The sequence below is a fragment of the Phyllobates terribilis genome, unplaced genomic scaffold (assembly GCF_046119375.1).
Source record: "Phyllobates terribilis strain yellow unplaced genomic scaffold, ASM4611937v1 Scaffold_1__5_contigs__length_1240528914, whole genome shotgun sequence".
Classification (NCBI taxonomy): Eukaryota; Metazoa; Chordata; class Amphibia; order Anura; family Dendrobatidae; genus Phyllobates; species Phyllobates terribilis.
The window spans coordinates 306,381,739-306,667,475 of record NW_027362761.1 but is presented as its reverse complement, the minus strand read 5'-3'; the positions used below and the strand labels follow the sequence as shown (position 1 = coordinate 306,667,475).

General features: G+C 45.0%; 3 protein-coding genes across 14 annotated transcripts; 1 reads left to right on the top strand and 2 right to left on the bottom strand.

Annotated features, from left to right (window-relative positions):
- Window positions 1-122,621: 122,621 nt before the first annotated feature.
- Window positions 122,622-125,262, bottom strand: YWHAH (tyrosine 3-monooxygenase/tryptophan 5-monooxygenase activation protein eta). Its single transcript, XM_073673991.1, has 2 exons — window positions 125,004-125,262; window positions 122,622-124,100 (listed from the first exon to the last, which is right to left on the bottom strand). The coding sequence occupies exons 1-2, from the start codon at window positions 125,088-125,090 to the stop codon at window positions 123,444-123,446; spliced, it is 744 nt and encodes a 247-aa protein (XP_073530092.1). The 5' UTR covers window positions 125,091-125,262; the 3' UTR covers window positions 122,622-123,443.
- A 953-nt stretch (window positions 125,263-126,215) lies between these two features.
- Window positions 126,216-249,996, bottom strand: DEPDC5 (DEP domain containing 5, GATOR1 subcomplex subunit). 10 transcript variants are annotated; one of them, XM_073673960.1, is made up of 44 exons: window positions 249,869-249,996; window positions 249,678-249,748; window positions 247,866-247,953; window positions 241,036-241,082; window positions 233,371-233,456; window positions 232,906-232,989; window positions 229,391-229,440; window positions 223,360-223,431; window positions 214,911-214,980; window positions 214,737-214,815; window positions 214,508-214,569; window positions 212,483-212,552; window positions 207,623-207,701; window positions 207,059-207,162; window positions 206,896-206,970; window positions 206,682-206,816; window positions 206,028-206,089; window positions 205,868-205,941; window positions 205,720-205,789; window positions 205,377-205,413; window positions 197,120-197,240; window positions 194,921-195,135; window positions 182,983-183,186; window positions 181,129-181,264; window positions 165,123-165,220; window positions 164,976-165,035; window positions 163,826-164,009; window positions 162,815-162,978; window positions 162,612-162,729; window positions 150,533-150,700; window positions 150,233-150,452; window positions 150,031-150,152; window positions 149,597-149,696; window positions 149,356-149,418; window positions 148,036-148,169; window positions 147,881-147,964; window positions 146,445-146,577; window positions 146,256-146,364; window positions 145,909-146,139; window positions 144,866-145,035; window positions 144,599-144,770; window positions 131,425-131,485; window positions 131,263-131,345; window positions 126,216-127,592 (listed from the first exon to the last, which is right to left on the bottom strand). In XM_073673960.1, exons 2-44 carry the CDS (start codon window positions 249,733-249,735, stop codon window positions 127,297-127,299), a joined length of 4,848 nt encoding a protein of 1,615 aa, XP_073530061.1. In that variant the 5' UTR covers window positions 249,736-249,748; window positions 249,869-249,996; the 3' UTR covers window positions 126,216-127,296. The 10 variants fall into 10 exon arrangements, with proteins under 10 accessions (XP_073530061.1, XP_073530024.1, XP_073529998.1 ...); XM_073673923.1 differs by having other exon boundaries at window positions 145,969-146,139; window positions 249,869-249,974; XM_073673897.1 differs by having other exon boundaries at window positions 145,909-146,136; window positions 249,869-249,974.
- Window positions 249,943-278,325, top strand: PRR14L (proline rich 14 like). 3 transcript variants are annotated; one of them, XM_073673876.1, is made up of 9 exons: window positions 249,943-250,028; window positions 254,327-254,737; window positions 255,201-255,285; window positions 257,224-261,142; window positions 261,415-261,474; window positions 261,577-262,069; window positions 269,290-269,396; window positions 274,423-274,494; window positions 276,887-278,322. In XM_073673876.1, the coding sequence occupies exons 2-9, from the start codon at window positions 254,375-254,377 to the stop codon at window positions 277,176-277,178; spliced, it is 5,391 nt and encodes a 1,796-aa protein (XP_073529977.1). In that variant the 5' UTR covers window positions 249,943-250,028; window positions 254,327-254,374; the 3' UTR covers window positions 277,179-278,322. The 3 variants fall into 3 exon arrangements, with proteins under 3 accessions (XP_073529977.1, XP_073529985.1, XP_073529969.1); XM_073673884.1 differs by having other exon boundaries at window positions 249,950-250,066; window positions 276,890-278,325; XM_073673868.1 differs by having other exon boundaries at window positions 249,950-250,066.
- The last annotated feature ends 7,412 nt before the right edge of the window (window positions 278,326-285,737 follow it).

The following is a 285,737-nucleotide window of genomic DNA, read 5'->3' as shown; positions in this document are numbered from 1 at the left end:
TCATATTGACACCACAGGTGTGTCACAGCCAGAGGCGTAGCTAGGGTTTTGGTTCAGGGGGGGCAAAACTTCTGAGTGGGCCCCTTACCAGGTAACCCTGATTACAGCTATGGTATGGTCAGACACAGAGGGGGACTGATGGGAGAGGGAGCGTTGCGCTCCTTCTCTCATCAGTTAACTTGCGGCGGTGACGGGTGGGGGAGCCCGATGCTGGTACCGGGGCCCCCTCTCCTGCTCAAGGGCCGCATATTGGCTGCCGGGCAGTGCAGGGACATCAAGTCTCCCTGCTCTGCCCGGAATGTAAATGTAAAGGCGACCCCCCCCCCTCTACGCTACTGGTCACAGCATTTTATACCATTGTGCAGTGAAGAAAAAAATAATAAAATGTTTACCACCAAAATTTTGTTTTAGCCTCAGATTTTACATTTTCACACTGGGTTATGGGTAAAAATGGCACCAAAATTTGTCCCACAATTTCTCCTGAATGTAGACATACCCCATATGTGGCTGTGCAGTACTGCTTAGCCACACGGCGAGACTCGGGAGAGTATGAGCGCTATTTGCCTCCTGGAGCACAGATTTTCATAGAATAGTTTCCAGACTCCATATACAGAGCCCCTAGAATAGTAAAATCCCCCCTCAAGTGACCCCATTTTGGAAATGATACCCCTTTGGGAACTTATCTACAGGTGTAATGATGATTTTGATTTCATGGGTGCTTTCTAGAAACAAGCAGCAGTGAATGTTGCTGAGTGAAAATTGCAAACTGCCATTGTAGTTCCTAGTGCATTGTAGTGACCAGTACTTTGTAGTGACCAGTAAGTTTTGCCCAGCTCGTGCTTCTGGAGACATGCACCTGTAAATTAGGTGAGCTCTCATCGCTACAGAAATGCCAAACATGTGGATGCTAAATGTGGTTTAAACGCACTGGGGCTCAGAAGGGACAGGTCATATTGATTTGGGAGCACAGAATTAGCTTAATTTCTTTTGGGGGGGCGAGGAGCCATAGCGCTTTTCCAGAGCCTTTGTACTACCAGTAACGTGGAAGCCCCTTATATTTCCATTGACAGATAATGGATCTAAGTGAGGGCTTTTTTATGGATTGAGTTGAAGGTTTTATTGGGATCATTTTACATAACATTTTGGATCACATTTATCTGGCACTCTTATGCTGAGCAATTACTTTGGGGTTTCCATCTAAAATGTGACAGATGAAACCCCTGATGGATCCATTCACTATAATGAGGCAGCAGAGTTACTCTGGACTCCGTCTGGCCTCTGTTCAGCATTGTCCTTCTTTTCAGAAGTGCACAAAACTGTGGCCAAGGGCACTTTTATGCATGCCTGAAAAGACAGACACTGCTGGATCACAGGCCAGACTGCATCCACAGTGTCTCTATTTGCCTCATTATAGGGAATCTTTCGCCGAGGGATCCGTCTGAATCAAGTATTTCAGAGTTTCAGATGTAAATCCCGGTTAAGCGCTCAGCGCAGGCGCAGGATAAATGTGAGCCTAGCAATACTGCGATCTTTGGGAGGCAGTATGAACAAATCAACAGCAGGTGAACAATTTGTTTAATTTATTTTTACCCTGCTTCTTATGCGGTTTAAGTGTGCTTTCACACAGCGTTCTGTGTCCCCGTCAGGGCATAAGTCCTAATATTCCCCGCAAAACGGGGTCTGGACGTATGCTCTGACAGGGCCATAGACCGCAATGGTGATGGCAGAGTGAATATGCACTCTGCCGTGCACTTCTTTCGGGAGTGTACGCCCACAGGAGGCGGACACTCAGACGCAGCAGCCTACGTCTGAGTGGCCGCCTTCTGTGGGTGTACACTCCCGAAAAAAGTGCACGGCAGAGCGCACATTCACTCTGCCGTCACCATTGCGGTCTATGGCCCTGTCAGAGCATACGTCCAGACCCCGTTTTGCGGAGAATTTTAGGACGTATGCCCAACGGGGACACAGAGCGTTGTGTGAAAGCACCCTAAGTGATTAGATGACTTTATTCTTTGGGTCGGTGCGATTACAGCGATATCAGATTTATATTGGGTTTTTATGTTTGGCTGCTGTCACACACTGAAAGACGCTTTTCATTGCAAAAACAGGTTTTTGCAGCGCCATATTTAGATAGCTATAATTTTTACATATTTCTGCTGACAGAGTTATGTGAGGGCTTGTTTTTTGAGGGACGAGTTGATGTTTTTTTTGGTACATGACATTTTTTGATCGCTTTCTATTCCGATTTTTGGGAGGCAGAATGAACAAAAACAAGCAATTCAGGAATTGTTTTTTTTTTTTTTTATATTTCATTCCTTGTGTGGTAAAATTGATAAGGTAGCTTTATTCTTCGGGTCAGTACAATTGCGGCGATACCACATTTATATTTTTTAATGTTTTCAGCTGTACCATTTTTATTTACATTCATCTTTTTGATCACATTTTATTCCTCTTTTTGTTCGGCGGTATGATAATAAAGCATAGTTTTTTTGCCTCGTTTTTTGTTTATTTTTTTAACGCTGCATGTCGGGAAGGGGTTAATTAACAGATTTTAGACTTAAATAGCAAAATTCTCTATTCTAAGGTAATTCTAAGGCATTCAATGACTTTACCATTACTGATATAGACATGAGGAGGGAGAAGCTAGAGGCAGATCTCCTTGTTCCCCCCCTTCCTATCTAGATAGAATCTTATCAGTAGCAGCTGCCATCTCCTATCTCAGTAATGGGAAAGTCGGTCTTCAATGAATACAGATTTTACCTCAGAATTGAGAATTTTGATAATGACTGATCAATTCTGACAGAGAAAGAAGCAATTCTCTCTGATAAGACATATTACAACGTTGCTTATTTTCATGTGTACTAATGATTTATGGAATACAAATTAAAATGACGGTTACTCTTTAAATATTGGTCAAATACACTTTTTGCCTATTATTACAAGACTTTGCACAAAGTTAGGACGGTACCAATAGTACAAAAAATACCTTTTATATATTCTGTTACTTTTTGTAAAATAGTTGACGCTGTGTAAGGAAACAACTATGAAGGGTTCAAATTCCTAATGAGAACTTCAGAGCACCTCCAAAAGAGCAATTTTTGTGGGGGGGGGAGTCTTATATGCAATGGTCAGAAACTACAAAAATTGGTCTAAGACAGCAGCGACAGGGTCTTGGTTGTGTAACGTGGCGTGGGTCGGTAGCTGTGGGCGAGGTACTCTTCTGCTGCGCTCCAGCACGTTAAACGTGGGGGTCCTGGCTGGCTGTGAGGGCGCTACACCCGTGCAGGACACATGTAACCAATGTTGCTAGTTTGCCAGGACCAGATGTTTTATAGTTAAATGACGGAGACCACCATTCAAAAGTAAACTTTTTATGAACGGGAACTTGACAATATTTACAAGAGATAGTGGGTACACAGTCTTATTAACATTTTGTCATGGGGATACCGTGACAGACAGGGGCCAGAAAATCACAGCGTCTGGTCACACGAAATCGTGCACTGATTAGAACTGCTTCACCATCCTATTAAACAGTGCAGGTTTTCCTTGCTCTGTCATTGCAAGGGTTAATCAGTGCAGGTGATCTCATGGAGCTGTCCATCCAGAATTGCCTCAGCTGTTCTTTGTTGGCCACTCACCTCCAGTATATATACTCTCCACTGTCACTTGGGAATTGCCAGTGATAGTTCTTACTTCCTGGTTAGGTGTTGGAGGAAAAATTCAGTGTTTGGAGTAGGCGGTTGGAGAGTTGTTCAAGAGATTTCTGCTTTTCCCATTAGGGTGCCATTATGGATGGTAATGCTAATGCTCAGGAACTCCCACCCGGGACACTTTACTTGTCTCACATACTCAGTCCTGTTTAGGCCCGTTACCTTAAAGAAAACTCATGGCTAGGCGTCATCCCCCAGGACCCATATCTAGAAGGTCACTCTGTCTCTTAGTCACTTATGCTCTGGATCGCGCTATACTATTCCTTTGGTCTCCTCTCACTTAGGGACACCCCAGAATTCGTGACTGTTCACATTGGACCTTGAATCCACTTGCTATGCACTCCAGGCCCTTTCTGACTTCTTACCAGGAAATCATCTCTGATCTTGCTATATAGCCCATCCCTCTCTGGGCCGGTCCAAACTCTTAACTCTCACTGTCCCTGTCAACTACCTATTGCTGAGCAGAATATAGCTTCATCACTAACAATGCAAAACATTAAACAGGCAACCATTATAATGCATCTGATCACATCACAACAACACACATATTAACTCCATTAACGCATAGCACAATTCACATTACTCCACATAACATTAAACTTGTTTCTTCAAAGGGGAACGTGAGCAACATGTCCATCTCCTTATATTTCCCCCTTATTTAATGATGGCCAACCTCGGCCATCCGGAACCTATAATACAACAACACACTCCCTCACATAGCTTGTGATTAATTGAAGTCAACACCCAGACCCTCTCCTGCACATAACTTAGTTGACCAATTACTTAGGAAAAACATTACGTCACTCTCCTGCACATTACGTATACCAGTTACTTGAGATGAATGGGGGGCCACTCTCCTGCACATTATTTAGATTAGCGAGCATTACTTCTGGTTTCATGTGAACCGGTCCTCTCAGGACCCTGAAACTTATGAGTCCATTGGATTGATTTAATTTTTCCAAACTGAGGCTCTTTGCCAACAAAACAATTCATCCCAGTAAAGGTAGATATTTTCACTGCCGGCACAGTCCAGACAGGGACACAGTCCTTGTGGCTCCATTCCTGTCCATAAGACAGGTGTACAGTCCCTTACAGATGTTGCCCTTACTGGATAAGGCTCAGTCTTTGACTAATGGTGTATAACCCTCTAGTGGCTGCAGTGTCCCTTTAAGTCCTTAGGGGAATGCACAATAGGCACCTCAAAACTGGGAAGGAAAAAAACGACTTCCGACATTCGTGGACATCTATATGGGGAGTCCCGGATCTGCGGGTCTTAGACCCGTTGGACAGTAGTTCTTCAAAACCTTCAAATTTCTCTGGTCAGTGGTGCAACAGGCACAACGTGGCTTTCCAGCTTTCGACTCCATTATTTTCCATTTCTTTACTGGTTCCCCTTAGACCTCTGTATTCCACCGCTCCTTGGTGTTAGAGGTCTCCCCCTTGCCACTGGGGACTGCTATTGGGGTTGGTGGGGAATCCACCAGCTACTGAATCAATAAGGCTTCCAACAGCTTGGCCCTCCCACAGGCCATGAAACAGGTCGGGGTCCACAGTTTGGCTTTCACGCCACTTCCAGCCTTTCCATCAGAGGGTCCAGTGACTTTCTCCACCAAGGCACAGAGTCTCACCCCTTCCTCCGTTAGGGACACCAGCTACCGCACCTGCGCACACCCTATCTTTGAGCCTTCTCGGGTCATTGCACACTTCTGCTTTTTGTCCGAAAATGGTGCCGTCCCACTTACCACTCGGCATCTTGCATCACGGCTACACCATCCGCTGGGTAGGATCTCGCTCTCCTCACCATCTTGTTTCTTCCACGCCTACATCCATTTTCTGCTGTCATTATGGAATGGGCAGACCTTTTCCTTCCAAATCATCTTACCGCAGAGGCCACTCCTCGCCATAGGCAGGCACTCCCAGTTCCAACACTCCCTTCTGTAGGCGTAACCTTGGAAGGGCTGGACACGGCTTTGCGCCCTTTCATTCCTTCTATGCCCACGATGGGTTGGACCTTCTTGTTGTTCTGTGACACTAATCGCCCTTTTAAAGTTTGTACTTTGCTTTTCCAGCTGCAAGACTTGATCCAGCCGACTACGCCAAGTATAACGTGGAGTGGGGCAGTAGCCGTGGGCAAGGTATTTTGTTGCGCCCTGTCACGTTAAATGAAAGTGGGGGACCTGGCTGGGTGTGTAGATTTGTGCTGTGAGGGCAGTTCACCCCTGCAAGTCACATGTAACCGATGTTGCTTGTTTGCCAGGGCAAGATGTTTTACAGTTCATTGAGGGAGACCACCATTCAAAAATAAATTTTTTACTGAACGGGAACTTGGTAGGGAATATATACAAGCGATAGCAGGTACACAGTCTTATGAAGATTTCCTTCTCAACTAGAAGCATTTTCCCCACAGTTTCCTTCCTTTCTTTATAGTTCTATATCTTCACTTTTCCTCTTTACTCCTTCTACTGGTCCTCTGTTTCCTCTATTTATCACTACTTCATTACAACCCAGCTTTACCACTGCAGCTTTAACACTACAGTCCAGGCTATGGGCAGGATGTTGCATGGAAGACAACTCTGCCTCCAAAGCTTATTTTACATGAACGGTGAAAAGCTTATTTTAAATGAAGGGTGAGCTATCAGTGTGATGTCTCTTGATCTCACTACAGAGCTGTGTGTGATTATAACTGTCACATCTGCAGGTTCCTCTCAGGGCTTTAGTTTCCATCTCACAGGCAGACAGGGTTGCAATATTGTTGCAATACAGCGGAGCTTAGGTAGCTGCAAAGAATGGGTTTGCAAGAAGACAAAGTTCATTTCTCCTGTTTTGTGTTAGTTACTTGTCTCACACTGGTAACTCCCCCCTGCATGTAAAATAACATCCTCCCCATAGCCTGGAAGAGGTCATTTATATAAAGTGATACAAGATGATTTGTCAACAACAAGACATCTGATGTGAGAAGTACATATAGGACTTTTTTTCAGCAGTCTGTAACGTGAAGCCCTATATTAACAGTTTAGATAGGTCAAATGTGGTGACAGATTCCCTTTAAGGAATGGTTTCCATGAGGAACATGGAAAATTCAAGATATTGACTTCAAATTTCCATAATTTCAATCGGATTGAGCATTTGTGCCATCTGCTAATATAACAAGTATTATCCATGGACACTGATTATCTGCAGTGGTCATGCAACACAAAAGTGTAATGTGACCGTCGGGAAATACAGCACCAGCATTGCTAGAACAGCGCTGGCTTGGGAGGTGAGTGTGTGTCTTTATAGTCTTATCTTGGGGCACTTTAGCAGATGAGAATGTGTTTTCCAGTAGTGGGCACCCCTTTTAACACTTTGGTGCCAGATACCAGAGGAGACCTCCAATGCTTTCTCTAGAAAATACAAGTAATACTCTTTCAACAGAATTTAGCAACAGCCTGAAGCTAGAGGAAGGTAGTCACTGAGAAATCAAATCCTTTAATTCATCAACAAGCTGTAGACTTCCATTTACAGTGGTGTGCAGTTCATCTATATAAATACAAACTACCAATGTATAACTATAAGGATAAGTTTACATTTCGCATCCCTGCACCAAAAGTCTGATGTTGACTTTGTTCTAGTTAGGGAATTACACCTATAATAATATCACACAATACTCACTTGTAAATCTCCTGGTATACTTTATGTTCCTTATTAATGTTTTGTATATTAGTAATATATATATTTATTAATGTCACTGTTTACACCCTTGTCCCTTTATTCCCCATCAGTCAACATTTGACATCAATACTAATTATTCAGTTCAGCTCCCCTCTCACTCCACCTTGCATGTATAAGTAAAAAGAAGGGATGGCCACCTGGACTTGCACAAGAAGCCACCAGGTCTGGTGATCACGCTAAAATCTTCCATAGACAATAAATAGCTGTTGACCGATGGTTTGACTGATGACTCTCTCCCGAGCACCCCATAATTCAGTATTCTCGTCTCAGCCAAGGGTTACTGTATTTCAGGGACAACAAAAGGATCAACCATTGGAAATTATACCTGCCAGATCCTTCTTTCCACTGACATCATCTGTCCGGGGAGAATCGGGAGGCCCTCATACACAATAACGTGTTGTTCGATCCTATCGATATTGGTGGGTTCAGTCAATGTTAATCTCATGTGTATGGGGCCCTTAATGCAGCTCTCTTTTCTATGCTGGACAACTATGTCACCGGTTTCTTTCACTATGATCTTTTTAGTGCAGGCCGTCATGCCTTTTAGATTCCCACCATCTATACTACTAATGTTAGGCTCTGTTCACAAAACCACCATGGTTCAAGCCATGGTTTCCAAGTGCAGACCTTGAGTTGAGATGAACGGTGTTTATGTACCTTTTCCTGGTTAACCGCATTTCCTTTTGCACATTTGAACATATGTAACGGTTGAATTATTTCTTTACCTTTTTGGTCTTCTGATTTGCAGGCTCGGGGTGACATCATCGTTGTGGCATGAAGCATGCATGATGTTGCACCCAGCCTGCCAATCAGAAGAAGTGCTTGGGATTCCGGCAGTTAGGAGGAGGTTTGCAGAGTTCCTGTCGGCAGCCTCATTAATCTACAGTAGTCTTATTCTTAATGGAATACTTTTGTATTAATGTTTCGAAACCATTTGAACATGACTCCCAGAAAAAGGAATTATAGTTAAATCACACTTTTAATTATATGGACATGTGCAAATATATAATAGATTTAAATGTGTGCAGGTAAAAGTTAATCACCAGGATACTGCAAATCGATTCACTCATCTCTAATGAATAGTTTTTCCATATACATGAAACGAAGAATTACAAGTCTATCATTCTTCTAATAAGTGATAGCTGTACAATATATATACACCTTCAAGGTTACTTATTAGCTGCAATTATATAGGCATACTTGAGATACTAAGACATGTTAGGAGAGATAAGATCCCTTCCCGCCTCTAAACCTTGGACCATCCATCACCATGTTGTTGAAGCCTTTCTATGAACTTTACTTTATAGATACACAGGTGCCATACTGACATTTTATATATCTGAGCAGACAGACAGAATGAAGACTGGTATAATGCAAGTTTATTGACAATGGGAAAACTCCTATCACTATCTACTTAATGAAAGATTAAGCTAATACCACACTTTTTGATTACTGTTGGATTCACGTACCTAATTGATTGACTCATGTGACTGCTGTAGTATATGCATGATATATCAAATGTATTTTCACACGTTTAAAGTCACACAGCAGGCAAAAAAATGGTTTTAATCAGAAGTATGCAGGCTCTATTTGCCCTCAAATTTTAATTTACCTGTTCTGGACACTACTCTGGAACTTACCACCCCAACCCATCAGAGTGTCCATTATCTTCAAAGGCAACCTAAATCCCACCTCATAAGAAAAGACTACAAACTGTAATAACCCTCACTCCACTACACATTCAGTCACTTCTTTGGTAGCTGATAAGCACTCATAAAAAGTTGTCAATCCCCTTCTCTGCACTCAGTATGTTTAAAGGGTTTTTTCCGCTTTCAGGAAAGTGGACCCCACATGCAATCCCACAAAATACCTAATATAACAAATTGAGCTGGTACTCACTCTCTCCGCCTCCACCACTGCTTCCCTGCCGTCGCTTGGGTCTCGGTATATTAACTCAGCGATATCTCAGCGATATCATTTTGACAGTGTGCATCAATGCTGTAGCCAATAACTGAGATCAACAGCTATGCAGCGGTAGACGGCATGAGCCACCGCACTCAGTGATTGGCTACAGCAGTGATGTACGCTGTTGACTTAACGTCACAGCTCCAGCTAAAACACCAAGATTCAAGCAATGGCAGCGAGCTGGACCCAGGGAGGGTGAGAACCTTTATAGCCCTTATTTAGGGGGCGTTGCTCACAGTATTCTCTGCAGGGGGTTGTCTTTTTGCTTCCCTGCATAATCAGCGTCTAAGCACCGCTCCCTTGGTAAAAAAAAACAAAAAACTTCCTTTCACCGTGTTTCAGAGATCATGTTCTCCATTGTCAGGGATGTTGAAACACTTTGGAAGGAAATTTGGTTGCCAAAACTCTCTGTAGTTTGTGAACTCACAACTAGGTGATTGGTTATTCTGAACCAGGAATTGTTTGAAAACATGCCACCTGCCAAGGAGTGCCAGACACAACTCTCGGTCAATAATGTGGTTCCAAGAAAGACACAAAAAATGTTTACTTTTACCAATATCAGAAAAGAAAATAATTCCAGGACAACTCCAGACATCAATTGTTTAGTTTCACCACCTTCAATTTAGGTAGGAATCTACCATTTTTTTGGGAATTAAGCTATCTATATTATTATTATTGTGTTTAAAATTTGAACGATTTAAATTTTGGAGACAGTGTGTTACTCTTCCAAACCATTTTCTTTTCTATTCAATCCCTTTCCTAATTTTTTGCATTTTCGTTTATTCCTCCTCTTTTTCCAAGAGCCATAACTTTTTTATTTAACTTTTTTATTTTTATGTCCACATAAACATATGAGGGCTTGTTTTTTTTGAGGGACTTGTACTTTCAAATTATACCATTAATTTTACAACACAGTTAACTATAAAACGGGAAAAACAATCCAAGTGCAGTGAAATTGAGAAAAAAACATGTAATTATGACATTTTTTGGGAATTGCTTTTACGGCGTACACTGTGTGGTGAAAATGACCTAGCAAAATGATTCTTCTCACCAGTACGATTACTGCCACACCAAACTTGTCCAGTTTTTTTATTATTACAGTTATGAAAAAAATCAAATGTGTAAAATGGATGGAGTCGATGGAGCTGTGTGTGGGCTTTGTTTTTTGCCGGGCGAGATGATATTTTTATTGATGCCATTCAGGGACAGATATGATATTTTGATTGCTTCTTAGAGCATTTTTTTGCCTAGTTACAGCGCCAAAAAAACTGAAATTTTGTCGTTTTTCTGTTTATGGTTTTTACCAATCAAGTTAATTATTTTTATATTTTGATAGAACGGACTTTTATAGACATGACAATACCACAAATCACTACATACCACTGTATTTTTTATTTTTTTATTATCTTCATTTTTAACCCTAGAACGCATACCTGGGGCCTCGCTGTTAATTGTTTTCTATTTTCTGCAAGATTACTTTAGTTAGAATTTTGAAACTCTAGGTATTCCTCAGGTATATAGTTGTTTGTCATTTTTGTTTGAGTTATTCCATGTTATTTGCACACGGGCCTAAAAGGCCCCAGGTATGTGAAAGTGTAGATTTTTATGGTCATGCGTTCTAGGGTTAAGTATGGGGTGATTAGAACTGTTATTTTTTTTATTTCTGATTTTTTTTTTGCCTTTTACTATATTTATTTGTCCCCTTAGGGGACTTGAATCTGTGATCGTCTGATTGCTTGTACTGTACATGTTATGATCTGCTACAAGCACTAAGGAAAGAAAGGAGATCTGACCCTACAATAGAACTAAGCTAGATCCCTACAATGTAACGGGGAACCTGATCCTGCGATCAGACCCGCTAAAGTCCTCGGCTAGTCTGTACGAAGACCTATAGATGCAAGGGAGGGATCCCTACAAGAACTAGGGACTGGGATAAAGTTGGACACCTCCTAGCAGAAATTGTAGCAGAAAAAGACAAACACACAACATAGAACATAAAGGTCCGAAGACCTAGCTAAACTGACTGAGAAAGGTAACTAAGCACCAGGCTAACTTAAGAGTAGAAATTACAATGAAGTCCAGCAAGGCCAGGAGGGCGGAGCAGGATTAAATAGGCAAAAAAGATCATGTGACCAGCAAGATAGAAAAAACCTAACAGGAGAGTTCTAACAGTACCCCCTCTTCTATGAGGATCCTCCGGATCCCCTAGGCCCAGGCTTATCAGGAAACCTCTTGTGAAACGCTCTGACAAGTCTGGAAGCAGAAACATCATCCGCCCTCACCCATGAGTTATCCTCGGGTCCGAAACCCTTCCAAGCGACGAGATACTGCAAACTCCCTCTATACCGTCTAGAATTTTAGAAATTTCGTATTCCCCGTCCTCCACCACCGGAGGAACAGTGGCAGAGGCGTCTCCATCTGACACATAAGCTCTTTTCAACAGAGAAACATGAAACACCGGATTAATCTTCCAGGAGGTAGGAACCTCCAACCTAACAGCAGATTGGTTAACTACCTGAAGCACCTTAAAGGGCCCTACAAACTTGGGACCCAATTTTTTAGAAGGAATCCTCAACCGCAGATTCTTAGAGGACAACCAAACCATGTCACCAACTGTAAACAAAACCTCTTGCCGTTTCCTATCAAAGTACCTCTTAGATTTTTTGTTAGCCTCCTGAAGATTACCACGCACATCCGTCCAAACTCTCTCCAAATCACCGGAAAAACTCTCCTCCTCAGGCACAGCCGATACCAATTTGGAGAATGACCCAAAAGACGGATGTCTCCCAGAACAACAAAAAAAAGGCGAACACCCAGCAGAAGAGGATGTATGGTTGTTAAGAGCAAACTCAGCAAGTGGCAGAAACTCAGACCACCCCTCCTGATTGTCTGCCACAAAACAACGCAAGAACCGCTCAACATCCTGATTCTTCCTTTCTGTCTGGCCATTAGACTCAGGATGATATCTGGATGAAAACGACAAATGAACTCCCAACCTGTCACAAAAAGCACGCCAAAAACGAGCCACGAACTGAGGTCCCCTATCCGAAACAATGTCAGTAGGAACGCCATGTAGTCTGACAATTTCCTTGACAAAGGCCTTAGCGAGTGTCTTAGCGCAGGGCAGTTTGATGAAAGGAACCAAGTGACACATCTTGCTAAAACGGTCCACGACCACCCAGATGACTGTGAAACCGTCAGAGGGGGGAAGGTCAGTAATAAAGTCCATAGCCAGATGTGTCCAAGGTGCACTAGGAACCTCCAGAGGGCAAAGCAACCCCGCTGCAGGAGTATGTGAAGACTTAGATCTAGCACACACCGTACATTGACGCACCCACTTAATGACTTCCTTCTGCCATCCAGGCCACCAAAAACTGCGACCCACAAGTCTCTTGGTCTCAGAAATTCCTGGATGACCTGCCAACCGAGACTCATGACACTCAACAAACAAATCTCTCCTAAAGGTCCTAGGCACAAACAACCTCCCATGGGGAGTGTTAGATGGGGCATTCTCCTGTGCTTTAAGAATCTCATCATCCAAAACGGAGTCCAATGCAGCAATCACAACACCTTCTTGTAAAATGCTCCCCTCCTCCTCAGCACCGACCATGGGAGAAAAGCTGCGAGACAAAGCATCAGCTTTAACATTCTTGGTACCCGGGATGTAAGTAACGGAAAAATTAAACCGCGAGAAAAACAGTGCCCACCTAGCCTGACGGGCATTCAAGTGCTTGGCAGCATCAAGATAGATCAGATTTTTATGATCAGTGAAAACCTGAATGGAAAATTCAGCACCTTCCAAGAGATGACGCCAGTGTTCAAATGCGAGTTTAATAGCCAGCAATTCCCGATTACCAATATCGTAATTAAGTTCAGTCTCAGAAAATTTTTTTGAAAAAAAAAGCACAGGGATGTACTCCATCCTTGTTTTTCTGAGACAACACCGCACCGACCCCCACCGAAGAAGCATCAACCTCAACCAAAAACGGCTTAGTCACATCAGGCTGCATAAGGATGGGAGCAGAGCTGAACCTCTCCTTTAGAAACACAAAAGCTTCAATGGCCTCAGTAGTCCACTGAACCGCATTAGCACCTTTCCTGGTGAGATCGGTCAGTGGTTTGACAACAATAGAAAAATTTTTAATGAATTTTCTGTAATAATTGGCGAAACCCAAAAACCTCTGTATCGATTTCAAACCAATAGGCCTAGGCCATTCCTGAACCGCCTGAACCTTCACAGGGTTCATCTCAAAGCCCTCGCTGGAGATAATGTAGCCCAAAAAACGAATTCTCTGTACAGCGAACTCACATTTCTCCAGCTTAGCAAAAAGCGAATTGTCAATTAATAACTGTAATACCTCACGTACGCTCCGCCAATGAGACTCCAGATCCGGTGAATAAATCAAAATGTCATCCAAATACACAACCACATTTTTGCCGATCAAAGGTCTAAGGATGTCATTAATAAGATTCTGAAAAAATGCTGGAGCATTGGTAAGACCAAAAGGCATAACCAGGTTCTCAAAATGACCCACAGGAGTGTTAAAAGCAGTCTTCCATTCATCACCCTCCTTCATGCGCAACAAATTGTATGCCCCCCGGAGATCAATTTTAGAGAACCACTTGGCCCCCACTAACTGGTTAAACAAATCAGGAATCAATGGCAGTGGGTAAGGATTGCGTACAGTAATTTTATTAATCTCACGAAAATCCAGACAAGGACGTAAACCGCCATCCTTTTTTTTAACAAAATCCAACAGCCACAGGAGACTTGGAAGGCCTAATGTGACCGGCGGCCAAGCTTGTCTGTATGTATTCCTCCAAAGCCTTTCTCTCAGGAATAGTAAGATTAAATAAACGACTTTTAGGAAGAGTCGCTCCAGGGACAAATTCAATGGTACAATCATAGTCTCTATGGGGAGGCAAAATTTGTGACTCCTCCTCAGAAAAAACTCTCCAAAAATCCTGAATAGGTACAGGTAATTCCCCTTTTTCCACCGCAGCAATACGTCCGTTACAACACTTGTCATAACACTTAGGGCTCCAGGACTTAATTTCATTGGTAGACCAATCCAGTACAGGATTGTGCAATTTTAACCAGGGTAACCCCAAAATTACTGGAGAAGGCAAATTATTTAATACCACCAAATCCAAATTTTCTTGGTGAATACCATTAATAGTGAGGGGAAATTCACAGACCTTGTGAGTAACACTCTTCAAGGGGGAGCCATCGACAGAAACCACAGCAATAGGGGATGACAAAGGTTTGGGTTTTAATTTAAGTTTTTCCAAGAATCCCCCATCAATCACATTCAGAGTAGAACCACAATCCACAAATATCCGAAATTCAATTAATTCTTCCTGAGCAGCAGTAGTAGCAGAAAGAAATAGCCCCTTAGTATTTAAACAGGCAATACGGGCGTAACTGACCTTTTTTTTTTTCTTTGTTCATACGAAACACACAGTTCTTAATAAAATGGTCAGATTTCCCGCAATAAAAACACAAACCTTCAGAAGATCTGCGGTCTTTTTCCTGAGAGCGGGGTGCCATCGCCCCAATCTCCATCGGCTCTCCAAAGTCAGTACAGACCCTCTCAAGACTCGGAGCTGACATGGCAGAGGATTTACTCTCATTAACCCTTGCATGCAGTCTCCTGTCCACCCGTATAGCTAATTGCATTGCCTCCTGCAAGTTTCCAGGTGTGGGATAAGCAATCAGCAAATCCTTAACCCTTTCACCTAGCCCCGCAAGAAACAAACTTTTCAAAGCTGGATCGTTCCACCCCACCTGGGCAGACCACTGACGGAAGTGAGAACAATATTTTTCCACATTACCTGATCCCTGCCTCAAACGTCTCAATTCAGTCTCAGCTGATGAGACACGATCAGGATCATCATACAACAAACCCAAAGCAGAAAAAAAACTATCTACTGATCTAATGCATGGATCACTAGGTTGGAGAGAAAAGGCCCATCCCTGAGGTTCCTTGCGCAAAAGTGACATTATGAACCCTATGCGCTGTGATTCATCACCAGAGGATCTGGGTCTCAAACGAAAATACAACAAATAAGCATTTTTAAAGGAAAAAAATTCTTCTTGATCACCAAAAAATAAATCAGGCAAACTTACCTTTGGCTCCACAAAATGTGCTCCAGAACAGCTACTCACGTGTTGTTGGAGCTCAGCCACCTCCAGAGAGAGTCCCTGCAGGCGTTGAGCCAAATCCTGAACCGACACCATGATGGAAACTGGAAGTCTTTCCTTAGAGATAATTTTAGGCTGGACTTACTGTTATGATCTGCTACAAGCACTAAGGAAAGAAAGGAGATCTGACCCTACAATAGAACTAAGCTGGATCCCTACGATGTAACGGGGAACCTGATCCTGCGATCAGACCCGCTAAAGTCCTCGGCTAGTCTGTATGAAGACCTATAGATGCAAGGGAGGGATCCCTACAAGAACTAAGAACTGGGATAAAGTTGGACACCTCCTAGCAGAAATTGTAGCAGAAAAAAGACAAACACACAACATAGAACATAAAGGTCCGAAGACCTAGCTAAACTGACTGAGAAAGGTAACTAAGCACCAGGCTAACTTAAGAGTAGAAATTACAATGAAGTCCAGCAAGGCCAGGAGGGCGGAGCAGGATTAAATAGGCAAGAAAGGTCATGTGACCAGCAAGATAGAAAAAAACTAACAGGAGAGTTCTAACAGTACACAGCATTGGTGCCCTGCGATCGCGTCAAGGGGATGCTGATGGAGGCGTCTTGCCTCTCACCCAGCCAAACCAGATCTCGCACTGACGAGGGGCAGTACCCCGAAACACAGCATCTAAAAATTGAGATTCTGGTTCTGGCTTTTATCCTAAGTCATGTGACAAGGCTTGTTAAAGGGTCAATATTGACTTTCAGGATTGCTACTTCCTATAGGTGGCACTAGAGTTTGACTTTTAGGATTGCTACTTCCTATAGGTGGCACTTTCTTATAATTGTGCATACAGTCTACTGCAAACGCTGGTTTATTTTGTTTCTATAATAAATAAAAAGACCCAAGTCTCTGGAACCGTGTGACCAGAGGCATAACGTGGAGCCAGGGGGCCCGCCGACACAAGTGCCATTTTCGATTGAATGTGCATCATTGGACTCAAGTATGGTGGACATTAGTACAAGATGGATACAAAGATGAGGACATTATTACAGGATGGGGCCTAGGATGGGAAACATTATTACAGGATGAGGGTCCAGAACAGGAGACATTATTACAGTATGGGGTCCAGGATGGGGGACATTACAGGATGAGGGACATTATTACAAGATGGGGGACATTTTTACAGGAAGGTTCAAGGATGGGGGACATTATTATAGTAATGGGCCAAGATGGGGGACATTATTACAGGAAGGGGCCAGGATAGGGGATATTATTTTAGGAGAGGGCCAGGACGGGGGACATTATTACAGGATGGGGTCAAGGACATTAAAGGATGGGGGACATTATTAAAGGAAGGGGCCACAACGGGGTACATTATTACAGGTGCCTGTAGATCGGACCAACATGCTGGTGGGGGCCATATTTTGCATCAGGGCCAATAGGACTCTAGTTACACTACTGTGTATGACATTTAAAAAAAAAAAAAAATACTCAAATAAAAGACTAAAAAAAATAGAGGAGCTGCAGAATCACAAAAAAAGCCACTTTTCACCAGGTGACAGGTCCTCTTTAAACTAAATTATAATTTGGAAGTTTCATTATTGTCCGCTACTAGGTCACAAGTTAATGCGGGCAGAACTTTAATGAGCTGCTAAGGAATCGGTTTAGGTAGTAGTGTAATTGACAACTGTTCTGTATGCATTGACAATATGATAAATGAGCAATACTGAACCAACCAGGAGTTTTATATTAGAAATACTTCAAATTCAAACAGATATGTTGACTGTTACATCATGTATGGCAGGGTGATGTGAGAGGAAGATGTTATCTAAGTATACAGATGGAAGGGACATCTGAGGGATCAATGCACAGTAGCAGTGGGTACTGTACATTTTAGCACAATTGAAAGGGTAGCACTGCCCACATCCTAACTTTCCCAGCCAGGAATCCTGGGGAATAGCAAGCTTCTGCACTGCGCAGTCAGCACTTGGAGGTGTTGGTCTGTAATATATTATGGATTGATCATAAGGGTCATTTTCTGCTTGACCAGTTTTCCTCCTAGCTCTCAGTAATCATTACAATGGTAAGAGAGAGTGATAGATTGTGCAAAAAGCACATTAATGATTCACTGAAGACTATAAGACTTAAAAAATGAATACACACCAGCATGTTGGTCTGGTGTACAGGCCACTGTAATAATGCATACCTCCGAACATTTCAAGAACAGGAAGTGGGTCAAATTATGCAGCAAATTATGCACTGTGACAAAATTTGACCAGGCCCCTGGCCACACCCATTTACCCTTCGTTTCTACCCTGGCAGGAGGAGATGTCAGAGGGGCGATGGCAGTACAGGGCGTAGACCTAAATCTGGGACTGTCCGCTGTATACAGGACGGTTGGGAGTAGAGGTGAGCTCATCGATTCACGGGATTCTCGTCCAACATCCAGGTCAGTGGTACCTGTCGTCTGGAAGCGAGGTCTGAGAATCTCTTACCTCTTGGCATCCCCGGCACGAGTTTAGATTAGCCAAGGGTGGCGCAACATGATCTGTGTGTCAGGGCTCACTCACACGGCCATCGATTTTCTCTTGTAAGAGAATCTGGCCGATTATGCTAATGTCACTCAAATCAAACTTTGTCAGAGCTTGAGCCGAGTGTCACCTTAATGTGAGCCAATTCTCTTGCATGAGAGAATTGTATCACAGGTGCAGAAAAATGGAGAACATAATTTCTCTAGCTTCTCCATTCTCTGTGACCTCGGTAATCGGACCTCAGGGTACAGTGGCCTGTGAGATTCAGCAATAACCTGGGTCTCACAGTGACCCACTGACAGGTCTTATACACTTCAGTACACGAGTAAAAATTATACATGTCTTACAGTAGGACTTAGTAAAAAAGTAAAAAAAAAGGCGCACACAAATCACTAAAATCCATTTTGACACTCAAAACGCAGAGTTTGTGATAAAAAAAAAAGAAACAAAAAAATGTACACATAATTGGTATCGCCGCATACAAAATTACCCGCTCTATAAAACTGGCACGTTATTTATTCCGTTTGCCAAACGCCGTAAAAAAATAATACTAAAAACCATGCCGAAAATGTAAATTTTTTATCATACTGACTCATTAAAAAGTAAATAAAAAGCGATCAAAAAGTCATATGTAAAAAAAAATTGTACAAATGAAAACGCCAAACCGTCCAGCAAAAAACAAGCCCTAATATGGCTCATTCGGCAAAAAAATAAAAAAGTTACAGCTCTCAGAATATGATGATGCAAAAACAAATTCATTTTTGTAAAATATTGTTTTAGTCTGTAAAAATAGCAAATCATTAAAAAAATATATAAATCTGGTATAGCTGTAATTGTACCGACCCAACAAACAATTTGGTATTATCACTTTTACCGCACGGTAAACGACGCAAAAAATAAAATAAATAAAAACAATAACTGAATTCCTGGTTTTTGTTCATTTGGTGTCTGAAAAATGTGAATGAAAAGTGATCAAAAAATATTATGTGCCCCAAAATGGTACCAAAAAAATCTACAACTCGTTCTGCAAAAAATAAGCCCTTATACAGCTCTGTGTGCCAAAAAATAAAAAAGTTACAGCTCTCAGAATATGGTGCCGAAAAAAATGACTTTTTATAAAAAAGCGTTTTTACTGTGACAGCAGCAAAACCTTAAAAAACCCGATATAAATCTGGTATCACTGTAATCGCACTGACCCGAAGAATAAATCTGCCCTATCACTTATGCCACACTGTGAACCGCGCAAAAGATAAAAATAAGAACTATTCTAGTACTGCTGTCTCTTTGTTCATTCTGCCTCCCAAAAATCAGAACAATACTCGGCTCACATTTATTCTGCGCTCTCCGCTGAGCTCTTACGTCTGAGTTTCCGCGTAAATTTTCCAAAACCGCAATTCAGGCAAAACCCTGGAAGGAACCACTCACTTATGAGGCAGATGGAGTCACTTTCGATTGGTCTGTTTACCAGCGGTGTCCCATCATTTTAGGTGTCTTTTTAGCGCACAAGTATGGGCGATCGCAGATCTTGGCACGACTAAAAAGATGGATACCACCAGAGTACACGCCAAACGGACTCCAAAATGTCTCCATCTACCTCATTATGGTGGGTGGTTCTGTGGGGGTTTCGTCTGAATTGCATTTTTGTGGGATTTACACGGAAACCCCGACGTAAGTGCTCAGCGTAGAACACAAGAATGTGATCCAACCTTATTCTGGAAGCGATCAAAAAATATTATGTACCCCAAAATGTTACTAATAAAAACCCTAATTTATCCAACACAAAATCAGCCCCCATTCAGGTCTGTCCATCTGTCATTGGAACTATAGGGGGTTTCCAAGTTACTGGCAGAATAAAAACTCTAGAAAAGCAACACAGCTCTCACCCCCTCAAATAAAATCCAGTAAATTCTGCGCTCCCAAAACCAAATGCCCCCCTGCTTCTGAGCCCCACTGTGCCTAAACCGCAGTAAGCAGCCACACGTTTGGCATTATTGTAGTGGGGAGAGAGCACTTAAAAATTTACAGGGTGAGTGTCTCCAAAAGCACAAGCTGGGCACAATGTATGGGGGTGTTACAATATATGAGGGCACAATGTATGGGCACTAAACAGGCATATTTGAAATTCTCCAGAATAAAGCCTGGCGTGGATGTTACAAAATAGTCACGGTAGCCATAGATGAATTCATTGAGAGGTGTAATTTTTACAATGGGGTCACTTTGGGGGTTTTCTGCTGTTCTGGCACCTTCGGGGCTCCACAAATGTCACCCATAAACTATTCTATCAAAATTTGTGTTCCAAAAGCCAAATAGCGCTCCTTCCTTCTCAGCCATGACGTGTGGCCTAACAGTAATTTCTGACAACATATGGGGCATCAACGCGTTTGGGAGAAATTGCGCAATAAATTATTGAGTCCAGTTTCACCTATTAACCCTTGTATACCTGAAAAATTTGCAGCAAAAACAATAATTACATTTATATCACTAAAATGTCATATTTCCATGTCTCAATGTTATAAAAGTCTGTGATGCACCTATAGGTTCAAAATACTAACGACACCCCTAGATGAATTCCTTAGGCAGTGGAGTTTCCAGTATGGGGTCACCTGGGTTGGTTTCTGCTGTTCTGGCACCTCAGGGGCTCGGCTAATGGAGCCCACAATCTATTCAAAAGGAATCTGCATTCTAAAAGTAGCGCTCCTTCCCATTCGACCCCTCTGTGTGCTCAAACAGTAGTGTACATCCACATATGGGGTACTGCCACATTCGGGAGAAATTGCATAATAAATTGTTTGGTCCAATTTCTCCTATTGCCCCTCGTGTAAATTATACATTTGATGCTAAAACAGTATTTTAGTGAAAAATAAATATTTTTGTTCTCACATATAAATTTTAAAAACTTTTGTGAATCACCTGTAGGTTGAAAATGCTCAGTACACCCCTAGATGAATTCATTGAGGGGTCTAGTTTGCAAAATGGGGTCACTTATGGGGAGTTTCTGCTGTTTTCGCATGTCATGGGCTCGCCAAATGTGACATGACATTCAAAATTTATTCCAGACAAATAGCGCTCTTTCCTTTCCTAGCCCTGCCATGTACCCAAACAGAAGGTTTTTTTACCACATATCGGGTATCATAGTGTTCGGGAGAAATTTGGTAACAAATTGTGGGGTCTGTTCTCACCTATAATCCATTGTAAAAATTACAAATTTGGGCTACAACAACAATTGTGTGAAAAAAATGAAAATTTTCCATATGACGACCTAATGTTATCAAATTCTGTGAAGTACTAATGCTCACTATACCCTCGGATAAAATCCTTGAAGGGTGTAGTTTCAAAAATGGGGTCATTTGTGGGTGGTTTCTACTGTTTAGGCACCTCAGGGGCTCTCCGAAGGCGACATGATGCCCACAGACCATTCCATCAAAGTATGCATTCCAAAACGTCACTCCTTCCTTTCTGAGCCCTGCCATGCACCCAAACAATAGTTTTCCCCTACATATGCGGTATCAGCGTACTGTGGAGAAATTTAACAACAAATTTTGTGGTCCATTTTCTCCTCTTATCCTTGTGAAAATAAAAAATTTGGGGCCATAAGTACATTTTTGTGCTAACAATGTGATTTTTTTTATTTTCACTGCTCTACATTATAAACCTCTGTGAAGCACCTGGGGGTTCAAGGTGCTCACCAGACATCTACTTACATTCCTCAAGGAATGTATCTAGATGTGTAGTGAGCACCTTGAACCCCCAAGTGCTTCACAGAAGTTTATAACGTAGAGCCATGAGAATAAAAAAATCTAATTTGTTCCTCAATAACGTACTTTCAGACCCAAATTTTTTATTTTTAAAAGGGTAACAGGAGAAAATGGACCCCAAAATTTGTTGTTCAATTTCTCCTGAGTACACCTATGCCCCATATGTGGGGTAAAACTACTGTTTGGGTGCAGGGCAGGGCTCGGAAGGGAAGGAGCACCGTTTGACTTTTTGAATGCAAAAATGTCTGGAATCAAGAGTCGACGCCATGTCGCATTTGGAGAGCCCCTGATGTGCCTAAACAGTGGAAACCCCCCCACAAGTGACCCCATTTTGGAGACTAGACCCCTCAATGCTCCATCACATGCATCCAACTACTCCACAGTGTGGCTGGCCAGTAAAGGTCTAAAAGAAGAGAAAATAATGACATGGCCCCCTTGTTCACCTGATCTGAACCCCATAGAGAACCTGTGGTCCATCATAAAATGTGAGATCTACAGGGAGGGAAAACAGTACACCTCTCGGAACAGTGTCTGGGAGGCTGTGGTGGCTGCTGCACGCAATGTTGATCGAAAACAGATCAAGCAACTGACAGAATCTGTGGATGGAAGGCTGTTGATTGTCATCATAAAGAAAGGTGGCTATATTGATCACTAATTTTTTTGCTTTTTGTTTTTGCATGTCAGAAATGTTTATTTCTACATTTTGTGAACTGATATTGGTTTACCTGGTGAAAATAAACAAGTGAGATGGGATTATATTTGGTTTTTATTAAGTTGCCTAATAATTCTGCACAGTAATAGTTACCTGCACAAACAGATATCCTCCTAAGATAGCCAAATCTAAAAAAAAAACACTCCAACTTCCAAAAATATTAAGCTTGGATATCTATGAGTCTTTTGGGTTGATTGAGAACATAGTTGTTGATCAATAATAAAAATAATCCTCTAAAATACAACGTGCCTAATAATTCTGCACACAGTGTAAAAGAATTGGAGCTAAAGTAAAAAAAAAATTCCATCCACATTGCTTTAGTTCCTGTGAAGCACCTGAAGGGTTAATCAATTTCTTGAATGTGGTTTGAGGAGTGCAGTTTTTAGAATGGTGTCACTTTTGGGTATTTTCTGTAATATAGCCCCCCCCCCCCCAAAGTCACTTGAAATGTTATGTGGTCCCTAAAAAAATGGTTTTGTAAATTTTGTTGGAAAAATTTGGTCAACTTTTAACCTTTCTAACTTGCTAACAAAAAAAAATTAAGTTTCAAAAATCGTGCTGATGTAAAGTAGACAAGTGGGAAATCTTATTTCTTAACTATTTTGTGTGACATAACTCTCTGGTTTAAGGGCATAAGAATTAAAAATTTGAAAATTGTGAAATTTTCTAAATTTTCGCCAAGTTTCCGATATTTTCACAAATAAACGCAAGTCGTATTAAATAAATTTTACTACTGTCATGAAGTACAATATGCATTTAAACATTTTGTTTGGTCCTCCAGATTGTTCCCCGATAGATGATATTGGGGAAGAGAAGGAACGGGCAGTTAGAATTTCAACACGTTTTCAGGCGCTTTCTTTTCTCTCCCCCTTTGAAAACACATGAACACTGTATTGTGTTGGGAACTAGGGAGAAATAGATGTATATTCAGTCGAAAGCTATCTCATGTTTATAGCCAATTTTTGTGAGATATTTGGTCCTATGTCTAGATGTCATTTTTTGGTTATTATTGTTTGTGGTTTTGGTGGTTCAAGTCAGAGTGGTGACAGGTATAAAAAGATATCACGTAATACAATAGGGCTTTGTTTGTAGCCTAGCCAGTCTCTGTTTGATGAAGATTATCACTGTTCAAATGGTCAGAAGAAGATAAAAGGAACCTCATGAAAACAACCCATTTTACACTTCAATTTTAACTTTAAAGGGAAGCTATCAACAGAAAATTACCTAATGTATGAATCAGGTTTTTGTATTACATGAACTTTTTTTTTAATTTTTGCAAATGACTTTTTTCCCCATATCTCAATCTGTTTTAAAAATAATAAACTATTTTCCTACTGGTCACTGGGGCTATTTTAGACTCTAAGGCTGTGTGCCCACAATGCGTTTTTTAAGCGTTTCCGCAGCGGCAATTCCGCTGCAGAAACGCTTAAAAAACGCTTGGTAGAAGGTCTGCCATGGTCCCCAATGATAATCCACATGTGCTGTGCACATGCTGCCAAAATTTCCGCTGTGGATTATCATTGCGGAAAAATCTGCAGCACTACCAATTATTTTGCATAATCGTGGCGTTTTCGTCGCCATTGACTTGTTTTGAATCGCATAATATCCGCATGACTACATGTGCACATGCGGATATTAAGCGATTCAATGTGCGGATGGTACCCGAGTTTGGAGAAGAGGAGACTCTCCTCTAGATCCAGGTACCATAGTACCTGTAAAAAAAAAAAAGAATTGAACTAAAAAATATACATTATACTCACCTTCTGATGACCCCCGGTCTCCTCAGCGATGCGTCCTGGCTTCCTGGCAGCTCGTGATGGTCTAAAAGGACCTGCCATGACGTCCTTTAGTCATGTGACGGCGGTCGCGTGACCCGTCACATGACTAAATGACGTCATGGCAGGTCCTTTTACACAACCGTGAGACACCGGGAAGACCGGACGCACCGGAGAAAAGACCAGGGGCCATCAGAAGGTTGCATGGATTTATATAGTGTGACCAAGTTGTCAAGCACTTTCCAAGTGATGCTAAAATCGCTTGGAAAGCGCTTGACAACCCGCATGCGAAATCGCATGCTAAAAACGCTTCACTTACGCTTGTCCCTGGCAAGAAAACGCATGTAAAATCCGCATGCGTTTTATCTGCCAGGGAGAGGCAGAAACGCTCAGGAAAAATCCGGAGCATTGCTGCATCATGGGCACATAGCCTAACTTTTAGTAGTTTTAGGAAATCCACCCATACATTAGCCACATTCAACAGATTCTGACCATATCTTTTGTATTCAAGCATCTTATGAGCGTCTGTAAATGTCATTGAGGAGGGTAAACAGGGTCAGATGTTACATCAGCTCTGTATGGAGGTGTTATCAGTATTTGTAATCTTGCTTTTGCCCAGTGGCCAGTGTGAAAATAGCAAGATACTTATTTTTTTTTTTTTTTAATAAATATCAAGATATTAAAAAAAATGCATTGCCAAACTGTAAAAAAGAAATACATGTGATACAAAAATTAGATTTTATTATAATTATTTGGTCATTTTCAGATGATAGCTTCCATTTAAGGTTCATTTATCCTGCAGGATTATCGGGAAAGTGTTCCTAGGATTGCTCTTTTGCCAATTATAACAGGCTGCCGATCACCCAAAAATGAGCAAAACACTCGTTCCTTGGGTGAAATGATCTTTTTGCTGCCTTAAATTAAATCCTCTTTCTTGTTAGCACATTGTCCTTGTGCTGCAGAGAACAATGAAAGCCTGTGCAGAGATCATTCTGTGATCATTATAAGTGCAATCTATTTATGTAAATGTGTGACGCTTGAAAGCCCTACCCTGGGAGATGGGGGACTCGGAGCCGGGTCCTGTGTGGTAGATGGGGTGCCGCCGTGGCCCGGACCCGCTCCGTGCCCAGGGCCGTCGCACTAAAAAGGATGGTATGGGCTTATCCGGGTTGAGTGGCTGATCTCGACTACGCCACCTGTGGCACCTGGTGAAGGCCACCAGCGCTGCTGCAGTCCGCTGAGGCATGGAGTTATTGCAGCCATGGTTGTTACTACTCCCCACAGGCGGAGCAGGGCCTCAGGGCAGAGGGACAGGATGGAGGGAGTAGTAGTCTAGGAGGTCTGGTGCTGCATAATGCGGTGTAATGCAGAATAAAGAGTCCAGAGGCCATAGGGGTTAACTTCCAGGGTGTTTGCTCACTATGGAGATGGCAGTAGGAAGGCGTCTCCCTGCTCCTCGCAGAGTTCTGCGGTCACCAGAGACAGGGGGGGGGGGTCCGACAACCTCCGAGTAAGTCCAGTGTTCAATCAGGACCTCGCACCAGACTGTTCCTAGACTTCAGACCGGGTCCTTTCCTGTCTGTGTGTGTGTAGATAGACCGGGTCTCCCTCTGAACTTCACTCAGAAAAAGGGTACGGGTGGCAGCTCCGCTCCTTCCGATACCCGGTGGGATCCTCAGGGCCTACCGGGCTTCCCTGACCAGGACGTAGAGTAGCAAGGTCAGGTGTCGGGGGCCGGTACCCCTCTTGCAGCCGGAATCCCTCTGAATAGATCAGCTTGGTGAGGACAGGTGGCGTATACCGCTCCGTCTGCATCCCCCCTGGGATCCATTTGCGGTGGAGCTACACTCCTAAGCTCCGGGCCTTCTTGGTCATGGTCCTTGACCGAGCTGAGACATACTTTGTCTGCAGCCTGCCCCTCGACCCAAGGCCGGGGTACGAGGGCCGTGTCTCCGTCCTCTGCAGGTCCACATCCACACAGGATCCACGCTCAGGGAGGAAGGTCACGGACACAGAACGATCAAAGAACCAAGAACCAAAATGGCTCAGGAATAAATATGAAATTTAAAGTGTCACTAACATGTGAATCCTCCACCCTCACCCACTAATTGGTTCCCCTATCTCTTGGTTCCCCAGTCTCCCGATTCCAGTAGGGGCAGCACCTGGTGCCTTGTAGCCCCCTCTGGTGGGAGAAGTGTGGTGTTGGATGTGGAGGTGGGGTCCTGACCATCACACTGTTCTTACCTCAGAGGAGGAACACTATACTCCATTAGAGAAGTGCAGCATCCCTGTGGCGGTCGAACCCTCAGGGGCGCCACATTCCCCCCTGGTGAAACACAGCACGCCCGCGGGCTGCAAAAGAGCAATACCTGGTACAGGTTGTTTTTTTTTTTTTGTATATATATAACAGTAAACAATCTTCCCTTTATGGGAGGCACTTCTTCTTAAACGTTTCAAACAGCATATAATATAAAAGTACAAAGGTATAAAAATATAAACGTGCTAGAATTATCCAGAGACATTTATGCACAGACAAACGGGTTAAAGTGCAAGGACTTAATGGCAGTTCAGAAGCACGAGGGACCTGTCCCAAACCCCCAACGTGGGCCCTGGGGTGGCTACAGGGCATGAAGATCCCGCGTTGGACCTCCAGGAGAGCCACTCCAGACAGGTTTTTTTTCTGAGGTCTGAGGTAGAAATATCCGCGGTTTTACATAAAACCAATAAGGAGCACCTAAAGAGATGCAAACTATTTACAGGGTAGGAGTCTGTCTGCTGCAAGTCCGCAGGGACCAATGTCTCTAGAAACCGGGAATGTAAATTAAAACATAAACACAAACATTACAACTGTGAACAAGTTACAGCCGCCGGGGCTGCTTAATTCTCGGGTTCCCTCCGGGGAAAAGGCTCATTCCTCCCGACGGAGGCTGACCGGTCCTCTGAGGCCGAGCGCGAGGGGGCGTCGCTCCCGGACATCTTGTGGACATCCAGGGCGTACCACCCCTGCACCCCGTGGTGGCGGGTGTATGTAACTATGTCACCCGGGAAGAGGTTGCGGCCAGGGTGTCCCTTTTTCAGCCGAGGCTCGATGTCCTGCCGGCTGACGAAGACGTCGTGCTCATGCTGGGAACTCCGAATGAATCCCCACCCCGCCTCATGGTGGAAGCGGACAACTTGCCCTTCCACACGGAGGCTTGGACAGGTCGCCTCCTCCTGGCGGGCCCGGGAATTTGCAGCCATGGCGCGCACCTCGAGGCGCTCGCAGCGGATCTCCCTCTGGCGTTGCTCCCTGCTGAGTTGAAGGATCTGCTGATGGCACAGCTCGCTCCTCTTGCGCGCTTCAGCCCGGGTCTCCCGGGGGGAAGCCCATCAGGTCCCCCCCCTGGTTGTCCCAGGCCCACTCCTCAGCCGCCGGCCAGGTGACTGTCGGTGCGGGCAGCGGTGTCAGTGGGGGTTGCTGCGGGTCCTCTGTAAGTGCGGACCAGTCCGGGTTGGGGTCGGTGGATACCCCAGCAGCCTCAGGTACTTCAGAGTCAGGAGTTGGGCGGCAGTGCAGGTCTCCGCCTATAGCTGAAGCTTGCAGCTCTGGGGCAAAGACCTGCTCCCAGGTGACCGCGCCGGGCAGGAGATACTCGGCCATGAGGTCCAGTACGGGTACGGTAGGTTCAGCAGCCGGGGCAGGGGCAGTACACTCACCCTCCTTTGGGCCGCTCACGACCTCTGTCACAGCTTCTCCCTGAGCTTCAGCTCCTTGGCGGCAGGTCCAGATGCGCAGCAGCATTTCTTCCCACCACGCAGCAGACGCCGCCTTCTGGGCCTCATCCAGTCTCCGTGCAAGACCCAGGGATTCCTGGTGGAGAAATTCAATATCTCCCGCTGTAAGTCTGGTGCCGCTTCGCTCCCTACCGGGGGAAGGACCTGGGCCGGGTTCGGAAGGCTCCGTTTGTTGCGCTCCAGCAGCATCCATGTCCGCTCCTGAAGGTCGCCAAACTCCAACTGCAATGGCCGCACCTTGTTGTTTTTCTTTTTCCTCCTCTTTCGGGGCGGCTCCAGGGCGGTATGCTGACCGGCACGCCTTCGTCCAGCCCATCCATTTTAACGGGCATTACCCCGCGGACAGTCTCTGATGGAAGGGGAGGTCCACACTTTTGGCGCCATGTGGGAGCCTGGCCCACGATAGGAGGTGTTAGGAGACCGTCTTTCTGATACACTATGGCGCCTGCTCTTCTTGGGCAGGCGCCATTTTAAGTGGAACTGACAGTCCAAGGTGTAAGGCACACAGTACCCGGTAGCAATGGATAATTCCTTTCTTTGCTGCGGGCACGCGATGCTGCCGACTACGCCAGATGTGTGACGCTTGAAAGCCCTACCCTGGCAGACTCGGAGCTGGGTCCTGTGTGGTAGATGGGGTGCAGCCGTGGCCCGGACCTGCACGTGCCCAGGGCCGTCGCACTAAAAAGGATGGTATGGGCTTATCCGGGTTGAGTGGCTGATCTCGACTACGCCACCTGTGGCACCTGGTGAAGGCCACCAGCGCTGCTGCAGTCCGCTGAGGCATGGTGTTATTGCAGTCATGGTTGTTACTACTCCCCACAAGCGGAGCAGGGCCTCAGGGCAGAGGGACAGGATGGAGGGAGTAGTAGTCTAGGAGGTCTGGTGCTGCGTAATGCGGTGTTATGCAGAATAAAGAGTCCAGAGGCCATAGGGGTTAACTTCCAGGGTGTTTACTCACAATGGAGATGGCAGTAGGAAGGCGTCTCCCTGCTCCTCGCAGAGTTCTGCGGTCACCAGAGACGGGGGGGGGGGGGGGGTCCGACAACCTCCAAGTAAGTCCAGTGTTCAATCAGGACCCCGCACCAGACTGTTCCTAGACTTCAGACCGGGTCCTTTCCTGTCTGTGTGTGTGTAGATAGGCCAGGTCTCCCTCTGAACTTCACTCAGAAAAAGGGTACGGATGGCAGCTCCGCTCCTTCCGATACCCGGTGGGATCCTCAGGGCCTACCGGGCTTCCCTGACCAGGACGTAGAGTAGCAAGGTCAGGTGTCGGGGGCCGGTACCCCTCTTGCAGCCGGAATCCCTCTGAATAGATCAGCTTGGTGAGGACAGGTGGCGTATACTGCTCCGTCTGCATCCCCCCTGGGATCCATTTGCGGTTGAGCTACACTCCTAAGCTCTGGGCCTTCTTGGTCATGGTCCTTGACCGGGCTGAGACATACATTGTCTGCAGCCTGCCCCTCGACCCAAGGCCGGGGTACGAGGGCCGTGTCTCCGTCCTCTGCAGGTCCACACAGGATCCACGCTCAAGGAGGAAGGTCACGGACACAGAACGATCAAAGAACCAAGAACCAAAATGGCTCAGGAATAAATATGAAATTTAAAGTGTCACTAAAATGTGAATCCTCCACCCTCACCCACTAATTGGTTCCCCTATCTCTTGGTTCCCCAGTCTCCCGATTCCAGTAGGGGCAGCACCTGGTGCCATCTAGCCCCCTCTGGTGGGAGAAGTGTGGTGTTGGATGTGGAGGTGGGGTCCTGACCATCACACTGTTCTTACCTCAGAGGAGGAACACTACACTCCATTAGAGAAGTGCAGCATCCCTGTGGCGGTCGAACCCTCAGGGGCGCCATATAAACAGGCTATTAAATGCCAATCAGCAAACAAGTAGGTGATCAGCAGTCATGTAACGCCACATATCGGGTGGTGTAAACCCGGCGTTAGTGCATCATACTGTATATGCTGGGAGTCTTCACTGATGTAAAACTTTGCCAGAAGCATCTGACATATGCAAATGAAATACATTGGGGCATATTTATCAAAACTGTGACTTTGACAGTGAATACTTAGCCTAGACAGTCTTAAAATGCGCCAGATTTATCATAATGGTTCAAGGGGTTTGATAAATCTGGTGTATTTTTAGACTGGCTACTCTAAAGGCCCCCATTCAGATTAGACTAATGTAAGGTGAAACTTTGGGTGTGGACTGTATTGCCCTGTTCCTGTCCCTAAAGACAGCAATCACATAATGTGCATAGTGTCATGCATTTTTATACATGTATTATGTCATGTGAATTGGCATGTATTGTGTTATGGTAATGTGCAATGTTTAAGTAATGTGAAGAGTTAACATACAATGTGAGTAGTGTATAGTGCAGAATGTGCATAGGGTAAGGATAGGACTGTAGAGTTAAAAATAGGCTTATTACATACTGTTATAAGAGAGTAACTGTAGTTACAGGTATAAGATACCGTTAATGTTTGGGACAAGCCCACAATGGGAGGGAACTGTTCATTTGTAAAATAGTAAAAAAAATAGAATGACGTATGCAACACTTTTCAATCCTGATCGAGGATTTTTTTTAAAGGTGTTGTTCGCACCGTGCGCTGTGAGGAGAGGGCATGACTGCAATTATGCGATTTGTATACATGCAGTCACGTGCCGACCACACTGCATCTGGCCTCGCCAAATGCAACTGTATTGAGTGAGGCCAGAAATAGTCTAGTGGGAATGTGGCCGGAAGTATGCAAATCGCGTACTTGCAGTTACATGACCATCTGCTCCTGACGCCAACACTGAAGAATCCTTATAGTGCACAGTGTGCGCGATGTGAGGATTCACAAGTTTGAAGTCACATAGAGTGATTGCAGGTTTGTAATTTTAGACTGAACAACCCCTTTAATGTTTGGTTAATATCCTGGAATATTATTAATCTTGTTTAATACTCCATGTGCTTTTCCATTTCACTAGACAATCATATGAGATGTTTCTTTAATTCTGGATCACTGTGTAGCCACTCATTATTGACCAGTTTGAAGGAAAATGCAGAGAGTACAGACATACAGTACAGACCAAAAGTTTGGACACACCTTCTCATTTAAAGATTTTTTCTGTATTTTCATGACTATGAAAATTGTACATTCACACTGAAGGCATCAAAACTATGAATTAACACATGTGGAATTATATACTTAACAAAAAAGTGTGAAACAGCTGAAAATATGTCTTATATTCTAGGTTCTTCAAAGTAGCCACCTTTTGCTTTGATGACTGGTTTGCACATTCTTGGCATTCTCTTGATGAGCTCACCGTGTCTTCTCGGCCGTATGGCTGGCGACTTGGGTCCCTTTTTACTCTTGGCCTGGTGTGGCTTCACCGCTCCCTTCTGCTGTGGCGGAACCTCCGGGCTTCTTAGGCCAAAGGACATACAGTCCCCTGCGGACTGGTTATTTGCTGTAGGACTTGGAATCCTAACAGCCTCGGACACCAAAGTCCGGTAGATTAGCTTCTCTATCTGCCAGGACAGGCTCCCTTCGCCTCTTGCCATTGGCTCGTGGCTCTCCTACTGCCACACGGCCTCTTAGGCTGCAACACAACTGTCTGTCCCTGCTCTGGGACACATCTCAATCCAGAGACAGGTTGTCCAGTTCTCCTCTAACCCTGCCCCCAGCTCCAGCTTTATAGGGGCAGCCTGCTCCCCCTACTGGCCTGGGACAGGAGGTATTGCATGCTAATGGTCCTTGACCAGAGAACCGCCCCCATGCTCTCAGACACAGCTTTATTATACATTTGTGGCATCCAGGCCAGGGTGACACATTCCCCCCTAGTAAAACTTAGTACTCCCGGACTAAGCTTAAAACAAGAATACCTATGCATGACCATTAAAACATTACAAGGCAAGTAAAGACAAACGACGCACAGGTTGAGTTCTTAAGGTCACAGTGTGGTCTGTGACTGGGTGTCCATATCACCAACACAAAGGGGAGCCTTAACCAGGTGGGGGTCTGTCCTAGCCCCAAGTCCTTCAGTCTTAGTTAGGCTCCGAACGCAGTCCATACAAAGTCCCGGTTATTAAAAGTTCATAATCTTTGAGTCCGTACGGCAACTGTAAGAAACTGAAATACACAATTACTAATCATGCATGTAACTTTGCAAACATTCCAACATTTGGCAACAGGGTTATTTACAGTTTTAGTGCACCCTATATTTTCCAGCGAGCGGGTATCTGCCCCTTTGTGCTCCTGGTTGACCTGCGTAACCCACTGTCTGGTGGTGGTCTAACCTGGTTTTCTTCACTACCATTTAGGGTACAGTCACTGGCTAGACTTACAGGCAGGGCAGGCTGCTGTCTGCGGGTCCTCTGGCTTACCGCAGGCATGGCAGGCTCACTGTCTGCAGAGGGTTGATTCTCCTGGGCTGCTGGTACAGGCTCTTCTGCCTCTGGAACTGCTTGTTCTTCTTCACTTTCCCGCCCTGGTGTAGTTTGCTGCTGAGTTGGTTGCAGGAAATGCAGGACGGGTACCACTATGGCGTCGTTTATTCGAGACCAGGATTGAGGGAATTCTCCGAGAACGGTGCTGATCATTTCTTCCTTGTCCTCTGCGGGTTCAAGGTCTCTTTGATCCTCTTCTGTATTCCGTAGTTGCTCGGGGCACCTTTTTAGATGGTCTCTGGAGACGGTACTAGTGGTTTCTCCTCCATCCTTAGTGACCACGCATACCTTCGGGTTGTCGTGATCAGACTGCAGTACTGTGTAGGGTTCCCTTTCCCACTGGTCGTCCAGCTTGTGTAGCCTTCTCTTTCGCTTCAGGACCTGCTCATCAGGTTCTAGGGGACCAGCAGGGGCGTGTTGGTTGAAGAGTCTTTCTTGCCTTTCTCTCACCTGGGCCACACTCTCCTGTACCTTCTTGTACTGCAGTCGCCTTTCCGTATCCCAGTCCGCCTCTGGGGAGGTGTCCTCGGGTGTTAGGACTCCCATCTCCAGGTCTATGGGCCACTTACCTGGTCTGGCTCGCATCAGGTAAGCCGGGGTGCAGTTTGTAGCATTCACCAGGATATGGTTGTATAAGTCCATCAGGTCCGGTAGTTTTTCTGGCCACAGGCTGCGTTCCTCCAGGGGCAACGTCTTCAGGAGATCAATGACTATATTGTTCATTTTCTCACACATCCCGTTGGTTTGTGGGTGGTAAGGCGTTGTCCGAATCTTCTTACAGCCATAGAGGTTGCAGAACTCATGGAAGATTTCGGCCTCAAACGCTGGACCCTGGTCCGTCAGGACTTGCTCCGGATACCCGTGTGGGCGGCAGAAGTATTGCTGGAAGGCTCTGGCCGCCGTTTGAGCTGTCAAGTCTTTTACAGGGGCCACCACTAGAAATCGGGAATAGTGGTCCACGATTGTCAGGGCATAAACGTATCCCGACCAGCTTGGAGCCAATTTGACGTGGTCCAGAGCTACCAGCTAAAGAGGCTGCGTGGTGACGATGGGCCTCAAGGGTGTCTTCTGGCTGGTGTGGTCCTTCCTCCTTAGGTTACAAGGGCCACAGTCTCTGCACCACTTCTCTACAGCCCCTCTCATGCCGACCCAAAAGAACCGTCCTCTTAGCAGGAACTCCAGTTTCTTCCAGCCGAAGTGCCCCGCTCTGTCATGGTAAGCCCCCAGGACCATAGCTGCATCCCGCCTTGGGACCACGACTTGCCAGGTCAGCTCGTGTGTCCGGTGGTTGACAAGTCTTCTGCACAGCTTGCCTTCATAGAGGAACTGCTTGCTATTCTCTTTCCATAGCTGCTTGGCTTCCTCTGGAGCATCCGGATCTAAGCGGGCATCTTCCTGGGTCAGCAGGTCTTTCACCATGCGGGTTGCAGGGTCACTATCTTGGGTCTCGGCCCAGCTGTGGTGAGGTAGGGAATTGATCATAACGGTTGTTAAATCTTCCTCCTTCACGCGGTGGGAGTATTGAGCGGCTCCATACCGGTGAAACGCGGGGAGTTCTACCTCCTCCAGCTCTTCTGGGTCTTCGTCACCTTCAGGTAAGTGAGGCATTCTCGATAGGGCGTCAGCGTTGGCATTGGTTTTGCCTGCCCGGTACTTGATCACGAAGTCATAATTCGAGAGTCCACCGCTGTTCTAGGGCACCCAGTCTTGCATTGTCCAGGTGTGTCAACGGGTTGTTGTCCGTGTACACGGTGAACTTTGCGGAGGCCAGGTAATGCTTAAACCGTTCTGTGATGGCCCATACCACTGCCAAGAATTCTAGCTTGAAGGAGCTGTAATTCTCCGGGTTCCTTTCAGTGGACCTCAGCTTCTGGCTGGCATACGCGATCACCCTTTCTTTGCCCTGTTGGTTTTGCGACAGTACGGCTCCCAGCCCCACATTACTGGCGACTGTGTGGAGAATAAAAGGCTGGCCATAATCGGGGTAGGCCAGGATCTCATCCCCTGTGAGGGCCATCTTGAACTCCTCTTCCGGCTTGTCCCACTTGAAGGGTGGCTTTTGGCTTCTGGACTTAGACTGTCCTATCAGGAGGTCCTGCATAGGGGCTGCCATCTTAGTGAACCCGGGGATGAACCTTCGGTAGTAGCCTACCAACCCGAGAAATTGCCTCACTTCTTTGATGTTTGAGGGGCTTGGCCAGCTCTTGATTACCGTGACCTTGTCAGGGTCGGGGGCTACTCCTTCTGCACTTACCACATGCCCTAGGTACTGGACCTTCGGTTTCAACAGGTGACACTTTGATGGTTTCACCTTCAAGCCATAGCCTGCCAGGGCTTCGAACACCTCTGCCAGGTGTTTTAGATGGTCCTCGTAGGCCTTCGAATAGACGATCACGTCGTCCAGGTAAAGTAGGACCGTCTCGAAGTTTCGTTGCCCTAGACAGCATTCCATCAGCCTCTGGAAGGTCCCTGGTGCGTTGCAGAGCCCGAAGGGCATACAGTTGAGCTCGCTCAGTCCCATCGGGGTGGTGAAGGCGGTCTTCTCCTTGTCAGCCTCTGCCACAGGAACCTGCCAGTACCCGCTAGTAAGGTCCAAAGTAGAAAAGAAGTTAGCTGATTTTAGTGCGGCTAAAGACTCCTCTATTCTAGGCAGCGGATATGCGTCTTTGTGGGTGATACGGTTGATTTGTCTATAGTCCACGCACATTCTCATGGTGCCGTCTTTCTTTTTTACCAGAACCAAGGGGGCTGCCCAGGGGCTACAGCTATCTCTAATGACCCCAGCTTCTTTCATTTCTCTTAGCATGCCCTTTGCGTTCTGATAATGTGCAGGGGGTACAGGTCTGTGCCTCTCATTTATTGGTGGGTGGCTCCCCGTGGGGATGTGGTGTTCTACTCCCTTTACTCGGCCAAAGTCCAGCGGGTGCTTACTAAAGATTCTCTCGTACTCCTGAACCACCCGGTAGACTCCTGTTTTTGGTGCAGGGGAGCGGAGTCAGCACCCACATGGAGTTTCTGGCACCAGTCCTCCTTTTGTTTCTGGGAGCCATTACCCTCCACCTGTGGAGATGGAGGCAAAGGCTCCACGGCCCTGATAGCTTTGTGTTCGACAGCAAACAGTTTGGCAAGTGTAGCGTACCTGGGTAAGTGTACCTCCCTCTCTCCAATGTTGAGAATGCGGACGGGCACCCTCCCATGACGGACATCAACCACCCCCTGGGCTGTCAAAATGGTGGGCCTGCTGTCTGAGTACACGGGTTCTGCCATGGCTTGGTAGTCTCTACCTCTCAACCCGATTGCAGTCCGACACCAGATCATCATTTCACTTTTGGGAGGCATGGAAATGGGGAATGGGTCACTCATTCTTACGCTACCGATCTCACCACCAGACAGTTCTACCTGCTGCTGTCTCATCAGGGCTTTTATCTCTTTGTTGAGGACTCTCTGTTGGCTGGAACTAGCATTCACCGCCACCTGTTGTAGAATTACAATTACCTCTGAAAGACAATTTTCAATCACGTTAGTACCCACAGTTATTTTAGGGTGACTTTCACGACGGTCAATGTCCACAATAATCACTCCCTGTGCCGGCAGTTCAACTTTACCAATCTTAATGGTCATCTCCTTGAACCCCATCTGCGGCACGGGCAAGCCATTACTGGCGATGATGCTCAAGTCACCGTCTGGATACCATGTTATATCAGCATCAGTCCAATACTGCTTAAAAAGTACATAAGGGATAGTGGTTACTTGCGACCCGGTATCCAGCAAGGCGCTCATGGGGATACCGTCCAGCACCACGGGTAAAACCAGGCGCCCCCCAACGTACTTATTACGCCAATTGTAAGGGCCTGGTGATCTTATGCCTGGGGGTTGGCCCTCTGCCCCAGGTTGGACCCGTTTAAATTACAGTACCTGGAAATGTGTCCGGGCTGGTTGCATCGACGGCAAATGGGCTGTCCATCCTCCGCGTAGCGGTCTGTGGGCCTCCCTCGGAACGACGGGGTCCTCCTCTGTCGACGCCATGGGACATCCTCCGGACTTGAAGCCAACTCGAGGGGTCTTGACGGGTCCACTTGCAACGCCTGGACGGTCCTGGTCAACGCCGCGACGCTCCTGGTCAGCTCCTGGACTTGGTGGTGCAGATCTTTCGATGGGGCTTGGTTCAGGGCCTGTGCATCGGCCCCCACAGAGTCCATAGAGGAGGGTGCCGCCTCCTGGTGGTAGGTGAGAGCAGGGCGCCGGGGGTTTATAGCTCCACTTGTTGCGGGTTCACGGAGCACCCTTATGGCCCTGTCCTTGAATTGGGCAAAGGTCAGATCAGGGTTCTGAAAGAACATGAGGCACAGCTGGGTCCTGTGGGCGCTAGACAGCAGACCTTCTATGAACTGTTCTGTTAGTAGCTTATCCGTATCCTGCACGCTGCCAGGGTCAGCTTGTTTGATGGCTCTCAAGGCTTCCTGCAAATTTAGGACATAGTCTCTGATGCTGTCCTGTGCCCGCTGCTTACAAATGGCATTGTGACATTTGTACTGTAGATCAGCCTGGAAGTGGGAAATGCACTGCAGCAAATTTTTTTTTTTTTTTTTTAAAACGTTAAAGGTTAATTCAGAGTGTCATTTATTATTCAACCCCTCAAACCACAAGAATTCTGTTTGGTCCCCCAAAAGTATTAAGAAGTAGTTCAGGCACCAAGAATAATGAGCTTCACATGTGTGGATTAAAGATCTCTTTTGCCAGCCTTTTCTGACTATTTAAGGCCCTCCCCAAATTTGTGAACAGCACTCAGACATGGTCAACATGGGAAAGACAAAGGAGCATTCCAAGGCCATCAGAGACAAGATCGTGGAGGGTCACAAGGCTGGCAAGGGGTACAAAACCCTTTCCAAGGAGTTGGGCCTACCTGTCTCCACTGTTGGGAGCATCATCCGTAAGTGGAAGGCTTATGGAACTACTGTTAGTCTTCCACGGCCAGGACAGCCTTTGAAAGTGTCCTCCCGTGCCGAGGCCAGGCTTGTCCGAAGAGTCAAGGCTAACCCAAGGACAACAAGGAAGGAGCTCCGGGAAGATCTCATGGCAGTGGGGACATTGGTTTCAGTCAATACCATAAGTAACGTACTCCACCGCAATGGTCTCCGTTCCAGACGAGCCCGTAAGGTACCTTTACTTTCAAAGCGTCATGTCAAGGCTCGTCTACAGTTTGCTCATGATCACTTGGAGGACTCTGAGACAGACTGGTTCAAGGTTCTATGGTCTGATGAGACCAAGATCGAGATCTTTGGTGCCAACCACACACGTGACGTTTGGAGACTGGATGGCACTGCATACGACCCCAAGAATACCATCCCTACAGTCAAGCATGGTGGTGGCAGCATCATGCTGTGGGGCTGTTTCTCTGCCAAGGGGCCTGGCCATCTGGTCCGCATCCATGGGAAGATGGATAGCACGGCCTACCTGGAGATTTTGGCCAAGAACCTCCGCTCCTCCATCAAGGATCTTAAGATGGGTCGTAATTTCATCTTCCAACCATACAACGACCCAAAGCACACAGCCAAGAAAACCAAGGCCTGGTTCAAGAGGGAAAAAGTCAAGGTGTTGGAGTGGCCTAGTCAGTCTCCTGACCTTAACCCAATTGAAAACTTGTGGAAGGAGCTCAAGAATAAAGTCCACATGAGACACCCAAAGAACCTAGATAACTTGGAGAAGATCTGCATGGAGGAGTGGGCCAAGATAACTCCACAGACCTATGCCGGCCTGATCAGGTCTTATAAAAGACGATTATTAGCTGTAATTTCAAACAAGGGTTATTCCACAAAATATTAAACATAGGGGTTGTATAATAATTGACCCACACTTTTATGTTTAAAATTTAATAAAATTCAACTGAGCAACATAACTTTTTGGTTTGTAAGATTTATGCTTCTGTTCATAAAACCTACTCTCGTTTGCAGTTTGAAGGCTCTAACTTATTTGCATCTTATCAAGCCAGCTAAATCTGCAGGGGGTTGAATACTACTTGTAGGCACTGTACATCCATAGAACCGCATTTGAATTTCAGCGGAGGTACGTGTATCAAAGGTACCCTGCAGCTGGGCCAGAATATCCTTTACAGTCCTTTTCTCCTCAGCGGGCCATGACTTTACCTCCCGCTGGGCTGCGCGAGTTAACTGCCCTGTCAGTATGCTAATCTTCTGTTCCTCTGTCAGGGGGTAAACTTGAAAAAACTGTACAGCCTTTCCTTAAAGTCAGTTAGTGCATGGGGCTCCCCTGAATACTTGGGCAGCCAGGCCGCTCCAGTGATGTAAGGCAGGGAAAATGGCATCACCGCTGCTGCAGCGGCGCTGGTGGTAGAAGGTCCCTCCGCGTCCGGTATCTTCCTCCCCCCTAGTTAAGCGTGGCCTACCTTCCGACGATCCTCTTCTGTAGGCCGCGGCTCCGCTGGTGCTACTCCGGACGAGGACCTTCCGTCGCGTCCTGGTGACGTCAGCGTCGCTCTCTCTCCCTTCCAGGACCTTGCTCAGCGTCGGTGCGTAGGGCGGAGCTTCAGGTCTCGCGCGGTTTGGACGTCCTCGCCCCTCTTCTTCCCGCGCGGCATCCTGCAGATGGCGTCCGATGGCGGGAAAACGGCTGAAGATGGCGGGAAGCTGCTGAAGATGGCGGGAGACGGCTGAAAATGGCGGGAAACTGCTCCGGATGGCGGGAAACCTCTTTTTCAGGTACGTGTACAGTCTTTTTCAGGCACGCAATACCCGTTTGTGGCGGGTTGGTCACAATCCTGCCGATTACGCCAAAGCTGACTCGCCCCCTGGGCCGTGGGGCACTCGGATCCGGGCAACAGGGCAAGGATGGGGGTAGTAGTGGCAACCCGGTCCGTGGCTCAGGGTGGTCAGACTAGTGGCAGTCTTCTATATGTTTTGCAATGTCCGACTACGCCACCCGTGGATTGCGGTCAGGGTTAACCGCCGCCGCAGTGCAGACCGCTGGGGCAGATGTAGATGTGCAGCACTGAATTGTACAACTCCCCACGGGAGGAGTATGGCCCCAGGGCAGAATATAATGGATGATGGAGGGGATGATTCCGACAGCAATAGCCAGGAAACGGAGGCCTCTTAAACAGTTCAGGGTCTTTATTAGAACAGATGAAACGACCCAAAAACAGGCCCGGCTAGGAGGGGGCCTGGATGTCTGAGAACAAGTGGGAAGCTGGCCCTGATCAGGGTGAGGGTGTAGGCCTACCGTGCTCTCTGCGCTCTCTCTGGCTATTTCCCTCCTCGTGGTGTAATAGCCCACGTTCCTGAGCTCACCGTGTCTTCTCGGCCGTATGGCTGGCGACTTGGGTCCCTTTTTACTCTTGGCCTGGTGTGGCTTCACCGGTCCCTTCTGCTGTGGCGGAACCTCCAGGCTTCTTAGGCCAAAGGACATACAGTCCCCTGCGGACTGGTTATTTGCTGTAGGACTTGGAATCCTAACAGCCTCGGACACCAAAGTCCGGTAGATTAGCTTCTCTATCTGCCAGGACAGGCTCCCTTCGCCTCTTGCCCCTGGCTCGTGGCTCTCCTACTGCCACACATCCTCTTAGGCTGCAACACAACTGTCTGTCTCTGCTCTGGGACACCTCTCAATCCAGAGACAGGTTGTCCAGTTCTCCTCTAACCCTGCCCCCAGCTCCAGCTTTTATAGGGGCAGCCTGCTCCCCCTACTGGCCTGGGACAGGAGGTATTGCATGCTAATGGTCCTTGACCAGAGAACCTCCCCCTTGCTCTCAGACACAGCTTTATTATACATTTGTGGCATCCAGGCCAGGGTGACACAATAACACCTAACAAATGGACAAGTAACAGGAAATTTCCTCCTCATGGACTGAACTTCTGAGCCAGATCAGTCAGATACTGTTACTTTGTTTCTTCTTGTTCAATAATTTAACAGATTTGATCTCATGCTAAAAAGATTATTAAATCAAATCTAAAGTAATAGGGCAGATTTGTAATTTCAGATTATGGAACACTTTAAGGGTATGTTTCCACGATCAGGAGCCGCTGCGGGTTTGATGCTGCGTGTTTATGCAGCGTCAAACCCACAGCATCCAGATGTTACAACATAGTGGATGGGATTTCTAGAAATCCCATGTCCACTTCGTGTCTGTGCACCTGCGGATCACCTGCGGAAACTGACATGCGGCATGTCTTTCAGACCCGCAGCATGTCAATTTCTTTTGCGGGTACACATGTGTATTTTTCCCATAGACTAACATCAATGAGGAAAGTCCGCATGTGAAAAAAAAACAAAAACGCTCTGCTCATTTGCATATTAATGAGGGGGAAGCCGAGCGGATGTTCAGTAGTGTCGGAGCCGCAGCGGCTCCTTATTGTGGGCGCATACCCTTTATATTCATAACATCTGACAATGCAAAATCATATTTTGTTTTTAGATCAATGGCCAACTGATACATTAATTTACAATGGCAGCAGTACATACAGAAATTAAAAAATATATGTGTTGTTTTGTCAAACCTTTAGCTTTCTTTTCTTTAATTGTGAGGTTAGGAAGAGAATAATTGAGAGGGGCTGCTTTTTAATAGTTGCAAAGGTTTGTGGCTATCTTGTTTTGTATCCCTGTGAGTTAATGTGAGATTTAGGTGACACAGTTCAGTGCCACCTACTGAATATGACTAACTTGACATGCATTTGTAGGGGCACAGTAATCAAGGCAGACTCACGACACCATTAATTTGTACGAGTGGTATGAAAAGATCTGCCTCATCACAGGGAAAACTGCGGCTGGTATATCTGATCATGGGATGATAGTGAACACTCTGACATGATGTTCACCATGTAAGAGGCTGCAAGGACACTGATGAAACCTGTGGAAGGGCAATATGACTGCACTTACCCAACATGCCAATGGGCAAAAGTTTTAGGTTAGTGTGGAAAAAATACTGCAAACTAAGAATTCTTTCAAAAACAGAAGTGTAAATACTTTATTTTTATCAATAAACAAAATGAAAAGTGAATAAACAAAAAGAGAAATTTAAATCACATCAAAATTTAATGTGATTACTCTTTGCCTTCAAGACAGCAGCAATTCTTCTAGGTACACTTGCAAATAGTTTTTGAAGGAACTCAGCAGGTTGTTCCAAATATCTTGGAGAACTGACCACAGATCTTCTGTGGATGTAGACTTGTGCAAATGTGCAAATCCTTCTGTCTTTTCACGTAATCTCAGACAGACTTGATGATAATAAGATCAGGATTCCTTGTTCTCCTTTATGCTGAAGATACAGTTGAAACCAGAAGTTTACAAACACTATATAAAAAGATACATCTGCATGTTTTTCTCAATATCTGACATGAAATCAGAATAAACCTTTCCCGTTTTAGTTCAATTAGGATTACCATAATTTCTAATATTTGCCAAATGCCAGAATAATGAGAGAGAGCGAATGTTTTAAGGCATTTTTATTACTTACTGCAAAGTCAAAAGTTTACATACATTTCATTAGTATTTGGTATCATTGCCTTAAACTGAATGACTTGGGTCAAACGTTTGGGATATCCTTCCACGAGCTTCTCACAATAGTTGGTCAGAGTTTGGGCCCATTCTTCCTGACAAAACTGGTGTAACTGATCCAGGTTTGTAGGTCGCCTTGCTCGCACCTGCCTTTTCAGCTTTGCCCATACATTTTCAATAGTATTGAGATCAGGGCTTTGTGATGGCCACTCCAAAACATTGACTTTGTTATCCTTAAGCCACATTGTTACCATTTTGGCAGTATGCTTCAAATCATTGTCCATTTGGAAGACCCATTTCCCCCCAAGCTTTAACTTCCCGGCTGATGTCTTGAGATGTTGCTTCAATATTGCCACATAATCTTCTTTTCTCAAGATGCCATCTATTTTGTGAAGTGCACCAGTCCCTCCTGTAGCAAAACAACCCCATAACATGATGCTGCCACCCCTGTGTTTCACATTTGGGATGGTGTTCTTAGGCTTTCAAGCTTCTCCCTGTTACCTCCAAACATAACGATGGTCATTATGCGGAATCCCATTGGGGACCATGGGGTGCGGGTTACCAAGCGTTTTACAAGCGTTTCCGCTGCGGAAATTCCGCATCAAAAACGCTTGAAAAACGCTACGTGGGCACACAGCCTTAGTGTAGCCTGAAAAAAAATGCATGTAAAAAACTGCAGTTACTTTTTAAGTGCTTTATAAAAGCTTCTCTGTCCTATAAAAAGCATATTTAAAACCCTGCTTCAAAACTGCACCAAAAAACGTATCAAATAAGGGGGAAAAGGCATAAAAAAACAATAACCAGTGAAGTTTGTTATTATGTAGTTTGCTGCGGACACTTGCAGAAAACAAAAAACTCAGTATTTATGCCCAATCCTGATCTGGCACAACCTAGTAAATATGCCTGTTTGGCTTATATTAGGATTGCAAGCCCAGGACTGGGATCACTACAGAAGGACGTTGCTCCTAGCAACCAGGAAAATGACTGCAGTAGGAAGGAGGGAAATAGGAGTGCAGCAAAGGCAAGACAGATGTTGCTGGTAGGGGACTCTATAATTAGTCAGACAGGCAGGGTAATCTGCCGCCGAGACCGTGAATGCCGAACAGTGTGGTGTCTGACGGGTGCTCGGGTTCAACATATTGCGGATCGGATAGACAGATTGATGGGTGGGCTGGGGAAACCCCAATGGTCATGGTACACATCGGTATCAATGACAAAGTTAGAGGGAAGTAGAAGGTCTTTAAAAATAATTACAGGGAACTAATAGATGCTGAAGACCAGGACCTCGAAGGTGGTGTTTTCAGAAATTAAAACCATGCCGATGCCATGACCATTACTAGAAAGAAGTCAGGAGCTTAGGGAGTTATATACGTTACTTAGAAATTGGTGCAGGAAAGAAGGGTTTGGATTCATGGAGAACTGGGCCGACTTCTCTATCGGCTACAGGCTCTACGGTAAGGATAAGCTGCCCCTCAATAGGGAGGGTGCAGCTGTGCTTGAGTAAAAAATGGTCAGAAGGATGGAGGAGCTTTTAAACTAGGATCTGGGGAGAGGGAGGATAGTTGTGCTAATAAGGGGATAGATAGAGTAGACAGAGAGAGTGAGACAGTAGGGGTTAATGAGGATTTGGGGGGCTGGGATATACAAGGAAAGTAGGGAGTTGAGTAGGAGAAACACTTGTGCTAATAGTATTAAATGTCTGATGACAAATGCAAGAATTCTCGCAAAAAAAATGAATGAACTGGAGACTCTTATGTCGCTCACAAAATACGATGTGGTGGGCATTATGGAAACCTGGCTGGATGAAAGCCATGACTAGGTAACAAATGTAGAGGGTTACACTACATTTAGAAAGGACAGGAAATACAAAAAAGATGGAGTGTGTATTTTCATAAAATCCAACTTAACACCTGTGCTCAATGACGACATTGGGGGGGAGCTGCGACAATGTAGAATCAGTGTGGGTAAATATACATGGGGATGGCAATAATGGAAAGCTGCTAATTGGAGTTTGTTACAAGCCTCCTAAGATAGATGAACAGGTAGAGGATGAAATGCTGCAACAAATTAAAAAGGAAGCAAATAATAATAGGGTCTTTATTATGGGGGATTTAAACTATCCAGACATTTAATGGGAAATAGAATCTTCTGGTTGTACTAAAAGCTGCAAGTTCTTATCTACAGTTCCGGACAATTACCTCTCTCAGCTGGTAGATGAATCAACCAGGGGTGGTAATCTGCTGCATCTGGTTCTGTCAAATAGGCCAGATACAATTTCAGATCTACAGGTCTGGGACCATTTGGGATGCAGTTACCATAATATGGTAAGTTTCAATGTAATATTCAATAAAACATTTTAAAGGGGAAATGCAAAAACCTGGAACGTAAAGGGATATTCCCATCTGCAAGATCCTATCCCAATATGTAGTAAGTGTTGTAATAATAATAATAATAATAATATTAGCAAATACCTCCAATTAGAAATGTAGTTTTTCTGATTCGGCTATGTCTCTCTCCTCGTGCAGGCATTTGCAGGACCCTGGGTATCCATGGTTAAGACCACTAGCAACTAGCTAACTCACTATACCAGTGGTCGTAACCATGGATACCTAAGGTCTTGCAATGCCTGCACATGAGGAAAGAGACCTAGCAAATCAAAAAACTAGACTACATTTCTAATTGGATGTATTTACTAATATTATTATTATTACACCTACTACATATTGAGATAGGATCTTGGAGATGAGAATACCGCTTTAAGGAAAGCGAGGCCAAAGCGGAATGGAGAGTAGACTGCCTAAGCATGGACTTGTAAGAATAAGAACTTAGGTTTAAACTATGACATCTTTAAAGAAACCTGACTGACCTCATTATAGTCAGTGGAGACAGGTAGTGCTGTGAATCTAATGACAAATCAGTCCCGAGCTAGCATTCTATTGCTGTGTTCCTATAACGGAACATGATAACGGAAGGCTTTAGGAATAGTGTAAAACAGTCTTCAGGGATTTTGCCACAACACTGAGCGTCATGCATATGTCCTTTTTTTCTCTTTCAAAAGTTGGGACATATATACAGTGATCCCTCGCTGTTATTGTAAGTTTGCCCACTGATAAAAGACATGAACAGTCTATATTTTAAGGGTAGGTTAATTTTTAACATTGAGAGTTAGAATATCCACAAAAAAATAAAAAAAATCACCTTGTATAAATTAGATAAATTTATTTGCATTTTGCAGTGAGAAATAAGTATTTGATTCCTCTGGCAAACAACACTTAATACTTGGTGGCAAAACCCTTGTTGACAAGCACAGCAATCAGACATTTTTTGTAGTTGATGATGAGGGTTGTTCACATGTCAGGAGGAATTTTGGTTCACTCCTCTTTGCAGATCATCTCTAAATCATTAAGATTTTGAGGCTGTCGCTTAGCAACTTGGAGCTTCAACTCCCTCCATAAGTTTTCTATGGGATTAAGGTCTGGAGACTGGCTAGGCCACTCCATGACCTTAATGTGCTTCTTTTTGAGACACTCCTTTGTTGCCTTGGCTGTATGTTTTGGGTCATTGTCTTGCTGGAAGACCCAGTCACGACCCATTTTTAATCTCCTGGCAAAACACCCCCAAAACATAATGTTTCCACCTCCATGCTTGACAGTGGGGATGGTGTTCTTTGGGTCATAGGCAGCATTTCTCTTCCTCCAAACACGGCGAGTTGAGTTAATGCCAATTTTTGTCTCATCTGATCACAGCACCTTCTCCCAAAAACTCGCAGAATCATCCAGGTGTTCATTGGCAAACTTCAGCCTGCACATGTGCCTTCTTGAGCAGGGGATCTTGTGGGCACTGCAGGATTTTAAACCTTTAAGGCATAATGTGTTACCAATGGTTTTCTTCGTGACTGTGGTCCCAGCTGCCTTGAGATCATTAACAAGTTCCTCCTGTGTAGTTTTAGGCTGATCTCTCACCTTCCTCATGATCAAGGATACTCCACGAGGTGAGACTTTGCAAGGTGCCCCAGATCGATGTCGATTGACAGTCATTTTGTATTTGTTCCATTTTCTTACTATTGCACCAACAGTTGTCTCCTTCTCACCCAGCGTCTTACTTATGGTTTTGTAGCCCATTCCAGCTTTGTGCAGGTCTTGTCACTGATATCCTTAGAAAGCTCTTTGGTCTTACCCATGATGTAGAGGTTAGAGTCTGACTGATTAATTGAGTCTGTGGACAGGAGTCTTTTATACAGGTGACTATGTAAGACAGCTGTCTTTAATGCAGGTAACAAGTTGATTAGGAGCGTCTAACCGGTCTGTAGGAGCCAGAACTCATAATGGTTTGTAGAGGATCAAATACTTATTTCTAAATACTTTTATGCCCAAAGATGACAAAATTATTCACAGAGTGATACCTTTATTGGCTAACCAGAAGAAAAATATATATATTATATATATATATATATATACAGTGCATTGTGAAAGTATTTGGCCCCCTTGAACTTTTCTACCTTTTGCCACATTTCTGGCTTCAAACATAAAGATATAAAATTCTAATATTTTTGGGAAGAATCAACAACAAGTGGGACACAGTCGTGAAGTGGAACGAAATTTATTGGATATTTTAAACTTTTTTAACAAATTCAAAACTGAAAAGTGGGGCGTGCAATATTATTCGGCCCACTTGAGTTAATACTTTGTAGCGCCACCTTTTGCTGCGATTACAGCTGCAAGTCGCTTGGGGTATGTCTCTATCAGTTTTGCACATAGAGAGGCTGAAATTCTTGCCCATTCTTCCTTGCAAAACAGCCCGAGCTCATTGAGGTTGGATGGAGGGCGTTGGTGAACAGCAGTTTTCAGCTCTTTCCACAGATTCTCGATTGGATTCAGGTCTGTACTTTGACTTGGCCATTCTAACACCTGGATACGTTTATTTTTGAAACATTCCATTGTAGATTTTGCTTTATGTTTGGGATCATTGTCTTGTTGGAAGATAAATCTCCGTCCCAGTCTCAGGTCTTTTGCAGACTCCAACAGGTTTTCTTCCAGAATGGTCCTGTATTTGGCTCCGTCCATCTTCCCATCAATTTTAACCATCTTCCCTGTCCCTGCTGAAGAAAAGCAGGGCCAAACCATGATGCTGCCACCACCATGTTTGACAGTGGGGATGGTGTTTTGAGGGTGATGACCTGTGTTGCTTTTATGCCAAACATATCGTTTTTTATTGTGGCCAAATAGTTCGATTTTGCTTTCATCTGACCAGAGCACCTTACTCCACATGTTTGGTGTGTCTCCCAGGTGGCTTGTGGCAAACTTCAAACCAGACTTTTTATGGATATCTTTGAGAAATGGCTTCCTTCTTGCCACTCTTCCATAAAGGCCAGATTTGTGTAGTGTACGACTGATTGTTGTCCTGTGGACAGACTCTCCCACCTCAGCTGTAGATCTCTGCAGTTCATCGAGAGTGATCATGGGCCTTTTGGCTGCATCTCTGATCAGTCTTCTCCTTGTTCGAGATGAAAGTTTAGAGGGACGGCCGGGTCTTGGTAGATTTGCAGTGGTCTGATACTCCTTCCATTTCAATATGATCTCTTGCACAGTGCTCCTTGAGATGTTTACAACTTTGGAAATCTTTTTGTATCCAAATCCGGCTTTACACTTCGCCACAACAGTATCTCGGACCTGCCTGGTGTGTTCCTTGGTCTTCACGATGCTCTCTGCACTTGAAACAGAACCCTGAGACTATCACAGAGCAGGTGCATTTATACGGAGACTTGATTACACACAGGTGGAATCTATTTATCATTACCAGTCATTTAGGACAACATTGGATCATTCAGAGATCCTCACTGAACTTCTGGAGTGAGTTTGCTGCACTGAAAGTGAAGGGGCCGAATAATATTGCACGCCCCACTTTTCAGTTTTGAATTTGTTAAAAAAGTTTAAAATATCCAATAAATTTCGCTCCACTTCACGATTGTGTCCCACTTGTTGTTGATTCAATGATAATGTGGCAAAAGGTACAAAAGTTCAAGGGGGCCAGGCTGTGTCCTTCTTTGACCAAGAAGGAGAGTGATGGGGTGCTACGCCAGATGACTTGGCCTCCACAGTCACCAGACCTGAACCCAATCGAGATGGTTTGGGGTGAGCTGGACCGCAGAGTGAAGGCAAAAGGGCCAACAAGTGCTAAGCATCTCTGGGAACTCCTTCACGATTGTTGGAAGACCATTTCCGGTAACTACCTCTTGAAGCTAATCAAGAGAATGCCAAGAGTGTGCAAAGCAGTCATCAAAGCAAAAAGTGGCTACTTTGAAGAACCTAGAATATAAGACATATTTTCAGTTGTTTCACACTTTTTTGTTAACTATATAATTCAACATGTGTTAATTCATAGTTTTGATGCCTTCAGTGTGAATGTACAATTTTCATAGTCATGAAAATACAGAAAAATCTTTAAATGAGGTGTGTCCAAACTTTTGGTTTGTACTGTATATATATATATATATATATATATATATATATATATATATATATTTGCAAGCTTTCAAAGCACAGAGGCTCCTTTTTCAGGCAGGTTTACAAAAGAAAAGTGTTTTTTGTAAATCTGCCTGAAGGAGGAGCCTCTGTGCTCTGAAGGCTTGCAAATATATAAATATATATATTTTTTTCTGGTTAGCCAATAAAGGTATCACTCTGAGAATAGTTTTGTCATCTTTGAGCATGAAAGTATTTACATCGATTTTTCTGGCTAACACGGTACCACAATATAATTTGTTATTGTACATCTATGACATGTTCTAAGGCCATTGATAGCTTTTTTCCTCCCCTTCCTAAACAATTATTGCCAGTAGTCAGACTGGCTATTAATAGGTTAAAAGTTGAAAAGATAGCTTAAATTGTATTTTCCTGAAATTTTTGTTTCCTAGTGTCCTTAGGCAGCACAATGGGTTAACTTGCTAGCTCCCTACTTAGAGACATAAGACATCTTACATAGTAGTAATAGGTAAATTAAGCAAATTATAGAGTATTAATTCGCGCTGGGGTAGAGGAATACACACTAAGGAGAAGTAAAGGTTAAAGATAAAAGTAGGTCTTTATTTAGGATATCAAGACATAAAATATGTAAAAAGTAATAAATAGTAGAGTAATAGATAAAAAGCTGATAAAAGTAAGGGGTTTCTTATAAGAAACACACACTGTGGTGTGTATGGCGGAAGGTACAGTGTTCCTGGGTTCAGATAGATCCTCTATATGGTTCAGAGTTGGTGGACCTGTAGGGAGAAGGGGTGCGTGATTAGGATATTAGAATATTAGAAAGTATTCATTGAGAGGGGTTTCTGTTTGGTAAGAATACAATTATTACCTGATCAGAGGAATCGAGGTTATTGAATTTGTTGTCTCAGTAGGTCCTCGAGTTGGTACCTGTGGTATAATATATCCTGAGTAGCTGATATAGCTCCGTATTACCGGTGCAATGTAGTGACCTTAGTACCTGTATATGGGGTCGTATTCTTACTCCTGGTATATGGATCTAGTGGCAGGGATTTAACCTGCTGGGGGGTAGACCTGCTCAGTGGCTTCGTTCCAATGGTGTTAGTGCCTATGGAGGATAGCAGGTGGATAAGTGGGACCAGTGTGACGGTGGTGGGCTAAGAGTATTGATACTGAGGTTGGAAGAAAAGTAGAGGTTTACCTGGCTTACGTCGTGCCGTAGTACGTTGTGTTCTGACTGTTTTATGCCCCAGAGGAATCTGTTATTCTAATTGCCGTAGGGTCCCACAGGTTTATGAATGCTGCTTCTTGGTGCTGTTTATTGGGTGCTGTCTATATTCACCTATAAAATGGAACAAATATTGTGGTTTGGACGGAGATAAGGCCCAGGAGGGGCTAGATAGTTTAGTATAATTGGCGGTGATATTACCTGGGTCACTTAGATATAGTCCTGGTGAGGCAGTAGTGCAATCTGGATAGTGTATGGCCTCGGGTCCAGTATGTCCAGTGGGGCACGGGGGCAGGTGGTAAGATCCTATGGTAGTCACCCTTATGTGGAGGTAGGCTGTTCTGAGGGAAGTCAAAAGGTATAGTGGTCTGTCAAAAAGAGACAGTATGGCGAGCAGTATACTCACGATTGCTTGTAGCCTTACGTGAGTGTAGTGATGGTCGGTCGTCCCAGGGTGTACCGCTTGTCCTGTGAGGCAGACAGGGTTTCCTGGATCTGGAGCGGGAGCGGAGTCCCAGCCGGTGACTGCCGCTTCCCGCGTATTCCGGATATAGATGCGAACGCGCTCCCTGCAGAGAGCGCTTGAGGACCTGAGTCACGTGGGAACACGTGATGCTCAGGATACGGTGGCTGTAGTGGGACAGTCTCCAATGCGTTTCGAAAGTCTCGGCTTTCTTCTTCAGGGATAGTCCCACACAGCACTATGGAGCCTTTATATAGCTTGATGGGGTGTAGTCCTATAGGTGCTTGTCAGTCATGAGTGAGTCTGTCAGTCAGTAAATGCAAACAGTTCGATTTCGCTGTTAAGTCCTCTAGGTTTGAGGGCGTTTAATTGGAAAATCCATTTGCTTTCTATTCTAGACATAGTTTTGATAAAATCACCCGATCTCCAATGTATTCGCACAGTTTGGATGCCTGTGACCTGAGTCCCATTAAGGCATCCGTTATGTTTTTCCATATAGTGTTTGGATAGTGGGTGTCCGGTATATTTGTTTTTTATATTTCTTAGATGTTCATTGATTCTGACATTCATCGGTCTTTTCGTTCTCCCCACATACATTTTTTTACATGGGCATAGTATGCTATATATCACTCCTGTAGTGCTACATGTGATGAAATCCTCAATGGGGTATGTCTCCGGTCCATGACTCACAATATTCTGTTTAGGTGTTCTTAATGTTTTGCACGCTTTGTATTTTTTGCACGGAAAGAAACCTTTGATTTTTTGTTGAAAGGGGGTGTGTGGTTGGTTATATTGTTGGCAGTTGTTTATTGTGGGGGCTATAATGTTTCCTAGGTTCTGTGCTCTTTTGTATATGAATTTTGGTTTGTCAGTAAGTTGTTCTCCGATAATTTTGTCGTCCCTAAGTATATGCCAGTGTTTAGTAACAATTTTTCTGAACAGCTGAGTATTAGAGCAATATGGTGTGATTATCGGAATATTCAACTGGTTTTTAGCATGCACCAGTTTTTCATGCAAAGGTTTTTTATTGTCATTAGATATCCTCAAGAGGTTTTCTCGTGGTATTCTGGCTACCGAATTTACTGTTTCCTTCAGGAATTTTGCGTTATACCCTTTTTCAAGGAACTTCTTGGTCAGTTGGTCGGCCTCTTCCTCAAAGTCTGGATCTTTAGAACAATTCCTATGTAGTCGTATAAATTGGCTACGAGGTACGTTGAGTAACCAATTTGGAAGATGGCAGCTGTTCAGTGGTATGTATCCGTTAGTATCAGTAGGTTTACAGTACGTACGAGTTTGGATATGGTTGTCCTCAATATAGATTTTTAGGTCCAGAAAGTTCACCATTTGAGTGCTGGTAGTTGATGTGAAATGTAAAAAATAGTTATTAGTGTTTATATTTTGTAAAAATTGGTCGAGGGAGGGCTGGTCACCTGACCACATAAAAAGCATATCATCTATAAAGTGCCACCATAGGACCAGGTCCGCGTGTAGGAACCCGCCCGGGTGGATGGCAATGGATTCCCACTCACCCACATAGAGGTTAGCGTAGCTGGCCGCTCCGGATCCAGGAAACCCTGCCTGCCTCACAGGACAAGCGGTACATCCTGGGACGACCGACCATCACTACACTCACGTAAGGCTACACGCAATCGTGAGTATACTGCTCGCCATACTGTCTCTTTCTGACAGACCACTATACCTTTTGACTTCCCTCAGAACAGCCTACCTCCACATAAGGGCGACTACCATAGGATCTTACCACCTGCTCCCGTGCCCCACTGGACATACTGGACCCGAGGCCATACACTATCCAGATTGCACTACTGCCTCACCAGGACTATATCCAAGTGACCCAGGTAATATCACCGCCAATTATACTAAACTATCTAGCCCCTCCTGGGCCTTATCTCCGTCCAAACCACAATATTTGTTCCATTTTATAGGTGAATATAGACAGCACCAAGAAGCAGCATTCATAAACCTGTGGGACCCTACGGCAATTAGAATAACAGATTCCTCTGGGCCATAAAACAGTCAGACCACAACGTACTACGGAACGACGTAAGCCAGGTAAACCTCTACTTTTCTCCCAACCTCAGTATCAATACTCTTAGCCCACCACCGTCCCACTGGTCCCACTTATCCACCTGCTATCCTCCATAGGCACTAACACCATTGGAACGAAGCCACTGAGCAGGTCTACCCCCCAGCAGGTTAAATCCCTGCCACTAGATCCATATACCGGGAGTAAGAATACGACCCCATATACAGGTACTAAGGTCACTACATTGCACCGGTAATACTGAGCTATATCAGCTACTCAGGATATATTATACCACAGGTACCAACTCGAGGACCTACTGAGACGACAAATTCAATAACCTCGATTCCTCTGATCAGGTAATAATTGTATTCTTACCAAACAGAAACCCCTCTCAATGAATACTTTCTAATATTCTAATATCCTAATCACGCACCCCTTCTCCCTACAGGTCCTCCAACTCTGAACCATATAGAGGATCTATCTGAACCCAGGAACACTGTACCTTCCGCCATACACACCACAGTGTGTGTTTCTTATAAGAAACCCCTTACTTTTATCAGCTTTTTATCTATTACTCTACTATTTATTACTTTTTACATATTTTATGTCTTGATATCCTAAATAAAGACCTACTTTTATCTTTAACCTTTACTTCTCCTTAGTCTGTATTCCTCTACCCCAGCGCAAATTAATACTCTATATTTTGCTATCCTCACTCATTGACACATAGTGGTTTGTGTCTCCTAAATTCGCTGCTGCAAAGTGACTAGCCTGCCAGCGCCTCCTTACTCATATTAAAATTAAGCAAATTAGCTTAATGAACCCAGGTGCCCCAAGCACACCATAAAAGGAGGTAGACAAAGAAAAATGTGTTAGAGGGAGGGAAGTCTGTGCTGCACGGACTCCAGGAAACAAAAATTTCAGGTAAATAAATGTTAAGCTTTCCTGGACGTCCTATGGAACCACACAATGGAATTTGAGAAGCAATAAAAAGAAGGGTAGGGATTATAAACTAACTGCTTGCTCCAAGATTTTTCTGCCAAAGGCCAAACCTTCCAATGACATGATATCCAGCCTATAATGTTTAGCAAATGTAGACATAGATGACCATGTAGCAGCCCTGCACAAGAGGCAAGTTCAGTCGATGACACAGAGGTTGACCGAGTGGAATGGGCTCGGACCTTGCCCTTTCAGTAGATAGCATCCTGAATTAGATTCTTGATCCTCCTAGACAAGGAAGCCTCCCTAGTTCAAAGGGAGAACTGGTGAGTCAATTCAGCACCAGGGATAAGGGATAAATCCCAGGAGGGAACTGCTGGGTAAAATGAAGTTCTGAGATTCTTAACTGCCCCAAAAAAACTTCTGACTAAAGTCTTACCAGAGGATGAGTTATTTAGATGAGCATTTATGCTTGAGAATTGAGATTTTAGACTGTTCAATTTCAGACCTTTATCAGATCCTTACCGAAAGAATTGAAGACTAGACAATAATGAGGAAGCTGGGAGTTCTTAGTAGGCACTCCAAGAATTAAAAATTATCCATATCCTGGAATAACACTTGACTGTAGATGGTCTTCTAGAGCATAGCAAAGTAGAGACTACAGCTTCCGAAAGACCTTGATTGTTTAAAGCAGGTACCTTCCAATATCTGCCCTTGGATAGGGTTAGGACAAGGGGAAACCAGACTCTGTGGGACCAAAATTAAATTATTGCTATGGCTTCTGCCTGATCCTCCATGATCTTCTTTAGAACCTTCATGATCAATGGAAGAGGAGGAAAGATATAGACCAATATCTCACTCCAGGAGCTCAAGAAGCTATCTATTGCCCAAGGACGATCCATTCTCTGGAGAGAGCACAACTTCTGAACCTTGGCATTCTGCCTGGTGGCCATCACATCGATCTCTGGGACTTCCATTCTGTTGCAGACGTGGCAAAAAATCTCTTGGCAGAGGCTGCATTCTCCTAAATTAATTTGATTTCTGCTCAACCAATCGGCTCTGCTGTTGCCAGACCCCTGAATATGCACCGCTGGAAGATTCCTGAGGATTGGTTCTGCCCCTGCAAAGATTAGACAACATTCTAGGGCCAGAGAAGGACTCCTTGTCCGGCCTTTATTGTTGAGATAGAATACTGTAGCTAATTTGATTGTTGGATTAAAACATCTTGAAGAAATAGCTGATCTTGAAAGTGAGACAAGGCCAATCTAACAGCTCTCATCTCTCTTAGGTTGGAGGAAAGAGATATCTTCAGGTAAGACCACTTACCCTGGACCAATGATTCTTGTAAATAAACACCCCAACTGGAACTTGATGCATCTGTTGTAATAGCTACCAAAGATATGTAGACAGCGTCCAATCCAGGGTGCTGAATTTAAAAAAATGAAATTTATTTTGTCATAAATAGCATTACGTTTAGATCCATAGCAAGTCTTTTTCAAGTACCTGCCAATGGTCAAATGTGCTATTCATGGCTAAACAAATTGAATCTTTTAAAATTCAACACCCTGGATTGGACTCTGTTTACATTTCTTTGGTAGCTGTGAAATCTCCGAGTGGGTTCCTTGGTAAACATGGAAGTGTGTCCCACACAGTGAGTGCTGCCAGCCACATTTTTCATCAGATTGTGTTATGCACAAGCCCGGGCTGACTGGCGTGTGCGTGTTTAGTGATCCCACTGGACCATGAACCGGAGAGTGCCTGGAGGGGCGTAACTAAGTATCTACCCGATCCGACCAAGGTCGCATGATGGCTAACGACGCCTGTGCACCAGGGAGGAACCGAGCAGAGGGACCAGATGCTACTCCAGGTCAGACCCCAGGCACGGCTGTTGACCCACACCGGAGAATACAGGAACAGGCAGGTTAGGCTGGCACACTGACTGGTGGGTATATGCAGGCACGGCTGGCATGCAGACAGGCAGGCACTGGTAAGCACGACTGGGATGCAGGCTAGGGGTACTGGCAAGCACGACTGGAGTGCCGACAGTGAGGCACTAGCAGGTTGGAGCACAGACTGGATAAGGTCCAGTACAGACTGGGACTCAGGAACAGAACCGCAGATGCGGTTGACAAGCAGAGCAGAGCGAGACCGCCGGAGCGGTGAACAAGAGCAGAGCAGGGCAAGACCGCCTGGAGCGGTGAGCAAAGGCAGGGCAGAGCGAGACCGCCTGGAGCGGTGAGCAAAGGCAGAGCAGAGCGAGGCCGCCTGGAGCGGCGAGCAAAGGCAGAGCAGAGCGAGGCCGCCTGGAGCGGCGAGCAAAGGCAGAGCAGAGCGAGGCCGCCTGGAGCAGCGAGCAAAGGCAGAGCAGAGCGAGGCTGCCTGGAGCGGCGAGCAAAGGCAGAGCAGAGCGAGGCCGCCTGGAGCGGCGAGCAAAGGCAGAGCAGAGCGAGGCCACCTGGAGCGGTGAGCAAAGGCAGAGCAGAGCGAGAACCGCCAGAGCGGTGGGCAAGGCAGAGCGGGCCGAAACCGCCGGAGCGGTGAGCAAGGCAGAGCAGGCAAGAACCGCCGGAGCGGTGAGCAAGGCAGAGCAGGCAAGAACCGCCGGAGCGGTGAGCAAGGTAGAGCAGGCAGGAACCGCCAGAGCGGTGAGCAAGGCAGAGCAGGCAGGAACCGCCGGAGCGGTGAGCAAAGGCAGAGCAGAGGGGACAGGGCTCTGTTCACACGGAACAGACTGGAAGGGAAAGGCAGAACCAGATACACACAAGATACTTGCAATGAAGTAGCGAGTGGACTCTAAACTCACAAACGGAAGTACAGCGACAACGAGTAGGAGTTAGGTGCAGGTTCAGACTCTGCAGAAAAAGGGAAGGTACGGACATAGAGAAAAACAGGAAACAGGCTAGGAGAGTGTTCAGACAGGAACTGAGTGTTCAGACAGGAACTGACACTGCAGCGAGATGCAGGAGCGAGTCTGGGTATGCGGCCCCCAGAGGGCGGGACGAACAGGCTAGGAGTGTGTTCAGACTGGCCTGGAAATACAGCCTCCAGGAAGGCGGACAGACAGGCAAGAAACAGATAACAGATCTAGGTATGCGGCCCCTAGAAGGCGGGACGAACAGGCTAGGAGCGTGTTCAGACAGGCCTGGAAATACAGCCTCCAGGAAGGCAGACAGGCAGGAGAAACAAAACAGGACCTGGCACATTCAGCGTCAAGGAGCACACTGAATGATAAAGTTGCTCAGGCATCAGCTTCCAGGTGAAGCTGGTTTAAATATCCAGTGACTGACAGCAATAGGCTGAGGACGCATCAGGGGTGTGCCCACAGCAGCTACAAGAAACAGGAAGTGACCGGGCCGCCACCCTAAGCAGTCAGAACAGAGACAAACAGACAGCATGGAAAAAAGCCAGGCTAGCTGACTAGACTGATGATCAAGTTTGCGATCTTGCATAGTGGGAGATGGTGCCCTACGCAAGAACGCCGTCAGGTATGTTACAGATTGCATCTGTCGTAATAGTCATCAGTGGTTGTAACAGCAGAGACTTGCCCTTTTGGAGGCGACTCAGAAACATCCACCACTTCAAATCCTGTAGTGTGTGGAATGGAAAAAGTTCTGTTGAGAGAACGGCAACTCTTATTCCAGGCTGACAGTATACTATATTGGAGAGATCTGAAGTGGGCTCTGGCCAACGTAACTGCTTTCAAGTGGAAGTTAGAAAGCCTAGAACTCTCATAGCTGTCCTGTTGAGACTTGTTTGATGCAAGTCAGACATTTGGCACCCACCAAGATCTTGTGAATTCTGTCGTTCTACAATCATAGTACCATACTTTGCGAGTTGATTATGAAACTCAAAAACTTCAGTTGTCTGCTTGGTAAGAGTTGTGATTTTCCTATGTTTATTTGGAACCCTTGTTTGCGAATAACTTGTAATGTTATTTGAAGATGAAGATGCAATTCTTCTTCTGTGGTGGCCTTAATAATAATAAAGATGCCCAGAGAGCGTCTGTAAGGACTACAGCAATATTCTTGAAGATGTGACAGGTATTCCGAATGGCAGGTATGTGAATTGGAGATGTAATACCTGGGAATTCATGTTAATTGCCACTCTGAGACACTTCCTGTAGGTTGGAAAAAGAGGTTTGTGGAGATAGGCATCGCCAAGGTCTATGGTAGCTATGAAATCGTTTTGCTGAAGGATGATAACTACCAAGCGCATAGTCTCCATTTTGATATTCTTCTTCTGTAGAAATTGGTTCAGATAGGTATGGTCGATTAATCACCACTTCCCTCCGGGTTTTGGAACGGCGAACACTCTGGATTATAACCCCACGGATTGTTAATGAAGCGAAACAGGATCCAGAGCACCCCTTTGAGTATGAATTCTTAAATGAGCTGGTAAACTACCTGACTTTGCCCTGTATTTAGGAGAAATCTGTCCGGAGGAGTCAGATTCAGCTCTAGAGAGTAACCCCTCATTATGATTGAGATAATCAAAGCATCTGATGATGTGGAAAACCAGGAGTGAGAAAATTTGGACAATCTTCCACCCACAGGCGGTAATGCAACTTTGGCATCATACAGTAACTTGCTGGTTTTCTGGTTAGACCGTCTTCCTTTAAAGTGAAAGTTTCTTCTTGACATTAATTTTCTTTTTCCCCTTAACAGCCTCTTAAACCTTGGTGAATTCTTATATGAGGTATGGAAGAGTCTAGAAATCGGCTTCTTAATCTGCGGGAAGGATATTCCTTTAACCTTGCTGAGAGTTCCAAATATTTCCTCTAACTGAGAGCCAGTAAGACTTGATGGCTGGAAGTGAAGATAACAAAAATTATTTTTAGAGGGGATGTCCCCTGTCCATTCTTTAATCCATAAAGCTTTTCTTGCCGCATTAGAGGTGGCCATGGTTTTCGAGGAACATTTTAAAACATCTAAGGGTGAGTCACACAAAAAATCTGCTGCTGTTTTAAGAAAGGGCAGGTTTTCAAGTAATTCTTCCCTGGACCCTCCCTCCTGAATATCTGAAAATAATCGACTCAGCCAGATTCTGAGACCTCTAGTCTAACTGTTGATTGATCAATAAAGACAGCCGCAAAATAGTCTCTTTTCAAAAAAGAATCCACCTTACAATCCATGAAATCTTTCAACAAAGATACTTCATCTGATGGGAAGATGGACTTCTCGGATAAACATGCTACAAGAAGGTAAATTTTAGGCATAGACTCCCATTCTGCTACCCCTTTGGGGACTAGCTTGTAGAATGCTTTAAACCTGGCACCTTGGTCAATCCACTTATCAGGCTTAAGCCATTCTTTCTGCAGGCATTCTTTCATAACTGGGTGACCTGGAAAAACTTTTTCCCTGTTTAAAGGGAAGTAAAAGAGATGCTTGTTTGGGTTGTTTTCAGTATTTTTACTGATTCAACTGTACGTTTGACTTCTTTTAAGAGACTTGGTGCTGTATCACTATGGAAGAGATGCAGATCACCTGGAAAACCCACAGCGTTAACTTGTCTTGAGAACATATGCTTAGTGATCCTATGATATCACTGGTGCCACTAGTGGTCTAGCACACTTTAGTATCTGCAGCTTCCAACTGCTTCTGAGCCATGGGTTGAGGGTCACTGTTGTAGCATTGAATTATAATGCTATTGACTCGCTCCCAGGGCTGTGGGGTACTCGGCAGCCGGGCCTCTGGATGCCGGTTGGCGGGGAATATCACGGTGGCTGGCCCGGTCCGTGACCCAGGGCGGTCAGTGCAAAAGGGGGTTATTTCTAGAAAGTTTGTGACGCCACCTGTGGTGTCTGGTGAGGATCACCAGTGCTGCAACAGTCCTCTAAGGCAGATGTTAGGGCAGCTTGTGATGGGACGGCTCACCACAGGTGGAGCAGGCCTCAGGGTAGTGAAGCCAGTGAGCGTGGGTTGTGCTGGGTGCTGTAGTGCAGGGAGGGAATGATGGCGCGGACGAAATAACTGGACAGAGGCAGTGCGGTGCAGTGATCCGTGTCTTTACTCACAGTTCTTTAGTTCCACAGGGTGCACTGTCAGATTACAGCCTCCCACGTCGCGCTGCGTTCACTGGGCAGGGTTTCAATCCTTCCTCAGGTAGCTTGGGAATACCTGGCAGAACCCCACTCTCTCGTGTTCCTATTTCGACCGACTTCACACTGGTCTTTCTCCCTCCTGCTCTGCGCTGCCCACTCTCAGTCCTGTTCGGGTACTCTGAAGTCCCTCCTGTCCGTCGGAGTTACACAGACTTGCTTGACCCTCAAGGGACTAAAATGCGGCCACGATCCCTCTGTCTTCTGGCAGATGCGGGGCGTACGGGTGCCTTCCTGCACTCGCCGTACCCCCTGGGATCCTTCTCAAAACGGAGCCTACTCCCTGCTCCCCTCCGGGGCCTCCAGACTTGGCCCTAACTGTGGAGCAGATCTCCTACTGAGACTCTGCTCCCGGACTGTTCTTCTGAACTGTCCCGAGCTGTTCCTCTGAACAGCTCCCTAGAACTATCCACTCAACTAACCTGCCACCCTAAGATGGCTTCCCTATTTATACTCCTACAAAGTGCTCCCTCTAACTACTTCCTCTACCCACACCCACTACTCGTTCCCCCTACCTTTGGGTTCCCCCCACTCCAGCCAGGGTCAGGGCTCAGCAGCTGCGCTCTGCATGTTGCCCCTCCAGCCGGCCTGGAGCAGTGTAGTGTTGGGTGCAGGTGTTTGGGGTTCCGTGCAGCACTCCCTCCTTACCTGAGAGAAGAGAGACACCACACCTCTGGGTGAGGTGCAGTACCTCTGTGGCGACTGAACCCTCAGGGGCGCCACACTATCACATTGTAGATTAGCATGCAAGATGGGCTGGGTAAACTGTCCAAAGATTATGTTTTTACTCTTTGTCATACAATATGGGAGTGGATTGTTTATCACATCATTGCTTCATATCACACTTTCTTTGTATGCAGGGAATATAGTCGATGAGAATATGACATCCTACCGCAGCATACATTATGTTAGCAGTATTATCTACTATATTGAACTTCTACCTATCCATATCTATATAGTAAAGTGAAAGCTAGCACTTGCAATAGATTTCAATGAGTAGTCCTTAGAATACACTGTTGGCAAGAGTGCGCTTTCTTCTCTGAGGCAAGAGCGCCTTCTATCGACCTAAAAAGTTATTAGCAAAATATTAAGTTTCCCAACATAAATAAAATAAGTAAATCCTACAAAAATCTCTTTCAGTACAGTGGAATTATTCTCAGGAGTAACAGCTAACAATCTACACAGAAATATAATATGTAAAAAAAGACTAATGTCCATTAACAATTTTTGAATACCGAAGACTGCATTACATGTATTTACAAAATAGATTAATCACAGGAAACAATTATTATTATGAATAATAATAATAAACATTATTATTTCTATTATTATTATTATTATTATTGACAGATTGTTTTACAAATAACTGTTTGGTTTACGGCAAGGGTGGGCAATTAATTTTCCCAAAGTGCCACATGAGAGACTGTGGCTGTTGTGGAGGGCCGAACCAATAGGCTGAAATTAAGTCTACTAAATATTGATATGAATATATTATAATTATTATTTTATATTAATTATATAAATTAATATTGAGCAGAATTAAATATGTCAGTAGGATCAACCCTCCTAAGCAGTCTATAGGGGCACGCATATGATAGGAAGCTGAATAAAGTGATACCTTGATATTTGCAATCCGATGTCTTATTCCAGAGAAATCCACTTTTTTTATATTTAAATGAGCTGTTCAGGACTATGGGCCGACACTGATCTGCATGAGTATCTGGCTTCAGAGATTATCTTTAATAAAAGAGTGAGTTACCAGTGTGAGACATGTAACTAACACAGAACAGAAAAAAATAACTTTATCTCTTTAAAAACACATTTGCTGCAGCTCTCACAGCTCTGCTGTATTGCAACACTGACTACCTGTGAGATGGAAGCTGAAGCACTGAGAGAACACCTGCAGATGTGTTAAATACTGAGCTGAATCAATTATAATCACACCCAGCTCTGCAGTGAGATCAGGAAAGCAGAGAGTGGCCATTAGGCTGTGTGCCCACGATGCACTTTTTAAGCGTTTCCACAGCGTCAAAAACGCTCCAGAAACGCTTAAAAAACGCATGGTAGAAGATCTGCCATGTCCCCCAATGATAATCCGCATGTGCTATGCACATGCTGCGGAAATTTCCGCTGCGGATTATCATTGCGGAAAAAAACGCAGCACTACCAATTATTTTGCGGAAGTGCTGTGTTTTCGCCGCAATTGACTTGCATTAGAACGCGCCAATTCCGCAAGACTGCATCTGTACTTGCGTAATTGGCGCGTTTTAATGTGCGGATTGTACCCGGGTGTGTAGGACAGGAGACTCTCCTCCACACCCAGGTACCTTAAAAGCTGTAAAAAAAAGAATAAAATAAAAAATAAAGATTATATTCACCTTCCGTTGGCCCCCGGACTCCTTCCCTGTGCTGGCTGCCGACAGATCGCGCAGGACTGAAGGACCTGCGGTGACGTCACAGTCATGTGACGGCAGGTCCTTCGGTACAGCGTACCGCGATCTACCGGCAGCCAGCACAGGAGCGCAGCAAGACTGCGGGGGCCATCGGAAGGTAAGTATAGGTTTATTTTTTATTTTTGGACATTCTCTCGGGTCACACTATATAAATCCATGCTATTTGCATGGATTTATATAGTGTGACCGAGTTGTCACGCACTTTCCAAGTAAGGCTATGTGCCCACGATGCAGAAATGCTCAGGATTTTTTCCTGAGCGTTTCTGCATCTCCCTGGCAGAAAAAAAAGCATGTGGATTGTACATGCGTTTTCCTGCCAGGGACATGCGGAAGTGAAGCATTCTTCACTTGCATTTCCGCATGCGGGTTGACAAGCTCTTTCCAAGCGATTTTAGCATCACTTGGAAAGTGCTTGTCAACTTGGTCACACTATATAAATCCATGCAAATAGCATGGATTTATATAGTGTGACCGAGAGAATGTCAAAAAATAAAAAAATAAATGTATACTTACCCTCCGATGGCCCGCGCTGTCTTGCTTCGCTCGGTCCCGGCTGCCGGCAGTGGTAGAGTGAAGGACCTGCCGACGTCAGTGTCGCGTGACCCGTCACATGACTCTGACGTCAGAGCAGGTCCTTCATTCCATCGCGAAGTGCCGGGAAGCAAGGAGAAGGAGAAGCGCACCGCGGGCCACCAGAAGGTAAGTATACATTTATTTTTTCTTTTATTCTTTTTTTACAGCTTTTTTAATGGTACCTGGGTGTGGATGAGACTCTCCTCTCCTCCACACTTTCCATAAGTTGCCCGATCCAGAGGGGGCCCAAGTATACAACTGATGGCTGCCAACCAGTTACCCATCCCAGTAGCGGGGGTGATATGGATGGAGATACGTGTCTGCGGACAAAACCTGGGAAGGAAGGGGATCATTCTGGTAAAAAGCCCCATCATTGGTGGACCCATCATGACTTTGAGGATGAATATCCTGAAGGGAGTAGGATAATTCCTGGAGAACAGCCGGCAGGGAAGTGACTGGGGGCACATGACACGGCACCACCCTAGTAAAAGAGTATTTCAAACAGGTGATCCAGGCTAGTCAAATCCAGAGGTCGCCAGTTGCCTCTAAACCCCTGGGAAAAGTGGTGGTACCCCCTACTACCGCCTTGACTTTGCCACATAGCAAGACAGTGCTCACTTTGCCAGTCCAGGCCCTGACACCCTTGGAAGGAGTGGAGGTGCAGGTCAAGCCCCAGTGAACAGGGGAAGTGATGCCGGGACTGCTGGTCGCCCGCACTCTGGCAACCATGCGGCAGACGTGTGTTGGTGAGGTGCATTAATTTCAGATGGACAAGCCTGTTCAATCGAGTTTTCGGATGCCCACAAGATGAATGGGTACAGCTGCAACAGTCAGATCCAGAGCTGTCGAAGTTACAGAAGTGGGTGACCCTGTGCCAGAAGTCCAACAGAGAAGAGAGAGCAGCCTTGTGTATCGGTGCCTTACAGATGCTAGGACAATGGAAGTGACTCTGTATGAAGAATGGCCTGTTATAAAGGTGGATACAGTTGCTCAGAGAGCTCTGGACTGGCAAGTGGTGATTCTGGACCGAATTGTGCCGAGTGTTGCAAAAGAGGCACATGACAGGGGTGTGCACTTTGGAACAGAGAGGACCGTCAATGGCTGCAACGGCTCATATATTAGTCACAATAACATTGAGTGGTTGAAGAAGTTTGTCAGAAGTACCGGCAGTGTGAATTGGCTAAGCCTCCAGAACAGAGGGCACCCACGTAAGTGACAAGGACGACTGAGCCACAAGAAGTGTTAATGGTTGCTTATCTCATGATTGGCCCATATCACAATGATTGTGAATATCGCAAGAGGCGTGTTGGCCAAAATAGGCGCAAAATAACTGCCCACGAATTGAGGAAAATCAAGCGTGAAGCTGCCAAGATGCCATTCGCCACCAGTTTTGCCATATTTCAGAGCTGCAACGTTACTGAAGTATCAAAAAGCACAAGGTGTGCGATACTCAGGGACATGGCCAAGGTAAGGAAGGCTGAAAAATGACCACCTTTGAACAAGAAACATAAGATAAAACGTCAAGAATGGGCCAAGAAATATCTTAAGACTGATTTTTCAAAGGTTTTATGGACTGATGAAATGAGAGTGACTCTTGATGGGCCAGATGAATGGGCCAGAGGCTGGATCAGTAAAGGGCAGAGAGCTCCACTCCGACTCAGACGCCAGCAAGGTGGAGGTGGGGTACTGGTATGGGCTGGTATCATCAAAGATGAACTTGTGGAACCTTTTCGGGTTGAGGATGGAGTGAAGCTCAACTCCCAGACCTACTGCCAGTTTCTGGAAGACAACTTCTTCAAGCATTGGTACAGGAAGAAGTCGGTATCGTTCAAGAAAAACATGATTTTCATGCAGGACAATGCTCCATCACATGCATCCAACTACTCCACAGCGTGGCTGGCCAGTGAAGGTCTAAAAGAAGAAAAAATAATGACATGGCCCCCTTGTTCACCTGATCTGAACCCCATAGAGAACCTGTGGTCCATCATAAAATGTGAGATCTACAGGGAGGGAAAACAGTACACCTCTCGGAACAGCGTCTGGGATGCTGTGATGGCTGCTACACGCAATGTTGATCGAAAACAGATCAAGCAACTGACAGAATCTATGGATGGAAGGCTGTTAAGTGTTATCATAAAGAAAGGTGGCTATATTGATCACTAATTTTTTTGTTTTTGCATATCAGTAATGTTTATCTCTAAAGTTTGTGCACTGATGTTGGTTTACCTGGTGAAAATAAACACGTGAGATGGAATTATATTTTGTTTTTATTAAGTTGCCTAATAATTCGGCACAGTAATAGTTACCTGCACAAACAGATATCCTCCTAAGATAGCCAAATCTAAAAAAAAACCACTCCAACTTCCAAAAATATTAAGCTTGGATATTTATGAGTCTTTTGGGTTGATTGAGAACATAGATGTTGATCAATAATAAAAATAATCCTCTAAAATACAACTTGCCTAATAATTCTGCACACAGTGTATTTGAGCCTCCACAAAGCTACCTATGTACAGTATGAGTTCCCACATAGCTACCTAGATTCAGTATGAGAACTCATTTAACTACCTATATACAGTATAAGCCCCACATAGCTTCCTGCACAGCCCCAGCATGCATCCCCACACAAGTAACATCACCCCCTTCACCACACAGGCACTCAGCATGCAGCCCTACATGAGTGACATTATCCCCTTCAGTATGCAGCCCCATGTGAGTAGCATCACTCCCTTCACAACACATCCCACAGCCCCACGCAGCCACCTTGCATGCAGCCTCACAAGAGTGACATTACCCATTTTCCCTTGCAGCCATCCAGCATCAACCACCCTTCCCCACACAGCCCCACATCACTCCCCCACCACAGCCCCCTTCTCCACAATGCCCCTCATCATCATCATCATCTCCCCTCCTCACAGCCCCAACATCATCCCCCCTCCTCACAGCCCCCATCATCATTCCCCCTCCTCACAGCCCCCATCATCATCATCATTCCCCCTCCTCACAGCCCATCATCATCATCATCCTCCCTCCTCACAGCCCCCTTCATCATCATCCCCTCTCCACACAGACCCTCATCATCATCATCATCCCCCCTCCTCACAGCCCCATCATCATCCCCCCTTTCCACACAGACCCTCATCATCCCCCTCTTCTCAATACAGCCCATCATCACCTTCCCCATGCAGCCTCATGCATATAACATAAACCCTTTTCCTGTGAAAGCCCCCCCCCATAAGTAGCGTTGTACTTGTAGAAGTGGCCATTTCCCTATACAACCCTCCATCATGCAGCCCCCATACAATACCATCATCCACACTTCTTTGCACCCAATATTCATCCTCAGCCCACTCACACTGAACCCTGTGTCCTCATTCCCACCTGCACACAGCTCCATCATGCAGCCTATCTGTCCGCTTCATCAGCCACAGCTCCAGCTCCATGCTGCTTCCTGCTATCGGGTCTTCACTGGATTGAAGGAAGCCCCGCCCCTTCCGGTGACATCATCCCCTCAAAAAATCAACTCCACTCTAGACCCTACCGAGCTGCAGATGTCGGTACACAAAGGATTATATGAGGGCAGTCTGGCTATGGGACCCCCCGAGCCTCAGGCCCCCCCGGGGCCCCGGGCGGCAGCCCAGATTGCCCTCATTATAATCTGCCTATGGCCATGTATCATAAGAGGGACAGTGTGGGTGTCATTTTTTGTGCAGGGAGCACAGTGAGGGGCAATTATTTCTTCTGGGCACAGTGTAGGGCTTATTTAGGCCACAATAGGGGCAGATATTTTTATTCAAGTGGCATTATAATGACACTTTTATTTTTAAGGGCACATAGCCCTAGACTGTGAGACTAACACTTTGATATCGGTGAGTGCGGCCAATGTAGCCTAGTGGTAACTGGGGGCCTTAACACCTTTCTGACGTGGGGCGCATTCTGCGCCCTGGGCCTATTGGATCAGATACGTATTATTATGCCCTGGCGATTGCGCCCGCACAGAGGCTGTGCAGGCGCGATCTCCGCCGTGTGTCAGCTGATTGTCACGACTGACACCCGTTACTACAGTTATATGAAAAAGTTTGGGCACCCCTATTAATCTTAAGCTTAATGTTTTCTTAAAATTGGTGTTTTTGCAACAGCTATTTCAGTTTGATATATGTAATAACTGTTGGACACAGTAATGTTTCTGCCTTGAAATGAGGTTTATTGTACTAACAGAAAATGTGCAATCTGCATTCAAACAAAATTTGACAGGTGCATAAGTATGGGCACCTCACCAGAAAAGTGACATTAATATTTAGTAGATCCTCCTTTTGCAAAAATAACAGCCTCTAGTCGCTGCCTGTAGCTTTTAATGAGTTCCTGGATCCTGGATGAAGGTATTTTTGACCATTCCTCTTTACAAAACAATTCCAGTTCAGTTAAGTTTGATGGTCGCCCAGCATGGACAGCCCTCTTCAAATGATCCCACAGATGTTCAATGATATTCAGGTCTGGGGACTGGGATGGCCATTCCAGAACATTGTAATTGTTCCTCTGCATGAATGCCTGAGTAGATTTGGAGCGGTGTTTTGGATCATTGTCTTGCTGAAAGATCCATCCCCTGCGTAACTTCAACTTTATCACTGATTCTTGAACATTATTGTCAAGAATCTGCTGATACTGAGTGGACTCCATGCGTCCCTCAACTTTAACAAGATTCCCGGTGCCGGCATTGGCCACACAGCCCCAAAGCATGATGGAACCTCCACCAAATTTTACTGTGGGTAGCAAGTGTTTTTCTTGGAATGCTGTGTTTTTTTGACGCGATGCATAACACCTTTTTGTATAACCAAACAACTCAATCTTGGTTTCATCAGTCCACAGGACCTTCTTCCAAAAAGAAATTGGCTTCTCCAAATGTGCTTTTGCATAGCTCAGCCGACTCTGTTTGTGGCGTGCTTGCAGAAACGGCTTCTTTCGCATCACTCTCCCATACAGCTTCTCCTTGTACAAAGTGCGTTGTATAGTTGACCGATGCACAGTGACACCATCTGCAGCAATTTGATGCTGCAGCTCTCTGGAGGTGGTCTGAGGATTGTCCTTGACTGATCTCACCATTCTTCTTCTCTGACTTTCTGATGTTTTTCTTGGCCTGCCACTTCTGGCCTTAACAAGAACTGTCCCTGTGTTCTTTCATTTCCTTACTATGTTCCTCACAGTGGAAACTGACAGGTTAAATCTCTGAGACAGCTTTTTGTATCCTTCCCCTGAACTACTATGTTGAATAATCTTTGTTTTCAGATCATTTGACAGTTGTTTTGAGGAGCCCATGATGCCACTCTTCAGAGGAGATTCAAACAGGAGAACAACTTGCAAGTGGCCACTTTAAGTAGCTTTTCTCATGATTGCATACACCTGGCTATGAAGTTCAAAGCTCAATGAGGTTACAAAACCAAAAAAAGTGCTTTAGTAAGTCAGTAAAAAGTAGGTAGGAGTATTTAAAACAAGAAAATGATAAGGGTGCCCATACTTATGCACCTGTCAAATTTTGTTTGAATGCAGATTGCACATTTTCTGTTAGTACAATAAACCTAATTTCAAGGCAGAAACATTACTGTGTCCAACAGTTATTACATATATCAAACTGAAATAGCTGTTGCAAAAATAAGAATTTTAAGAAAACATTAAGCTTAAGATTAATAGGGGTGCCCAAACTTTTTCATATAACTGTATGTGCCAGGAGCAGTCTCACACCGCTCCTACCACATTAACCCCCGAAATACTGCGATTGAAGTTGATCACAGCATTCCGGGAGCAAGGGGAGATGAGCTCGGCTTTACTTACCTTGTCTCCGGCATCCCACGCTTTCTGTGTCGGGTCCCGGTAGTTGCCATGGTGACCCGATGTCGTCATGAAGTTAGCTAGATAGTGCTCAGTGCACAGTCTAACGAACTTGTGTGTGTAAGGGCTGCAGTCTGCATAGCATAGCGATGCTGCTGCAGCATTTCTATGCTATGCAAGCAATCTGCCTTCAAAAAGTAAAAGTCCCATAGTGGCACAAAGTGTAAAAGTAAAAAAAAAAAGTGTCAGAAAGTGAAAAAAAAAATGTGAAAAAATATTAAGAAAAAGAAGAAAAAATAATCCCACCAAAAAATATTCTGTACCCAAAATTAAATATTATTATGAAAAAAACCATAAACAATAAAAGGACACATATTTGGTATCATCGCATCTGGAACGACCTGACCTATAAAATTGTCCCACTAGTTAACCCCTTTGGTGAAAACGGTAAAAAATAAAAATAAAAAATGAAGCAAAAAACGATGCTATATCATCATACCGCCAAACAAAAAATGGAATAAAATGCTATCAAAAAGACAAATGTAAATAAAATTGGTATCGCTGAAAACGTCATCTTGTCCCGCAAAAAAACAAGCCCCCATACAGCTCCATCAGCCGAAAAGTAAAAAAGTTATAGCTCTCAGAATAAAGCGATAAAAAAAATTGTTTTTTCTATAAAATAGTTTTTATTGTGTAAACGCGCCAAAGCATAAAAAAATATATATAAATGTGGTACCACTGTAAACGTACTGACCTGAAGAATAAAGCTGCCTTATCAATTTTACCACACGCGGAACGACATAAAAAAAAAAAATTCCCGAATGTTGGTTTTTGTTTATTCTGCCTCCCGAAAATTGGAATAGAAAGCGATCAAACAATGTCACGTGTCCGAAAATGATACCATGAAAAACGTAAACTTGTCTCGCAAAAAACAAGCCCTTACATGACTCTTTCATTCGAAATATGGAGAAATTATAGCTTTTAAAATATGGTGATGCAAAAACTAGTCTTTGCAAAAAAAAGGATTTTTGAGTGTGTGACAGCTGTAAGTCATAAAAACGCGATATGAATCTGGTATCACTGTAATCGCACCGACCCGAATAATAAAGTCGTCTAATCACTTATACCGCACAAGGAAAGGCGTAAAAAATAAACTCTAGGGTTAGAGTTGTGCTAGGGATAGGGTTAGGGTTGTGTTAGGGTTGGGGTTTTGTTAGGGTTGTGCTAGGGTTAGGGTTGAGCTAGGTTTAGGGTTGTGCTAGAGTTAGGGTTGTGCTAGGGTTAGGGTTGTGCTAAGGTTAGGGATAGGGTTGTGCTAGGGTTGGGGTTAGGGTTGTGTTGGGGTTTGGATTTTTTCAAAAGTAAATAAAAAAAAATTATGACAATATGGCGACTAGTGTTGAGCGCAAGTGCTCGCTACTTGAGTTTGCATCGGGTGCTCGGGTATGCACCGAGTATTGCGGGTGCTCAAGTGACATGCTCAAATCTCCGCCTCATATGTTTTGCGGCTATTATACAGCCAAAAAAAACTCACGGGGATTGCCTGCCATGCACGAGCGATCCCTGCATGTTTTTTTGGGGTGTCTAATAACCATGGAACATTCGGGGCGGGACTCGAGCATCTGCGATACATGGTGCATATCCGAGTACCCGATGTAAACTGAAGTAGCGAGCACTTGCGCTCTAGACTAATGACAATTCATTCAATATGATGATCTAATGTTATTAAATTCTGTGTCGTACCTCTGGGTCCAAAATGTTCACTATACCCCTTGATAAAATCCTTGAGGGGTGTAGTGTCCAAAATGGTGTCACTTGTGGGGGGGTTTCCACTGTTTAGGCGTATCAGGGGCTTTCTAAACGCGACATTGCGTCTGCTCTCGATTCCAGCCAATTTTGCATTCAAAAAGTCACACAGTGCTCCATCCCTTCTAAATCCTGCCGAGTGCCCAAACAGTGTACTTTCCCCACATCTGGGTATTGACGTACTAGGAGAAGTTGCACATCAGTTTTTGGGGTCCATTTTCACGGCTCTACGTTATAAACTTCTGTGAGGCACCTGGAGTTCAGGGTGCTCACCACACATCTAGAGAAGTTCCTTGAGGGGTCTACTTTCCAAAATGGGGTCAGTTGTGGGCGGTTTCCACTGTTTAGGCACATCAGGGGCTCTTCAAACGCAACATGGCGTCCGCTAATTATTCAAGCAAATTTTACATTCAAAAAGTCAAATGGGGCTCCTTCCCTTTCGAACCCTGCTATGCGCCCAAACAGTGGTTTTCCCCACATATGGGGTATCAGCTTACTCAGGATAAATTACACAATACATTTTGTGGTCCATTTTTTCCTGTTACCGTTGCAAAAATAAAAAAAATTGGGTCTAAAGTGTAGCATCGGCGTCTCTGCCTCCTGCCAGGCAGAGACGCCGTCCCTCTCATCTCCCCGCTTCCCGCGCGGCGTCCTCCTACGCTCCTCTTCCTGCAGCGGCCGGCGCGTGTTCTTTCCCGGGCACTGTGCTTAGGGCGCGCGCTCCCTCTCTCTTAAAGGGGCCGCGCGCGCCGTCCTAAGGAGTCCCCGGCCAATAGCCGGAGGACCTCCCATATTTAAGGCACCTCCTCCAAAATGGAGGTGCCCGAGTAAAAGTTGTTGCACAGTTACTTATCTCTGCTTCAGCCCTCAGGTTCCGCTGCTAACCTGACTCCTCGTCCTGCCTGCCAGTCTGTTATCTGCCCGTTACTTGCCTAGCCTGCCAGCCCGCTCACCTGGAGCGCTCACCTGTTACCTGCCTGTTACCTGCCTTGTCGGTCAGCCCGCTCACCTGGGAGCACCCGCCTGTTACCTGCTGTGTCTGTCAGCCCGCTCACCTGGGAGCACCCGCCTGTTACCTGCTGTGTCTGTCAGCCCGCTCACCTGGGAGCGCTCACCTGTTACCTGCCTGTTACCTGCCTTGTCGGTGAGCCTGCTCACCTGGGAGCACCCGTCTGTTACCTGCTAGCCTACCTGGAGGCTCTGCCGTCACTTGCTGTGACCACCTGCCTGGTAAACCTAGAGACTACTACTTGCTCTGCTGTCATGTACCGTGACCACCTGTCAGCTAACCAGAGACTTCTGCCTGCTTGCTGTGTCCATCCGTCATACCGGTCAGTCCCAGCCATCTGACCCATGGGAGCCACCTGCTCTCTTACAAAGTCGTCCCCAGAGTAGCACCTGGACCCTCTGCCTGGATCCTCCCTGGTCAAGGAGTCGTTAGCCGCCGTCCGACCAGGGTCGGTTCGGGTTGATACTTAGTTACGCCCCTCTGGGTCCCTCCTTGCACCGCGACACAGAGGTTCCACCACCCGGACCCGTAACAGTTTGCTCGGGCCATGGAACCCGGTGGCACCCAAGCTCCCTCGCTCTCTGACCTATGCCACGAAGTCTCCCGTCAGAGATCCCAACAGGAATCCATCCTGAACCACCTGCGGAATATCAACTCCCGCCTGGACACACTGACTGCTCCACCAGTACCCGCCTCTAGTTGCACGACTCGCACTCCGGCAGCACCGCTGCCCATCAATGCCATGGTATCCGGCCCCGGTCCCCGGCTTTCTGCACCACCTCATTTTGGTGGAGACCCCGCCTTGGCTAGAGGTTTCATAAACCAGTGCACCCTGCACTTTGAACTCTTGGCACATCAGTTTATCTCCGACCGGGCCAAAGTGGCATTCATCATGTCCCATCTCACTGGGGAGGCACTGGCTTGGCTAAATCCCCTGTGGGAGAGAGGGGATCCCCTGGTGTCCGACCTGTCGTCTTTCCTCACTGATTTTCGGAAAGTCTTGGATGAACCAGGACGTAAGACCTCATCAGCCTCCTCTCTGCTACGTCTCCGCCAAGGGAGTCTCACCGTGGGCCAATATGCCATACGGTTCCGCACCCTCGCTTCTGGACTTTCCTGGGATAACGAGGCCCTGGTGTCCGTCTTCTGGGAGGGCCTTTCCGGTCGGATTAAAGACGAGCTCGCCGGTCGGGACATTCCTACCATCTTGGATGACCTGGTGTTGCTGGCTACCCGGATTGACATCCGGTTTCAAGAGTGCACCAAGGAGACCACCCGTGAGGGAACGTTTCCCCGCCTTGCTCCTACTTTCCTGAGACCTGTCTTCTCATCTGTCACTCCCTGGGCGCACTCACCCGAGCCCATGCAGATCGACCAGACCAAGATGGTCAAATCTCGCCAAGAGTCACGCCGAGCCGAGGGGAGCTGTTTCTATTGTGGCAGTAAGGAGCACCTGATCCGTTCCTGCCCGGAGAGGCCGGGAAACTCCAGTGTCTAGGACCGCTCGGAGAGGTCGCCCTAGACAAAAGTAAGCCCTCTCCATCCCTGACTTTGTCTGTCTCTGTCTCCTGGGGAGAGAACCATCACTTTGAACTCGCCCACCTGGATTCTGGAGCTGCTGGAAACATCATTTACCAGTCCCTGGTTGAGAAATACCGTATTCCCACCAAGTCTCTGGCTGAACCATTGTCAGTCGCCTCCGTGGATGGAAGACTCCTTCCGGTGACCATCCTGCTCGTCATGGAACCCATAACCCTGCAGGTGGGAATGCTGCACTCTGAGAAAATCTCCTTCCATGTGCTACCCGGACTCTCTCACTCCCTATTGCTAGGCCTACCTTGGCTCCAAACACATGAACCCGTGTTGAACTGGCAATCCGGTGAAGTACTCCGCTGGGGGCTGGACTGCCATAAGACCTGCCTGGTTCCGGTTCGTCCGGTTCGTCCACCACCTACCCCAGCTAATTTACCCGGTCTTCCGGCTCCTTACTGGCCCTATGCTGACGTCTTCGGTAAAAAGGAAGCAGAGACATTGCCACCTCATAGGCCATATGATTGCCCGATCGACCTGGTACCTGGCGCCACTCCACCCCGTGGCCGTATTTACCCGTTGTCTGCGGCCGAAACCCGGGCCATGTCTGAGTACATTGAAGAAAATCTGGCTAGGGGATTCATCCGGAAGTCTACCTCCCATGCTGGAGCCGGATTCTTCTTTGTCAAAAAAAATCAGATCACGGTAAAGAATAAATACCCCCTGCCACTCATCTCCGAGTTGTTTGACCGCCTTAAAGGCACCAGGATCTTTTCCAAGCTGGATCTACGTGGAGCATATAACCTGGTCCGTATCCGGCAAGGAGACGAGTGGAAGACGGCATTCAATACCCGGGATGGTCACTATGAGTACCGTGTGATGCCCTTCGGTCTCTGCAATGCTCCCGCCGTCTTCCAAGAACTGGTCAACGACATCTTCCATGATCTTCTTTACTCCTGCGTGGTGGTATACCTGGACGACATCTTGGTCTTCTCTCCGGATCTTCCCACACACCGGAGGGATGTTCGCCAGGTCCTGCTTAGGCTCAGGCAGAACCACCTCTATGCTAAATACGAGAAGTGCCTCTTCGAACAGACCTCTCTTCCATTCCTTGGCTATGTTATCTCCCAGACAGGCTTGCGAGTGGATCCCGAGAAACACTCTGCTGTCCTAAAGTGGCCCCGTCCGGAGGGGTTGAAGGCGATTCAGCGATTTCTGGGCTTCGCCAATTACTATCGTCTCTTCATTCCACACTTCTCGTCCCGGACGGCTCCCATATCTGCGCTCACCCGTAAGGGGGCAAATCCCAAGGTATGGTCGCCCGAAGCCGAGGAGGCCTTCCTTTCCTTAAAGCAAGCCTTCTCCTCTGCCCCAGTTCTGCACCGTCCGGACTGTAATAAACAATTCTACCTGGAGGTTGATGCTTCCTCCTCTGGAGCCGGAGCGGTGCTCACCCAAAAATCTTCTTCCGGGAGAATGGTAACCTGCGGCTTCTTCTCCAAAATCTTCTCTTCATCTGAGCGCAACTACTCCATAGGAGACCGAGAATTGCTAGCCGTCAAATTGGCGCTGGAGGAGTGGGCTACCTGCTTGAGGAGGCTCTACACCCGGTGATCATCTATACGGATCACAAAAATCTGGCATATCTCCAGAATGCCCAAAGACTCAATCCGCGTCAGGCACGGTGGTCTTTGTTCTTTGCCCGCTTCGACTTCATCCTACATTTCCGCCCGGCGGACAAGAGTGTCAAAGCCGATGCCTTGTCCCGATCGTTCCTGTCCTCCGATCAAGAGGAGGAGCCTATGCACATCATCGACCCCTCCAAAGTGATGAATGTGGACCCTTGGATGTAACTCGTCTTCCACCCGGTAAGACGTTTGTAGCGGTTCCAGACCGTGAGAAGGTTCTTCGCTGGGGCCATTCTTCTAAACTAGCTGGCCATGCTGGCCAAAAGAAGACCTTCAAGTTCATTACCCGGCATTACTGGTGGCCTACCCTGCGTAAGGATGTGGTAGACTTCGTCTCAGCCTGTTCTTCTTGTGCTCGCAGCAAAGTTCCCAAACATTTACCAGCCGGTCATCTCCTGCCTCTTCCCGTACCTGCTGCCCCGTGGCAACACATTGCTATGGACTTTATTCACGATCTCCCTTTTTCTGCCGGTTGTACAGTCATTTGGGTGGTCGCGGACCGCTTTTCTAAAATGGCCCACTTCATTCCTCAGCCTGGTCTCCCGTCTGCATCTGAGCTAGCTAAGGACTTCTTTCACCGTATCTTTCTTCTCCATGGCCTACCCCTCCACATCGTGTCGGATCGAGGGGTTCAGTTCACCTCACGCTTTTGGAGAGCTACCTGTAAGCTGCTGGATGTCACCCTGGATTTCTCCTCCGCTTACCACCCTAAGTCCAATGGTCAAGTAGAGCGGATCAACCAGATCCTTACCAGCTACCTCCGGCACTTTGTCAATGCCCACCATACTGATTGGGTGGACCTCCTACCATGGGCTGAATTCTCTTATAACAATCATGAGAGTGAATCCACTTCCAAGTCCCCGTTCTTTATTGTCTATGGCCAACAACCCCGGATTCCGTTTCCCGTCTCCGCTTCTGTGGACAACCCTGCTGCGGAGTCCCTGGTCAGTGATTTTTCCACTATTTGGGAGAATACTAGGTCTGCACTTCTTCAGTCTTCCGAGCGGATGAAGAGATTTGCTGACAAAAGACGTCTGGATCCGCCTCAATTCCGTCCGGGAGACAAGGTTTGGCTCTCCTCCAAACATGTGCGGCTCAAAATACCCTCCTACAAGCTGGGTCCTCGGTTCATCGGTCCATTTGAGGTCCTTAAACAGATCAATCCAGTGGCCTACAAGTTGAAGCTTCCACCCACCCTACGCATTCCCAACTCCTTCCACGTATCTCTCCTCAAACCTGCTGTCTTTAACTCTTTCTCCAATAATTCAGGTACTCCCCCTGCTCCGGTTGCTGCTGAGGATATTTTTGAGGTAGAAAATATTCTGGCCACCAAGAGGGTAAGTGGGAGAACCTTTTTTCTGGTGGATTGGAAGGGGTTTGGCCCTGAGGAGAGAACTTGGGAACCCAGGGAGAACATCCACGCCCCGCTTCTCCTTGAAAAATTTCTTGCCAGCCTAAAAATGAGGGGGCGTAAAGGGGGGGGGGGGGATGTAGCATCGGCGTCTCTGCCTCCTGCCAGGCAGAGACGCCGTCCCTCTCACCTCCCCGCTCCCCGCGCGGCGTCCTCCTGCGCTCCTCTTCCTGCAGCGGCCGGCGCGCGTTCTTTCCAGGGCACTGTGCTTAGGGCGCGCGCGCGCGCTCCCTCTCTCTTAAAGGGGCCGCGCGCGCCGTCCTAAGGAGTCCCCAGCCAATAGCCATGAAATGGAGGTGCCCGAGCAAAGGTTGTTGCACAGTTACTTATCTCTGCTTCAGCCCTCAGGTTCCGCTGCTAGCCTGACTCCTCGTCCTGCCTGCCAGCCTGTTATCTGCCCGTTACCTGCCTAGCCTGCCAGCCTGCTCACCTGTTACCTGCCTGTTACCTGCCTTGTCGGTCAGCCCGCTCACCTGGGAGCACCCGCCTGTTACCTGCTGTGTCTGTCAGCCCGCTCACCTGGGAGCACCCGCCTGTTACCTGCTGTGTCCATCAGCCCGCTCACTTGGGAGCGCTCACCTGTTACCTGCCTGTTACCTGCCTTGTCGGTCAGCCCGCTCACCTGGGAGCACCCGTCTGTTACCTGCTAGCCTACCTGGAGGCTCTGCCGTCACTTGCTGTGACCAACTGCCTGGTAAACCTAGAGACTACTACTTGCTCTGCTGTCACGTACCGTGACCACCTGTCAGCTAACCAGAGACTTCTGCCTGCTTGCTGTGTCCATCCGTCATACCGGTCAGTCCCAGCCATCTGACCCGTGGGAGCCACCTGCTCTCTTACAAGGTCGTCCCCAGAGTAGCACCTGGTCCCTCTGCCCGGATCTTCCCTGGTCACGGAGACGTTAGCCGCCGTCCGACCAGGGTCGGTTCGGGTTGATACTTAGTTATGCCCCTCTGGGTCCCTCCTTGCACCGTGGCACAGAGGTTCCACCACCCGGACCCGTAACATAAAGTAACATTTTTGTGAAAAAAGTTAAATGTTCATTGTTTTCTTCCACATTCAAAAAATTCCTGTGAAGCACCTGAAGGGTTAATAAACTTCTTGAATGTGGTTTTGAGCACCTTGAGGAGTGCAGTTTTTATAATGGTGTCACTTTTGGGTATTTTCTGTCATAAAGACCCCTCAAAGTCACTTAACATGTGATGTGATCCCTAAAAAAATGGTTTTGTAAATTTTGCTGCAAAAATGAGAACACATAACTTCCTAACAAAAAAAAATGTTGGTTCCAAAATTGTGCTGATGTAGAGTAGACATGTGGGAAATGCTATTTATTAACTATTTTGTGTGACATATCTCTCTGATTTAAGGGCATGAAAATTCAAAGTTTGAAAATTGCAAAATTTTCTAAATTGTCGCCAAATGTCCGATTTTTTTCACAAATAAGCGCAAGTCATATTGAATAAATTTTACCACTATCATGAAGTACAATATGTCACGAAAAAAAACAACTCAGAATCAGGGGGATCCGTTGAAGCGTTCCAGAGTTATTACCTCAAAGTGACAGTGGTCAGAATTGTAAAAAAATTGGCCTGGTCATTAACATGCGTACCACATTCGGGGGTAAAGGGGTTAAAAGACGATACCTAGGAATCAAAGCCAATAGAAGACCATAAGAATAAAGTGCAAGTGCTCAAAAAAATCAACCAGTTCTCAATATAAAAAAATGGTTTGGTCTCACCACTTGACGTACACTTCAGGAGACAGATGACCAGACATCCAGGAGCCATGTGTAATAACATATATAGGGAGACAAATGTTTTACAAATACTAGACTCCCGTGACGTGCCCCTGCATTGCTCCAGGCATCACAAGGGCAGTCCCCAAGTGCAAAGCTGTAATAATGTAATGTGTACCGCTTTCTTCGGCTTTTGGTCATTGGACCGCATTGAGGGCCGCAAGGTCACGTCATTTCCGGTTACAGGCCTGGCCGCGTCGCGTCATTTCCGGTTACAGCCCCGGCCCTGTCATTTCCAGTTTGGTAGACAAACCCCCAAATATGTGAAATAATATCCTGTCGCAGGGCTGCACAATGAACCGCACGCACCATGTCAGATGCGGTTATGAGAGTATAAGGGTACAAGTCGTATGGAGTCAGGAAGGATTTTTTTTCCCCAATGTGGAGCTTGGTGTTTGCCACGTGGGTTTTTTTGCCTTCCTCTGGACCAACATGTTAGGCTATGGGTTGAACTAGATGGACTTAGTCTTCCTTCAACCTTAAAAACTATGTTACTATAAGTGTTTGGGAGCAAAAGAATTTTACATATCCTGTCTCTGAGACGCCTAATGCTTGATATGAAATGCATATATCCCTATAGCAACAGGGTAGCTTTTAAAGATATATATTTAAAGATAGAAATAAGTTGCTTATATTAGAGCAATTTAGGGTGCAGGTATAGCTAAAATTCAAAGGTAAAGTCCCTGGTCAGATTTCCTTCCATAGGACCAAAATACACTGCTCAAAAAAAATAAAGGGAACACTCAAATAACACATCCTAGATCTGAATAAATGAAATATTCTCATTGAATACTTTGTTCTGTACAAAGTTGAATGTGCTGACAACAAAATCACACAAAAATCATCAATGGAAATCAAATTTATTAACCACTGGAGGCCAGGATTTGGAGTCACCCCCAAAATTGAAGTGGAAAAACACACCACAGGCTGATCCAACTTTGATGTAATGTCCTTGAAACAAGTCAAAATGAGGCTCAGTATTGTGTGTGGCCTCCACGTGCCTGTATGACCTCCCTACAACGCCTGGGCATGCTCCTGATGAGGTTGCGGATGGTCTCCTGTGGGACCTCCTCCCAGACCTGAACTAAAGCATCCGCCAACTCCTGGACAGTCTGTGGTGCAACGGTCTGTTGGTGGATGGAGCGAGACATGATATCCCAGATGTGCTCAATCGGATTCAGGTCTGGGGAACGGGCGGGCCAGTCCATAGCTTCAATGCCTTCATCTTGCAGGAACTGCTGACACACTCCAGCCACATGAGGTCTGGCATTGTCCTGCATTAGGAGGAACCCAGGGCCAACCGCACCAGCATATGGTCTCAAAAGGGGACTGAGGATCTCACCTCGGTACCTAATGGCAGTCAGGCTACCTCTGGTGAGCACATGGAAGGCTGTGCGGCCCTCCAAAGAAATGCACCCCACACCATTAGTGACCCACTGCCAAACCGGTCATGCTGAAGGATGCTACAGGCAGCAGATCGCTCTCCATGGCGTCTCCAGACTCTGTTACGTCTGTCACATGTGCTCAGTGTGAACCTGCTTTCATCTGTGAAGAACACAGGGCACCAGTGGCTACTTTGCCAATCCTGGTGTTCTGTGGCAAATGCCAAGCGTCCTGCACGGTGTTGAGCTTTGAGCACAACCCCCATCTGTGGATGTCGAGCCCTCATACCACCTTCATGGAGTCGGTTTCTAACCGTTTGTGCAGACACATGCACATTTGTGGCCTGCTGGAGGTCATTTTGCAGGGCTCTGGCAGTGCTCCTCCTGTTCCTCCTTGCACAAAGGTGGAGGTAGCGGTTCTGCTGCTGGGTTGTTGCCCTCCTACGGCCCCTCCATGTCTCCTGGTGTACTGGCCTGTCTCCTGGTAGAGCCTCCAGCCTCTGGACACTATGCTGACAGACACAGCAAACCTTCTTGCCACAGCTTGCATTGATGTGCCATCCTGAATGAGCTGCACTACCTGAGCAACTTCTGTGAGTTGTAGAGTCCGTCTCATGCTACCACGAGTGTGAAAGTACAACCAACATTCAAAAGTAACCAAAACATCAGCCAGAAAGCATTGGTACTGAGATGTGGTCTGTGGTCCCCACCTGCAGAACCACTCCTTTATTGAGGGTGTCTTGATAATTGCCAATAATTTCCATCTATTGTCTATTCCATTTGCACAACAGCATGTGAAACTGATTGTCAATCAGTGTTGCTTCCTAAGTGGACAGTTTTATTTCACAGAAGTTTGATCTACTTGGAGTTATATTCTGTTGTTTAAGTGTTCCCTTTATTTTTTTGAACAGTGTCTATTTGGCCGAAATCCAAACAGGCCAGGAACATACGGTAATTAAACTTAAATCAATCCATGGTAATGAGTCTGTTTCCATCTTGGTGGATTACATTATTACAGCTTTACACTTTGAGACTGCCCTTGTAACGGCGGGAGCAATGCAGGGGCACGTCGTAGGAGTCTAATATTTGTAAAACATTTGTCTCCTTATCTATGTCATTATTACCTCTGGCTCCTGGATGTCTGGTCAGCTGTCTCCTGAAGTGTACCTCAAGTGGTGAGACCAAACCATTTTTTATATTGAGCACTGGTTGATTTTTAGAGTTCTAAAGTGGTAATTCCAGCCACTACCTCTAAAGCCCCCATCTCACATAGCGATATCGCTAGCGAGATCGCTGCTGTGTCATGGTTTTGGTGACGCAACAGCGACCTCACCAGCGATGTCGCTATGTGTGACACTTGGCAGCGATCAGGCCCCTGCTGTGAGGTCGCTGATCGCTGCAAAGTGTCCTGGACCAATTTTGGGTCGTTGGCCTCCCGCTGGCCAGCACACATCACTGTGTGTGACCAGCGGGACCAATGATCAGGCTGGTATCCATGGTAAACATCGGGTTACTAGGGGCACGCGCGCACTTAGTAACCCGCTGTTTACCATGGATACCACTCTGTTACGGTGCGCGGGAGGTTACCGCTCACGTTAGGAGAGTCGTATCCATGATAAACATCGGGTTACTAAGTGCGTGTATGCCCCTAGTAACCCGATGTTTATCATGGATACGGCTCTGCTAAGGTGAACGGTAACCTCCCGCGCACCGTAGCAGAGTGGTATCCATGGTAAACATCGGGTTACTAGGGGCACACGCGCACTTAGTAACCCGATGTTTATCATGGTTACGAGCCTGCTCCTGCTTCAGCAGCAGGCTGGTAACCGGGAGCAGGACATCGTGGAACGATTCTTTCCACAATGTCGCTGCTCCCCTGATCGCTGGTGAGCCTGCCTGTTTGACAGCTCACCAGCGATGTATTAGCGACGCAGCAACGATCCCTGACAGGTCGTATCGTTGTCGGGATCGCTGCTGCATCGCTTAGTGTGACGGGGCCTTTACATACAGATGCTACAGAGAAACTGGGAATGGTCACATTAAATTAGTTATTTTTGCCTGCTTTGATGAATTTCTGAGTACAGATCACCATAAAATTCACGAATTTGTTAATGATTTTTTGGAAAAAGCAATCAAGTTATGGACAGTGGAAGAGATGTATCTGATGAGAATAAACACACATTTCGAGCAGATGATACCTAGTACCTGCGTCTATAACTAAATGCAGCTAACACTGGTATTAATAGGGAATAGAATAGAATGTTTTCTTCTTTTTTTGTTTTGCTTCAGCAACAAGACTATTATGCAATAATCCCTAACTAGATGCCTACAATATGCTCTCCCTTGTGCAATATCTCATTGTACACAAATTGCAGATTAGAGAGGTAATATAGTAATATTGTAGAAATTAGAATAGATAAAGGTGATAAGTAAATAAGGACATGTTATAGTGTGACGATTCAAAGGTATAGGATAAATCAGATTACGGACCTGAATTCATGCTGTGAGTGCTGCCCCTACCACCTCTCACTCCAATGCACATTTCACAAGTTGCTTCCTCAGGGAGTGAATGGGTATGTGTTCTAAGCATGAAAACCATGAATAGAACACATACTTGAAAAATGGTCGTCTGAATGAAGCCCTAGAGTCAAAAATACATGAAATAAAAAAAAATAAAATAAAAAAAATTCCCCCAAAAGGTATCCATATCCTCTATGAAGAGTTTGTAAGCACAGGTATTGCCCTATCTCTATAGTTACCAACATTGGTGTTAGCAATTTAGGGACACTTTATTCCCAAGCCACCACAATTCTCCCTGGAAATTCCTACTTGTGGATAGGGATTTGTAATGCACGTCCCTTTTGGGTCTGAGTCAATCGTCAATGTGCCAGGACTGTTTAAAAAAAAGAATTCCGGACTGTTGCCAAGTATGCATCGCAGTAGAAAGAATGCTTATTAAGGGACTGTCAGCACAGGAAAACTGTTCAAATGAAGTCCCACCGCTTGGTGCTGCACGGCGGGGCAAATTTATATACACCTTCCCATCTACTTGATTTCCCCTCTATCTCTACCCCCCCCCCCCCCCTTCTTCGATTGACAGCTCTTGCTTCATAGAGCTAGAGAAGGGTGGACATAGATGGAAACCAAGCAGGTGGGAAGGTGTATATAAATGTCTGGCTCCACCATGAAGCACCAAGCGCCTGTACTTGATTTCAACACTCATTCTGTGCTGACAGAGTCCCTTTTAATGGACTATGTTCTTTGCAACATCCATGTGTAGCGGTGTCCGAACAACACTGCAAGACAGGGTTCAAATACGGCACAGCAGACGAGGAGGCAGAAACAAAACACCGGCTTTATTAAGTAAAAAGAGGAAATATGCCGGAAAATAGGAATAACAATTTTTACAATGATAATATTAATAACCTGAATATGAGAAGAAATAGCTGAAGCGTGTCATACAAACTGTGCTCCAGCTATGGCAATGACCGTACAATACAAAGAGTATAAATCAAGTTTCACAAACTACTCTGGGCTAATTCACCATCTGGCTTTCCGCTAATCGGGCCACGCTGTTACGGCATCCTAACTAAAGAAAATTGCGCTATATCCTCACACAGTACAACAACGGTGTTTAACTCACATTTCTGCAGAAAAGGAACAGGTAATAATAGTCTTTTTATTTATATAGCGCCAACATATTCCGCATCGCTTTACAATTCAGATGATTTACAGACATTATCGGCACTTTCCCAATTGGGGCTCACAATCTACATTCCTTATCAGTATGTCTTTGGAGTGTGGGAGGAAACCGGAGAACCCGGAGGAAACCCACGCAAACACGGGGAGAACATACAAACTCCTTAGGCAGCTGCTGCTTGGTTCTGTTGTAGCCGAGCTGGATGAGTTGCACTTGAGTTCTTTCTCCTTTATATTTGATCTCTTTCCCTCTGCAGGTCAGGCAAGTCTTGTTTCACTTTCAATGATGAGAGATAGCTGTCACACTGTGTTATCGGTTACTTCAGGTCACCAGTATTCAGAGAAGCGGTGCTGGAGAAGGGATGCAGCTCTTTACGTTTGGACACAGTCCTGACAACCGATCTTGCAATGGTCCGAACTTTATCTTTTCCCCAGAGAACATCAGGTCCTCTTATTATCTCTCCTTATCAGGACACAGGCAAATGTTCTGTTACCTCAGGCACAGGAGGTCTCTCACTTCCTGGTTCTTTTCCCTTCAACAGCACACACCAAAAAAACAGGTGGATGGGGGGGCAACTAGTCCAACAGCAATAATGAGAGGGGAGCATGGCCTCTTAAAGCCACAGTGTCATTCAATGTCCAGTAAGGGCTGACCCCCTACACATGTAAACTACTTTTTGACCAAATACAAAGATTGAATTGGTGGTGTAATCTTTTATTTAGAGCAGGAAATCTCAGTGTGATTCACCAATCGACTAAATCTAAACAAAGACTTGTCTCTATGTGTGCACCTCTAACTGGTGGCTTAGTGTGAAAGGACTACAGAGATGGTCACCTAGGGCACCATATTTTAGGGGGCGCACAATTTCAACCCCCACATACCCCTATTGCTGTTACTTCTTGAACGGCAAAGGATTGCAGTGAGTGCTAGCTTGAAAGCCAGTGACCTAGATGAGTATAGCAGCCGGGATTGCTTTGACATCTGTTGGTTCCACAGTTTTTTCAGAGAAAGCACAGCAATCATGATGAATTTATCATCAGCTGCTGCACTCTTCATAGGCACCAATCAAGATGACAAAGCTGTCAGTACGATGAAGTGAGCTTTGTCATTGGCTGCTGCACTTTGTATAGGCGGAGACTGAGATGACAAATTCATCAAGTCTTCTGCACTCTGCATAGGCAGTGACTGAGATGCTAAAGGCTGCACAGTGTGTAAGGGTGTGACGGGCTGTCCTATGCCTCTCCCTCTCTAAACTGTGTTTGTATAAAATGTGTGTTGATTTGTGACTGTTATACTATGTGAATCTGCATATACAGTACACACCAAAAGTTTGGACACACCTTCTCATTTAAAGATTTTTCTGTATTTTCATGACTATGAAAATTGTACATTCACACTGAAGGCATCAAAAGTATGAATTAACACATGTGGAATTATATACTTAACAAAAAAGTGTGAAACAACCGAAAATATGTCTTATATTCTAGGTTCTTCAAAGTAGCCACCTTTTGCTTTGATGACTGCTTTGCACACTCTTGGCATTCTCTTGATGAGCTTCAAGAGGTAGTCACTGGAAATGGTCTTCCAACAATCTTGAAGGAGTTCCCAGAGATGCTTAGCACTTGTTGGCCCTTTTGCTTTCACTCTGCAGTCCAGCTCAACCCCAAACCATCTCGATTGGGTTCAGGTCTGGTGACTGTGGAGGCCAGGTCATCTGGCGTAGCACCCCATCACTCTCCTTTTTGGTCAAATAGCCCTTACACAGCCTGGAGGTGTGTTTGGGGTCATTGTCCTGTTGAAAAATAAATGATGGTCCAACTAAACGCAAACCGGATGGAATAGCATGCCGCTGCTAGAGGCTGTGGTAGCCATGCTGGTTCAGTATGCCTTCAATTTGGAATAAATCCCCAACAGTGTCACCAGCAAAGCAACCCCACACCATCACACCTCCTCCTCCATGCTTCACGGTGGGAACCAGACATGTAAAGTCCATCCGTTCACCTTTTCTGCGTCGCACAAAGACACGGTGGTTGGAACGAAAGATCTCAAATTTGGACTCATCAGACCAAAGCACAGATTTCCACTGGTCTAACGTCCATTCCTTGTGTTCTTTAGCCCAAACAAGTCTCTTCTGCTTGTTGCCTGTCCTTAGAAGTGGTTTCCTAGCAGCTACAGTTATATGAAAAAGTTTGGGCACCCCTATTAATCTTAAGCTTAATGGTTTATAAAAATTGGTGTTTTTGCAACAGCTATTTCAGTTTGATATATGTAATAACTGTTGGACACAGTAATGTTTCTGCCTTGAAATGAGGTTTATTGTACTAACAGAAAATGTGCAATCTGCATTCAAACAAAATTTGACAGGTGCATAAGTATGGGCACCTCACTAGAAAAGTGACATTAATATTTAGTAGATCCTCCTTTTGCAAAAATAACAGCCTCTAGTCGCTTCCTGTAGCTTTTAATGATTTCCTGGATCCTGGATGAAGGTATTTTTGACCATTCCTCTTTACAAAACAATTCCAGTTCAGTTAAGTTTGATGGTCGCCGAGCATGGACAGCCCTCTTCAAATGATCCCACAGATGTTCAATGATATTCAGGTCTGGGGACTGGGATGGCCATTCCAGAACATTGTAATTGTTCCTCTGCATGAATGCCTGAGTAGATTTGGAGCGGTGTTTTGGATCATTGTCTTGCTGAAAGATCCATCCCCTGCGTAACTTCAACTTTGTCACTGATTCTTGAACATTATTGTCAAGAATCTGCTGATACTGAGTGGAATCCATGCGTCCCTCAACTTTAACAAGATTCCCGGTGCCGGCATTGGCCACACAGCCCCAAAGCATGATGGAACCTCCACCAAATTTTACTGTGGGTAGCAAGTGTTTTTCTTGGAATGCTGTGTTCTTTTGCCGCCATGCATAACGCCTTTTTGTATGACCAAACAACTCAATCTTGGTTTCATCAGTCCACAGGACCTTCTTCCAAAAGAAATTGGCTTCTCCAAATGTGCTTTTGCATAGCTCAGCCGACTCTGTTTGTGGCGTGCTTGCAGAAACGGCTTCTTTCGCATCACTCTCCCATACAGCTTCTCCTTGTGCAAAGTGCGTTGTATAGTTGACCGATGCACAGTGACACCATCTGCAGCAAGTTGATGCTGCAGCTCTCTGGAGGTGGTCTGAGGATTGTCCTTGACTGATCTCACCATTCTTCTTCTCTGACTTTCTGATGTTTTTCTTGGCCTGCCACTTCTGGCCTTAACAAGAACTGTCCCTGTGTTCTTCCATTTCCTTACTATGTTCCTCACAGTGGAATCTGACAGGTTAAATCTCTGAGACAGCTTTTTGTATCCTTCCCCTGAACTACTATGTTGAATAATCTTTGTTTTCAGATCATTTGACAGTTGTTTTGAGGAGCCCATGATGCCACTCTTCAGAGGAGATTCAAACAGGAGAACAACTTGCAAGTGGCCACTTTAAATAGCTTTTCTCATGATTGTATACACCTGGCTATGAAGTTCAAAGCTCAATGAGGTTACAAAACAAAAAAAAGTGCTTTAGTAAGTCAGTAAAAAGTAGGTAGGAGTATTTAAAACAAGAAAATGATAAGGGTGCCCATACTTATGCACCTGTCAAATTTTGTTTGAATGCAGATTGCACATTTTCTGTTAGTACAATAAACCTCATTTCAAGGCAGAAACATTACTGTGTCCAACAGTTATTACATATATCAAACTGAAATAGCTGTTGCAAAAACACCAATTTTTATAAAACATTAAGCTTAAGATTAATAGGGGTGCCCAAACTTTTTCATATAACTCTATTTTACCATGAAGACCTGCTGCACAAAGTCTCCTCTTAACAGTTGTTGAAGAGATGTGTCTGCTGCTAGAACTCTGTGTGGCATTGACCTGGTCTCTAATCTGAGCTGCTGTTAACCTGCGATTTCTGAGGCTGGTGACTCGGATAAACTTGTCCTCAGAAGCAGAGGTGACTTTTGGTCTTCCTTTCCTGGGGCGGTCCTCATGTGAGCCAGTTTCTTTGTAGCGCTTGATGGTTTTTGCAACTGCACTTGGGGACACTTTCAAAGTTTGCTCAATTTTTCGGACTGACTGATCTTCATTTCTTAAAGTAATGATGGCCACTCGGTTTTCTTTACTTAGCTGCTTTTTTCTTGCCATAATACAAATTCTAACAGTCTATTCAGTAGGACTCTCACTTCTGCACAACACAACTGATGGTCCCAACCCCATTTATAAGGCAATAAATCCCACTTATTAAACCTGACAGGGCACACCTGTGAAGTGAAAACCATTTCCGGTGACTACCTCTTGAAGCTCATCAAGAGAATGCCAAGAGTGTGCAAAGCAGTCATCAGAGCAAAAGGTGGCTACTTTGAAGAACCTAGAATATAAGACATATTTTCAGTTGTTTCACACTTTTTTGTTAAGTATATAATTCCACATGTGTTAATTCATAGTTTTGATGCCTTCAGTGTGAATGTACTATTTTCATAGTCATGAAAATACAGAAAAATCTTTAAATGAGAAGGTGTGTCCAAACTTTTGGTCTGTACTGTAGTTTCATAGGCACTAATGTATGCGGATAATGTAATGTATTGTGATTAACCCCTTTACGACATAGGGCGTACTAGTACGCCCTGTGTCATCACCCCTGGTTCAGTGAGGGTTCCGGAGCTGAGCCCGCACTGAACCGAGCACATGTCAGCTGATTATTACAGCTGACATGTTCCCGCAACAGCCGCGGGTGGAATCGCGATCCACCCGCGGCTGTTAACATGTTAAATGCCGCTGTTGATCTCCGACAGCGGCATTTAACTCGCACTTCCGGGAAGCGCGTCACTTACCCCGCCCATCGGCGACCCTGTCACATGATCGCGGGTCGCCGATGGGTGGTCATGACAACCCTGGGTCGGCGCTCATAGCACAGGAACATTTCTGCTGCATGCAGGGGATCTGCTCGTCCCCTGTATACAGCAGAGCCGATCAAATGAGTGCTGCTTCTAGTCTCCTATGGAGACTATAGAAGCAAGCAAAAAGTGAAAAAAAAAATGTTTTAAAAAATATTTAAAAAAAATAAAAAAAATATAAAAGTTTAAATCACCCCCCCCCTTTCGCCCCATTCAAAATGAAATAATTTAAAAAAAACAACACATACACATATTTGGCATCGCCGCGTTAAGAATCGCCCGATCTATCAATATAAAAATAAGAATTAATCCGATCGGTAAACGGCGTAACGAGAAAAAAATTCTAAACGCCAGAATTACGTTTTTTGGTCGCCGCAAAATTGCAATAAAATGCAATAACGGGCGATCAAAACATCGGATCTACCCCAAAATAGCATCAATAAAAACTTCAGCTCGGTGCGCAAAAAATAAGCCCTTAACTGGCCCCAGATCCCAAAAAATGGAGACGCTACGGGTCTCGGAAAATGGCACCATTTATTTTTTTTTTTACCAAACTTTGGAATTTTTTTTCACCACTTAAATAAAAAAGAACCTGTACATGTTTGGTGTCTATGAACTCGTAATGACCTGGAGAATAATAATGGCAGGTCAGTTTTAGCATTCAGTGAACGTGGTAAAAAAAATAAAAAAAAATAAAATAAAAACATCTGTGGTATTGCACTTTTTTTTTGCAATTTCACGGCGCTTGGAATTTTTTTCCCGTTTTCACGTACACGATATGGTAAAACTAGTAATGGCGTTGAAAAGTACAACTCGTCCCGCAAAAAATAAGCCCTCACACGGCCATATTGACCAAAAAATAAAAACGCTATGGCTCTGGGAACAAGGGGAGCAAAAAACGAAAATGCAAAAACGGAAAATGCTCCGGTCCTTAATGTCTAATGTTATTCATGCATAGGGAAAGCATAGGATATAGTTCAGGGTTTAGTTAGTGATAGATAGAAACGTTAGGGCTGATAGGCAGTGGTGTTCCTATTAGTGTATAAGATTTAAGGCCTAGTTTAGGACATAGGAGGTTTAGTGACTCCAGCAGGGTAGTTGGGTGGTGAAGGTTGAAGTTTTGCCCAGAAACTAAAGAAGAGTTGGTGATTGGTCCAGTTAAAAGGGGGAGGAGTTTGGAACAGAGAAGAGCAACAGTTTTTCGTTTTCAGTCAGTCAGTCAGAGATCTAGTTGTTGGTTGTAACGTTAAAGAATGTGCAGGAGGGATAACTGCGAAGAGTGGAAAAGTTCAGGGCCAGTGGACTGAAGGTCAACAGTGACATAGCAAGAGGCATAGAAAGAGAACCAGCATTATAGAAAAAGAAGCGGTAAACTGCAAGGAAACTTCCCTAAACGTCCAGGTCTATAACTCGGAGAAGGCGTGGAGGGGCCTGCCTTACTTACTTCCCAAGAAGGGAAATGGATGGGGCTGTCCCTATAGGAAGCAGAACCGGGTTCTGGAAAGCTGCGGTACCGGGTGAATCATACCTGGGGAACAAACAGTTAAGAGTGAAAGGGGTACTGAAGAAAGCTGAAACTGTGTCTGTTGTACCCAATGCGCTGTATCTGAGACCAAAAACTGAACTGAACGTTTACAGTAAAAAAAAAAATTGTTAAAAAAGAAACAAAAGATTGTTTGCCTGCAGCCGAGGTCGGAGTCCCGGAGCAGATGGAACCCTCAAGGAAAACTGTGAGTGTTATCCAATGCACACAAGTCACACAAAAACAGGACTTTATTTTTTGTATTTGTGGGGAACCGGGGTGTGGGAGGAGAACAGCAACCCCCCACCATGACTACCACCCTGTGCTCCTCACAAGTGCTCTCCTACTCCTACAGCTCTACACCTTTCCTCTCACTTGTAATTTTATAAGAGGAGAGGCAGAAACCTGCTGAGAGAGCTGTCCCAAATACCCCACCTAAGAACACACTTCAGTTTCTACATACTTTTTCTAACCCTAACTTGTGTTAGGACTAGGAATAAAATAGTGCTAGGGTAATAAAATAATTACATGAAAACACAGCCATGTAATAAAGCTTTTTTTTTAATTTCATGTTGGATTTCAACAAAAGTTTGAGGATCAAAGGGAAAACTATAATTACCTCAGTATTTTCTTAAAATGCAATACATGGGTTCATTACTGAATTGTGTGACAAAGTCACTGGCAAAGTACTAGAGGGGAGATATGCAGCACTGAGGTGATTTCTTCAGTACTATAAACCTAGGAAAATGCTCCAGCACACAAAGTGCTGAGAGGGGTTAATCAGCCATGTTTAGTGCTAGGATGGTTGAACAGCTGTAGAGTGGGAAGAGTCCAGAGAATAAATACCCAGCTTTCTAGAACATTCAGTGTGGGTGGGTCTGGAGGTGCAAGCTCTGGCACTGTGTTTTCATGTTAAGGAAAGCTGGACCTTGTGTTGATAGTTCCTGAAGCGGGCAGATTCCCATTGCAACAAGCATGGGCCACACGTTATGTTTTTTTTTCCTGTTAAGCCAGGAAGGCCATGTTTGTTTTGTTAACTCTGCACTGGTTTTATGCAGTACATTTAATAAACCAGTGGAAGACTCAAAGAGACAGTGTTCCTATGTCTACCTCTATGTGCAGCCGAGTGAGCCGATCTACCACAGTTGGTACTAGAAGTGCGAGCCAGATCCCCAGGAAGCAAGTGTGAAGGCTGTGGACAGACTGCATGTCCTGGGTGAAGGCGGCTGTAAAGGTACCGTCACACTTAGCGACGCTACAGCGATCCCAACAACGATACGACCTGGCAGGGATCGTTGCTGCGTCGCTATGTGGGCGCTGGTGAGATGTCAAACAGTCAGATCTTCCCAACGACGCAGCAACGATACCGCGACCCATAGCGACCTGTATAACGATGTCGGCGGTCGTTGGGACCCTGTCACATAGCAGCTACTGTGACGATTCAGACCTCGATGAGGGACGTACTGTGTGACGCTGTAGTCACACAGGCGTGCATTTGCTTTGCCTTTTCCGCGCCCCCTCAGCTCCGATTGGTGGTCGCTACTGCGTTCTGATTGGGCGGCCTTGCCTTAAAAGAAGGCAACATAGTAGCGCTTCTGCAAACCAGCACGCGGTCAGGAACAAAGTACGGAAGTGCTACTATGTTGCCTTCTTTTAAGGCAAGGGCACCAATAACGACGCAGTAGCGACCACCAATCGGAGCTGAGGGGGCGCGGAAAAGGCAAAGCAAATGCACGCCTATGTGTCTCAGTTCTGAGTTGCCAACGAGGTCGTTGGTAAGGTGTCAAACACACCCATGCATGCTACCCAGCGGGACCTCAACGATCAAAAAATGGTCCAGGCCATTTCGACACGACCAGCGATCTCACAGCAGGGGCCTGGTCGCTGCTATGTGTCAAACGTAGTGAGATTGCTGCTGAGGTCGCTGTTGCATCACAAAACTTGTGACTCAGCAGCGATCTCGCTAGCGATCTCGCTTAGTGTGACGGGAGCTTAAGAATGGAACAGCAGTCAGACAAAATGTAGGAGCTGATCCAAATCCAACACGAGCACCAGCTGCAGCAGGTGGCACAACAGGAGACAAGTAAGCTGCTGATGCAACAGAGCAGACAATAGCAGCAGCAGATTGAGTTACTCACAGAGGCAATATGTGGCACAGCGGCAGCTTTGACCCCAATATCAGCTGATTTCTCTGTCCAGAAGGTGGTGAGGAGAGCCTTGCAGAAAATGACCCTAGGTGATGACAGAGGCCTTTTTAACCATTTTCAAAAGGGTCGCCGATAGGGAGAAACTCCCATCAGAGCAGTGGGCGGAAGTCCTGGTGCTATACTTAATAGGGGAGCCACAAAAGGCCTACTATGTTTTAGCCTACAGGACACCAAAGAATATGCAAAATTGAAAATAGAACTTTTGCCGCGCTTGAGGGTGACAATGTCTTTTCAGGGCACAATGGGTCCACCACTGAGCATATCACCCTGACAAACCCCCTCGCTTCCAAATGTTTGATTTGCTGCACCTTGTCCAAAAGTGGTTACAGCAGGAGTCCTCTAAACAAGCACAGATAGTAGAGTGAGTTGTAGTGGACCAGTTCGTACACTCCCCTCCGAGCCTGATGCAGACTTGGGTTGCCCTGGGAGATCACCGGAATGCCGTTGACTCAGTCGAAAGGTATCAGAGGGTTGACGGTTCCTTGGGGAGGCACTGGGGGGTGGAGGTTAAAAGGGGGTAGGGTGTCCAAGGGGGCTGTGGAGGTCATGACAAGGGCATCATCGGGGGATGTAATTTTCTGGAGATGTCACGGCCCAGTTCATATAGTTGCCTATTGTCCCCTGACCACAGATCAAATGGACTGTAGAATGGGATGCCGGGGTTCATTCTACGCATATCCAGCTTGCAGTGTGGACTGTCCATCCGGAAAGGGGCCCCAAGCTTGTCCTGCAAAAGTGAATGGCCTGCAAATTACTGGACTACTAGACTCAGGGAGTTTGGTGACCCTGGTGAGGGCCACACTCCCTCTCCAATTGATCCCTGGGAAGGTTGGTGTCCTCTGCATTCACAGGGATGCTAAAGACTATCCGGTGGCCAGAGTGGTTATCGAGATGGCTCGAGGCACAGAGTCCCATGAGCTAGGTCAGGACTTTGTGTTGTTTTGGGACTTGTGGGGGAGGGGCCGAGACCTTGATTGCTTAGGTAAGAAACAGGTTGGTCCTAAAATAGTCTCACCAACCCCAGAGTCTGACAGATTTCTCTTCTGTTAAATGGGAGAAGAGGAGAAAATAGTATCCCCTGAGGCAGACATTCCTGAGATAGGGGTAACCAGAGAAAATTTTGGGTTCACCCAACATAGGGACCTATCTCTAAAAGAATCATTCAATAAGGTAAACATCCTAAACGGCATAGCACAGGAGTCGGGGGCTGACACCAAGTTTCCCTATCTCATGTTGAGTGGGGATTTATTGTACTAAGGTGAGGGAGGAGATAGTGGAGCAATTGTTGGTACCAGGACTCTTTAGACAAAGGGTGTTGGACAGTGCCTTCTGGGGTTGGACAAAACTCTAGAACAGGTCATGCAGAGGTTCAATTGGCCCAGATGTCACCGGGAAATCCTAAGGTATTGCAAGTCCTGTTCCAACTGCCAGTTAACCACTACCACCTCTCATTTCCAAAATCCTTTTGTGCTGATACCCATCAAGACAGGGCAACAAAGGGACACCGTTGAAACTTCAAGTGGGCTGGACAAGCCAGAAGGGGACACTGGGGATGTCACATTGGCAGAGACACTGTCACTGGCCCTGAAACAACAGTGCCGAGAAATGCTTCAGCGGAACCGGGACGTGTTTTCAGAGTTGCCAGGACGTACACAGGTGGTTGAACATGAAATCCTGACGGAAACACATGTGCGGGTGAACCAACAGCCGTATAGAATCCCCGAAGCCCGCCATGAGGTGATTTAGAAGGAGGTGAGGAAAAAGTTGAACCTGGGCATTATGGAGGAGTCAAAGAGTGTCAGGTACAGGCCCACTGTCCTTGGGTGGAAGCCTGGAGAAGAGTTGCATTTCTGCAACAACCACAGGAAACTAACTGTGGTGTCGAAATGTGATGCGCATTCGATCTAAGAGAAGCTAAGATCAGCCAGATACATCACCACCCTTGACCTAACGAAAGGTTACTGGCAAATCCATCTCTCTCAAAGTGCAAAGGAAAAGACGGCCTTTGCTACACCTGACTGTTGCTTCCAGTGTAACGGGTCTGGGAGGCGGAACCTCTGAGCTACTATACAAGGGGGCGGTCCTTTGTAAGGGAGCGGGTGGCGACCAAGGAAGACGGGCAGGCAGTCACAGCAGGTGACCGGGACAGTCTCTGGGTGAACGGGCTGGAGGTCACGGCAAGTGACCAGGGCAGTCTCTGGATGAACGGGCAGGAGGTCACGGCAAGTGACCGGGGCAGTCTCTGGGTAAAGGGTAGGTACGACCTGTGATGGCTGAGCCTCCAGGTAGGCTAGCAGGCAGATGGTAGATGTGTGCTCCCAGGTGAGCAAGCGAGAGTCTCTGGATAAACGGGTGGTCACAGCATGTGACGGTGGAGCCTCCAGGTAGGCCAACAGACAGGCAGCAGATGAGCGCTCCCAGGTGAGCGGGCAGGAGTCTCTGGAATGGCAGGTGGTCACAGCACGTGACGGCGGAGCCTCCAGGTAGGCTAGCAGGCAGGTAGCAGATGTGCGCTCCCAGGTGAGCGGGCAGGAGTCTCTGGAAAGGCAGGTGGTCACAGCACGTGACGGCAGAGCCTCCAGGTAGGCTAGCAGGCAGGTAGCAGATGTGCGCTCCCAGGTGAGCGGGCAAGCTGGTCCATAGACAGACTGACAGGAGTAGGAAGGCAGACCGTCGGACCTCAGGCTAGCAAGCAGGTAGGAGGAATGTCAGGCAGGAAACAGACAGCAAACTGGCAGGTTTCTGGCAGGTAACTGGCAGGTAACTGGCAACGGGACCTGAGGGCTGAAGCAGAGTAGTGAACAGTGCAACAACATTGCTCGGGCACCTCCATTTTGGAGGAGGTGCCTTATATATGGTGAAGTCCTCCGGCCATTGGCCGGGGACTCCTTAGGACGGCGCGCGCGGCCCCTTTAAGAGGGAGGGAGCGCGCGCGCGCGCCCTAAGCACAGTGGCCGGGAAGGAGCGCGCGCTGCCAGCAGAGCGGGAGGAGGACGCCGGGCTCGGAGCAGAGGGGTGAGGGGAACAGCGTCCCTGCCTAGCAGAGGGCAGGGACGCCGGCGCTACAGTACCCCCCCCTTTAGGCCCCCCCTTTTTTAGGCCAGAGAGAAATTTAGCTAGGATGAGAGGGGCATGGATGTTCTCCCGGGGCTCCCACGTTCTCTCTTCAGGACCAAACCCCTTCCAATCTACTAGAAAAAAGGTCTTCCCTCTTACCCTTTTGGTGGCCAGAATGTTCTCTACCTCAAATTCGTTTTCAGCGGAAACCGGAGCAGGAGGCATACCTGTAGACTTGGAAAAACAGTTAAGTACCACAGATTTGAGGAGAGATACATGGAAGGAGTTAGGGATCCGCAAGTTGGCCGGGAGTTTCAATTTATAGGCCACCGGGTTGATCTGACTGATGACCTCCAGAGGACCGATGAACCGAGGCCCTAACTTATAGGAAGGAATCTTGAGCCGGACATACTTGGACGAGAGCCAGACCTTATCCCCTGGACGGAATTGAGGAGGATCCAGACGTTTTTTGTCAGCATGTCTTTTCATACGCTCGGATGACAGAAGGAGTGCGGATCGGGTACTCTCCCATATGGAGGAAAATTTGTTAACAAGAGATTCCGCAGCCGGATTGTCCACCGAGGTGGAGACGGGAAATGGGATCCGAGGATGCTGACCGAAGACAACAAAAAACGGGGATTTGGAGGAAGATTCGCTCTCGTGATTGTTGTAAGAAAATTCGGCCCATGGCAGGAGATCCACCCAGTCTGAATGGTGGGCATTAACGAAGTGCTGGAGGTAACTGGTCAGGTTCTGATTGATCCGCTCCACTTGACCATTAGACTGTGGGTGGTAAGCGGAGGAGAAGTCCAGGGTGACGTCTAGCAGTTTACAAGTGGCTCTCCAGAAGCGTGAGGTGAACTGTACCCCACGATCCGACACGATGTGGAGGGGCAGGCCATGAAGACGGAAGATGTGGCGGATAAAGTCTTTAGCCAGCTCATGTGCAGACGGGAGGCCTGGCAGGGGAACGAAATGAGCCATCTTGGAAAAGCGGTCAGCGACCACCCAAATGACCGTACAACCGGCAGAGACGGGGAGATCAGTTATAAAGTCCATTGCTATATGCTGCCAGGGGGCAGCAGGTACTGGGAGCGGAAGGAGGCGACCGGCTGGCAGATGTCTCGGAACCTTGTTGCGGGCGCAGGACACACAGGCAGAAACAAAGTCTATTACGTCCTTGTGCAGGGTAGGCCACCAGTAGTGCCGGGTAATAAGCTGGAGGGTCTTTTTCTGACTGGCGTGGCCAGCTAGTTTAGACGAGTGACCCCAGTGTAGGATCTTCTCCCGATCAGGTACTGATACGAACGTCTTACCGGGAGGGAGACGATTTAGACTCACGGGAGCCACCTGCATTACTCTGGCGGGATCGATGATGTGTTTCGGTTCTTCCTCGAGATCAGACACCAGAAAGGATCGGGACAAGGCGTCCGCCTTGATGTTTTTGTCAGCCGGGCGAAAATGAAGAATAAAATCAAAGCGAGCAAAAAACAAGGACCACCGAGCTTGGCGCGGGTTAAGTCTCTGGGCATGCTGGAGGTAAGCCAAGTTCTTGTGGTCAGTGTAAATTATTACCGGGTGAAGAGCCCCTTCGAGCAGGTAACGCCACTCCTCCAATGCCAGCTTGATGGCCAATAACTCTCGATCTCCTATGGAATAGTTGCGCTCAGAAGAGGAGAAGAGTTTGGAGAAGAAGCCACAAGTTACCATTCTCCCGGAAGATGATTTTTGGGTAAGTACCGCTCCGGCTCCAGAGGAGGAGGCGTCAACCTCCAGGAAGAACTGCTTGTTGCCATCTGGGCGATGCAGCACCGGGGCGGAAGAGAAGGCCTGTTTTAAGGAAACAAAGGCCTCCTCTGCTTCGGGCGGCCATTCTCTGGGATTAGTGCCCTTACGGGTGAGCGCGGAAATTGGGGCAGTCCGGGAAGAGAAGTGCGGTATGAAGAGGCGGTAGTAGTTGGCGAAGCCCAGGAACCGCTGAATGGCCTTCAACCCCTCCGGTCGGGGCCATTTCTCGATGGCAGACAGTTTCTCTGGATCCATTCGTAGGCCGGTCTGAGAAATAATGTAGCCCAAAAACGGAAGCGAGGTCTGCTCAAAGAGGCACTTCTCATATTTAGCGAAGAGGTGATTCTGCCTGAGCCTGAGCATGACCTGACGAACGTCTCTCCGGTGAGTCTGGAGATCCGGAGAGAAGACCAAGATGTCGTCCAGGTACACCACTACGCAGGAGTAGAGAAGGTCCCGGAAGATGTCATTGACCAACTCTTGAAAGACGGCAGGAGCGTTACAGAGACCAAAGGGCATTACCAGATATTCATAGTGGCCGTCCCGGGTGTTGAATGCAGTCTTCTATTCATCCCCTTGACGGATACGGACCAGGTTGTACGCCCCACGGAGGTCTAGTTTGGTGAAGATTCTAGCCCCCCTCAGACGATCAAATAATTCTGGAATGAGCGGAAGGGGGTACTTATTCTTCACCGTGATCTGGTTAAGGCCTCTATAGTCTATACAGGGACGGAGAGAGCTGTCCTTCTTTTTTACGAAAAAGAAGCCTGCTCCCGCCGGGGAGGTAGATTTCCGGATGAATCCCCTGGCCAAATTCTCCTCAATATATTCGGACATCGACCGGGTCTCAGCAGCGGACAATGGGTAAATACGCCCACGGGGAGGCGTAGTACCGGGTAACAGGTCGATAGGACAGTCGTATGGTCTATGAGGGGGTAATGTCTCTGCCTCCTTTTTATTAAAGACATCAGCAAATGACCAATAGGGAATCGGAAGTCCAGGTAGATTAGTTGGGGTAGGAGAAGGACGGGCGGGATGAACAGGAACCAAACAAGTCTTATGACAGTCCTGTCCCCAGCGAAGGACTTCTCCGGTCTGCCAGTCAAGCACGGGTGCATGTCTCTGGTGCCAAGGTAGACCTAGTAAGAGGGCGTGCGAGAGTCCAGGAGAACATGAAAAGAGATGCTCTCAGAATGCAGCATTCCCACCTGCAGAGTTATGGATTCGGTGATGAGTTGGATGGGACGTGGTAAGAGGCCCCCATCCACAGCAGCAACAGATAATGGTATAGCCAGAGGTTTGGTGGGAATGCGGTATTTTTCTACCAGGGCCTGTGAAATAAGATTCCCGGCCGCTCCAAAGTCAAGTTGGGCTAGTTCGAAATAACGATTCTCCCCGCAGATAATTGAGACTGACAGCAGCAGAGATGGAGAGGATTTATTCTTGTCTAGGTCGACCTCTCTGAGCGAACCTAGACACAGGCGTTTCCCGACCTCTCCGGGCAGGTACGGATCCGGTGCTCCTTACTGCCACAGTAGAAGCAGCTCCCCTCGGCACGGCGTAAGTCCTGACGGGTTTTGACCATCTTGGTCTGGTCGACCTGCATAGGCTCAGGAGAGTGTACCTGGGGAGAAACGGAGGGAGTGACGGATCTCTGAAAAGTAGGAGCTAGACGTGGAAACCTCCTCTCACGGGTGACTTCTTTGGCACGCTCCTGGAACCGTAGGTCAATCCGGGTGGCAAGAGTTATTAGGTCATCGAGAGTGGTAGGAATGTCTCGACCGGCGAGTTCATCTTTAATACGGCCGGACAGACCCTCCCAGAAGACAGATACCAGAGCGTCGTTATCCCAGGCCAGCTCCGAGGCAAGGGTACGGAACCGTATGGCATATTGGCCCACGGTGAGACTTCCCTGACGGAGGCGTAGCAGAGATGATGCGGATGAGGTCTTCCGTCCAGGTTCGTCGAAGACTTTCCGGAAAGCCGTGAGAAAGGCAGGCAAGTCGGACACCAGGGGGTCTCCTCTCTCCCATAGAGGATTTAGCCAGGCCAGGGCCTCCCCGGTGAGATGGGACATGATGAAGGCAATTTTGGCCCGGTCGGAGTTAAACTGGTGGGACAGGAGTTCAAAGTGCAGGGTGCACTGATTTATAAAGCCCCAAGCCTGAGCGGAGTCGCCTCCGAAGCGAGGAGGTGCAGAAAGCCGGGGTCCGGGGTAGGATACCATAGTATTGGTGGGCAGCGGAGCCGCCGGATTGCGAGTCATGGCACTGGCGGTGGTTGCTGGTGGAGCAGTCAGAGTGTCCAGGCGAGAACTGACATTCCGCAGGTGACCCAGGATGGACTCCTGTTGGGACCTCTGACAGGACAGTTCATGACACATGTCCGAGAGTGAGGGAGCTTGGGTGCCACCGGGTTCCATGGCCCGAGCAAACTGTAACGGGTCTGGGAGGCGGAACCTCTGAGCTACTATACAAGGGGGCGGTCCTTTGTAAGGGAGCGGGTGGCGACCAGGGAAGACGGGCAGGCAGTCACAGCAGGTGACCGGGACAGTCTCTGGGTGAACGGGCTGGAGGTCACGGCAAGTGACCGGGGCAGTCTCTGGATGAACGGGCAGGAGGTCACGGCAAGTGACCGGGGCAGTCTCTGGGTAAAGGGTAGGTACGACCTGTGATGGCTGAGCCTCCAGGTAGGCTAGCAGGCAGATGGTAGATGTGTGCTCCCAGGTGAGCAAGCGAGAGTCTCTGGATAAACGGGTGGTCACAGCATGTGACGGCGGAGCCTCCAGGTAGGCTAGCAGGCAGGTAGCAGATGTGCGCTCCCAGGTGAGCGGGCAGGAGTCTCTGGAAAGGCAGGTGGTCACAGCACGTGACGGCGGAGCCTCCAGGTAGGCTAGCAGGCAGGTAGCAGATGTGCGCTCCCAGGTGAGCGGGCAAGCTGGTCCATAGACAGACTGACAGGAGTAGGAAGGCAGACCGTCGGACCTCAGGCTAGCAAGCAGGTAGGAGGAATGTCAGGCAGGAAACAGACAGCAAACTGGCAGGTTTCTGGCAGGTAACTGGCAGGTAACTGGCAACGGGACCTGAGGGCTGAAGCAGAGTAGTGAACAGTGCAACAACATTGCTCGGGCACCTCCATTTTGGAGGAGGTGCCTTATATATGGTGAAGTCCTCCGGCCATTGGCCGGGGACTCCTTAGGACGGCGCGCGCGGACCCTTTAAGTGGGAGGGAGCGCGCGCGCGCCCTAAGCACAGTGGCCGGGAAGGAGCGCGCGCTGCCAGCAGAGCGGGAGGAGGACGCCGGGCTCGGAGCAGAGGGGTGAGGGGAACAGCGTCCCTGCCTAGCAGAGGGCAGGGACGCCGGCGCTACATCCAGTATACCAGAATCCCATTCGGGCTGCGAGGAACCCCAGCTTCTTCCGGAGGGCCATGGACCAGATCTTAGCCCCTCACAAAAAGTACGCCTCAGCTTACCTTGATGACATTGTTATATTCAGCCCAGATTCGGGAGTCATCTGCAGAATATCCAGGCCATTGGATGTGCTGAGGAAGAGGTGCAGGGTTACCATAAACCCAAAGAAATGTGCCATGGGAAAAAAGAAGGGAAAATACTTGGGCTACATCGTCGGAAGAAGCAAAGTAAAGCAGCAAGTGAATAAGGTGGAGGCAATCCGAAATTGGCTGAAACCAGTCTCCAAGAAACAGGTTCGGGCATTTTTAGGAATTGTGGGTTACTATCAGTGGTGTATCCCGAACTTCGCCATGATAGCCGCATTCCTGACCGACCTTCTTAAGAGCACGAAGATGTCAATGGCCAAATGGTCTCTTGAAACAGAGATGGCATTCCAAGAGTTAAAACTCACAGCTACAGGACTTCAACTTTTGTGTGGAACACAGGCCTGGGAAGCTGCACTGTAATGCAGATGCCCTGTCTAGACTTCAGTTTGGTGACTGAAGTGCCAAAACCCCCTGCTTTGGGCGGAGATATGTGACAAAGTCACTGGCAAAGTACTAGAGGGGAGATATGAAGCACTGAGGTTGTTAGCTTCAGTAATATAAGCCTAGGAAAATGCTCCAGCACAGAAAGTGCTGAGAGGGGTTAATCAGCCATGTTTAGTGCTAGGATGGTTGAACAGTTGAGGGGTCTAGAGGATAAATACCCAGCTTTCTAGATCACTTAGTGTGGGTGGGTCTGGAGCTGTGTTTTTGTGTTAAGGAAAGCTGGACTTTGTGTTGATTGTTCCTGAAGCAGGCAGATTCCTGCAGCAACAAGGACTGTGCCATACGTTATGTTTTTGTTTTCCTGTTAAGCCGGGAAGGCCGTGTTTGTTTTGCTAACTCTGCACTGGTTTTATGCAGTACTTTTAATAAACCAGTGTAAGACTTTATGAGACAGTGTTCCTGTGTCTACCTCGATGTGCAGCCAAGAGAGCCAATCTACCACAACTCATAGAAGGGATTCAGGGAGTGCGAATGGTCCCCACATCCAATCAGCAGCTACAATAAAGCCATATGCTTTTTACAGTACTGAGAAAAGCTATGTGATTTCAGAAAACAAGCACACGCTTGTTTTTTTCCCTAACCGAATTTGAGCACTGCAGCTTTTTTTCAAATCTGCATTTCAATTCTTTTATAATTTTTACATTTTTTTCTCCCTTAGAAATCAATGAGAATGTGCAAAAATGCTGCAAATAATGCAGATAACAAGTTATCGATTTTTGCAGCATTTTTTTTTCTGTGCTTTTGGTAAACAAAACTTTATTACACATGTACTGCAGACAAAATGAACATTTAATCCGCAGCTAAAAAAAAAACGCTGCAAAAACAGCAATACCTGGGTGTTGAACACAGCATTTTTACAGCCAAAAGAGCGGTTTTGAACGCAGAAAATAAACATAACAAAAATGCTGCATGTGAAGATAACCTTAACCTTCTGTTTTAGGGGAAAATGTGCATTTTGTTTATCATGGAGCTGAGCTTACAACATTCATAAGGGGGGAAAAAAAAAAAAAAAAAAGGGTGGTGATTTATGAAACAGTCTAAAAGAAAAATGTTGTTGCCCATAGCAACCAATCACCGCTTTCATTGCGTATTCTCCTCTTGAAAAATTAAAGCTGTACTGGATAATTTTATTCCCGTTTTTGTCATGCTAAAACGCATCCAAAACGGGAAATAACTACTGGATATGTGAACATACAACTAGCTGCCGGCATAACCATTGTTCAGCTATCTCTTCCAACTCCTCCAAACAGAATCCTCTGGCTTCAGTTTACCTTGCGAAAAAAAAAGTAATGACAATTTGAGATCAGACGTGCTGGTTCCTTATGTCCCCCAACATCACTTGTTAAGGGAGAGGAATCGAGAGGCCCCCGTGCATGTTAGATTGCCATTAGTCTTATGTGTATGGGAGCCTTTGGACAGTTTAATAAATCTGCTGCATCCTAACAGACAATTCCGTTACATTGCGACTTACAACGCCTTTATTTTATCATCTTAACCACCTACTGTCACGAAGGTCCAACTGCACAGTTAGGTTTCTAACCATTCATTTGTTGTAGAGTAGAATTACATGATGATTAGCAAGGATCCATTATAAGAGGACCTGTCTTCTCCTGCTTGACATCAGAGATGGGTGTAGTTCAACTGAGTTCAGTCTGTGCTCTCTTGATAACTGCTGGTGGCTGTGGTATATTTTTAATATCGTATAATATACTGTTAACTTACAGTTGCAACTTCCCAAATGTTATGTGCCCCACCAAAAAAAACAACAACTCACTACACACTAATATTTGGATATGAAGGACCTACTAACATGTTCCACAACTCACATTATTGCCATAGAACTCATCTAAAAATTGTGACTCTAGTACTAAATGTTAATTAAACACCATCCGTTTCTGGCCTTGCAGTTGTGAAGCAGGATAAAATATACAGACATCATGGCTGACCTTCAACAGACAGAACATTCCTTTCTGACTTATCACTTGACTATTGGTCTTATTGCACCTTATAATTAGCAGCAGTGAAAGGGTAAAACAGATTCTGCCCATCAGTTTCTTAGCCTTTTGCTTCAGAAAGCAAAACTAAAGTAATATCTTTGCGTTACAGATGTAAAATGTAATAAAAAAAATTATATGCAACCCTGAAATGACCTCCCCACCCGTGGGCTGAAAAGTGACTACACATTTCTCATGTAGTCACTCTACCTAGTGCCCTCCATTTACCTCCCCAGTTCAGATTGGTGTCCTGTTCCCCAAATTCAAGATGCCTTCCACAGTGGCATGGGAAGTCTAAACCATGTACCTTTACTGTGTTGCAGGGTAGGAAAAATAGGGGATTGATCAGACCTACCATTGCGACTGACATCTTGGAATCAAGGGAAACAGATTGCCGATCTAAAGTCTTTTTAGTCCCTATGCATAGGGTCAATTTAATTTAACTGCTTATACTAACCCATTCCTCTCTAGCATCCCCCCCTCCCAAAATGAAAAAAAAAGAAAATAATCCCTTAGCGAGGCATTCCCATGTTCTACTTTTAACGTATAGTCACAGGATACACCATTGATATATGGTAGAGGTAGGAAAGCACCACCAATGGGACCTACATATATCTGGAGAGCAGTGCACAGACACACGCCACTATCAATGGAGCGGTGGTCGGAATTCCTATTCATTTGTATGGGAACTCCGCCCACCTTTCCATTAACAGCAGCGCATGACATTGCCCATTCTCGAGACATATGCAGGTCCCATTGATGAGAAGCGATTCTACTATACAGTTATGGTTTATACTGTGAATATGTCACTAATATACAAGATGGGACTACCCCTTAAAGAGGTTTTCCCATGAACAAAAGTTCATTTTAAAAATTGTCTGTGTCTGACCGTGTACGGAGCATACCACAGCTCCTGGGCAGGGGAGGACGCAAAAGACAATACAGACATTACAGCAGGGGATCGCAGAGGATTCATTTTGTGAGGTAAAATATTTCACCGCCTGTTTTTAAACAATATTTTACCTCACAAAATGAATCCTCTGTGATCCCCTGCTGTAATGTCTGTATTGTCTTTTGCTTCCTCCCCTGCCCAGGAGCTGTGGTATGTTCCTGTACGGTCAGACACAGACAATTTTTAAAATGAACTTTTGTTTGTGGGAAAACCCCTTTAAGAATTCCGGTTTAATTTTTAGCTAAGATCCCAAGAAAGAAATTGATCACTTTACATGTGTGTGAGTGAAGGCCAATGCTAACCTGTTTGTAGACCTAGGCATTAATTACGTTACCTGTTTAAAATAAAATGTTATATATGGCCACACTTCATTTGCCAGAGTATAAATGCTTTCACTTTCTTTTCATGCTTTACTCCCTAACTTTCAGAAGTATACAGTGTGTCTTTCAACAACGTTCTCCTAGAAGTTGAGTGCAGACTTCTTTAACCATCTTTAAACCTGAATATTCAAAATTATGAAATGAAATCCAGACCAGAAAAAAGTTCCTCATATAGTAACACCTTAAAAAGGATATTCCCATCTTCTACATTTATATCACATAAACGGGAAATACCATAAATGTAGGAGAGATGAGGGCCCTACCATCCCCCTTTAGAACAGCGTCCAGTTACGTGTCACTGGTACAAAGGTGGGCACCTATGCATGGCTCTCCCCTTTATTTTGTACTAGATGGTGGCCCGATTCAAACGCATCGGGTATTCTAGAATATGTATGCGGTACACCGGGCGCAATCAGCACAGCGGTGTTTAAATTTGGCGCCAATATCGCTGATTGGTCGTGACCGGCGGCCGCGACCAATCATTACAGCGGTTTTTAAATTTGGCGCCAATATCAGCGAACCGTGTTAGTGAGGGACGGAGAGCCTGTTTAAATTTGACGCCAATATCGCTATATATCAGCACAGCGGTGTTTAAATTTGGCGCCAATATCAGCGAATTGTGTTAGTGAGGACCGGGGAGCGGCGCTGCGGGAGATGACCGGCTGCTCGCAGCAGAAGTAGCCCGACCGGCGGCGCCGCTCCCCAGTCCTCCCTTCACACTTGCCGTCGGGAGATCAGGGGCCCTAGCCGCTGATCTCCCGACGGTAGCCGCATGGAGGTCAGCAGCGCCGCCGGTCGGGGTACTTAAAGTCGGGGTGTTTAAAGTTGGCGCCAATATTGCTGATTGGTCGCGGCCGGCGGCCACGACCAACCAGCACAACGGTGTTTAAATTTGGTGCCAATATAGCTGATTGGTCGCGGCCGGCGGCAGCAACCACTCAGCGTCGTATTAGTGTGGGCTCGGGAGCGGCGCTGCTTCTGCGGGTACTTCCGCTGCGAGCAGCTGGGAGATAACCGGCTGCTCGTAGCAGAAGCATCCCGACCGGCGGCGCCGCTCCCTGGTCCTCCCTTCACACTTACCGTCGGGAGATCAGCGGTCCTAGCCGCTGATCTCCCGACGGTAGCCGCATGGAGGTCAGCGGCGCCGCCAGTCGGGGTAGTTCTGCTGCGATCAGCTGGCGCCGGTCATCTCCCGGCTGCATCGCCGCTGACCTCCGTGCGGCAGATGAGCCGCTAACGGCCGCCATCTTTTTTCTGAAATCCCGCGTTGCTGATTGGCCGTGGACAGACCAATCAGCGACGCGGGATTTCCTAGACAGAAAGACGGGATAAGACAATTATATATTAGATGAGACCTCCGATAATTACCGAACTTGTGGATTCGAAAAACTCAAGAATGCTGCCTGAAACAGTCTCCTAAGTGGCAAGACTTCTTGTGCCACTTCTCATCCACCACAAATATTAAAACAGGAGGGCCAGGACACCAAAGTGCATGTGAACTTTTTAATGGATATTTTTTTTTCTGTGATACATCCCTAGTAGTGTTGAGCGAGCACTAAAGTGCTCGGGTGCTCGAAGCTCGGGCTGAGCTCGCCGTGATACTCGGGTGCACGACCCGAGCAACAAGCCCAATGTTAGTCTATGGGAGACCCGAGCATTTTTGCGGCGGCACCCCCGGCAGTCTTTTAAAAGCCTAACAAGTGCCCAAAACGATAGTGACAGTGCTCAAATGACATGGGGACAGCATGGGGATCGCCCCAGGAAGCATTTCTGACCCCCAGGTCACTGCTGTCAACAACGTGGTCAGAGGTATTAAGCCACTTTTAAGGGCTCACAATAAAACGTTCAAAAACGAAACTGAAACTGCTTTCCTGTGAAATATGTTAAGGAAGTTCCTTTCCAGGGTAAAGACTTGTGTATAAGGTAAAATAAATAACCCCCCCCCCAAAAAATACTCCTACACACCTTGGGCTATGTTCACAAGTAGCATTTTTTATGCGTTTTTGCACTTTTGTATTGCTTTCAACCGTGACAAATGCATTCACTGGGAAATGTCATTTTAACATTTTACAACCTTATCTGGCCATGTGCTGTGTGACGCATGCATACAGTGCTGAAAAGACACGGGAACAGCATGGGGAAGACCCCTGGAAGCATCTCTGACACCCAGGTCACTGCCTAAAAGTGTGCCCATCAGAAGTGATCCTTGCCGCATCAGAAGATGCAGACTTGCAACTATCCCCGTGCAAGTTCATGTCCCAGGGCACTGTTCAATTGTACCTCCCCCATTCCTTGCAATGCAAGCGCAAATATGCAGCCAACCACTTTTCTCACCTTTGACTCGGCAAAAACTCTTACTGTAGCTCTTATTCATTCTCGTCTTGACTATTGCAACGCTCTACTAATCGGTCTCACTCTTACTAAACTCTCCCCTCTCCAATCAGTCTTTAACGCAGCAGCCAGGATCATATTCCTCGCCAACCGCTATACCGATGCCTCTTCCCTGTGCCAGTCATTGCATTGGTTGCCCATCCAATAGAGTTCAATTTAAACTTATCACGCTTACCCACAAAGCGCTCCATGCTTCAGTACCCCCCTACATCTCCTCTCTTGTCTCAGTCTACCACCCTACACGTGCCCTCCGTTCTGCAAATGACTTAAAACTAAAATCCTCCATAATCCGAACTTCCCACTCCTGTCTCCAAGATTTCTCGCGTGCTGCGCCAATTCTTTGGAATGCACTACCCAGGACAGTTCGATTAATTCCCAATACCCACAGTTTCAAGCGAACCCTAAAAACACATTTCTTTAGACTGGCGTATCGCCTAAACACACTCTGTCCGTCCCAGTTTTCCCCCATATTAAAATCTTCTTCAACTTCAGGTTCATACCAACCATGCACTTAATAGCCTCTGTCGGGACTGTACACATACTGGCTGGTGACCAGTCCATGTATTATTATTTATCCTATTTAGTATATCAAGGCTGCAATATACAATATATGTACTTTTTACCTTTTGTGTCTCCCACATTTCCTCATAGACTGTAAGCTTGCGAGCAGGGCCCTCACTCCTTTCGATATGAGATATGCTTATTCTGTATTGTCTGTATATGTCCCCCCTAAAATTTGTAAAGTGCTGCGGAATATATTGGCGCTATAAAAATAAAAAATTTATTATTATTATAACCACCCACCCACCCCCAGGCTGCAATACCATACTGCTTGCTTGCACTTGAAATTGGGCCTTTTAGGCATGTGGAGGCGGAATCTGGCCACCACGTCATGGCTGCGTTGGCGGCCTGGAATCCATACTCAATCCCCAGCCGCCCGGCGGCCGGGTGTCCATACTCGGTCCCCAGCCGCCAAGGGGCGGCCGGGTGTCCATACTCGGTCCCCAGCCGCCAAGGGGCGGCCGGGTGTCCATACTCGGTCCCCAGCCGCCAAGGGGCGGCCGGGTGTCCATACTCGGTCCCCAGCCGACCCGCGGCCGGGTGTCCACACACGGTCCCCAGCCGCCTGGGGGCAGCCGGGTGTCCATAAATGGTCCCCAGCCGCCCCTATTTCTCCTTGGAACATCCCCCCACACACTTTTCTTAGCCCGGCCTTCTTTAGGGCAGCATTGGACGAACCCACCAGAGAACCAGACTCCTCCGATGGGCCCTGGCTTCTCCATCAGGGGAGTAGAGAGTGCCAAGGTGAGGAGCATGATGATGATGATAGAAGTTAGCATCTGCATTGTTTTCTTGGAATGCAAGCGTAAGTGTGCAGCCTGCCATCCACCCACCCCCAGGCTGCAATACCATACTGCTTGCTTGCTTGCACTTGAATTTGGGCCTTTTAGGCATGTGGAGGCGGAATCTGGCCAACACGTCATGGCTGCGTTGGCGGCCTGGAATCCATACTCAGACCCCAGCCGCCCGGCGGCCGGGTGTCCACACTCGGTCCCCAGCCGCCAGGGGGCGGCCGGGTTTCCATACTCGGTACCCAGCCGCCCCGCGGCCGGGTGTCCACACACGGTCCCCAGCCGCCTGGGGGCAGCCGGGTGTCCATAAATGGTCCCCAGCCGCCCCTATTTCTCCTTGGAACATCCCCCCACACACTTTTCTTAGCCCGGCCTTCTTTAGGGCAGCATTGGACGAGCCCACCAGAGAACCAGACTCCTCCGATGGGCCCTGGCTTCTCCATCAGGGGAGTAGAGAGTGCCAAGGTGAGGAGCATGATGATGATGATGATAGAAGTTAGCATCTGCATTGTTTTCTTGGAATGCAAGCGTAAGTGTGCAGCCTGCCATCCACCCACCCCCAGGCTGCAATACCATACTGCTTGCTTGCTTGCACTTGAATTTGGGCCTTTTAGGCATGTGGAGGTGGAATCTGGCCAACACGTCATGGCTGCGTTGGCGGCCTGGAATCCATACTCAGACCCCAGCCGCCCGGCGGCCGGGTGTCCACACTCGGTCCCCAGCCGCCAGGGGGCGGCCGGGTGTCCATACTCTGTCCTCAGCCGCCCTGCGGGCGGCCAGGTGTCCATACTCGGTCCCAAGCCGCCTGGGGGCAGCCGGGTGTCCATAAACGGTCCCCAGCCGCCCCTATTTCTCCTTGGAACATCCCCCCACAAACTTTTCTTAGCCCGGCCTGCTTTAGGGCAGCATTGGACGAGCCCACCAGAGAACCAGACTCCTCCGGTGGGTCCTGGCTTCTCCATCAGGGGAGTTGAGAGTGCCAAGGTGAAGAGGAGGATGATGATGATGATTAGCATCTGCTTTGTTTTCTTGGAATGCAAGCGTATGTATGTAGTAGCGGCTAGGCCTGAGGTGGTCAGCGTTTTGGCGCATATCCTACCTCCACCGAGGATGGCTGGATGTTTTCCTGCTACTATCCCAGTTCTATGACTCCCGTTAAAACAAAGCTTCAGGTGATAAATGATGGATGAGGTAGTGGCAAAAGAGAGAGGAGGAACAGGGACCATTCACATCAATATCAAGCCCGTCAACCACATATGTCTTGTAGGATATGTTTCTGTAACAAACTGAGCGGTTCGGCTACACAGTTATAGGGCATACAGTGAGTGCAATGCCTAACCAAAAATTTTGAGGCACTCCCATGCCCCTTGGAAATGACATGGAGGTCAGAGGGCCTTAACTAAACATTTTTTCCATTTATAGCAACTGGGTCTCCTGTACACTGTTGGCCTAAGCAGTGAATGGAAGGCTTTCCAAAAATTATGAGGAATTGCAATGCCCCTTGAAACAGACGTGGATTACAGCATACTAAAAACCTTCTACCCATTAATGGGGAGTGGGTCTCCCTTAGTTTTCACCTTTTCATTGTAAAGCAAAAGCTGACTAAAATTAGGAGGAAATGCATTGCCCGTTGGAAGAGTCGTGGAGGTTAGAGGTAATTAAAAACAACATTTCAATGCCCCTTGGAAGAGCTGTGGAGTTCAGAGTGGCTTAAGAAGACGCTTTTAATGCCTCTCAGAAGAGACGTGGAGGTCCCAGTAGCTTAACAAGATGCTTTTAATGCCTCTCAGAAGAGACGTGGAGGTCCCAGTAGCTTAACAAGACGCTTTTAATGCCCCTCGGAAAAGCGGTGGAGGTCACAGTAGCTTAACAAGACGCTTTTAATGCCCCTCGGAAAAGTGGTGGAGGTCGCAGTAGCTTAACAAGACGCTTTTAATGCCCCTCGGAAATGTGGTGGAGGTCGCAGTAGCTTAACAAGACGCTTTTAATGCCCCTCGGAAATGTGGTGGAGGTCGCAGTAGCTTAACAAGACGCTTTTAAATGCCCCTTACAAGAGCCATACAGTACAGCATCTTAAAAACATTATTCCCATTATTGGGGAGTGTGTCTCCCATAGTATTTGCTTATGCCTTCCAAGCAAAAGCTGCCAAAAATTAGGACGGAGGAACTTGCAATGCCCCTTACAAGAGCCATGCAGTACAGCATATTACAAACATTATTCCCATTATTGGGGAGTGGGTCTCCCATAGTCTTTGCTTATGCCTTCCAAGCAAAAGCTGCCAAAAATTAGGACGGAGGAACTTGCAATGCCCCATACAAGAGCCATGCAGTACAGCATCTTAAAAATATGATTCCCATTATTGGGGAGTGGGTCTCCCACAGTCTTTGCTTATGCCTTCCAAGCAAAAGCTGACAAAAATAAGGACGGAGGAACTTTCAATAATGGCAACACGGACCACAGTCACCCTGGTGGTATAGTGGTGGTGGAGGCTGAGGATAAGGAGAAGAACATAAAACAGCCGAAATGAGGAAGCGTATACCCATGTGTGGGTGTGAAGCTGTGCATGTGAATACACCTCCCGAAATAACACAGTGGATTTGACTTTATGTTACTCTGCTGTCATTTGGTGGTGACGAGAAGTCTGGCCCAATCCAGCCCTTGTTCATTTTGATAAGGGTCAGCTTGTCAGTTGACAGGCGAGTGCGCTTATCAGTTATAATTCCCCCAGCGGCACTAAAAACACGCTCCGATAACACGCTAGCAGCAGGGCAGGCCAGGACCTCCAAGGCGTACAGAGTGAATTCATTCAAAGTGTCCAGCTTGGATACCCAATAATTAAAAGGCACAGAGGAATCACGGAGGATACTGGTACGGTCGGCAAGGTACTCCCTCACCATCTTTTGAAACTTTCCACTCCTTATGAGAGTACCCCGCGCCTCAGGGCCTGTAAGCTGAGCGGGTCTCAGAAAACTGTCCCAAAACGTTGACAGTGTTCCCCTGCCTCTGCTGAATTGGAGTTGCTTCTCTCTCGCTTGTACGCCTTGGTTGGTCAACGAACTGTGACCTCTGCCGCTAGAGTGTTCAGATGGGAACTTTTTTAACAGTTCTGCAGCAAGGGCCTTCTGGTACTGCCCCATTTTTGTAGACCTCTCCACCTCAGGAATAAGAAAGTGAAAGTTCTCCTTGTAGCTGGGGTCTAAAAGTGTCACCAACCAGTAATGATTGTCACCCAACATTTTGACAACGCGAGGGTCACGGTTAAGGCAGCGTAACATAAAGTCAGCCATGTGTGCCAGACTGGTAACGGGCAAGACTTCCGTGTCCTCACCAAGATACAAGCTCCTGTTCTTCCTCCTCCTCTCCCTCATTGTCCCTCAATGCACGTTGGGATGAGATGAGGCTGGGCTGTGTGTAACCGACCGCTACGGCTTCTTGATCCATCTCATCATACTCTGGCTGCAATGCCTCCTCTTTAATTCTCTGCAGAGAGCGTTGCAAAAGACAGACAAGTGGAATGCTGACGCTAATGATGGTGTCATCGCCACTCACCATCTGGGTGGACTCCTCAAAGTTTGTCAAGATGGTACAGATGTCAGACATCCAGGTCCACTCCTGAGGTCTTATGTGTGGAGTCTGACCTGAATATCGACGGCCTTGTTGCAGCTGGTACTCCACAACTGCTCTCTTCTGCTCACAAATCCTTTGCAACATGAGGAGGGTAGAGTTCCAACGTGTGGGGACACCACACACCAGTCGGTGTGACGGAAGCTGCAAACGCTGCTGCAACACAGCAAGGGCGGCGGAAGCGGTAGCAGACTTGCGAAAATGAGCTGACAGGCGGCGTACTTTGACGCGCAGATCTGGCAACTCGGGGTACGATTTAAGAAACCGCTGAACCACGAGGTTAAGCACATGAGCCAGGCATGGTACGTGTGTGATCTCGCCTCGCCTCAGAGCCATGCCTGGATGTAGGTTCAGCGGTCTCAGCCCCAGATCTGCCTGCTCTTTCACAGCTGTCCACAACTCACAAGCAGTGTGAGGTTTCTCACCTAAGCTTAGGAGTTTCAGCACAGCCTGTTGCCGCTTGGCGGAGGCAGTACTGCAGTGCTTCCAGCTTGTAACTGATGTGGTGATATCTGAGGAGGCTGCTGAGGAGGAGGAGGCTGCTGAGGAGGCTGCTGAGGAGGAGGAGGCTGCTGAGGAGGAGGAGGCTGCGGAGGAGGAGGCTGCGGAGGAGGCTGCTGAGGAGGAGGAGGCGGAGGAGGAGGAGGAGCTGACTGACATAGGGCCCGTAATCCTCGGTGTGGGGAGGATGTGTTCCGTCCCAAGGTCTGACTGGGTCCCGGCTTCCACTATGTTTACCCAGTGTGCCGTCAGGGAGATGTACTGTCCCTGGCCACAAGCACTTGTCCACGTGTCCGTTGTCAGGTGGACTCTCCCAGTAACTGCGTTGTTGATGGCACGGCAGATGTTTTGGGACATGTGCTTGTGTAATTCGGGGATGGCACACCGGGCAAAATAGTGTCGGCTGGGGACCGAGTACCGAGGGACGGCCACCGCCATAAGGTTGCGGAATCCCGGCTGGGGACCAAGTACCGAGGGACGGCCACCGCCATAAGGTTGCGGAAGGATTCAGTCTCCACCAGCCTAAAAGGCAGCATTTCCAACGCAAGCAGTCGTGAAATGTGCGAATTTAGGACTGTGGCCTGTGGGGCGTTAGCTGCGAATTTCCGCTTTCGTTCAAAGGTCTGGGATATGGACAATTGAACGCTGCGGTGGGACGTGGACGTTGATGCTGTTTCTTGAGAAACTGCCATAACAAGTGAAGACTGAGAGGAGGGGGCATCTTTGCATGCAGTATGGACAGGGGATTGCCTTGCACACACAACAGTGGGTTCTATTGCACGCACAACAGTGGAAGAAGCAGTGGTGACACCAGCCGACACTGGTCGTGGACCCTGGGGTTCGCCCCACAAAGTCAGGTGCTTTGCTGCCATGTGCCTGATCATGCTGGTGGTGGTCAGGCTGGTAGTTTTGTCACCCCTGCTGATGCTGGCATGGCAGGTGGTACAAATGGCCTTTTGGGGGTTATCAGCAGAGTCTTCAAAAAAAATTCCAGACTCTGGAAGACCTACCGGTTGTACTGGTAACATCCCTCGTGTTGGTGTTACGGGGAACGGTTGCCCGCCTTCTGTCTGCGGCCACCACACTGCTTCTTCCTGCCTGTTGGGGTACTCTGCCTCCCTCCCCCTGTGTGCTGCTGGCCTCACTCTGCATGTCCTCCTGCCACGTTGGGTCAGTTACTAGATCATCCACCACCTCCTCCTCTTCCACTTGCGCACCACGATCCTCCTACTCACTTCCTGGCAATTGTGTCTCGTCATCGTCCACCTCTTGTGACAAATTGCCAGCGTCGACTTCTTGTGGCCGTGGCTGTTCAAATATTTGGGCATCGCTACATGGGATCTCCTCTTCCACCACTTCAAGCGGAGCAGGCGAGGGGCACAAATCTGGAAATGGACCAGTGAACAGCTCTTCAGAGTGTCCAAGTGTGGGATCAGTTGCTGTGTGACAAAACTCGGGCATGGTGGGAGGAAGGAGCATCAGGGTGAGGAGGAGTATGCGGTCGAGACTCACGGCTACTAAGAGTCGACCGTGTGGAAGACAGGCCAGAGGTGGTGGTGCCCAGGTAACTGGAAGTATTATCTGCTATCCAATTAATAACCTGTTCACACTGATCAGTTCGCAATACTGGTGTTGTTCTGTGCTTCCCTAGTAATTCGGTCAAGAAGTGGGAGCGAGAAGATGTGGCTGTTGGTTGTGGCACATTTTCACCTTGGCCACGGCCACGTCCTCAGCACGCACCATCACCAGAACGTCCACTTCCACGTCCCTTGCTCATTGTAAAGTAAGTAAGATAGTGCGAGTGTAAGCTATCAATGGAAAAAGGGTAATAAAAAGTAGATTAGAACTGTGGATGAGGAAAACCACAGATTTCTCTGGCCTACACCCAACTCTTTTAAACAATCAGGGAGAAAATATTACTGTTTTTCTTTACGGAAAAAACACCAAAAGCTGAATAATAGAGATTTCTTACCGTGGGACAGCAAAACCAGTTATAATTTACTGGTGTATACCAGACTTTTTTAAATATATATATTTGCGGCTGAACAGTGAGCGACACCCCAAAAGGTTAATAAGACAGCAATTTCAGCAACAGGAGCACACAGGACTGCAATGCAGCGTTTGCTGGTATAATCACTGCGTCTCCTATACAGCCTGCCTGCCTGATATCTGGGACGGATATTAGTCCTGAGAAGGACTGTTTGTTTGATCTGGCAGCCTTTACAGACCCTACACTACCTATTTCGCAGGATATATCTCTCCCTAAATCAGCAGCGCTGTCCCTACACTGTCTGATCCGGAGCGACTGTGTCCAAGATGGCGGCGCCCGGTTTTAAATACGCGAGGTGACGCTGTGCGGCCAGCCAATCACTGTAATGCCCATGGCATTACAGTGACTGGCTGGCAATCCCTGCATGTTCATTGGCTCTATAAAGAGCGCCAAACATGCAGGGCGGAGACCCAAGCTCCCGCCCGAGTAACCCGGAAATGCTCGGTGCTCGCCAAACATCCCGAGTAGTGAGATGCTCGGTGCTCGCCAAATATCCTGAGTAGCGTGATGCTCGGGCGAGTACCGAGCAGTGTCGAGCATGCTCGCTCAACACTAATCCTTAGTAGAATCGTTTGTTGCAAGATTTGTGAAGTAAATCCTTGCTCCGATTGTACAGAGACCCAGCAGTTCCGGTAAGTGTGTACTCACAGTGACCACAATCTGTATGAAAGAAGGCAATGAAAACATTGAAGGGTTATCCCATAGCTCAATAGCTGATCGCTCAGGATCACTGGAACCCCCAATGATGCAGAGATTGGGACTCTTCAGCCCCGTCCTGAACGAATCAGAGGTTGACATGTGGGCCTTCTTTCTATCGTCTGTAACGGATCCGGGAGGCGGACTGTAACGGGTCCGGGAGGCGGAACCTCTGAGCTACTATACAAGGGGGCGGCCCTTGTAAGGGAGCGGGTGGCAGTCTCTGGGTGAACGGACAGGGAGTTACGGCAAGTGATCAGGGCAGTCTCTGGGTAAGGGGTAGGTACGACCTGTGATGGCAGAGCCTCCGGGTAGGCTAGCAGGCAGGTGGTAGATGTGTGCTCCCAGGTGAGCAAGCGAGAGTCTCTGGAATAGCTGATGGTCACCGCACGTGACAACGGGACCTCCGGGCTGGCAAGCAGGCAGGTAACGGAGATGCGCTCCCAGGTGAGCGGGCAAGAGTCTCTGAGATAGCTGGTGGTCACAGCACGTGACAACGGAGCCTCCGGGCTGGCAAGCAGGCAGATAACGGAGAAGCGCTCCCAGGTGAGCGGGCAAGCTGGTCCATAGACAGACTGACCGGAGTAGTAAGGCAGACCGTCGGACCTCAGGCAAGCAGGCAGGTAGCTGACATGCGCTCCCAGGTGAGCGGGCAGGCTGGTCCTTAGACAGACTGACAGGAGAAGTAAGGCAGACCGTCGGACCTCAGACTGGCAGACAGGTAACAAGTATTCAGGCAGGAATCAGGCAGGTAACTGGCAGGTACTGGCAGGTAACTAGCAGGAAACTGGCAGGTAACTGGCAACGGGACCTGAGGGCTGAAGCACAGGTGAGACACAGGTGCAAACAACATTGCTCGGGCACCTCCATTTTGGAGGAGGTGCCTTATATATGATGAAGTCCTCCGGCCATTGGCCGGGGACTCTTTAGGGCGGCGCGCGCGGCCCCTTTAAGAGGAGGGGAGCGCGCGCGCGCGCGCCCTAAGCACAGGGGCCGGGAAGGAGCGCGCGCTGAGAGCAGAGCAGGAGGAGGACGCCGGGACGGAGCGCGCGCTGACAGCAGAGCGGGGGGAGGAAGCCGGGCACGGAGCAGAGCGGTGAGAGGAGCAGCGTCCCTGCCTAGCAGAGGGCAGGGACGCCGGCACTACAGTACCCCCCCCTTTAGGCCCCCCCTTTTTTAGGCCAGACAGAAATTTAGCTAGGATGAGAGGGGCATGGATGTTCTCCCGGGGCTCCCACGTTCTCTCCTCAGGACCAAACCCCTTCCAATCTACCAGGAAAAAGGTCTTTCCTCTTACCCTTTTGGTGGCAAGAATGTTCTCTACCTCAAACTCGTCCACAGCAGAAACCGGAGCAGGAGGCGTACCTGTAGACTTGGAAAAAGAGTTAAGTACCACAGGTTTGAGGAGAGACACATGGAAGGAGTTAGGGATCCGTAAGTTGGCCGGGAGTTTCAATTTATAGGCCACCAGGTTGATCTGACTGATGACCTCCAGTGGGCCGATGAACCGAGGCCCTAACTTATAGGAAGGGATCTTGAGCCGGACATATTTGGACGAGAGCCAGACTTTATCCCCAGGGCGGAATTGAGGAGGGTCCAGACGTTTTTTGTCAGCGTGTCTTTTCATACGCTCGGATGACAGAAGAAGTGCGGACCGGGTACTCTCCCATATGGAGGAAAATTTGTTAACAAGAGATTCCGCAGCCGGATTGTCCGCCGAGGTGGAGACGGGAAACGGGATCCGAGGATGCTGACCGTAGACTACAAAAAACGGGGATTTGGAGGAAGACTCGCTCTCGTGATTGTTGTACGAGAATTCGGCCCATGGCAGGAGATCCACCCAGTCAGAATGGTGGGCATTAACGAAGTGCCGAAGGTAACTGGTCAGGTTCTGATTGATCCGCTCCACTTGACCATTAGACTGTGGGTGGTAAGCGGAGGAGAAGTCCAGGGTGACGTCCAGCAATTTACAAGTGGCTCTCCAGAAACGGGAAGTGAACTGTACCCCACGATCCGACACGATGTGACGGGGCAGGCCATGAAGACGGAAGATGTGGCGGATAAAGTCTTTAGCCAGCTCGGGTGCAGACGGAAGACCTGGCAGTGGAATGAAGTGAGCCATCTTGGAGAAGCGGTCAGCGACCACCCAAATGACCGTACAACCGGCAGAGACAGGCAGATCAGTAATGAAGTCCATCGCTATATGCTGCCAGGGGGCAGCAGGTACTGGCAGAGGTAGGAGGCGGCCGGCCGGCAGGTGTCTCGGAACTTTGTTGCGGGCGCAGGACACACAGGCAGAAACAAAGTCTATTACATCCTTGTGCAGGTTAGGCCACCAGTAGTGCCGGGTAATAAGCTGGAGGGTCTTTTTCTGACCGGCGTGGCCAGCTAGTTTAGACGAATGACCCCAGTGTAGAATCTTCTCCCGATCAGGTACTGGTACGAACGTCTTACCAGGAGGAAGACGATTTAGACTCACGGGAGCCACCTGCATTACTCTGGCGGGATCGATGATATGTTTCGGATCCTCCTCGAGATCAGACACCAGAAAGGATCGAGACAAGGCATCCGCCTTGACGTTTTTGTCAGCCGGGCGAAAATGAAGGACAAAATCAAAACGAGCAAAAAACAAGGACCACCGGGCTTGGCGCGGGTTAAGTCTCTGGGCATGCTGGAGGTAAGCCAAGTTCTTGTGGTCAGTGTAAATTATTACCAGGTGAAGAGCCCCCTCGAGCAGGTAACGCCACTCCTCCAATGCCAGTTTGATGGCCAATAACTCTCGGTCTCCTATGGAATAGTTGCGCTCAGAGGAGGAGAAGAGTTTAGAGAAGAAGCCACAAGTTACCATCCTCCCGGAAGATGATTTTTGAGTAAGTACCGCTCCGGCTCCAGAGGAGGAGGCGTCAACTTCCAGGAAGAACTGCTTGTTGCCATCTGGGCGATGCAGCACCGGGGCGGAAGAGAAGGCCTGTTTAAGGGAAAGAAAGGCCTCCTCTGCTTCGGGTGGCCACTCTTTGGGATTAGTACCTTTACGGGTGAGCGCAGAAATTGGGGCCGTCCGGGAAGAGAAGTGTGGTATGAAGAGGCGGTAGTAGTTGGCGAAGCCCAGGAAACGCTGAATGGCCTTCAACCCCTCCGGTCGGGGCCATTTCTCGATGGCAGACAGTTTCTCAGGATCCATTTGAAGGCCGGTCTGAGAGATAATGTAGCCCAGAAACGGAAGCGAGGTCTGCTCAAAGAGGCACTTCTCAAATTTAGCGTAGAGATGGTTCTGCCTTAGCCTGAGCAGGACCTGACGAACGTCCCTCCGGTGAGTCTGGAGATCCGGAGAGAAGACCAAGATGTCGTCCAGGTACACCACTACGCAGGAGTAGAGAAGGTCCCGGAAGATGTCATTGACCAACTCTTGAAAGACGGCAGGAGCGTTACAGAGACCAAAGGGCATTACCAGGTATTCATAGTGGCCGTCCCGGGTGTTGAATGCCGTCTTCCATTCATCCCCCTGACGAATACGAACCAGGTTGTACGCCCCACGAAGGTCCAGTTTGGTGAAGATCCTAGCCCCCCTCAGACGATCAAATAATTCTGGAATGAGCGGAAGGGGGTACTTATTCTTCACCGTGATCAGGTTTAGGCCTCTATAGTCTATACAGGGACGGAGAGAGCCGTCCTTCTTTTTGACGAAAAAGAAGCCTGCTCCCGCCGGGGAGGTAGATTTCCGGATGAATCCTCTGGCCAGATTCTCCTCAATATATTCGGACATTGACCGGGTCTCAGCAGCGGATAAAGGATAGATACGCCCACGGGGAGGAGTAGTACCGGGTAGCAGATCGATGGGACAGTCGTATGGTCTATGTGGTGGTAATGTCTCTGCCTCCTTTTTATTAAAGACATCTGCATAAGACCAATAAGGAATCGGAAGTCCAGGTAGATTAGCTGGGGTAGGAGAGGGACGAACGGGATGGACGGGAACCAGGCAGGTCTTATGACAGTCTTGTCCCCAGCGAAGGACCTCTCCGGTTTGCCAGTCTAGCACGGGTGCATGTCTCTGGAGCCAGGGCAGACCTAGCAAGAGGGCGTGAGAGAGTCCAGGCAGAACATGAAAGGAGATACTTTCAGAATGCAGCATTCCCACCTGCAGGGTAATGGATTCGGTGATGAGTTGAATGGGGCGAGGTAAGAGGCCCCCATCCACGGCAGCGACAGACAAGGGTACAGCCAGAGGTTTGGTGGGGATGCGGTATTTCTCAACCAGGGACTGTGAAATAAGGTTCCCGGCTGCTCCAGAGTCAAGTTGGGCTAGTTCGAAATAACGGTTCTCCCCGTAGATGATCGAAACTGACAACAGCAGGGATGGAGAGGATTTATTCTTGTCTAGGTGGACCTCTCTGAGCGAACCTAGACACAGGCGTTTCCCGACCTCTCCGGGCAGGCACGGATCCGGTGCTCCTTACTGCCACAGTAGAAGCAGCTCCCCTCGGCACGGCGTGAGTCCTGACGGGTTTTGACCATCTTGGTCTGGTCGACCTGCATAGGCTCAGGAGAGTGTACCTGGGGAGAGATGGAGGGAATGACGGGTTTCTGGAAAGTAGGAGCTAAACGTGGAATCCTTCTCTCACGGGTGACCTCTTTGGCACGCTCCTGAAACCGTAGGTCAATTCGGGTGGCAAGAGTTATTAAGTCATCGAGAGTGGTAGGAATGTCCCGACCGGCAAGTTCATCTTTAATACGGCCGGACAGACCCTCCCAGAAGACGGAAACCAGAGCGTCGTTATCCCAGGCCAGCTCCGAGGCAAGGGTACGGAACCGTATGGCATATTGGCCCACGGTGAGACTCCCCTGACGGAGGCGTAGCAACGATGATGCAGATGAGGTCTTCCGTCCGGGTTCGTCGAAGACTTTCCGGAAAGCCGTGAGAAAAGCAGGCAAGTTGGACACCAGGGGGTCTCCTCTCTCCCATAGAGGATTCAGCCAGGCCAGGGCCTCCCCGGTGAGATGGGACATGATGAAGGCAATTTTGGCCCGGTCGGAGTTAAACTGGTAGGACAAAAGTTCAAAATGCAGGGTGCACTGATTCAAGAAGCCCCGAGCCTGGACGGGGTCGCCTCCGAAGCGAGGAGGTGCAGAAAGCCGGGGTCCGGGGTAGGATACCATAGTATTAGTGAGCAGCGGAGCCGCCGGATTGCAAGATATGGCACTGGCGGAGGTTGTTGGTGGATCAGACAGAGTGTTCAGGCGAGTATTAACATTCCGCAGGTGACCCAGGATGGCCTCCTGTTGGGACCTCTGACGGGACAGTTCAAGAGCGAGGTCCGAGAGCGAGGGAGCTTGGGTGCCACCGGGTTCCATGGCCCGAGCAAACTGTAACGGATCCGGGAGGCGGACTGTAACGGGTCCGGGAGGCGGAACCTCTGAGCTACTATACAAGGGGGCGGCCCTTGTAAGGGAGCGGGTGGCAGTCTCTGGGTGAACGGACAGGGAGTTACGGCAAGTGATCAGGGCAGTCTCTGGGTAAGGGGTAGGTACGACCTGTGATGGCAGAGCCTCCGGGTAGGCTAGCAGGCAGGTGGTAGATGTGTGCTCCCAGGTGAGCAAGCGAGAGTCTCTGGAATAGCTGATGGTCACCGCACGTGACAACGGGACCTCCGGGCTGGCAAGCAGGCAGGTAACGGAGATGCGCTCCCAGGTGAGCGGGCAAGAGTCTCTGAGATAGCTGGTGGTCACAGCACGTGACAACGGAGCCTCCGGGCTGGCAAGCAGGCAGATAACGGAGAAGCGCTCCCAGGTGAGCGGGCAAGCTGGTCCATAGACAGACTGACCGGAGTAGTAAGGCAGACCGTCGGACCTCAGGCAAGCAGGCAGGTAGCTGACATGCGCTCCCAGGTGAGCGGGCAGGCTGGTCCTTAGACAGACTGACAGGAGAAGTAAGGCAGACCGTCGGACCTCAGACTGGCAGACAGGTAACAAGTATTCAGGCAGGAATCAGGCAGGTAACTGGCAGGTAACTAGCAGGAAACTGGCAGGTAACTGGCAACGGGACCTGAGGGCTGAAGCACAGGTGAGACACAGGTGCAAACAACATTGCTCGGGCACCTCCATTTTGGAGGAGGTGCCTTATATATGATGAAGTCCTCCGGCCATTGGCCGGGGACTCTTTAGGGCGGCGCGCGCGGCCCCTTTAAGAGGAGGGGAGCGCGCGCGCGCGCGCGCGCCCTGAGCACAGGGGCCGGGAAGGAGCGCGCGCTGAGAGCAGAGCAGGAGGAGGACGCCGGGACGGAGCGCGCGCTGACAGCAGAGCGGGGGGAGGAAGCCGGGCACGGAGCAGAGCGGTGAGAGGAGCAGCGTCCCTGCCTAGCAGAGGGCAGGGACGCCGGCACTACATCGTCTATGGCAGGGTTGGGGAACATTTTCTGCCAAGTGCCATTTAAGGAGGTCTTAAATATCCAGAGGGCTATACAAATTGTGCGCCAACTCCACCCACAAATAAGTAGTGGCACTGGTGTCAGGACGTAATCTTTCACTGCATATGCCTCAGCATTCAGTAGTGAACGCTGCTTGCATATGCTCACAGAGCAAGAAGAGATTAAAGGGCTGCTGGCCGTCAAAACACAGCTGCCAGCCCAAGCACTGAGTTCCCCGGGAATCTGCCCGGGGACCGGAGAAAAGGTCGCCGCAGGCCATAAATGGCCCGCGGGCCTGAGGTTCCCCACCCCTGGTCTACAGGAGTGACAGAAATAATAGCACACTTGTACTCTGAAGACCCATGTACCATCATTGGAGCGGAGGAGGCACATGTGCACCTCAGCTTCATTCAGGATGGGAATACAGGATGCCTGGGTTCCATAATCTCGCTCTCGAGATTGCTGAGGACATCAGAAATCCTGATCGATCAGCTATGAATAAGGGAGAACTTACATATTTTGTAAATAACCCTTTAAAATAAATGCTGCCAACTTTTCTGATATACATTCGACAAAGTCCCCAATTGTGTTCTTCACACTAGTGAATATTCACCACTGTGGTAATATGTTTGCTATATCATTAAACAGACATTAGAACAGCCATCTGGAATTTTGAGTTCGCTTTTTTCAAACCCACAAATGTTTAAAAAAAATAATTATATTATGAAAAAAAAATTATTTCTCCCCATTTTTGGATACAGTTCCTCTTTTGGCTCACGAAAGACTGACAGACAGCCCCATGTGACACAACAAGGCAGCAATTTTGTTTTTAATTTGATTTAGGGTTAATTCATACGAGCGTGAATTTTGAGGCCAGTCCCCATAAATTAAGGACACATTGTGCGGCTCCGCGTGATTGTAAAGCTGGCTTAATGGAACCAGAACACATTGAAAACTAAACTGTGTAAATAAAAGGTAGCAAAATTAATGGAATTAAAAAGTGAATATCATGCAAGCATGCAAGATTAAATCCTAGTTCTCATGGGAGTGGGGGGGGGGGTGAACACATAACAAATATAACCCAAGAGCTTCCCTAAATTTGCCTTTCTTTCATTACAAAAACCATTAGTAACAGATATGAAATGAATGCTGCACTTTATGATCACAGCATTGTGTTACCATGGAAATGTGTGACATCATTCTATCTCCAAGGCAACAACTCCAGCTACCTTATATGTCATTCTCAGAGCACTGGACATGGATTGCTGTTGATGCGTTCGTAGATCTCTGACCATAATAGTTTAAAATAACTCCTAAATCTAAACGCATTGAAAAGTAGGCTAGCCAGGCATATCTAAAAATGATTGTGTGTGATGTAAAGCGATGAGAAACCTCAAACAGCACCACACACTGAGGAAAAAGCAGTCTGCAGCATAAATCGTTCCTCCTGTTACCATGGAAACAGAAGCTTCTATAAATCTCCCTCTGTCGCTGTGGAAACTGTGATAGATCTTCCCCGTTTCGCCCATTACCTGTATTGCAGTATAAATTATTCAGGTCACATTCGGAAACCGCTCAGCACTACTGAACCACGCGGCGGAGAACTCATCCAGGTTGCAGAGGTGATGGTTGGGATTAGTCAACAAGTATTCATAAATTCATTTTACTGATCTCAAAGGAGGTTTTATAAATCATCAGTTTCCAGTAGCATGGTGCCAACAACCCTGAATCTACGAACACAATACATTCAAACGTGTATGAAGTAATAATGCTTTATAAGACCAAAAATGTATGGCTGGCTCTAAAAACAAAGTCAAAAGGGTGAATCTGTGAACCCCAGGGTAGGTGTATAAGGCCACTCCTTTATTCCATAACGGGAAACAATATTATACACATGGAAGGCACTAGTGTTTTATAGACTATGGTGTGTGGTATTCAAACATATGGATCATGTGCACACAGTGTCATTGGGTAAAGGTAAGGCAACATATCCCTATGTACAATATTTGTGCAAATGGAAAAAATGATTGAATTTGGATTGGTACATGTGAAGAGGTTGAACATAAAAGGAACATATGGGAGAAACCCACTGCAGAGATGCTTAATAATACTTGTTCCAAAAAGTACATGTTCACGCATCTGCAACAAGTTCAGAACCTGCGTACCAGTGTCAGAGGAATAAAACTTAGAGCTCTTAACCCTTACAGACAGTCCCGATTCTTCAATCTTGCCTATAACGATAATCAGGATTTATTGTCATGCAGCTCATACCTAGGAGATAAGGAATAGGAAAGGCTCAAGTCTACTTTATCAAAGACACAAGAAGCTCATATAGTCAGAATATCCTCAAAGCAGCATTTATTTCATCCACATAATTCCAAAACATTTAGATTGGTGTCTGGCATTTTATTGGCATCCATCATAACAGGCTAATACACACTGTGTAGATGCAGTCAGTCCTGAGAAGGCCTGGCCCACACAAGGCTTACAACCAAATAATGAGGCCCTTGAAAATTTACCTTAATAATTAGAACAATCAGAAAGAAAAAAAAAAATGAACACAGGTACTTTCAGGGCATTCAAACTCAAAAGAGGTGCAGTTATCACGACATAAGTTAAAAGGGCAAATAGAAACTTCACAAAGCTCACATTTAAAAAAACGTCTATTAGCTAACAAAAAAAGGCAGACCCCCATCCTCCACTTACGGGATCTGCAGTCAATCACAGCCTTAACTGTGAGGTGCCTCCACGAAAAGAAAGAAAGCAGGAGTCCTTTACATGCACAGGGAATGCTGCACAAATGGAAACTAGAACCAGTTTCGTAACAAAATAAAACGGGACCACTTTGCATCGTTCCAGCCCGTAAGTGCCCTATCGGCAAGGAGAGCGCGGGCGCCTCTCTGTAACTGCAGCTTCCTTAATCCCCTGATCTATGCGAGGGCAGCCTGAGAAACGGCTGATGCACCAACGCAATCCAGCAATGCCCAAGAGGACGCCACGGTAACCTGTCTCCCCGGGCACGTAGCAATATGAGCAGTTGTGCCAATGATACGGATATGATAAGCACAGGGACATGTCAGGGGAAGCGGTGGGGGTGGCATGTGGTGGAGGGGAGAGGATAGGTTATGGGCTGTAGCAAGACGCAAAACCCTCTTTAATTATTGCCTTCTCCGGTCTCTTCATCTTGCTGATCACTTGTCCAAAGGGTGAGGTTGTCACGCAGGAGCTGCATGATGAGGGTGGAGTCCTTGTAGGAATCCTCATTTAGCGTGTCCAGCTCAGCGATCGCATCATCAAAAGCCTGCTTGGCAAGGAGACAAGCTTGTTCAGGGTTACCCTGTATCTCATAATAGAAGACAGAGAAATTTAGAGCCAGGCCTAGACGGATGGGGTGAGTTGGCTGCATGTGTTCCTTGCTGATCTCAAAGGCCTCCTTGTAGGCAGCTTCAGATGCTGAGGTCACGCTTTGCTTCCTGTCTCCAGATCCCACTTCTGACAGATACCGGTAGTAATCCCCCTTCATCTTCAGATAGAAAACTTTGCTTTCATACTGGAAGTCATTGCAATTCTTGATGAGGAACTTGTCAAGCAGTGACAGCACTTCACTACATACTCCTTCCAGCTCGGCCTCTATCTTCTCTCTATAAGCCTTCACCTTCTCCAGCTTCTTCTCATTTCCATCAGCCAAAGTCTTCTGCTCGATGCTGCTTATTACTCGCCAGGAAGATCTTCGGGCACCAACTACATTCTTGTAGGCCACGGATAGCAAGTTCCGATCCTCATTAGATAACGGTTCATTAAGTTCGGTCACCTGCAGAGAAGGACGAAACAATCAGATCATCAGGTGCTAGCAAATATAGAAACTGGTAAATGTGGTAAGGGCATGGGCACTGCAGATCATCAAACCGGGATATATACCTCGGCAATAATAATCATCAAACCGGGATATATACCTCATCAATAATAATCATCAATCCGGGATATATACCTCGGCAATACTGATCAAACCGGGATATATACCTCGGCAATAATCATCAAATCGGGATATATACCTCGGCAATAATCATCAAACCAGGATATATACCTCATCAATAATAGTCATCAAACCGGGATATATACCTCGGCAATAATAATCATCAAACCGGGATATATACCTCGGCAATAATAATCATCAAACCGGGATATATACCTCGGCAATACTGATCAAGCCGGGATATATACCTCGGCAATAATAGTATAACATTATTAACAAACAACTAATTAGGATATAATCCGAGATGATGCTGATGTGCAGACCAGACACATGCCCTCGGCACTGACATCCACAGTATACAGCACCTCCCAGATCCAATGTCATCCGATAATCTGTCAGCTATACCCATAGTGCCCACATGTAACATACCAACTCCACCCTACAGCTGGGGAGCCCACATACAAAATGTAAGACCGTATCGAGCTCATTTTATCAGAATCGGTGCCCATCCTGCATTATGGCTGGAGTATCACCACCCAGAATGGTGCCAGCCAGGGACATGTCACCAGCAATGTAGGGAACTGTCAGAAGCTGCTGGTGCGGTCATTCATCACCTGCCCCATTCCCTTCCCACCATGCTGCCAGCTCTGATAACAGATGGGCATGTCTCCTATGCAGGGTCTAGCACTGCCCGTATACTGGGCACGTTCGGTGTACTCTTTCCACTGACCGCAGACTCACCGATTTCATGGCTGCAGCCATATCTTCATATCTCTCCGCTTGCTCTGCCAAACGGGCTCTCTGGAGCAACTGCTCCCGGTCCGCCATGCTGTCCCTCGGGCGGGTCTACGTGAGGTGCCGGTAGAAGTAGCGGGCTCTCCTTTCCTGCAGCCTCGTTGCGTTGCACCAGGTTCTGCTACTTGCGGCGCTGCAGCCGGGACGCACTATAGATGGGCGTGTCCAGAGGGCGTGCCTTTCGTGAACATTTCTAGCTGACGTCATGAGCTATTTATAGCCACTACTACGAGCATGCGCAGTATGATTGCTGCAATGCACAGCAAAGAGGTGGAGAGCGGATGAAGCGAGGGAGGGGCGGCTAATGGCAGGGGAACAGACTTGGGGTCGGGAGACGATTCCTTGCTGCAGACAGAGCATTCAAATGGTCGTCTCCTAACGATAAAGACTAGGAAAAGAAAGTCAAGATCAAGAACTGCTTTTATTGCCACAAATTCCAACTTTCTGCTGCCTCTCCCTGAAGAGGAGACGACAGTCACATTATCATTATATACAGTGGTGACTGAGAGCCACAGGTGCTACATGGCAGGCCGGCACCTTTACTTCAGAAATGTGCCCCTGCATGAGCACTGGGAAGAAAAGGGGACAAGTCATGAGCCCTGCCACCTTCATGTGGTAGTCCACCAGCATACTACTGCCACATGATGGCTGCACTCCAATATGAGGGTTAACCAAGAAGAGAGAGGGGCTGTTGCCCATAACAACCGGCCTCCAGCTCATTGCTATAAAGCAGCAACCAAAGCTGGTAGTTATGGGCAAGTCCTCCAATGGCTCCTACTACAGTGCAGCTCAAGGGAAAAGGGGCGACTAGCTAACGTGTTCAATGGCAATGTAGCCTGGGCATTTCCAACAACCTCCACTCCCCATAGGGGAATTCGCTGACATGTGACTTCATTAGAGGTTAAAGGGGTATGCCCATCTCCAAGATCCCATCCCAATATGTAGTAGGTGTAATAATAATATTAGCAAATACCTACAATTAGAAATGTAGTATAGTTTTTCTGATCCATGGTTACGACCACTAACAGCTAACTAACTGTCCCTATATGAGTGGTTGTAACCATGGATACCCAAGCTACTGCAATGCCCTGCACATGGGGGTAAGCGACATGGCGAATTAGAACTATGCTACATTTCTAATTGAAGGTATTTGCTAATATCATTACACCTACTACATATTGGGACAGGATGTTGGAGATGGGAGTACCCCTTTAATGCCGTGGGTAACATAGGCAGCTTTCAGAGCAGATCGGTCCTCACAGAGGTTATAGTATCAGTCTTGCAATAGGAGATATCTTACAAAAAGAAACTTGTTTGCAGAAGCCGTGAAGTCAGACACTCTTTATCACACATCGGGCGTAGAGAAAAGCTCCTGTATATGGGACTGGTCCAACGCCCAGCGAGAATCGTGACAGAGGCCCTATTCTTACCACCACCAGAGCATGATACTTGCTGGGAGATGGACTTGGAGGTAACCCTATAAACTTTACCACCTAATGTGCAGTGGGCTCTCTCCTTGCCAGTGTCAGATTGGACATGCCTAACCGCTGAAGTCAGACCCCTCAATAGGGTAGGGAACAACTTGCTGATTGCTGGGTTTCTGACCACTTGGACGGATCTCCAGCAATCCTGAGAAAGGGACACTGGAAAACCTGAGAGCAGAGCTCTACTCTATACATTATCTATGAGACTTCCAGAAATAACCAAGAAAAGCACTTAGCTATTTTCGGCAGTTCCGTAGTCAACAAATGGAGCAGAGGCTGAGCATTTGCACCTCTGCTCTATTCAAGATGGGACAACCGAGGGCCACTGATTCTGGAGATCCTGAAGTCCAAGCAGTCAGACCACACGTGATCAGAAAGTTATCCCCAATTTAAGAGATGCGTGATAACTTGCAATTTTGGGAAAATCTCTTCAAAAGGGGTTATCCAGCGCCTCTTACTTCCACATTGCAAGATGAGAGGTGCTGCTGATGTGCCAGGTGTCATGGATGCCCAGGAAATGAAGTGCATATAATGGTGCATTAGTCTTGTCTATACCTGGCAAGTGACTGATGCCCCTCACCTACGAATGTTAAAGGAGGTGCCAGATAAGGCTTACATTTCCTAGTTTCCCTGACCCAATATAGACATTGGTTCGCAAAGCAGCAGTAAAACTAGTACCTTGTGCAAGTCATCTCCTAAATCACATTCTATACATCAGCTAAAATCAAGTATATCAACAGCTTCGGTAAAGATGTTCAGGGTTCAATCATATTCATCTTCTCCAGGCAGCTGGCCCAAAAGGCTGAAAGTCTGTTATCACGGTTGGCACAAAAGTCAGTAAGGTCCTTTAGCAAGCGGTCAGCAAAACGCTCATCTCCAGTGCCACTTGAGCGCCACGTCTTTGTGAGCATGGTATTATAGGCCCAGTTATATCCTATTTTTTCTTCACCAAATGGGTTTTGTGTTGAGGAACTTGTAGAATTTCTTCTACGTCTTTGCTGGCCAGAAGTATATTTTCGCTTAGAATATGGTAGTTGTAAAAACACAGTACCTTGGAGGGGTACAAATAAAAATAAATTAGTGGTTAGAACAAGCAACTAAATAGTAGATGCAAATGCAGATTTTTAGCTCAACTCCTTAACGATCTATGATGTACATGTTTGTCATAGTTCGAAAAGGAAAGTATGAAGCTGGCTCAGGAGCTGAGTCTGCTTAATACAGGCAGATTCTGGCTATGTAGCATAGACAGCATTTGCCTGTTAGGCCATGTTCATACTTTGCGTTTTGCTGCTTTTTTATGCAAATTAAAAGCTGCTTTTAACAGTACGAGCAAAAGCCATGAGATTTCAGAAATCTTATGCACATGATTGGGTTTTTTTTCATGACTGAATTGGAAAACTGCTGCGTTTTTGAAAACTGCAGTATGTCATTTCTTGCAGCATTTTTTCACCCATAGAAAGCAATGAGTAAGTGCAAAAGCGCCGCTAACAGTTTTTGCAGCGTTTTTGGTGAAAAAAAAACGCAGATATAGCAGGATGTGAAACCCATTAATTTTTGTGATTTTCCCAAGTTTAAAGGGACTCTGCCAGCACACAATGACTGTTCAAACCAAGTGCAGGCGCTCTGTGCAGAATGACGTGAACAATCATTGATATACACCTTCCCAACTGCTTGTTTTCCCTCTATCTCCACCCTTCTCTGGCTCTTTAAAGCCAGAGCTGTCAATCAAAGAGGGAGGCAGAGATAGAGGGAAAGTAAGCAGGTGTATATAAAATGATTGGCCCTGCCGTGATGCACTGAGCGGCTGGACTTAGTTTGAGAAGTCATTCTGTACTGACAGATTCCCTTTCAACCATGTCTAGGTATCCTCACATAAGCATGGGTGTTAGTATTAGTACATTTTCATTAAATTACTGATATGTGTGAAGTAAACAATGCCCTACCAATTCAATGCCCTACAACAATGCCTGACCAATCTAACATACACAATTGTAAATGTAAAAACAGGGGTATTTGTTCATGCACTCATGTAACCTTAGTTCACGGCTGCACTTCATACATGAATCCAGCTTTTGGTTTGTTTAGAATAGTAACTATTTTTTCAGACATGAAAAACTTTCTTCTAAATAAATGGATAAAATTGGCTTTTTTTCCTAAAATTGTTTCACATAGGTCTTGCATTGGTGGCCTAACACCTTATATTGTTCATCCTAGCAAGGTGGAAGCAAAGCTGAACTTTGGGATCCTGAAAAACGCAGCAAAAAAAAAAAAAAAACAACTCAAGAAAAGCAGCAAAACCTGTATTTTGCCGACAGCTTTCTTTTTACTGCAGGAAAAAAAATGTAGCAAACAAACAATATGTAAACATAGCCAAACTATAACTTAGATCAAATTGCTGTAGTTTAACCATTTAAATGCCGCTGTCTACCTCTGATAGATGGCATTTAAATGACACCATTGCCAGCAACTACCATCTCTCATTGCCCTCGCCCCTCCACCGACACGATCATGAGGAACCAATGGCCTACTAAAGAAGGCGGTGACTCCAAGTTAAGCTAAAAGAAGGTTTTAAATAAATGAAAATATATAATATATATAATGAATGTGTGTGTGTGTATACACAGTACAGACCAAAAGTTTGGACACACCTCATTTAAAAGATTTTTCTGTATTTTCATGATTTTGAAAATTGTACATTCACACTGAAGGCATCAAAACTATGAATTAACACATGTGGAATTATATACTTAACAAAAAAGTGTGAAACAACTGAAAATATGTCTTATATTCTAGGTTCTTCAAAGTAGCCACCTTTTGCTTTGATGATGGCTTTGCACACTCTTGGCATTCTCTTGATGAGCTTCTAGAGGTAGTCACCGGAAATGGTTTTCACTTCACAGGTGTGCCCTGTCAGGTTTAATAAGTGGGATTTCTTGCCTTATAAATGGGGTTGGGACCATCAGTTGTGTTGTGCATAAGTCAGGTGGATACACAGCTGATAGCCCTACTGAATAGACTGTTAGCTGCTTTTTTCTTGCCATAATACAAATTCTAAGTAAAGAAAAATGAGTGGCCATCATTACTTAAGAAATGAAGGTCAGTCAGTCTGAAAAATTGGGCAAACTTTGAATGTGTCCCCAAGTGCAGTTGAAAAAACCATCAAGCGCTACAAAGAAACTGGCTCACATGAGGACCACCCCAGGAAAGGAAGACCAAGAGTCACCTCTGCTTCTGAGGATAAGTTTATCAGAGTCACCAGCCTCAGAAATCGCAGGTTAACAGCAGCACAGATTAGAGACCAGGTCAATGCCACACAGAGTTCTAGCAGCAGACACATCTCTACAACAACTGTTAAGAGGAGACTTTGTGCAACAGGCCTTCATGGTAAAATAGCTGCTAAGAAACCACTGCTAAGAACAGGCAACAAGCAGAAGAGAATTTTTTGGGCTAAAGAACACAAGGAATGGACATTAGACCAGTGGAAATCTGTGTTTTGGTCTGATGAGTCCAAATTTGAGATCTTTGGTTCCAACCACCGTGTCTTTGTGCGACGCAGAAAAGGTGAACGGATGGACTCTACATGCCTGGTTCCCACCATGAAGCATGGAGGAGGAGGTGTGATGGTGTGGGGGTGCTTTGCTGGTGACACTGTTGGGCATTTATTTCAAATTGAAGGCTTACTGAACCAGCATGGCTACCACAGCATCTTGTAGCGGCATGCTATTCCATCCGGTTTGCGTTTAGTTGGACCATCATTTATTTTTCAACAGGACAATAACCCCAAACACACCTCCAGGCTGTGTAAGGGCTATTTGACCAAGAAGGAGAGTGATGGGGTGCTACGCCAGACGACCTGGCCTCCACAGTCACCAGACCTGAACCCAATCAAGATGGTTTAGGGTGAGCTGGACCGCAGAGTGAAGGCAAAAGGGCCAACAAGTGCTAAGCATCTCTGGGAACTCCTTAAGGTTGTTGGAAAACCATTTCCGGTGACTACCTCTTGAAGCTCATCAAGAGAATGCCAAGAGTGTGCAAAGCAGTCATCAAAGCAAAAGGTGGCTACTTTGAAGAGCCTAAAAATACTATAAAAATAAATGAAATTGTACGTTATTTGCCGAAAATAAAACGGAAAATTAGAATTGCCATTTTTCTGTGTACATACTTCCCCCACTAACTCCTACAAAATAATACAACAAAAAGCAATCAAAATGTCATATATAATCAAAAACGATAAAACAAATGTCAGCTCAGAGCACTAAAAACAAGTCTTCAGCCATCTCCATGGATGGAAAAATTTAAAAAGTTATGGGTCTCAAAAATGGTGATGCAAATTGTTTTCCCCCTTTTACAAATGTAAAAAAAAAACAAAAAACAAAACTGAACAAGAGTGGTATTGCCGTAACCATACTGACCTGGAGATTAATGTTGCCAGGTAATTTACTACTATACAATGAATGCTGTAAAAATACACCCCCCCCCCCCCCCCCAAATGGCTCAATTGCTCTTTTTTTGGCAATTTCACAACACTTGGAATTTTTTTTCCTGTTTTCCAGTACACTGTACAGTAACATGAATGGTAGCATTCGAAACTATAACTAGTCCCGCCAAAAAATCAAACGTTTATACGCCTATGTCGACGGAAAACAATAAAATGTTATGGCCCTTGGAACAAGGGGAGAAGAAAAACAAAAATTTTGCTGGTCTTTAAGTTGTTAATTTACCTGTGACATGGATATACTGTGGTCTATTCTCAGATGGAAAATTGAATGCAGATGCAGAATATTTATCTTGAATGAAGCCAAATCTACAGGATAAAAAAATGTAATTTAACACTGTAGGGGAAAGGTTAAAGGGTGTAAGATGTAAGAACAAGTAAATGGTACCGTGATGCAATCACTTCCTGTAGCAGGTGCATGCGCTCCCAATACGTCTCTGGTTCAAAACCTGCAAAAAAATTAAGAAGAAGTAGGAATGATGCCCTTCACTTTCCACTCTTCTTAAAATGGCACATACTATATGCAAATTGCTGAGGTTATTGGTGCTGCCCCATCTGATCGCAGCATAGGATAGATCTAGGAACACAGTGTGGGGATAAAGTTTCATAGCATTTGCTGTAGGGCTTCTTCCGCTCAAATGAAGACTGACAGCTTTTCCTGTATGATCGTGTATCGATTGGTGCCTGTGGGCTGGAAACCAGATGCATATGCTCACTCAGTGAGTCCAACCAACATTTAATCAGCTTTTGGTTCAGGACTCCACGGTGACCCACTCATAACACACAAGAGAGCGGACATTAGAAAGCAGTGGGATGCGGTGCAATTTCGAAATTTTTGCAACTACTGCAATTTTTTTTTCTTCACTTACAGTCACAAGTTATAAGTCACTGCAGATCCCTGGTGCTTATAGTAATAATAAAAAAGGAAGCAGTGGATACAATGAAACACACACATATATATATTATATATATATATATATATATATATATATATATATATATATATATATATTATATTATATTATATTATATTATATTATATTATATTATATTATATTATATTATAATATATATATATATATATATATATATATATATATATATATATATATATATATATATATATATATATATACATATATATACATACACACACACACACATATAGTTAGGTCCATATATATTTGAACAGAGACAACATTTTTCTACTTTTGGTTCTAGACATTACCACAATGAATTTTAAACAAAACAATTCAGATGCCGTTGAAGTTCAGACTTTCAGCTATCGTTTGAGGGTATCCACATTAAAATTGGATGAAGAGTTTAGGAGTTTCAGCTCCTTAACATGTGCCACCCTGTTTTTAAAGGGACCAAAAGTAATTGGACAATTGACTCCAAGGCTATTTCATGGACAGGTGTGGGCAATCCTTTCATTAGGTCATTCTCAATTAAGCAGATAAAAGGCCTGGAGTTGATTTGAGTTGTGGTGCTTGCATTTGGAAGGTTTTGCTGTGAAGTAAACATGCGGTGAAAGGAGCTCTCCATGCAGGTGAAACAAGCCATCCTTAGGCTGCAAACACAGAAAAAACCCATCCGAGAAATTGCTACAATATTGGGAGTGGCAAAATCTACAGTTTGGTACATCCTGAGAAAGAAAGAAAGCACTGGTGAACTCATCAATAGAGATGAGCGGTGTTCGACTAGAACTGTTCGCCAATCTCAAATTCGAGCTGTTTTGGGCGGTGTTAGAGTTGTTCGACGAACCCGAACGATTTGCAAAAAATTCGGCTGTTCGAGGTTATGTTCGATAACTGTTCGTGCACCAAAAGCGTGTCCTGCATGTCTGGTGCTATTTAGAGCACCAATCATGCAGGGATTGTCTGCCACTCACTGTAATGCCACAGCCATGGTGGTTGTGGCATTACAGTGATTGCCCAAATCGATGGGAACTGTGCTCACAGTGAAACACGAAAAGCCGGCAATTCAGCAGCGGCATACACCGGTACCCGACAATTTAGAACCAAAAGAATAGAGCTTCACACATAGATTAGATAGATATAAACATGTCAGCCACATATATACGAAGTACAGTGAAAGTGCTGCTTACTGTACTTGTCATTTAGCGTAAAGGATTTATCAAAAAAAATAATAGTGTTTTCATGCACCATCTCTTTAAAAAAGCCAGCCGGCAGTTCAGCAGCGGTACCCGACAATTTAGAATAGAAGGAATAGAGAATCACACATAGATTAGATAGATAGAAACATGTCAGTCACATATATATGAAGTACAGTGACAGTGTTGCTTACTGTACTTGTCATTTAGTGTAAAGGATTTATTAAAAAAAATAATAGTGTTTTCATGCACCGTCTCTTTAAGAAAGCCGGCCGGCAATTCAGCATCTGTACCCGACAATTTATAACAGACAGAATAGAGCTTCACACATAGATTAGATAGATAGAAACATGTCAGTCACATATATATGAAGTACAGTGATAGTGTTGGTTACTGTACTTGTCATTTAGTATTAAAATAAAGGATTTATTATTAAAAAAATTGGCGTGGGGTTCCCCTTAATTTTAGTCTCTAGCGGAGGTTAAGCAGACAGCTGGGGCAGATGTTTGAAGCCTGGGAAGGGGGTAATACCCACGGAGCTTCCCAGGCTACTAATATGAGCCCCCAGCTGAATACATAGCCTTTACTAGCTATTAAAATGGGGGACCCCCCAAAAAAAATGACGTGGGGTCCCCCCTAATTTAATAGCTAGCAAAGGCTAGGCAGACAGCTGGGGGCTGATATTAATAGCCCAGGAAGGGAGCCATGAATATTGGCCCCCTCCCAGGCTAGAAACACCAGCAGTCAGCCGCCCCAGAAATGGCGCATTCATAGGATGCGCCAATTCTGGCACTTAGCCTCGCTCTTCCACGCTGCCCTGGTGCGGTGGCAGGGGGTAATAGGGCTGGGGTTGATGTCAGCTTATAATGCCAGCTGACATCAAGCCCAGGTTAGTAATGGAGAGGCGTCTATAAGACACCCCCATTACTAACCCCATAGTCAAAGTTAAAAAAAACACAAACACCCAGAATAAAGTCCTTTAATTGAAATAAAGACACAATTCTTTATTGTTCTAAATTAAACCATACTTACCGTCACGCCCATTCCAGCTGAAGCCAACGATCTCCTGTAATAAAAATAAAATAATAAAGCAACCTCATCCTTACCTTTCCATGGTTCCCACGACAGCTTCAGCTCTGCTACATCGAGATGACAGGCTGGACCGCAGCAGAACGCCACCATCCAGCCTGTCATCCCGCAGACACTGAGAAGAGCAGGCTTGCTTGCGCTCCACATTGTCTCTCTGTGACGGCATAAAGATGAGCCGAGGTCATGTCCAATGAACTCGGCTCACCTCATGCACGTCCCTTACAGCGTGGGAGAATTCTCATGAATTCATGGGGTCACGCCAATATTAGACATGACCACCATGAATTTCTAGTAAAGTATTTAAAAAAAACACAACACCCAGAAAAAAGTCCTTTAATTGAAATAAACACACAATTCTTTATTGTTCTAAATTAAACCATACTTACCATCACGCCCATTCCAGCTGAAGCCAACGATCTCCTGAAATAAAAAAAATAATAAAGCAACATCATCCTTACCTTTCCATGGTTCCCATGACAGCTTCAGCTCTGCTACATCGAGATGACAGGCTGGACCGCAGCAGAACGCTGCCATCCAGCCTGTCATCCCGCAGACACTGAGAAGCGCAGGCTTGCTTGCGCTCCACAGTGTCTCTCTGTGAGGGCATCCAGATGAGCCGAGTTAATGTCCAATGAACTCGGCTCACCTCATGCACGTCACTGACAGCGTGGGAAAATTCTCCTGCACTCAGCGCTTCAGCGTGGGAGAATTCTCACACTGAAGCGCTGAGTGCAGGAGAATTCTCCCACGCTGTCAGTGACGTGCAGGAGGTGAGCTGAGTTCATTGGACATGAGCTCACCTTATGCACGTCACTGACAGCGTGGGAAAATTCTCCTGCACTCAGCGCTTCAGCGTGGGAGAATTCTCACGCTGAAGCGCTGAGTGCAGGAGAATTCTCCCACGCTGTCAGTGACGTGCAGGAGGTGAGCTGAGTTCATTGGACATGAGCTCACCTTATGCACGTCACTGACAGCGTGGGAGAATTCTCCTGCACTCAGCGCTTCAGCGTGAGAATTTTCCCACGCTGTCAGTGACGTGCATGAGGTGCGCCGAGTTCATTGGACATGAACTCGTCTCATCTTTATGCCGTCACAGCCAGACACTGCAGAGCGCAAGCATGCCTGCGCTTCTCAGTGTCTGCGGGATGACAGGCTGGATGGCAGCGTTCTGCTGCGGTCCAGCCTGTCATCTCTATGTAGCAGAGCTGAAGCTGTCGTGGGAACCATGGAAAGGTAAGGATGATGTTGCTTTATTATTTTTCTTTTATTGCAGGAGATCGTTGGCTTCAGCTGGAATGGGCGTGATGGTATGTATGGTTTAATTTAGAACAATAAAGGATTGTGTCTTTATTTCAATTAAAGGACTTTATTCTGGGTGTTTGTGTTTTCTTTTAACTTTGACTATGGGGTTAGTAATGGGGGTGTCTTATAGACGCCTCTCCATTACTAACCTGGGCTTGATGTCAGCTGGCATTATAAGCTGACATCAACCCCAGCCCTATTACCCCCTGCCACCGCTACAGGGCAGCGTGGAAGAGCGAGGCTAAGTGCCAGAATTGGCGCATCCTATGAATGCGCCATTTCTGGGGCGGCTGACGGCTGGTGTTTCTAGCCTGGGAGGGGGCCAATATTCATGGCTCCCTTCCTGGGCTATTAATATCAGCTCCCAGCTGTCTGCCTAGCCTTTGCTAGCTATTAAATTAGGGGGGACCCCACGTCATTTTTTTGGGGGGGTCCCCCATTTTAATAGCTAGTAAAGGCTATGTATTCAGCTGGGGGCTCATATTAGTAGGCTGGGAAGCTCCGTGGGTATTACCCCCTTCCCAGGCTTCAAACATCTGCCCCAGCTGTCTGCTTAACCTCCGCTAGAGACTAAAATTAAGGGGAACCCCACGCCAATTTTTTTTAATAATAAATCCTTTATTTTAATACTAAATGACAAGTACAGTAACCAACACTATCACTGTACTTCATATATATGTGACTGACATGTTTCTATCTATCTAATCTATGTGTGAAGCTCTATTCTGTCTGTTATAAATTGTCGGGTACAGATGCTGAATTGCCGGCCGGCTTTTTTAAAGAGACGGTGCATGAAAACACTATTATTTTTTTTAATAAATCCTTTACACTAAATGACAAGTACAGTAAGCAACATTGTCACTGTACTTCATATATATGTGACTGACATGTTTCTATCTATCTAATCTATGTGTGAGGCTCTATTCCTTCTTGTCTAAATTGTCGGGTACCGGTGTATGCCGCTGCTGAATTGCCAGCCGGCTTTTTTAAAGAAAGCGTCTTCTGAGCAGTTTGTCAGCTTTTGGACACCTTTGAAGGTGTTTTCTATGTGTTTCTATGTGTTTTTGTTTGCCTGCCATTGGTTTTAACGGTGTTCGACGGTGTTCTAAGGTGTTCGACGAACCAAACCGAACCCGAACACTACGGGGGTGGCTCAACACTACTCATCAATGCAAAAAGACCTGGGCGCCCACGGAAGACAACAATGGTGGATGATCACAGAATAATCTCCATGGTGAAGAGAAACCCCTTCACAACAGCCAACCAAGTGAACAACACTCTCCAGGAGGTAGGCGTATCAATATCCAAATCTACCATAAAGAGAAGACTGCATGAAAGTAAATACAGAGGGTTCACTGCACAGTGCAAGCCACTCATAAGCATCAAGAAGAAAAAGGCTAGACTGGACTTTGCTAAAAAACATCTAAAAAAGCCAGCACAGTTCCGGAACATTCTTTGGACATATGAACCCAAGATCAACCTCTACCAGAATGATGGAAAGAGAAAAGTATGGCGAAGGCGTGGTACAGCTCATGATCCAAAGCATACCATATCATCTGTAAAACACGGCGGAGGCAGTGTGATGGCTTGGGCATGCATGGCTGCCAGTGGCACTGGGTCACTAGTGTTTATTGATGATGTGACACAGGACAGAAGCAGCCGAATGAATTCTGATGTATTCAGAGCCATACTGTGTGCTCAGATCCAGCCAAATTGATTGGTCGTCGTTTCATACTACAGATGGACAATGACCCAAAACATAAAGCCAAAGCAACCCAGGAATTTATTAAAGCAAAGAAGTGGAATATTCTTGAATGGCCAAGTCAGTCACCTGAGCATGCATTTCACTTGTTAAAGACTAAACTTCAGACAGAAAAGCCCACAAACAGCAACTGAAAACCACCGCAGTGAAGGCCTGGCAGAGCATCAAAAAGGAGGAAACACAGCGTCTGGTGATGTCCATGAGTTCAAGACTTCAGGCAGTCATTGCCAACAAAGGGTTTTCAACCAAGTACTAGAAATGAACATTTTATTTACAATTATTTAATCTGTCCAATTACTTTTGGTCCCTTTAAAAACAGGGTGGCACAGGTTAAGGAGCTGAAACTCCTAAACCCCTCATCCAATTTTAATGTGGATACCCTCAAATGAAAGCTGAAAGTCTGAACTTCAACTGCATCTGAATTGTTTTGTTTAAAATTCATTTTGGTAATGTCTAGAACCAAAATTAGAAACAGTACAGACCAAAAGTTTAGACACACCTTCTCATTTAAAGATTTTTCTGTATTTTCATGACTTTGAAAATTGTACATTCACACTGAAGGCATCAAAACTATGAATTAACACATGTGGAATTATATACTTAACAAAAAAGTGTGAAACAACTGAAAATATGTCTTATATTCTAGGTTCTTCAAAGTAGCCACCTTTTGCTTTGATGACTGCTTTGCACATTCTCTTGATGAGCTTCAAGAGGTAGTTACCGGAAATGGTTTTCACTTCACAGGTGTGCCCTGTCAGGTTTAATAAGTGGGGTTTCTTGCCTTATAAATGGGGTTGGGACCATCAGTTGTGTTGTGCAGAAGTCAGGTGGATACACAGCTGATAGTCCTACTGAAAAGACTGTTAGAATTTGTATTATGGCAAGAAAAAAGCAGCTAAGTAAAGAAAAACGAGTGGCCATCATTACTTTAAGAAATGAAGGTCAGTCAGTACGAAAAATTGGGAAAACTTTGAAAGTGTCCCCAAGTGCAGTTGCAAAAACCATCAAGCGCTACAAAGAAACTGGCTCACATGAGGACCGGCCCAGGAAAGGAAGACCAAGAGTCACCTCTGCTTCTGAGGATAAGTTTATCAGAGTCACCAGCCTCAGAAATCGCAGGTTAACAGCAGCTCAGATTAGAGACCAGGTCAATGCCACACAGAGTTCTAGCAGCAGACACATCTCTACAACAACTGTTAAGAGGAGACTTTGTGCAGCAGGCCTTCATGGTAAAATAGCTGATAGGAAAACACTGCTAAGGACAGGCAACAAGCAGAAGAGACTTGTTTGGGCTAAAGAACAAAAGGAATGGACATTAGAACAGTAGAAATCTGTGCTTTGGTCTGATGAGTCCAAATTTGAGATCTTTGGTTCCAACCACCGTGTCTTTGTGCGACGCAGAAAAGGTGAACGGATGGACTCTACATGCCTGGTTCCCACCGTGAAGCATGGAGGAGGAGGTGTGATGGTGTGGGGGGTGCTTTGCTGGTGACATTGTTGGGGATTTATTTAAAATTGAAGGCATACTGAACCAGCATGGCTACCACAGCATCTTGTAGCGGCATGCTATTCCATCCGGTTTGCATTTAGTTGGACCATCATTTATTTTTCAACAGGACAATAACCCCAAACACACCTCCAGGCTGTGTAAGGGCTATTTGACCAAGAAGGAGAGTGATGGGGTGCTACGCCAGATGACCTGGCCTCCACAGTCACCAGACCTGAACCCAATCGAGATGGTTTGGGGTGAGCTGGACTGCAGAGTTAAGGCAAAAGGGCCAACAAGTGCTAAGCATCTCTGGGAACTCCTTCAAGATTGTTGGAAGACCATTTCCGGTGACTACCTCTTGAAGCTCCTCAAGAGAATGCCAAGAGTGTGCAAAGCAGTCATCAAAGCAAAAGGTGGCTACTTTGAAGAACCTAGAATATAAGACATATTTTCAGTAGTTTCACACTTTTTTGTTAAGTATATAATTCCACATGTGTTAATTCATAGTCTTGATGCCTTCAGTGTGAATGTACAATTTTCAAAGTCATGAAAATACAGAAAAATCTTTAAATGAGGTGTGTCCAAATTGAAGGTGCATCGTTCATCCGTACAAACAATGCGCAAGTACTAAAGGAGACGGGTTCTGTGTTCCAGAAATGAACATGTTTTGGTCCTACATGTGCATGTCAACCCAAAGACAAAAGCAAAAGACCTTGTGAAGACGATGGTGGAAGCTGGTAAGATTGTATCAATATCCACAGTGAAAAGAGTACTGTATCAACATGAGCTGAAAGGCCACTCTGCCAGGAAGAAGCCATTACTCCAAAAGAAACATAAAAAAGCCAGAATAATGTTTGCAAATGCACACATTAACAAAGACCTTAATTTTTGGAGACACGTCCTGTGGTCTGATGAAACTAAAATCAAACTTTTTGGGCATAATGACCATCATTACGTTTGGAGGAAAAAGGGAGAAGCTTGGAAGCCTAAAAACACCATCCCAACTGGCAAACACGGGGGTGGCAGCATCATGTTATGGGGTTGTTTTGCTGCAGGAGGGACTGGTGCACTTCACAAAATAGATGGCATCATGACAAAAGAAGATTATGTAGCAATACTGAAGAAGCTTGGGCGGAAATGGTTCTTCCAAATGGACAATGTCCCGAAGCAAACTGCCAAAATGGTAAAGTGGCTTAAGGATAACAAAGTCAATGTTTTGGAGTGGCCATCACAAAGCCCTGATCTTAATCCTATTGAAAATTTATGGACAAAGCTGAAAACGCAGGTGCGAGCAAAGCGACCTACAAACCTGGATCAGTTACACCAGTTTTGTCAGGAGCAATGGGCCCAAATTCCGACCTACTATTGTGAGAAGCTTGTGGAAGGATATCCCAAACGTCTGACCCAAGTCATTCAGTTTAAGGGCAATGGTACCAAATACTAATGAAATGTATGTAAACTTTTGACTTTGCAGTAAGTAATAAAAATGCCTTAAAAAATTCGCTCTCTCATTATTCTGGCATTTGGCAAATATTAAAAATTATGGTAATCCTAATTGACCTAAAACGGGAAAGGTTTATTCTGTTTTCATGTCAGATATTGAGAAAAACATGCATATGTGTCTTTTTATATAGTGTATGCAAACTTCTGGTTTCAACTGTACTTATAATGCATATGCACGCTAATAGAAACAGAGTGACATTGCGGCAGTATTTCACATGGCAGTTGTGGTACTGATGCACTTAATTTTGACCTGATCCGAAAGCAAAAAATAAGTCAGCAGATACACCACAACTGTTGTTAAAGTGGCTGTTTTCAATAAATTGTGGTGAGGATGAGACACTAGGTGTCCTCACTGACCAGCTGATATGATCATTTGTGGAACGTAACAGCACAGCTCAGTCAACTGTGTAGTGGCCGCAGCGAGGTACTGCAGATTCACTCACATTCATTCGAATAGCAGCGGACCTACAGTACTCGGCCACTATACAGTTGACGAAGCTGTTCGGTGGGGATGCCAGTTGTCACACTTCCACCAACATGATATTGATGACCTATTCTAATAGTTCATCAATATAAATACAGTGGACAACCACTTGAAGACAAGTACAACTAGTCAGTGCAATGAAGTCTGTTAGGGTGTTTGAACACTGAGTTTTTTGAGGAGTCTTTTGGAGCTGATCTGCTCAAAAAAACCCGCCAGAAATAAAATCACTCAAAAACGATTCAAAGACTCTTCCTATTCATTTCTATTGGAAAATGATCTGCAGTTCACACTGTCAGTCTGTTGATTGACTTTATTTAGCGTCAAGTTTTCTATAACGCCAAGCTTTTAAAAGTATTAAACGGTCAATTCTTCAGGTGTTTTACGCTATGAAGCCGCTTCACATTATACAATAGAAGTCGATGGAAAAACTGCTAAAAACAAAGTGTTTTTAAGAGGTGTTCGCCTCATAAAACGCTAGAGTTTTATTAATTGCATAATTAATGAACAAAAACGTGAGAAAATCACCCACAAAAACGCGCAAAAAAAGTTTACAAAGAAAAAATACAAAAAATGCTTCATTAAAAACGGTAATAAAACACTGCAGGAAATGTTAACCAAAAGCTAGCAAAATGCTCCAGGACAAAAAGTTTAGAAAATGCCATGTAAAAGGGGAGTTTCCTGAAGCTTGAAAAACTCATCATTTTTGACTAACTAAAGAAACAAAAATCTGTGCACATAGTCCTTTAGGTCTGCTATGAAAATTAACAGCTTACAACAAAGACATTAGACACTAACAAAACTTTTTAAAAATTTCCTCTCAACAGAAAACTCATTGAATCATTTTCTCCAGGTTCTAAAATTAAAATATCTACATTATAGACCATAACTAAGTAGTGAAAAGAACAGAGACCAACGTTCTTGGGCCAATCATTGCCGGATATGAAAGACTGATAGCAGCAGGCAAGGCATTGGGACTTTACAAGGTTACCATCTTTTACTGAAGAGCTGCTTCAGAAGAGGTCCCCTTAATGGCCGCCACTGTAAAAACACAAATGGGTTGTTCCTAAGTGGTTAAATACATCTCAGACTTGAGGTTGGTGTGCGCATTATATTTAGGCAGGCTTTCAACATTTGAAGAAATAAACACCATGCCAATTAGGTCCAAGACTGATTAATGTATGCAGCCTGCATCAAGAAATCTGGTGACAGATCTGCTTCAAAGGGAACCGGTCACCAAAAAAAAAAAAATCACTATTAACCTGCAGATATGGGGTTTATCTGAAGGTTAATAGCGTTACTAACCTGCCCGGCGCCCGCATTTACCTGAACGTTGGGGGGGGATTAGCTTTTTTCCCCTTGCAGCGTTCGGGTTTCAGTCATGGGGGCGCTGGTTCAGTCACTGCTCTGAGTATACAGAGGCGGCTGTAACTGCACCCCCAACCTTGACTGACAGTCAGCCCTAATGCACAGCTAGTGACAGTCAGGGCCGGGGGTGCGCTCACGGCAGCCGTTCGGTATACTCAGAGCGGTGTGACTGAACCCACGATGGTGCCGCCCCCGCTATCGGGGAGAATAAAGTTAATTTTCTCCCCGCAGCATTCGGGTAAGTGCAGGCGACGGGCAGGATAGTAATGCTATTAACCTTCAGATTAACCCCATATCTGCAGGTTAATAGCGTTTTTTCTGGCGACAGGTTCCCTCTAACTCCTTAACGACAAGCACTGTGAATGTAGCAGGTGTATGGAGTGAGCTCAGGAGAGGATCCTGCCCCATTCTCAGCAGTTGATGGCTAGGTTATTCAGCCATCATCTTCTTCTAACAGCCACTGGTGGAGTTGAGCTCCGCCCGCTGTTGGTAACATCTTAAATGCCTTACAATCTGTGACTGCGGCAATTACAGCAATCAGCCCACAGCTGAGACGTTCCACCCACCCTAGCGCACACCCTGCGACTTGGTGTGGATGATTTTCCATGGCAGCCAGGAATCTACTGAAGACCCCTATACTTGCCATGACTGCGCTCCTATGACAACCAGCCTTTGGCTGGGTTTCACAGGAGACCGTGATTTGTCCTACATACATACATACATACATACATACACACACACACACACACACATACATAATGTATATGTATACACATATACACACACACACAGTGTGGTCCAAAAGTAGGTGGCCAGGAAAAAGCCCTTAAATTTTATCAACGCAGGTGCTCAAACGGTTTCCATTACAATTTGCACAGCTTTGAAGTCTGCCTCTTACGCTTCCACAAACTTTTTTGCACAAGTCTCTTTGGGTATTAATTTCTTGAAATGCATCTCTTATGTAATTTTTCAAATCACTGACACTTTTTGGTTTTCGACTATAAACTTTGTCCTTCAGTACTCCCCAAAAGAAAAATCAAGTGGGCCTCTTCGGCCAATCCATTTATTAGGAAATGTTTCATCAAGATACTCGCGGACTACTCTTGAATAATGTGGAGAGGCCCCATCTTGTTGGAAATAAAGGTCATTTGAATTAGGCTGTTGCTGTAACTGGGGGACAACTTGATTCTTATCTCCTGTGACTGTTCCATCAAAAAATATTGGTCCTAAAACACCAAAACTTGAAATACCACCGCAAACATTGACACCAGGCTCATTTAGTTGTTGCTCTAAATGTTAAATGCATGTTCTCATTATACCAGTAAATACAATTATGTCTGTTAATATGGCCGGATATACTGATTGGTTGCTAAGGACAACTGAGCCGGTTTCACTTTACACCATGTTTGATAAATCTCCCCCTTCATAACCTTATTACACTATATATATATATATATATATATATATATATATATATATATATATATATATATATATATATATATATATATAGATATATATATATATATATATATATATATATATATATATATATATATATATATATATATATATTCCACTATACAATATAGCAGTTTGGATGATCGCAGGTTCACGCTCCCTATGGGGACTATAAAAAAACAAACAAAAAAAAGGCTTAAAGAATATTAAATAAAAAAATATTGCATCACTATTATCCTCCATTACAAGATATAAAAAAATAAACATATTTGGTATCGCTATGTCCATAAAGTCTAATATATCAAGTTTTAAAATGTATTCAGCTGAATGGTGCAAATCATAAAAAGAGGGAAAAAAAATCAAAACGGCAGAATTGCAGTTTTTCGATCATTGCAATGCTGGAAAAAAAATGCAGTAAAAAGCAATTAAAATGTTGTATCTACCCCAAATTAACAGCAATAAAAAAAAGTCAGCTTGTCACGCAAAAAACATGTTCTCACAAAGCTTCATCAATGGAAAAATAAAAAAAAGGTCTCTGAAAATGGCAGCACAAGCAAATTTTTTATTTAACAATGTTTGAATTTTATTTCACCACTTAAAAAAAAAAAAATGAAAGTTTGGCATCACCATAATTGTACTGACCCAGAGAATCACATTGCAAGGCCAATTTTAACACACAATGAATGCCATAAAAAAAAAATTTGCATAATTGCATTTTTTTTTGTTGCAATTTTAATTATTTTCCAGCACATCGCATGGTACTATGCATAAATGAATGGGGTCATTCAAAAATGAGACTTCTTACAGCTATGTTGACAAAAAAAAAAGTTAAAAAAAGTTATAGCTCTTGGAAGAAGGCGAGTAAGAAAACGAAAGTTTCAAAGATTCATTGACATTTGATATAAGACTGATGGACTGGTTCACTAATGCTCTTCACAAGGAGGACAAACAAGTGATAGACAATGCATAGAATATGTCACCTTCTGTCCCATACCTTCAAATAGATGGTCACTCTCTGCTTTCAGCAAGCAGTTAATGTTGAGAGGAATGAAGAGCTGAGCTCGCAGTGGATCACCATACAGATAACTCGGTAAAGCAAAAGGACCCTCGAGAACTGGTACAAGGAGGAAACCACAGGAGGTGGCTTTTCTGTGCCAACCCTGCACCTACAGAGGAATGAGGAACTTAGACTTTAATAACATACAGGTAGCAATATATCACAAACAGAAGGAGGCTTTTACAGGCAGGTCAATCTACTCACCATCTCAAAAAGCACAGCAGCGGTTGCCGCCATCCAGTGTAGCTTAACCTCGAAAGCAGCGGTTAGGGAGAAATTGCCATGGTAATAGCAGCTACACCACTCCAACCGGTCAGTACGGTTGTTAACATCCACATCCAAAGTTACTGTCCTCTGCTCTGGTACAGTAGCAGCTATACAAGGCAAAGTTAGATGAGACCATTTTTTCTATGAAATATTATATTGCTGTCTATGTTCTAGAAGTAACAGGAAAAAAAAACAAAGAAAGGAAACCAGTAATAAAAACAAGATGGGGATAGCTTCATGCAGCTTACTCTCTAAAGCATGCACTAACTGGGGCAAGCATGCAGGACAGACAGAAAGCAGCCCGTAGGTTCTAATCATTATTCACAGGTCATAATTAAACATGCAAGGAGTCTAAATCAAAGCTGTCATATTCATATGGTAGAAACACCCAGATGTGAGAGGTTAGGAAACTGGTAATAGAGCTTGTTCCAATGCTCTGGATGGATGGATGCATTGCATGCAGGTTACATGATACCCGGTGGAGAGGAGCTGCTGGAGATGCAATTACAGCCAGTCAACCAAGAGGAGAACCAATGATGTCACATGGACACAGTAATGTTGGAAGTTTTAGTCTAGTTTGCTTTCTTTCAATAGTTACATGAAATAGACCATGTAGAAAGGATATTGATGACCAGAATCCTGAAACAGAGCAGCTTTTAAAGAAGAAACAATCAATCAATCAATCATACTCCTGCCTTTACTATTCTGCAAATCCTTGCTGAAGATCAGATGACAGATCACCTGGACTTTACATTAATAATCTAGATTTAATAGATAATGAAAGACTACATTTTGCTTCAGATACGGACGCTGGTATGTCATTTCTGGAGGAGAGCCTTTTTTATTCTAAGTGTTTAGACTATTTGAAGAAATAAAAAAAGTATAAAACTAGTATTTATCAAGGCAATAGATGGTCCACAGGAGATCATTCTCTTGGAGCTAGCACTCCATCAGCTCCTCTGCCCGCTACGGGCAGCTACCTAGCAGCGCTGCGGCCTGGCTCCTTCCTCCGAAGCTGCGGCTGAAAGAGCTGTGCCTACTTGCATAAGAGGCGGGTCGACTAGGCAACCAAGGCAACAAAAATGGTGGCAATTCAGAATGTAGTAGCTCCTCTTCCACTAGTGCCACCTCAACCCATTTCCGCTGGAAAGCAGTAAAATCTTCCATTGCAGCAGAATGCCACGTATTTGGCGGTGGCAGGTTTGGTGCTGCTGAGACAAAGAAACAGTTTAGAACAATGGTAGAAAGATAGACAGTAACTGTAAGCCAGAAAATAAATGTAAATTCTGGAGTAATCCAATACGGAATCAGATCAGCACGTTACTACCTTTATCAGGATCCTTTTCAGGAGAAATCCTATAAAGGTAAAATCCGTAGATGAAGGTTCTTAGCGTTTCACCTGAGGCATGCATTATGTACTGTTCTTCTAGCATCTTCTGCAAAACAAAGTAGAGCTGTGAGAAAAGAGCACCTCCAAAGTGTGTTAGTAGTTGTCATAGGAAAATAGGTTTCTTACTTGCAAGATGTCCATGGCCATCACCTGACTCTGCACCCAGCTTATGTTATTGACCAGCCAATGTACAACCTCAGCACTGATAAAGCAGCATGGAGGCAGACCTTTCTGTTCAGACAGCAGCGGAATACCGGTACTACCAAAAAAACATGAAAACTGGAATGCTTTCCGCCATTAAATCCCATTTATTTTTAAAACTGCATATGGCTAACATTAAGACCATACAATACAGTATCATATAAAGAGGCTAATTGTCTTGCTCATATCACTGGGATACTAAACATACTATATATCCACATATGAAGCACATTATTCATGTTGACATGTTTTTCTAGCTCATGTGCCACATTGGACTGATTTATGGAATTGATCCTGGAGATTGCTCTATCCAGACATGTAACACCCATTTTAAGTCATTACCGTGCCAGGCAGTTCAATACAGGTTTTCTGTGAGCTAATAAGAAGCTCTGCAATGATCATGTGATAAAGCAGGTTACTGCTGTTTTTTAGGAATCTGAAGTATATGTCAAAATAATACTCTCTGGTTGGTCATATGATCTTTGTGACTTCACAGAAAGAAAAAATGATGAATTTAATTTTCACCTCTCATTTGGCACTTTCTAGTATATTATTAGACGAGGTCATCACACTAATGTACCAATATAAATAGGTTTGGGTTGTCTTAAAGAACCTCTGACAATAAGCTGATAAAGTGTTTCATGGTCAATGACTAACATTTTCCTACAGTACAACCAAGAGGTGAAATTAAAGGAGATCCTGTTATTTCCCCAAACACTATTGACCTGCAGATATTGGATTAATCTGCAGGTTATTAGCGTTCCAATGCTGCCTGGCTGCCTTACTGAAAGTACAGCTACCAGGAGGAAATTAACTTTGTTCCCCCTGGTAGCCGCTGGCTTTCTGTCATAGAGGCGTGCCTGGAACAGCTAGAGTCACTGCTCAGTACACAATAAGCAGTGTCTGTAAGCATGCCCCAGCAATTTGATTGACAGCTGGCTGTGCACAGATGCAATGCAGAGCAAGCTGTCAATATAATGTGTCAGTGTGCTGCAATGAAAAATACTGACAGCACACGTACAACAAGTGAATGAGACCTACGATTGAGTATAGGTCATCCAGCCACACTTAATTTAAAAAAAAAAAAGAAGTTCTGTGAGAGTTGAAAATTAGTGTGAAAATATCACATGCACTATAATTTGAACCTTTTGAGAGCTAAAGAACTAAGTAACACCCCCATAGCCTCCTGCATTCACACTTTGTGGGTCAAGTATGAAACGGCTAATAAAAACAGTTGCATATAAAACTCTAGAACGATATAGTGTTATCACTAAGGCATCCGAACATTTCCACAAGATTGTCTACTTATAACAAAAAGTTATCTAAATTCCATTTTTTATCCCAGCACTTGAGGCACCAACCTGGGGTGTTTCATAGCTTCCAGAATCTCACTTAAGCTTGCACTGGAAGGCAGCGTACTCGGACCACCAGACACCTGTGACGCACTAAGAAAGAATTATAGGGGTTAGAAACCAACTTTACTAAATATCTTACAAAAAGTACTGTAATGTCATACCTCGTCTCAGCTGAGGGAAGCTGCTGTTCTCCCATGTTCCCAACATGGGTAAGTGCTCTATCCTGGGAGGTATTGTTTGTTACAAAAGCATTATTCCCATCAGTGTAAGGAGATGCGCCTTGGTCAATGGAAATCTGCCAGACATCAAAAGTTTCCAGCTTTAGAGAAACAGTAGAAAGATAAAAAAACAGTAGTGTAGACTAGGTAAAAACTGCCCTACTCCGTACAAATATTCAGCCAGTCATTTCTCACAAGGCACATTTCATTATTATTTGCATGGCCAAATTAAGTTCACATTACAATTACATCAGCCACCTTATGTGGCACGGTATTAGGGACGGGATAACCAGGAATATAAACTTTTATGGGGATAAAGGCTCATATATTAGTGGATATACTTTATGGACAAAAGTATTGGGGACACCTGTACATTACACCTGCAGGAGCTTTTAGGATATCCTATTCTAAATCCATAGGCATTAGCCTGGTCTCCACAGTCAATGTTCATTTTTGCACTTTCGTGGTTTCCTCCCCTTCTTCCAAGAGCCATAACTTTTTTTTATTTTTCGGTCAACATAGCCATATGAGGGTTTTGGGTTTTTTTGCGGGACGAGTAAAAAAAAAATAAAATAAAAATTTGGGTTTGTATCACCATTTTCCGAGACCCGTAAAATTTTTACTTTTTCACAGCGACCCCACTCTGTGATTTTATGTGGTCTCCAATTCGGAACAGAGTTGCTGTGATTCCTGAACACTTCCGTATTTCAGAAATGACCCTCAAAGAGGATAGTGGAATATTGAGAAAGGACAGACATTTCATGAAATGACAGTGATAGCATCCTATTAAAAGTATCAAGCTCAAATTCAGTTGGCACCTTATTAAATAGCTCTTCTTTTATAACCATTAGTAAGGGCAGACTGCGTGGCGAGGGGCTGGATGTTATACACCAGTGACCTTCAATTCGGTGTTTCAGACATATGTATAGTGTATAAAGCACATATAAAAACATACACAACTATACACTTACGTGCACAGCATAACACATGTCAGTAGAAACACAGCATGCAAGTATGTGTTATTCCAATGATGTATTTGTCTGGCACATGCTCTTGTATACACTAAACTAAATTAAATGACAGACACACAGGATGCAAGATACAAGTGACATAGAACTTTTCATATGAGGAAAAAAACTGTTATTGTCAAGCATCAGTAAGTGAAATATAAGGACATAGGCATTACTGTATTATATAACTAACACTCATACAAGTCCATGCAAGAAAGTATGCTGGTAAACTCCTGTTTCACCAGACACTAACCTGTGGGTTGAATGAAGGTGTGGTGCGTGGACTGCGCACAAAATCCATAAAGAAGGCCCCGTCCTGAGAGGGAAGTGATAGCGCAGACAGAGGCATAAAAGAGAGGTAGTGACAGAGTGAGCAGACTACCAAAAGTTTGAAAGAGCATCAAGAATTGGAAAATTTGAGGAACCCAAAATGTCAAAGTAATGGCGGAAGATATGCAAAATTCTCTTTCCACACACTACTCCATTTTACCCACCTTGCGAGGGCTGTCTACATATGTTGGGGTGACAACAGAGTCTGTGGCTTGACATGATGCCTTCCCAGCATGCACTAAAGATTGCTGCTCTCCTAAGCTTCTGAAAGTGAATAGCCCATTTATTAATATCTTTTTTCTCCACAATGCATGGGTTAGGCTAGGTTAATATTAATCCAGTGCTCTCCGGGAAGGAGTGTCAGGTTTTCCAACAAAAGCCCTGACAGAGCCCCAAAAAAGCCATTCACTCGAGTGAGTGGTTTGCCAGGATTTTGTGCAAGTCTGAGGAAGACAAATACTGGCAGGACATAGGCCAGACAGTGTCCAAAGTGACTCCATATGCTGAATTCAAGTGAATGGCTCCATGGGAATACACGCACAGAATTAATGTAAGTTTGCCTTAGAGACATGATGTACAAACTAGTTTAAGAACGTACTTTTGATTCGCCTCCATCTCTAGCAGAGCTGAGAGTGCAGAGGTTCCTTTCTTTCCAACTGGTGGTCCAGGAGGTTCTGGTGGATGAGGGGGGAGCTGTAACCCTTTCATACCTGCTCCCTTCTATTAATAAAAAATATATAACTTCAAAAACATGATAAACTCATGTAGTTCGGGGAACTAGAAGATTACTTGTGCTTTACCCTAATCATTCGGTCTGATCTGTGACGTCGTCGTATGCGATTTAGTCCCTCTACAAATCGCAAAAAGCCATCCAACAATTGACCTTCCTCTTGTTCCGATCTAGGCCGATCCACATATAGATCACATCGTTGCTCCCCTTCAGTGATCCGTTTAGTAGGTCCCACACAAGAAGGGAGAAGTAGAAAGCGTGTGCGCCAAAATTTCAGTGACTCAATCAGACTGAAAAGTATAAGAGCATTGTGAGTTCATGAATATTTTCCTTACTAATGATACAAAAGCCTTTGTCACACGTCTTTTACCTGAAATCTTCTGACCCTGCAGAGCAGATGTATTGGTCTAAATAGTTCCATTTGTAATCCTCCAGCCGCTCGTGGGAGAACTCTACCCAGCTAGACACAAAGTCACTGCCAGAGTGCGAGGGGCACAAGTTGTATGTATAACTGATTTGGGCAGATTCATAGGGATATCTGTGGAAATGAGAACAGAAAACATTGTCACACACTAAAATTCAAAGCTGTTTAGTACATGCTGACATATATCATGAAAGCTCATCTGTCTCTGGGGTCACAGCTGTTTATTTCTAAATGAGTCTAAAGGCTGTAGGTTAAACGACCGTATTGACCAGCCATGTAGCGGTAAACGCGAGGTCACGTAACAGACCAGTCAGCCATCAGCATGTAGAGGGAGCAGCTAAAAATATCTGGGAAAATTAGGTCACAGTGAAAACAAACTGTCACCTATCCACAGGACACTCACTGATTATCCAACCAATTAAAAGGGTTAAAGATAAAAGCAATGCTAGAGGTGATATTCTTAAGGAATATGGACACCTTCAGGAACATTTTAATTTTATTAAATGCATGTATTTTGGTTTAAAAATAATTTTTGCAATTTTGTTTTATAAAAAAATTGTTGACAGTTAACTTTTACAGGTTTGTATACTTCACTTTACTGATTCATCAGCCTGCTATGTAAACGGAGGATCCATTAGTGATCTTGTTCTGAAGGCAGGGGGCTATAACTTCTGTCTTTCTTATTATGAGCTTCTACATACTGTTTTATGACCACATTAAGTTGAGCTGAACTGTGATGTGGTCATAAATCAGCTTAGAGAAGGTTAGGAAAAGAGAAGTTACAAACCCTGCAGGAGGTCATTGATAGATTCACAGTGATCTCATTCTGCAGCCAAGCTATGTAGAGTGAAGCACAGAACCCTGTAAAAGCTAAACTGTCCAAAACTTTTAATGAGAGCAGCGTAAAGTAGGTAAAGCAACCCTGAATCCAACGATGTATCACTTAGATTACTGGGTGCAGCAATTCTGACAAAATCAAATAACTATCATTAGATTTAGAATGAAGCAGAGCTGAGAAAGCCAACCCCACCCACACCAGGCTGTGTGCATTATCTATAGACAGCGAGTGCTCAGAATAAAGTGATGCAAAAAAAAAAATCTTTTTCCTATAAAATAGTTTTTATTGTGTAACAGTGGCAAAACATAAAAAATAAATATAAATGTGGTACCTCTGTAAACGTACTGACCTGAAGAATCGCGTGGTTTCAATTTTACCACACGCGGAACAGCATATAAAAAAAAAAGAAAAAAAAACACCCCACAATTTCTGAATTGTTGTTTTTTGTTTATTGTGCCTCCCAAAAATCAGAATAGAAAGTGATCAAAAAATGTCACATGCCCAAAAATGGTACCAATAAAAATATCAACTTGTCCCATAGAAAACAAGCCCTTACATGACTTTGTTGGTCAAAATAAGGAAAAATTATAGCTTTCAAAATATGGTGATGCAAAAACTAGTCTTTGCAAAAAAAAAAAAAAGTTTTTTTTAGTGCGTGAAAAATCATAAAAACCCAATATAAATCTGGTATCGCTGTAATTGCACCGACCCGAAGAAAAAAGTCGTCTAATCACTTATACCGCATGAGGAACGGCGCAAAAAATAAATAAAACCAATTCTTCACCTGCTACTGATTTGTTCATTCTGCGTCCCAAAGATCGCAGTAAGGCTCGGCTCACATTTATCCTGCACTCTGCACCGAGCGCTTACACCGGGGTTTCTGTGTAAATCTCTGAAATACGTGATTCAGATGGAAACCCCTGACGGAAGATTCCCTGTAATGAGGCAGATGGAGGCACTGGACGCCGTCTGGCCTATGATCCCACGATGTCCGTCTTTTTATTAGGCGTGCATAAAAGTGCTGTTGGCCACAGCTTTGTGAACCTCTGAAAAAAAGGACACCGCTAAAACAGAGGCCAGACAGAGTCCAGAGTAACTCTGCTGCCTCATAGTGAATGGATCCTTCGGGATAGGGTTGTAGTTAAGGTTAGGGTTATGATTTTTTCAATAGTAAAGAAAAAAAAAATGATGACGATATGGTGACTAGTGTTGGGCGTAAGTGCTCGCTACTTCAGTTTGCATCGGATACTTGGGTGACATGCTCGAGCCCCCGCCCTGCATGTTTCGCAGCTGTTATACAGCAAAAAAAAAAAACATGCAAGGATTGCCTGCCATGCACGAGCAATCCCCGCATGTTTTTTTTTTTTGAGTGTCTACCAACCGTAAATATGCGGGACGGGGACTCGAGCATGTCACTCGAGCACCCGCAATACATGGTGCATACCTGAGTACCCGATGCAAACTCAAGTAACGAGCACTTGCGTTCAAAACTAATGACAACATATTCAATGTTATGACCTAATGTTATCAAATTCTGTGTCGTACCTCTAGATTCAAAATGTTCACTATACCCCTTGATAAAATCCTTGATGGGTGTACTTTCCAAAATGATGTCACTTGTGGGGGGGGCTTCCACTGTTTAGGCACATCAGGGGCTCTCCAAATGCAACATGGCGTCCGCTCTTGATTCCAGCCAATTTTGCAATCACAAAGTCACACAGTGCTCCTTCCCTTCTGAACCCTGCCGTGCGCCCAAACGGTCACAGGTGTGTCAGATGTAACAGACCGTCGTTCTGCAGCGGGTTGCAGACCGTCGTTCTACAGAAGCCTTCTTAAATCTGTCTTACTTTAGGACCCAGCGGCTACCTCCCTCCTGGTCTGATTGACACCCTGGCCTGGGTGTTTAAATACTTTCAGTTTGCGGCAGGGAGGTGCCGGTGATATTCATATGTTCCCTTGTGAAGGCTTAGAGCTATTGCAGTCGGCTTACTTCCTCTCTGGTGCTTTGGAGGACGTTTGGTGTAATCTCTCTGAAGTCTGCTGAAGCCAAGTTTCTCCCCCCCCTGTGTTTGTCTCCCTTGTTGTCTTTAGTTTGTAGTGGGGACTGACCAGTGCAAATCCCCCCCCTTCTCTATCCAATGCCTAGCTCTAGGGATATACAGGGCTTAGGTTTCCTGTTCGGCGATTGGTGAGGAACCACTATAGGGACAGTAGGAGAGACAGGGTGATAGTAGATCAGCCTAGGGGTCTCCATCCCCCTTTCCCTACTGTCTGGGCTCCCTTCCCCTCATCCCTGCATGTTGCACTTTGTCTTACCTACACTGTGCGTGACACAAACAGTGGTTTTTCCCCACAAATGGGGTAACCGCTTACGCACGAGAAATTGCACAACAAATGGTATGAGGCAATTTCTCGTTACCCTTATGAAAATGTACAACTGGGGTCCAAAAAACATTTTTGTGGGAAAAATGTGAAAATTTTAATTTTACGGCTCAATGTTATGAACTTCTGTCCTGGGGGTTCAAGGTGCTCACCACACATCTAGATAAGTTCCCTGAGGGGTCTAGTTTCCAAAATGGTGGGGGGGTTTCCACTGTTTAGGCACATCAGGGGTTCCCCAAACGCGACATGGCGTCCGCTATTTATTGAAGCAAATTTTACATTCAAAAAGTCAAATGGCGCTCCTTCCCATCCGAGCCCTGCCATGCGCCCAAAGTGTTTTTTCCCCACATATGGGGTATCAGCGTGCTCAGGAGAAATTGCACAACAAATTTTGGGGTACATTTTTTCCTGTTACCCTTGCAGAAATAAAAAGATTTTGGTCTAAAGTAAAATTTTTGTGAAAAAATGTTAAATGTTCGTTGTTTTCTTCCACATTCCAAAAATTCCTGTAAAGCACCTGAAGGGTTAATAAACTTCTTGAATGTGGTTTTGAGCACCTTAAGGAGTGTAGTTTTTAGAATGGTGTCACTTTTGGGTATTTTCTGTCATAAAGGCCCCTCAAAGTCACAAATATGATGTAATCCCTAAAAAAAAAAATTATTTTGTAAATTTTGTTGGAAAAATGTGAAATCGCTGGTCAACTTTTAACCCTTATAACTTGCAAGCAAAAAAAAAAATTGGGTTCCAAAATTGTGCTGATGTAAATTAGACATGTGGGAAATGTTATTTAGTAATTATTTTGTGTGACATAATCTCTCTGATTTATGGGCATGAAAACTCAAAGTATGAAAATTGCGACATTTTCAAAATTTTCACCAAATTTCTGATTTTTTCACAAATAAACACAAGTCATATCAAATTAATGACCCCCCCCACCACCACCACCATCATGGAGCACAATATGTCACGAAAAAAACCATTTCAGAATCAGTGGGATCCGTTAAAGCGTTCCAGAGTTATTACCTCATAAAGTGACCGTGGTCAGGATTGTAAAAATTGGCCTGGTCATTAAAGTGCAAACCACTTTTGGGGGCAAAGGGGTTAAGTGATAAATCCTTAACAGTTCGTAAACAATAGAACTTACTTTGACAAGTGACACATCCCTGAATTCTATGTTTCAGTCTCCATCTCCTGTGGTCTTCAGTTTACATAGCAAAAACCAGCTGACAGATTCCCTTTAAAGGGAACCTGACAGCTGATACATGCTACCTGATCCACAGGTAGCATGGATCAGACAGTGGCTGGATGATTTTAGCCAGGTATACTTAACTTTGAAATGCTGCAGCGTTTCAGAGAAAATAGAATTAGATTTACCGGTAATTCGGTTTCTAATAACCCACCACAACAGCACCAAAGGAGGATGTCACCCCACCCCAATAGGGACAGGAAACACAAAGAGGTTAAATAGCCCCTCCCTCATCCTCCCTCCAGTGTTTTATAAAGGACCACACAAGTATGGATGCTTCAAATTATATTTATTTGAATTAAATGATTGGCTAACTAAGCCTGGGAGGGAATTACCAGTGCTGTCGTGGTGGGTTATTAGAAACCGAATTACCAGTAAGTCTAATTCTATTTTCTCCAATAACCCCCCACGACAGCACCAAAGGAGGAGTACCTAAGACTCATGTTTAGGGAGGGACAATGGCCTGAAGCACTTTCTGCCCAAAGGCCAAGTCTTTAATGGACATTAAATTAAGTTTGTAATGCTTGGTGAAGGTATGGACCGAGGACCATGTAGCTGCTCTACATATCTGCTCGAGGGAAGCGCTAGCCTTTTCGGCCCAGGAGACGGACAAGGCTCTAGTAGAGTGTGCTTTCAGTTTCTCTGGTGGTGAGAGATTCTGGATTTGATATGATTCCACAATTGCTTTCTTGATCCAAGTAGCGATGGTAACCTTTGAGACCTTCTTCCCTCTGTTCTGACCAGATGGTGGAATAAAGAGGTTCTGATCCTTCCTCCAGGCCTCTGTCTTTTGGAGGTACTGAAGAACAACCCGCCTTACGTCCAAAGTATGGAATTCTTCTTCCCTTTTATTTTTTGGGTTTTGACAAAAGGAAGGCAGAATTATCTCCTGAGATCTATGAAAGTCTGAGACTACCTTTGGCAAGAAAGATGGGTCCAGTTGTAGAATAATCCTATCATCCAGGATTCTCAGATATGGGTCATTCACCGAAAAGGTCTGGATTTCTCCCACTCTCCTGGCAGTGGTAATCGCTACTAGAAATGTTGTTTTCCAGGTTAATTTATCCAGCTCTATTGAGGCCAAAGGTTCAAACGGTGGTAGTGTCAGACCTTTAAGGACGACATTAAGATCCCAGGAGGGAACGTGGTTGATTATTCTGGGACGCAGACGAGTAGCTGCTGTCATGAACATTTTTACCCATCGGTGTTCGGCTAGGCTCTGGTCAAAATGGATACTTAGCGCCACGATCTGAACCTTGAGGGTGCTGGGTTTAAGGCCTTTTTCCAGCCCCTCTTGTAGAAAATCCAAGATCTGGGTCATGTCAGGATGCCGAAGATCTGGTACATTTGGTTTATACCATGTTAGGAAGGTCTTCCATATCTTGCTGTATATGGAGTTTGTGATTTGTTTCCTACTTTTTTGTAGGGTATGAATTACTCAGTCTGAGAGTCCTTTTGCCTTCAGAATTGTGAACTCAGAAGCCAGGCTGCTAGATGGAGGTTCTCTGGATCTGGATGGAGTATTGGATCCTGATGGAGAAGGTTTTTGATTGCTGGCAAAATGAGAGGTCCTTCTATGCTTAAACTGTTCAGTGCACAGAACCAGCTCCTTTTGGGCCAAAGTGGGGCTATCAAAATTATTTTGACCTCTTCGGTCCTTACTTTCTGTAAGGTACTGGGTAGCAAAGGAATTGGGGGAAAAGCGTAAGCCAGATGGAAACGCCACGGGTGAGCGAATGCATCTATCCCCAGGCATACGTCGTCTGAATCTAGGGAGAAGTATTTTTCTGCCTTGGTGTTCTGGCGTCTTGCAAAGAGGTCCACCTCCGGATGACCACATTGTCTGGTCAGCATGTGGAAAATATCTGAGTCCAGCTCCCATTCCCCCGGATGGATATTCCTTCTGCTCAGAAAATCGGCCTGAATATTGTCTGAGCCTTTTATGTGCAGACCTGATGAGGAACGAAGAGGTCTTTCCGCCCAGAAGAATATTCTTGCTGAGATACTTTTTAGATTCTCGTATCTTGTACTCCCTTGATGGGACAGGTGAACTACGGTAGTCATGTTGTCTGAATAGACTTTTACGTGTTTGCCCGTAATGATTGGAGCCGACATTTTGAGTGCCTCCTCCACTGCCTTTAACTCACGGAAGTTGGAGGATCTCTTGCTGCTGGTCTCTTCTGTCCAGATCCCTTGGAAAGGGGTTTGAGGAACAACAGCTCCCCATCCTGTCTTGCTGGCGTCTACCGTGACTGTTATCAGAGGGAACTGAGACCATGGAACCCCTGTTCCTAGGTTTCTTGGGCTGAGCCACCATAACAGGGATGTTTTCACACAATGAGGGATCATGATCTTCCTGCTTAGGGAGTCTGGGGATCCATCCCACTGTGCAAGAATATGGGTTTGCAATACCCTGGTGTGAGCCTGAGCCCAGGCTATGGATTGGATGCAGGCTGTCATGGAGCCGAGGGTTGACATGGCAAACCTTAGGGACACCCTGTTCAGGGTCTTCAGATTAGATATCTTGGATCTCAAAAGTATCTGTTTGTCCTTTGGTAGGAAGGAGGTTTGTCTGGCGGAGTCTAGTAGAACACACAGGAAAGTTTTTTCTGTGGCAGGGACCAGGTTTGACTTTTGATGATTTATCAACCACCCTAGGGTGGTCACGATTTGGATTGTTCTCTGCAGATCTTCCTGGAGTGCTTCCACCGAGGGACCTACTAGTAAGAAGTCGTTGAGGTAGGCGAATGATGCAGATTTTTTCTTTTCTGATTGAAGCCACTACCTCTGACATAATTTTGGTAAATATTCTCGGTGCGGAGGATATCCCGAACGGCAATACGTTGAATTGAAAATGTAACGTTTGATCCTCTTGAACCACCGCAAACCTTAGAAATTTCCGGTATGTTGGATGTATAGGGACGTGATAGTATGCGTCCTGTAAGTCGATGGTTGCCATCATATATCCTTGTCCTATCAAGGGAACTGATCTGATGGACTCTATTTTGAATCTTCTGTAGATGATGTATTGGTTTAGGGGTTTCAGATTTATTATTATTCTGTAGGTGCCGTTTGGTTTCCTTATCATAAACAGGCGTGAATAGTGGCCTGTGTGTCTTTCTGTTTTTGGGACCGGTGAAATAGCCCCCAAGGATAGTAGGTTTTTTAGGCCGGACATCAGTGCGGTCTTTAATCTCGGGGAGGTTAGACCCAATAGGGACAGGAAAAACACTGGAGGGAGGATGAGGGAGGGGCTATTTAACCTCTGTGTTTCTTGTCCCTATTAATGTGGGGTGACATCCTCCTTTGGTGCTGTCATGGGGTGTTATTGGAGAAACACAGTTTAATAACCACAAGGGACTGAGCCCCACAAGAGACTAGTCGGACAGGCAGGACCCCGGTGGCTTCTCTCCAAACACCCCCCCCTGGAGTGACTAGTCTTTCTCTGTATGTATTGGGAGAAACTTCTGACTCAAGGGGAATGAGCAGAGAGCAACCTGCCGGGACTAGTCTCCTATGAGACACAGTCCCCGGGGGTTGTTAAACTATGTTTTTTCTCAAACTCCCCAGCATTTCAGAGTTAAACTTACCTGGGTGAGATCGTACAGCCAGTGTCTGATACATGCTGCCTTTGGATCAGGCAGCATGTATCAGCTGTCAGGTTCCCTTTAACCATGCCTGTGATCAAGGCTGCCACCAGGAATTTCAGGGCCCCATATTAGCAAAATTTTCGGGCCCCTTTGAGACTTCACCCCCACCTAAAAAATATATAAATTAATTAGAACCTGTACTCTATCCCCCAATTCATTACCAGTCACACGCCATCATCCTCAATGCCCCCTTTCCCAATTCATTATATTTACATGCCCCCCTCTGCCCCAATTCATTTTATCATATGCTCAGCCCGCTCCTCAGTCCCCAGTTCATCATATGCTCTGCCCGCTCCCCAGTCCTCAGTTCATCATATGCTCTGCCCGCTCCCCAGTCCCCAGTTCATCATATGCTCTGCCCGCTCCCCAGTCCTCAGTTCATCATATGCTCTGCCTGCTCCCCAGTCCTCAGTTCATCATATGCTCTGCCCGCTCCCCAGTCCTCAGTTCATCATATGCTCTGCCCGCTCCCCAGTCCTCAGTTCATCATATGCTCTGCCCGCTCCCCAGTCCTCAGTTCATCATATGCTCTGCCCGCTCCCCAGTTCATCATATGCTCTGCCCGCTCCCCAGTTCATCATATGCTCTGCCCGCTCCCCAGTTCATCATATGCTCTGCCCGCTCCCCAGTTCATCATATGCTCTGCCCGCTCCCCAGTTCATCATATGCTCTGCCCGCTCCCCAGTTCATCATATGCTCTGCCCGCTCCCCAGTCCCCAGTTCATCATATGCTCTGCCCGCTCCCCAGTTCATCATATGCTCCCCCCCCCCTCAAGACCATTTAATTAATTCTATAAAAATAAAAAAAGTTTTCATACTTACCTCTCATACAATCCCTGCAGCTCCACTTCTGGACTGACATGCTGGCGCTCGATGCCGGCGAGTATGTGATGACATTATCAATCACGTAGCGTCGACTCCAGCGCTTCACAGAAGAGTCGGAGGGACTCCCTTGGAGCTGCACGTGAGAGCTCCGAGGCAGAAGCTCCCTGCGCCGAGACATTTCAAATTGAATTATGAAAGTAGTGAAGAAAATTGTGAAGTAACATACAGAGTAAAATATATTATATTTTTTGATAGATACGGTTTAAAATTAAAAAAGTGCCCTATTGATTAAAAGCTATTTCAGTCTTCTTTAAAAGGAGTTTTCTTGACAAAGACAAACAGTGTTATCTTGATTTTATCTTTCACTTACTGCTATGGCACAAACATTACAATATACTCCATAAGCCTCTGTTCTTACAATAAGAAAAACTTCTATGTTGAAGCCTTTTTTCAACTAGATGCATTTGTGTCTAGTTGAAGCAGGTAAGGATATGTATGGGAAAAGGAAGCACGTTATAGATAGTTTGTGCACCTCCTTTTTCCCATATCGCCATCTAATCTATTGCATGTACCACTCACATCCACCTCCCTCCCGTAGACCAAACGTCTGCTTTCCTGGCAACCCCACTTCACACAGCAAGTGAGGGGCTCCGGCAGATCTACACCGGCACTGCAAGTGCCTGTACTCACTACCTTCACTCTGGATCAGAGCTTTAGTTTAGTATTGGTGCAAAAAAAAGAGCACATTATTTCTGCCTCACATACCTACATAATGTCTTTTCATATTCCTTTCCTCCCCTCTTCCTCCATTTCCTATATGGGGAATCCATCCTTTTTACTTTTGTTTTTTTCCTGGCCTGTAGTAGGTTTGTCCCAATATCTATTTAATATTTTTATATATTGAACATCTAGATGTGACTTGTTGACTCGAGACTCTGTGATTTCCAGTTTTGAGTGGTATAAAACATACACATATATACACACACATATACATTTATACACATATAATACACATATATTATCACTCACAGAGCATTTTACATATATTTAAGTATATTATTGTTTAATATCACCTATAATCTGTACAATGTGGTTGCATAATTATGTACACCCTTAGGCCACGGCCCCACTATCAGTATTTGGTCAGTATTCGGTCAGTATTTTTTCTCAGGAGTGGGAGCCAAAACCAGGTGAGGAACAATCAGAGAAAAGGTATAATAGAAACAAGTCACCCATTCTGCATTTATCACACACTCCTGGTTTTGTCTCACACTCCTGAGAAAAAATACTGACAGAATACTGACCAAATACTGATAGTGGGGCCGAGGCCTTAAACGAATACTATGTTGGGGTACTGTTTGAATATATGACAACATTCAGTATTTTTGGGTAGTAGTCTATCAGCATGGTACATCTAGAATTGGCAATCTTTGCCCACAATTACTTGCAATGGCGCTACAAATCTATGAGATTGCGAGGGCATCTCCTGTGTACAACCCTCTTCAGGTTAACACAAAGATTTACAATTGGATTCAGGTCTGAGCTCTGGCTGGTCTATATCAAACCTTTGCTTTTTTTCTGGCGAAGCCATTCTTTTGTTGCTTTGGAGGTATGCTTAGGGTCGTTGTTGTGCTAAAAGGTGGAAGTAATCTTCAGCTTTTTAGTAGAGGTCTGAAGGTTTTGTTGCAAAATTGACCGATATTTGGAACTCTTAATAATCCTCTCCACCAAGACTAAAGCCCCATTTCCAGCTGCCAAAAAACATCCCCAAAGTATAATGCTGCCTCCACCATTCTTCAATGTGGGTATGCTGTTCTTCTGGTGATGTGCAGTGTTGGCTTTGCGCCAAACACACCTTTGGGAATTATGGCTGAAAAGTTCAACTTTGGTATCATCAGACCATAACACATTCTCCCGTGTTTTTGGCACACTTGATGTAGGTTTTGTAAAAATATTGGCAAGCTTGGATGTTTTTCTTTTTTAAGAAAGGCTTCCATCTTGCCACCCTACCCCACAGCCCATACACATTAAGAATACAGTTGAATGTTGTCACTTGCAGTACAAAACTAGTGCTTCCCAGAAATTCCTGTAGCTCCTTTAATGTAGCCTCCTGGCAACCTTCGGACCAATTTACTTCACTTTCATCAATTTGTGAGGGATGACCAGTTCTATGTAATGTCACTGTTGTGACAAATTTAAGCCTCCTTTTGATGACCATCTTCACACTGTTCCATAGCATAGCTAATGCCTTTTTTTTTTTTTGTGACCTTCTCCTGACTGATAACTTTTCACATTGAGATCCCTTTGCTGTGTTGTAAGCTGTTTACAGACCATGGCTTTTGCTGTAAAATGCAACTAAGAAAATGTCAGGAAAGTCCTACTGGAACAGCTAAACTTTATATGGGGTTAATAAGAATCACTGTAAATGATGGCAGCTGGGTACTGACCGCTATTAACCAAACATTAGTTTAAATGTGATTGGCCAATTCTGAACACAACCACATCCCCAATTATAAGAGGGTATTTACAATTATGCAACGCATTATTTTAGTTTTGTTATTTTTATTTAGCCCTTCAAAAATAATTTCAGTTTGTTTCTCAATGGATTTGTACAGATTTTGCGCGACACCAAAGGTGGAAAAAGTTCTGAAATGATTTATTTTTGTACAATTTTTTTTAAAAGGCTTTGTCTGCCATTTTAACAGGAGTGTGTAGACTTTTTATATCCACTGTATACCTACCTATATGCATCAATGTCATATGCTCATTTTATCATGCTAGCATGAAACTACTGAATGTTCAGTGAAGTCTACTGCATTGAACTTAGGGGTCCGATCCCAGTCTACTGGAAGCTCCAACTGCCCCAGGATGGAGGGCACTCCAACCATATCTAGACTATAGTGATGGAAGATAGCCATCAGCCTTGGCTTATCTTAGAACTTTGATAGTCTTCCAATGCTAAAGTAGATACTTATTTTCTAACGTTTCAGCACTCCTGCTATCCAACTCGCAATGCAATACTTAAGACAACTGCATGTACAAATGACAATATTAAAAAATGAAGAATAGGATTTAATTTCTTACTTTGGCAGATATCTTGTAACTGTGATTATCTTATCTTTGAATGTCACCTTATGAAACGTCCGTCCCATACTAAGCCAGTATTGATTTTCTTCTTCTGGGCGGTTTCGTGATACCAAGCCTGTCAAAGACAAAAATGAAAATAAAACTGAGCTGTGTGTGTCTAAAGACAATTTGCATCTGATACAAATTCAAAATATCCGTACCTCGTCTATAGAGCGGGCTGCTGCTGAGTGGGGGTTGAGCAGTGGAGGTAGGTTTTGTTTGCTTTGGTTGAACAATGATTTGGTAACCCTGCATGAGCCGCTGGCATATAAATTCTTCAAACACCTGCTGTGCTGTCATTTGAGTACCTTCTTCATCACGTCTACTGGACATGAAATAATTAAATGTTACCTTCTTACTGTAGTTTATGCTACTTACAAAAGTGGCAGCCCTCTACAATGTCTAAAAAACCAAACACTACTGTATGGCTGAACATCAAAATTACCATAATTAGGGGTTGTCTAGTTAAAAAAAAAAAAAAAAAAGTTCTGAAATGGTACATCATGATACTGTTCTGCAGCTCTTCAGACATTAGTGTCGTGTCCCCCCACTGGTCTGCTCGTATCAACGTCCGATGGGGGGGGGGGAGTCATGTGAGCACTGCGGCCAATCATTATATGCTGCAGTATTCACAGTTTGTCTAAACACTGATTGGCTGCAGTGGTCATGCGAGGAGTCCATAGTGTGGGAGGGGAGTATATATATATTTTTTTCTTCTCATCTCACTGGGCTCATAAATAAGGGATTGCCCAGTAGTGAAAAGCCCTCTTCTTGGTTGTGTTTGATACAGGCCAGCATTAGTGTTCTGTGTGAAGGGGGCTGGCTTACTGGATAATTTCAGTCGCTAAGTCAGTCCACTTTTTAGTATTGCTGATGCATAAACAAAGAAGGGGGATGGGTTTGATATTAAAATATCCAGTTAGAAAGTCCCCATCAAGCACAGCGCTGACGATGGGTCAACACCAAAAATGCTGTCCTGTGTCAACCACAAGTCAAGTGGAAATGCCAGAACCTGACACAAGAACAGATATCTGCTGATCAGCAACTTCTTTGATGATTGATGTGTGTTGGTAAGTTGTATACCTTACCGTTTTAAGCACATTGTAAGATATACTTTTTCTAACTGGATAAACTCTTTAAACTAGAAGACCTTCTCTATCTTACATTCTCACCTGTCCAAATCAGCCTCTGGTAGCAAGTCATAGCAGCCTTCTGTATAATCATTCTGCAGGCTCTGCCTGTCCGGGAAGTAGTCTGTGGTGAGTGGCAAGCAGGCAGGGGTAGTAAGGGACTTCCAATCCACCCCAACTGTGCAGCAGAAGCCAGGCACTATGGGGGGAGCAGACAGCATCAAAACTGCCCAGAGATCGTATTGTGAATGTGGAAAGATGAAGGAGGACCATAGACATGAAGGAGGTGTAAGGGACAGAAGGTGGTGAAAAGAAAGAGGATGGGAACAACAAAAGATGGAAGTATATGAAAGGCAATAGTGTGCAGATGGTAAAATATATGACATGAAGAAGTAAAACAGGGCGGGTGAAACAAAATGAAAAAATTAATTGTGATAGAAGTAAAAGGGAAACGTTTTTGTGTAACAGGGAAAGAAAAGAAGTAGGTAAGCAAATAGTGTTATGGAATAATGAATATGAATGAATCGGTGAGAAAATGTGTTCAACCGGAGAAATTCGGAGGGAGAGCCACAACCAACAGGGGAGAAAAGGAAAAGAGAAAGAGAGATCAGGTTAACAATGCCATGCTTCAGCTTCACCTCTTCCCATCATGCATTGGGAATACTTGGCACCTGATTAAAACCACCAACTGAAAATTATGTGCCGCCACTGAAATAATATCATAAAAATAGTACTTCTGACTGCAAAAAGTCAGAAAGAAGCATGCAAGCGGAGAGAGTAGGACATGTGCACAGACAGCTTAGTACAGAAAGGCAGGTGAGAACGATACAATTTGTGATACAACTGGTACAGATCTACGAGTACATCTGTAGTTACCATTCCAACCCTGAGGAGAGGTCATGTTCATATAGAGCTACTCCACAGAAGTACTACAATCACTTATGCACAGCAATCCAAGTCACTGAGGAGCATTGCTCTGACCAAACATAATTGCTACTAGATACATTATAAGACACACAAAATAATCAGACTTAAGTGACTGATGAGCTGGAAAATAATTGTCATTGCATATTGGACTAGTAATTAGCTCAGAGCGTACAGCAGCAATTAACGTTAATGGGCATTATGCATGGGAACACAGGTAATTAGACACCCTTCCAGTCACATGGTAAATGATGTCCTCCTCACTCACTAGGTCCGTGACTGCAGAGCAGGCTCTCATCAGGAGACTCCTTCTCTTTAAGGTTAGTAGCTGTAGTAAGAGAATAGGAAAAGAGTAAACACCAAAAGTTACGAACACGCTTGGTATTCATGGTATTAATTTAGGTTCTGTTGTCACCTGTACTATAGATCTTTCGCCCATTCACTGTACTTCCAGAGAATTCCTCAGTGCTTCCACAGGAGCTGGCATCCAATGCAGTGCGTGGTCCTCCATGTCTGCAGACAATGGACAGGCATTAAGGGGGTTTTCAAACGTTAACTTTTTTTTTTTTTTTAGTCCTTAGGCATGCTCTGTGAAAAAAAAAAATAAAAATCAGCGGTCGCGTGACCTGTCACATGACTAAATGACGTCATGGCAGGTCCTTTTACACAACCGCGAGACACCGGACGCATCGGAGAAGGAATCCGGTTGCATGGATTTATATAGTGCGACCAAGTTGTCAAGCACTTTTCCAAGTGATGCTAAAATCGCTTGGAAAAGCGTTTGATAATCCGCATGCGGAAATGCATGTGAACAACGCTTCACATCCGCTTCTATCTGGCAGGAAAAACGCATGTAAAATCCACATGCGTTTTTTCCTGCCAGGGAGAAGCGGAAAAAATATGCAGCATTCCTGCATCGTGGACACATAGCCTTATTTTTTTTATAAAATCAATAGTACACATGAAAATAGACACTTTGTAATATACCTTATCAGAGAAATCCACTTTCTATGCCAGGACTGAGCTTTCAGTCTCAAAATTCTCATTTCTTGAGATAAAATCTGTTTCTCGGGCGCTCCTTTGGGAGACACAGAAAACCATGCCACAAGGATGCTGATACTAAGAATTACAACCTTAAGAAAAAAAAAAAAAGTCTCCTGCTCAGCAGCAGGCTACAACCGCCTACTGGGAACCAAGTCAGTTGAGCTTAGTGTCACTTAAAAGGCAGACATGGTTCTAGAGCAAAGGTCTCAAACTCATGTGGATAAATGGGCCGCACATAGCAAAAATTTGAATATGAACGGCAGCGTTTTTTTTGCGAGACAAGATTTTTTTCAGTGATGCCATTTTTGTTCTATATGACTGATTATTCTGGACCATTTTGGATTTTTTTATGGTGTTTATCACATGCGTTATGGTACAAGTTCTCTTTTTACTTAAGACAACATTTTTGGTGGCAAAATATTTTTGAGTTTCCTTTTAAATTTCTAAAAACCTTGTCTTTTTTTTCCATGTCCCCCAAATAAACAATATTAGTGTAACAGTTAGCCCCACATAGTAATTCTGGGCCCAATCCTGTAATAATGGTCCTCATCTTGTCGTCATGTCCCCATCCTAGTCCCCTTCTTACAGGAATGTAACATTCCCATCCTGGTCCCAAAATTGTAGTAATGTCCCCATCTTCCAGTAATGTCTCTTTCCTAATCCCCATCTTATAGAAATGTACATATCCTACTCCCCTTTATGTAACCATGTGACCATCCTGGTCCCATCTTGTAGTAATTTCGCCCATCTTGGTCCTCTTCTTGTAATAATGACCCCAATATTTTTCAAATACACAAAAAAAAAAAAAAAAAAACTTCTCAGGTATTGCGATGCAGAGAGCTGGTCTTTCCGATGCAATACACTTCTCAGCAGATGCCCATGCAGCTGAAGCCAAGCGCTGTCCCCTGACTCCCTGGGCATGATAGTCTCAGGGGCACAGGGGCAGCACAATAGAGCCTCGGGGGCCGCATGCGCCCCGGCGGGCCATGTATTTGAGACCCCTGTTCTAGAGTCTCCAGACCGGATTCTGGCAATGGTATATTTTTAGGCTTTATTTTTTAATTTTCTCCAATAATCTTTTGTCTCCTCACATAGGGTAATAAGGGGGATGGGCCGCTCGGTTTTCCCAACCCAAAAAACGGAAAACACAGTTCTGTCAGGAGTCCGACTATATCCTCACTAGTCTGGATGGCAGGAAATTTTCTTTTCCTAACGCAGTCCGTGTTCAGTTACCGGTACAGATGGTCCTTGCCCTTAGTCTACTGCCCACCTCGCCCAGCCCCCCCAGAGCCAGGCGTGTTGCATGGAGTGAAGACAGAGCCAAAAATAATCTTTTCCATATATGATGAACCATAGCTGGATCAAAACTTTTTAGAACAGGTAAGTGGATCTTCTCACTGTATTCAGCTAGCGCCTTACCCATCTTCCGAGGCACTCGTTCCCAGTTTTCTTACTTCTGCATCAGTCAGTGGTCCAAGTGGCAGAGTCCTTCATCTCAGTCTCAATTTCTCTCCAAGAATCCAAGACCGCAATCAGGATCACGCTCTTCCTCCCCAGAGGCTCGGTCACCTCAGATATCAGATTACAATTATGATTCAGACTCCTATCTGGATTCAGATCAGGTTCCAAAGCCGAGATACATGGTTGACAGTCTTGTCTGTGCTGTACACTAGTCCCGCAATATTAAAGAAGTGGCTTCCACACCCCCTGCAGACTCTGTATCCTTCAGGATGTCCAGGATTCATCAAATGCTTTTCTGATCACTCTGAGTTCATTAATGTACTGGGCAAAGAGTGGGCTCAACCCAAAAAGCATTCTTATAGACGTAAATATATGGAAATTGTGTTTCTTTTTCCTGCAGACCTTGATGCCAACTAGTCCTCCTCATCCTTAGAGGACACTCCAGTTTCCAGTCTATCGAGGAACAGGTTCCTACTACTCCCTGATACAGCGTCTCTAAAGAACCCCCAAAGACCAACAAGTGGAATCCATGGCCAAGTCCGCATTTGAATCTGCAGGATAGGCCCTGTGTTCAGCCTTCACGGCTACCCAGGTTGCCAAAGCATCACAGCCTGGGCAAAACACCTGCGTCAAGGCATAATATCAGAGTTGCGATCATCTGAGCTAGCAGACCTCGCACATCAGATTGCCTACATGGATAAGTTACCTCTGTTCTACCTCTTAAAGCAGCCAGCTGTTCTGCTTACGCTTCAAACAATATTGTAGCTATCCGCCGTATCCTCTGGCTCAAGGTGTGAAATTTTGACCATGAATGATGACCATGTCCCTCACAAGTCTTCCTTTCTGTGGCTCTCGTATTTTTGCAAAGTTGGACACAAGTTGAAAGAGCACTCAGCTCCCACGAGACCTACTTGATCTTAGTCCAATCGAAAGCCTCATCAGTTTTGCTCCTTTTGTCAGTTTGAGTCTATCCGCCAAGAAAGACCTTCTGTCCCTCAAAAAAAAAGAAGATACTATCCTTCAAGCAGATTTTTCTTTTCCTGGTGTCAGCGCAAGCAGACTACCAAGTCATCACGAAACAGAAGCAACAAATTTTTCTCTGCATGAAGGGGCGGCACCACCCGGGATCCCTCTTTGGGTGGGTGGCCATCTCCTCCTGTTCCAAGACATGTGGCTTCCCGTAGTCCACAACGCCTGGGTTAGAGAAATAGTTTCCTCTGGATAAAAGATAGAAAAAATAATCTTGTAGGGGAGTGGAGAAATCTATCCCGCCCTCCTCAGACTTGCTTTTTGGTGACAGTTTCTTTCCAAACCATTTCCTGTCTTGTCCAGTCAGGTATTATTGTTGTGGCTCCTACCCAAAAATGGTTCAAAGGTTTTTATATTCAAAAATTTTTATCATCCCCAAGAAGGACAGTTCAGTCTGTTCCAGTCTGGACCTAAAATTGCTGAAAAAACCCTCCACTCTGTTGTTGCCTCCATGGAACTAGAAGAATTTCCTTCTTCGATGGACATTCAGGTTGCCATTTCCACATTACCATTTTTGCAGTGCATCAGAAGTTCTTCTGCTTTGCTGTTAATCAGATTTAGATTCCGTGTGAGAAAAAAAATAAGATGCCATATGGACCATCTGTATGGCATAAGATTTTGACAGATACATTGCAATTCTGTAAGATGGGAAACTGTAAATGGTCCTGTAAAAGATTACATAGCTGCTGAGTAAAAAAATGGATTCCAAGTGAGAAAAAAAATCTTCCCACTTTTCTGGATGAAAATCAGACCAGTATTGTATACGCTCATGTGACCTCAGTCCAACTCTGAGAACCTACAGAGTCTGCAGCTCATACTGGACACGCTATCTCGCTTCGGATGGATCGTCAAAGTGTCTGATCCAGGCTCAGTGCATCATCTTCCGGGGGAATGCTTTTCAATACTTTTCATGTGAAAGTTTTCCTTTCAGAGAACAAGATAGCGGCTTTGCAATCCAGCATATCAATCTCTGAATCCCATTCCTCTCCGCTTCTGCGTGAGCGTTCTAGGCAAGATGGTGGCCATCAAGGCGATCCCATTTTCTCAGTTCTACAAAAGGCCACTGCTGTTGGGTCTGCTCTGCCATTGGGACAAGTCTGTCCTCTCCCTGGATCACCCGATTCTTCTTCCCCCTCGGATCAGACAGTCTCTCTGATCTGGTAACGGGACTCTCCCCTCATACTTCTCGATAATTCCTTCCTTCCTATTCATTGGCAGTCTGTGACGACGAATGCTAATGCTCTCAGGTGGGGAGCAGTCTTTTGGAAGTTTACAGTACAGGGTCACGAAGCCCTTCTTCCCATATGGTGAGGACGCAGGAGAGGTTTTATTCTGACCCTTTACCATGTCAAGGTGGTTTTGCATCCGGTACCTTCGTTCATTGTCAAAGTGGTTTCTTCTTTCCACCTTAAAAAGGAGATCGTTCAGCCATCACCGTCTTTCTCCCTCTAATGCGAATGGAGAAATCCTTACAATGTTTGGATGTGGTCAGAGCTGTGAGTCACCACCTGTTGGTAAATGCCTACTTTAGGCATTCTGAGTCAGTTTATCATTCCAGAAGGACAAATTGCAGAGGTCTCACTGCCTCTAATAAGACCATTGCTAGCTGGATTCAGTCTTCCATTATGGAAGCTTATAAAGCTAAGAAAGCACCCCCGCTGAGGTTCAAGGCTCATTCCACTTGGGCAGTGGGGGCTTCCTGGCTGTTCAACGCCAGATATCAACCTTGCAGCTTTGTAAAGGCTTCGACTTGATCTTCCATTCACACCTTCTCAAAGGTCTAAATGGTTCCCACTTTTTCCTTCGCTGATGCAAGTCTGGACAGAAAGGTGGTACAAGCAGCAGATACTCGTGTTACCTCCTGAGGGATTTGTCTTACACATTTATACATATTTCCCACCCTTGGGACTGCTTTCAGACATCCCATGGTTTCCCTGTTTCCTGTCAACGAAGCAATCGAAAAAAGAGGATTTTGGGACTCACCATAAAATCCCTTACTTGTAGCTTTCATTGAGGGACACAGCACCCACCCCTTTTGTCATGTTGCCCTGTTGCGCAGGTGTGTGTGTATTTGTAGTATTTTCTGCTTCTCCTCCTGCTTTTTTAACTAACTGAATAGCTTGGATGCCAGCAAGCTGGGGTAGCCTGCTGAGAATGAGCTGCCTTTTTTTTATATATTTTTTTTTTTAATGGTTTAAATTTTTAGTTTCAGCCTCCTGATGGCAGCAGAGTACACCTATGGTTTCCTGTGTCCCCCCCCCCCCATGAAGGCTACGAGAAAGGGATTTTACAGTAAGTCCAAAAATGCTCTTATTTTGTGAATACAGACGTTCCCATAACTGAGATAGGAGATGACAGTTGCTACTATTAGAGTTCTATGGAACTTGTATTAGAATGTCTGTGTCTACCTCACGCTCCCCCCCCCCCCCTCAGCATATTCATTTTAAAAGCACTAACTTACCTATCTCAATAAGGTGTGAAGCAGTCTTCACGGAGTACAGATTTTAACCGTAAATTGAGAGTGAAAGATCGATCCAGGAGTATACTGAAGCACATTACAAAATTGCTTGTTTTCATGTATACTATTGATTTATGAAATAAAAATTAAAATGACGGTTACTCTAAAGTTTATATTTCATAAGTTAAGAACTAGGTTGAGAAAAAAAAGTGCATAGATAAGTAAAAGGTGAAAAAGTTAGAAGAGTTGTAGTGTTTAGAATAGGGATATTACAAGCAATTTCCAGTTCTAGAAAACCATTTTAATTTTTTTTCCTGGCTCAATGAAACAGATCACAGCAAAAATATACAAGATGGTAAATGTGGGTAAAAAGTATGGACATACACCAGTGAGTTAAACATAAATTAAATAGGTCCTGAGATTAAATATTAAGCTGATGTGAAGGAATCATCGACCAATTTCTTGGAAATTTAGTAAAGCTTGAGATCCAGTTATACTACACTTTTTTGGGAGGAATTTAAAACTTTAAGACTGATTTGATTATATAAAATCTATGACTTAAATTGCCTTAAGCTCCTGAAAGATACCCAAATGGAGAGCCAAAACCTGAATGGCGTGACTACATATGGTCCAAACTTTGATAGCGAATGCTTTCTACTACTTAATCTACAACTACATTCTGAACAGTAGAACAATGTACCACAATTCCAGTCTGCTAAATCTTTCTGAAGGTCTTTTGCAGTTAAGTGGGGGTTCTGATTTGCCTCTCTAGCAAACCTTTTCTTGACCTCCACTGTTCCTGTTAACTGCCATTTCTTAATTACATTTTAAACTGAGGAAAGGGCTACTTGAAAATCGCTTTGCCATCTTCTTATTGCCTTTTCTTGCTTTGTGGGCCTTCAACATTTTCATTTTCAGAGCGCTAGGCAGATGCTAAAGAACCCATGGCTGCTGTTTTTTAGCACTAGGTTAGAGGAGGCTGGGTTTTTATAAAGCTCGGAAATTTGATTCCCCTGGCGTTGCCTAACGATGATAGTGAACCAGCCATAACGCTAACAAGCTAAGTAAGGACTGAAACCTTGGTCAAAGTAATCTGAGCACACAAATCTCCAAGGGTGCCCAAACTTTTGCATCTGCCCATTTCCCTTTTTGGAATTTTTAAAATGTAAAAAAATTACAATATGTTTTGTTTTATTTTTGTTGCCTAACATAGAAAGGAAATGTGTCATCTTTAACTTGAGGCCTTTTAATCTTCAACTTGACTAACTGTTCACCATAACAGTAATTTTGACCATTGGTGCCCAAACTTTTACATGCCACTGTAAGTGACAAGGCTAGAATCATTCTTTGGTGCTTTTCTTGTTCATCGTTTCAAATCTAATGAGAAATCTCTTTTGGAAGACCGCTAGGATGTGGGGGTCACTCAAGAGCATGCTTTCCCACTGCTTACATAGTTAACCCTACTGTTCTGTTCGGTCAAAATGACCAAATTTGATATTTTTTTAAATATTCATTATGCGGTTCTGAATTTGTGGTTAAATGACTTCTCCTCATGTGAGGGGTTCTTACTATGGGTATTTTTTTTTGTTTGTTTACTTTTTGCTCCTTGTTTTTTTTTACACTTGTATTGTTCGGACAAAAATGACAGATAGCCTTTTATACTAATCTCCAGCCATTTTTTGAGTAAAATAAAGGAGTTATAATCTAATTTTTGACTATATATTGCATCTACTACTATTAATTTATCTAGGTCCTTTTGGTCTGTGCAAATTTAGACATGCATACATTTTCAAATTACGATACAGCAGATGGATTCGCTTACAGTATAGTTATGTGCAAAATGTTTTCTCTGTATCTTATCTACCCTGCTGTTCATATAGAAATAGTTCAATTCAACATTTCACATTGTAAATGAAGAGATTTTCTTATTTTCCTTGTGTTAGCTGGTTCTATTACTGTGTAATGCTGACCTGAAAAGAGCACTAATAAAAATCAAGGCATGCGAGTAGTTTTGGATTTGACACGGACGCCAAGGACAAAATGTTACACGTGACAATTTTTTCGCATCATACCAACTGGGGCAGATGTTGCTGAAAAGAAAAATGACCATGCTGGGTACTGTTAGAAAAATAACCCAGAACTGCGCAAGGTATCCTCAGTAAGAGACGTTTATTGTTCTAGGTTTTATTTTACTAAGGATACAACAGTAGTTTCTTACGTTCCAAAAAAACACAAACCGGTAATTCTGATGAGCACAATGCACCATGATAGTGCAATCAGTAATCGAGACGACAAAGCCGGACATGATTTTACATTACAATGCAACAAAAGGGGCAGTTGATACTGTAGATCAACTCATAGGCACTTAGAACATTCTTGATATGTCGGCATACAATGCATTCGTGTTATTGTGTGAAATACACCCAAATAAACCAAAATAAACTATATAAAATAATTTTTATAGAGGAGTTGGGAAAATCACTGGTTAGCCCATATATCGAAGAAAGAAAAGTAACACCTAGAGATGATGGAGTGGCAGCCATTGTCCACAGGATCTAACAGCAGGCTAAAGAAAGTGAACCAACGGCTTCCACCGGCACTGCTACGACGATACCCACGGTCTCCACCAGCAACGAAACCAGCCTAAAAAGGAAACGATGCGCCTTCTGTCCAACATCAAGTAAATCACAAAACAAATGTGATATGTTGCAGTTGTGCAAAGTGCTTATGCCAAAGACACACCAAGGTTACTTACCGGTAGCCGGTTTTTCCTTAACCCATGACAGCACACCTTGAGAGAGGGAGCCGTCCCATCAAGGACAGGAAACAGTCTGAAATAAAAGGGCGGTACCTCTCCCTCGATTCAGTTGTTTACAGAGCATTGAGAGGACCTCCTAAAAAGATTAGACATATAACCAACACCTAAAATATATATATAAACACCCCAAACAATGCACACCAGGGTGTGAGAAACAGAAAAAAAGGGGTGTGGGGGGGGGGGGGGGGGGGGGGACTACAGGTGCTGTCATGAGTTCAGGAAAAACCGGCTACCGGTAAGTAACCTTGGTGTTTTCCCCTCACCCATGACAGCACACCTTGGGAGAATTTTGGAGAACTATGAGCACCCTAGGGAGGGATCACCGCCTGAAGTACCCTTCTCCCAAAGGTAAGGTCAGAGGAGGACAGATCCAACCGATAGTGTTTAAAGAAGGTGGATGGTGTAGACCAAGTAGCAGCTCTACATATCTGATCGATTGAGGAGTCTGCACTCTCCGCCCAGGAGGTTGCTACGGCTCTCGTTGAATGAGCCTTGACATTATCCGGGGCCGGAACTCCTGTGGACGTATATGCTAAACAAATGGCCTCCCTAAGCCACCTAGAAATGGTACCCTTGGACACCCCGTGACCTTTCCTACTCCCCTGAAAGGCCAGGAACAAGGAATGGTCCTTCCTCCATACACTAGTCATGTTAATGTACTGTAGTAGGGATCTTCTAACATCTAGGCTATGGAATCTAACTTCCCCGGGGTTTTTCAGATTACTGCAAAACGAGGGTAGTACAATCTCCTGGTTACAGTGGAATCTAGATACCACCTTGGGAAGGTATGCTGGATCTGGACGCAAGGTGACCCTATCATCATAAATTTGTGTGTAGGGAGGATTAACCGAAAGGGCCTGCAGGTCACCCACCCTACGAGCGGACGTTAAGGACACTAAGAGGATGGTCTTAAGGGTGAGGATCTTTGGAGAGACGTCCTGTAGGGGCTCGAACGGGTCACTGGCAAGTGCGTTCAAGACCAAATTCAGGTCCCAGGAAGGAACTCTAAGGGACCGAACCGGTCTGGCTCTGGCACAGGACTTGATAAATCTAGAGACCCACCTGTTCCCAGCCAAGTTACAATTATAGAGCACCCCCAAGGCTGACACCTTTACTTTAAGAGTCCCCATGGCTATACCCAGGTCACGCCCCTTTTGCAGAAACTCCAGGACCTTGATTTGAGGCTTGTCTGATAACGGGGTATCTATAAAATCTAGGAATTTCCCCCAGACGCTGTTATAAATTTTAGTCGTTATTGGCTTCCTACTACCCAGCAAGTTAGAGACTAACCCTGGTGAAAACCCCTTGTTACTTAGTAGTGACCTCTCAAATTCCACACCGCAAGATGGAATCCTCTGGCTTGGGCGTGGAATACTGGTCCCTGAATGAGAAGGTCCGGCCTCTCTGGTAGAACCCAGGGATCTGAAACCGACATTAGTCGAAGCAGGGAGTACCAAGTCCTCTTGGGCCAAAATGGGTCTATAAGAATTACCCTTGCGCGATCCTCCTGAATCTTCCTCACCACTGTTGGAACCATTACTAACGGGGGAAAGACATAGGCCTTCCTGAACTTCCAAGGAATCTGGAGGGCATCTACCGCATGGGGATTTTCTGCTGGGTTTAAGTAACAGACTCTGTCTACCTTCCTGTTTGTGCAATTATGGGGACAACCAGACATAGATCTGTTCGCCAAAAGAGCAATCTGTTGGAAGACTCCCGGGTTTATGCTCCACTCCCCCTGTCTTAGGGTGTGACAGCTGAGAAAATCTGCCCTTACGTTTTCCACCCGCCTTATGTGAAGAGCACTGAGGGATGGGAGGTGTTGCTCTGCCAGGTGTAGGATTCTATCAGCCATCAGGGAGCGTGACCTTGTTCCTCCCTGGTGATTTACATAGGCCACTGTTGTCCGGTTGTCGGACCTGACCTGGACATGGTGACCCTGAATGTGAGGAAGGAAACCTATCAGGGATTTCTCCACTGCCCAAAGTTCTTTTAAGTTTGAGATGTATGCCCAGTGACCCTGTACTGAGCGCTCTGCTAGATGATCCCCCATCCGGAGCCGCTCGCATCGGTTGTAATCATCCGATCTACTGGACTGGACCACTGCACGCCTGAGGTCAGATTTTTCCTGTCTGTCCACCATGAAAGGGAATTTACAGCTTCTAGGGAGAGCGAGAACGCCCATTGAAGGACCTCTGCGCTGACAGGACCTCCCACTGAAGAAGTCTCATATGCCCTTGAGCCCATCTGACTGCTGGGAGACAAGCCGTCAGAGCCCAGGAGGGACACTGCTTATCTTAGGGACATCACTGGAGACCGCATGGTTTTCAAGACTAAAATAGATTATTTTGCGGACCTTGTCTTCTGGGAGAAAGCAGGCTTGGAGACGAGAATCCAGGATTAGACCTAGGAAGACCTGAGTCCTTGAGGGGGTTAATTTTGACTTTTGGGTATTTACCAACCACCCTAGCTGTTGCAACACTGCCGTGACCTCTAGACGCTGACTAGAGCAGTGGACTTCTGATTTTCCTATTACCAAAAAGTCATCCAAATAGGGAACAATCACTACGTTTTTGATTCGTAGAAAGGCTGTTACTTCCGCTATTAATTTCATGAATATTCTCGGGGCTATGCAGAGGTCGAAGGGTAGGGCAGTAAACTGAAAATGCCTCAGCTCTTTCTGAATGAACAGGGCTACTCGCAGATATTTCTGGTAGTCTGGATGAATTGGGAAGTGATAATGTGTGTCCTTCAAGTCTATTACTGCCATAAAGCAATTGTGGTGCAAGAGCTTCACGGCCGAGCTCACCGACTCCATCTTGAAAGTCTGGTTCTCTATCAACTGGTTTAGACTCCTGAGGTTGATGATGGTCCTTAAGGACCCATTAGGGTTTTTTTTTTATCATGAACAGAGGGGAATAGAATCCCTTCCTTCTCTGTGGTATCGGAACTTCGAGAAGGACCAGTTTCTCTACTAGCCCTAATATTTCTGACTCCAGGGCTATCTGTTCTTCCTGGACCTTCCTCTTGGGGGTAATCATACAGGTCCGGCGAGGAATTTGGCTGAACCGTATTTTCAGGCCACCACTCACAACATTCAGAATCAAGGGGTTTGATGTAATGCCTTTCCAAGCTGAAATAAAGTGGGAAAGCCTCCCCCCTACCTCAGGCCTGGCGTCATTGGGAAGACTTTTTTGTATTGGAGGACGGTCCTTCAAACAGATCGCCTGACTCCTTCTTGGATTTGGACACCTATCTTCTCCTGTCTCCCGGAGGGCGACCCTGATTAAATTTTCTCCTCTGAAAACTAAACATTTTGAGTCCCCTGAAAATCCTGGGAACCCTTTGTTCCTATCGCCAGCCTTCTCTAAGAGGTCATCCAGCTTCTGGCCAAACAGGAGTCTGCCGTCACACGGGAGGGAACATAATTTATGTTTGGATTGTAGGTCGCCTGGATAACTCTTGAGCCACAAGGCCCGTCTGGCAGCATTAGATAGACTTGCTGATCTAGCCGAGAGTCTAAGAGTCCGCTGAAGAGTCTGCCAGGAAGGCCGACGCTGCCTGCATTAGGGGCATATTTGAAAGGATTCTATCCCTAGAGATCTTTTTATCCCTAAGTTGGTCTTCCAATTGTTGGAGCCACACCATGAGAGACCTTGCCACACAGGTGCCAGCTACCGCAACTTTCAGGACTCCTGCTGCAGCTTCCCAAGTGTGACGTAGAAAGGAGTCAGCCTTTTTATCAAGGGCATCCTTTAGGACGCCTGAATCCTCCAAGTGTAGGGAAGATTTTTTGGATGACCTGGCTACAGTCCCGTCAACTTCTCCTCAAAGGGGTACCTTCTTTTAGCGAAGGAGGGTAAGGCCTCTGATCTCTCTGGTTTCTTCCACTCTCGATCAATGAGGCCCTGAATTTTAGTGTTTACTGGGAAGGAGCGTCTCTTTTTTTCTCCAAGACCCGCAAACATAACGTCTTCCCGAGATTTGGATGCTTTCTTCTCCCCCAGACCCATAGTTGATCTGACTGCTCTGACCAGTTTGTCCGTACCCTCAATGGGGAAGCAGGGTCTACCGTTATCCGATGAGGAAAAGGATGATGAATCACTCAGCCATAGATCATCGGACTGGGAGTAATCAGAGTTGGAGGAGACATCTCTATGCGATCTTTTCTTCCCTCTAAACAACCCCTTCAGAACCCCTGAACCTCTGCGTGGACTATGGATTTCAGATTGGATGCGAAATCCAGAGAATTTTCTGCTATAGTTTTATTAATGCAGTTCGGGCAAAGCGTCTTTTGCCAATCTATGGGAAGGGAAGTTTGGCATAGGGCACAAATCCTGTGCTTTTGCCTGGCGCTACTCTTCTTAGGCTCCTACAGAAGGAAGCACATAAGAGACTTCCCATTACTAAAAAGGTGACATTAACGAAGATCACTCACGCCTGAAGTCACAAACGGGTACCAGATTCGGAGGCTGTAGCGGAACATGCGAGGATTCCTTTCTGGATGGTCCAGAGGTATTTGATACCTTACTCCTGCGGCTGCCCATATGAGAGGCATCCATCTGCCTCTTCCGTTGCTGAGGTGGGGGATTTAGCTGCTGCTCTTGACTATCCTGGTCAGCCATCCTGCAGAAGCGCGCCACGCTCTCAGGATAACCCCCCTCCCCCCATAATATAGGGCCATCCAGAACCTCCTTCGGTTCAAGGGCCCTCCCCCTCCTTCCCAGGCCAAGGCTCCAAACAAAAAACCGGCCAGGGAGCGCTTTACAGGGCGCCGCCATCTTGGATCGGGTGCCACTCCCTGACGTCACCCGGCACGCCTCTCCCAGCGTGCCCCGCGCCGTGATGTCAGGCGCGTCATACCAGGAAGTTGCCGCTCCGGAACGCGGCCGACAGAAGCGGCAGGGGGAGGACGGCACAGCGGTCTAAGGGAAGCCGGAGCCTGCCTCACCGAGTGCGTCCTCTCAGATGCAGGACCCAAGGGAGCTGCGGACGGCGCTTCTGGAGGCTGGAACTCTGTGCACAGGCCAGTGCCCGCTCTTCCACACCGGAACAGACCCAGGTAAGTCTTTTTTTTTTCCCCAGACAGGTTCCCATCAAGGACAGGAAACCAACTGGAGCGAGGGAGAGATACCGCCCTTTTATTTCAGACAGTTTCCTGTCCTTGATGGGGCGGATCCCTCTCTCAAGGTGTGCTGTCATGGGTGAGGGGAAAATGTAAATTATACTTGTGATGAATGCAAACAGTAAATTTACCATTTTATATAGAAAAAAACTGAACTTTTTTTTATTTATTTTTTTGAAAAAAATATTTACATACAGTTTGATGTTATTAGTTATAGTTTACAGTTATATATAAAGAATATTTTTTATGTGCAAATGTGCAATATGCATGAATATGGCAATAAGGCCATGTAACATTTTTTGATACAAAAAAAAATAAAAAGTTTTTGATTTCATTTTTCATTTGTTTATGAACAACCATGTTCACATACAGCATAATAATGCAACAGGTATTCAAATAAAACATTTAAATTAGCTAAAAATCAAGACTTTAATAAGTCTGGTCAAAAATGACCGGAACATTATAAGTGTATAGTAGATCTGAACAGAACAGCAGGGTTAATGATGCTTAAGGCACAATTTTTGGAGGGTTTCCGGCAAAAATTCCACATGTTCATGCGGGATGCTAAGGATATGTGCACACATTCAGTATTTGCAGAAGAAAAATCTGCTACAATACTGGAGTGTTGACAGGAAAAACACTTTGTAAACCACGCATGTTTTTGATGCTTTTATTTCCTATTCATTTGAATGGGTGAAAAATGCTGAAAGAATTAACATGCTGCAGATTTGAAACTGCGCCAAACCTGCAAGGAAAAAATAAGTAGCATGTGCATGAGATTTCAGAAATCTCACTCACTTTGCTGGTACAGTAAAATGCTGCATTTTTTCACAGCAAAAATATGGGGAAAAATGCAATGTGTGAACTTAACTTGAGTCTTACAATGCACATCAGACAAAGCTTAGTTGAACTTGCTGACTCCAGAGGGATCGTTTCATGATCTAATATACATTGGGGTCTCCCAATGATCACTGTTTACAGATGACCGGAAAAGAGGGATTCCACATGCCTGATTTTTTTGCTATTGTAGGAGATGGTAGAGCCAGCCAGAAAATTTGATAGGGGTTTTCCTATTCCTTTTCCACCCACTCGACAACTATTTTATAGTGAGCAAGGAGAAACACTATGCCATTGTCTGTCGTGACAGATCTTGAAAAGGCCCTGGAGCGAGCAGGAACACTACTTCTGCTAGACATTTATGCCATTAGCGGATCCCTGCCAAGGAATGAGTGTACATGCCCAGGTGTGCTTGAGAAAAGAAGTGTTGAAAGAAATACAATTATTACTAATAGCAGCAGAATCATTCGTGTGGACCATGCTTAAAATCTACATGGGACAAATGTCATTTTAGAAATAATCAGGGATGCATAGCTATATTTAACCCTTACATACTTGTATTCTTACATTATCATGTATGCTAATATTACATGATCGTAGTCAAGATGAGGAAAGATTCTGCTACTATCAATACTACCGCTTCCCACCAGTGGCAATATACAGAAAGTGGTAGACATAGCAGTCTTGTGAAAGACGCTGCTGAGGACAGCTCACGACGTCACACATTATTGTATGCCCACTCACCCCTTTTTAAAGCGGTGGATGTCAGGAGGGAATAGACGTCGCTTTAATGTGGACAATGCTGACCTGTAAGTACACAGCAATTGTCACATGGGAATATTCCAGACAATCCATGGAACTGGATTTCTGATACTTAAAGAGAAAAACTCAAAAGGAGACTTTGTATGCAAACCTTGCCACAACTTCTCAGGCAGCCCTTATTTTGGAACAGCAAGTACCTGCTCCCATACAGTATGCATTCTGCAATGATGGGTGTCCGATTCCCTTATTTGAATTGCTCCACTTTATTCCAGAGGTGCAAGGGGAGTTTTCAATTGATAAACAATCATAGATTCACCATTAATAAACCTATACTTTATGTAGTGGAAAGCTTTATAAGCAGGGCTGTGGAGTCGGTAAGCCAAACCACCAACTCCGACTCCAAGCGCTACCTAACTACTGAGCATAAAGTGCAGCACAGATTCATCTCAACTAAAAGCAGAGATTCTTAGATCAGGAACAGAACAGACATTTATAGGACATTTCATAACTTTACCAAATTCTTATGAAAAACATTTACAGTACATCCTGCATTGAACTACTGTACCAATTTATTATATATTTTAGGAGTCGGATTCGGTCCACTTTATATTGACTCCAACTTCACCAAAATGGACACAGACTCCGACTCCACAGCCGTGTTTATAAGGTCTATTCATCATGGGCTCCTCACAGGCACAAGGCGTGTATGTGAATCATGTGTTAATAAGGAAGCACCAGGACGTTATTTGTTCACTGATTAAGTTGATGAGGTGGGAAATTATGGTGGATGGAGGGAGCTAATCATGGTCTTTCACAGCTAAAGAAAACATTCAGTACAAGTCTACTCACCAATATATGCCACCTTGTTTTCAGCTAAGATCACTCACCTACCAGTGGCTTCATGATATGCCAGCTCAAGAAGCTCTGCTGAGGAGTGAACAAACTCTCTCTGTCCACTCCCCTGTAGATCTGCCATGTTCTGACGAGTTTGGTGATGTATTTGAATTGCTTCTCCAGAAGGCCCTAAGAGGAGACGTATTTTTATGCACAGTGCCATGAAAATGTTTGCATACTTTGTGAAATTTTCCATACTTTTTCACATTATACTCACAAACAAATATAATTAGGATTTTATGTAATATATCAACACAAAGTAGCAAGTATTTGTTAAGTGTAAAGGAATTGATACACTTTTTTTTAAATTACTTTAAAAATATAAATCTGAAAATTGTGACATTTGTATTCAGCCTCCTGTAGCCTGATACAGCAAAATAAAATCCTGAGTGACTAATTGCTTCCAGAAGTCACATAACTAGTAAATTGAGTCCACTTGTGTGTAATTTATGCTCAGTATAACAACAGCTGTTCTGTGAAGGCCTCAGAGGTTTGTTTGAGAACATTAGAGATCAAACAGCATCATGAAAACCAAGAAACACACCAGACAGGTCAGGGATAAAGTTGTGGAGAAGAGTAAAGCAGTGTTAGGATATAAAAATATAGCCAAAGTTCTGAACATCTCACTGAGCACTGTTCAATCCATCATCTAAAAATGGAAAGCATATGGCACAATTGCAAACCTACCAAGACATGGCTGTCCACCTAAACTCCCAAGCAAGGTAAGCACTATATAGAAGAGTGGCAAGACAAAAGCCATTTTTTTTTTAAAGCAAACCATAAGAAGTCCTGTTTGTAGTTTGCAAAAAGCCATGTAGGGGACACAGCATGTGGAAGAAGGTGCTCTGGTCAGATGAAACCAAAGTAGAACTCTTTGGGCTAAATTCAAAACTCTGTGTGTTGGAAAACTAACACTGCATATCACATTGAAAACACCATGTCCACTGTCAAACATGGTGGTGGCAGCATCATGCTATGGGGATGCTCTTCTTCAACAAGGATAGGAAAGCTGATCAGAGCTGATGGGAAGATGGATGGAGCCAAATACAAATCTGTTAGAGGCTGCAAAAGATTTGAGACTGGGAGGTAGGTTCACCTTCCAGCTGGACAATGACCCTAAAAATACTGCCAGAGCTACAATGGAATGGTTTAGATCAGCATTTCCAAACGCCAGCCCTCACATCCCCCAACAGGTCATGTTTTCAGGATTTCTTTACTATTGCACAGCTGGTGGAGGGATCATCAAGGCATCAGGAATTCTCTAACCTGTGTAATACTATGGAAATCCTGAAAACATGACCTGTTTAGGGCCATGAGGACTGGAGTTTGTGAAATACTAGTTTAGACCAAACCATATTCATATGTATGAATGGCTCAGTCACAGCCCAGACCTAAATCCTATTGAGAATCTGTGGCAATACTTGCTGTTCACAAATGTTCTCCATCCAATCTCCCTGAGCTAGAGCTAGTTTGCAAAAAAATAAAAGGCAAAAATTTCAGCATCTAGATGTGTAAATATGATAGAGACATATCCCAAAAGACTTGCAGCAGTAATTACTGAGAAAGGTGGTCCTACAAAACTCCAGGTGCTGATTAACAGTCTTCTCCCTAAAGGAGAAATCTGATAATCTGAAGTTCAATGGTGGGAAAAGGAGGCATAACAAGAATACATTGGACTCCTGCCGCACAATGGATTGTTCAATGGGTGTATGCTGCACATTAACACATAAGTGACAAACCACTAACATCCGCGTCTGCATTACGTCATGCTGCCCTTAGAGCTGACAGGTTCCCTTTAGAAGATCTCAGCAAGATGACAAAACAATTACAGTAATGGCTGTTCTTACCCACAGGAAACGTATGCATCCATCTCCGTCTATTAGACGTCAGCTTCATTGGCATGCGTGATGGTGCAAAAGGATTGATCAGAGCTCTCTGCGGATGATATCCTCCAGGACGGATGTGTAGCATGGATTCTGCACTGCCTACATGAAATCTACCAGGTGCACTCGAGTCTCGCTGCTGGGATTCCATCATCTTTTCTAAAAAATCTGCAGGATAAGGATAATAAAGTGTAAGCATGCCTCAATGTACTGAAGGTTGTTTTTCTCAAATGATTCAGTTATTACCATTTCATTCCTCTAAACCCAGTTTTATATATCAAATATGGTAACTCCCCTATAACTGGCAGATGTGCCTTGTAATCGGTGACAGCTGGATATCTAGTAAAAAAAGAGTGGGAAAAGATTTTACCTGGCTTCAATTTCTCAACTGCTTTATACACAACATTTTACAGACCTCTCAGCAAATTTTCCATGTTGAACCAGACACACAATGTAATAGTGGCTACTATATGGAATATTTTTTTTTCTTTTAATTTCGCCTCTCCACTCTGGAGATATTAGCATTCAAAGAAACAGAAGACAATAACTTCTCACTAGGACATGTTATAACTGTTGCAAAGTATACTTACAGCAAAGTCTGCAGCATTTGTGACCGGTGCCAAATGATATTGACAAACGACAAAGATTTTTTTCCCAAAAATTGAAAGAGTGGCTTCAATGTGCGTTGCTCACAGCAATGTGCGCTGCTCACAAATATCATGTAGTGCCTACACAGCCTCATACTTTCCCACATTAAAAAAGTACTCCTATCAAAATTTTTGTCCTATTAATATATTGCAATCATATTATATAGCACTATGTACTTACAATTGCTCATTTTGCCCTTCTACCCAGTTAATTCTTCTCTTTTCCATTAGGTCTATGACATCACATGATTAAAAACGGACTAGCAAGAATCCTCTATTTAGAAATAGGAGGTCACCTACCAGGGGATGGAGAGCGCAACTGGGTAAGGAGTAGGGATGGGTGGACCAGTGGATGTTGGGGTCAGTTAGGTTAGGCCGAAGTTTAGAAATAAAATCAAATATGATGCGCCAATTCTCACGGTTGTGCCTGCCGCTGACCGCGAGTAACCCTATTGAGCCTCGTTCAGAACGTTCTCAGAACGAGACTCAATAGGATTACTCGCGGTCAGCGTCAGGCTCAAACGTGAGAATTTCCGTGCTTGCCGCTGAACGGGAGCGAACTATGAAGTCTCGTTCTGAGAAGTTTGAGAACGAGACTCCGTAGAATTCGATGGACGTTGTGGGACACTATACTCTCGGATTACTGTCGGAGCTTCCTGGATTTAATTTTTAATTAATAAATTGGTAAACAAGGGAGTGGAGGAGTCTTTATTCAAATAAAGTATTTTTTTCCTGTGTGTCAGTGGTTTTGTTTTTTTTTTTAAACTATTCACTTACTGGGTTAGTAAAGGGGGTGTCTCCCCCCCTCCATTACTATCCTCTGGGCTTGAACAAAACATCCTTAATAACCCCTTCAGGACTAACCTATTTTGGCCTTTAGGACAAAGCATTTTTTATTTCTCAATATTTCACAGTTGCATTCAAAGAGCCATAATATTTTTATTTTTCCTTCAACATAGTTGCTTGAGGGCTTCTTTTTTTTTTTTTTTTGTGTCAGATAAGTTGCATTTGTTAGTGCCACTAGTTTGGCTTACATGTAACATATCTAACTTTCATCAACTCTGCAGGAAAAAAAAAATTAAAAAAAGAAAAAAACAAACAGGAATTTTGGAACAATTTTTTTTTAACATTTTAAATTTGACAATTTGTGACACTGAGCAAACAGTGTACACTTTGTCCTGTCAGTTAGTACAATTATAGCGATCTCAAATGTAAATCTGTTTATGTTTTATCAGCTTTGTATAATAAATATTTTTTGAAAAAGTAAAAAAATTATATGTTTATATATATCCTAAGTCATGTGATAAGGCTAGTTAAAGGGTCACTAATGACTTTTAGGATTGCTACTTCCTGTAGGTGGCACTAGAGTTCTGGTCCGCTTCCTTTCTGAAGAGACAATTTGCATATTTCCCAGAGAAGCATTGCGGCTTTAAAAGTCTCCTCACCGTGACACACTTAACATGTCGCTCTTCGCAAGGAGAAATGTTTCCCCTTAGATATATCACAGTATTATGAAAGCTCTAAGTTTTACATTTTTCTATTTTCATTGGTGCTACTGTGTGGCATGTATAATTTTTGATAATTTATTCCACCTCCCAAAAAGTGTAATAAAAAACAAAAAAAATAAAAGAATCATGGATTTTATACATCTTTTTTAATCATTATTGATGGTTTTGTATAATAGACATGTTATCTTTATTCTGCAAGGTCAATACAGTTATGACAATGCCAAATTACCTTAAAAGATGTAGTTACTTACCGGTAAAGGGATTTTTCAGAGCCCATGACGGCACCACGGAGAGAGGGGATCCGCCCTTCAAGGACAGGAAACCTACAGATAAAAAGGGCGGTACCTCTCTCCCGCATCAGTTGTTTACAGAGCACGAGAGGACCTCCAGATTAATAACACAATATACACATTATTATGATGCTCATTAGGAACACCATGTGACTACGTATAAACTATAAAGGTAAGTGTGCACACCAACGCGTGAAGGGAGGGAATGTACGGGTGCCGTCATGGGCTCTGAGAAATCCTGTTACCGGTAAGTAACTACATCTTTCTCCTTCCCACATGACGGCACCACGGAGAGAATTACAGAGAAATGTAACGTTAGGGAGGGACCACTGCTTCCAGAACCCTTCTACCAAAAGTAAGGTCTGAAAAAGAGGCTAGGTCCAGCCGATAATGATTAAAGAATGTAGAGGGAGATTAAAATGTAGCGGCTCTACACATCTGTTCTATCGAACCCCCAGCTCTTTCCGCCCAGGAGGCTGCCACTGCTCTTGTTGAATGAGCCTTCAGATTCTCCGGGGTGGCTTCCCCACGTGAGGAGTATGACAGGGTGATCGTGTCTCTTTGCCATCGCGCCAACGTGCCTTTAGAAGCTTTCCACCCCTTCAGAGGTCCCTGAAAGCACACAGAGAGAATCCGGTCCTTCCTACACTTTTGCGTGGCCGCTAGGTACTCGTCTAGGCACCTTTTGACGTCTAGTGTATGCAGGTCCCTTTCTCCCTTGTTTTTGGGATTGTAGCAAAAGGAAAGGCCTGCAGATAGTGCCTGGATATCGCTGACTCTACGCACTGATGTGAGTGCTACTAGCAGTGATGTTTTAAGGGACAGGGTTCTTAGAGATGTGCCTGCTAAGGGCTCGAAGGGAGGTTTGGTTAGAGCTGTGAGGACTAAGTATAGATCCCAAGGACGACACGTGTAACGAGAGGGGATAGGTCTAGATCTGGCAAATGCCTTGATGAACCTAGATATCCATCCATTTCTAGCCAGGTCGCAGTTTTATAGGGCTCCTAATGCTGCGATCTGAACTTTCAAGGTACTTGTAGCTAGACCCTTTTCCAATCCCTTCTGCAGAAATTCTAAAATCGCTGACAATGGAACCCCTCCATCCAACCCGGAACCGGACGATGAAAGGAACGCCCTCCAAGTTTTCCCATAAAGTCTGGTGGTTACTGGCTTCCTACTTTGTAGTAGCGTGGAGGTTAAAATTTTGAGAAAAACCCTTATTCCTCAGGAGAGCCCTTTCAAATTCCAGGCTGTCATGTGCAAGTTTTTCACCTGAGGATGATAAACTGGCCCCTGAGAAAGAAGGTCCGGAAGTTCCGGAAGAACCCAGGGGTTGGAGATGGACATCATCCTCAGCCAAGGCGACCATGTCCTCTTCGGCCAGAAGGGGGGCTATTAAGATTACCTTTGCTCTGTCCTCCCTGATCTTTTTCAGAACTGCCGGAATCAGGGCAAATCGAAGGAAAAGCATAGCCTAGAGGGGAATGCCATGGAATCGTGAAGGCGTCTAACGGTAAGGGGTTCCCTTTGGGGTCTATAGAGCAGAACACCTCCACTTTCCGGTCCTGACTGTTGGCGAATAGGTCTATGATAGGACGTCCCCACATCTCTGTGATCTGATTGAACACTGATTCTTTCAGTTCCCACTCGCCCTGTCTCAGCTGGATTCTGCTCAGGTAGTCTGCCCTGTGATTTTCTATCCCCCTTATGTGGACAGCCGATAGGGACTTCAGATTGCTTCTGGCTAACTGAAAAATAGACTGTCACTAGCATCAAATGATGGGACCGGGTACCCCCCTGGCGGTTCAGGTATGCTACTACAACCCGGTTGTCTGACAAAACTCAGTGGAGACCCCGCAAAGTGTCCAGAAATTCCAAAAGGGCGAATTCCACTGCTAGCAGCTCCTTCATGTTTGAGGATGCTGAACTCAGGTCATATGTCCAAACCCCCTGAGCTACCTGGTCGTTCCAGTGAGCCCCCCAGCCTCTGGAGCTTGCATCTGTGGTCAGGATCTGATGAACTGAAATCACCCATGGAATACCCCGGGTCAAATTGGCCATCCTCATTCACAATCCCAGAGAAAACTTAGTTTAACGACAAGGTTAGCTGACCTAAATGCCCGTTTAGCAAGCTTTCGGCTCCTAGAACCTCCCACTGCAACTATCTGGTATGTATCTGAGATCAATGAACGGCCGGAAAACAGGCCATCATGGAACCAAGGAGGGACATAGCTTTTAGTAGAGACATCGATGGGTGATCCTATATCCGAGAAATCTGAGCTATGATCTTTTGAATCTTTCCTGCCGGGAGGTGACATTCTTGATTTTTTGAGTCTAATAGGATGCCTAGATATTCCTGTACTTGATTCGGCTAGGTTCTGGATTTTTTTTATTTATTTATTTTAGATTTAAAAGCCAGCCTAAGCTGCTCAAGGAATCCATGACCTTTTTTAGTTGGTCTTTGCAATGCTGGAAAGAAGTGCCTGTTGTCAGAAAATCATCCGGGTATGGGACAATCAGTACGTCTTGTTCTCTCAGGTGTGCAGTTACCTCCAAAATTATTTTGATAAATACAATTAGGGCGATGGCTAGACCGAATGGAGGAACCGTATACTGGTAGTGCTTGTCCACCCCCCCATAGATATTGCTACCCTGAGGAACTTCTGATAATCCTTGTGGATAGGGATGTGATAGTAAGCGTCCTTTAAGTCCAGAACCATCATGAAACAGTCCTGAAACAGTATTTTTACTGACCTCTTTATTGACTCCATTTTGAAGGTTTGAACCTTCAACAGCTTGTTCAATTTTTTGAGATTTACAATTGTCCTGTAAGTCCCGTCCGGTTTTCTCCTCAGGAAAAGAGGGGAGTGGAAACCTTCGCCTTTTCCCTGGGAAGGGACTTCTTGAAGGATTGCTTCCTCTATCAGGCCTAGAACTTCCTGCTCTAAGACTAGCTGCTCTTCGTTTGAGGGCCTTTTGGGAGTCCCTATGAAATTTGGATGGGGAATTTGAGTGGAATTGGAATTTCAGCCCTGATTTTATTATGTTTAGGATGCAGAAGCAGTAGGATATTCCTTCCCAGGTCGAAAGAAACAAGGATAGCCTTCCCCCCACCCGAGGAAAACCTTCATTGAGAGAGCTTTCTATTATCATTGGGAGGTCTGCTGAACAGGAATTTGGCCTTTCGCCTTCTATCCTTCCACTTATCCTTGCCCCTGGGGGGGTTTCCTACGGATATATTTCTTACTCCGATAAGATTTCCTATTGTTGGACATGACAGCGAAACGTTTTTCCTTATCCCTGGCTTTGTCCCGGATATAGTCCAGAGTAGGACCAAACTAAAATTCGCCCTCACAGCGAATGGAGCGTAATCTTGACTTTGTCTGGAGATTTCCAGGCCAACATTCAAGCCGGATGGCCCGCTGGGCTGAATTGGAAAAACTTGCTGCCCTGGCTGCTAACCTGACCGAGTCAGCCAAGGCATCTGCCAAAAAAACAGCAGCTCCTTTAATTACAGGGATGAAGTCTAATATAGTATCCCTCAACAGTTTTTTCTCCTCAAGTGTGTTTCTAACTGATCCAACCAGGCCATCAAAGATCTGGCCGTACAAGTGGCTGCTACCGCGGGACTCAACTCTCCCCCAGCGGCTTCCCATAAAGCTTTTAAGAAGGTGTCTGCTTTTTTTGTCCATAGGATCTTTTAATACCCCCATATCCTCAAATGGAAGAGAAAACTTTTTGGAGGCCTTAGTTATAGCCTCAACCAGTTTCGGAGCTTTTTCCCAGGAGGAACATACCGAGACATCAAATAGGTATTTTCTCTTCAGGCTGACCGAAGGAGACTGCCAGAGCTCCATCAGAAGCCCTCTGCAGTGCTCTCTGGCGATCGATCTATCTATCTATCTATCCACATATACCTGGTCTCCTCCCAGTCTGCAGCTTCCTTTTTTTCCCCACTGAGCGAAAATAGCGCCCTCATATCCCTTTCCTAAGGGACGCCATGCATCTGTCCCCGGAAGTTGTCCCCGCAACTGACACCTGACTGGACTCCCAGTCAGGCTTTGCGGCGCTTCGTCAGCTGGGAGCGCGCCCACAATGGGAGTGGGCGCTTCACGCCCGCCCACCATAGGAGTGCGCAGCATCATGGGCATGGTGTGATGTGTCATGGGGACGTGCGACTCCTACGCGAGAACTGGAACTCTGGAAGTTCCTTGCGCGTCTTCTCAGCGCGACCTCAGCTCACAGTCGCCGCCATGAAGATCCAGGGAGAGGTAGCATGTGAATCGCTCCATCTTCCGCTACCTCTCCCCCCACACACCCTAGTGGCCCACTGACCCCAGCAGTGGCGCCTCGGGTCACCGCACCAGCGGTGGCGCCTCGGGTCACCGCACCAGCTGAGGCAGGGAACCCCCGCTGCCCGAGTCAGACTTCTCGGGCCCAGCTCCAACGAGGATTCATCTTCTTGGCACATAGCTTTCCTCTTACACAGGTACGCGGTACTGCAGGTTCCCCATCAAGGACAGGAAACCAACTGATGCGGGAGAGAGGTACCGCCCTTTTTATCTGTAGGTTTCCTGTCCTTGAAGTGCGGATCCCCTCTCTCCGTGGTGCAGTCATGGTGGAAGGAGAAAAATTTTTTTTTTGCTCACCACAATCAGAGATCCATAACTTTATTTCTTTGTAGACGAGGAAGTGTGAGGGTTTGTTTCTTACAGGACAAAATGCAGTTTCCACTGGTACTATTTTCTGGGTACATGAATAAAAAATAAATCTGCATTTGTTTTTTCACTAAATTTATTTCTTGTATTTTTTTTTTTTTTTCAGAATTTACCATTCAATATAACTGAACGTAATTCTGCAGATCGATAGATCCAGCTACAGTTATACCCAATTTAATTTTTTTTCTTCTTTTAGGTTTTACTACTTTAGCACAAGACAAAAGAAATTCTGGCTTTTTTTTGCGGCACTCATGGTATGAGATAAATAAAGTAGCTTTGTAGTATGGATCACTACAGCAATACCAAATGTGTGGTTTTTTTTTTTTTTTTGTTTTTTTTTTTTTTTTTTAAGGCTTTTGTTTTTTTTTTACCAAAGAAGTCATTTTTATAGATTAAACTGGGATTTTTTGGTTATATTTTTTACTATTTTTGCACATAACATTTTTTTATTTATTTTTTTAATAATGTTAGTACTACAAAAGGGACTAGAACATGTGATCTTTTGATCGCTTAGATAATGCACTACTTATGTAGTCTGCAGTATCTGAAAAGCCATGGTATATAGCAGACACGAATGGCATTGCTAGGCTGGCAATACACATTAGATGGCTATTGGTCTAATGATGCTTTGGCAGATCATTTGGCAGAGTCATCTCCGCCAACTCTCCCTTACCACAGGAGCGCTCATTCGGCAGAGCGCTCGTGCGCTCTATGAGAAGGCGGCCAACTGACAGATTATCTCAGGAAGAACAATGTGATTGGAAGAGCGAAATTGGACTTGCGCGATCTATATTTCCCTCGACTATCAGTTGCCCATCGCCCCCAGACACACTGAACTGTCAGCTGAACCCATCAATATCGGCGGGTTTGGCTGACAATAGACTAAGGTGTATGGAGACCTTTAGTCTTCCGGCTGCCATGGCAAACCACCAGCTCCTCATAATCACTCTAAGAGGTGCCGGGGGTGTAATAAAGGGAGCACATTCCCACTGTAAAACCATGGTATGTAAGGAAGCCAGCCGGGATCACACACAGCTGTAGGTAAAAGGCGGCTCACCCGGCAGATGGCACTGTTACTTTGCCGGCTTCATTCTTGCGTTGTACGTGTATGTAACTGCAGTAATTAACACTTCACCATGTAGTACAAGTAGAGAGTGGTGCATGAAAGAGTCAAAACAGAGCATAAAAATATTAGGAAAAACTATTTTTCCTTTTTCTGACCACTTTTTTCTTAAATAAAAAAACCTACAAAAATCACTGATATCTGTTCCAGTTTTTACAAATATGAAAGCCTTATGAGTCCTGCAAAAGAAAAAAAAAAAAAAATCTGCCTTTTAGATGGTAGCATTACAAAGAGTGAAATGCTCCGGACATCAAAGCCCAAAATCATCGTAAAAGAGTGAAAAGCTGAAACACTCCATGCCCATTGCTTAGGTAAGTCCTGAATGCGTAAATCCCATGCAATGAGCGAGTCATAATGAGTGGGCTGTGGGGGTGTACGCGATCATGTAACTATGGAAATGCTGCAGAAGCTTATAAGACAGTAGTGGAAGCAAGGTCGAACACGCCTGCCGGCAGGATTACATGTGAGCAAGAATAATTATTCACTATTATAACCACACTCATTATTTACACTCACATCGTAATGGGAAAAATGAACAGAACATTTTTTACTTTAATTCCACTAATGCTGATAATGAAATCACACCACATGGAAACAGTTATTTGTCATTTAAAGGCTCATTAACCCTACAGTCTGCAGCTTATTTTTCTATACCACTAGTCAGCCCACAACCGGAAATGGTTGCCCACAAGGAACAGCAGTTTGTTTCAACCGCAAAGCAAATAGACATAGAATAAAGTAGATCACACACATATCCTGAGGACTCCACCATTGTGCACACAGCGCCAAGCAGATTATATATATATTATATATATATATATATATATATATATATATATATATATATATATATATATATATATATATATATATATATATATATATATATATATATATATATATATATACACACACACACACACACACACACACACACACAGTACAGACCAAAAGTTTGGACACACCTTCTCATTTAAAGATTTTTCTGCATTTTCTTGACTATGAAAATTGTACATTCACACTGAAGGCATCAAAACTATGAATTAACACATGTGGAATTATATACTTAACAAAAAAGTGTGAAACAACTGAAAATATGTCTTATATTCTAGGTTCTTCAAAGTAGCCACCTTTTGCTTTGATGACTGCTTTGCACACTCTTGGCATTCTCTTGATGAGCTTCAAGAGGTAGTCACCGGAAATGGTCTTCCAACAATCTTTAAGGACTTCCCAGAGATGCTTAGCACTTGTTGGCCCTTTTGCCTTCACTCTGCGGTGCAACTCACCCCAAACCATCTCGATTGGGTTCAGGTCTGGTGACTGTGGCGGCCAGGTCATCTGGCGTAGCACCCCATCACTCTCCTTCTTGGTCAAATAGCCCTTACACAGCCTGGAGGTGTGTTTGGGGTCATTGTCCTGTTGAAAAATAAATGATGGTCCAACTAAACGCAAACCGGATGGAATAGCATGCCGCTGCAAGATGCTGTGGTAGCCATGCTGGTTCAGTATGCCTTCAATTTTGAATAAATCCCCAACAGTGTCACCAGCAAAGCACCCCCACACCATCTCCTCCATGCTTCACCTTGGGAACCAGGCATGTAGAGTCCATCCGTTTACCTTTTCTGCGTCGTACAAAGACACGGTGGTTGGAACCAAAGATCTCAAATTTGGACTCATCAGACCAAAACACAGATTTCCACTGGTCTAATGTCCATTCCTTGTGTTCTTTAGCCCAAACAAGTCTCTTCTGCTTGTTGCCTGTCCTTAGCAGTGGTTTCCTAGCAGCTATTTTACCATGAAGGCCTGCTGCACAAAGTCTCCTCTTAACAGTTGTTGTAGAGATGTGTCTGCTGCTAGGACTCTGTGTGGCATTGACCCGGTCTCTAATCTGAGCTGCTGTTAACCTGCAATTTCTGAGGCTGGTGACTCGGATAAACTTATCCTCAGAAGCAGAGGTGACTCTTGGTCTTCCTTTCCTGGGGCGGTCCTCATGTGAGCCAGTTTCTTTGTAGCGCTTGATGGTTTTTGCAACTGCACTTGGGGACACTTTCAAAGTTTGCCCAATTTTTCGCACTGACTGACCTTCATCTCTTAAAATAATAATGGCCACTTGTTTTTCTTTACTTAGAATTTGTATTATGGCAAGAAAAAAGCAGCTAACAGTCCTAGTGAATAGACTATCAGCTGTGTATCCACATGACTTCTGCACAACACAACTGATGGTCCCAACCCCATTTATAAGGCAATAAATCCCACTTATTAAACCTGACAGGGCACACCTGTGAAGTGAAAACCATTTCCGGTGACTACCTCTTGAAGCTCATCAAGAGAATGCCAAGAGTGTGCAAAGCAGTCATCAAAACAAAAGGTGGCTACTTTGAAGAACCTAGAATATAAGACACATTTTCAGTTGTTTCACACTTTTTTGTTAAGTATATAATTCCACATGTGTTAATTCATAGTTTTGATGCCTTCAGTGTAAATGTACAATTTTCAGTCATGAAAATACAGAAAAATCTTTAAATGAGAAGGTGTGGCCAAACTTTGGTCTGTACTGTATTTTGTTTGAAAGAGGAAAAAAATGTGAATACACCCTTCTACCAATGGCTTACCTACTGGGGTAACAAAGCATCTGGAGTGTTCCAATCCTACATGAACATTCTTTTTTACAGACATTGAGAAAAGTCAGGAGTCTCCCAAACACAAATAAAATCAGCAGATTAGACCAACTTCTATCTGATGTGTATCACCAGCTTTACATTCCCTCTAAAAGGAATCTGTCAGCAGGTTTTTGCTATATAACCTGAAGACAGCAGGAGATAGAGGCTGAAACAGAGTTCAGCAATGTGTCATTTATTAAGTTGGGTGCTGTTTACTTACAAACAATGTTTTATCACCAGGAGATTATCACTGCATAAACTGATGCTCCTGCCAGCTCTTGTCTGACCACTCCCCCTCCTGGGATAAGCAGCTCACAGTCAATAGACAATGTACATAGAGAGCTTAGCATTGGCGGGGATAGTTTTCTGAGCTCTGCTTCATGCTACATCTGAAACTCTGTCACAACTGCTGCACCCAGTAAACGAAGTGATACATCGTTGGAATCAGGGTCTCTTTTCCTACATTTTGCTGCTCTCAGATGAGGAAGCAAAAACCTGGTGATAAATTCCCTGTAAACAGCAACTTTAAAATTCTCCATACAATTACTACCATCAATATTATTTAAATATAATCAATAAAAAGTAAATATCCTTTTGTCAATGAGGGTTTAGATTTTATACATTATTCTATCCTTGCAGTAATGGCAATCAGCATTCAATGTGTAGACTTCCTGGAAAGTATGGTGAGCAAGCAAAGATGCAGTGAAAAGCATGGGAGCAGTCTGAGCCTCTGATATCATCATCTGAGTTGGATTTTTGACTCCAGTAGAGTCCAAAAGGCAGTATACCATAGGTTACCTGATCACAGCTGAACACTGATAGTACCAAGTGAAAAAGAAGTCCACAAAAGGAAATAAATGGCAAGCAACAACTCCCTCCGCTACAGCCACAAAGGTAATTCTGAATGTTTAGGCGCATGTTTGCACATAGCAGTGTATGGCTGTGAGACTCCTCACCTCTATTGCTGGTATAGCCCAGAGAACTGCTGGCTTCATACTGATGGAGATGTGGTCGAGGAATGAGCAGGATGTTGGAGATTTTGCCTAGAGAACTGTCATCCGATGTCTGACTCCTTCCTTCTTCAGTTGGAAAGGGACGACTCTGCTGTGACGGGCTGCAGGATGCATCATAAGAACCAGAGTTTTTTCGTGTCTGAGTCTCTCTCACAGGCCTGAGAAATAGAAAGATCTAGTCACCATCTTTTGCATAAAACAGAAAATGTAATTAATAATCCAACACTAAACAGAGAATAATACTTCAAGTTCTGCGTTTACATGTGACAAAGTGTAAAATTCCACAACTCCTGCCAGCTGTGGCCAATTTTCACTTTTGTCTTTTTCTTCCCTTCATCTAACTTAGCTTGTTTTTGTGCAGAACAAGTTGTAGTTTTGAATGAAATCATTCACTTTACCATATAATGTGCTGGAAAATGGAAAAATTCCAGGTGCAGTGAAATTGGCAAAAATAAATAAAAATGTAATTCCACAACTGCTTTTTGTTTTTTTTCTTTTACCCAGGTAACATGGCCTGGCAATATTATTCTTCAGATTTATTTATTTATTTTTAACTTCCTCAGAGCATGCCCCCTATTGCCACAGTCACTCATCCGCACCCTGCAACTGCATTGGGGTCAATGGGCACCCGGAATGGCAGCCCGTAAATTCTGCTGTCAGATTGCCAGAACATATAAGGCGTTAAAAACATCAATTGGAGCTCAGCTGCGTTCACTGTTGTTAAAGGACACAGTTTTTACCTCCATCTGGTAAATAGTTGCCTACGGCAACGTTACAGTATACATCAGGAAACGCTCCCAACGTATAATGTGCACAGACACAACTGGCATCTGCCGGGCATGGTGTGGGCTCAGCTCCTGAGCAGTCATACTGCCGACACATGTTAAGGTTTCAATAAAAAAATAATAATTTGATGCCAATTAGTAGGGTCTAATGGGTATCGCTTTTCCTTGTGAAGAGTGACATGCCTGAAATGCCAGCGTAATGGCCTATAAGTCTCTTTACACTGGCACATCAGGCATGTCACTCTCCACAAGGAGAGAAATTACCCCTTAGAACCCAGTTAGAGGCCTCTCATACAGCCAAATCAGATCTCAAGCTTTCCACTGATGAGGGGGCAACACCCCAAAACACACATCTGCAAATAGAGGTTCCAGTTTGGCCTTTATCCTAAGTCATGTGGAAAGACTCGCTAAGGGCTCAATATTGACTTTTAGGATTGTTACTTCCAATAGGTGGCACTAATATTCAAGTCCTCTTCCTCTCTGAAGAGGCAATTTGCAAAGTTAATTACCGTATATACTTGAGTATAAGCCGAGGTACCTAATTTTACCACAAAAAACTGGTAAAACTTATTGACTCGAGTATAAGCCTAGGGTGGGAAATGCAGCAGCTACTGGTAAATTTCCCCATCCCGGTAAGTATTGCCCCCTCATCCGCCAATCCTGGCGTGCACAGCGCCCCCTCATCCGCCAATCCTGGCGTGCACGGCGCCCCCTCATCTGCCAATCCTGGTATGTATGGCCCCATCACTGCACACATAAAAAAACAAAACACTTATACTCGCCTTCCTTCCTCACCTCTGCTCCAACGCTGCGTCCTGTTCTGCTGCAGCAGCTCATGTCAGCATCTGAGCAGCACATGACGTCACAGCCATGTGCTCTCAGACATGATGTGAGCTGCCAGCATATTCACTCCTCCCCTGTGCGTGGAGAGGAGTGAATATGCATTCTCTTTAGTAGCGGGCACTGTCAGCAGGAGCTGTGGCTCAGCGCTCCTCTGTGCCCGCTACAAAAGAGAATGGATATTCATTCTTCTCCACGCCCATGGGAGTGGAGAAGAGGGAATATTCATTTCCCTTTAGCAGTGGGCACACGTGGTTGCTGCAGCAGTCGGCTACTGCATGTGCCCCGCTACTCCGCGCCGCAAACCCACCCCCCACCCCCCCCACTATCCACCAACAGAATTTCTATATACTCTAGTATATACCAGAGTATAAGCTGAGGGGGGCTTCTTCAGCACAAAAAATGTGCTGAAAAACTCGGCTTATACTCAAGTATATACGGTAGTAGTAATTCATAGTTTAATTAACAATTCTCTATAATTGTTATTTTGGGTTTTTGCCAGTTTCCTATTATTCACCTGAAGGTTGTAGCGCGCTGTGCTCTAGATGGACCAGGCAATCGGAACACCATAGAATCATAAGCATCATAGTCCACTTGTATGGGCAGGGCATTTTCTGTCTCTTTTGGGCTTCCTAGTGCTTCAGAAGAAGAAGAGAAATTTATTGAAAATAAGAGAAAAAAATATATATGTTAAAGGCATTGTGTCATTTATTTTTTACTTTTATTTTAATTTTTATTTTTTTTTAAAAAAAAGCTAAAACTTGAAGACAATTAATGAATTAAATTAATCTGCACATTTGATGCAAATGCAGACAGACCTAACTCTTTACCGCTGGAGCTAGTTTGGACCTTGCTCACAGAGCCCCATTTGTCAAATCTTTATGTGATAATTTTGGAATGTTTCTTTCAATCCCAGTGATTCTGGGATTTTATTTTATTTATTTTTTAATCGTGACATACAGAACTTCAGGATAGTGGTAAATTTAGGTTGATACGATTTGTATTTATTTATGAAAATATCAAAACTTTTTAAACATGTCAAAAAAAATTAGCAATTTTTAAACTTAAAATTTCTTAGTCACTTCATTAGGGGACAGAGGAACAAGGGTGAGGTTTGTTGCCACTGAGGCTGACACAAAGAATAAGGGGGAAAAAAAAAAAAAAAAAAGTCCCCCCCCTGCAGGCTACACACACCTAAAAACAACGCACTAAACCAATTTAGCTTAGTGTCACATAAGAGGCAGACAGGTCTGGCTTCCAGTTCCATAGGTCTGGCTTCCAGTTCCTTCATATATTTTCTATTTTACCTAACTTTTGTTTCCTTCTTCTTTAAGATTGGGAAACAGAGCAGAATGAGCTACTTAGTCCTTGGGTTTGGTTGAGGCCTAGCCCATTCATGGCAGGCCACACCCACTCTTCCTTCAGTCAATCAGGCGAGCAGATCTCTCTCACGAGATCCTGCTGTTCCTGCCTCTTCCCTTCCTTTAGACGTCTCAATCTTCTACAGCTTCAAAGAAGAAGCAAACTATCAGCTCGTCACACCAGCTGTCACCATTTTCTCCAATACTATTGGCCCCCAGCCATATCCTACTCTTAAGGAACAGGTTGGTCTGCTCAGGGCCCAACACGATCGGTGCCCCCAACACTAGCTCTCCTTATAACTTCTTATGGCATGTCTATCTAAGAAAAGACCATGCATCATTCATGCCAAAAGGCTCATATTCCCCAGCCTCCCGCCTTGGTGCCTCATAGTGCAAGTTCCCGCAGATTAACCAGTCGCAATATGTGCTTGATTGCTGCCTCCTGCAGTCCAAGAGCCCTCTGCAGTCTGTGATGAGAGCATGCCCCCTCAATGGGCTGTAGTTCTTTCCCACTTTGTGACCGCAAACGGCTTCTCCTTTGGATTCAGGGAGCAAAAGATTTTGGTTTTCCAATCGTGTTTGTTCGCAAACAGATCTATCTGAGGTTGTCCCCATCGGTCGACAATCTGCTAGAATACCGCTGGATTCAATTCCCATTCTCCTTGGTTTCAAGATGTGTCAACTTAGAAAATCGGCCTTTACGTTCTCCTCTCATATACAGCGCCGAGAGCGTGAATAAATGACTCTCCGCAAAACTAAGGATCTGATCTGCTACTAACATCAGAGGAAGGGATCTGGTACCCCCCTGACAATTGATGTAGGCGACTGTCGTTCGGTTGTCCGACATTATCCAGATGTGATGACCCTGAAGAAGAGAACTGAACTCTACTAGCACATTTCTGACTGCCAACAGCTTCCTCATGTTGGAGGAGAGACCCGTCTCGCTGTCCGACCAGAGACCTTGTATAGAATGATCTCTCAGGTGAGCTCCCCAGCCTTCTGTGCTTGCGTCTGTCGTAATCGTATCTGACACCTGGAAAGACCAAGGAACCCCCAGAGATAGATTTACTGGATTCATCTACCAGTCCAGCGAGTAGATTACTAAACTTGAAAGGGATATTCTTCCATCCAGGCGACCTCTGAGACGTTTGTCTGCTGTCAGGATCTCCTGCTGAAGACGTCTGGAATGGAACTGAGCCCACTGAACTGCTGGGATAGAAGATGTCATCGTACCCAATAGAGACATTGCATTTCTCAAGGTCATGGATGGATTGCTGATTACGCCTGATTTGAGGGAACTGATCTTCAATTTCTTGTCCTCTGGCAGAAGACAAGTCTGGTTTTCCGAGTCCAAAATGAGACCCAGGAATGATTGAACCTCGTTTGGTTCCAGTCTCGATTTTCCTAAATTTAACATCCAACCCAGGCCATTTAGACTGGCCATGACTTCCGCCAGAGCCAGTGCGCAGAGTTGTTTTGATCTGCCCACCACTAAAAAATCGTCCAGGTAAGGGATGACTAGGATATCTTTCTCCCTTAGATGCGCTGTAACTTCCAGGATAATCTTTGTGAAAACCCTTGGAGCCATGGAGATGCCAAAGGGAAGAGCTGCAAACAGAAAATTGCCTTGTGCTTGCCGAACCGTACAGCTACCCTCAGAAACTGTTGGTGTGCAGGAAAGATTGGGATGTGGTAGTAAGCGTCCTTCAAATCGAGGACGCACATATAACATTCTGGAAACAACATTTTTATGGCCGATTTTATTGATTCCATCTTGAATGGCCTGTAAATTAAATTCTTGTTCAGCTTCTTCAAGTTAACAATGGTTCTGAAGGAGCCATCTGGATTCTTTATTAGGAAGAGAGTTGAGTAAAACCCTCTCCCTTGCTCGGGTACAGGTGTTTCTACTAGAACCACCTTCACAACCAGAGTGAGTACTTCCTGTTGCAGGGCCATCTGCTCCCTTAGGCCTCTGGGGGCTGAAATCCTGACTGTGTTTCTGGGAATGTTTTTGAACTCCAACTTCAGCCCCCTCCTGATTATCCCTAAAATCCGAGCACTGGATGAGATTTTTTTCCCAGGTGGAAGGAAGTGGGACAACCTTCCTCCCACCTGGAGAGGTCCGTCACTTAGGGGCTTTCTTCTTCTCAAAGGATGGACACCCGAACATGAAGCCTCTGTTATTCGGCTTCCTGTTTCTCCAACCACCCTGGTCTCTGGGAAACTTGCTCTGATTGTATTTCCTCTTCCGAAAGGAGCTCTTATATCGGGAACAGACAAAGTAGGAAACCCATGTTTCTTGTCCGCGGCCTTATCCAGGATGTCATCTAAGGCCTTCCCGAAAAGAAAGTCCCCTTCGAAAGGGATTGAGCAGAGTTTAGATTTCGACTGCACATCCCCTGGCCAGCTCTTGAGCCATAATGCCCTACGGGCTGCATTAGAAAGATTTGCTGACCTGGCAGCCAGCCTAACTGAATCTGCCGATGCATCTGCAAGGAAAGCAGCCGCCCCCTGCAAAAGAGGAAGACCCGACAGAATTTTCTCTCTAGAGACATTCCGTTTGATCTGGTCGTCTAACTGTTGAAGCCAGATCATCATAGACCTGGCGGTGCAGGTGGCTGCCACTGCCGGTTTCAGAGTCCCTGCTGAGGACTCCCAGGCCTGTTTAGAAAAGACTCCGCCTTTTTATCAAGCGGATCTTTTAGGGTCCCCAAATCCTCAAAGGGCAGTGTGGATCATTTCGAGGACTTCGCGATGGCCACATAAATTTTAGGGGTTTTGTCCCACTTAGCTGCATCCTCCTCAAAAGGGTATCTTCGCTTAGAAGAAGAAGGCAGCTGGCCTTTCCTCTCTGTTTTTTTCCACTCCCTATCTATAAAAGAGTCTTGATCCTCTCGTTAACTGGGAATGTGCGTCTCCTCTTCTGATCTAAGCCCCCGAACATGACGTCCTGAACTGTTCTGGGACCTTTGGCATCGGCAATACCCATAGTCACTCTAATAGCCTTGACCAATCTTTCAGTATTGTCCACCGAAAAACAAGGCCTACCCCCTCCATCATCATCCAAAGACTCTGATGCAGACGACGAAGAGAGGTCAGAGGGGGAAGGATATTCCCTTGTGAAACTGGACTCTACTGATTCCTCCGAGTCCAAGGAAACCCGTTTCTGCTTCCTCCTCTTACGAGAGGTCAAGTTCTTTAAGGAATCCCTGACCTCCGTCTGGATTAAGGTTTTCAAATCCATAGAAAAACTAGGGGACTCCTCTGCTATAGTTTTCTGGATACAACCAGAGCAAAAGGTTCTTAGCGTAGGAGCTGGGAAGGCTAACTTTACATAATGCACACTCCTTATTCTTATTCTTGGAACTACTTTTTTTTGGTTCCTAACAACCAGAAAGAAATGAAAGGAGAGAAAAGAGAAAAAACAGAAGAGCACATTACTAAGGTGAGCTTTCACAAAGATCACTCACCACACTGCCACTCAGACTAGGGTACCGGAGGCGGTGGTTGCCGTTCACATGAACGCTTCCATCTGGCGGAGGTGGATTCACGAGATTTCTTCTGACCGGTTCTGCCGGCACTCGTACGACCCCCACTGCTGTGGCTCTGATGATGGGAAGACTCCCGTTGCTCTGGTTGTCTCACATTTTGCTTGAGCCGTTTACGCTGCTTAGGAACTTGTGGCAGCTGCTGCGGGGGTGACAGCTGCTGCCCACTCATGATGATGGGGATGCAGACACCGCCATCTTGACTGCTTCCCATCCTTTTAAAGCATAAGGGGGCTCCACCTTTGGGCCCCGCCCCTTCGGGCAGCAGTGTGCTTTCTCTTTTAGCCAGATATATATATATATATATATATATATATATATATATATATCTATTTTTTTTTTTTTTCTTCTTCACTAAAATAAATATATATTTTTTTTCACATGCCAGCTGGCACGCTACGCCGCTGGATCCCACCTGCGCGTGCACAGACCCAGCAGCTCCTGGAACGCTTGCAAACGGGATGTCCCTGGAAATCGCACCCCGCACAAGCGCAGACCCGGGCGTCCGGCACAATCGTGCTAGGGCGCGACACGACCCCGCGCGTGCGCAGCCCAGACTTCCGGCGCGCTACATCACTGGGTGTGACGCGACCCTGCACGTGCGCAGCCCGGAAGGCCTGCCTGCCGGCACGCCCAGCGACTACCACCGTGCGTGCGCAGACCCGGCCGCAGGACCCAGCGCATGCGGGAGAGGACCCCGGAAGGTGCCCCCACCTGCACGCAGACCCAGGTACCAGCAACATGGGGCTGGGAACAGAGGACCCATCTGCTGCTTCGTCACGACCTCCAGGCCGCATCGATCCCAGGATCCAACTCCAGATCCCACAAACAGGTAGGCGAGGCACCACCTAGAGAGGCTCCCGTCAAGGACAGGAACCAAAACTGATGCGGAAGAGAGGTACCGCCTTTTTATTCAGTAGGTTCCTGTCCTTGGTGGTTGGATACCCTCTCAGGTGGTGCTGTCATGGGAGAAAGGAAAATAAAATTTTTCAACTAAAATGTTGCTTTAGCCCCAAATTTTCCATTTTCACAAGGAGTAATAGGAGAAAATGGACACCATAAGTTGTAAACAAATTTCTCATGCGCATGGCAATACCCTGTGAATGGAAATGGATACTGCTATAGTGCAGCCCTATCGGACTTTCCCTAGTCTGATCACTGGCCTTATACCCTGCAACACTTATGTAATTGTTATACTGGCAGGAAGTATGTTATACCCACCTTACAGCAGGGCCTAACCGGCACCCGCAGCTGTCAGACCCCATGGCTGTTTCTTTACCTAGGGTTGCCATGACAACCATTGGCACGCCACAATCACATCGCAGGGGTGCCAATGGAGTTAATGAGCATCCAAGGTGTTAAAACGAGGATACTAGCACTGATCGCAGCAGGTTGTCAGCTATAGTATAAAACTGAAACCTGCTGCTGATGGAGTCTGCTCTGCTTCTAGAGTATATTAGCTAAATTAAAAAATTAAGCAATTATCTGCTTTTATTAAAATTGTTCTATCAGTTTGATGCTGCAAAGCGTCTGTAGGTCCTTTTTCTAGCTTTGCAAAAAAATTATCAAATCTGTCAGAGCTCCTCAGTTCTGACACTCTTACTGCACTTGTACATAAATCTCAAAAGAGGAGAGAGGGGAAGATATCTACAGTCTCAGGGAGAACAGAGAAAACAGGCTATAGAAAAGATCTGTGTGTTCTCCCTGTGTTTGTGTGGGTACCTAGAGTACTCTGGTTTCCTCCTAAACTCCTAAAGACATAATAATATACACCAGCATATGAAAAAAAATATTTTTTGGATGTCAAAAGTAGCTTTCATTAGTAACATTTTCTCATTTTTGTTGCTTATCATTCTATTTTTGAGTAGTTTGGGTATGATTAAGAACCCCTGTTTGGTTCGAAACGCGTAAAGGTCTGCCTTACATATGGCGCTTTTTTAATGGAACTAATAAAATGGACGTTTTAACTTTACATTTCTTGTGATGGATACGGAGAAGGAGCTGGAGTTGTTTCTAATCATTTATCTGCTTCTCATATCTGGATTTGCTACCAAGGATTTCCGTGCACCAGTGGACCCTTATGGCATATGCTGAAATTTTCCCTTTTTTTCCTTATATACCTATAATATATTGACAGAAATTAAACTGGCAAACAGAAAATGTACAGCTAGTTGCAAAAGTATTCACCCCCTCTAGGCTTTTTACCTATTTTGTTACATTATAACCTGTGTTTAAATATTGTTGTAATCCGATTTGTGTGTGATGCATCAGCATTAAATAGTCTAAGTTGGTGAAGTAAAAACACACAAAATTTGAGCTTAGTTTAAGTTGGTATACATGCAGCACATAAATGCATGTTTCACAATGGCAATGAATCAGAAAAACCTATACGGATATCTCCGGTACCGGAAATATACGGACGTGTGAATCCGGCCTTAGTGAAAGGAAGTCCACCTGTGTGCAATTCAAGTGTCACACGGTCTGTCAGTATATACACACCTTTTCTAAAAGGCCACAGAGGCTGCAACACCATTAAGCAAGAGACACCTCTAACCACCAAACAACACCATGAAGACCAAGGAGATCTCCAAACAAGTCAGGGACAAAGATGTTGAGAAGTCAGTGTTGGGTTATGAAAAAAATCACAATCTCTGATGATCCCCCGAAGCACCATCAAATCCATTATCATCAAATGGAAAGAACATGGTACCACAACAAACCTACCAAGAGAGGGCCGCCCACCAAAACGCTCAGCTCAGGAAATGAGGGAATTAAATCAGAGACCAATGGTAACCCTGAAGGAGCTGCAGAGTTTCCAAGCAGAGACTGGAGTATCTGCCAATACGACCACAATAAGCCTCCATAGAGATGTCCTTTATGGAAGACTGGGCGGAGAAAAGCCTTTATTTACACACAAAAATTGTAAGGCTCGTTTTCATTTTGCCAAAAGACATATGGAAGAGTCCTCAGAATTATGGAAGAAGGTGCTGTGGTCAGATGAGACCAAAATTGAACTTTTTGGCCACCAAGGTAAATGCTTTGTCTGGCATCAAACTAACAGCTCATCACCCCAAGAAAACCATACCTACAGTGAAACATGGTAATGGCAGCATCAAGCCGTGGGTATGTTTTTTGGCAGCAGGGATAGGGAAAATGCTCCAAGATGAGGGGAAGATAGATGATGCGAAATACAGGGGTATTCTTAAGTAAAAACCTGTTTCAGTCTGTCAGTAATTTGAAATGGGGACGGAGGTTCACCTTCTAACAAGATAATGACCCGAAGAATACTGCTAAAGCAACATTCGAGTGGTTTAAAGGGGAAACATGTAAATGTTTTGACGTGGCTTAGTCACTGCCCAGACCTTAATCCAATTAAGAATATGTGGTCAGACTTCAAGATTGCTGTTCACCAGAGGAAACCATCCAACTTGAAGGAGCTGCAGCAGTTTTGCCTTGAGAAATGGGAAAAAATCCCAGTGGCAAAATGTGGAAAGCTCATACAGACTTATCCAATGTGACCTGCGGCTGTAATTGCAGCAAAATGAGGTTCTACAAAGTACTGAGTTTAGGGGGGTGAATAGTTATGCACACTGAAAAAGTTATTTTGACCTATTTTTTGTTTGCATCACAATAAAAAGAAAACCAAATGTTCACAATTGTAGGCAAGTTCTTTACATGAACTGAAGTCAACCCTCAAAAAAACAAGCAAAATGCCAGGTTGTGAGGTGCAAAACACAAAAAATGCCAAGGGGGTGAAAACTTTCGCAAGCCACTGTACAAATTTGGAATTCTTAAAGCAATATTAAGCTATTTGTAAAGTAAAAGGGCAAGAGGAAAACAAAGAAAAGCATTATGCAATACTTACAAGACTCTCTTCCAATTCTCCCCTTCTCATTGGCCATCTAAATATAAGGACGCAAAAACATAAGTGTTTTATTATAAAGAACTGAAATCACAACCAAACATTTGTAACTGAAAAACATACATTGTATATGTCACAGATTATATATATATTCTAACATATATTTCGAAATATATACTTTTTCTTTTTGTTAGGAAGTTAACAGGTTGGAAGTTTTGAAGGGTTATAAGTTGACCAGTGATTTCTCATTTTTAAAACATAATTTAAAAGACCATTATTTTATATATATACCCATACATATACACACACAGTTCACTTAGTGGAATATATATAACTTTCCTATTACCTTACGAGCGGCCAGCTTGATGCGTGGGGTAAAGCTGTTATTCATGGGTTGACACTGTGAGGTATAAAAACTTATAGGGAGGGAAAATAAGGTCAGAAGATGTCCCAGTGTCAGATGTTGTTCCAATCTGAAGGCACATAACCTTTACCTGTGATTGATCCAGTGTGGGATGTTATAATCATCGACAAGGCGAGAATCTCCAGAACTACTCTTATTGTGTAACTGCAATATAAAGCACACGTTATACATCCAGCTAAAACCAGAAAGCTACTTTTTAGACAAGAGGGACACTTCTTCCAGAAAATTACCTTGAAGAGTGGTACAGCATGCAGGGGCTGTTCTCCCATACACACCAGGTCAACGCCAATCCCTAGGAAGATACGCAATTTGAGATAAGTGATATATGTAACTACAATAGCATTATTCTGCGTGAGACTATGTTACATTCATGCTCATTTAGTCCATTTTCTGACAGTCTGCTAATTCTGAAAGTCACAACTTGGGTCATAAGTAAAACGGCATTAAAGTACAGAAAATCCTAATCTAAATTTACAAAGGTTTAGAGTGTGTGGATTATCTAGGTGAATCTTAACTCGGATGGACAATTCCATTGTCTAACATATTTCTAAGCCTTTCATCTACTACTTCACCCCTTCTTGATTTTAACAATGCCCCTCCCGCCTCTTTCTTGTTAGATTCCTTTACACTTCTTCTCAAGTGCCATGATCTCACTTTAATTATTTTCGCTAACCCAATGTTTCATTTGCCATTAATAATATATTTTTCCAACAAAAGTGAACAAATGTCCTTCTGCCTAATTAAAGGGAGAAAATGGTTAAAAAAAACACAACACTTATTTCTATTCCCTTGTGCTATATTCCATTTCAGCTTGGGAAATAGTTCAAAACACAGTTTAGACGACAAGATGCAGGTTTCCCAACCAATCACCATTTGTCTCTTACCATTATCAATCATGCGCTGTTTGGTTAGGATCATAAGAGAACGGTCCACTTGGAATACACCAACCCCTGGAGTGATGACTACTGACATTTGTCCTGTCCTGTCAAAGTTTCGGTTTATATAATGCTTGTCAAACACTGGGAAATAAAAAACAAATAAAAAACATGAAATAAACCAAATAAAACACATAATAGTCTTATAGGTACTTAAAATTACCATTAAAGGACAGATTAATAGCTTCAAGATAGTTTCCCTGGTCAGATGTGGAGTTGTATCCTGGAGGAAAGGATTCTGAAAACACAAAAATCAGTGAAATTCCATAATAATGTTTGATAATATAATAAAACTTTTAGACATCACAGTCTATACAATCGGCTACCTGCATTTTCCAGCCGAACCAGCACTGGATACTGGATGAAAAGCTTCTTCACAGTTACTAGTAGTGAGGTCCATTCTTCTCGCCTTTCATTCTGCACCACCACCCTGAGACAAAAGCAGAGAGGGTTATTTCTAACTAATGAACATATAGAAATCTAATAAATGGTAAACTAAAAATATTCTGTCTGCAATGAGATAAATGTCATATGTACAACCGCAATTACGTCCAGTGAAATCTTACATATAAATATATGGTTCACCCTCAGATGAAACAATGTAACAAGGAGTTATTTCTTGAGGTGTAGACTAATTATTGTAATTACTCAAACTAATTGTTTCTATATGTAAAATTGAAGGTAAAATTCTTCGGACCCCGGTGCCAAAGTGCAGCGACTCAGTTACTTACGCCCAATAATGTAGGCAGCTGGATGTAGGACACTTTATAATGTTTAGTATGAGTTCAGAGCAATAAGTCATTGGAGTTGTGTTTCCTCTACCAAACTAATACATCGCAGCACCAAAGTCTACTCCTCAGCCACTAGAGTGATCATATGGATTTACATACTTGTAGAAGTCTTCATAGAATCTGCCCTTGTGATCCTGTAAAACCGTGGCATTGTTGCGATGGGCTTCCGGAAATTCATCTAAAAATGGAAAAACATCAGACACATTAGCTGTAACTATGACAGAAGGAGACAAATAATCAGTACATAAAAATAAATGAAGTTATAAGGAAGAAGGGAAACCAATAGCAATGTCAGAATAGTTGGGCAAAGTAAATGCTATCCAATAGAAATAAAAAAATGTATTTTAAAGGTGTTACTATCTAGAAATGATCATAAAAGGGACGTCAACGTATCCCAGAGATGATTGCATATTTATTTCAATGAAGCGGAACCGAACAGGTGGCAACCTTCCCAAAGATAAGACTTAAGTCAAAGCTTTTCACAATGATCCATTAAAATTACAAGATTTTGGGGCGGCATATTAATAAATAAATTTAATATCTAAAAATATAGATATTGTGAGAGAAAAATATATATATCACTACATACACTCACACACAGTGGCAAATGATCTCTAAAAGGCCTAAAGTTAAAGATGACACATTTCCTTTGCATTTAGGCAAAATAATATTTATTTTTCATCCTTTACATTTTAAAAATTACAAAACGGAAAATGGGTCGATGCAAAAGTTTGTGCACCCTGCATGGTTAGTACCTAATAGCACTTTCTTTTGCAAGTATCACAGCTTGTAAACACTTTTTGTAGCTTGTTTGAGGGATTTTCATCCATACTTCCTTGGAAAATTCTTCCAGTTCTGTGAGATTCCTGGGTCATCTTGCATGCATTGCTATTTTGAGGTCTAACCAGAGATTTTCAATGATGTTCAGATTGGGGAACTGTGAGGGCCATTGTAAAACCTTCAGCTTGCGCCTTTTGTGGTAGTCTATTGTGGATTTTGAAGTGTGCTAGGCTGCGTGCCCACGTAGCGTTTTTCATGCGTATATGCTGCGGAATTTCCACAGCGTAAACGCATGGGAAACGCTTGGTAATCCGCTCCCCATGGTCCCCAAGGGGATTCCGCAAGTTCTATGCACAAGCTGCGGATTTTTCCACAGCGTTTATGCTGCGTTCAAAAATCCGCAGCATGTCCATTAATTTTGCGTTTCCGCAAGCGGAATTGCCTTGTGCAATGCATTAAAAACGCAAGGCAATTCCGCATGTGGAAAACGCGCGATAAACGCGCAATAAACGCATGCGGAATTCCGCATGCGTTTTTCCGGGAGAGGACTTGCAGAAATGAAGCAGAAATTTTCTGCTTCATTTCTGCAACGTGGGCACATAGCCTTAGCATCATTATGGATTTGTAGAAGCCATCCTTTTTACAACTTAAGCTTTTTAACCGATGGTGTTATGTTTGCATCAAGAATTTGTTTAAAGCGCACCTGTCAGCAGGATTGTGCTCAGTAAACCACATACACCGTTAGGTGGGCACTGTTACACTGATTCAAATGATACCTTGATTGATGAAATCCGTCCTGTGGTTCTTTTATAATCTTTATTTTCAGTTTGGAGAGGATATGCTCGTGCTTTGGGGTGGGCCTTGGTCGTGGAGCTTTATGTGGTGCTCTGCTTATGTATTCATCTGTATGGCTTCTGACAGGTCACTGTGCCTTCAGTCACCAGCCTACTATTTTAAATTCTGCATGTGTAATTGTGGTACAAATCCTGAAATTTACATGCAGCAAAATGGCCCCCCCGCCTGCGCAGCAGCATCTCTTGTTTGATGGAGGAAAAAGATATTTGCCTGCAGCAATATGGCGCCGCCGGCGGGGCAAACGAGAGATGCTACTGCGCGGGAGGCGGGGCCATTTTGCTGCATGTAAATTTCAGGATTTGTACCAATTACACATGCAGTATTTATAATTATGTAATGGTTTAAAATTACAGTAAATAAGTGTACAGATCTCTCAAATGGAGCAAATCCCGATGTACGCTTCACCTCACTGGCTTTCACAGTTCCTTGTGAAAGCCAGTGAGGCGAAACGTACGTTGGGATTTGATCTATTTGAGAGGTCTCTACACTTATTTACTGCCTTTTCATCTCATATTTCTGTTTTGCACTGACTGCACTATTGGCACTTTGTATCTACTTCTTTATAGACAGGCTTTACGCACTAGCGTTTTAATATATATCTGGTCTCTATTTATGTGGCTATAATCTACTTTGTACACATTTTAACTGCCTATTATGTACATAACTATACATTTGGCAAGGTTACTTATGGATTTTATAGGCAAGTTAGATATCAGTGCTCATACTCTGTTTTAAGCTGATGGAATAGCATTTAATTACGTACATTTGTATCCGTCATCTAGCATCACTATTTATTCATTTGTGTAAATACTCCCATTCTTCATATGTACTTCTTTATGTATTTTGAATTGTTCAATAAAACATGCAATTTTTTTATATATTTGAGTTACGTTCCATCTTTGTAGGATTTACAACCCTAAAGCATGATTGATCCACCCCCATACTTAATGGTTGGCGAGATGTTCTTTTCCTAAAATTCTGTGCCCTTTTTTTCTCCACACATACTCTTGATCACTGTGGTCAAAGAACTCTATTTTAACCTCATTGGTCCACAGGACTTGTTTCCAAAATACATCAGGTTTGTTTAGATGTTCTTTTTAATACTTGTGACGCTGAATTTTATGGTGAGGACGCAGGAGAGGTTTTCTTCTGATGACTTTTCCATGAAGGCCATATTTGTGCAGGTGTCTTTTAACAGTAGAATAATGTACCACAACTCCAGAGTCTGCCATCTTTCTGAAGATCTTTAGCAGTCAAGCGGGGGGGTTCTGATTTGCCTCTCTAGCAATCCTATGAGTAGCTCTAACTGAAATTTTCCTTGGTCTTCCAGACCTTATCTTGATCTCCACTGTCCTGTTAACTGACATTTCTTAATTACATTTCGAACTGAGGGATGGAAACTTGAAAGCGCTTTGCCATCTTCTTATAGTCTCCACCATTTTCATTTTCAGAGTGCTGGGCAGCTGCTTAGAAGAACCCATTGCTGCTGTTTTTTGGCACAAGGTTGGAGGAGGCTGGGTTTTATAAAGCAGGGAAATTTGCATCACCTGGCCTCTTAACGATGATAGTGCCACTGTGTTTTTAAGTTTACATATATGAGAAGACATAAGTAATTTAAATAGATATATACATATATCTACAGTACAGACCAAACGTTTGGCCACACCTTCTCATTTAAAGATTTTTCTGTATTTTCATGACTTTGAAAATTGTACATTCACACTGAAGGCATCAAAACTATGAATTAACACATGTGGAATTATGTACTTCACAAAAAAGTGTGAAACAAGTGAAAATGTGTCTTATATTCTAGGTTCCTCAAAGTAGCCACCTTTTGCTTTGATGACTGCTTTGCACACTCTTGGCATTCTCTTGATGAGCTTCAAGAGGTAGTCACCGGAAATGGTTTTCACTTCACAGGTGTGCCCTGTCAGGTTTAATAAGTGGGATTTCTTGCCTTATAAATGGGGTTGGGACCATCAGTTGTGTTGTGCAGAAGTCAGGTGGATACACAGCTGATAGTCCTACTGAATAGACTGTTAGAATTTGTATTATGGCAAGAAAAAAGCAGCTAAGTAAAGAAAAACGAGTGGCCATCATTACTTTAAGAAATGAAGGTCAGTCACTCCGAAAAATTGGGAAAACTTTGATAGTGTCCCCAAGTGCAGTTGCAAAAACCATCAAGCGCTACAATGAAACTGGCTCACATGAGGACCGCCCCAGGAAAGGAAGACCAAAAGTCACCTCTGCTTCTGAGGATAAGTTTATCTGAGTCACCAGCCTCAGAAATCACAGGTTAACAGCAGCTCAGATTAGAGACCAGGTCAATGCCACACAGAGTTCTAGCAGCAGACACATCTCTTCAACAACTGTTAAGAGGAGACTTTGTGCAGCAGGCCATCATGGTAAAATAGCTGCTAGGAAACCACTGCTAAGGACAGGCAACAAGCAGAAGAGACTTGTTTGGGCTAAAGAACACAAGGAATGGACATCAGATCAAAGCACATTTTTCCACTGGTCTAATGAGTCCAAATTTGAGATCTTTGGTTCCAACCACCATGTCTTTGTGCGACGCAGAAAAGGTGAACGGATGGACTCTACATGCCTGGTTCCTCCTCCATGCTTCACGGTGGGAGGTGTGATGGTGTGGGGGTGCTTTGCTGGTGACACTGTTGGGGATTTATTCAAAATTGAAGGCATACTGAACCAGCATGGCTACCACAGCATCTTGCAGCGGCATGCTATTCCATCCGGTTTGCGTTTAGCTGGACCATCATTTATTTTTCAACAGGACAATGACCCCAAACACACCTCCAGGCTGTGTAAGGGCTATTTGACCAAGACGGAGAGTGATGGGGTGCTACGCCAGATGACCTGGCCTCCACAGTCACCAGACCTGAACCCAATCGAGATGGTTTGGGGTGAGCTGGACCGCAGAGTGAAGGCAAAAGGGCCAACAAGTGCTAAGCATCTCTGGGAACTCCTTCAAGATTGTTGGAAGACCATTTCCGGCGACTACCTCTTGAAGCTCATCAAGAGAATGCCAATAGTGTGCAAAGCAGTCATCAAAGCAAAAGGTGGCTACTTTGAAGAACCTAGAATATAAGACATATTTTCAGTTGTTTCACACTTTTTTGTTAAGTATATAATTCCACATGTGTTAATTCATAGTTTTGATGCCTTCAGTGTGAATGTACAATTTTCATAGTCATGAAAATACAGAAAAATCTTTAAATGAGAAGGTGTGTCCAAAGTTTTGGACTGTACTGTATATGTATATATGGCTAGAGATGCGCACACACACGTTCACATTTAAACACCTACCTAAAGATTTTGCATCATAAAATGTTCTAGAAAACAGTACAACAGTAACTTCATGACTGCAGTTCTTCTCCTGGAGGAATAGTAAAATTATAATCATTAAACTGTCTCCTGAAAGCTCAAAGAAACAGAAAACAGCTGCTAATTTACTTAGCTAGCCTATGACGACCAATAAAGGATTGGGCATTTTGAAGTCCAACATCCTTAATGCTTATTTTTCCCACATATACCATTATGTCACAGAACAAAGTGAATTAAAGGGATTTCATTGTATATCTTTGAGGCTGTAGTGTTGTAGCTTCTAAGCAGGGACACATAGTCCACAAATATATTAACTACAGATCACATTATAAATTTGCAAAATTTATATATTTTTTTAGATCATGGCAGAAAAATTTAATACAATTAAAAGAAAAATCCTTATCAGCCATAATCCTGCCCTGTAAAGAGCAATCAATGTCTGATGATTTTCTAATGTGGACAAGCATTTTATTCAGGTGTGATTGATTACTTTACCACTGTTGGCTCCCAGTTTTACCATTACTCCCATCCTGAAAAAATAAATTCCAAAAAGAAGAAAAAAAAAGCATGCCAAAAGGCAGGAGAGAAGAAGAGAATTCATACTATAGATTACACCAAAGTAATTTGCGCAAAAAAAACAAAAACAAACCAAAGGCTTATAAAATTAAGGTAATACACTGCGGATGTTGTCAATAACATTTAGATCTTTTAATATGATCTAATGTCCATGACCATCTTTATACTACTTTCCTCTAAAATGAGACTAAGGACTGCGTTTTGTAAAGCTGGCATCATTAAGGAGTCCACATCTAATTCTTACATTGCTTTAGGCTGCTTTTACACTGGCCAATAATCTAGAATGAACGTTCCTTAGGAAAGCTTGTTCCCGGGAACAGGCCAGTGCAAAACAAGGTGCCAATCACCCAACGAATGAGCAAAAAACTCAACTGTCAGGTGAAAATACATCTAAGGTTGCATAAAAATCATCGTTCTCAATAACCTATTTGCACAGCACAATGTGCTATGTGCTGCTGAGAACAAGGATAGTCTGTGTGTCAAGGGTGTGGCAGGTGTGACAGACATCCGCTCTGGGTCCAGTTGTAGAAGGTCACTGCGCTTGGCATTGCAGACGCCTTCTTGATCCTCTCATCACTGTAGTATAGTTTTATCTTTCTTCCTTTAGAACCCAGCGGCGACCTCCACCTTCTGCTGCCGATTTTAACTACCAAGCAAGGGTGTGTCAAACGCTCAGTTTCTCCAGAGAGTCGCCGGTGATAATTCTATGCACCTCTGTGTAGACTTGAAGTACTGGCAGTCAGCTAGTCTAGTCTTTGGTGCCCTTGGAGGACAGTTGGTGTTAGCTTGAGCAGACACCAGAGAGATAAGTGTATCCCCTTTTGTCTGTTTACCTTGTTGTCTTTAGTTTGTAGTGGGGCCTGACTAGTGCTCACCCTGTCCCTTCCCTAACTAGGGACATTCAGGGTTTAGGTTCCTGCTCGGCGATAGGTGTGGAGCCTATATAGGGATGATAGGTAGATCTAATATCCCCCTGCCTACCCTTGGGGTCTCTACTTCCCCTTTCCCCAGTTGTGGGGCTCCATTCCCCCTCTTCCCATCATTGTACACTTATTCCTTCCCTCACCTTGCGTGACACTATACCCACAGAATGAATGCGTGAAGTGTGGCAGGCTATTAAAGAACCACTGATCCACTTTTATGTAGTTGATAGGTGGTCTTTTAATGCTGCAGGTCGGCTAGACTAAAGCCACCCATGAATAATCGCTCTCTGACTAAAATGATGACTAGCGACATTTTCTCCACTACTGCACTTTAACAGCATATACGACACTATTTTGTTGGCAATTTTACTGCCTTTACACACAATTCGAATAAACATTAGTACTACATCTACTACTTTGCTATGGGCATATCCAAGTAAAGGATGCTGTATTTCAATATCTAGTCTCTTCATTTTCGACTATGGAGCTGTGCATTTCAGATAGTTACCTTCCATTTGTTGAAGAGATCGGCAAGGAATCCATTGACAGCCTTTTCAAAGTATAGATCCCCTGGAATAATAAATTATTAATAGGTGAAGATAAGTTTACTATAATTCCCACAGGTCTTAAGACCCCTAAGAATGGGTGTAAAACAATCCCCACATTGAACATACAATAAATTGATCCCTGGATAAAGGGACTGAAGTGTTGGCCCAATGTGAAGAACATATTCATACCATAAATGTCAAAGTCCCACATCTCACAGCTCATCTGGATGAATATATAGACCATGGCAGAGGTGGAACGGAACACTACCTGCAAACGAACGGTAGGATAGAGGAGAGATGGATTAGTTACATTAAATGAGTAAAATAAAGAATATGAAAAAAGTATTGAGAAGAGAGGCATACCCGCGTGTCCTCACTGATGTATCCACAGGTGACCTTCTCGCTCTTCACCCATAACTCTCCTGCTTGGGCTCTGCAAGGCAGAATATAGAACACCTGAAATTTCTCCTCTGTCCTAACACCACCACAAGAATATTTAGGGTACACAAATCAAATAAGCCTCTTCATTTACTTAGGCGGTAACTGAACCAAACTTCGCAGTATACTTACAGGATTTTGCTAAATACTAAGCAAATGTTTTACATTTTGAATACAAGTTAATTTTTTCCACCACGATAACTAACCAATGATATTACTAGAAGGCACGACTTCTACTCCAATAATCGCCACTAAAAATTTTTATGCCAATGCTGCCAGCATTAGGACGGCTTCAGCAGCCACACTATTTACACTGGTACCAGAAAAACAACAAGAAGGGAATGTGATACCCAGAGCATACTCAATTATAGGAAAAAAAAAAAAAAAGAATATTATACAGTATATATACACACGGGTGAAGTGGGACATTTTGGAGCCAACTATATTTTTTCAATGGGAAGAGGGTCATATGAAATTCTAAATAAGTTTGATGTGTCACAAGAAAAACAATGGTGTGCTTGGTTTTAACGTAACTTTATTCTTTCATGAGTTATTTACAAGTTTCTCTCTGTTTACAGCCATTGACATGTCGCAGAGGTTAACACATGAGGATAGAAATTGTGTTGATGTCTGGTGAATGCAGTAGCCGGGTCATTGCAGCAGATTTCAATGCAAGACACCCTACGAGACCACCCATCTCCTATGCTACAGTTAGCAAACTGCTTGCCAAATTTCGTGAAACAGGTTCAGTGTTGGATTTGCCAAAATGTGGATGCAAGAAAACTGTCACGAATGAAGAAACATCAGTGGCTGTCCTAGCTTCATTCAGCAAGAGCCCACAGCGTAGCACTCGCAGCATGTCACTGGAGAGTGGAATCAGTCGAACATCCCTTCGGCGGATATTGGCTACTCACAAATGGCACCCTTACAAAATCCAGCTGCTGCAGCATGTCAACGAGGATGACCAAGATCGGAACACTGAAATTGCAGAATGGGCAAAACAAAAATTGGAACACGACCCTCAGTTTACACAGAACATTATGTTCAGTGACGAGGCAAACTTTTTTTGAATGGTGAAGTTAACAAACAATACCACCGCTATTGGTCTGACACTAACCAACAGTGGATAGATCCCTCCAAGACTGTTGGAAAACAAAAATTGATAGTAATTGATAGTATGGTGTGGTATATGGGGTACAAAGATAGTGGGGCCATTCTAAATCAATGGAATCCTCAATGCCACATGATGATGTGTAGCCCTCTTTATGCACTGAAGATGGCACGTTCCCTGAGTTTTTCCAATAAGATGGTGCACTACCACATTATGGGTGTCAGGTCCGAGCATTACTACATGAACAGTTTCCTGGAAAGTGGATTGGTCATCGTGAGCCAGTTAAATGGCCACCATGGTCTCCCGATCTGACCCCCTTAGACTTTTACTTTTGGGGTCATCAGAAGGCAATTGTCTATGCTGTGAAGATAAGAGATGTGCAGCATCTGAAATAACGGATACTGGAAGCCTGTGCTAGCATTTCTTCTGCGGTGTTGCTATCAGTGTGTCAAGAGTGGGAGAAGAGGGTTGCATTGACAATCCAACATAATGGGCAGCACTTTGAATACATTTTATAAGTGGTCATAAACTTGTAAAAAAAAACTCCTGAAAGAATAAAGTTACGTTAAAACCAAGCACACCATTGTTTTTCTTATGAAATTCTCAATAAGTCTGATGCATCACATGATCCTCCTCATATTTAAAAAAATAAAGTTGGATCCAAAATGGCAGACTTCAAAATGGCCACCATGGTCAACACCCATCTGGAAAAGTTTACCCCCTCCCATATACTAATGTGCCACAAACAAAGTTGATATCACCAACCATTCCCATTTTATTTAGGTGTATCCATATAAATGGCCTACCTTATGTAGGTGTAATAAAAATTGTTATATTATACATACACACACACACATACACACTGCTCAAAAAAATAAAGGGAACACTCAAATAACACATCCTAGATCTGAATGAATGAAATATTCTCATTGAATACTTTGATCTGTAGAAGGTTGAATGTGCGGACAACAAACTCACACAAAAATCATCAAATCGAAATCAAATTTATTAACCAATGGAGGCCTGGATTTGGAGTCACCCCCAAAATTAAAGTGGAAAAACACACTACAGGCTGATCCAACTTTGATGTAATGTCCTTAAAACAAGTCAAAATGAGGCTCAGTATTGTGTGTGGCCTCCACGTACCTGTATAACCTCCCTACAATGCCTGGGCATGCTGCCTAGGAGGTTGCGGATGGTCTCCTGTGGGATCTCCTACCAGACCCGGACTAAAGCATCCGCCAACTCCTGGACAATCTGTGGTGCAACATGACATTGGTTGATGAAGCGAGACATGATGTCCCAGATGTGCTCAATCGGATTCAGGTCTGGGGAACGGGCGGGCCATTCCATAGCTTCAATGTCTTCATCTTGCAGGAACTGCTGACACTCCAGCCACATGAGGTCTAGCATTGTCCTGCATTAGGAGAAACCCAGGGCCAACCGCACCAGCATATGGTCTCACAAAGGGTCTGAGGATCTCATCTCGGTACCTAATGGCAGTCAGGCTACCTCTGGCGAGCACATGGAGAGCTGTGCGGCCCTCCAAAGAAATGCCACCCCACACCATTACTGACCCACTGCCAAACCGGTCATGCTGAAGGATGTTGCAGGCAGCAGATCGCTCTTCACGGCATCTCCAGACTCTGTCACATGTGCTCAGTGTGAACCTGCTTTCCTTTGTGAAGAGCACAGGGCACCAGTGGCGACTTTGCCAATCCTGGTGTTCTGTGGCAAATGCCAAGTGTCCTGCATGGTGTTGGGCTGTGAGCACAACCCCCATCTGTGAACATCGGGCGCTCATACCACCCTCATGGAGTCGGTTTCTAACCGTTTGTGCAGACACACGCACATTTGTGGCCTGCTGGAGGTCATTTTGCAGGGCTCTGGCAGTGCTCCTCCTGTTCCTCCTTGCACAGAGGAGGAGGTAGCGGTCCTGCTGCTGGGTTCTTGCCCATCTACGGCCCCCTCCACGTCTCCTGGTGTACTGGCCTGTCTCCTGGTAGCGCCTCCAGCCTCTGGACACTACGGTGACAGACACAGCAAACCTTCGTGCCACAGCTCGCATTGATGTGCCATCCTGGATAAGCTGCACTACCTGAGCAACTTCTGTGGGTTGTAGAGTCCATCTCATGCTACCACGAGTGTGAAAGCACAACCAACATTCAAAAGTGATCAAAACATCAGCCAGAAAGCATTGGTAGTGAGATGTGGTCTGTGGTCCCCCCCTGCAGAACCACTCCTTTATTGAGGGTGTCTTGATAATTGCCAATAATTTCCATCTATTGTCCATTCCATTTGCACAACAGCATGTGAAATTGATTGTCAATCAGTGTTGCTTCCTAAGTGGACAGTTTGATTTACTTGGAGTTATATTCTGTTTAAGTGTTCCCTTTATTTTTTTGAGTAGTGTATACATATACACATATACAGTGCATTGTGAAAGTATTTGGCCCCTTGAACTTTTCTACCTTTTGCCACATTTCTGGCTTCAAACAAAGATAAAAAATTCTAATTTTTTGGGGAAGAATCAACAAGTGGGACACAATCGTGAAGTGGAACGAAATTTATTGGATATTTTAAACTTTTTTAACAAATTCAAAACTGAAAAGTGGGGCGTGCAATATTATTCGGCCCCTGTTCTTTCAGTGCAGCAAACGCACTCCAGAAGTTCAGCGAGGATCGCTGAATGATCCAATGTTGTCCTAAATGACTGGTAATGATAAAAAGAATCCACCTGTGTGTAATCAAGTCTCCGTATAAATGCACCTGCTCTGTGATAGTCTCAGGGCTCTGTTTCAAGTGCAGACAGCATCATGAAGACCAAGGCACACACCAGGCAGGTCCGAGATACTGTTGTGACGAAGTTTAAAGCCGGATTTGGATACAAAAAGATATCCCAAGTTTTAAACATGTCAAGGAGCACTGTGCAAGCGATCATATTGAAATGGAAGGAGTATCAGACCACTGCAAATCTACCAAGACCCGGCCGTCCCTCTAAACTTTCATCTCGAACAAGGAGAAGACTGATCAGAGATGCAGCCAAAAGGCCCATGATCACTCTCGATGAACTGCAGAGATCTACAGCTGAGGTGGGAGAGTCTGTCCATAGGACAACAATCAGTCATACACTGCACAAATCTGGAAGAGTGGCAAGAAGAAAGCCATTTCTCAAAGAGATCCATAAAAAGTCTCGTTTGAAGTTTGCCACAAGCCACCTGGGAGACACACCAAACATGTGGAGTAAGGTGCTCTGGTCAGATGAAACCAAAATCGAACTTTTTGACCACAATGCAAAACAATATGTTGGGCGTAAAAGCAACACAGCTCATCGCCCTCAAAACACCATCCCCACTGTCAAACATGGTGGTGGCAGCATCATGGTTTGGGCCTGCTTTTCTTCAGCAGGGACAGGGAAGATGGTTAAAATTGATGGGAAGATGGACAGAGCCAAATACAGGACCATTCTGGAAGAAAACCTGTTGGAGTCTGCAAAAGACCTGAGACTGGGACGGAGATTTATCTTCCAACAAGACAATGATCCCAAACATAAAGCAAAATCTACAATGGAATGGTTCAAAAATAAACATATCCAGGTGTTAGAATGGCCAAGTCAAAGTCCAGACCTGAATCCAATCGATAATCTGTGGAAAGATTTGAAAACTGCTGTTCACAAACGCCCTCCATCCAACCTCAATGAGCTCAAGCTGTTTTGCAAGGAAGAATGGGCAAGAATTTCCACCTCTCGATGTGCAAAACTGATAGAGACATACCCCAAGGGACTTGCAGCTGTAATCGCAGCAAAAGGTGGCGCTACAAAGTATTAACTCAAGGGGGCCGAATAATATTGCACGCCGCACTTTTCAGTTTTTAATTTGTTAAAAAAGATTAAAATATCCAATAAATTTCGTTCCACTTCACGATTGTGTCCCACTTGTTGATTCTTCCCAAAAAAATTAGAATTTTATATCTTTATGTTTGAAGCCAGAAATGTGGCAAAAGGTAGAAAAGTTCGAGGGGGCCAAATACTTTCACAATGCACTGTACACAAACATACATACACAATGAGTACAAAAAGTATTCAGACCCCTTTAAATTTTTCACTCTGTTTCATTGCAGCCATTTGGTAAATTCTAAAAAGTTCTTTTTTTTTCTCATTAAAGTACACTCTGCACCCCATCTTGACTGAAAAAAAAAACAAATGAAGAAATTTTTGCCAATTTATTAAAAAAGAAAAACTGAAATATCACATGGTCATAAGTATTCAGAACCTTTGCTCAGACACTCATATTTAAGTCACATGCTGTCCATTTCCTTGTGATCCTCCTAAAGATGGTTCTACTCCTTCATTGGAGTCCAGCTGTGTTTAATTAAACTAATAGGACTTGATTTGGAAAGGCAAACACCTGTCTATATAAGACCTCACAGCTCACAGTGCATGTCAGACCAAATGAGAATCATGAGCTCAAAAGGAACTGCCCAATGAGCTCAGAGACAGAATTGTGGCAAGGCACAGATCTGGCCAAGGTTACAAAAGAATTTCTGCATTACTCAAGGTTCCTAAGAGCACAGTGGCCTCCATAATCCTTAAATGGAAGAAGTTTGGGACCACCAGAAGTCTTCCTAGACCTGGCCGTCCAGCAAAACTGAGCAATCGTGGGAGAAGAGCCTTGGTGAGAGAGGTAAAGAACCACCCCAAGATAACTGTGGCTGAGTTCCAGAGATGCAGTAGGGAAAAGGGAGAAAGTTCAACAAAGTCAACTATCACTGCAGCCCTCCACCAGTCGGGCCTCTATGGCAGAGTGGCCCGACAGAAGCCTCTCCTCAGTGCAAGACATATCAAAGCCCGCATTGAGTTTGCTCAAACACATGAAGATTATGAGAAATAAGATTCTCTGGTCTGATGAGACGAAGATAGAACTTTCTGGTGATAATTCTAAGCAGTATGTGTGGAGAAAACCAGGCACTGCTCATCACCTGCCCAATACAATCCCAACAGTGAAACATGGTGGTGGCAGCATCATGCTATGGGGGTGTTTTTCAGCTACAGGGACAGGAAGACTGGTTGCAATTGAAGGAAACATGAATGCGGCCAAGTACAGAGATATACAGGAAGAAAACCTCTTCCAGAGTGCTCTGGACCTCAGACTTGGCCGAAGGTTCACCTCCCAACAAGACAATGACCCCAAGCACACAGCTAAAACAAAGGAGTGGCTTCAGAACAACTCTGTGACCATTCTTGACTGGCCCAGCCAGAGCCCTGACCTAAACCCAATTGAGCATCTCTGGAGAGTCCTGAAAAAGGCTGTCCAAAGTTAAACATCCAACCTAACGGAACTGGAGAGGATCTGCAAGGAAGAATGGCAGAGGATCCCCAAATCCAGGTGTGAAAAACTTGTTGCATCATTCCCAAGACGACTCATGGCTGTACTAGCTCAAAAGGGTGCTTCTACTCAATACTGAGCAAAGGGTCTGAATACTTATGACCATGTGATATTTCAGTTTTAATTTTTTAATAAATTTGCAAAAATTTCTACATTTCTGGGGGGGGGGGGGGTTTCAGTCAAGATGGGGGCAGAGTGTACATTAATGAGAAAAAATTCACCAAATGGCTGCAATGAAAGTGAAAAATTTAGAGGGGTCTGAATACTCTCCATACTGTGCGTGTGTGCGTGTGTGTGCGTGTGTGTGTCTACCTCTTGAAGCTCATCAAGAGAATGCCAAGAGTATGCAAAGCAGTCATCAAAGCAAAAGGTGGCAACTTTGAAGAATCTATAATATAAGACATATTTTCAGTTGTTTCACACTTTTTTGTTAAGTATATAATTCCACATGTGTTAATTCATAGTTTTGATGCCTTCAGTGTGAATGTACAATTTTCATAGTCATAAAAATACAGAAAAATCTTTAAATGAGAAGGTGTGTCCAAACTTTTGGTCTGTGAATATATATATGCCTTATAAACAAACACTGATGCAAAATACTAATGTTTGAATGAGACCTTAGACAGATAATATACATACTCTTAAACAGAATCCCTTAAATTACATTATTATGAACCTAACAATAAACTGATAAAGCCTCATGTATGTAATTTTGATTATGTAAAACTAAAATTGACTCAGCTACGTTAAAAAAAAAAAAAAAAAAAAAAAAAGAATAAAGTTTGGGAACAGTGGCTGACTACTCCAGGTATAGTCTCTTTTGAACTGCTGGGAATCCCTGTACTAGATCGCTTGCCTATCTCTCTAGTATAAATAAGTAATTGTCACGAGTGTGTCAGAAGTGACAGACAGTCGCCCTGCAGTTGGTTGCAGGAGATCTCTACGTTTGGCATTGCAGACAACTTCTTAGAAGCTGTATCTCTAGGACCCAGCAGCTACCTTCCTCTGGCTAATTAAAGGGGTTGTCCACTAATTTTACATTGATGCCCTATCCTACAGGTAGGGCATCAATGTATGATCAGTCGGGGTCCCGCACGCGGCACCCCCGCTGATCAGCTGTTATCGGTGCCGGCGGCCGGAAGTGCTCACCTGCGGGTCTCCGCAGTCAAGTGGTAGTGGCCGTCGCGGTGTACTGCAGAACCACCTCCCATTAAATTGAATAGGAGGCGGATGTGCAGTACACCGCAGCAGCCACTACCACTTGACGGTGGAGCCCCACAGGTGAGCACTTTCGTCCGGCGGCCGCCAATAACAGCTGATCGGCAGGGGTGCTGCGTCCTGGACCCCGGCCAATCAAACATCGATGCCCTATCCTATGGAAGGGCATCAATGTAAAAGTAGTGGACAACTTCTTTAACTCCCTGGCCTGGGTGTATAAATACCTGCTGTGTTCCAGAGGGAGGTGTCGGCGATATTCATTGATCCTTGTGAAGACTTTAGCAAGAGCAGGACATGTGTGCATTTGTCTGGAGTCATCTAAAGCTAAGCAATTTCCCCCTATTTGCCCTCTCTTGTTGTCTTTAGTGTTCAGTGGGGATCGACTAGTGCTCATCTCCTCCCTTCTCTAGTCTTAGCCATAAGCCAGGGAAAGGCAGGGCGAGGTACGCGTGCGTGCGGCGATTGGTGAAGAGCTAATATAGGGTCGTTAGGGGAGAATGGGTGACACTAGACCAGCCTAGCAGGTCTCCACTCACCTCTTTCCCTAGAGTCTGGGCTCCCTTTCCCTCTTACCTTTGTGTTGCACTAAGTCTTTCCCACACCTTGCGTGACAGTAATTGTCCAGATGCTAGGTATATTTCCAAAAGACGTAGTTACTTACCGGTAACAGGATTTCTTGGAACCCATGACGGCACCATGGAGAGAGGGGATCCGCCCTTCAAGGACAGGAAACCTACAGATAAAAAGGGCGGCACCTCTCTCCCGCATCAGTTGTTTACAGAGCACAGAGAGCACCACCAGGTTAGTAACACAAATTTTAACATCTTAAAAAGGAGCCTGCCAGACACACCCTGTGACTAAGCATAGGTAATAAATAAATGTGCACACCCATGTGTGAAGGGAGGGAATGTACGGGTGCCGTCATGGGTTCCGAGAAATCCCGTTACAGGTAAGTAACTACGTCTTTCTCTTTCCCCATGACGGCACCATGGAGAGATTTGCAGAGAAGTGCTGATTAGGGAGGGACCACCGCTTCCAGAACCCTTCTGCCAAAGGTAAGGTCCGAGGAAGAAGTTAGATCCAGCCGATAGTGCTTAAAGAATGTAGAAGGGGGAGACCAGTTTGCAGCTCTACATATCTGCTCGATTAAAGCCCCAGCTTTCTCCGCCCAGGAGGCTGCTACTGCCCTAGTCGAGTTAGCCTTTAAATCTTCTGGCGCAGACTCCCCGCTTGAGGAGTAAGCCAGGGAGATGGCGTCCCTTATCCACCTTGCCAGGGTGCTCTTGGAGGCCTTCCGTCCCTTCCAAGATCCCTGGAAGCACACAAAAAGAGCCCTATCCTTCCTACACTCCCGTGTGGACTCTAAGTACTGGATGATGCACCTCCTGACATCTAAGGTGTGAAGGGCTTCTTCCCCCTTGTTTTTTGGGTTTGAGCAAAAGGAAGGGAGGGTGACCTCCTGCGACCTGTGGAAAAGTGATCCCACCTTAGGAAGGTATGCTGGGTCAGTCCTAAGTGTCACCCTGTCCTCTAGAATTTGCGTAAAGGGGGGCCCCGCTGACGAGGCTTGTATGTCGCTAACCCTACGTGCCGATGTGAGGGCTACTAGAAGGGACGTCTTGAGAGATAGGATTCTAAGAGATGCATCCGCTAGAGGCTCAAAAGGGACGTTTGGTCAGGGCTGACAGAACTAAATTTAAGTCCCAAGGAGGAGCATTCCGGGAGGGGATGTGCCTGGACCTATGAGATGCCCTGATCAATCTGGAGATCCACTTATCCCTGGCCAGGTCGCAGTTATATAGGGCTCCCAGTGCCGCCACCTGAACCTTTAGAGTGCTTGTGGCCAACCCCCGCTCCAACCCTTTTTGAAGGAACTCCAAGATGGCAGTAATGGGGGCCTCCCCTAATACTTTCGAACCCGTGAATGAGAGGAATTTTTTCCAGGTTTTACCGTAGAGTCTGGTGGTCACGGGTTTCCTACTCTGCAGTAGGGTCGAGATTAAATTGGGGGAAAACCCTCTATCCCTTAAGAGCGCCCTCTCAAAATCCAGGCTGTCAGGTGCATCTTTGCTACCTGAGGGTGAAGGACCGGTCCCTGAGACAGGAGATCCGGAACTTCCGGAAGGACCCAGGGGTCGGTGGTGGACATTATCCTCAGCCAGGAAAACCAAGGCCTCTTCGGCCAGAAGGGGGCGATCAGAATTATGTTTGCCTCGTCTTCCCTGATTTTCCTCAGAACAGCCGGAATGAGAGCAATCGGAGGAAAGGCATACGCTAGCTGGTGGTTCCATGGGATTGAGAAGGCATCTAGTGCTGCTGGGTTCCCCGTGGGGTCGATTGAACAGAACATGTCCACTTTTTTGTTCCGCCAGTTGGCGAATAGGTCTATGGAGGGGAGGGGTTTCCCCAAGCCCTCGCGATTTGGTTGAACACTAGTTGATTAAGCTCCCACTCGCCCTGTTTCAGCTGGGTCCTGCTCAGGAAGTCTGCCGTGATATTCTCTGTCCCTTTTATGTGGAGTGCCGATAGGGACTCTAGATTGTTCTCTGCTACCAGGAGGATAGAACTTGACACTTGTAGAAGAGAATGGGACCGGGTCCTCCTGGTAATTTAAGTATGCCACCACTACCTTGTTGTCCGAAAAAACTCTTACATGATGCCCCCGTAGAGTGTTTAAGAATTCTAAGAGGGCATATTTTACCGCCAGGAGTTCCCTCATGTTGGAAGATACCCCTTCTGAATCCTTCGACCAGACTCCCTGAGCTACCTGGTCGTTTAGATGAGCCCCCCCACCCCTTGGGGCTTGCATCTGTCGTTAGGACCTGTGACACTGATATTGTCCATAGAACGCCCCTGGCTAAATTGTCCCCCTCTGTCCACCATGTCAGGGAAAGCAAGGTTTTTGATGATAAAGTCAGCTGACCTTCTAAGTGCCCTCTTAGTGACCTTTCCACCCCCAAGATTTCCCATTGTAAGACCCTGGTGTGCAACTGAGCCCAGCGGACCCCCAGGATGCAGGCAGTCATGGAACCTAGGAGGGACATTGCACCCCGCAGTGTCATGTAGGGATGGTCTTTTACGTGGAATACTCTGGCCATCATGCTCTGGATTTTCCCTGCCGGGAGACGGCATTCCTGATTCCTTGAATCTAATAGGATGCCCAAGTACTCCTGCACTTGATCTGGCTCCAACCTGGATTTTTCTAGATTCAGAAGCCAGCCTAAATCTGTCAAGGAACCCATGACTTGCTAGATGGTCCTTGCAATGGTCGAACGAGCTGCCTATTATAAGCAGATCGTCCAGGTACGGGATTATTAGGATGTTCTGCTCCCTCAGATGGGCCATAACCTCTGCCACTATCTTTGTAAAGACCCTTGGGGCTATCGCTAACCCGAAGGGGAGAGCCGCATATTGGTAGTGTTTGATTATGCCCTTCAGCGGTATCGCAACTCTCAGGAATTTTCGGTAGTCTCTGTGTATGGGGACATGATAATAGGCATCCTTCAGATCCAGGACGGCCATAAGACAGCCCGGGAACAACAATTTCACTGAAGTTTTTATTGATTCCATCTTGAACGATTGTACCTTTAGAAATCTGTTCAACTTTTTTAGGTTCACAATAGTCCTGAATGTTCCGTCCGTTTTTTTCCTGAGGAACAGAGGGGAGTAGAATCCTTCGCCTTCCTCCTGAGCTGGGACTTCCTGAAGGACTGATTTGCCTACTAAACCTAGAACCTCCTGTTCTAGAGCCAGTTGTTCTGCCCCTGAAGACCTCACGGGGGTTATAACGAAATTTGGACGAAGAATGGAGAGGAACTGGAATTTTAGCCCTGATTTTATCAGGCCTAAAATCCAACGACTGTCTGATATTTTTTCCCAGGCTGGGAGGAAATGGAGAAGTCCCCCCCCCCACCTGGGACTGCCTTTCATTGGGCGGGTTTCCTATGGTCACTGGGGGGCCTGTTAAACATAAACCCCTTGGCCTTTTTTTGTCTCCTGTCCTCCCACCTGTCCTGGTCTTTGGAGGGGGGGGGGTTCTCCGCATGAATTTCCTACTACAAAAGGATTTTCTAAATGAAGTACCAGAGAGGACCGGGAAGCGTTTTTATTTTCCCCGGCTTTGTCCAGGATATCGTCAAGGGTAGATCCGAATAGGAACTCTCCCTCACAAGGGATGGAGCACAGCCTAGACTTTGTTTGGGGGTCGCCCGGCCAGCATTTGAGCCAGAGGGCCCGTCTAGCTGCGTTATAAAAACTCCCAGCCCCGGCTGCCAGTCTGACGGAGTCGGCTGAGGCGTCAGCTAGAAAAGCTGCTGCGCCCTTCATTATTGGGATTGAGCCTATTATGTTATCCCTTGATGTTTTACTTTTTAATTGCGTTTCTAGCTGATCCAGACAGATCATTAAAGATCTGGCTGTGCATGTGGCTGCCACTGCGGGTTTTAGCCCCCCTCCTGCCGCCTCCCAAGCTCCTTTCAGAAAGGAGTCGGCTTTTTTGTCCATTGGGTCTTTCAGCACCCCCATGTCCTCGAACAGCAGGGAAAATTTTTTAGAGGCCTTGGCTATCGCTACATCTATTTTAGGCGCCTTCCCCCAGAAGGAGCACACTGGGTCCTCGAAGGGGTATTTCCTTTTGGGCGATAACAATCCTTTCCGTTTTTTTCCATTCCCTCTTAATCAGAGAGTGTACTTTATCATTAAGAGGGAAGGATCTCCTTTTCTTCCGCTCCAGGCCACTAAACATTATATCCTGGCCTGATTTTTTAGGGCGAGGATCTATGAACCCCATAGTGGACCTAACCGCTTTAATCAAGCTATCAGTTCCATCTATAGGGAAACAGCTACGACCCCCATCCCCCGAAGATGACGAAGACGATGATCAGGATGAATCGGAGACTACCCCCTCCTCGTCTGAACTACTAGATTCTGACACCGGGGATAGGTGTCTGGTTTTTTCTTGTTTCTTTCCCCCCTTCTGCAGGGACTTAAAGGTATCCTCAACCTGAGACTTAATCAGGAATCTGAGTTCTGAAGCGAACTTAGGGGGTCTCCTCACAGATTGTCTGTTCGATGCATGAGTCGCACAGTCTTTTTTGCCACGTAGTTGGCAGATCCTCTGCGCAAAGTGCTCAGGCCCTGTGCTTGGACTTGCCCGTACTCTTCCTTCCCTGAGAAGAAAAGCGAGGGGGGTCCCGGGTTACAAGTGAGCTTTCACGAAGATCACTTACCGACCCGTTGTAAGAGGGAATACCGGATTTGAACAGGAACCTGTCCCAGTAGCTGGGTCTTTCTTTGAGGTTGACGCCACGCTGGAGTCCTTGCCACGTTGTGAAGACCTGCCAGACCGTCCGCTCCCGCCGTCACCTTGGCTGTATTGGCGTGAAGGGTCACTGGAGGGTCCTTTTGTACGCTTCCCGTGTCTCTGAGGTGATGGTGATGGTGAGTGGGGGTGCAGGGGCTGCACCTCCTGCTCGCTCATCGCTGAAGAGTGCCAGAGCCTACCAGGAAGCACTTCCCCTGTGCTTCCCTGGCAATTTAATCTCTATAGGGGTCCGCCCCTCAGTGGCCTGCCACCTCTGAGCCATGAGGTACGCCCCCCCCTGACTAGGCCACCGCTGTGCACCTTCAGCGTGGGGGGCGCCTTCCCCCCTCGTGCGCGCCGTCCCTCGGTTTCCCGCGCGTGCGTTCAAACACGTCCCAGAGGGACCCGCGGCATGCGTCACTTCCGGAGCGCACCCCAGCCGCGTCAGAGGGGAGCGCCGAATCTTCGCTCCAGGAAGACGTCCGGCGCACGCGCTCCCCCGGAAGCCCAGGCAAGCATCGGACCTGGGCCCCAGAGCTCAGGCCTACTCACTAACCTGAGCCCCGGAAGCCCCGCCATACTTACCAACTTGGGCCCCGACGCCACTGGAGACCGCGGCGGTCCAATCCCTGTGTCACGTCTCCCTGCCACCCTAGAGGTCCACTGACCCCAGTGGTGGCGCTACAGGACACCGCACCAGCCGCTGCCTGAACCGGTCTGGCCTGGCCTGGCCTGGTAAGTCCATCTTTCCTTTTATCTTAGTTTCTTTCACATTCTTTCTTCTCATCTGTAGGTCCCCGTCAAGGACAGGAAACCAACTGATGCGGGAGAGAGGTGCCGCCCTTTTTATCTGTAGCTTTACTGTCCTTGAAGGGCGGATCCCCTCTCTCCATGGTGCCGTCATGGGGGAAAGAGAAAATCTATTTATTCATAACTGTGTGAGCATCACTGTTGGTATAATACCAACAATGCCCTATATAATTACTTTATACCCAGGTATCCCATCATTACCTATAACGTTATACTCGCAGATATGAGCAATTTAGCTGTCTGAGAAATGTTGGCATTTGAAAATGTTATTCTCATACAGTTGGGTGTTTGTCTATTTTTTTTGTATTGTACTCATGTTTGTGTATGGAAAATATAAAAAGGTTTGTGATTTGTACTTTACTTTTCACAAAACATTTTAAAGTTAGCTATTAAATTGGCCACATATTTAGGTTGTGGGCAAAAATAATGAGAGTTACAGCCATAGCTCATTGGCTTGTGTTCTTTTTTAACTCCTGCACATGATGGTATAAAATCAGGATAGGAGGCCATAATACGAAGTGAGAAAATATGGCCATGTTTCAGTTATGTGATTTAGCACTTACAGTTTAATGTTACCAACCTGATTCCAGCAAACTCCACCTTCTGGGTAATGTATGCACAAGAACTGACCTATAAAGACAGGGGATGGAGACTGTTGAGTGACTTTAGTAAATATCATACTAAGAAATCACTGTGGATTTGTCAATGTCCACAACAAGATGACCATATAAGCCAACATATCTTCTTCATTCTATAAATTATTTTGCGTTCAAGTCTAGTAAGGTATTTAATTATCCTCCAGCCATTGAAAAGTTATGATTTTTTTTTTTACATATTTCATTATATTAGTTTGCTTCTTACTTTCCCAATCACTATGCTGTATGGCCCTTTTAACTTCCTAGCTAATGCTGTGTAGGGATTCATGATCTCAGGTAGGCTCTAGAGTTCACACAAGCATCGGATTCTTGTGTCAAAGCAGTGTAGATTTATTGAACTCTTTGCACAGCTCTTTAAATAAAAACAGCCTTTTCCCAGTACACAACAAAAATGAGTCCTTTTCCAATCAATGCAAAGCAAAACGGGGTCTCACCCAGATGGCAATTCAGGTCCTGCTTCAGGCTCAGTGTGCTCACCTTCACTGGTGACTCAGACACAGATGAGTTAGTCCCAGATCAGTCACACAAAAATGGCACATTGTCCATAGCAACCAGTGATACTTGCAGTTTGGTGTACACGACCTGTGCAGTCTCCTCTCAGAAAGATTCTGGCTTGTCTTTCTGCAGCTCCAATACAACCCACTCTGCTCAGCAACCCCAGCTGACGGTCCACAGTGTACACATGGCCTGGTTCTAGTCCTAGCTAGCCAAGTGCACCTAATTAGTACTTCTAGTGCTAGGATTTAACCCTGTCCTAGCAAGCTTTCCTAGAGAAGCACCTTTCAACTGATGCTCAGAAAGATGACAAACCACATATTCAAACAATCTATGCACAGGAGTTTCTCTGTACGTACAGGGGGTCGAGCACACAGCAGGTCAGACAGGGAAAGTCCCATACACAGATTGAATGCACTGCACAGATCTCACTATTGTACACACAATTGTTTGAATATAACATCTGGGATCTTGCTGATCAGCAGGCGAAAGTGGCATGGACTGTGCATTAACCCAGCAGTACAGCAGTGTTTGGGAGAGAAGAAAGCAAAAAAGTTAATGCTGTACAGTGGTGGCCAAAAGTATTGACACCCCTGCAATTCTGTCAGATAATACTCAGTTTCTTCCTGAAAATGATTGCAATCACAAATTCTTTGGTATTATTCTCTTCATTTAATTTGCTTGCAAGGAAAAAACACAAAAGAGAATGAAGCAAAAATCAAATCATTGATAATTTCACACAAAACTCCAAAAATGGGCCAGACAAAAGTATTGGCACCCTCAGCCTAATACTTGGTTGCACAACCTTTAGCCAAAATAATTGCGAACAACCGCTTCCGGTAACCATCAATGAGTTTCTTACAATGCTCTGCTGGAATTGTAGACCATTCTTCTTTGGCAAACTGCTCCAGGTCCCTGATATTTGAAGGGTGCCTTCTCCAAACTGCCATTTGAGATCTCTCCACAGGTGTTCTATGGGATTCAGGTCTGGACTCATTGCTGGCCACCTTAGAAGTCTCCAGTGCTTTCTCTCAAACCATTTTATAGTGCTTTTGGAAGTGTGTTTTGGGTCATTGTCCTGCTGGAAGACCCATGACATCTGAGGGAGACCCAGCTTTCTCACACTGGACCCTACATTATGCTGCAAAATTTGTTGGTAGTCTTCAGACTTCATAATGCCATGCACACGGTCAAGCAGTCCAGTGCCAGAGGCAGCAAAGCAACCCCAAAACATCAGGGAACCTCCGCCATGTTTGACTGTAGGGACCGTGTTCTCTTCTTTGAATGCCTCTTTTTTTTTTCCTGTACACGCTCTGTTGATGCTTTTTCCCAAAAAGCTCTACTTTTGTCTCATCTGACCAGAGAACATTCTTCCAAAACGTTTTATTCTTTCTCAGGTAAGTTTTGTCAAACTCCAGTCTGGCTTTTTTATGTCTCGGGGTAAGAAGTGGGGTCTTCCTGGGTATCCTACCATACAGTCCCTTTTCATTCAGACGCCGACGGATAGTACAGGTTGACACTGTTGTACCCTCAGACTGCAGGGCAGCTTGAACTTGTTTGGATGTTAGTCGAGGTTCTTTATCCACCATCTGCACAATCTTGCGTTGAAATCTCTCGTCAATTGTTCTTTTCCGTCCACATCTAGGGAGGTTAGCCACAGTGCCATGGGCTTTAAACTTCTTGATGACACTGCGCACGGAAGACACAGGAACATTCAGGTCTTTGGAGATGGACTTGTAGCCTTGAGATTGCTCATGCTTCCTCACAATTTGGTTTCTCAAGTCCTCAGACAGTTCTTTGGTCTACTTTCTTTTCTCCATGCTCAATGTGGTACACACAAGGACACAGGACAGAGATTAAGTCAACTTGAATCCATGTTAACTGGCTGCAAGTGTGATTTAGTTATTTCCAACACCTGTTAGGTGCCACAGGTAAGTTACAGGTGCTGTTAATTACACGAATTACAGAAGCATCACATGATTTTTCAAACAGTGCCAATACTTTTGTCCACCCCCTTTTTTAGGATTGGTGTGGAATTATATCCAATTTGGCTTTAGGACAATTCTTTTTGTGTTTTTTCATTGAAGACAAATTAAATGAAGATAATAATACCAAAGAATTTGTGATTGCAATCATTTTCAGGACGAAACGGAGTATTATCTGATAGAATTGCAGGGGTGCCAATACTTTTGGCCACCACTGTATATTACAAAAATTCATAACTTTGCAATGACTGGAGAATAATGAAATAATAAAGATCATAGATTATCTGTCCACATGGACTTTCGTGGAGTGAATACCCAGGTTGTTAATCCTTAATAGTCATTATAAACATCAGACATGAAGACAGGCTGGAGATATACAAACTGACAATAGGTTCACCACTATTTAAATCTGGTGCACTGATACTTAGGAGGTAGAGATTGGTTGCCACAACTAGAGTTTGTGGTGGAGAAGAAGGCACAGGGAGAAGCTACGTAGTTAACAGTGTTCTATACTATGCAACATTGCGGGGAGAAAAAGGCAGAACAGGCTTCTAAAGTATAGGAAATAATATCACCAAGGGAGCCACTTAAATTATTTGTGTCTTTAGATACCTGTAGGCAGAAACTTACATACCGAGTAAGCACAGAAGGATGCTACTAGGAATGGGTCGGCACATAATGGTACATTGATAAGATCAGGGGTGCTCATTTTTTTGATCTAAGGGTCATGTTGTTGGATTATATTATTAGAGAGATGCATTGTATGTACAGCACCATGGAATCATTGGCGCTATATAAATAAATAATTGTATCTGCCTTTCCTTTAGAAGGCCACACAAAAAAGCACTGCAGGTAATAGCTGGGCACATCATTTCTATACAAACCATCTGTTAACCACCCTCACGCACACACAAGTTTCATTACTTTCACAATATGCTTGTTTCACTCCCACAACTTACTAAACTCTTTTTCAGCCTCCACATATCTCCACGACCTATGTATTGATCCTTAAAAGTCAGCTCCACCAGGTCAAGTGTCACTTCCTAAGGCAACACACATGTTAAAAGGAAAAACAAAATATTATAGAGAATGAAAAGAAGCAGATTATATGCCAAACAATGCCAATATGACAACCCTAATAATCCACTAATACCCTTTCTATAGGTTTAACAAGCGAAGAAAACTTGTGATGCTCTAACGTACAAATATGATAAGAGGGACATTACATGTAATGCTCTGTAATATGCGTCCAAGCAATAGGCTGCAAACACTTGTCAGTGGGTACTTTCACCTAAAAGGTGATAGCCTGAAGTCTATTACTAAGACAGAATTGTGAACGCCATGCTCAACATCTGACAGAAAGAAAAGTTTAACTTTCAAGAGTGTTCCTGGGGCACGTTCACCATGTTCTAGCACAAATGTACCTTTGGGTCAACCACATTGACATAGACATCTTGGTAAGCCCTTAACCGAAACACTTGAGCTACAGTCTGATCAACGCTGACCGTTTCTGTGGAGAAAACAAATGGTCACTAGTGTTGAGCGATACCTTCCGATATCAGGAAATATCGTATCGGATTGGATCGGGCCGATACCCAAAAAGTATCGGATATCGCCGATTCCGATACCGGAAACCAATGCAAGTCAATGGGACACAAATATCGGAATGAAAATAAACCCTTTCTTTCCTTGTAGGTTAATTCTACATGAAGTAAAACAACTAAGAATAATGTAGAATGACATGAAAAGCCGGCAATTCATCAGCGGCATACACCGGTACCCGACAATTTACAACAGAAAGAATAGAGCTTCACACATAGATTAGATAGATAGAAACATGTCAGTCACATATATATGAAGTACAGTGACAGTGTTGCTTACTGTACTTGTCATTTAGTGTAAAGGATTTATTAAAAAAAATATTAGCGTTTTCGTGCACCGTCTCTTTAAAAAAGCCGGCCGGCAATTCAGCAGCGGTACCCGACAATTTATAACAGACAGAATAGAGCTTCACACATAGATTAGATAGATAGAAACATGTCAGTCACATATATAAGAAGTACAGTGACAGTGTTGCTTACAGAACTTGTCATTTAGTGTAAAGGATTTATTTAAAAAAATAATAGTGTTTTCATGCACCGTCTCTTTAAGAAAGCCGGCCGGCAATTCAGCATCTGTACCCGACAATTTAGAATAGAAGGAATAGAGAATCACACATAGATTAGATAGATAGAAACATGTCAGTCACATATATATGAAGTACAGTGACAGTGTTGATTACTGTACTTGTCATTTAGTGTTAAAATAAAGGATTTATTTTAAAAAAAATTGGCGTGGGGTTCCCCTTAATTTTAGGCTCTAGCGGAGGTTAAGCAGACAGCTGGGGCAAATGTTTGAAGCCTGGGAAGGGGGTAATACCCACGGAGCTTCCCAGGCTACTAATATCAGCCCCCAGCTGAATACCTAGCCTTTACTAGCTATTAAAATGGGGGAACCCCCCCAAAAAAATAACGTGGGGTCCCCCCTAATTTAATAGCTAGCACAGGCTAGGCAGACAGCTGGGGGCTGATATTAATAGCCCAGGAAGGGTGCCATGAATATTGGCCCCCTCCCAGGCTAGAAACACCAGCCGTCAGCCGCCCCAGAAATGGCGCATCCATAGGATGCGCCAATTCTGGCACTTAGCCTCGCTCTTCCACGCTGCCCTGGTGCGGTGGCAGGGGGTAATGGGGTTGGGGTTGATGTCAGCTTATAATGCCAGCTGACATCAAGCCCAGGTTAGTAATGGAGAGGCGTCTATAAGACACCCCCATTACTAACCCCATAGTCAAAGTTAAAAGAAAACACAAACACCCAGAGTAAAGTCCTTTAATTGAAATAAAGACACAATTCTTTATTGTTCTAAATTAAACCATACTTACCATCACGCCCATTCCAGCTGAAGCCAACGATCTCCTGCAATAAAAGAAAAATAATAAAGCAACCTCATCCTTACCTTTCGATGGTTCCCAGGACAGCTCCAGCTCTGCTACATCGAGATGACAGGCTGGACCGCAGCAGAAAGCTGCCATCCAGCCTGTCATCCCGCAGACACTGAGAAGCGCAGGCATGCTTGCGCTCCTCAGTGTCTCTCTGTGACGTCATCCAGATGAGCCGAGTTCATGTCCAATGAACTCAGCTCACCTCATGCACGTCACTGACAGCGTGGGAAAATTCTCCTGCACTCAGCGCTTCAGCGTGAGAATTCTCCCACGCTGTCAGTGACATACATGAGGTGAGGTCATGTCCAATGAACTCAGCTCACCTCATGCACGTCACTGACAGCGTGGGAAAATTCTCACGCTGAAGTGCTGAGTGCAGGAGAATTTTCCCACGCTGTCAGTGACGTACATGAGGTGAGCTGAGTTCATTGGACATGACCTCGGCTCATCTGGATGCCGTCACAGAGAGACACTGAGGAGTGGAAGTATGCCTGCGCTTCTCAGTGTCTGCGGGATGACAGGATGGATGGCAGCGTTCTGCTGCGGTCCAGCCTGTCATCTCGATGTAGCAGAGCTGAAGCTGTCGTGGGAGCCATGGAAAGGTAAGGATGATGTTGCTTTATTATTTTACTTTTATTGCAGGAGATCGTTGGCTTCAGCTGGAATGGGCGTGGTGGTAAGTAAGGTTTAATTTAGAACAATAAAGAATTGTGTGTTTATTTCAATTAAAGGACTTTTTTCTGGGTGTTGTGTTTCTTTAAATACTTTACTAGAAATTCATGGTGGTCATGTCTAATATTGGCGTGACCCCATGAATTTTGGGCTTAGGGCCAGCTGATAATGCCAAGCTGGCCTTAACCCCTTTATTACCCAGTGAGCCACCGCACCAGGGCGCTGGATGAGTTGGGTACAGCGCCAGAAGATGGCGCTTCTATGAACGTGCCATTTTCTGGGGCGGCTGCGGACTGCAATTTGCAGCGGGGGTGGCCCAGAAAGCTTGGGTCTCCCTGCGCTGCGGATTCCAGCCCCCAGCTGCCTAGTTGTATCTGGCTGGGCACAAATATAGTGCGAAGCCCCACGTCAATTTTTTTTTAATTATTTCATGAAATAATTTTTTTAAAAAAGGGCTTCCCTATATTGTTGTGTCCGGCCAGGTACAAATAGGCAGCTGGTGGTTGGGGGCAGCCTGTTCCTGCCTGCTGTACCTGGCTGGACACAAATATAGGGCGAAGCCCCACGTCAATTTTTTTTAAAATAAATCCTTTATTTTATTTTAACACTAAATGACATTTGAGGAGTTAATAAAGATGCAGTCCCTAAATTATTATTTATTTTTTAATTAATTTTTCCCAAAACTTTTGACGTGGGCTTCGCCATATTTTTGTATGCCAGCCAGGTACAGCATCCAGCTTCTATAAACGCGCCATTTTCCGGGGTGGCTGCGGACTGCAATTTTCAGCGGGGGGGGGGGGGGGCAGAAAGCTTGGGCCTCCCTGCGCTGCAGATTCCATCCCCCAGCTGCCTAGTTGTACCTGGCTGGACACAAAAATAGGGAGAAGCTTCACGTATTTTTTTTTTTAAATTATTTCATGAAATTCATGAAATAATTAAGAAAAAAAGGGCTTCCCTATATTGTTGTGTCCAACCAGGTACAAATAGGCAGCTGGTGGTTGGGGGCAGCCCGTTCCTGCCTGTTGTACCTGGCTGGACACAAATATAGTGCGAAGCCCCACGTCAATTTTTTTTAAATCATTTCAGGAAATTCATGAAATAATTAAAAAAAATTGATGTGGGGCTTCGCCCTATATTTGTGTCCAGTCAGGTACAGCAGGCAGGAACGGGCTGCCCCCAACCACCAGCTGCCTATTTGTACCTAGCCGGACACAACAATATAGGGAAGCCCTTTTTTCTTAATTATTCCATGAATTTCATGAATTTAAAAAAAAAAAAACGTGGAGCTTCGCCCTATTTTTGTGTCCAGCCAGGTACAACTAGGCAGCTGGGGGCTGGAATCTGCAGCGCAGGGAGGCCCAAGCTTTCTGGGCCCCACCCGCTGCAAATTGCAGTCCGCAGCCGCCCCGGAAAATGGCGCGTTCATAGAAGCGCCATCTTCTGGCGCTGTACCCAACTCATCCAGGGCCCTGGTGCGGTGGCTCACTGGGTAATAAAGGGGTTAAGGCCAGCTTGGCATTATCAGCTGGCCCTAAGCCCGAAATTCATGGGGTCACGCCAATATTAGACATGACCACCATGAATTTCTAGTAAAGTATTTAAAAAAAACACAAACACCCAGAAAAAAGTCCTTTAATTGAAATAAACACACAATTCTTTATTGTTCTAAATTAAACCATACTTACCATCACGCCCATTCCAGCTGAAGCCAACGATCTCCTGCAATAAAAGAAAAATAATAAAGCAACCTCATCCTTACCTTTCCATGGCTCCCACGACGGCTCCAGCTCTGCTACATCGAGATGACAGGCTGGACCGCAGCAGAACGCTGCCATCCAGCCTGTCATCCCGCAGACACTGAGAAGCGCAGGCATACTTCCACTCCTCAGTGTCTGGCTGTGACGGCATCCAGATGAGCCGACAATGAACTCAGCTCACCTCATGTACGTCACTGACAGCGTGGGAGAATTCTCCTGCACTCAGCGCTTCAGCGTGAGAATTTTCCCACGCTGTCAGTGACGTGCATGAGGTGAGGTCATGTCCAATGAACTCGGCGCACCCCATGCACGTCACTGACAGCGTGGGAGAATTCTCACGCTGAAGCGCTGAGTGCAGGAGAATTTTCCCACGCTGTCAGCGACGTGCATGAGGCGAGCTGAGTTCATTGGACATGACCTCGGCTCATCTGGATGACGTCACAGAGAGACACTGAGGAGCGCAAGCATGCCTGCGCTTCTCAGTGTCCGCGGGATGACAGGCTGGATGGCAGCGTTCTGCTGCGGTCCAGCCTGTCATCTCGATGTAGCAGAGCTGAAGCTGTCCTGGGAACCATGGAAAGGTAAGGATGAGGTTGCTTTATTATTTTACTTTTATTGCAGGAGATCGTTGGCTTCAGCTGGAATGGGCGTGGCGGTAAGTATGGTTTAATTTAGAACAATAAAGAATTGTGTCTTTATTTCAATTAAAGGACTTTTTTCTGGGTGTTTGTGTTTTTTTTAAATACTTTACTAGAAATTCATGGCGGTCATGTCTAATATTGGCGTGACCCCATGAATTTCGGGCTTAGGGCCAGCTGATAATGCCAAGCTGGCCTTAACCCCTTTATTACCCAGTGAGCCACCGCACCAGGGCCCTGGATGAGTTGGGTACAGCGCCAGAAGATGGCGCTTCTATGAACGCGCCATTTTCCGGGGCGGCTGCGGACTGCAATTTGCAGCGGGTGGGGCCCAGAAAGCTTGGGTCTCCCTGCGCTGCAGATTCCAGCCCCCAGCTGCCTAGTTGTACCTGGCTGGACACAAAAATAGGGCGAAGCGCCACACATTTTTTTTTTTAATTATTTCATGAAATTCATGGAATAATTAAGAAAAAAAGGGCTTCCCTATATTGTTGTGTCCGGCTAGGTACAAATAGGCAGCTGGTGGTTGGGGGCAGCCCGTTCCTGCCTGCTGTACCTGGCTGGACACAAATATAGGGCGAAGCCCCACATAATTTTTTTTAAATTATTTCATGAATTTCCTGAAATAATTAAAAAAAAAAAACGTGGAGCTTCTCCCTATTTTTGTGTCCAGCCAGGTACAACTAGGCAGCTGGGGGATGGAATCTGCAGCGCAGGGAGGCCCAAGCTTTCTGCCCCCCCCCCCCCCCCCCCCCCCGCTGAAAATTGCAGTCCGCGGCCGCCCCGGAAAATGGCGCGTTCATAGAAGCTGGATGCTGTACCTGGCTGGCATACAAAAATATGGCGAAGCCCACGTCAAAAGTTTTGGGAAAAATTTATTAAAAAATAAATAATAATTTAGGGACTGCATCTTTATTAAGTCCTCAAATGTCATTTAGTGTTAAAATAAAGGATTTATTTTAAAAAAAAATGGCGTGGGATCCCCCATAATTTTAGTCTCTAGCGGAGGTTAAGCAGACGGCTGGGGCAGATGTTTGAAGCCTGGGAAGGGGGTAAAACCCACGGAGCTTCCCAGGCTACTAATATCAGCCCCCAGCTGAATACCTAGCCTTTACTAGCTATTAAAATGGGGGACCCCCCCAAAAAAAATGACGTGGGGTCCCCCCTATTTTAATAGCTAGCAAAGGCTAGGCAGACAGCTGGGGGCTGATATTAATAGCTCAGGAAGGGTGCCATGAATATTGGCCCCCTCCCAGGCTAGAAACACCAGCCGTCAGCCGCCCCAGAAATGGCGCATCCATAGGATGCGCCAATTCTGGCACTTAGCCTCGCTCTTCCACGCTGCCCTGGTGCGGTGGCAGGGGGTAATAGTGGTGGGGTTCATGTCAGCGCCAGCTGCCATGAAGCCCAGGTTAGTAATGATGGCCGTCTATATGACACCCCCATTACTAACCTACAAAGTGTTAAAAAGAAAAAACACACTACACCCAGAAAAAAATAATTTATTTGAAATAAAACACCATTTTATTTAATTCTTAGTTTACTAAAAAAAAAATAGTTACCTGTCCACGTTCCTGCGCTGATCTCCCATGCACAGCTGTCACATCTGGAGATGGTGACAGCTGTGCATGGCTGCTGTAAGCTCACGCTGCCGGGAACACGTCCGCTCCCGGCAGCGGGAGCCCCTGACTGAGGTCACCGGAGTGCATTCAATCAGCACAGCTCCGGAGACCTCCTTTACGGCAGTGCTGTACCGTGGGAATTTCTCACGATACAGCAGTGCCGTAAAGGAGCTAACCGGAGCAGCGCTGCCTGAACTCCGGTGAACCCTTACGGCCCCGTCATTCTAGCGGCGGCAGCGGTTCAGAGCGGTCACATTCTATGTGGCTGCTCTGAACTGGAGATCTTCGTGGGACACTCGTGGACTGCTACGGAGGGGTAAGGATAAGGTTGTGGTTTATTATTTTATATTTTATTACAGGAGATCGATGGCTTCGGGGAATTAGGTGTCTAGGTGAGTATAGGTATAGTTTTTTACTTTTTACTTTATTTTAGGTGGCGATCGGCGGGGACAGGTAATGTATGAACTAATTTCTTTTAGGTAACCACTGGCCACCAATGACATGTATTTAACATTTATTGGGGACACAGTAGGGCAATTTAAATAGCAGGATCAGGCTGATGGGAACTACTGCTCCCATCGAGCTGATCCTGCTGGCACGAGTGGACGGGGGACAGACATAGGCCGATGGGAGTAGTAGTGTCACATCGGCCTATGTCTGCCTGCACGCACACACACCCGCACACACACACACCCCCCGCACACACTAATCATGACGGGTCTGGGAGGAGTGGCTGACCTGTGCGGCCGTGGGAAAGTTGATGTGAGTTCATGCAGTCAAGCATGAACTCACATGAACCCTCTGAGGGCACCGGGGCTACTTCAAATGAACAGCTGATCGGCATCACCTGATACCTCAGCTGTTCATTTGAAATAACCGGCGGGAAAGCGCAGCACAGAACGGGAAAGCCGGCGGTGAAGTCTTTTCACTGCTGGCTTCCCCGCCCGGGTCCTTCACTCCTTGGTGCTGCGCTCCCCGCCCGGTCCTAATTTACGATTGGGATTGGAGGTGGCGAGCGGAGCGGAGGATCGGGGTGGGAGGCTGCGGGGAAGCAGTATGGGGCTGCGTGATTGTTTAAAAGCCGGCGGCTTTTTACCGCGCGCCGGCTTTTAAACAATCAGGAGAATTCTCCCACGCTGGGATGGCATTCTGATGACAAGCTGGATCGCAGCTGAGCGCTGCCATCCAGCTTGTCATCCTTCACAGACACTGCAGAGCGCAGGCATTATGGGAACTTCCGATTCCGGTATTCGATATTATAAAAGTATCGGAATTAAGTATCGGAATTCCGATACAGTGAATATCGGCCGATACCCGATATTTCAGTATCGGAATGCTCAACACTAATGGTCACTAATCTATCAAGAAAAAGACAATGAATATCAAGAATGTAATGAAGTAGATAAAAGCAAAGTTTACCTTTCTGCAAATCTTCCTTTAGTGATTTTACCTGCAGTAAAAGAGGACTGAAGACACAAAGAAACAATGGAGAGATTAGCAAAGAAAAGCATAAATCCAGCCAATTCCTCAACCAAAAGTAAAATGTATAATACGGCATAGTTTACAAAGCAGGGCTGTGGAGGCAGCAAGCCAAACCTCCGACTCCTCAACTTCCCTGACTTCTGACTCCGACTCCACAGCACTGCCTCACTACTGAGCATGTACATAAAGTGCAGCACAGATTCATCTCCACTAAAAGCGGAGATCCTTAGATCAGGAACAGAACAGACATTTATAGGACAGTTCATAACTTTCCCAAATTCTTGTGAAAGCATTTACAGCACATCCTACATTGTACTACTGAACCCAATTTATTATATATTTTAGGAGTCAGTCCATTTTATACCGACTCCACCAAAATGGACACAGACTCCATATCCCTGTTACAAAGTGAGAGTTTTGGTACAACACTGACGGACGTCACCCACTACACCTGTGGAGGACACAGCACACAGCAGCCCATATCGCTACTTCATGTAACCTTTGTAAAGTGGCTGCCGGACAGGTCGTGGATGGGAGGTATGTGTCCCCGAAGTGCTAATCTTCGGTGATGTAGGACCCGGAGAAGCAGGCTCCAGCACACATACAGCAGCTGAAAGAGAGGGAGGGAGGAGGGGGGGGGGGGGGCAGCTGCTCACTTACCTCCAGTCCAGGTCTTGGAAGGCTGATTTAAGACAGCTGCGCCTGTCTCAGTCTGTCTGTGTTTATTGGGCAAAGTGAGCAGACCTTGCATGTGCTTCTCAGAGTCTGCTGGAGGCAGAGAAACACCAAGGTTACTTACCGGTAGCCGGTTTTTCCTGAGCCCATGAAAGCACACCTGGAGAGAGGGATCCGCCCCACCAAGGACAGGAAACCGTCTGAAATAAAAGGGCGGTTCCTCTCCCTCGCTTCAGTTGTTTACAGAGCATTAAGAGCACCTCTCAAAGAGGTTAGGCATATAACCAACACCTAATATACCGGTAAGTAACCTTGGTGTTTTCCCCTCACCCATGACAGCACACCTTGGGAGAATTTTGGAGAACTATGAGCACCCTAGGGAGGGACCACCGCCTGAAGTACCCTTCTCCCAAAGGTAAGGTCAGAGGAGGACAGATCCAACCGATAGTGTTTAAAGAAGGTGGATGGTGTAGACCAAGTAGCAGCTCTACATATCTGATCGATTGAGACGTCTGCCCTTTCCGCCCAGGAGGTTGTGACGGCTCTGGTGGAATGAGCCCTGACATTGTCCGGGGCCGGAACTCCTGTGGACGTATATGCTAGACAAATGGTCTCCCTAAGCCACCTAGAAATGGTACCCTTGGACACCCCGTGAACTTTCCTATTCCCCTGAAAGGCCAGGAACAAGGAATGGTCCTTCCTCCATACACTAGTCATGTTAATGTACTGTAATAGTGATCTTCTAACATCTAGGTTATGGAATTAACTTCCCACTGGGTTTTTAGGATTGCTGCAAAACGAGGGAAGCACAATCTCCTGATTACAGTGAAATCTAGATACCACTTTGGGAAGGTATGCTGGATCTGGACGCAAGGTGACCCTATCATCATAAATTTGTGTGTAGGGAGGATTAACCGAAAGGGCCTGCAGGTCACCCACCCTACGAGCTGACGTTAAGGCCACTAAGAGGATGGTTTTAAGGGTGAGGATCTTTGGAGAGACATCCTGTAGGGGTTCGAACGGGTCACTGGTAAGTGCATTCAAGACCAAATTCAGGTCCCAGGAAGGAACTCTTAGGGACCGAACCGGTCTGGCACAGGACTTGATAAACCTCGAGACCCACCTGTTCCCCGCCAAGTTACAATTATAGAGCGCCCCTAATGCCGACACCTGAACTTTAAGAGTTCCCGTGGCTAGACCTAAGTCACGACCCTTTTGCAGAAACTCCAGGATTCCCCTGATTGGAGGCATCTATAAATTCTAGGAATTTACTCCAGACTCTTGGGCCAAAAAGGGGCTATAAGAATTACCCTTGCGCCTTCCTCCCGAATCTTCCTCACCACTACTGGAACCATTACTAAAGGGGGAAAGGCATAGGCCTTCCTGAACTTCCAAGGGATCTGGAGGGCATCCATGGCATGGGGACTTTCTGCTGGATTTAAGGAACAGAATCTGTCTACCTTCCTGTTTGCTCTTGTGGCAAACAGGTCTATGTCTGGCTGCCCCCATAACTGGACAATCTGTTGGAAGACCTCCGGGTTTAAGCTCCATTCCCCCTGTCTTAGGGTATGGCGGCTGAGAAAATCTACCTTTACGTTTTCTACCCCCTTTATGTGAAGGGCACTGAGGGATGTCGCTCTGCCAGATGAAGGATTCTGTCTGCCACAGCCATCAGAGAGCGTGATCTTGTTCCCCCCCTGATGATTCACATAGGCTACTGATGTCCGGTTGTCAGACCTGACCTGGACGTTGTGACCCTGAATGTGAGGAAGGAAACCTATGAGGGATCTCTCTACTGCCCAAAGCTCCTTTATGTTTGAGGATGCCCCCATCTCGTGGTATGTCCAGTGACCCTGTATTGAGAGCTCTGTCAGATGACCCCCCCATCCGGAACTGCTCACATCGGTCGTAATCACCCGATCGACTGGTCTGGACCACTGTACGCCTGAGGTGAGATTTCCCCTATCTGTCCACCACGAAAGGGAATCTACAGCTTCTGGGGAGAGAGAGAACTTGCTTTCTAAATGCCCGTTGAAGGACCTCTGCGCTGACAGGACCTCCCACTGAAGAAGTCTCATATGCCCCTGAGCCCATTTGACTGCTGGGAGACAGGCCGTCATAGAGCCCAGGAGGGACATCGCCTCTCTTAGGGACATCACTGGAGATCGCATGGCTTTCAAGACTAAAACGAGCAATTTGCAAACCTTGTCTTCTGGGAGGAAGCAGGCTTGGAGAGGAGAGTCTAGGATTAGACCTAGGAAGGTCTGAGTCCTTGAGGGGGTTAGTTTTGACTTTTGGGAATTTACCAACCACCCTAGCTGATGCAACACTGTCGTGACTTCTAGAAGTTGACTGGAGCAGTAGACTTCTGATTTCCCTACTATTTAGAAATCGTCTAAATAGGGCACGAACACTACGTTCTTGATTCGTAGAAAGGCTGTTACTTCCGCTATTAGTTTTGTAAATATTCTCGGTGCTATGGAGAGGCCGAAGGGTAGGGCAGCAAACTGAAAATGCCTCAGCTCTTCCTGAATGAACAGGGCTACTCTCAGATACTTCTGGTAGTCTGGATGAATTGGGACGTGATAATATGAGTCCTTCAAGTCTATTACTGCCATAAAGCACTTTGTGGTGTAAGAGCTTCACTGCCGAGCTTACTGACTCCATCTTGAAGGTCTGATTTTCTATTAACTGGTTTAGACTCCTGAAGTTGATGATGGTCCTTAGGGACCCGTTGTTTTCTTTGATCATGAACAGAGGGGAATAGAACCCCTTCCCTCTTTGTGGTATCGGCACTTCGAGAAGGACTCGTTTCCTTACTAGCTCTAATATCTCTGCTTCCAGTGTTATCTGTTCTTCCTGGACCTTCCTATTGGGGGTAAACACAAAGGTCCGACAAGGGATCTGGCTGAACCATATCTTCAGGCCACCACTTACAATGTTCAAAATCCAGGGGTTTGCCGTAATTGCTTTCCAAGCTGGAAAAAAGTGGGAAAGCCTCCCCCCAACCTCCGGCATTGCATCATTGGGAGGATCTCTTTGTATTTGAGGACGGTCCCCCAAACATATAGCCCAACTCCTTTTTGGACTTGGTCTCCCATCTTCTCCTGTCTCCTGGAGGGCGACCCCGATTAAATTTCCTCCTCCGAAAACCAAACCTTTTTGTGTCCCCTGAAAATCCTGGGAACCCTTTGTTTTTATCGCCCGCCTTTGCTAAAAGGTCTTCCAACTTTTGGCCAAACAGGAGTCTACCATCACACGGGAGGGAACACAATTTATGCTTTGACTGTAGGTCGCCTGGGCAACCTTTGAGCCACAAGGCCCATCTGGCAGCATTAGATAGACCTGCTGCTCTAGCCGAAAGCCTGACAGAGTCTGCTGAAGAGTCCGCCAGGAAGGCCGATGCTGCCTGCATTAGGGGTAGATTTGAAAGGATTCTATCCCTAGAGACCTTTTTATCCTTAAGCTGGTCCTCCAACTGTTGGAGCCACACCATTAGGGATCTTGCCACACAGGTGCCCACTACCGCTGGCTTCAGGCCTCCTGCTGCAGCTTCCCAAGTATGACGCAGAAAGGAGTCCGCCTTTTTATCAAGGGCATCTTTTAGGACGCCTGAGTCCTCCAAGGGCAGCGAAGATTTTTTGGACAACCTGGCTACAGTCCAGTCAACTTTGGGGATCTTATCCCAAGGCTCAGAGTCCTTCTCTTCAAAGGGGTACCTTCTTTTAGAGAAGGAGGGTAAGGTCCCTGCTCTTTCTGGTCTCTTCCACTCTCGGTCAATGAGGCCCTGAATTTTAGTGTTTACCGGAAAGGAGCGTCTCTTTTTTTCTCCAAGGCCCGCAAACATCACGTCTTCCCGGGATTTGGATGCTTTCTCCTCCCCCAGACCCATGGTTGATCTGACTGCTCTAACCAGTCTGTCCGTACTCTCAATGGGGAAACAGGGTCTACCGTTATCTTATGCGGAAGAGGATGATGAATCACTCAGCCACAGATCCTCGGACTGGGAGGAATCAGAGTTGGAGGAGACATCTCTATAGGATCTTTTCTTCCCTCTAAGCAACCCCTTCAGGGACCCCTGAACCTCTGCGTGGACTATAGACTTTAAATTAGATGCGAAATCCAGGGAATTTTCCGCTATAGTTTTAGCAAAGCAGTTCGGGCAAAGCGGCTTTTGCCAATCCATGGGAAGGGAAGTTTGGCATAGGGCACACATTCTGTGCTTTTGCTTGGCGCTACTCTTCTTAGGCTCCTATAAAAAGGAAGCACATAAGAGACTTCCCATTACTAAAAGGTGACATTCACGAAGATAACTCACCCCTGGAAGTCACAAACGGGTACCGGATTCGGAGGCTGTAGCGGAACCGATGATTCCTTTCTGGATGGACCCGAGGCGCTTGACACCTTGCTCCTGCGGCTGCCACTGCGATTGCTCGAGCGGCTGTCGGTGTGAGAGGCATCCCTCTGCTTTTTCCGATGCTGAGGGAGGGGGTGGGGGTTAGCTGCTGCACTTGGCTATCCTGGTCAGCCATGCTTCAGAAGCGTACCACGCTTTCAGGACAACCCCCCCCCCCCTCCTAAAATAGGGCCATCCAGCACCTCCTCAGGTTCATGGGCCCTCTCCCCTTCCCAGGCCGGAGCTCCAACGAAAAAAAAACGGCCTTGAACGCTTCACAGGGCGCCGCCATCTTGGATCGGGCGCCACCTTCTGACGTCATCTGGCACACCTCTCCCAGCGTGCCCCGCGCCGTTACGTCAGGTGCGTCATACCCGGAAGTCCCTGCGCGGCCGGCAGAAGCGGCAGGGGGAGGGCAGCGCAGCGGTCTACGGGAGGACGGAGCCTGCCTCACCGCGTGCGCCCGCTCGGACGCAGGACCCCAGGGGAGCTGCGGACGGCGCTTCAGGAGACTGGAACCCGGTGCACAGGCCAGTGCCCGCTCTTCCACACCGGAACAGCCCCAGGTAAGTCTTCTTTCTTCCAGACAGGTTCCCCATCAAGGACAGGAAACCAACTGAAGCGAGGGAGAGGTACCGCCCTTTTATTTCAGACGGTTTCCTGTCCTTAGTGGGGCGGATCCCTCTCTCCAGGTGTGCTATCATGGGTGAGGGGAAAAAAGCACTTTATTTAAACGGCTGAAGCCGTGCAGCATTGACTTGTTATTTTGAACTTTGTTTCCTGCTGCGCTTATTTGTTTGGTGCTGTGCTTGTTGCGCCTCCTGTGCCTGCAACAGATGTTTAAGCAGGTCCTCCATTTTGTCCGGCGACACTTGCTGGCTTATGGCCGACTTCACCCAGGACATATACGTCTTCTTGTAGTCACACGGCCGCTTGGGATCTGTGCCCGTGCTTCTAGCACGAATTGTAGGGATTTGTACTCACTGAGCTGCTTTGGAGGTAGGCACAGGTTCACACAGTGATGCAGTCCACGGGTTCAAACAAACTGGTGGTTTATTTAGTGACTATGCACCAATGTGGAAACAAAATTAACAGCCTTTTCCTGGCACAAAAAAGGAATAAACAGAACAAAGCTCAAAATAAAAAGTCCATGCAGCACGGCCACAGCCGTTTAAACAAAGTGCTTTTCTCTGCCTCCAGCAGAGTCTGAGCAGCACATGCAAGCCCAACACACACAGACAGACTGAGACAGGCGCAGCTGTCTTAAATCAGCCTTCCAAGACCTGGACTGGAGGTAAGTGAGCAGCCAATCCCACCCAGCTCTTTCAGCTGCTCGTAAAACCCAGCCCTGTAATCCGTGCCTATTAAATTCCTCCCAGCTCTATGTGTGCTGGAGCCTGCTTCACCGGGTCCTACATCACCGAAGCTTGGCACTTCGGGGACACATACCTCCCGTCCACGACCTGTCTGGCAGCCACCTTACAATGGTAAACTGCTTTTAAGAAGGAATTTGATGGTTTGACAGAAGAAATCATTTATAGGGTTCATAAAATGTGTTTTGGAATAAGCCACACTACATTTTATTCCATCAACAGACCAATGAATACTACAGCTTTAGGAATATCACACTCCACATTTCTCTTCCTAATGTTGTTGAGGTGTCATTAATATATCACATTTCCATCTATTTTCTTACCTGTACTCATCATTGGGGTGGGCAATCTCTACAATATCTCCCGGCTTGATATGCGGAAAAACCTTAGGATTTATTACCAGTTCATCATCTGTAAAATAAAACCGCTTTAGTCCAACTAATCACATAAGCTGTGCTCTAACAGCCTTTTTTCTTTTCCACAGTATATGCTGTAGAAAAGCATAGGATATACCTGGTATACAGGTTGTCACAAAAAGGGCAATATTACAGCAATGAATTTGCAAGACAAGAGTGGAGATCTGATGAGCCCAACACAGTCCTGCTGTATTATCAAAGCTATTCTTGTGCACAAGGAGGTGCTGGTGATAATCAATATGTGTGCTTGTGTATGCAGCTCTGGCAGGGGGACAATTGTGAGTCCATGGAAGGCAGACACTACATTAAAAATATCAAGAACTGAGAAAATACCTGATGGAGGTTTCTCAAGCTTCTATCAAACAGCAAGTAAAAAAAAACAAAAAAAAAACGGACAGCACACAGATGGCATCCGTGTGCTGTACATGTTTTTCATGGACCCATAGACTTGTATTGACCTTTGTCATCTCAGCTGCCAGAATAAAAAAAACGGGACATGTGAATAGCAGCATAGATTATAATGGGTACATGTGGTATCCGTGAAAAAAACGCATAGAACACATACTGGAAACATGGACTTGTGAAGGAGGCCTACCAGAGCAGTTTAGGAATGCTCACTACTACTTGGGATAAACAGGGGGCACATTTAGGCTGGCGTCAAACATCGCGTTTTGTGGTCCAAATATGAACGGTGTTTGCATGGACTGTCTGCCATATCCTCAACTGAACTCGACAGCCTTTTATACATCTACTAGATGGAGGCCTGATGCTATCAGATCAGGAGGGCGGGAATGTCACGATGGGGGCAGGCTTTGCAGCATTGAGAATCCCCCCCCGTGTGCTCACCCACCTATCCACTCTCTCTTTCCCTCATGTGCTGACTTCTCCCATCTGCGCTCTATTCTTTGACCTGTCTACTCCATGTGCTATCTCCCTTGTCTGCTGTCTCTTTCCTGTGCTGTCCAGTTTGAACTGTCTCCCCCCTGTGCGCTTTCTCTCTTCCCCATCTGCTGTCTTCTTCTCTCATGTGATCTCTTCTTTGACCTGTGTACCCCATGTGCTCTCCCCACCCCTGTGCTGTCTTCTTCCCTCATGTGTTCTCTCGTTTGAGCTGTCTCCCCGCGCAGTAAATCAGACCGCTGCCATCTTTGTGCAGGCAGATAGCGGCAGTCACATTAGAACTGCACATGCACGCCTCCTGTACAAAGATGGCAGTGGTCAGTGAATCATTTGGCTGATCCTGGCAGCGTGTTCTCGACGGTGGTACCGCGCAAGAGGCTGGTACCACCAGTGGTTTCCATATTGAGCCACCCATCACTTGGGTGTCCCAATATGGCGGTCGACGAACTTCCGCCGCTTGGAATTCTGGGATCCATACACATCTGGATGGAACAGGATGTGAAGACATTACAAGGTAAGTATATTATAGATGAGACTGTCCATATTGGGTCAGGAGATCTGCGGTCAGTCCATTCATCGCGGTCTGGGGTTGGACCACCATATACAGATGTGTAAATCCTGCCTTACACAACACCACCAGTCTGACTTAAGAACATGATTGCCATCTCTCAATCCTCCTGAATGGCCACATATGGCTACATGGATCCTCCTGCTGTCAGTCATTACACAATCGCTTACAGTTTCACCATAGCCATGGCTCATCCCTGCCCACCGTCCTGACCAGTGTGAGCCCAGTGCCAGTTGTGTGCATGCTCTCACCGCTGCCCCCAAAGCCCTTCTTGTGGATAACCAGCTTGTACACTCTGTTGGTTCTCATGTTGGACTCCGACCTGCAGAAACAGGGAAAAGTGAGAGGTGCCAGCCGTCACTCAGGGAGTCAGAACTGACAAGGGTGGGTCGACCGGGGAATGTGACTGTACACAGCCCCCTGAATGTACCGCACACATCACCTGCCCAGGCGGACACAGGAATACACGGCAGATGCCCCGGGGAGCACTTTAAAGCTCGCACGTGACGTTTCACTGGAAGTGACGTGTGGAAGCTGACCGGAAATGAGGTAATTAGACGTTCGGGAGGAGATTCTGACGGAACCATGGAGCGGCTGAGAAAGTGAGAGCGAGAGGCAGGATGGGAGGAGTGAGAGCCGGGTATGGAGCGCTCACACACCGGGGGAGGGATTGTTTACAGCCGGAGACGCTGTCAGGGCTACAAGTGACCGGCTGTGCTGTGTGTAGATGTCTGGAGCACCGGCGGCTGGGCACAACTCCTAGAATATGAGCAAACTCCTCTCATCAGGCTGAGAGCACAGTGCCAGGCAGAGTGGGCATATGCCAGCCATTCACACATCATCCTCAGTGCCTCACTTGTATGTGGCATCTGCTGTAAATCCTGAGGCTCCGGATTCAGTAGTGTAGGGTATGAAAGGTCCAGTCATAAAGACGACTGTCAGTGATTAGTGTCATGGCAATGGGTCAATTGATCCCCTCCGGGCCGTGGCCGGCGTCCATAGGCCCCCCCCCCCCTCCGGGCCGTGGCCGTTTTCCATAGCCCCCCCCCCCTTCCGAGCCGTGGCCGGCGTCCATAGGCCCCCCCCCTTCCGGGCCGTGGCCGGCGTCCATAGCCCCCCCCTCCACGCCGTGGCTGGCGTCCATAGCCCCCCCCCTCCGGGCCGTGGCCAGCGTCCATAGCCCCCCCCCCTCCGGGCCGTGGCTAGCGTCCATAGCCCCCCCCCCCTCCGGGCCGTGGCCAGCGTCCATAGCCCCCCCCCCTCCGGGCCGTGGCCAGCGTCCATAGCCCCCCCCCCTCCGGGCCGTGGCCAGCGTCCATAGCCCCCCCCCTCCGGGCCGTGGCCAGCGTCCATAGCCCCCCCCCCTCCGGGCCGTGGCCAGCGTCCATAGCCCCCCCCCCTCCGGGCCGTGGCCAGCGTCCATAGCCCCCCCCCCCTCCGGGCCGTGGCCAGCGTCCATAGCCCCCCCTCCGGGCCGTGGCCAGCGTCCATAGCCCCCCCCCCTCCGGGCCGTGGCCAGCGTCCATAGCCCCCCCCCCTCCGGGCCGTGGCCAGCGTCCATAGCCCCCCCCCCCTCCGGGCCGTGGCCAGCGTCCATAGCCCCCCCCCCTCCGGGCCGTGGCCAGCGTCCATAGCCCCCCCCCCCTCCGGGCCGTGGCCAGCGTCCATAGCCCCCCCCCCCTCCGGGCCGTGGCCAGCGTCCATAGCCCCCCCCCCCTCCGGGCCGTGGCCAGCGTCCATAGCCCCCCCCCCCTCCGGGCCGTGGCCAGCGTCCATAGCCCCCCCCCTCCGGGCCGTGGCCAGCGTCCATAGCCCCCCCCCTCCGGGCCGTGGCCGGCGTCCATAGCCCCCCCCCCTCCGGGCCGTGGCCGGCATCCATAGCCCCCCCCTCCGGGCCGTGGCCGGCGTCCATAGCCCCCCCTCCGGGCCGTGGCCGGCGTCCATAGTCGTCCCCCTCCGGGCCGTGGCCGGCGTCCATAGCCCCTCCCCCTCCGGGCCGTGGCCGGCGTCCATAGCCCCCCCCCCGCCGGGCCGTGGCCGGCGTCCATAGCCCCCCCCCCCTCCGCGCCGTGGCCGGCATCCATAGCCCCCCCCCTCCGCGCCGTGGCCGGCATCCATAGCCCCCCCTCCGGGCCGTGGCCGGCGCCTGGGTAGGATTCATCTGTAAGATGGAACATGGCAGTGGTACTTGTGTATGAAGCATATGGCGGCACAGTACGGGCCCATATAATTCTAGGGCTGGCATATTGTTGCTCTCTATAGCTCCGAGCCATAGTCTTGAAGTCGTATAAAACTTATGTCATAGAAACCCATGGATTCACAAATACTAGTGCCTGCGGTGTCCTGGAGCAAGGTGCAGACCAGTACTGGCGGACAACTCTAGGAGGCCATTACTGCTCTAATACATTGCCTCATGATGACCCATGTATTCTGTTGGGATTGAGAATCCATGAGTTAGTGACCCATGTATTGTGTTGGGATTGAGTTTGTATGGCATACAGTGGACATACTTTATTACTTCTGGAGAGTCATTTCTCCAGCTATCTATACTTGCACAGTGCATTGCTCCTCAGTGTTGGAGACACTAAGAATCACTAAGATATTGCCATTAAAGGGATTGTCTACTGCTTTTCTACCAGCAGCCATGTATCCTAAAATCCCATTCTTGTGTTTTTGTAACGTGATCATTAAAGGAACTCTATCAGCACATAATAACTGGTCAAACGAAGTATAGGCGCTCGGTGCTTGACAGTGGGGCCAATCTTTTAAATACACCTTTCCACCTGCTTGTTCTCCCTCTATCTCCACCCCCTTATTTGATTGACCGCTCTGGCTTCATAGAAGGAAAGCAAGCTGGAGGAAGGTGTATATAAATGATTGGCACCGCTGTGAAGCACCGGTTGCAGGTGCTTTGTTTGAACAGACATTCTGTGCTGACAGTCCCTTTAGCTGCTCCATTGTATTCTGCAGTGACCCTCTGTATTACATTCATCCTTCTGTTTGATTCCCCAAACCCCCCCCACCCCCCCTCTATTGGGTTCTGGATTCAGAAAGAGCATCCGGCACCTAATTTGTCTTGGGAGGGGACAGGACATTAAAGTGCAGTAACAGTATAATGCATCATGCCTGAGAAAAGTGAGCAGCCTGTCTGAATTTAGAGCCGAGAAGAGGGGCAGAACAAATGGAACAAAAAAGGAAGGAAGATGACCGTACTGAGGTGGCAATATACAGGCGCCGCAGTTAATTAATGTACTGTATATTACAAAAAGACAGGGATGAGCAGTTGTGGAAAAATACTGCAAAGTAAGAATGTTTTAAAAATAGAAGTGTTAATAGTTTATTTTTATCAATCGATAAAATGTAAAGTGAATGAACAAAAGAGAAATCTAAGTCGCATCAGTATTTGGTGTGACCGCCCTTTGCCCTCAAAACAGCATCAAAGCTTCAATTCTTCTAGGTACGCTTGCACCCGGTTTTTGAGGGCACTGCTTGTACAAATCTTTCTGTCTCTTGTAATCTCTGACTTACTCAGTGTTGAGATCAGGGCACTGTGGGGCCATATCATCACTTCCAGGACCCAGCTACTGACACTCTCTATAGACTTATATTGTAAAAGTGAATTCCGGCTCACACACAGACCTAAGTGTGATGCAGCTAGTTGTAAAAAAGTCACGGGAGTGATGAGAGGACCAGAGTGGCGATGGAAATCGGAGAGTATATTAATGCACTTAAATAACATTACACTCACATTTGCACAGGTTTAGCTAATAGAAATAGAAATTATTCTGAGTGCTTCTTAAAGAACAAGGAATCCTGGAAGTGATGATATGCCCCCCCACAGAGCCCTGATGTCACTGAGGCTGCGTACCCACGATGCGTTTTTGCTGCGGAATTTCTGCTGCGGAAACGCTTTTAAAACGCTTGGTAATACGTGCCCCATGGTCCCCAATGACAATCCGCATGTTCTGTGCCCATGCTGTGGATTTTTCCACAGCGGATTTTATGTGCGGAAAAATCTGCAGCATGTCCATGCGGATTTGCCTACTCAATGCATTAGAAAAACGCATGGCAAATCCGCATGTTGAAATCTGCATGTGTTTTCACTGGCAAGGACATGCAGAAATTTTCCGCTTCAATTCTGCATCGTGGGCACATAGCTTGACATCGAGTCTGTCTGGGATTACACGAGGAGACAGAAGGATTTGCACAAGCCTACATCCACTGCAGATCTTTGGTTTGTTTTCCAGGCTGTTTGGAACAATCTCCCTTCCTTTTTCTTTCACAAACTGTGTGCTAATGTACCTAGAAGAATTGATGCTATTCTGAAGTAATTCTGTAATCGCTTTCCTTGTTCATTGATTGATATCATTCTCAGCACATTCACATACTGCGGAGGAGGATGTCAGTCAAGGATCAGTGTGTGGAGTGCCCATTGCCACCGGCATAGCCCACTTTGGAACGGAGTGGCTGCAATATACCTTCAATTTCTCTCTACATATAAACATTCTCCTGGATAGCCGTATGTGAATCGAACAATAGCTAGCAACAGAAACGTTACCAAAGCCAACATTGCATGTTCGGACTCTGCAAAAGAAATCTAGTGGGGCCATTCTATTTCAGTAACTCCTATAGAAATGAATGGTAGTTCCAGAAACTGTTAAGCGCAATGAGCTGCATTCTTACTGTAATTTGAGTTATATTAAACAATACATAACACTCATGCATAATGTAAGATAGAAAGCTAGAATTGCTTTTGAGTGCTTCCATTCTACAAGTAGGATCTTTAAAAAAAAAAAAAAAGGACTCTATATAGATTCCTCTTGGTTTTCTAGTTAGTTTTTCTACCTAAGTGGATGCAAATAAAGATTTGTTCTTTCATCTTTCTTCCTTTTTTTTCCAGGAATTTGCAGGCAGATTGGCAAACTGCCCTTCGACCTCACATATCATAATGTTGGAACTTGATGTTTTGGAGCAGAGACCACTTCCACTTAATCCTCTTGAATCTTCTGCGAGCAGGACCATCACACACGGGTGGCCTGCACTACACGTTCCCTTCATCCATGAGCTCAAAATTACTTCAGATCCAGGTAGCCTGGATCAGGTAATGCTGCAAGTTAATGTGCAAGAGACACTAACCGAAATCAGTGAGGACGCTAAGTTTATTCCAGAGCCAGATCTTTTCTCTTCTGCTGGAGTAAACGACACCAGGAAGCATCATGGTGTAAAATCTGCTGTAATGTTGGATGCTGTGGCGAAAGTAACCCCATTAGAGATCTGCGATTCTGCACAGAACATGATGCTCCAAGAATCAGTAAGTAGTAATACGTCTAATCTTGAGCTAATCTTCTTTATTTTATAATGAGGTGTCTTTTGTAGATGCATACGACTTTTAAAGTGTACCTCCAGCTATATAGAAAAAAGAAGATAATCTTATTATTTTGTTTTGCTGATTCTGCTTTTAAGTAGCATCATCCACTGGCTGTCCTGCTCCTCAGTCTGCACTAGAAGACAGTCCTGTTCTGTCTATTAAGCTCCTATGTCCAGTACGGCAGCCAGCGTTGTAGGATCACGTTACCTTCTACAGTGTTTGGTGCCATATTAGATAAGGGTATCTAGGAGACCTAACCGCACCACATCAGTCCTTGCTGCTGTTTGGAAACCAGTTAGGCAATGCAAGTGGTAATTGTTCAAATTCTGCACTATAATGGTTCTTCTGTATAATTTATCTTTATAATTTGATTGCTTCAGTAAAATTGTTATTTACTTGTTTTAAGGGTGAGTCTACAGATTTTCCGATCAGAGAGGACTTCCTGCAGATCTCAATTGCACGTGAAAATACAGTTCAGCTCCATATGAAAGGTACAGTGTTCCTTGTATTTCAATTGAATAGATTAGTCATAGAATATACCTTTAAAAGTGCCAATGTGTTGTTAATGTGATGCAATAAATTGGGGCTTAAAGCAGGCAGTACCTAGTACTGGATTTTATTTGTGCTATGCTTTGTGAGAAGACCTGTCAGTCAACAGCAGTCTTTCAGTCATCCATGGTGAGAACATATGGCTTTTCCTTAATGGTTTACCTTTTTTAGACATTGAATAGTTTCTTATTACCATTCCGTTCACCCTGAAAATTTGACAAATCTTTAATGGACAGATTTACTGTCAGTCAAGGCTACGTAAATCACCAAGCCTTTGTTCACACTGGATTGTTTGTGTTAGGTTTTGTGATAACAGCAAGGATAATTCTACTGCAATATTCCTTCCATCAAAAGGTACCAGAATTGTAGCTAAAAAAATAACGGTCCTCATTGCAAGTCGGTGAGATGTGTTAGTGTTCTTTCAAAAATGAGCGTTCTCCATAAACACAAAAACCTACTCTGTACTTTTTAATATTCAACCCCTTAAAGGGAACCTGTCAGCAGGAATATCCATGTTAAACTAAAGGTATGGGCAGTATGGCACTGTCATACTGATATAATACATACCTTTAGTGTAAAAATCAGTAGCCTGGTTTTCGATAAATTTCAGTTTTCTTAGTGCTTCGGGGCGGGACTGTGGGTAGGGTCTTCGGCTCAGAGGGCTCAGCCACGGCCGCTCCGCTGCCTCTGTTGTATTCATCATGTTCATAATTTAAATTTTGGGTTGGATCCGTCCTAGATATGGGCGGCGCTCTCACAGATTCAGCTGGCGGCGGTACTCATGAAAATGGCGCTAGCGCATGTTCAGGAAGATGGCGCCGGAGGTGGCGCGCAAACAGGTATGTATTAAATCAGTATGACAGCGCCATTCTGCCCATACCTTTAACATGGACATTCTTCCTGACAGGTTCTCTTTAAGGAAAGGAACTCAAGGCTAACCATTACAACCTAAATGCCACACACGTCGCCAGTAAGTGCCTCTGCACCATTAAATGCTTGAGCCTTAAAACCCCACAAGTAAGCTTTTATATGTGTGGTAAGATAGGAGACTTGGGAACTATTGTTAATCCCCTCTCCCCCAGCTGCCGTAATAATTCATTAGATACAATCATGGGGGTTGTAGACGCAATGGAATGACACAGAGAGATGCCTCCCTCTGTCTAACCACTTAGATGCCATGGTCAAAGATTGGCCACAGCATTTAAAATGTTAAATGGTCAGGATTGGTAGACAAATCACTGATGGCTTGATTTCCATGCTAATTGCGTGGACACATCTTTTGTGCCAGCAAACTACTGCATCCGTTCACAGGAATGACTCCATTACCAGTATGTCATTGGCCAGGAAGGGGTTAATGCTCAATATTAACTTTAGTTATTTGTTCCATATGAATTATATGGATAATGTTTTTCATTATGTCCGTGGAGTTTCTCTGCACACGGAAACACTGCGGCGTGCAGACTGCACAGAATTCTATGCGACTTCTCGCAGCATGCCATGGCACCAGAGGTGTTTTATTCTTCCAGCATCAGCTACATACACTTTTAGTGGGATTAAAACTGGAAACTAATAAAATGAGGTGCACCTGTCTTGTTGTATGACAGACATGTATATATTTTTTAGCATAAGCTAAACTACTATTCTTTTAATGTGCATGGATAGTATCTAGAAAGTAGTATTGTTGCTACTTATGTAAATTTACACTGTTGCTTCTCCGTCCTATGTCCAAATCTGGCATCATGCCACACACCAAAGTAGCTGGTGTTGTAAGAATATGATAGGAGGATCTGTTGAACACCTTGGGGAAAAGTAGGATAATATGTTGTGCTTGCTTGTCTTGTTCTATATACTTTCATCTCTTTTTCTTTTGATTCTTGCAGATGATCATACTTTGAGTGATCCTATATCCAAGATGATTGATAAAGCTGCAGGTATGGAAGTTATGGGCACTGGGTCAGTTTTACAGAATGAGAGAATGGTTAATCTGCCAAGTGAGCCTAATAGAGATGAGTCCTCAGCCCTGGAAATATCTCATTCTGTGGAAATTGTAACCAAAACTGTCAATTTAGCAGCCACAAAGACCCAGACATCAGTAGATGAGTCTCCTGAAGGATTTCTTCATGACAAATGTACTGTTTTAAAGTCACCGACTCACCAATGCCCAGCTTGTAGCACAAGACAAGGAGATCCTGTAAAGTGCCTTGAAGCTGAACACTTGACATCAACCCAGAGAACTTTTGACTTTAGTTATTCTCCGAAAGTCCCTCCACATTTTCATGGAACATCTATTTGCAAAGAGGCAGAATTTAACTGCATAAATGAAGTTCATTCAACAACATGCTTAATGGAAAGGCTGGAACTAAATACAACTGATATAAATGTGCCAAGCGATAAGGACATGGATATGTGTCTGGAGTCTGTTCAGCAAGAAATTGAGATCCCCTCTTGTGAAGAGATTCAAAATAATGACATTTCAGTCGCATATCTTTTTGGAACCAATTCTTCAGAAACTGCTAGCACCAGGCTTCATGACATACAGTCTGACTCCTCAAAGGTTGGACCACGGGATGATAAATTTATGATGGAAAATGAGAGGGCATTTCTAGAGGACTTAGAAGAGGATCAGGCTTTCAAACCAAATCTTCCACCTTGTTTTGAAAATTTGACTGGTGCCAAAGCTTGGGACACTGAAGTATATTCTTTTTCCTGTAGCATGATTGATTGTAATTCACCTTTAAGTGATGGCGCGCCTGCTTGTCATAAATATTCATCATGTGTCAATTCATTGGAAGACCATTCTTATCTAAGTCCACGCAATATATTGTGTTCAGCTCCACTGACAAGTATATGTGCGGAGCATTTATATGCAAAATCTTCAAGCAGCTTTTCTTTAGTTGATGGTTGTGAAACCGAAGACAATCAATGCACTATGCCACAGACTATGAAGTTACATCTGTCAGACAGACCTGGGAATCGTTCTGGCACACAGTCGGAGGTGCTTTGTGGCATGGTACCATCTGTAATACATGACCCAATATCACCCCTTATAATTGTTAAAGATTTTCAGTGTTTGGACAGAGAAGACTCAAGTTGTGCATTCAGCGATTCCAGTGCGATCAATCATAATGCCATTAATTGTGATCAGATTATAACTTCTCAAGATCAATCCAAAGTGGTAGTAACAATAAAAGAAACAGTCTTCCCCTCAAATTACTCTAAAGTGCCTTGTCAGACAGTAGGGCACTGCAGGACACCATCATATGCTCTGGTACCTTATATAGATATTTGGGATTCTCTCTCTTTCAAGCCTGAAGTAAATTTAATGCTGTCCCCAATGGATCTAAAAAATGTGAACAGCAAAAAAGATAAATCCCAAGAACCGGAAAAAAAAGAAAATGACTTTAAAGTCTGTATTACAGAAGATTGCCCATTAGAAGAACCACCTAAAGTTTCTAGAAGAAATGACTGTATGCTAAAAGAATTCAAGAGCCCTCAAGAAGTAGTATCTCCGAGCCAGTATGGTGGTAAACATAAAGATGAGCCCGTTGTAGATTTAAGCAAAATGCATGCATTATTGGCGGAAGAACATAAGTGTAACATCTCAGCTGACTCCTTTCCTTGCCAGGCTGAGTGTCGTAGTGTTAAAGTGCATGAGGACAGACTATCAAACGTGTCCCTCACCGTGAATCGTTCAGAAGACATTTGTCGGTTTACTTCTGGTGCTTTATGTGACTCTTCTGTATTAGCTCAGTTAATTGATGTTAGACATACAGGTGAAAAACAAACAAGTAAGTGCTTCCTAAAAAAGAAACCTTTGCCCCATCTGTCTTTATCCAGTAGGCATCTTGGTGACTGTTCTTTTTTATTACCAACTTGTTTATCAGCCTCTACTGTATCCCCAACTGGGTGCAAGAACAAGGCGAGGCGCCAAAGTGAAGTTTTTTTAGACAAATTACAGCTGCCTGTCAGTGCTAGTTCATCAGTACAAATTCTGGATGATCTAAGTAAATCTCATTTGCTGAAGCAAAATACAGAACTTTGGCCAAGATACAGCACAACTCTTGAAGAACCATTTAAATCTTCAGATTCTCTACACTGTATGAAGATTTCTTCAGCAGAAATTAATGGTCCAACACACAGTGCGCAGCCAGCTGTTCTAAATAAAAATCGGAGCCCGTTAATGCAGCACATGGAGACATTTTTGTTACCCAAGAGAAATCCCTTGCCAGTGAAAGCAGTTAATGCAATTAAAATGAAAGTGACACGAGTAAAGTTCCAAAGAAATCTATTTAGTGCAGAAATAAAGATGCGGGACAAGTCGGTAAATGATTGCCAGTTGCTAAAAGAAAGATCTAGACAATCTGCTGGTTGCCACATTGGGATGTTAACTGGTACAACTGAAAATAGGAAGAGGTATGATTTGAGACCTGCACCTCAGAGCCTTAACTATTCATCACAGGAAGTAAAAAGACCAAAGATTTTGAACAGTAAGGATGTTGGCCATGCCAGTTCTGACTTGTTAAACTGTGTTGAAAAGTTTTCTCAAAAATCAGAAACATCCCACCTCTCTGAACCTGGACAAGCATGTAAAAGAAAAGAACCATCAAGGGCCATCGGAAGCAGCCCTTGCTCGGGCACCAACATCCTTGTCAAAAGGCAGCCAAACAGAACATTTAAAAGTTTTTCCACACAAGAAAACTTGCCACTAAACATCAAGGGTCAGACCTGCAAAAGTTCCTCAGTTTTGAAAATAGACAACCCTCATAATATTAATTTTGAATATAAATCCCTGCCAACAAAGCATCTAGATCTCAGTCTGACTTCTAAGCCTTATTTCTCCAAAATGACTAGTGGAAAGGCTGTTTCTCAAAGACCTCCACCTTTCCAGAAATGCAAGCAAGATCATATGTTATTAAACAAATTATCCAGAATTGCTAATAAAATTTTTGCTTCATCCAAATTGAAAAGTGTCTCCAGCAACTTGAAAGTTGTTCCCTTTAGTGGTGTGAAGATTCAGGCAAGGAAACTGCTAAATGTTTTTTCATGTGTCAGTTTGAGAATGAACTCCCAGCTAGGGCAACTTTGGCAAGAAAATGTGTGCCTTAAGTCAAATAGAGACCGCCTTGTTTCTCAGTCTATGAATCTTTACCCTAAAACTACTTGCTTTAGCCATTTAGGTGATCTGTTTTCTTTTAACAGTTGTGATAATTTAACATTCCCTGTCTCTTTCCATGTAACGATGGATCCTAGCTGCTTTTCAGACTTTCTAAGATTTAATCCCCCAGACTTTATTTTAGGAAGTCCTCAGTCTTCTGCTCAATCATCAGAGCTTTCAGAATGGACACTCTCGCTTTTCCTTTCTTCTCGTGTGCCAGAAGACAGTGACAGTGTTCGCCTACTCACACAGTGGAATCCACAGTTTAGGTCTTTAGAATCGAGTTCAGAGTCCAACCATACCAGGAGGTCTGTCCGAAAGTCTGGATGCTCCATGCTTGGCCTTCACACAGTACTCGCACTTTCATCCCCTGGATGTTACAGGTTGTGGACTAGGAGGAGGAATCTGGGAAGTCGAATTCCCACCGTCCAAAAACATTCTGTGACACAATTTGCACATGGACTTAAGGGATCACCACCACAGTTTTCAAGAAAGAAAGATCAGTTTTCCTCATTCGCATTTTCTCTGGGTCGTGTTCTTTCTACTTGGAGTCGACATGGCCTATCTACCTTCTCTTCTGATTGTGCCAACACACATCCAAACTGCAGTGTTTGGCTGCCAAGCCAGAACAGCAACATCATCAGGTAAACACCTATGTTTTGTTTGGTAGCTATGAGCATAGAATGACTCTTATTCTGATATATAGGTGTTCTTTCAGTATGTCACTTACATTAAGAAAAGATTCTACTCCATGCACAAGATTTTCTATTTTAGGATTCGTAATAATTTTCTTAGGCAAGAGAAGGTTGAGCATCACATTTACTGGGCTTCTACAATTGGTAGGAAACTTAACTCCCCTTATTAGTCTGGTTTTCCCCTTTTTTATTGATTTTGTTTTTTGTTGTTTTTTTTAAAGTGTATGTAGAAGTCAAACTCCATTGATTCCGAACAGTATTCCTCAACTGAATACATACAGGTAGGTCAAAATGTCCTTTATGGCTTGACACTATTTAGTCGTCCTAAAAATGTGTTCATTTTGTTTAAAAATTTGTGTTTGTTTTTGTTTTTACCTTTTAAGCCTACCTATTCAGAACCTTGATCTTACTTATAAACCCAGAAATGTTCAAGAAAATCTGGCACTTCCATTTTCTCTGTTAACTCCACAAAAAGATGATCCAATACCTCCATGTTGGTTTTCCACGTACAAGAATGATGTAGAATTATCAAGCTGTTCCTTCAAACCGGAAGATGGCCCTAAGCATTACTTTGTTTCTACTGTGAAAAAGGACAACTTCAATCTGCCACTTGAACCATATGTTCAGCAGAAGAGTAATCTAGAACATCCACTTGCTTTCTCATCTTTGAAGCCTATAGGTAACATCTCTTTGCAAGAAGATGAAATCCCTACAGTTTGCTTATCCTCCCGGTGGGATGTGGCTGTTCCGGAAGTTGCTGCTGTAGATCTTCCTTGCTGTGAGACACTACCTAAGAGCCAGGCATGTCCTTTTGAACAAAGAGAGAATATATTCATTCCCTGCACACAAAATCAAAACCAGAACCAGGCAAATGAGGTAAGGAACTAAAATAAGAACATCTGTCACCAAAATGTAATCTCACCAATCACTACAGAATTGTGTAATAAGTTCACTGTGTGACTGAATTTCTTCCAGTAACTTAAAGGGGTATTCCCTTCTCCAAGATCCTATCCCAATATGTAGTAGGTGTAATAATATTGACAAATACCTCCAATTAGAGATGTAGTCCAGTTTTTCTGATTCGCTATGTCTTTTTCCTCGTGTGCAGGCATTGCAAGACCTTAGGTATCCATGGTTACGACCACTAGCAACTAGCTAACTAACTGTCACTATATCAGTGGTCATAACCATGGAAACCTAAGGTCCTGCAATGCCTGCACATGAGGAAAGAGACATAGTAAATCTGAAAAACTATACTACATTTCTAATTGGAGGTATTTGCTAATATTATTACACCTGGTACATATTGTATAGGATATTGGAGATGAGAACACCCCTTTAAGGCCAACCTCATAGAACACAATAGATCAGTGGTGGTGAACCTATGGCACACAATGCCTTCCCGGTGGGCACGTGCGCCATCTCCTCAGCACTGCTACCATTCTCCTTAGCCCACGCGCCATCCCCCTCATCACTAGCCTCGCGGGCCCTCTCTCCCATTAGGCCGCGTGCCCTCCCACCAGATCTGGCTGTGATGATCAGCTTTGGAATGGGTAGAGGTTAGTAGTTATTATATTATTTTTTTATGTGGGGCCATTACGCAGTATGGCGCACCATGTGGGGCCCATTACACCGTATGGAGGGCTATGTGGAGATTACAGTTGGAGAATCATACTGTGATGAGGTCACCATTCTTGGTTGGGGGGATTGAGGGAGAAGGGTACAGTAGGTTCATCATAGAGTGTGTGTGAGTGTGTGTGAGTGTGTGTGTGTGTGTGTGTGTGTGTGTGTGTGTGGAAATTCACTGTTGGGGTATCGCACTGTGTTTGGGGGCACTTTTGTTTGCATCATACTTTATCTGTTTTATTCAAGGTTTTTTATCCTCTGTTATTACATATTTAAATTGGGTTATTGGGCCATATGCTTTTTACTACTCTTATGTAACATAACATACTATTCTACTATAATTCCAAATGTTAATCCTTTAATTTGATAAGGAAAAACTCAATTGTAGACATTTTTTTAACAATTACCAAGGTTTGCCCGTGACTTTGTCCAAACTTTTATGTTTGGTCCTCTGTGTATTTGCGTTTGACATCTCTGGCTTAAAGGGTTATTCTCATAATGAAAAAGGGTTAGAATTGCAAAGAGGTTGTTAAAAACAAACAACTTTGCAATTTTACTTTTGATTAAAAATCCTCTCCATTCTCAGGAACTGACCTCCTCTGCAATCGGTGGCTAGTATCTTAGGCTTGGAGTGCAGTGCTTACAAGCTCTTTGCTATAGACTGTATAGCGTGCTAATGTATGAGTTGTTTTTCTAAACTAAAACCTCAGTATTCAAGTTAAATTGCCGTGTTGGCACTTTGCGATAAATAAGTGGGTTTTGGATTGCAGTTTGGGCATTCAGTCTCTAAAAGGTTCGCCATCACTGCAATAAATGATGTTGGGAAAAGATGATCAGGCAGTTTGAATACATTTCCCTTTGCTTCTGAAGAGCAATGAAGGAGTTGGGAAAAAGCTGCAGCAGAACGAAATTCTGTGCACCTTTTTACACTGCATAAGCTTTTTTTTTTTTTCCTCTATCTGCTGATATGTTATACACCCTTGTCAAGCCATATTATGCTGCTTTTAGATGGGCCCCTTATTGGGGAACAAGCATTCTTAGGAATTCTCATTCTCGAATAGCAGACTATTTAAACAGGCCAGCAATTGCCTGATGAACAGACAAAACTCTCGTTTGTCGGGTGCAGTGATCTATGTAGCTGACAACATGACCTGAACTCAGGGAAGAAAACTACATAGGCCACAAGCAACTGAAACTGACCCCGGAACAAGAGAACAGGACTAAGGTGAGACCTGTGTCCCCCAATGTCTTCCATGAGAATGGAATCTAGGTGCTGACCAGTCCTTGTGTGGCGCTTTGGGGATCAAAAAAATATTGCACACCTGAAGAATTTCAAGACTGGCCCTGACAAGATCCAGACAGTTGAGATGAACTAGTGACAAGATTGGGAGTACAATGTCCTCATTGATGTGGAAAGCAGAGACCACTCTGCTTATGGAAGTTATGGCAACTAGAAATGCTACCTTCCAAGAAAAGAATCTTTGTGAAATGCTGCGGAGAGACTCAAGGGAAACTATTTGACCGCAGACAGGACAAGTTCCATCAGATGCCTGCAAAGAGGGGTGCAACTTGCAAGTCAGTAGATCTTACTCGTTTATAAAAATCAAGTGCACACATTTTTTTCAGGTGGGTCCCTTCCGTAACCCACCTGAAAAAGCGCTCAATAAACATATGCACTGCAATGTCAAAACAACTTGCTGTGCATATGTTCAAACTTTTTAACCATTTCAGGTTTCCAAAGATGTTGAAGCTTTTAAATTCAAGCGACCAGTCCTATCTTTAGGTGGCTTTCTTTTGGAAACTGCTCACTATTTTATATACATGTTTTTAAAAAAAAAGAAAAAAAAAAAAGATGCAGGTGGCAATGTCACCACAAAAACAACCGCAGCTAAAATAGGATCTCAACATACGAAAGTAAACCTAGGTGGTAGATTGTTGCTTACGAGCCTTTAGCATGTTCTAATCAGCCGAATCGTAAAGACCACTGGATCTCAGAGCCTCGGCTTCAACACCCATGCCATTAAATGCAGCCGAGGTAAATTAGTGTGAAACAGAGGACTTTAAAAAAGGTTGTGATGAGGAAGAGGCCATAGAGCATCTTTGTTCAACTGGATAATGTTGCAGTACCATGCCAGACCAGAGCGATCAATTTCACCGTAACACCCTACACTGTGACTCGCTAGGGCACACAGGGAATCTGTAAAAGAGGTGGAAAGCGATGGAGCAAAGTGAACTCTGCCCATGAAAGGACTATATTATCTGTCTACCACAAGGGCCCTCTCGTCCTGGGTCCTGACCACATTGATTGGTATGTTGTGATTGAGAAAAGAAGAGGTTCATGTTGAGTATGCATTAGTAAAGGCAGATACGTCTGAAGACTTGTAAAGAGAACCCATTCTCCCTTATCCATAGTTTCTAAGCTGAGAAAGTTTGCAGCCCAGTTTTTCAAACCAGAAATGTAAACCGTGGAGAGCTTCATCTAGTAGAAATCTTTTACAGTTTTTTTTTTTTTCTGGTTGAGGGGCTGCTAGTGCGGAACACTGATGGTTTAGGTAGGTCATTGTAGTTGAGCTGTCTGCACCTAAAGTGTGCTATCACTGAAAAAAGGAGAACCAGTGTTGAGGAGCCATTACATATCTCAGTTTCAGAAGGTTGATTCGGAGGTCGGATTCCTTCATAACCAGACACCCTGAATGGTGTGATGGTGAGCAAAGGTGACAGCCTTGAGAATTGACACCATCCTGCCCAGAACCCTCATGCAAAATGGATGCAGCATGAAGACTGTCCACAATAAGATGCTCTGGCTCAACAAAAGGAGAGTTTGCCCAAACCAGACCGACCTGTGGTGTCAAAGGTCATGCTCAGAAAATCCAGACACTGGGAAGTGTCAGACATGAACTCTGTGGATTAATGGTCTAACCAAAGAGCTAAAAAAATGCAAAGTGATTGGAAACCGGTAAAATTCTTATCTCTGGCCAAGACCTTTTAGCAAAATATCATCCAGATAAGGACTGATTGCTACCCCTCTGGCATGCAGTAGCACCATCATGGGAACAAGCATCTTGATGAAGACCATGGATGCTGTCACTAGTCTGAAGGAATGCAATCAACTGGAAATGAAGAGACCTCAAAGCAAAGTGAAGAAATCACTGGTGAGACTGTGACAGGTATAAGAAGATACGTGCCACGTATCACAGAGAGGAATTGTCCTAGCTTCAGTGACTCAATAATGGATGCAGGGATTATGCAAAATCATTAAACTCTTACGATTCAGTAGTCTTTTCAGGTTCAGAACGGGTCTGACAAAGCCATCCTTCTTGGGAACTGTTACGATTAGAGCAGTATCCCTGGAAACGTTCATAGCCTGGAACAGGGAAAATTACACTTTTTGATGAAGGTACTGGATGGCCCAACGTAAACAGTGCATTGAGACTTTGGATGAGAAAAAAACCTATTTGGGGGCTGGGAGGCAAATTCAATTTTGCAACATGGAGATGCCACCTCCGTGACCAAGGCATCACCCACATAAGACTTCCAAATCTCTCTCTGAAGGAGAAAAGACATCCCCTCACCTGAAAAGGTAAGAGGGAGAAAACCTTTAATGCAGTGGAGGCCTGAAAAAGAGCTGTCTGGAGAAACACAAAAGAAACTTTGCAAAGGAGCTTTGAAGTGTGCAGCAAATGAGAAGAAAGGTTGAGAAGATCTTTCTGAGGAGCCTCGGAAGATAAACCCTGGTTAAGATTCTTGGCTCAGGCTTTACAGGCCTTGCTGACCCTTGCTGTAATGTAAGACTGAGTCTGCTGCCAAAAAGTCAGCTTTAGAGAGGGAGTTGTTCCTCTTACCCAGCAAGTCACTGACGGAAACCACATCAGAAAAGGGCAAGGTAGTGGCTTTCAAGAGTCTAGCTACCTGGGGGGTCCATATGGACCATTTGGCAACCGATTCTTCTGCAAAAACGAAGAGTAACTCAAACCTCTTAAGGGAAGGGATGCACCTTTCCAGGTGTATCCATTCCTTTGCTGAAAGATAGTCTTCCTGGGGAAAGGTGACTTGCACTGACGAGCCAAAGGGTAACAACGTTTTGAACTTTTGCCTTTCAGGCTCCATATCTCACCATTCACTACTGCTTCAAACATTAGACTATCTTACATAAATTTGACTTGCAACTATTTTGCACATGATTAGTTATACAGATTCGTGTCATGTCACTGCATTGTTACTGTTTGTGTTCCTAAAAATCAACATTATTATTTTATTAGTATTCTATAAATCCACCTTTTGGCTTTCAATACTGCCTGAGTCACTGTCTGTTTCATACCCATAGTACGTGAGTATACTTGTCTTGTAGGATATTCACATATAAATCAGCGTTCAGACCACCATCGATCCTGGTCAAGTATCCAACACCTTTTGGCTTTGAAACAACCCCATATTGGGCTTCCTCCACTGAACTTGACAGTTCCTTCAATTTTTCAATCCGTTAACTCCTTTTTTCCCTAGTTTCTTCCAGACCCATTTGCACCCATCAGAGCTTAGTCTATTTACTTTCGTCTCATCATTCCAAATCACCTGTTTCCAATCTTTTACTGTCCATTTTTCGTACTGTAACAGGGCTGCTCACTTGGGAGCGAGATGAGGTAGCACAGGAACAGTTTCTATTTAAAAGTCTGGCTGGTTTAAGTCCTCTTAAACCGCATCACAGGAAAACTCAAATACAGCCCTTGTCCGGCACTAAATGAAAACATAAAGTAAAAAGTCTATACAATAGTGCGGGTTTGCTGCTTGAGTTAGTCCAGCTTCTTAGTCCTTTAGCAAAGGCACACAATCCTGGAGGTTTGCACACCTCCACTCACAGACAGGTGTGAGACAAACAGGCCTCATTTTACAATCTGAACCATCCCCAGGGGTGGAGATATGGTGAGCAGCCGTCCAACTCAATTCTTCAGCTGCTCAAAATCAATCTGTCATGGCCGATTGACCCCCTCCGTAGTACTATGTGTACTAGAGCATTACTCCAAGTTTATATCACAGAGGACAACCACCTCTGTAATACATATCTCCCATCCACTATGTGTCCGGCAGCCACCTTACAGTACTTTTTTGCAAACTTGAGCCGACGCTTCACCTTTTTTCGAGCCACCATTTCAGACTTGTGTAAAGTGCGTCACAAGGTACTTACGTGGACATCTGTGATCTCACTATTACGAAGCACGTGAGCCACCTCCACTGCTGTGTTTGTCGCGCCAGAACTGATGGACCCTGTGATGAGCCAACTTGTTGACTCCGATATTTTACCTGGACGTCCACCTCTTGGCTTTTCAGTGGATTGACGGACTTCATTTCGTATTCTTCCAATTGTCATGGCACTTACATGATGCAGTTTAGCAATTTTCTTGTGCGAGAGACTGCTGTCTATAAGCTGGATGAAGCGGTTTCTTTTTTTTTCTTGAAAAATCTTCATGGCTGCTCTTCGATTCGAACCACTAACTTTTCGCTTGGTAATCAACTTAATGACACACTGAGCTATTGGGGAATGTGGGAACAGGTTATAAGTTGTAGTATACCGTAAGAAAAATATTTTTCCACCACCAGGAGCAAAACTAACAATGCTGTGACATGACAATAATCTGCATAACTAATCATATGCAAAATAGTTGCAAATCAAATTTATGTATGCGATAGCCAAGATGATTGTCTATAAAATGATGGTAGTCTCACGTTCAAAGCAGTAGTGGATGGTGAGAAATGGAGTCTTGATATCCAAAGTTCAAAACATTGTTACCATTTTGCTTGTTAGTGTATTGCTTACAGTGCAGACGGAAGGAAACTGCACATGTGTAGCAGCAATAGGGGATACAACAACCGCTGATAATGATCCAGGTATAATAGCGAAGTGGTATTAAAATATAACTTTTAATAGACCTAAGTTAAAAGAGAAACAATGTAAAAAAATATTAAAAGGACCAGAGAAGTAACAAAAGTCTACGGACCTATCTAACCCAAAGATGGAAGAATTATGCACACATGCAAGAAATCCAACAGTAGGTCATCCTACCATAGGTATGTGAATCAGTATTTACGGTTTAAACAACTATTCACACCAAGGAGGAATAAGACCCAAAGTCCATAACCATAAAGGAATAAATAAATAAATTAGAGGGCAGATGCCATACAATTTTTCTTTAAGCCCTAAAATGGAGTGTGATAACCGTGAAAAGTCACACAAAGTGCATGCTATACCAGATAGATCTCATGCAATTACCATAGGTGTAACCGATCGCATTGGTCTATGCATACATAACTAAAGTGCAAGCTAAGATCACACATATAGCACTAACATGGCAACCCTTAGAGCATAAAGTGCCTTTTATAGAAATGATCAGGATTTGCTTATACCAAAACAAAAAAGCATTATAAAAGCATTTTCTTTGGTTCAATAAAAAACAAAATGTTTTATTCTTTTATTACAGGGGTCCTTTGAAAGAAAACCCCAACGGGTCTCTCAAATTCGAATCCGAAAAACTATTCCCAAACCAGATCCAAATCTGACACCAATGGGTCTCCCAAAACCAAAAAGGTATGCTGTCAAATATTGTATTGTTAACATTCCATGTATGTTAAAACGATGTTGGCTCCACTATGCTAAGTGCGTATCCACTTTTTTTTATTTTAAATGAGGCTCTGAATTGAATAAGCGGGGTTGTCCAATAGTAGACCACCTCCTTTTTTTTTTTTTTAAAAAAAAAAAAAATTGTTTCCCCTTCACTACCTTTCACATACCCATACGTCATGGTCTGGTAGGGTTTACTGACCTCTGACGTATGGGTATGTCATGGCGATCGTGTGCGGCACAGGAGCTGTGCCCGCTCGATCATCGCCGGGAGCTCCACTTACATGATAGCCGAGCCCCAGCTGTCACTATCTGGAGCGGTCCCCGTACCACCCTTGCCTGTTTAACCCCCTGAATGGCACAATCAATAGGAGACGGGGAGAGGAGGAGGCTCGCTCTTATGTCCGATCGGTGTCATTGCAACATGGTGTCTGCTATCTATTCCATCCAATTTTGCGCTCCAAAAGTTGAATGGTGCTTCTTCCCTTCCGAGCCCTGTCGTGCCCCCAAACAGTAGTTTTGCACCACGTGTGGGGTATCTGTGTACCTGGGAGAAACTGCACAACAAATTGTATGGTCCATTTTCTCCTGTTGCCCTTTTGAAAATACAAAATTTGGGACTAAAGCAATATTTTTGTGGGAAAAAATAAAATGTTAGTTTTTTCCTTCCACATTGCTTTAATTCTGGTGAAACCCCTAAAGGGTTAATAAACTTCATGAATGTTTTGAGCACTTTGAGGGGTGTAGGTTTTAAAATGCTGTCACTTTTGGCTATTTTTTGTCATATAGGCCCCTAAAGTCACTTCAAATATGGTGTGGTCCCTAAATACAAAAAAAAAAAAAAAAATGGTTTTGTAAATTTTGTTGGAAAAATGAGTAATATCTGATAGACTTAACACTGTAACTTCCAAAAAAAAAATTGTTTAAAAAATTATGCTAATGTGAAGTAGACATGTGGTAAATCCTATTTTGTATGGTATAGTTATCTGGTTTAAGGGCATAAAGTTTGAAAATTGCTAGATTTTTTTGTAAAATTTGTGTTTGAGCAATGATAAGCTCCTGGTGCTAAAACAATCATTGCAAATAAACATCATGGCTTGATAAGAGAGGCATCTCTGAAATCTGTATTTTAGCCCCTACCTCTTGCAGTCTTCAGATTACATAGCAAAAACCTGCAATCAACTTGCAATAAAAGTTTTTGCTTGGCAACACTAATTGAAAAAAAACGCCCCCTCGCCCTGGTGAAGTTGGCAGGGGTGTTGAGGAGGTTTAGGAGCTGAACACCGTGCTGCTTAATTACAGAAAGGGGGGGGGGGCTCGGTGGTTGTGTGATGGCAACATGATGGCCCAGGCTTCACAGCTTGGGGCAGTACAGGAAGGATGCACCTACTTTTTGTAGAATATGAAGTGGTAAGATGCCATTCATCTCTGAATCAATCCAGTGCAGGATTCTGTATTGTAATGATGGTTGCTCTGCTGAAGTTCATTGTTTTCGCAGCCTGATCTTTCATGTAGATCTGGTCACTCTGTGAGTGCGAGTTCATTGGCTTCAGTGTGATCCAATCTGTATGAAAATTCAAGCTGCTATAGCTCACAGTGAACTTCAGCAGAGCGTCTGCAGACCTGACAATCCAGAATCCTGCACCTGGCTGCAGGACATTACATATTATATTCCGGACACTATTTGACTGGTATGATCTGTAATCATTGTATAATGTATACAATATCTAATGTTCTGAAGTCACAGTAAATCATATAGCAGCCACATATCTTGTGTACTGTATGTGGTATACTACTGTACGCACACCAAATGGTAATTTGTGACAGATATATTATAGGCTGTGAGGTGTTTTCTATTATATAATAATTTTTATTTCTATAGCGCCAACATATTCCGCAGCACTTTACATTTTAGAGGGGACTTGTACAGACAATATAGACATTACAGAATAACAATAATCACATAAATCAACAGATACCAGGAGGAGTGAGGACCCTGCTTGCAAGCTACAATCTATGAGGAAATAGGGGAGACACGAAAGGTGTCTAAGTAATTATACACAAGGAGTTACCCAATCAAGTCAGAAACATCTATTATTCCTCCCTTCGTTATATTTATAGAGGTCACATAAAGTAGTCATATAGTAGTTAATTTGATACTTTATTCAACACAGAAAACAGAAACCTTTTTTTAAAATTTCATCATTCTGCCCCTAAAAACACCAATTAAAAAATTCTAAGCAGTGTGGTTTACATATAACCTTATGACACATGGATAGTTATAGATGCCATTATATACATACATATCATTGTATGCAGAATAAATAACCATATACCGTTTCAAAGATACATATAATAAATACAAGTCACTATAAATCAGTATCAATAAGACATTTCATAAATGCATACAATAATCAAGTATCCCAGGCCAAGCCTGTCTACATTTAAATAGAGTTTAGTTAAGCATCAAAATACAAACCATTTGCCATGGTAATAGCCCCACAGTGCCCAGCACCCCTACGCGCGTTTCGTGTGTTTGCTTCCTCGGGGGGTCGAATTTTTTAGGAGGGCCAGGGTTGGGTGAGATATCTCCAATGACTGGGAGAAGGAGGATAGAGAGTGTGCGCAGATGGTTAAGTGACTTGTGAGAGCGTTTCTTGTGTTGTATGTTGGGAGTGAATGGATCTTTGCCGTTTAGGATTGTGAAAAGAGCATGAGTGCTGTACATAGGAGAGGAGAGAGGGGCTGATATGGATGGAGTATAGAGTGTGTGTAAGGACGGTGGATGTGAGTCAATGTAGCAGCCAGAATATAAATTATACAAATACATACGGTGCTTATAGAGTTGAAGTATACATTAGTGCCCCACCTGCCTATTCATGGATTATTTTCTAAGATATCAGGTAATGTGGGGTCAAAATAGTTTGTGGGATCAGGAAACAGGTTGGATGGAGATGGGTGGGTCACCCTTTCCAGGATCAGTGCTCTTACTAGGCATGGCCACATTAGTGTAAAATTTAGATAATTCTGCGTTGTCGTGTGTTTGTGACGCGCCCCCTGGAGCCGTGGGGTACTCGGTAGCCGGGCCGGTCCTGTATTGGGGTTGTCACGGCGGCAGTGGCCCAGGGCAGTCAATCAATCAAAAGTCAATTTGGGGAAATAAAGTTTTGGAGGTAATGTTCGTGACGCCACCCGTGGTATGCTGCTGGTGCAGATCCTCTGGGGCTGTTGGTGACGCAGCAAAGATGGTTCAGCTCTCCACAGGCAGAGCTAAGCTCCAGGGCAGTATATAGTGGATTTTAGAGGTAGATGTTGCTGGTGTAGTGCAAGGCAGGTGACGCAGCAATCGGGTAAGGACACAGTGGGGTGCAGTCTTCAGGTATTTACTCACAGTTGTCAAGCTGCTCCAGGTTACAATGACCAGATTACAATCGCCCACATCGTCCTGTGTCCTTCGGGGAAGTGATCCAGCCAACTCTCAGATAACTTAGAAGCACTTGAACGGGACCCCTTTCTGTGTACCTCTTCAGGTCGTCTCCCTCTGCGCTGGCTCTCGCCCTCCTGCCCTGCGCCTCACACACAGTGTCCCAAGCCAGTGGCCGTGTGCCTTGTCGGGTGACGTCTGGTCTGTCCCCTTGGTCCTTTATGGCCACCTTTTTCAGCGATTATGTGTGGATTTTGGCTACGCCACATAAAGATACCACAACCTCCTTTTTGCTAGCTGAGCCTTAAAGTACTCCACTAGTCTGGGGCTGGTCCCCTCCTGCGGCCTTGATCCCTCCATGGTCAGCATGAATTCGGGCGCACGGGTGGCTTCCCGCACCCGCCGTTCCCGTAGGATCCCTTCGGTCTCTGGAGCCCTTCTCCCTGCTCTGGTCTTCTCTCCTCACTCTCCTCCTGGGCCTCTCTGACTGGGCCCCACTCCTCACTCTCCACTGAACTCCTGCTCCAAGCACTGGAGCCAGGAAAAATGGACCCGTCTAGATGTTTCTACCGGTCTTTTTATACTCTTCCTGTTTGTGCTCCCCTAAACTTCTTCCTCCACTCACCTCCTCCACTTAGTTCCACCCTCCTGACAGGGACTGTGCTCTCCCTCAGGAGCAATCTCGCCCTTCCCTCAGGAGTGGTGTGTGTTGGATGTGAGTGTGTGGGTCCCGGGTAGTTCTCCCTCCTTACCTGAGAGTGGAGTCTGAGTTGGAGTCGGTATAAAATGGACCTAGTTCTAAAATATATAAATTGGTACAGTAGTACAATGCAGGATGTGCTGTAACTGTTTTCATAAGAATTTGGGAAAGTTCTGAAATGTTCTATTCTTAATCTAAGGATCTCGGCTTTTAGCTGAGATGAATCTGTGCTGCACTTTATGTACATGCTCAGTAGTGAGGCAGCGCTATGGAGTCGAAACTCGAGAAAAATAGTCCCGGCCAGTGGGCATGGCCTCGCTCCATACACCTCTATGGAACAAGGCTGCGCCCTCTAGTCGGCTACGCTCACTGGATAGCCACGTCACTAGTTGGGGCGCGGCCTAACTCAATGCAAGTGTATGGAGCGAGGCCACGCCTACTAGATGGGCCCTGTCCGGGAGTGTGTATAACGCATACGTACCCTCCGGTCCCAGGTCAGAAACTGGCAAATCTCCGCAGCGCATAGTGCGTGCGCTGGGGGGATTCATAAGTCTGCAGTCACACAGATTGACTGCAGACTTAGTGATTTGAACCAGACAACCCCTTTTCAGACAAATATTAAATATCAGTTGCTCACAACTCATTTCGGTAACCTATAGGCTAGTGATTATTTCACAACATAGGCTACACACTCTCAAGCCATCATCTACATGGTACAGGAATCTTATGAAAAGGTCATCTCCGTGCCCGGACTCTAGAAGATGAGAATAAAAATGATTATGCACAGGACAATATGATTAACTATTTTTAAGTTTCCTGAATGTTACGGACACATTTTGTGTGAAATCACTTATTTTTTTATATTGTAGAGTGAACAAGAAAGAGTTCAGTTTGGAGGATATTTACACCAACAAGAATTACAAGTGTCCACCGCCGGCTCGGTATGAAACATCACTGTGGGAATTGTCAAAATATTTTCCCTCTTTCTTTCACACAGTCTCTTCTTTTATTTCTGGGAAGCTTTACGTCTTATATGTTTAAAGAACGACTAAACTTTTTTTTATTATTGTTATTGCTAAGTTATCCATTTTTATAACAGTCTGATTACCTGTTAATTAAATTCTTGTACTCCGGGGCGGCCTGTGGACTGGTCTTTATTTGGTGCTCTGTTCTTATATAACTGCTTATGGATTTAAATGAAAGGTCGCTGAACCCTCAATGACCTGCCCACTACTTTAAATATTGCGCTTGTGCAGTTCATATTGTGGTCTTAAAAAAAAAAAAAAAAAAAGTTTTTTTTTAAAACTCCAGCAAAATGGCACCGCCGCCCACGCAGTAGCGTTTATTGCTTGCCATTTTGCTGGAGCCAAATTGTTTTTCTCTGATAAAATGGCCGCGGCACGTGCGCAGTAGCATCTATCGGCAAGCAAAAGATGCTACTGTGCATACACCGCCCACCAGTGGGCGGAGCTCGTGCAGAATAAGAGCATCGCTTGACGATAGATGCTACTGCGCACGCACCACAGCCATTTTGTTGGAGAAAAAAAATTGGCTCCAGCAAAATGGCTGCGGTGCATGCGCTGTAGCATCTATTGGCAAGCAATAAACGCTACTGCGCAGGCGGCGGTGCTATTTTGCTGGAGTTAAAAAAAAAAAAAAATTTTTTTTTTTTTTTTTTTTTTTTTAAAAGACCACAAAATGAACTGCACAAGCGCAGTATTTAAAACAGTGGGCAGGTCATTGAAGGTTCAGCGACCTTTCATTTAAGCCCATAAGCATGAATATAATAACAGAGCACCAAATAAAGCCTCACCCACAGGCCGCCCCGGAGCACGAGAATTTAATTAACTGAAAAATGCAAATAAAGATTAAACAACAACCACAACTCGGATATCATTTTAATCAGTGTAACGGCGCCAACCTGACAGTGTTTGTAGTTTTCTAAGCACAATCTTGCTGACAGGTTAGCTCTAATTCTGGTGAAGCCCTTAAAGGGTTAATAAACTAATTGAATTTGGTTTTAAGCACTTTGAGGGGTGTAGTTTTTAAACTGGTGTCACCATTGGGTATTTCCTGTCACATAGGCCCCTCAAAGTCACTTCAAATGTAATCCCTAAAAAAAATTGGTTTTGTAAATTTTGTTGGAAAAATTAGACATTGCTGATAAACTTTAACTTCCTAGCAAAAAAAATAATGTTTAAAAAATGATGCTGATGTAAAGTAGACATATGGAAAATATTATGTATTAACTATATTGTGTGCTATAACTCAGGTTTAAGGACATAAAAATTAAGATTGTAAAATTTTAATATTTTGGCAAATTTTCGATATTTTCATAAATACACCCAAGTCATATTGACCTAAATTTACCACTAACATGAAGTACAATATGTCATGAAAAAACAGTCTCGGAATCCGTGGGATCCATTGAAGCGTTCCAGAGTAATTACCACATAAAGTGACCGTGGTCAGGAAGGTGAAAACAGGGGTAAAAAAAAGAAAATCAGGTTTTTTTTTGTTTGTTTTTACCAAAACGTAAAAAAAAAAAAAAAAAAAAAATCCAGTCCAACATGGCACCATATTTTGAAAAAAAATACCCATCAATTTTTCAAATTTATACTTGGCAGATGCCGACTGTGTGTTGCATAGCCACCATATGTAGCCCCAGCTCCCGGAGTGCGCTTAACCATTTAAATGCTGCTGCTAATCTGACAGTGGAATTTATATTATGCGATTGCTGATGGGTTACCATGACAACCGAGGGTCTGCTGAAGGCCCCTGTAAACTGCTGTATTGGTTCTCCAGAATTGTAATTTTTTTGGGACCCCACTTCCCCCAAAACATACCAATAAAAAGCAATCAAAATGTCATATTGGCATAAAAAGTAAGCTAGGAGTGCAAAAAAAAAAGCCCTCCCACAGCACAGTCAATAGGGGGGAAAAAAGTTATGGGACTCAAAAAATGGTGAATACATAATTCCTGATTATTTTTTTTTTGTTTGTTTGTTTTTGCACCAGTAAAAAAAAAATAATAAAAAAATTTGACAAGTTTGGCAATAATCCTACAGACCTGGAAAATCAAGTTCCCAGGTTAATAAAAGAGGAAAGGAAACAATGAAAAAATGAAAATTCCATAGTTATTAAAGGGTTATATCCGGTTTTAATTTTTACTTCACCTTTAATGTATTTTACCCTTCCTCACCCCTTCTCCGTAGATCTACAGATATCAGCTGTCATCTCTGCTTCCGTATCTTTCCTTTACATTATATTCTCGCTCAGGGCTGCATCACATGTATCTCTTTTGGCTTGATTTTTATTTATTTTTTTTGTACAGTAGTCTTGAAACAATATTTGAAGAGCCCCAAGAAAAGAATGGAATCTTAATTTCAGTCTCCCAGCAAAAGAGGAAACGTATCCTGGAGTTCAGAGACTGCACAGTTCCAAGACTCAAGCGCCCCAAAGGAAGAATGAAAGTCATGACCAGCTGTAAACGGGGAAGGAAAGCTGCCATGGAGGGGGTACAGCTCGATGCACTTCTGATACAGAAACTCATGGACCTGGAAAACTGTCTTTTGGAGGAAGAAGCCATGGAAAGAAATCCAACATCTTCTGAAATGCCAAGCTGATAGCTGAAATATACTAATGTTTAGTTTATTCAGTTAAATTAAGAATCCTTAATCAGTCATTCTCTAAATGTAATTATTTTGATAAGGTGGACGGGTAATTGATGACTTTTTTTTTTTTCTATTTCTGCCACAGAAAGACTGGAGGTATTATCCGATTTTCACAAAATGTAATGGTTTTATTATGATCTCACCAAAGGATTACTTGATCTGAACTTCAGGAAATGTGACTTGAGCTAAAGGATTTGCATGTTCACTTGGGACGTAGTTCTATAAAAAAATGTTTCCAGATGGTCACAAACCATCTAAACCCTGCACTGGAAAGTGAAGATTAACATTAATGCACTTAAATAAATATTGTCTATATTTATAAATATATATATTCATAGTTTTAATGCAAAAGAAAACCAATTTTACCATTTTCACTTTTTAATCAGGTAATTTTAAAGCTGTTGTTTGTTTGATTCAGGTTTGTGCTTCCTCCTATGTAATAATGTGCAGATTGGCTAAATTCACACAGAGTTTTTCAAGGAGTTTTTTGAGCATAAACTCTCAAAATCTCAACTAGTTTAAGTTTCTGTTTCAAAAACACAGCAAAAATACTCCGTGTGTAAACAGCCATTTGGTGCAGTTTTTTTAGGCTTTTTGTAGTGCCGATTATTTTCTGTGTTGTTTTTTTCAATGAGTCCTTAAAGGTATTTTTTTTTCTAAAAATAAGTCGCACAATACTGCGTTGGGTTCCATATCCTAGTTAATAAAAAAAATATATATATATAAAATATTCTTGTGCCTTTCAAGATACTGTGAAGGAAGTTCTGGTATAACCTATTTTTAAACATAAAGGCTTTAATCTATACCATTGGCTTTGAATCATTTAGCTTTTGCAAAATCATTTTTGTTTTTTATTTACTCTGATTTGGCCCGATTCATATGCAGTTTTGTAGCTGTGGTTCTAGTAGAATATCCAGACTCATGGGTATAGTTTACATACTCACTGCAGTTTTTCGGAACCTGGTCAATGTGTTAACATTGCAGGCTGCTCCTGTGAGGGTTAATGTTATTTCTCAACTTCTGTGTGGTAGTGATAAGCAGCGCGGTCTCGCTTGCTGTGTTACTTGGACTTTGTTTCTGTAAATTACTCATAAGTTTGTTGTTTTGTGTGTTTAAGTTATAAATTGTAATAAATACCGATTGTTCTCACTTAATTAAATGAAATGTTTATTTTGTAGAAAAAAAAAGTCATAACACAGTAACCTTATTTAGGTGTCCGAAAGAAATCAGCTTATGCTGGGAGTTGTAGTTCACAATCACGTAATCCACTGCAATGGCTTAAAGTGTGATATGTTGCCAATACAGCTCCCATAATGTCACCTGTACTACAGATTTTTTAGCTACATTATAGAAGTAGACATGGCAGATTAGAAAATGGTACATCCGAAATTAAAATACAGTATTTAGTAAGCAATTCTATAAAACTTGTTGCAGAAAAGCCCATGAGGTCCACTTTAGGCTAGGCCTACATGGCGTCCTAGCCACACCGGAAATTACACAACCGGAGTTTGCTACATTGCAGTGCTTTGTAAGTGAATTGGGTCACATTGCAACACTTACTCGACTGACAAGCAAGTCACAAAAAAATTAGACCTGGTTGGAATTGTTTTAAGACTTGCTTGACTCGATATTGTTGGTGTCGGAATAAGACGCCTTTCACTTGTATAACTCTGCAATGTCGCAGCGGCACTGAGCGAACTTCGGTCATATGATGGCTGTTGTGGCCAAAGTAGTCATGGAGCCCTAATCTTACACTTGCATATTTCACGTTCCTTATAAGTCACAGCATAATAAGGTGGTGTGATTACACTGAACTTTTCTAACCACAATGGACCAATGGAAAAAAACTTAGTGACAAGTATTATAATACACACAGTGCAGATACACAATGCTAGTACATGGATATACATACAGTGGCATGTAAATGTTTGGGCACCCCTGGTCAAAATTACTGTTATTGGGAACAGTTAAGCCAGTTGAAGATGAAATAATCCCTAAAAGGCCTAAAGTTAAAGATGGCAGATTTCCTTTATATATTTTTTGCCTAAAATATATATATATATATATATATAATATAATATATATATATTTTTTTTTTCCATATTTTACATTTTAAAAATTACAAAAAGGAAAATGGGCCAGTGCAAAACTTTGGGCACCCTGCATGGTTAGTACCTAGTAGCACCCCCTTTTTGAAAGTATCACAGCTTGTTAACGCTTTTTGTATCCAGCAAAGAGTCTTTCATTTCTTGTTTAAGGTATTTTCATCCATTCTCCCTTGGAAAATGATTCCAGTTCTGTGACATTCCTGGGTTTTCTTGCATGCACTGCTATTTTGAGATCTAGCCACAAATTTTCAATGCTGTTCAGATCAGGGGACTATGAGGGCCATTGTAAAACCTTCAACTTGCGCCTTTTGAGGTAGCCTATAGTGGATTTTGACGTGTGTTTAGAATCACCCCCTTGTAGAAGCCATCCTCTTTTCAATTTCAGCTTTTTTACAGATGGTGTTATGTTTGCATCAAGAATTTGATGAAAATTCTTTGAATCCATTCTTCCCTCTACCCATGAAATATTCCCCGTGCTATTGTTTGCAACACAACCCCAAAGCACGATTGATCTATCCCCATGCTTAAAGGTTGGCAAGATGTTCTTTTCCTGAAATTCTGTGCCTTTTTTTTTTCCACACATACCTTAGAACATTGTGGCCAAAGAGTTCTATTGTAACCTCATCGGTCCACAGGACTTGTTTCCAGTATGCATCAGGCTTGTTTAGGCATTATTTTGCATACTTCTAACTCTGAATTTTATGGTGAGAACGCAGGAGAGGTTTTCTTCTGATGACTCTTCCAAAAGGCCATATTTGTGCAGGTGTCTCTGAACAGTAGAACAATGTACCACAATTCCAGAGTCTGATAAATCATTCTGAAGGTCTTTTGCAGTCAAGCGGGGGTTGTGATTTGCCTTTAGCAATCCTACTAGCAGCTCTCCCTGAAATTTTGCTTGGCCTTCCAGAGCTTGTCTTGACCTCCACTGTTCCTGTTAACTGCCATTTCTTAATTACCATATTTTTCGGACTATAAGACGTACTTTTTTCCTCTAAAATTTTGGAGGAAAATGGGGGGGGGGGTGTCTTATAGTCCGAATGTTGGGGGGGGGTATATTTGTATGGTGTGGGGGGAGCAGTATCGGTGGAGGAGCGGGGCACCGGAGGCAGCAGCCGCCTACTGCAGCCTACACTATCCCCGCTGCTAAAGAAAATGAATATTCACTGCTCACCACGCCCATTGGGCATGGGGAGCACTGAATATTCATGCTCCTTAATAGCGGTATACAGTGTAGCTGCGCTGCGGCTGCTGCCGGCTGTCTCCTGTGCCCGCTGTTAAAAGGCATGAATATTCAACCTCTCTCCACTCCCATGGGCGTGGGGAGGGGGTAAATATTCATGCCCTTTAATGAGTGGGCACAGGAGATAGTCTGCAGCAGCAGGAGCAGCGCGGCTCTGCTGTGTGCCGGCTATGAAGGCGAGTGAAGTCACTGCTCCCCGCGCACACAGACCCGGCGTGGGGAGCAGTGACTTCCGCCAGCTGATCTCTCCTTGTGAGCCGCGCATGGCAGTGACGTCATGCGCGGCTCACATGGAGAGATCAGTGCGGGCACACAGGACGCAGCGCTGGAGGAGAGAAGAAAGGTGAGTAGGAGTGTTTTTATTTTTTTTAATGTGCAGCATGATGGGGATTAGGGGGACCATGCATACCAGGACAGGGATTAGGGGTGCCATGCATACCAGGACAGGGATTAGGGGTGCCAAGCATTCCAGGACAGGGATGAGGGGTGCCATGCATACCAGGACAGGGATGAGGTGTGCCATGCATACCAGGACAGGGATGAAGGGTGCCATGCATACCAGGATAGGGATTAGGGGTGCCATGCATACTAGGACAGGGATGAGGGGTGCCAGGCATACCAGGATGGGGATGGGGACCACGTATAAAAGGAAAGGGGGGGCATATATACCAGGATGGGGGATATTGTCAGAATTGGGGGACATTACCCCTATACCAGTGTCAGCAGAAGACCCCCTCCCCCTTAAAAGTGCATCATGACCACATTTTTTGCTTAAATTTTTATTTTTTTATTTTCTTCTTCTAAAACCTAGATGCGTCTTATAGTCCGAAAAATATGGTACATTTCGAACTGAGGAAAGGGCAACTTGAAAACGCTTTGCTATCTTCTTATAGCCTTCTCCTGCTTTGTGGGCCTCCACCATTTTCATTTTCAGAGCGCTAGGCAGCTGCTTAGAAGAACCCATGGCTGCTGTTTTTTTGACACCAGGTTAGAGGAGGCTGAGTTTTTCTAAAGCTGGGTAATGTGCATCACCTGGCATTTCCTAACGATGATCGTGAAAAAGCCATAACCCTAACAGGCTAATTAAGGTCTGAAATCTTGGTCAAAGTTATCTGAGCGCACTCCTCTCCAAAGGTACCCAAACTTTTGCAGCGGCCCATTTTCCTTTTAGTAATTTTTAAAATGAAAAAAAAAAAAAAAACATACTTTTTTGCCTAAAATACAAAGGAAATGTGTCGTCTTGAACTTTAAGCCTTTTAGAGATCATTTCATCTTCAAATTGCTTAACTGTTCACAATAACAGTATTTTTGACCAGGGGTGCCCAAACTTTTACATGCCACTGTAAAATGCAGTTGCAAAAAGAACTTCGGCACTCCATACATGAAAATATAAGAAATATTGTATCTGGACTAATGTCACTTTGAAAAATGAAGGTTTTTTGCGCATAATTTGGCCAATTTATGTGTGCCCATCAACCACGACAAGGTCACCTTCGTATGATGGGAAACTACGCTACACTACCACTGGATATGCCACTCTTGGGCTGTAAGCCTCCATACAGGCTTGGGCTTACAGGCTTACAGCCCAAGAGTGGCATATCCAGTGGTAGTGTAGCGTAGTTTCCCATCATACGAAGGTGACCTTGTCGTGGTTGATGGGCACACATAAATTGGCCAAATTATGCGCAAAAAACCTTCATTTTTCAAAGTGACATTAGTCCAGATACAATATTTCTTATATTTTCATGTATGGAGTGCCGAAGTTCTTTTTGCAATTGAGATTACTTTTTTCTTCAGAGCACCCGAATAGACCAGTGAGCGACCGTTCTCTTTTTTCTATTAATCATTTTTGGGATCCCGCTCCTGGAGCATTGCAGCAGGTACGTGTTCACACTATTAGAAGTTTGACAGCCTTTTTTCTGACCATGTGTCCCTCCCATTCAGTCACAGGTGGTTTTAACTAGCTCTACCAGCCCATACATTGTAGGTTAAAAGCCCAAGCAGAGACATATTGTCCATACAGGCTTACAGCCCAAGAGTGGCATATCCAGTGGTAGTGTAGCGTAGTTTCCCATCATACGAAGGTGACCTTGTCGTGGTTGATGGGCACACATAAATTGGCCAAATTATGCGCAAAAAACCTTCATTTTTCAAAGTGACATTAGTCCAGATACAATATTTCTTATATTTTCATGTATGGAGTGCCGAAGTTCTTTTTGCAATTGAGATTACTTTTTTCTTCAGAGCACCCGAATAGACCAGTGAGCGACCGTTCTCTTTTTTCTATTAATCATTTTTGGGATCCCGCTCCTGGAGCATTGCAGCAGGTACGTGTTCACACTATTAGAAGTTTGACAGCCTTTTTTCTGACCATGTGTCCCTCCCATTCAGTCACAGGTGGTTTTAACTAGCTCTACCAGCCCATACATTGTAGGTTAAAAGCCCAAGCAGAGACATATTGTCCATACAGGCTTACAGCCCAAGAGTGGCATATCCAGTGGTAGTGTAGCGTAGTTTCCCATCATACGAAGGTGACCTTGTCGTGGTTGATGGGCACACATAAATTGGCCAAATTATGCGCAAAAAACCTTCATTTTTCAAAGTGACATTAGTCCAGATACAATATTTCTTATATTTTCATGTATGGAGTGCCGAAGTTCTTTTTGCAATTGAGATTACTTTTTTCTTCAGAGCACCCGAATAGACCAGTGAGCGACCCCTCTCTTTTTTTTTTACTGTAAAATGCAGAACATGAGAGAGAGCAATAGAAATAGTAATAAATATGAAGCAGATGGTTCATCCAACTCACTGGATGCGTTGTATTTCAATGGAGAATCCAAAAGGCCTTATTGTTCAACAGACGGCAAGTCTGTGTTTGATAGAACAAAACGCTGCAAAGGCAGAGCAAACTGAGCCGGCGCAAAGCTTAGCTGGTAATATGGCTGACATACAGTGGGGAAAAAAAGTATTTAGTTAGCCACCAATTGTGCAAGTTCTCCCACTTAAAAAGATGAGACAGGCCTGTAATTGACATCATAGGTAGACCTCAACTATGAGAGACAAAATGAGAAAACCAAATCCTGAAAATCACATTGTCTGATTTGGAAAGAAATTTTCTTCAAATTTTGGTGGAAAATAAGTATTTGTTCACCTCCAAACAAGCAAGATTTCTGGCTCTCACAGACCTGTAATTTCTTCTTTAAGTGGCTTCTCTGTCCTCTATTCATTACCTGTAGTACTGGCACCTCTTTGAACTTGTTATCAGTATAAAAGACACCTGTCTGCAACCTCAAACAGTCACACTCCAAACTCCACAATGGTAAAGACCAAAGAGCTGTCGAAGGACACCACAAAACAAAATTGTTGCTCTGCACCAGGCTGGGAAGACTGAATCTGCAATAGGCAAGCAGCTTGGTGTGAAGAAATCAACTGTGGGAGCAATAATTAGAAAATGGAAGACATACAAGACCACTGATAATCTCCCTTGATCTGGGGCTCCACACAAGATCTCACCCCGTGGGGTCAAAATGATTTCAAGAACGATGAGCAAAAATCACAGAACCAAACGGGGGGACCTAGTGAATGACCTGCAGAGAGCTGGGACCAACATTACACAGGCTACCATTAGTAACACATTACGCTGCCAGGGACTCAGAGCCTGCAGTGCCAGACGTGTCACCCTGCTTAAGCCATTACATGTCCGGACCCGAAGTTTGCTAGAGAGCATTTGGATGATCCAGAAGAGTATTGGGAGAATGTCAGATGAAACCAAAGTAGAACTGTTTGGTAGAAACACAACTCGTCCTGTTTGGAGGAGAAAGAATGCTGAGTTGCATCCAAAGAACACCATACCTACTGTGAAGCATGGGGATGGCAACATCATGCTTTGGGGCTGTTCCTCTGCCAAGGGACCAGGACACGACTGATCCGTGTATATGAAAGAATGAATGGGGCCATGTATCGTGAGATTTTGAGTGTAAACCTTCCATCAGCAAGGACACTGAAGATGAAACGTGGCTGGGTCTTTCAGCATGACAATGATCCCAAGCACACTGCCAGGGCAAAGAAGGAGTGGCTTCGTAAGAAGCATTTCAAGGTCCTGGAGTGGCCTAGCGAGTCTCCAGATATAAACCCTATAGAAAACCTTTGGAGGGAGTTGAAAGTCCGTGTTTCCCAGCAACAGCCCCAAAACATCACTGCTCTATAGGAGATCTGCATGGAGGAATGGGCCAATATACCAGCAACAGTGTGTGCCAACCTTGTGAAGACTTGCAGAAAACATTTGACTTCTGTCACTGCCAACAAAGGATATATAACAAAGTATTGAGATGAACTTTTGTAGGTGGCCAAATACTTATTTTCCACAAAAATGTGAAAAAATGCTTTCCAAATCAGACAATGTGCTTTTCAGGATTTGTTTTCTCATTTTGTCTCTCATAGTTGAGGTCTACCTACAGTGCTGGCCAAAAGTATTGGCACCCCTGCAATTCTGTCAGATAATACTCAGTTTCTTCCTGAAAATGATTGCAATCACAAATTCTTTGGTATTATTCTCTTCATTTAATTTGCTTGCAAGGAAAAAACACAAAAGAGAATGAAGCAAAAATCAAATCATTGATCATTTCACACAAAACTCCAAAAAAGGGCCGGAAAAAAGTATTGGCACCCTCAGCCTAATACTTGGTTGCACAACCTTTAGCCAAAATAACTGCGAACAACCGCTTCCGGTAACCATCAATGAGTTTCTTACAATGCTCTGCTGGAATTGTAGACCATTCTTCTTTGGCAAACTGCTCCAGGTTCCTGATATTTGAAGGGTGCCTTCTCCAAACTGCCATTTTGAGATCTCTCCACAGGTGTTCTATGGGATTTAGGTCTGGACTCATTGCTGGCCACCTTAGAAGTCTCCAGTGCTTTCTCTCAAACCATTTTATAGTGCTTTTGGAAGTGTGTTTTGGGTCATTGTCCTGCTGGAAGACCCATGACCTCTGAGAGAGACCCAGCTTTCTCACACTGGGCCCTACATTATGCTGCAAAATTTGTTGGTAGTCTTCAGACTTCATAATGCCATGCACATGGTCAAGCAGTCCAGTGCCAGAGGCAGCAAAGCAACCCCAAAACATCAGGGAAGGTCCGCCATGTTTGACTGTAGGGACCGTGTTC

Bases quoted from the DNA above. Each gene is read 5' to 3' on its own strand.
- YWHAH (XM_073673991.1), bottom strand. From the start codon at position 125,090: ATGGCGGACCGGGAGCAGTTGCTCCAGAGAGCCCGTTTGGCAGAGCAA. The intron at 124,101-125,003 runs GTGAGTCTGCGG...CCTTCTCTGCAG, and splicing joins TGGCTGCAGCCATGAAATCG to GTGACCGAACTTAATGAACC.
- DEPDC5 (XM_073673960.1), bottom strand. From the start codon at position 249,735: ATGAGAACCAACAGAGTGTACAAGCTGGTTATCCACAAGAAGGGCTTT. The intron at 205,942-206,027 runs GTAATTTTCTGG...TTTATATTGCAG, and splicing joins ATGCTGTACCACTCTTCAAG to TTACACAATAAGAGTAGTTC. The intron at 197,241-205,376 runs GTAAGTATTGCA...CTTCTTCTGAAG, and splicing joins GAGAATTGGAAGAGAGTCTT to CACTAGGAAGCCCAAAAGAG.
- PRR14L (XM_073673876.1), top strand. From the start codon at position 254,375: ATGTTGGAACTTGATGTTTTGGAGCAGAGACCACTTCCACTTAATCCT. The intron at 261,475-261,576 runs GTAGGTCAAAAT...TTACCTTTTAAG, and splicing joins CCTCAACTGAATACATACAG to CCTACCTATTCAGAACCTTG. The intron at 269,397-274,422 runs GTATGCTGTCAA...TTTATATTGTAG, and splicing joins GGTCTCCCAAAACCAAAAAG to AGTGAACAAGAAAGAGTTCA.